We start from the raw sequence: 273,437 nt of genomic DNA on the forward strand, positions 1-273,437 counted from the left end.
TCACTGCTACCTACATGGTAAACTTCCAATTCTAACGTAATCTCAGGTAATATCACATTTTGAAGATAACATCCGGGGTTGAGTTTGAGCATGAAGAGTTTTAAAACTAATACATCTGAGTAAAGTAAACAATTCCTCACAGTTTTGAAAGTACATGATTCCATAAAATACCAAACCAAGAAAGCAAAGATATAATTAGAAATTGTGTTTTTTTTTTAATATTTGTCACTTTAACTGTAGATTTGGATTAAGATTATATCAGCTCATTTTGAACCTAGCCTTCAGAAGGATCCCTCAAGAGAGGGATAATACAAAGAACTGATAGAAGCCGAGAAAAGTACATTTACCAATATCTCATTTCTATTGAACTCATTATTCTATTGTTTAAGAGGCTAAATCTTGAGTAGTCTAACTAACGTGAGACCAAAGGAGATTGTTTGTCTGTTGAATGATGATCACAAATGGTTTAAACTATTTGTAAAATTCAGGAATTCAATGGAACAATCAGTGAGTAGTCAGCCATCCTCCATTTCTGTCTTTCACCAAGTTGGGCTTTCCTTAAATACGTGAAAAGTATTATTCAAATAAGTTTGAGCCAACAAATATTTTGTATAAATGTGTTACTAAGAAGAAACGCTCGTTCCGCCCTACACACCCTCCAACCTGCAGAATATCCAAATACATTTCTGTAAATGTTGTTTAGAACAGTGAATATGCTGTCACCAGCTCAACATTGCAGAATCGTTGCTGTTTATATCACAAGGGCAATAGAAACCCATTCATAAAAAATAATTTTCTACAACAAATAATACTTAATACTGTCTTAGTTTTGATACTTTATCGGAAGTGTTTTTAACTGTACAAAACCTACACTGCATAATCTTTAAAATATCACTGTGAGTACATACAGAATTAACTACCATAACCATTGAAGATTACTGTATGGATGATACAAATTAATCATGACATAAATTTTGTCAACCCTCCATATGCCAATTGACTGTTGTCCAGGGAACCACTCGAATATAGTTTAGTCAACTTTGCAGAGTTTTAAATTAAGCCTTATTGCTCATGTTAGAAAATTGCCTTTGGTGACATCTCCTGATCAATTTTTTTATTTTTTAACAGTGTAGGAAAGCACATGAAATAATATCCAACTTTTAAAAACAGGAAATAAATTGAATTAACTATGAAACATAACAAATGTACGAATCTGTCTGCCACCACAATACAATTCAGAAGAACTATAAAGTTAATTTTTTCTTTGGATCTAAAGAATCTTTGGAACTAGAGATATGCTGTTCAGACATGACTCAGGATTTCAGAGTGAACAAGTGATATGGATCACAGTTTGAAAAGACCGGTTCAGTCTACATTTCATTAACTTTTTCATAAAACTAAGTAATGTAATTTTAAACAGAGCAATTATTAATAAAAATCACTAAGCGTGAAACATTAGCGATTACTTTATATATATATTAGAAATATTGTTATTTAGTAGTTCCCTTTGTTTGGTGTTTATTTTTCATAGATGACAGAAGTTTAAAGGAGGATACAGTTTTGTAGAAACCAGCCAATTCTTACATTTTAAAACAAATATATTAATGTTGTTAATTTTTTATTTTAATTTCATTAAGCAGAGCTGGCAAATGCCCAGTTTAAGAACTAATCCTGCTGTACAGAATTTGGAAGTGAAGAAACATTTGAAAATTAAAACTGTATTTTTTGTTTTATGTACATTTCACCTAAAAATTATTATCATTCGACTGGAAAACAATTGCTTTTATAATCTTTGTGGGTGTAAAAGAAGTAAAAAAGATTCCATACCAATCTAATAAACGACAAAGTTTGGAATTTAGTTCCAAGTTTTGCGTTATCTTTGTAAAAAAACACACATGAAAAGAGCACTGTTTTACAAATTTTGGATCATTATGTGAATACAAAATGTTACAAACATACTTTATAAATAACAACTGGAAATATATATAGTTCAAAAAGTAAAAGAAACTTACGTTCTAGCCTTATTACTCCTTAAATGTTGTCTAAAAAGATGATAAAAATAACAGGTTATAATTAGTTTTTAATTTGTATGTAACAATTTGACTAAAGGCTTCAAAACAAATGGTTGAAAACAGTGTGCTACTACAGGAACTATTGCTGCCAGTTTAAACGCTGAAGAATCAAAAATGTACAATTACAATTATAATTTTTTTATTCTATTTGTTGGGGGTCATGGCAGTGAAAGAAACCAATTCAACCGTGTTGATCGCATGATCTGAACGGCACACCACTATTGTTCTTAACTTAGAATAATTATCACAAATTGTTTAGTTGCATGATCTAACGTTTGTATTGCACAGTCAGTCATCATGTAATAAACATTAAGGTGGTACTATAGATTTCAGTTGAGATGGATTTTTACAATTTTAGAGACATTGCTCCTGTCAATAACCTCCCTAAAAAAAGGAAAAAAATGTCAAATGTGTTGTAATTATTCCATGAGAGCTAAAAGTCAATGTGTGTTTATTTTACTATGTGAAGTTACGGCTAAGAAACCCTTCTACACTTAACCTGGGGATCAACGACTAAGGCACAGGCCGACTGTGACCGGCCCGGCCTTTTATACTCTGTCAAAATGCATACAATCAAATGGACACCCGCCCACTGCGACCGGTCCGGGCTGGGCTGGGCCGGGCCGGTTGCAGTGGGCGGGTGTCCATTTGATTGCATGTATTTCGACTTCACAAAAAGACCGGGTTGGGTCGCAGTCGGCGCCATGCCTTAGAGATGACTTCCAAACCATAAACAATGGCCGACCAGATGGACCGTTTACAAGGACAGGATCGCTCAGTGGTCACCTATCCAAGCAGCAGCCACGCCCCACATTTTAACATACCCACACTACACTGCGCCATTGATAATTAAAGTGGGAATTGTTTACATTTTTCAATTATTTAGTTTACATCATAAGTTCTCACTCATTACCGTATGATTATTTGTAATGTATACAACATCCAGTTGTCATGAACTGTATAAATACATACTTTACTTAATTAAAAAAAACCTTTATTAGTATTAAACTGAAAGAGTCCAATATTTGCTTCAATCCTTTTTAATATAATCATTGTCTACATCATATTTTTAAGGTACTTATTGGGCCTTGTTCAACAAAACACTATTTCTTATTATGCCATTAGCATCACATCAACCAATCATCACATCATCATCAATCATGAATCTTTTCAGCTTCATTCATTAAACCTACCAATGGAGTTATTGAACAATTTTGTATATTTTTTTGAAATTATCAACAATATATAATAAAAAAAATACAGAATATACATATTTTATATATTTGCGTGAATATATGAAAATACACTGGACTTTCATGTTTTAAAAACGATTTCTTCACTACCGATTAAATCATGCTGCTGACCAATGTTTTCCACTTTCACCATAATAAAATATGTAAGTACCAAGTTGTATGACTAACTTATTAAACAATATTTATCAACCAAAGACAATTTTTAAATTGATTTATTATAAATGCAACACATGAATTACAATTATTTTATTGGCAAGTGAATCACTTTTCAGAAAATATAGAAAACATAGAAGTGAAGAGCAATAGATATGTATATTATATAAAAAGTATGTCACATCATATAATATATTGTCGACTTTTCTTAGTCAAATACAAATTCTAAAACTCATAATTTAAAGAATTTTACACTTAATGGTTATGAAACGTAAACTTTATACAAGTAGAAGGTATAGGAATGGAAAAGACTTTTCCAAATACATAGAAAAACACATGCAACCCTACTTCAACTTCATCACAGATTCTGCCCTATATAATGTATTTTGATAAAAAGCATTGACAATAAACTGATAGACCATTTGTTGGATGATTGCTAAGTATTACATTTAAACAATCAATATTTTTTTTATTTACACTATTATTATTATGTAACCACTAAAACGTAATGTAATGTTATCACTATTGTAGGTAATGATATTAATAGTAGGTTTGATAAACAAAAATGTGGGATAAAATTATAGCTATATGACACAGTAAATAGAAATTACAATGATGTGGAATGTAAACAGTAACTGTGGTTTTTTGTAACAATCTGTTCATTTGAAATTCTTCAATAACAATACGGGAAAGATATAACAATAATTGTTTATCTCAACAATTTTAACAGAAAACCTACCAATGGAAAAATTAAAAACATCTAAGGTATATAAAGCAATTATTGAATTTGTACTATGGCTCAAGCTCTGCTTTTGAATATCAATATAGACTAATTAATGTAATACTTTTTGTATTCTGTTCAAACACATTTCACGTAAAAAATCAGTACAAAACTCCCAAAGCAGAATGTCACAACACAATAATACAAATTATTTGGCCCCATTTTTTAATATAGAAAATAAAAATATCCTATTCTACCTTCCATACTCAACAATAAAAAGTTCCAACATTTAAAAAAAGGGCCGGTAAAAAAAGGAAAGTATGGTATATTTTGAGGCAAACATTATATGCCACTGATAATATTATTAAGCACATTTATCAATGTTGCAACAATATTTTACAATATTATATTAAATATAGGCCTTTTCTAACAAAAATTATGATTGTAATATACTTTGAAATACGCATGAAATCACTTCTTATCAAGTAAGCAGCTTGGTTATTACATATTTTGCTAATTACGACATATATTAGTGTAAAAAAATAAATCCTGAATAAACTTCAGAAACCTAACATTTTTAGAAACACATGACAATTAGAAACATGAGTAATTGTATAAAATAATGGCACTCCCACATTTTAAAATCTGGAATTATTACTTCCTCATCAAAAGGCCAGAGAAAATATAACATAAGCTTGAATAGACTACAATATGTGTGCGTCCACTGGAAGAACTGCCTCCTTACGCCGGAGGCTACCGACGTGTTATCGTAACAATTGGCTACTATTTCACTAAGTCTATCACAGAACGTGTGGGCGAGATCAGTTTAGATACCGCTGTAATGAACACAAACACTATTAGTCACGACTAACATCCAATTTTCTGGTCTCACTTAATTGTGGAAACTTCCGTTTTAATACAGGACAAGGCATTTGGACGGATGTGAGTTAACTTTTAAACGTTTTTGGTGAACTAAACGAGTTTTTGATAGTTTTTGTACAAAAATATAATATACTTAGATATACTTCTACATTGATTCTGCTTATAGTGATCTTAACTGAGTATTTGGAAGCCATTTTAAACAAAACATGTCATGTAAATAAAATCATGTATGTCGCAAATAGTGTTTGTGTACACTACAGGCAGTACATGGGCCTGGTGTTTTCGAACCAAACGGAAAGATAACTTGCGCTAAATATTGTACGTGATTGTTAATTCGTTGAAACCACCTAAAACACCAAACCACTAACTACAGACAAAATTAACATTACGTATGTACAGTCACAAATCAAAAACCTTTCTACACATCTATATCACTGGTTATTGTGTGTTGGTTCAAACTAATAAAGGCTCATCATATGGCTGAAGCTATACCTTAAATAATAAGTGTTGAATGTAGTGGCGTAACTAAACTTGGCTATTGGGAGATATGAAGAATGACACACCGGGGGTGTGGAATTAATGTGGATAAATCTAAATTTAAATAAAATATATAGGCCCAATTCAAAGTAAAACATTTAACTGCTATATTAATTGCTAATTTAATTGCTTTTATACATTTACATTACATTTTATTTTATTTACAGCTTTTAGGGGAGTTTCTGTCCCTCTCACTCCGTCCTCTTAGTTACGCCACTGGTTGAAATTAAAATAAAACAAATTCTTCTATAGGCTTCTGTGGGAAATGTGATTAAATATTTTAAGTCCAACTTTATTGATTGAAAGTTAAAATATTTAAGACTACAAACAATTTTACACATAATACTAATTGTATTAAAATTAATAAATCATAATAGGAGACAATGTGAACAGTGATTAATAAAAACAATCCAATTACAGAACAACTGTTGTACAAGATTTAACATTGTCAAGAGATCATAACTAACCTAAACTATAATAATTTCTTCCCAAGAAATCGTCAGGAGGAACAAACAGTGTGTGAAATTTCCTGGATCGCAACTTGAAAATATAGAAAATAATCTTAAAAATAGTATCTCGATATTTTATATAATATATCAAGATGTTCTCATCTTTCACTTTTCTCAATGTAAACACCTCAATGAAACCAAAACCCTCAAGTGGCCAAGACCTAGCATTCATATTTATCCAACTATCCTGCTTTTCAAATATTCGTATTTTGGCCTTCATACCGATTAGGTTAAAACAGATAATTAAAATGTTACCAAAATTAAGAAATTTTAATATTTTTTTAAGTGTTTTTTTTTCTGGATTATTAACCAGAATAACATTGAACAAAATTCTGTTATATGAATATGTAGGTAAATGATCTGTTATTTTCTAAAATTTCCATATTTTTACTAAACTACACTATTTTTTCATTCAAGACAACCATTATTGCTAACACCAGTATTTATTAAATTAAAAAAAATAATTAACATTTTATTGAACTTGGTCATTATTTTAACTCAGGCACTGACTTGTCTATGATTACAGTTAGACAGACTATCGCTCAGATACCGACGTATCAATGATTTCAGTTAGTTCGACTGTCGCTCAGGTATCGTTTTGTCTATGATCTCAGTCAGGTCAACTATCACTGAGGTACCAACTTGCCAGTGATTTCATATAGTCTGATACCGACATGCCAATGATTTCAGTTAGTTCGACTGTCGCTCAGGTATCGTTTTGTCTATGATCTCAGTCAGGTCAACTATCACTGAGGTACCAACTTGCCAGTGATTTCATATAGTCTGATACCGACATGCCAATGATTTCAGTTAGTTCGACTGTCGCTCAGGTATCGTTTTGTCTATGATCTCACAGATTCTTTACCAATACAATAATCATGTTTCTGTTGTTTTAGTACACATTATTGATCTTGAATACTAATTTGTAAGGCTATACAAACGCATATGCAGATGTTGATAAGCACCAAGTCGAAGCAGAACCCGAAGTTCCTCACAGAAGAATGTGTTCTCTGTAACTGAAGCCCCACCTGTTTCAGCTGAAGTCTTTAAGACTCCAGCGATGACTTGAGAAACCTACTATAGTATTATTTTAAATACTATTCAATCGTAAAGAAACATTTTTAAATAGCCTATAATAATTTTTTACTCGATATTGTGTTTATTTAATAAAAATAATGAAATTAGTACACTGTTGATAATCCAACAACCAATGTTACAATTCAACCATACATTAAGTCATGTGGGTGACAGATTTGACAGTCTTGCCGGTTCTTTAAAAGTCTTATTAATCTTTGTTATCAGGTAAGAAATGCATTCAGAAAATAAAATTAGAGAAATAATTATAACAATAATTTACAAATATGATTCCAATAAAATAACTTTGATGGCCACTTGAAGGAAAATTGGTTACATATTTTTTTTAAATGAGAGCATCATCATAATATTTTCAGTTACAAACATGCTCATGTCAGAGAAATACACACTGAACTAACCTAAAAGCTAAATTATTTTAAGAATAAAGTAAAAACCTTATAAATTACAATTGAAATAACACTTAAGCAATAATGATATTTGTCTGCAGGACATGTAGAAAACTAAGCTAACATTTTATTAAAGACCTGCACAGAATCCGAAGAAGAGTCTGATGAAGCTACAGAGCATCTCCTGGGAATGCTTGTCCGCTTTCAGCCGTCAGTGAGGGGGAGGGTGAACAATGACTTGCAGAATCATAACTACTCAGCGACAGATCATCATAGTTCTCCACACCACCTGCAAATATTAAAATCTCTTTAGGAAATAATTACGAAAAATACTCCATAGTACTATAGAGCATTCTCTAGAGAAAAACTACTGTTGTTCACAAGAATGGTAGCTCGCTGTATGCAATCTGAAAGAGGAGGGAGAAGCAGTGATTGGCAGAGTTACTCCTACTCAATGATAGACCATTATAGAGTTGTTCATGCCCTCTGTGAATGTGTGCGTGTGTGTGAGAGCATTCATAAAAAAACCAAAAGTGTTGCTTAAGTTTCTATCAGGATCACTAAAATGCTCTGTATCACCAGGAAGGGAAAGGGGAGAAAGAGTAGCCAGTTGATGCACAGTTATGCAATGACAGATAATTTACTTCTAACATGTGTTACAAAATAAGACACATACATAGTTCTTTACTATCTCTATTGTTAGAGTGTTGGGTACAGAGAATCTTTTAAGTATACTTGATGCCTTGGAGAGAAGTGGCTGCCCAAGGTGCAACTATACTACTCAACAGATCCATAACAAAAAAATAAAACATTTGCTTATTCCTTTTCCCTCCCAACCCCTGCCATTCTGGTTTTTGTCTAGGTGATGTAGCTAGGACTTGGCTTAGGGGAGAATAAATCTGATTGAAGAGCACACCACACTAGAGGGGGGGGGGGTTCAGAATAAATCTAAAATCTAAGCAAATTAGATAAGCCCAATTCAAAGTCAAACTTTTAACTGCCGTATTTCTAACAACGGCATATACGGTTATATTTTGTTATTTTTAGGGCTTGTAGGGGAAAGTTCTATCACCCTCTCCGCCCTTAGTTACATCACTGAGTCCTACTAGAAAGGCACAAATGGATTTTCCAGCTTATCCTTCTTCCTGGCTCAGTGTCCATTTACCTACAATGGGACATGCAACATGTGTTTCTGTGTTGTTCCTATCTTTGAGATTGGGTGTCAAGTATATGTATCATGTTTAGACACAACTTTTCTTTTGTCTTGTTTGGCTTTGGTGAGCTTACCCTCATATTTTGTTGCAGGCTTAATCTTGTGTCTGAGTTTATTTGATACCTGAAGAGGAGTACAAGCACTAGTTTCTTAAATGTAGTGTTTTAAGTTTTTTTTTAACATAATAACTGTAAACATCCAAGATTCATTTGTCCTTCCACATCATCTAGTGAGCTTTAAAAGAACGAGATATACATTTGACTGCTGTTTCTTATACATATTTACATGAGTTCAAATTTTAAAATGTACCTATGGACTAGTGTAACTGTTATTTATCCATGTTACAAAAAATTAAGTAACTGATAACTAACAAATAGGTTTACACACCATAAATCATTTCTAAGTTCTTTCCTAACCTCTGAAGGATGACTGCTGAATCAAGCCCTTACTTTGAAAGCATATAGAAAGTTACCTATGTTAGGTTTAGTAACAAAGAAAATACACTATGATATATACCAAATCCGATAAACAGATTTTAATATTTGAGTAAAACAGTACATCGGTGAAATTATAAAGTATACCACATTTACTTAAACAGTATTTTCAAAATAATCCTCACTAAGGTTCAAAAATTTATAGTATTTTTCACAAGTTATTAATTTTTGTTCGATGACGATCGGCCACCTGTGCACTGAGCCAGCCAGATCAACATCTTTTAAGTTTATCATAATACTGAGAGAAACTAATTGTTTTATATACAAGACTAGCTGTTTCCCACGGCTTCGCACGCTTTTCATAAGCTTTTCCCGTGTATGTGCACTTCTAGTTCAAGTCAGTTATATTTCAACGCCGATGTAGAGTTTGCCTTGTTGCCACGATAGAAAATCTGTGTATGTTTATAGCCATTGTACATGCTTTACAGTCCTATAAAGTGGTCTAATACTTAAGGTTTAATCTTAAAAACAAATATACGTCACAACTTAGCGCCTTCAAATAGTGTTTGGCTATTTAACATACGTAACTATCTTGTAATTGCGTTAAGAATGTGCAGGCGCTTTGAAAACACATTTTTGCAGCGCCGCCCGGTGGCGAGTTACATCAATGGGAATAGCATACAGGTATAAACCTTCTCCGTGGAAAAATACATACAAATACAAATTTTTATAATGATCGGTCAAATAGTTCACGATTCCATAAAGGACAAACATTCATTTTCATATATATATATATATAGAAGATGGCCAATTTAAGTGGATTCAGAAAGTCTTTAGTTTCTAAACAACATGAGGTTGAGGGTTGCTTAACAACACAAGACTGAAAGTCAGCATTCTATGCAAATTTTTACTGATTGTTTTGACATTTCAAAGTACACTTTCAAATTTATGGTTATTCTGTTTTGTTATCTACAACAGCAATCCTCCAAAAGACTGTTGCCATGACATTCTGAAGACAAAAATCCTGTTGAATTGAGATTGTATACCTTTGACCACTTTTTTCCAGGAGCGACCCACCTAATCCTTATTTTTCCACCAAAGTTTCATATCCACTTACAATATTGATAAGGTATGCTGGCTCTTCATTATCAAAACAAAGGAAGTCTGCAATAGTGGAAATCTGTTAATTTGTATATTTTTAGGAAGAACTTTTTGGAGCCATAAACAGAACTTAAAATAACCTAACTGATTCTACTAAAAAAGTCCGTAAGTTATCTATCGAACATTGACTTTTTCAAACTTTCTCACTGACCACACATGGCCAATTCGTCCTTTATGGATGTTTGTTAACCCACTTTTAGCAGAATAAACCAAGTCCCACAAAACACCTTCATTTGGTGCATTCATGACCAAAAGAGCAAGTTAAATATTGTTTTACTGTATAATTTTCAATCATAGCATACATATTCAAAGATGTCTGACCTGCCGTATGTGTGAGATAATTTACCCCCTTTTGACCCCAATGTTCGTATAAATACAAAATTCAAACAAAATTATTTCACAAAATAAAAAACAGAATATAAAATATAACAAAATTGACATTTGCTCTACACCACATTGATCAGAAAGAATCAATCAATCATTCTAATACAGTTTTTATGAACTGAAAACTTTATGTAGTATTTGGAGACGACATCTATTTTCATATCAGTAACCCACTTTCATCCATTCTGGTATTGGTATTATATTCTGATGTATGATTTTGTTTCTCGTATTCGTGACTTTGTTCGGGACTTGCATTCTCTGCAGTGACAACGCCTGGACTAGACCCCAAGCAGCTTTTGAGTATGTTTGAACCCTTTTTTCCCTTCTTTTCTTCTTTCTGTTCTTTATTTTTGTATGTACGAATACCTCCCCCACCTGATGAAGAGGATAGATTCCAATCCTCGAAACATTGTGTTATACCTTTTGTAACATTTAACGATGGCAAATGTCCAAAATCCTGTTATCCTATTTGGTGATGTTGCAACTTGCTATACTTCTACAAGTAAATCAACAGTAAATGACAACTAACTATGCTTATGTTTATTGTTCTTATACTCTATTACTTATTATTTTTAGTATTTAGTATACTTTCTGTTTATATTTTGTTTACATCACTATTTTATATTTTAATGATAACACTACTTAGTTTGACTTTTACTAATTGTAACAAAGTTTTCAACTCTAAAGAAATTGTGTAAATTAAAAATCTAATATTTTATCTGTTTACTGATATAAACTAAATTTGGTGTTGTTTATTTTTAACTGCAAATTTGTAATCTGTATTTGTATAAGTGATCATATGCTTACTATTTTTTAAGGGGTGTCAGGTGACTAAAAATTAAAAAAAAAAAATAATTTTCCAGATTATTTTTTTTTAATATTCCCGAATTATTACTGTGTATTTTACTGAAAACTTCATTCATTTATGACCATTACATTTTTAGTTATAAATTTTTGAAGTTGCACTTGCTCAACAAGTTTCGCATGTTCACTCAACTCCCAGCAGTATCACTTGTTATAGTACAGTTGTATTCTTAGTTGCTATAGTTACTTGATTTATCATTTGGTTGCCTTTGCCTGTAATATTCCCAGCTGTTTTCATTTGACATTTGTTCACTGAAGTTTGTCTGTTGCATTTCATATTGCGATTTGCTTACCAACAAGTATTGAATTATTTTTACAGTTCTTTTAGTTCAAAAATGCCTAGAGCAGTCGGTAAAGTATTCAAGAAGTGTAAAAGGGTGTTTATTGGTACACCAAAATGTCATGTAGTTAGACTAGAAGAAGTGGAGGACAGTATAAACAACTCTACTTGTGAAGTTAGTCGTAGGCCCAGCATACCTAATTGTGAACCTAGTATTTCTAGCCCTACGCGTTTTTTTTGCGTTTTCCGGAAGTTAACATTTTTCAGCTTTAATGTACCTTTTCTCAGGAACCACATGAGATATCTGAATGTTTTTTTTTTATTTGTTTAGCTCATTGTCTTCTTTAATTTGTATGGAGAATATTTTTTGCAACTATTTTATTTTATTTTTTAGAGAATTAAAAAACTAATTTACGTGAGATTAAAAAGTCAATTTTTAAAAAAAAATCATAAAAATACCAATATTAACTTAAACAGTAAACCATCCATGTAAATGATAGAGAAAGGAGTAGGCTTTCATTTAAAACAAAAATTAGAATTATGGTATGTGTACTTATTTCAAAAAGGTACATCAAAGACAGACAATTTAACATTGTAAGGATAGGGACACCCGACTCCCCTTAAATGTACCACTCATATAGAAAAAGTTAGACAAGTTTGAAATGTTTTTTGTACAAGTTGTTTTTAGTATAACATATTGTAAGAGTAAAATATTTATCACAGTTATTATTGTACATAATTTAAAATATTTCATGCTGAATAAAAAAAAATTTTAATATTAAAATTTGATGAATAATAATAGAAAAAGATTTTTTTTTTACAAAGGTTAACACAACAAGCAAAACAGTGCTGGGATTTTTAGAAGATACATTGTAGTAAAATCACCTGGATTTTAGCGAGATAATTTTCAAAATATAGTGTGGATGAAAAGGAATTAAGACAATACACCCATACCTTCTGTACATTGAGTAAATTGCAATGGCTGATTGCATTTTATCTGTTTATATATTATCATACAGATTATAGAGGGTGTCTATGAAATCTCCGGAAATATTTTAGGAATTTGTTCTTCGTGTCAAGATAAACAAAAAATGTAATATAAAAATGGGTCAGAAATGCTTAGTTTACCATCTGTCTGAATGTATGTGTGTTTTAGTTTTTATTTCAGAAACCAGTACATATAAAAAAGTCAAATATTTCTTTTGGTCTTTAAAAAAAATATTGCAAGTTTCAACATGGTGGACCATTGAAGTTTTTAAAGCTTAATCCTGTATAAATTAATAACTTATGATATTTTATTATTCTGGAAATGTTTTTATAATCATATTAGTTATTATCGTATTAAGCTTTAAAAACTTTGACCGTCCGCCATATTGTTACTTGAAATTATAGTGTAATATTAATTTTCCCTTGATTTGAGACTGCACATTGATTGAATTGAAAGATAATTATACCACATTTGAGTTTTGTTTGTTATATTCAGGTTTCTGAAACACAAAATAAAAACTTAAATCCCTTACATATAAGCAAGCGATCATCATAAGGGGCATTTGCCAGATATGATCTCATTAATCAAGAAAGAAAGTTAAAGAGTCGAAGGCGATCAGACATCCTAGATCTAACATAAACTATGCCAGCCAGCAATCCGCTGAAGTTCCTTTGATGATTAGGCAGGCAGCTTCTGGGAAACCATTCATTTGGGTTACGGGGAAAGTACGGATGAAAAGCTGAAATTTTAAAGTATTGGCCAAAGGGTACAACCCGGAGTAGAGCCTGCGGCTTATTTGACTTAATACAGAAAACCTCATCAGGCTCAGATACCGGAAAGACATACATATTTATAGCTCTTCTTCGATTCTGTTAATAGTGGTGCAAAGACCACTCTTAGCCATTTGTCTGGTTAGTTCCGACGAACTAATGAAACTTCTGGCGAACTAATGTTCGTCTGGTTAGGAACGAATGAAACTTTAGCCTTCTCACTAGCACATCCCGTATCCACAAAAAAAAGAAAAAAAGTAAAGAATGTCTTATTTTACCAGGCGAAGTTAGGGCTAAGGAGCCCTCTCTAACACTTAACCTGGGGACCAACGGCTTAAAGGTGACTTCCGAACCACCACCAATGGCCGGGCAGGCAGGCTGCTTGCAAGGACAGGATTGCTCAGCGGTCACCCATCCAAGCAGCAGCCACGCTCGACGTTGTTTGATCTGGTTATCTCACGATAACCGCCGTACCCGCTACACTACGCCATTGACAAAAAAAAATCCCACCAGCAAAAAGATTTTTCTTAGACGGTTAGATGGATTCTAACTTCAAGAGACTGAACAATGGCAGATCTGTGATGCCCTTTGATGTCCAGAGCCACAGACGCTGCACTAAAGAAACCATTGTGCATTCCCTGGCCAAAATGCCAAGAAAAAGCATTTTAATAAGGAATTGGGACTTGCAATTCATTATTTCCCATGAACAAGGAATTCCCTATAAGAACGAGTCATAAGCTGATGTTTACTCACCTGCCATTATGCACACTGCCCTTTACTACTCTTTACAACTTTACGATTTAATTCTCTGTTCATCAAGTTGCAGTACAAAATACTCTCAAGGCATGTTGCCTTCAACACAGGAAGAGAGCGATCCCAAAAGAGCTATACACGTGGGGATGGCAGATTGTCTCAACTCCACACAGGTTAACTGTCAGACATAATGGACGTGCACTTCACCTGATCATGAGTGGCTGGCGAGTATCTTATCAGTGTACACAGAAGAGTGTGCATCTCAACTGGAGGAAAACCGCGTTTCAACTGAGGTGTGTGCACGTGATTCGCAAGAGGGGTCACATTTTTATCAGTTCAGTTAAGTTCCCCCTTGTAGTTACAACATGTCAAGTGGCTAGTGTAAACACACACATGCTCCATTGTCAGGAACTGCGAGCCCTCGAGTTTACCGGCCAGTTTAGGTCATACCGGTCTCTGCTGAGCCGCAAGTGGATCCTTCCCAAACTAATATAATGCTAGCACTAGGAAGCGCGAATCAAGCCTCTTGAGTTAGATTCGCCCCTATCCAGTATGGTGCTGGTGTGAGAAAACAGGATTTGTCGTGATTCCACTTGTGACTTGCTTCAGAAGGCTAGTCGGTGGAAAGCGGGGGAAAATTCCTACAAGAGGAGGAATGCACCATATTCACCATACAATAGGGTGCTGGTATCCTGATCACAGGCTGCGTAGAACTATCTCATGGTGCTTTATAATACGCCGGACCGAGGAATTGCAAATGCTCGAATATCAGAAAAAATTTTAGCTTATTTTGAAACTTTACCATTATTAGGTATTAATGAACTGTGAAAATACTTTATGTATATATTAAAACAAAATTTCTTAAATTTTTAAGTGATTTATAGCGTCACGTGTAGGTTAAGTCTAAAGTGTGCTTATTCTAAATTGGATTTTCTGGACTAAGATTGTTGGTATTGCAGAAATGGTGTTCAAAAGCATTAGCATTTTCTGGCATTTTTTAAGTCCATTTTTTGCCAAATTCACCAGTTTTTTTATTTAAAATTGGTTTGCAGGAAATTGGTTGATTCTCTTTCTCTATGTTCACTTAAAGATGGGTAATTTCTTTTCCTTACAATTATTTAGTAAAATTACCTTCTTATTTTCGTTGAGTTGAGTTTGTCAACACACTCGCCATACTCTTGCCTATTTTTCATCTAGTCATTTGCATTGGTCTGAATTACATATAAAAGTTGTGCAGAATGTGAATTAACGTCTACAATAACATCTTTATAGCTATCCTATTAATTACCAATTAGTGCAGTCATTGAAGCATTATTGCTCCGAATTTTTTTACTATGAACCGAATTGCATAAAATTTTGGAATTAGGTTCATCTTACCCTTAACATCAAAAGTGAAAATGATTTGTACTCCGCAACCACCCTGAGGGTGGTTGCCACCCCCTTCTCGGGGGTGATTTTTTGTTTTTCAAAAATAATCTTGGATATCGATAGAAGGCTTAATTTTAAGCAAAAAATCATCTATAAAGTTTTTTGAAAAATCCAATACTTTTCAAATTATTGGCAATTGAAAATTCGCAATTTTTTTCACTTTTTTCATCGGGTTTTTGCAAATATCTCCAAAAATATACGTTTTATCGAAAATTGTTATAAAGATCAAAATTGTAGCAGGTAAAAAAAAATGAACAATTTTGTTTTTTATAAAGTATCTAAGTGCACATATTAAACTAGATATTAAAGATCAAAGCCGTTTTTTATTTTGTCTGAAATTTAATCGATGTGGTCAATGCCATCTAGCGGCGAGCAGATGCATTTTAGGCATTCTAATAAAAAAGGGTTTTGTAGTGCTTGAAATAAGCTTTAAAATGAACACTATTAAAAGTCTTTTGCACGTAAAATAAGTGAGCTGTATTGCAAATAAAAGGAGCATCTAAAGTTTTTTTCTTTTAAATCAATGGGTTTCATAAGTGCCATTTCCACCAAAATTAAAATTAATCGTATTCCGCCTTGAATTAACTTTGAAGATTTGATAGATTTTATCAGTTTGGCTGCTTCAGGACACATATGTTTCAAAAAAGTCACGATTAAAATCTAAAATCAAAATTTTAAAAAAAACCACCTTTTTTCATAATATCTCAAAAAATTAGGACAGATACGTATAAAAGTGTAGGAATTACAAAAATTTAGGTATTTTTCTGACAACCAATTTGGTTTTTTTTGTTTTTTTTTTGTCAAACAAAAATTGACGGAGATATTGATTGTTTAAAGAGCGCGTGGCAGCGCAATCACAGCCTCTCTTAAGCCCTTTAACCCTTCACCGTTTGAGAAAAAGGATTTTTTACTATATATTGCAATAAAGGATGTTGTAGCTCTCTTAAGTACCTTTACAATGGTTTTTTTTTATAAATTGCGATAGCATGAAAATTTGAAGGAGTTATGGTCCAAAAAGTTATCATATTTTTTTCTACTTAGTAACTAAAAGTTTTGGAGTGTGAATATTTGGAGCAATGTGAAAGTACGCAGTATAATAGAGAACCAAAACTATTGTAATGTGTATATATATATATATACATAATATGGCTAATATATTTTGGAGACGTAGGCATGAATACACACCAACGTTCTTATATGTATATATAACACATGTGAGTAAATTTTTTATAATTTGTAAATATTTAATTCAATAAATGGCAATTTTTTACTCTAAATTAAATTATTTTTAAAATATGTAATCATATATATTTACGGTTTTAATTTAGGGGTAGTTTTAAGGGTAGAAAACTTAAGAATATGATAATCATTTTCGAGAGTGTGGAATAATATTTAAATCCTTTTCATTTTATAAAAAAATTTTAACAATTTTTTATCCAAGGGGTAGTTTTCAAGGGTTAAAAGGGGGTTAATAATTTGATAATTATCATAGAGAATATAAAAAATATTTCATACGCTATACTTACATCTTTTTATTTCGTACCAAAGTATTTTTTTGTGATTTTTTCAATTTAGGGGTTGTTTGCAAGGGTTGTAAGATTTTCAAGGGGTTGAAAATTTATTTTAATATGAGGTAATTGTGTTAGAAAAACACTTTACAATTCCACCACTTACTATTAGACATGTTTTCTAGCAATGAAATGGCTCAATGTCAATTTTTCCATTAAGGGGTTGTTTACACCCCTTAAAAAATAATAGGCGGAGTTCAGATCATTTTCACTTTTGAAGTTAAGGGTAATATGAGCCTAATTCCAAAATTTCATGCAAATCGGTTCACAGTAAAAAAATTCGGAGGTAAGACCGTATTTTTCGCTTCAATGGACTGCACTAAATGTGGTTAACAACTGACCACTTAGAAAGTATAAACTGTATTGATACAAACAATTTCCATCACACACCATTGGAATGACTTCACTTTGCGCTGGTATGAAAACTATCAACAAAATATACTTATGTATATTACTGTGCTTATATATAGTGTGTTTGAATACTTGACAAATTTAGCATCATATTTAAATGCTGAATGTAAACTAATTAAAATTGTATGGATTTCAGTCAGATAACTGTCCCTCTCACTATAGGAATAAATTCTTTCCTTTGATCATTGTTCATGAATAGAGAAAACACAATTAAACGAAAACTATTAACTGTTCTTGACAGTTTAATTTATTGTTTTGTTTATAATATATTGTTATACTGTTATCATATAAGCAACTTTGTCAACTTGTAAGAAAAATATTTGTTACTAATTAACACATTAAAACTGAGACCCATAACACTGGATTTGCTAAGTATACTGGCCATTTTTTGTAATTTAACAAAATTATAATCAAACAAATATATTTCTTGAACCTGACATATTATAAAAGGTGAACATGTAATTACATATAAAATATAGCTGTTTATAAACAAGTTTTTATAAAAAAATGTAACAAGCCATGAGCTACAAAAAAATAGTAAATTTTGATTTTTGTAAGAATTTTATTTTTTTATTACCTAATTATTAATAATTTTTTCAATATAACTTGTACATAGAATTAAAGAATACATATTTGAGATAAACTCATTTGAAATAAATGTTTGTAAATTTTTGTTGTATTCACATAAAAATATTTGATCCATTAAAATAGTCTGTGAAAATAAAAAGAAATAACTTAGGTCTTCAAAATCTGGGAGGACTTCCTCAAGAAACTAATCCTCCCTCCAATCATAAACAGCATAATTTTGCTCAGAATCTGACAGCATATCATGTATCACACGCACCAGTTTTTGTCTAAATGGTCGTCTCTCAAATTTACAAAATAAACTAAAAAATAAATACACCAACTTTTACTACATAACTTTATTTATGAATAGTGTTTCAGTTACATCACTCAACAGTTGTGTAACAGTTTAAAACTTTGTAGTAGGCTACTTGAAACTTTATAACAAAACTGTACACTTTGTATAAGTGTAAAGTTGTGTGGAAAATTATCAACAGTAACACTTGTCTTTCAGGTATCAATTGCAATAGTATTAACATTACTCCTGACATTTAAAATTTTTTCATTAACTCTGTCTCAGAAATTAAAGACGGTTTGGGAAATTTCTCTTGTACTGCAAAAGAATGCTTACAAACATTAAACTACCACCAGAAACCTTTGAATGGACAGATGTCAGACCCAATGATATAATCGAATTTGTTAAAAACCTAAGCAACTCTGACAAAAAGACATATACAACATGTCCAATAACGTCTTAAAGAAAACTATTCCAGGTATTGTTGTCCCTCTTACAAAACGTTTTAATCTCTGTTTAAATGAGACCTGTTTCCCTGAATAAGTTAAAATTTCAAGAGTTTTCCATTGTTTAAGATGGGTTCAAAAAATAAACCTGAAAGTTATCGCTCCATCTCTATAGTTCCGGTTGTTGGTAAATTACTTGAAATCCTTGTTTATAAGCAAATTTCTAGTTATTTTGAAATAAACAACCTTCTAAATTCTATGCAATTCGGTTTTAGGACAAATAAATCCACCTTTCAAGCCTTAGATAAATTAGATAGAGATGTCTCACAAGCCTCTGAGGAGAAGGTAATTGCTCAGGCCACTTTATGTGACCTGAGCAGGGCTTTTGATTGTGTTAGACATAAATGATCTTACCATGAAATTATCATATTATGGGTTGGTACCTCTCTCATTTCTAAAATCCTACCAAAACAACAGAAAGCAAAAGGTTTATAACAATGGTAACTGGTCTCAGAAAGTAAATGTCACGTATGTGGCCCCCAGGGATCCATATTAGGTCCTTTGTTATTCTTGGTCTGTATTAATGACTTGCCATCGTCAGTCTCTGCCACAACAATCTGGTACGCAGATGACTCATCATTTTTAAATGTACAGGCAATAGCATTGAGGAACTGAACATTCTACAAAATACTTTATTAGAAGCTTCAAGCTGGTTAAAAAAAAATGGTTTCCATCTAAATGTATCTAAAATTCAAAATATCTTGTTTATGAAAATCTGTTAACTCTTAAAGCAATCTATCTAATCACGCTAAATTCTTGGGAATCTTTACTGACAGAAATTTAAATTGGGATGCCCATATTAATTATCTTTCAACTAAGTTGTTTTGAGTAATTTATCTTCTCAGACGGCTTACATTCTGTGTTAATACAAATTATGTGAGAACTGCTTATTGTGCATTTTTTTCACTCCATTATAAGATATGAACTTGGTAGTGTGGGGCAATGCAAGTAAGATTAATAAAATTCTTATTCTTCAAAAAAAAAAAGACTATAAGAATTATTTATTAACTCACAGCCATTTGAACATTGTAAACCTCTTTTTACTATTTGAAAATTTCAGACCATAATAAACCTATGTCTCTTTAATCTTATGAAATACATCTTTCAAAATGCTCAATTATTAAAGCCTTAGCAGTATACAACACTCCAACAATACCAGGAATAAAAATGCTGCATCTATTACTTTTAATAGATTGAGCAAAATTCTTGAAAGCCATTCTGTTATTGAACTGAGGGTATACCATGTGTTACCCTTAGTCCTAAAGTACAATAAATAAAAATTGTGAATAAATATTACTTATGGCGGTTAAATAACCCATTTTATGCACTAGACGAATTCTTCCGATTAAAAAACATTATATTTTAAATTCCCCAATGCCACTGGCTATATCTGTATATTGTATCTTATGTTTGTGCAATAAAAAAAGATATAGATAATATAAGAGTTATAACTGACTTGGCTATATTTATAATGAAAGCTGTAATGAGACTTTGTCAACGATCTTTTTTAATGGCAATAAAAAAATGTTGATTGATTGATTGAAACATTTTATTTTATACCTGCCCAACTGATTGTAAGTTATACAAGGATATATACATTTAAACAAATAACCTGGGATATGATTTCAAACAACTAAACCTGATTTTATGATAAATCCTTAAACGTATTGTATTGTAAGATACTCCAAGCACTGTTTCCGGCAAACTCAGCAGGACTAAACAGGAAAATTATGAATGCTTCATCTTTAAATGAGCCAATTTATTTTTGAGACAATTTTTAGAGCAAAGCCTTATAACAACAAATATTTTACTGTAGAGCCGCTATGTAAAACACATACATTACTACATAATGTAACGTACTAGATATGAGCCACTTAATTTTGTGGCTGCGACATTATAAAACGGCCTATTACATGTTTCTTTATTAACTATGTGTTTTTTTTTAACTATTACTTCATTTTTAATACATTTTTTTTATAATTTTAATTTGAGTAAAAGTTAAAGTTATAAAATACAGGCATATTTTAAAAACTCAAAAACTTGTTCTTTAACTGCATATTATGGTATTTATAATATTTCAACTTCAAATTCCCCAAAATTAAAATATTATAGAAATTAAATACACTTTTAAAATGTTGCTAACACTTTTATACAATATGAGTATTCTTAAATATACAAGCACACACAAGAGTGATTAAGCTTAAAATTCCTGTAGTCCACAAACAAAGCTATTCAATTTTATTAAATTATTCGGAAAGATAATAACAATTTATTATTTAACAGACAAAAATACTAAACTGTTATAGTTATTCTGATGAAAACAACAATAGCCCACCAATAAAATACAGTATTTAGCTGACATCAAAAAATATATTTAGTCTTGAAATTTGACTTCCTATCACTCTTTATCAAACACACACTTCCTAACCAACACAATATAATCTTCCACAGTTGCCACAAATAAATAAGTTAATTCTAATCCATCTAAACAACTTTTTATGATTTATTGTACAATACTTTTGTATTTTTTATTGGATTTTAAACAATATATCACAGTAGTTTTGTTTGAGTTAAAACAAAATACATCAGTTTTATATTATGTACAAGGTGATGTGGATGAAAACAGCACTAAATCAAACAAAGCTCTTACTGAAATTACTAATTATGCCCTACTTACGATATACCACAAAATGATATACTTATTTAGAGTTTAAAAAATTAAATTATTCAATGTTGAAAAAGATTACAATGCCACAAATTGAGTCCAATATTTTAAAATAACTTTGGTGAACATTGTGCTGTTTTCATGAAAAAAGTTAAAATAATCAAAAGAATCACAATTAGAAGAAAAACACTAACACCTATCAACTAAACACCTAATACATCACATTCAAAAGAAAAACAAAGGCAGCATGGTAGAAGAAATTCTGGTGGTCTAAAACATACTAAACATATTTCATAAACGATCTATTTCTCTTTATTCAACAGTTTCAAAAAGCTCAAGTTAAAATAAGTAAAAAATTATAATCTACTAATGGCCTGCATTAGATGTGTACCAGTTAGTCACTTGAATGCACTAATACAATAATTACTATTACGTTTGTTTTCATGTGTTTGTAAATTTTTTGGAAATATCCCATAGAAGTTGCCCAGTTCAAAAAATAAATAATCCTTAGACAAAATCATTTAACCCTTTACAGTTTTTTTTCTGTTTTTTACTAAGACAGGTTTTGTACAGTTCAGATATATACCGTTTTATTAAAAATAATTGTTTTTATTGCCTTTATTCAAACTTTTGTTATTTTTAGCTATTGTAGCCAAAAAATTGTTTTTGTTTAGATTGGATTTCTTGAAATTTAAATGAAACCAATCATATATTTGTGCATAAGATATTTCCATAGTACAATAAACATTAAAAATAAAAGCATAAAATAATCCAGGACAATGAAATGCAGCAACAATACACGGTAGCGGTCTGCACTGTGTGACTACAGCAGCTTACTCATTAAGGTGCTAACACTCATTACAGAGGATCATAGAAGTGCTGACATCTAGTACAGTATGCTAGAACTACTTGCGTAACACATAGTTGTCATAGAAATGCTTATTGCGTGATATTTCGGCAGACAAGAAAATAAAACAGGAACAATATAACAATGCGTAAAATTATGTCAGTAGCAAAGTTTTATGAAATCGTTATTAATTTAATCTATATATATAAAAATGAATGTTTGTATGTTTGTCCTTTATGGAATCGTGAACTATTGGACCGATCATGATGAAAATTTGTACGTATATGTATTTTTCCACGGAGAAGGTTTATAAGCTATGCCCATCCCTTTCCCGATTCAGGATTCCGCCCCACTGGTTACAGAAATACCCATAAGAAATGCATTGCAGCAAACATATGTTAACGTCTTTTCAAATTTTTAATCAGCTGTTCTTTGTAAACATATATTACACTTATAGTTTTAAAGCATAGAGTAAGCTTAAGAGAAACGACAAATTTTGTTTAAACTGTTTTTGCAATCACTGTTAAACATAGACTTTACTATCCAGATAATACAATTCAAATTTGACGTAAAAATTCACCTTTAACTGCAATATTTATTTAATATAAACCATGCTCATGCTTGATCAGAAGAGTAATGCAGATATCATAATTACTATCTTACGTTGGCTACAAATATAAAGAATGTTATAAAATCAACCTTAGTTGTTTTTTTTGACAGAAGTATGGTTCTCAAAACTCCGTGTGTACATATTCTCTCGATCGAGACAACAAAGCAAGCTCAATCGTGGCATCGGAGATACAACTAATTTAATCTAAAATTTATTATAGTAAAAAAAAAAATTTACTAAGTAATATAAGGGACTTCGGTTCTTAAGATTTGCGTGCGAAGCCGTGGGTAACAGCTAGATAGAGGCAGGAATATGGTACATACCTTCATAATACGCCCAAGAGGCTCACGATGGAACGACTATCAATTATCTCAGCAATGTTTAGAATGTGATAGAAAAAGAATAAGTGAATATAGTGTACTGTTTTCAACGGGAAATTGCGTGCGAAGCCGCGGGCAACTTTTGCAAAAAATTATTGAAATGCGCAGCAAAGCGCGCCGGGCCCGCTAGTATTACATAAAAAACCGTGAAGATGTTAAGACTTGTTAAGTTATTACAAGTCCTCTATGAATAGATATGTATTTACTTAATTTGTCACATTAGACACAATAAATTATAAAAGCTATAAAATCAGAAACGATTCTTGATACTAATAACCCTAATTTTTTAACTAAGGACACATTTTTCATGGAGAGAAATAGCGCATATTTTAGACCACCATATACATAAACCCCAAAAACTTAAGTAGAAGTAGAACACACTTAAAACTAATGAGAGTTAGCACTTGGTTCATATTTTTGGTTTTTACAACGTTTTTGGTGTAGTTAGTTTAGTTTAAATACTTGTCTAAGAGAGCTTCCCTACCCTTAGAATATTTTAACACAGGCTTAAGCTATGCTGTGGCCGTAGCCCCTATGTACTACATTAATACCTACACAATTCAACTAATTAGTACTAATATAGAAAGTAAAACAACATGTTTAACATTATTTGACACAAATGTTCCTACAGAGAAAATTGCAAACTATCAAGTTTTATTGTTTAAACCAACTAATTATTTTACTACCGATAAAAAATCATTAAAGAAGTTTACTACAGTGTCAACACAGTGTTTCCACTTGCAACAATTATCTTATTTTAACACCTTAAACTAAGCTACTGATTTCTGTTTTCTAAATTTGAAACGTTAGGCCTATGTAAAGTAGGATTTTGGATTTAATGTAGTTTGTTACATTAATACTACCAGAAAAATCTTAAAAATTTCAAAAGTATTCTCATTCAAAAAAATATTCATTGGATTTGTATTAATATTTTGTAATTTGCGATTTTTAGTTACAAAAACAACAGTATTTTATTGTGATCAAATATTTTTGAAGGCCAGTTTAGTTGATTAAATCAATGTGTACAAGGTTTTGCATGAGTGGTGGAGTTACATGAGCTTGTGCTGAAGGATAGCAACTACTTGAAATGTTTAGTCAATTATTGAAAATAGATTTCCCTAAGTCAATTGATATCAGAAGTCAGTAACAATTAACGTTGCAGCAAGAAATGGCACGAACATACATCAAGCATCAAAACATTAGGTAAACTAAAAAATGAGATGAACTAGGAATGGTAATCAACTTGATGCTATCTAGAATACTATTTTATATCTGAAATAGACGAGAGACAACTTGACGTCAAATCAAATGCAGCAGTAGAAGATGCCGGCAGACTTGATAATAACGAAAGTGATGGCCTTATATAATATGAACTGAAAACAAGGTCCTACGCGACAAACTGAATATATGGTTCAAGTACGATCTTACTAAATTCATGGACTGGCACCAATATTTGAATAGTCCAATGAGGCTATAAGAAAGGAAAGGGAAAAGTGGAAAATCTAGGAGAAAAATAAGTAAAGAGAAGAATAAGATAAAGCTAGATACGGACCCAAAGGAAGCATCTAATCGTGAATAAAATGTTTCACATTATGCTTCATGGACCGACTAGATATCAGTTACAAGCCACAGTACTAAAAGGCAATCCATGACAAGACATGGTTAGAAAATTTAAGAACTCGGGTTCGCAAGGGCTATTACTAAAATATATCTGGAAACACAAAGATAGGATGTGTGAGATAATTTAATGCTAATAAAAATGTGGCTTGATTTGATGATTGCCGGAGATGTAACAAACTTAAGAATCAAAGAAATCGATGTAACATAACTAGACCATTCGAAGATGAGACCCAGTTTAAGAAAACACAAGATGTGTCTGATAACAATTCCACATAACAAGATTCGGACAAATATGATTGCATAATATGGGATGTTCTATAGAGGACCTTAACATTCTATGAAATACCACTTTACTTCTTTTGTTATTTTATAAAATTTGGATTATAACTTCGATTTTGAGGAGTATGTACATATGTATATATATCCCAGAAAAATCCCAGGTCCAAAACCCACATTTTGTTTCATTTATTTATTTTCAAGAAATTGGATGTTTAATGACTCAAAAAGGTAAAAAAAACTGTAATTATACATCCCTAGTAGAAAGTTGGAAAGGTTCATTTAAATCCATTGTTTGAGAAAAAAAACTACAGCTTATTTATGTACACGTGAATATTCTCCAAAACTTTGGTATACTGTCCATCAATTTAGATTTCATTTTAAAATGTTTTAAATTGAAGAAGTAGAATATTTTAAAAGTAGATCACTAAATTATAACATATTAAATATTAACTCTTCCAGTCACATTATATAATATAACGTACAGCATAACATTTGAGATGGTTTTCTCCTCTTTAAAGAGAGACAAACCAAAAAGCAATGCAGTTCAGTTAGCAATCAGCACCAGTGCCAAATTTAGCTCTAATTCTATATTGAGTTTAAAGACACAGAAATGAGTACTTTCACTGTAATATAGCAGGTCATCAGTTTTGTAATTAACTACGAGATATTCCATATCCACCTAGTCAATAATTTATAATGGTTATTTTTGTGCATTGACAATTCAAACTGATTAAATACAGTTGCTTAACTCAGTTGCCTAAGAACAACTCATATCACCTCACAAACTCATTGCGGTAACACATCGTAGACTTACAATGTTCTCTACCGGAGTTAGCAACACTGCATTCAATGCGTTAGTAATATATTTTTTAAGTATAAGTTCGTTTACCTCTTTTAATGATTTGATAGCATCATTGCTAAAAAGTTATTTAAAGGCAAAAATGTTTTTGTTTCATATTTTACCACCCCCTTGAAATTTAAGGTTCACTAAAAGTTGAAATTTAAGGTTCACTAAAAGATACATCACTCAAATTAGGTATTGTATGTTAAAATGAATATCTATTATATAATTTAATAGCTATTATTTAAGTGTCTAAACTAGTCAACATAAAAAATTATTTATTACCACAGAAAGTAGGTATACCCTGCCCAAAAGAAACCAATTTAATCAAAATAACATAGCTAGTAAAATATATAAAAATAAACAAAGAAAGACAACACTGCTTAACAGATATGTTTGATAAAAATCACCATTTGCTCAAATGGTAGTCCTACTTAGCAGTAACGAAATAAAACATATTACTTAAATAAACTGTTTGTAAGTGAAAACAAAATAAATATAGTTACCATTTTTAGTCTTATATTAAATATGGTACTTCAAAAATGAACATAAATACATACAATTATAATTCATTAATATTAATTTAATGAGTATACAAACTACTAAACATTGACTAAATTGATCAAAATATTGGGAAAACCTAAAACTCACATTTTTACAAAATACTACACAATGAACAGCAATAACATTAAAGAACAGGTACTAAACAGACTACAGACAATATTTGTAATATTGAGTAAAATAATAAAATAGGTAACGTGACTTATAGGTTTCTACTGTGAATGTTTGTAAACTATAATACAAATCCAAAACTTTAAGTTTCACTTCTTCTTTAAAATTACTGAAAGTTTATTTGTAATAATACATGCAACAGATTTTAAAATCGTTCATAATATCTTCAAATGCTGAACATATGTAGCTTGGAATTTATTTAGTAACACAACATTTTTTTTATTTAGTAAGTTGAGCATTATTCATCAAAAATATTAATAGCCATTGATAGTTTTGCATGTTTTCTTAATAATAAACAATATTGTGATAATGTAATTATTAAACAGGAAATATTGCATAATCTTTAGTTTAAATTAATAAGGCATTTAGTATTAAGATACATAACAGCATCTCCACATAAGTATTCCAAAATTTGCTGTACGATGAAGAAGAAATCTGTTATAATTAAATCATTATATTGTTAGTTTATTGTTTTCTTGTTATAGAAAAATGTAGTTGTATTTTGCAATATATTTAAAGTGTATTTATATAGAATTGCAATACTCGGTTTCTATTAAAATAACATTTCAATTTATCATATTACAATATTTGGTTATCTTTACATATAAATTTGTATGGCAAAGTGATTTTTGGCACACTTACACTACTGAAAATTGTAACAACCATAGTTATTGATATTACACATTATCTTTTTCTATCTTGAAACTTTTTATTTTGAAGAATATGTTGCCTTTTATTTCTGCACATTTAATTTATTTAAATATGACTGATTACCTATAATCTTTTGTAATATGTACTGTAGCAGAAAACACTATACAAAAAATAATAGATCAAAATAAGACTATTTTCCAAATAATTTCAATCATCAAATTACTACTTGGGTGCGTAAAAATCAATATTTTACTTAAAATATGTGAGAATGATGGTGAAATATATCACCTCTTTTTCTTTTTTTGCTTTTTTGACTTTTTAGTTGTTGCCTGTATCCCAACAATGAGATCCTCTTTCTCCCCAGAATCTGTATTTGATTTGTCCTCAACAGAACTGCCACTTTTCGACTCGGATGACACTTCTTCCTTCTTGTACTGTGTGACAGTTACAGGATTAGCAGTGTCATCTTTGCTCTCTGGTTCAAAGTAGCAAGAGCTAAGAGAGTCCAAGGCAGGCTCCACTTCCTCTCCTACACTGTCATTGCAAGATTCATAAACTGAGTCTCGATCTTCAACACTGTTTGTCTTCATAGCCTCTGTATCTTGGGCTTTAGGCTTGGCAGGACCAGCAGCTATATTACTCCATGATCTCATGGGTGCAACAGGTTCTTCAGGCTTTGAAATATTTCCATTTGGATCTTCACAGTTTGAAGAAACAATGGAGCTCCAAGAGCGTTTCGGAACTTCCAACTCCAATAATAAAGGCATGCTCGGTTCCTGTTCTTTCTCTGGCGTTTCTCTCTTACGAATTCTTCTCTTAACTCCATCTGTTGACACTTTAAGTTCTGGAAAAAAATCATCCACAGACTTTGTCTTAAGATTCTTTTTTGCTTCAACAAATATGTCTTCTTCTTCTGAATCAACTTTCTTAATGTCTTTTATACTTTCATCTTTACATGACGAATCTCTTTTTTCTTCATCATTTTTAGACAAAATGATTTCTGATTCCAAATTATCTTTGCTCAAGTTCTCATCATGTCTCGTTTCACTATCAAATGTTTTAGTTTCAATTTCACGGTTCTTGCGCATAATCTTCCTGTTCTTTCCCCTTTTCTGAGCATGTTTGGAATCAGGTTTGATTACAATTGGTTGACAATCATCACTAGAATCTTTATCAGTAGTTTCATCATTCTTTATTTTGTCAATTTCTTTATCTGAATCCTTATCGTCCATCAAAACATCCATATCTCTTTCTGGACTTTTCTCTGGAGACCAAGTGCTGCTATCTTTCACCAAAAGGTCAGATTCAAAACCTTTCAGTTCATCATCAGTAGCACTGTTCTTCTCCTCCACATAGTTTATCTCAACAACCTCGTTTTCAATGCTTATTGGATCTCCTAATAATTCAGATGCAACATCGTTAATTTTTATTTCTTCTAATTCTTTCCATCTTTTTTCATTTCTAGAACTGTGTATTTCAAAGTCCAATGATTCTCGATTTGTTTCTGGACAAATAGTTTCTTGTGATACTTCAAGCATTATTTGTTCAATGTCAGAATCATCAATTTTCTTCTCATTAAAACTGGTTGCAATATCAACCTGAACATCGTCAGTTAAAAACTCCTTTAAAGGACATTTTTTTGCCTTTTTCTTCTTACCTTTTGATTTTTCTTCAATTTTCGATGTTTTGTCTAACACATCACTAACATTTGAAACATCTTTTACTTCAAGTGTATCTCCACTATCATTGTCTGTAATTTTATCATCACTGAAGCTCTTGTTTAACCACACATCTTGGTCATTCATCCTAGATTTCTTTCGCTGTCTAGAACTCATCTTGTCATTTTCCTTCAAATCACCACAATCATATTTATCTTTCTCAACAAGAACCGATTTCTCAGACAGGTTTGTAGATTTAGTTTCTACAGTAATGTCCAAACTTCTCTTTCGACCTTTGGAGTCCTCTAGATCAACAAACGTGTCATCAAAATCTCTTTCCAAAGATGCCTCTCTCAATTGCATTTCAATATCACCTGATCCTTGAAGCACCCCATCACATACTGGCATATCCATTTCAACTTGTGGAACAACCAGTTCTTGACTGGGTAAAGCCAAAATCTCTTCTGCTTCCTTTGGGTCCGTATCTAGCTTTATCTTATTCTTCTCTTTACTTATTTTTCTCCTAGATTTTCCACTTTTCCCTTTCCTTTCTTGTAGCTCTTCCTTGTCTCCCATCTTCTTTGCAAGACTTACATTTTCATCAATTTCAGCCAAAACCTTTTTACAATCTTTTAAATCGTAATTGCATGCATTTTGCTTTCCTTTAAAAGTATTTCCACCTAAATCTATACTAGCAGCTCCTACATCATTATTTTCTGTTAAATTTGATTTTATACAGGAATCTAAGGAATTGTCGTTAATTAAACACTCGCTGAGCAGTGTTTTCATTAACGGCTTATTAAACCTTGACTCTAGTGTAATTTTTTTTGTCTCTGTGCCTACGACTGTTACTCTCCCATCCTTGGCGAGGAGGTTGGCGGGAAAGTTGAGTTGTGCCGTTAGCGTGACCACTGAGCCCAGAGGGTTCACCTGGCGTTCGATAACGGGCTCGCGCCTCATCGCCCCCTTTACACCTTAACAGACAAAACGCAACATGTCACAAAAACGCAAACTGAGCCAGATAAGGGCACTGTAAAAAAGATAAGGCAGGGAAGGTCTTCTGCTACGATTATTAGTGCAAACAAAAAAACTTAGTAATATAAATCAAAACTCCAAATATTTACAAAACCAAAATAAAAAAAATAGGTGCACATCAAAACATTACAATTTGTAAAGCAATTAAAAAAATGAAGTGTTTGAAGTGTTGGTCTAACAATTAAAAAAAATATGGAAACACACAAACATTGAAAATATAATTTAGTTAATGTTACTTTTGATTAACAATTATTTTTAACTTGGACAGATCTTTGAACACTTTAAAAATAATCTATTAACTATCTGAAGTTTCTCTTTTGCTCCAGGTTCCTGGTTTACTGTATGGTTCACTTGTATCACCAATCTTTAGAATTTGTAATATCATATCAAAAAGAATGTTCCCACAACAGAACAAAATATTTCAACAGTGCTAAATCCGAGTTTAGACAAGAAAGACTGATGGGATAAAATTTTTATTTTAAATATTTGATGAACATTAAGAACAATATTTTTAAAAGCTTATCGCTAATTCGATTCTGCCACAAATGTAGATATTAAATACCAATCTAGGCACAATGGACAATCTAAATATAATTGTTACAATGGTTTCTTATTCAAAATAACAGATATAGTATTTTGGCTTGAACATGATTTAAAAATATTTTTCTGCTACAAGACAATTTTTACTGAAAACCTGCACAGAAAGCTGTAACAGTACTAAGAGGACGCTATTAATGAAAGGTTACAAAGCCAAGATAACCAGAGTCCTAGTGCATCTAACCTCTTCAAAAGTAAGGAAATAACCACGAATCGTAACTCGTGAGCACCTTGAAAGAAGTTGAGGGGCTGTCATTGTATGCAGACTAAAATGTAAGTGACAGGTACAAATAAATCCTCCTTAAGTGACTATGACCATTTTTGATTATGGGTTTACAATAAACATTTTATTTGTTATTGGCTCCTCCTGTTTACAAGATTTAGGTCTGGTTATTCTTCTATCCAAAACTTAAAAAGTAAAAAAACTTTTCTTTTTGTAACCTTTGTGTAATAATAACAATTATGTGTAGGAGTAATTTATTAAACTAGTGTCATTACAGATTGGTTAAACCATTGAGGTAGACACATACACCGATTGCGCAATGCCTGTCTGGGACAGATTGCTAAGACATGCAATAATTACGCAGCCCCCATTTGACCTTGAATTATTTTATTTGGTTACTGACCATCCACTAGGTGTCAATCAAATGTATTTAGATGCACAAGTAGCGAAATAATATTTATTATTACTTTATTTGTTAAGGTTGACTAGTCTGATCCTTCGTCTTTCACTTTTTTTGGCTTCACTTAAATATGTTTAGAGCAATTGTGGTAACTATTTAGTCAATTTTGAAATACGGATTAATACTGTGGGGAAATAGTGCTAGAGTTCAGGAAATACTGGTGCTTCAAAAGAAAGCTGTTAGAATTGTTGGTAAAGCTGAATATCTTGATCATTGTAAACCTGTTTTCATTAACCAAGGAATACTTACAATAGTTAATTTATATTTGTTTGACTTATCTGTTTACATTTTAAATAATAAGGACTTAATAAACCATACACAAACACATAATTATAACACACGAAACAAAAATAACATTTTAATTGAATATTGTCGACTGAGCAAATCTTTGAATAGTCATGTTATAATTGGCTTGAAGGTGTATAACAAATTGAAACATTTGATAGAAAAATACCCTCTTAAAATTTATAAAAATAAACTTTATGAATGGCTATTAAAAAACCCTTTATATAATATTGATGAGTTTTTTTCTATTAACAAAATAGACTTTTAATGATTGTTTTAAGATAAACTCATTATCAACTAGACAATTAATGTCTTATATTGTTATATATATATATAATATTTATGTATTATACTTATTAAATATTATTTAGAGACAATGCTACTTAGTCTGTAGCTGAATTAGACTTTGTCAATGCATGTAACATGTTTTACGACAAATAAACAAATTTATTATTATTATTATTTAACAACTATTTTACATTGTGTGTAAAACGTGAAATCTTATGATTCTGAAAATAGCAGTGTTATATAGAGAGTGTGAATGTAGTTGAAATAATGTAATACGATAAAAGCATTAAAGACTAGTATTTGCCGCTGCAACTTGAAATTAGTTTCAAGACTAGTGAATTATTATAAGGGGAAAAATGAAAATCAGTAAATATTCCATTTGTATACAGTAAAGGTTTATATAAATATATATATATATATATATATATATATATATATATATATTATATGTATATTACTTTTCAGCATTTTTTAGACATACAGTAGCAATTTCTCCCTTGATAAAAACACGTTTAGACCTAATAAACTCACTTTTCATGAGTTCATATTACTTATTGTATTTTTGTTTAACAAACATAGCTATTTTATATTTTGCTTTGAATTAATTTTTTTATTTTCAATAAATTTAATAGTAAAATAACAATGTCTCTTACAACATTTTAAACTTCATAGTTTTATCATAAATATAAAAGAGTTATCAGTCAAATCAAACTCTTACATTCCATCATATTTAATTGCTGCTAACAGGCTTGCAAAGGACTAAATACTACAAATAAGTGCTAGAGCAGCCCTCACCAAAATAATACAATTTGAGGCAGTGTTGCCAGATTGCTGCTGACCACCCTGCCACCTTGCTGCCAGGTTCCTGCTATGACACAGCTATAGCCACTACTTTCTATTTGATTTAACCCGTTGAGTGCCAGGGATCTCGCTATGAGAGGATACGTTCCTACGCGAAGAGTGCCTTCGCCGGAGTCTCGGAACGAGACGATTTCTATTCTATTTGTAATACCTCTATAACTTATCCCATACTGAATAATATCATACAAAATGCCAATACATTAACTAAACTAACCTTTTCAACTATTATTTCGACTTTTTAACACTGTTATGTGACGTAAACAACTAACTAAAATACAACACTTTCTCAGTTGGATCGTGATCGCGGTGTCGAGACGAATAGCGGAGCGTTTTTGAGGTTATATAATTGTGCGTTTTTATTAATTTAAAATGTTTCCAAGCTATATTAGATATTAAAATTAATAAAAAAGTGTTGACAGTCACTTCCGAGTGTCCATGAAGACAGTATTGTGGAGTTTGTTTCAAAATTGCCTGAATAAGGTTATGATTATGTTTTGAGTTTCGTTTTAGTAATTATTGTTATATTACACATGATTGTGCATTGTTTTGAATGGCTTTTATCATTAAAGTATTAAAGTTTTGAAAAGAAATAAAAAAAGGTTTTTATAGTGAAAAATAAACTTTAACTGAATATTTTCCAAAACCCTGCGTTTTTTTTAGCAAAACAAACCTCTAGCGCTTGAATAATTTTTATAATTGTGTTTATTGTACAATATTAGGTTATGACACATGATTTTTTAATGCTCTTTATCATAAAAGTATTAAAATTGAAAAATAAATTTTTCTTATATTATAGTTATTTTACCTTAAACTGGATTTTTATTTTGTTTCCGTTGAAAAGCCACTGTTTAAAATGAATTTTTATTTCTTTAAATTATATAAACATCTTATTGTTACACATTTTCTGATGAAAAATTTATTCACCTTTAAAAATAATTCAAAAGAACCTTTTAATTATCAAAAATAAATTTTAAGTGAATTTTTTTATGAAATCTTGTATATTAGTAAAAATAATCGCTAGCAATTAACTATTTATAAAAATTTTGTTTACGGTATAATATTAAGTTATTACACATGATTTTGGGTTGTTTTTAAGTTCTATTTATCATGAAAGTAATTAAATCTCAAAATAAAATTTTTTTTATAATAATTATTTCACCCCAAACTTGATTTTTATTTTGTTTCCGTGGAAATGTTGCTGTTTAAAGTGATTTTTCTTATTTAAAAAATAAAATAAAAATTTAACACGCGAGCACACGCACCCATTTGTTTTCGCGAGGACACGCACTACGGCAATTTGCTCACATCTTACAATATTGATTCTCACGGTCATGACATTAATCCCTATGCTGTAATACTAATTGTTGGGTGTAGTCCGTTACATTACCTTGTTCAAGGTATTAATATTCTTTGATAATAGTTTTCCAATTTATTTAAATAAATATTTTACAAATATCCTGTAAAATCATAGTTTCGTTTAACTACGCTGTGGCACGCCATGTTAGCAAATTGCCGCGGTCTCTATGAATCTCCGGTCATGGCGCGGGAGCACGCGCCGTTAGCATATTGCCGTGTTTGTTTGAATCAGGTTTAAAAGTAATAATAATTCCACAATTGTATAAAAATCAGTACAATTTATATGTTTTAGCGTCTAAAAAGATAGAAATATGTCATTATGATATGATAATTTTATATTTATCCTAACGATGTATTAGTTATTGTTAGAAATAGAGTACTGTCAATTACATATATAGTTTAAACAAAATTTAACTTCCTTTATACTATTTTCATAACTAGGACTATACTGATATACAAGAATATTTCTAAAATTATATAAATTATTTACCTTTTGATAAAAATTAAAACAAAATTATATTTAAATTACCTGTGTAGCCCTACTCTGTTGTTAAATACAATGAAAATCACTTGTGCATTTATTTTTGTGTAAAAAAGAAAGAATAATTTTAGTATGAAACTTGAAAACTTGATGAACTGGATTTCTACTCAAAATCCATACTTTCATTATTGGCGTCTTCTGGTTCACTTGAACATCTTGTGCATTGTTTGCACTGTTTTTCGATTTTTCCTTCTCGGACATATACCACATTTTGCATAGCCTCCTTGATGAGCCTGCTGCACATCGACAGGAATATGAGAAGGTCGAATCTTGAATATGTCAGGTAATCTGTCTTTGATTTGTCGAGGTAATGACAGTTTGTCATTTACTCTTCTTTGTGCAAGGTCTGTCAAAAGTTGTCGCCCTAGATTCGAGAGAAACAAACACTCTTCTTGGAAGGACTGTATCGTCAGCTACTCTTAGATTATTTGCTTTGTGTATCACATAAGCATTAATACCTCCAACATTGAGAAGGAAAAAAAACAGTGTTAGTGGCCAATGGTTAGAGATTCTTGACACGGAATATTGTTTTTGCATGGCATCATTTACATCAACACCACATTGGTCTTATTGTAAAATGTAATGATGGAGCGTCTAATTCGCTCGTTCGTGGTTTCTGGAACAGACGAACAAGTCTCGTATGCGTCTCTGTTACTCTTCATATGTATCCATATTTTACCTTATAAAGATGTTTTAAGTTCAACATCCAAAACTTGCGCACTAAAACTAATTTTTAAAACACTATGTATCGATAATCATATATTGAATAAACCAGATTACATGGCAGCACGCGCGTGAGCAGATCGCTAATGGTAAAAACGCGACAGCACGCACGTAGGATAAAATAAGGACTGCACATCCCGGTGGCCGGCAAGACAGTAACCCAGCCCAAGGTCTTGTAGGGGGATAGTTTGCCGAGGATTACAAAGCCGCCCAACCTTCTCCCGCAAAAAATGAAACAGTAGCACTCAATATTACAAAAATGCGGCAATTTGCAGCGGTTGCGTGTGCTCGCGTGTTAAATGTACTGATACCTAGTACATTTATTTACCTTTAAAAAGAAGTAAACAGAAGCTTTTTATGATAGAAAATAAATGTTATACACATTTTCTTCTAAAATCTTGCGTTTTTGTTCAAAACCCTCTGGCACTTTTCGCATAGTCACACAAAAAATTACTCGGCACTTTTCAACATGGATTTGATTTTATCTCTGGCACAAAAGGTTTAAGAATCATATGAATTTATTTGCGGTGACAACAGATGATGAGACTAATCAATAAATTTTTACAAGCGTAAAACTGGTGACAGTGTTGGGTGCGGGGTGTAGAGGGAGGATTCAGATGCGTCATTCACCATCTGACTATTTTGGTGTAGGCAACACTACCTCAATGGGTTAAAAATACAGAAAATAAGCTAACTAATCTAATAACAAATATAATATCCTCTATCACATTATACATAAATGAAATAAAGAATACTGTTCACTACAGTTGAGGTTACTTATTGTATGTGGAATAAATAACAGAACTTTGTGTAACACATCGACTGCGGCAGACTAGCTAGTGCACCATACCATACACTGTTACGTAGAGTTAGGATTGCTCAATATAGAGCCGCAGTAAAGGTGTGTGCTTGTATTTTCAAGAATTTTAGAAACTAAAATAACACAGAAAATACATTTTATAACCTCTATTTACTATTCCAATGGACTGATTGTGATTTCTAAATTTGATGTTGCTGATCCTAATATTAAACACTTTTCTATTTGAAAATTCTAAATTTAATTTTGATTTCTACTAAAATGCATTATGAACTAAATGAAATTAATTACTTAACAAGCCGTAATTGTAATTGTATTTAAGCAAGCGGGTTAATACATTTAAGATTACATAAATGATAATGAATGTATCTCCAAATAACCACCAATCCTTAATGAGCCTTGTAAACGTGACTTGCAGTACAGGTCTTATGTTTTCTCCGAAACAGCATAAGCCGTGTACAAAAATGGTTCATTAAACTCTATGTACATTTATCTCAAACAGCCTAGATGGTGGAACATTTCCTATTCGAAAAATGTGAAAATCAAGCTCCAATAGTGATTTAAATCTATGTAGACTCAAGAGTTCTAAAAATCTTGTATATGCAGGTGACAACTGAAATGTAATCAAATTTTAAAATTTCAATTTTCAGCAATTGCTGAAACTGTACATAACTATATACGCGATTTGAAAACCTGATAACTTACCTCACTCTGAATTTTCTTATTTTGTGTAAAATTTTTTAACCCTTCACGTGACCATGGTATTATCCCACGTGTCACGTTAAAACGTCCGAGCTTGGCCAGTGACATACAGCGTACATATCTTGTACAATCCAAACTAACCATGCATAGATATCAATTATTACCATAGCGATATATTTGAGTTTTGTATAACTGGAAGGATAGAGGATGAAATGAATTATCGATGTACCAGAAGCTATTAAACAGTCACGGAGGTGCGCGTGCTGTCAGCTGTTTCTAACTGTGCTACAGAACTGTGAATCAGCTTTGTCCGTTAAGATTACAATGTTATTAGTTGTGTATATTTGTTTGTATTAGTTCTTAGGCTTAAGCGGCCAGTGTCATAAATAATTTTAACGTCTTTGTTTCCTTTTAACATCTGATGACTGAGGATGGCTCTCCACCGACAAGACTGAAATATTTCAAGAAGTAAATTGAGTAAGTAATTTTTTTACACGGAGTTTGATGTTAGTTGTCTTTGTTTGGTTATATTTATTTACTTCTTCACAGTGTAATTATAGTGAATATTTTTTAAAGAGTGAACCTTTTGAGGTCGGATTTGTGGCATTGTACTCTACTAATAAAGACCTTTAATTTGATATACTACTCGACCTATGCTCTCATTTAAGATTTCCTTCTGAATCCTTGCGGGCCATTCCCATGACATGACAAAAAAGAAATGGTAGTTACTTTAAAAAGTAGATTTATAGGTGCAGTATTGATGTACGACGTTTTATTGATTTACCTGTAATCAATCGGGAATTATCAAGCCTGTGTGGGACTTTTTGACACCCAGTATACTGTACATAATATATATTTCTGTATGTGCCTCCATCCATGTGTCTGGCAGAAAGACATTTTATTTTTTTAAATCCACTAACTGGGAAAATAAACAAAGCCTTAAATATGTGTTGTGTGCAATAAACATGGAAAAGTAGGGACACAATCTACTGGTGTCCACAGAGTGAAGTTGCTCTGGAGAAATGTTTTAAAACATTTCACACTCTTGCCAGTTTCTAATGTTAGTACAGCAAATAATTGCTAATAAATAATTTAGTTAAGTATTTATATGTTATTTTGAACATTTGTAAAAGTATACTTATATTTTAATGAAGGAAAGATATTTATAAGCACAAGAAATTTTAGATATAATTATACTATGTCAAAAATGCAATAAACGGTTAATTAAGTAGACCAGTTAGAGTGTACCCTGCCAACATTAAATAGCATGTTGAACAGTTATGTTTCTTGAAGAACAAATATATGATTTTTAGGTTCAACTGCGCATTTAGATAATAACATAGTACCAAGTTCATTTCTCAATTTAATTTTTGTTTTCACGGTGAATAAAAGAACAGTTTACTGGTATTATGGTAGTTGACATACTAGGTGATCACATAGGAACACACAGACCAGCTTCTAACTATAATTGTTTCATTATAATCGAACAATAATTATTATTGTTCGATTATAATGAAACTTCAGTACTGCCTCCAAGTGTGAATGCCATTACCTCCTCATTAATAAATGGATCGTCATAAAACAGTATGAAGATGAATATAAATACTGCCAATCTACTATTTTTACATCATATTGACAACGTGACTCCCAACCGCACTGTGCTAATTTTCAGACCTGGATTACATATTTCATCACATTTACTATGTGAATTCAATCAATTTCAATTTTATGTTGGTTAATTTTGTCAATAGTATTTCTTTCAATATATTTTTATAGATGTGCCATTTTATAGAATTGGTGACTTTTTAAATCTACATGAATTATGTATATATCAAATCTTATTCAGTTTATAGTGTCTGATCTATGAAAACTATCAACTTAGCTAACATGCCCCCACACGCATACACACACACGCATGCACTGACCTGTGCTCCTGCCTGTCGGACTCTCCAACATGGCTTCTGCCAGGTCCTCCCGCAGCCGGCCACTCCAGTTATCAGTCTTGTACACTAACTCCACCATATTAGGAGACAACTCCAGACTACCTAAACACATTAATTCAGGATCAATTATTGTTACACAATACAATAACAGCATAGGTTTAAATTAGTTTTTCAATTTGTGTTTATTGATATTCACTGTAACAAAGGCTGCTTGGAATCAGTTGTGTGAATGAATGAGTGAAAAACAAATTATACTATTCCAAAAGTAACCACCAATCGCTTACAGTTTTGGTGGTGGAGGTAATGCTCTCACTTACTCACCAGCACTTGCAACAGATCAGTCTGCAATTAGCTGTGACAGTTAGAAGGCCATACCGGTGTTTGTTCATTTTTCTATAGCTTTACAAAATGTATGCCACAACTGAGTTTCCCGCCAAATGCAAAGTGCATGCTGTAATTAGATATTTTACAGCAAAGTGCATACTGTAATTAGGTATTTTACAGCAAAGTGCATGCTGTAATTAGGTATTTTACAGCAAAGTGCATACTGTAATTAGATATTTTACAGCAAAGTGCATGCTGTAATTAGATTTTTTACAGCAAAGTGCATGCTGTAATTAGGTTTTTTACAGCAAAACAACATCCAGCAGAGGCTATTCATGAGAAACTTTGTGCTGTTTATGGGCCAAACATTTTTGATAAAGGGATTGTATGTTTGTTTCCTCACAAGTGGTGAGTGATGAACTTGTGGACAAGATCATCAAAACAGTAAGAGAAGATCGGCGTTTCACAATCTCTGAGCTTTTAAATAAATTTCCACAAATCTCTTTAGGCAGAATTTGTTGAAGAAAGCATTTTGAAATCAGTAAAAAATACAATAAATGCTTATATCTTAATGAAAATTATGTAGAAAAATATAGAAAACATGTAGTTTCCAAATGTATATGATAACATGTGTATCTGATTGGGCATTTTTTAATAACTAAATGCCCATGCATGCCATGCCATGCCATGTTACTCTTGGAAGAGCCCTCGTATATTGTAGGAATAAAACAAATCTAAACCATTCAAGCTAATCTAATTCAATCAAGCTGATCTAAATCAATTAAACAAGCTGCATTCTCTGACAGAAAATAAATATGCTACCTACATTCTCACATTCATATAATGCTATACATACTTGTGTAAGTTTTTAATAAATCTGAGCTATACAATGTCTGGACATATATGATAAGAAAAATTTCTTTTTTTTTATTTTTACAAGTATTAAATGTGTATCTATAAAGAGGTTATTACTAATATTTTTATATATATAGAGTTTAAATACTATAAATAAAACATATTTTAATGATATAAAATATGATGTTATCACTACTAATGTATGCACAAAATATATATGACTGGTGACATTCAACACATAAAAGGTCCTGAAGACAGTCAGTGATAAACTAGTGTTACTCTGTAATGTATTTTATAGAAAACATGTAATATCTTATTTAGTAACTATTCAGCTCCTGCTCACTTTTATACTTAATAACAAAGCACACTCCTAACATTAACAAACAGGAACTCCTAGCAATGATGCAGTAGTTAAGAGTTTAAAGCACAAGCCACTTACTACATGAGCCCGCCGACTCTATGATGAGAGGTTGCTTGAGAGGCATGTTGACAGGACTGGAGCGTACCACTTGTTTGTTGATGTCCAGCACGTCACCAGCCTCACTACACAACAAACAGCAAACATTCAACAACAGGCAGGGGGAGTAGTGGAGATGATGAGTAAAACAATTAAGAAAAATGGGTCGATCCGAGTTGGAAATTTATAATGGATCTCAATAAGAATATAAAATAAAGACATACAAATAGTTAAGAGGAAAATAATGGGTATTATGGACTGTGAGAAGGAGAGAAGATGGGAGGATAAATGACTAGTTAGTACTTTTAATGTTAGCAGGATAAACAACTAAGTGCAGGATCTTTGATTCATCCCTCTGAAAAAAAGGAATTTTTAAATTTTCTACAAAGATGCAAAATTTCAGTTATTTTAGTATAAATTTTTTTTTAGATATACAACTATAACAAGGACATAGCCAGCGAGGAGATCCAAGGGGTCCGGACCCCCTCCCCAAATTTCAATTTTCTTAATTATGTTTTTAGTAAACGATTATTACTATTTAAATAATTCTGTTTTACTGACATGTACAGCTGAAAGATCATTCTCAACAAAAAAAACGGGTAAAGAACCTTTTAAGGAACAAAATGGGCCTTACACTCTGTTCACTACAGGAAAATATCACTTATCTGAACTTCCCTCTCCAAATTGTTTCCTGGCTATAACCAACCAGAAAGAGATATCAGGAGTTTCTTCTGTTTTGTTAATTCCAAATGGAGATAAAAGTGTCATCTACAATGATCCTTTGAAGCTTATATTTATAGTTGAGTAAAACTGTAATAGGGTTCTAATTTTGAACACAGTTTACAAGAAATTTATTAACCCTGGAACTGGCAAACGCCCAATATCGGGCGTTTTAGTCGTATCCTAGATGGCAGCACCTGATATTGGGCGTTTTAATACGTCTTTTATTTCTCAACATTACTTACTTAAAACACGATCAAAGAGTATCGGTATTGATACCAATCGAAAGAGGAAGGTTCAGTTTATGTAAATAATACACTAATAAATAATTTTATCGTTTCGTTACATATCCATACGTTTTATAATCTCTGAACTGTTTGTTTACATTCTCCAGCGTGCCGCGCTAGTTGCGCGCGCAGCGATGAGTCAACTGGTTCATTCGGCTATTGTTATTTCGTCAACTCCATGGTGTTCTGTCTGGTTTATTGTTTGTTTGAGTTCGTTGTAATGATGGTTGTGTATATGACACAATAATAGTAAGTTTTTTGTGCGTGTTTACGTAATGGATCGTAATTTCCGCGGTTGTTCAAGTGACATTCGAGAACTAGTTGTACATGAAATAAGCAACGATGATGATTCCAATTTAGACACTCAATCAGAACATAATTAAAAAAATATATAATAAAAAATAAAAAAATAGAAAATTAATATGAACTAATAGTTACAAAATTACAAATCCAAGTGAGCTTAGAAGTTCTTACTTTTGTTGGTAAGTAGCACTTTCGAATGTCAGTGTATGATTTTTGTATCATTTACTACATGTAAAAATAAATACCTTATAAACTATGTTGTTTTTTTTTTACTCAGAATTAAATGCTCTTTCTTTTTTATATTTTGGATTTTGCATACCACTAACAACAACAATTTTACAAATCAAAAACTTTGAACTAACTTTTCTTTTTTCTACAAAAAATTTTTTATCATGAAGAGGTAGAGTAAGGATATTTTTTTGTTTTAATTATATTATGTGAAAAATGTTCCTTGAACAATGCTGAGTAAAAAATATATAATATGACATAGGTACTTTATAGTAAACATGTAATAATAAAATAAATATAAGGCAATGTATGAAGTACTAAAAACACTCCGCCACTGAGAGAAATATGACCGCCAGTTCCAGGGTTAAAAAAGGCTGTTAAAGGGTTTAACCATTGGAATTTAAAAATAATACTAATTTTTCTACTAGAGTGAAAATAAGAAAGTAAATAAGTAAAACAAAAGTGTTAGTAGATAACTGACTTGTTGGGGTTGACTGTGACAAACGTGAACTGAGGCCCCATCCACAACCTGCGGTGAGGGCCGTCATGGGTCACAATCTCCACCTGGTGACAGAGCCAACATTTCATAAATGACAAGGGATTAGACAAATAACTCTAAATCTAGTCTATTTTTATAGTTGTTGGGTTTAATGTTTACGGGATGTGAACAGCTTTTAGTACTTTAAAAAATATAATCACTGGTCTGTGTCTCAAGTAAAACTTGAGTAAAACAAGTAAAACACTCGCTGCGGGTGACGACAAATATTGTCATGCAATACTGGCACATCATGCGGATGACAACAATAGCAGACATCTGCTCCCTTGGCCACCATTGCCTCAGTGTGAGCCTAGCAGTTACCATGGAATGTTGTGTCATTTGCGTCGTTTATTCGTAATCCATTCATGGTTCGCTGGCTGTGCTGTATTGTTTATAGTGTGTAGTGTATGGTATAAGGTGACCGTGTATGTGTGTGTTTATTATTGTATTTAGGAAATATGGAGGACGACAATTAACTAGTGGAATACTTTATTAGTGAACAGGACGATTCCGATTCAAGTTCTATTTTTACTATTTTTCCATCTTTATGGACTGTTTTAAATTTTTACACAAAACAACTGTTTTTCACTATTTGTGCAGTTGACAATGTCTTCTGCAAGTGACAGTGCCATGCAGGAGTAAAGACCCAGTGTCCTGCGGTACTAAGTGGGGACCAGCGCCAGGTGCAGCTGACAACAATAATTGTTGTCACAGTTATACGTCACCAAATCTGGCAGTGGGGTTACCTGGACAACCTTGTACCTTTTTGGCTGCTCTGATTTCATTTTAAGTAAGTTTAAAAAAAATCCCGCATTTACCATGACCAAAGTTTTACATACATTTTATATAGTAAAAAGAAACAATTTAAACAAATAACTGAAGTCAGAGTTGTTAAAAATATTACATTGTTAAGTGTTGCTTCAGAAAAACTTATTTTGTTATCAGACTTAACAACAAATTTGTGATATTTGACTTCTTTGTGCATTTTGTTACCTCAAATTTTTGGGACTAGACAAAATAAAATGCAATTACAGTGTAATTAATACATTGTCTCCTGTGGTTATATTTTTCATACATTTTTTTAGTTTATTGGCTGGTATAAAAAATTAAATACAAGATAAATTTAATGTATTACTATAAAAAATATTTGTACAGAGTCACAATTAAAGAAAACAGCACTTCATTGTGGAAATTGTGATACCATGAACATTTAAAAAAATTATATCTTTTTAAATCTTAACCCTTCGCACGCCGCTAATAAATCCACTGATTTCCTTGTAACGTCAAGACATTTACTAAATATATTTTTCTTAATGTTCAAAGCTATTTTTTTTATAAATATGCTGTAAGAGATATAAACACACACAAAAATAAAACGGGTCATTTTAATTAAAATTAGCATTTTTTATTGATAAAAAATAAAATCTAAAAATAACTATTTATTAATTTAAATGTTAATTTGAACTAAATTAAAATTCATGGTACAATCTAATAAAACTGAAAACATTATGTAAACTACTCTTTATTAGAGTATTTTCTCATCTAAGGTTTCATTGTTCTATTCCCTACTGCAGAATGAAGGTTGTCTACAAATACTTCCTTACTAACCCCCACGGAGCTTGCACTGGACTTTTTGAAGGCCTTTTGTGAACTAAAAAGCTCTCCAAGACACACAATACATTACATATTATCGGATATAATCATGTTTGGCGTTTTGGTCAAGTCTACCATTCTAATATATCCATCTACAGCATGAGAAGGGTTAAAACGAGCATAGTAGGCTCCTTCAAAACCGCCCTCGGATCAAGCACTCATCAGAGTAAACATGCCATTACAGGAAGACACAATTAGACTTGACTTCTGCTGCAGCAACAAAGCTGTCAAAGAGAACATACAAACCATCACATGTTTCTCTGTTTCTAAATGTGTAAAGTGTTTTATTACTGCCTTTTATGAGTTGCAGTAATACGAACTGTGTGGATAAGTAAATGATTAATAGTTATTATAAATGGACTACATTCATTTATAAAATATATAATAATTGATTTTATTTTTACATAACTAATTAAAATACTGCAATGGCTTTTACCATTCTGAGGTATTTTACAACTTTTGGTATAACTGACTTTTAGGTTACCTGATCTATGCCCAATTCCATTGTGGTTGGTTGAGAAGGCTACACTATATGACACACAGGTGTACAGTTTTTTTAGTATTATTGGAATAGTTCAGTTCAATTTAAATTCAATTTTTAAATAGTTCTCGGTAAATCGGATGGCTGATACTTCCGGATAAAACACTAAATCAACTCTAGCAATATAATCTTATCCTTGACTAATACCGAATCACATGTGAAGTCAACTTATATTACAATGAATTAAAATGATTTTATTATAACAAATACAAAAGAAATTGACGTATTATAAGCAGTTGTTACAAAATATTAAATTTAACTGTAGTTGTTTGGGTTCGAGGCTAAAAGTTACGACATTCGACCCTGTTTTCCGGGCATTCTTGTCCTCTTTCATCCCTTGACCTTCTTGGTGGAAGGAGCTGATACTACTGAGGCAATATAGAAGTGATTTAACATAATATTTATAATTCGTTGGTCAGTGATTTGGAATAGAACAGTATACAGTAAATCACTGTGCACGAACATTCTTTAGTGATGAGTAGCGATTCGGGGAAGTAATAAACAAAATAAATCTGTTGACACCAAACACCACGTGTTCACATTAGTTTTTTGAATAAAGAAAAATTTAAATTAAACTGGAGGGAATTATTATTCTGAAGTGTACGTCGGTGGTGAATGTAATATATTATTGGCACACATAACAAGAGGTTTTACCTTCAACTGATGACACCACCTACACTGAGTTAGGCTTATATTTACTGATCCACATTTTGGAATTTCTACATTTGGCTCAAATAACGTGATGGGAAATAATATTATCATTTGAAAACACACACATGATCTTCAACATACGTCACCACATGGGCAGTTTCACACCACAAATAAATAACCACAAACCAAACTACAAAATATGAGTTACCAAGGCTGTTGGACTGTTAATTTTGACCTATACACATCTGAACCACAAACCACATCATACGTTTGGCTGTTTAAAATAACCCACACACCCGGACTTGAACTTTGACATAAGAGCCAACCAACATAGAGTTGTTCATAACCTACACATCTGAACTTTTTTATTATCATAAGCAAGGAGACACAATTTTGCAGTTGAAAACTGTTATTTGACCATATTAAAAGGATTAAGAGTAAAGATTTTGTCTATTACCTGAGAAAGCCAGCGCTCCTCATCGGGCTGAGAGTCAGTGGGAGTAGGAGGCTCCGGTTGATTCAGCAGAGGATTGGTGCAGGCTAGGGGAGGGTGGACAGAGCTACTGTAGGGAGGCCGCTGTAGTACCCACTCCGCTCTCGGCTCCACATGGAGCTCTATACTCGTGTCATCGCACACCTTCTCCTTGTTCACACCTGAACATATCATTCATTTATGTTTACTCATCCTTCACATATCAAGAGAAGACACCATAATTTAGGCAAGAGCATCAGCATCACTAAAACATGTCTTGACTGACCAGAGAAGGGTCTGGGCTCCAGGTCGTACTGGATGAGAATGCCATTACAGCCCATGACATAGAGTGAGTCCATGGCACGCCGAGTGCGAGGGTGGGGGGCCAGAGCAGGAGCACGAGGAGCCCCGAAAGTGGCGGCCAGCCGCACGATACTATCCTCGGTAGGAGTGGTCGGGATCATTGTCTGCCGTCTCACCTGTAACACATGCTAGGCTTACATCTGTAATTGTAGTAAATAAAATTTAAATTATTTGTTCTCTAAATGAATGTGTTTGTTTTTTTTTCCATACTACAAACTTACTTCGGTAATCAAAATATTAGCTCGCAATTTATTAGCACTAGTGTGTGTCGTTGTCTGATGGTTTTTATGATTTGTTTATTTTAGACTGTGAGGTAATTAGTTATGGCTGATAGTTACAACAAAGAAAGTGAAATAACAAATTCTTGACGAATCCAGTTCAGTTAGATAACGAAACTATGATAACGGTTTTCTGAAGATGAGGGATGTTAGAACAGTATAACATAACCAGTTAATTTTAAATTAACATTTAGGTAAAGAAACAGTTTTTTATTCAAAGTTTATTAGCAGTTGAAACAATGCATTAACATCCATTATCTAACTTTGAACACTGGCCGTGCTGCAATTCTTCCACTCAGCCATGGTCATGGCTCGGTACTACAGTACGTTATATGTCTACAGCTCTTAAAAGGCTAAATGACATAAAATGCTTATATATTAAATGCTTTATATTCAAAATCTCTTATATTTGTAGACCTTGAACAAAACAAAGTGGAAAATACACAATTCTGGTACTAATTTCGCGGCAACCCATCTCATGCCCATATCATTGGTAAAAATCAAATGGCACTAGCCAATTGATATGTTCAGGTCCTCGGCAACTTCTCTAATGGTGATTCGACAATTGGCCAATACTATTTTCTTCACTTCATCAATGTTTCCATCTGTTCTTGATGTGCCTGGGCGTTCGGCACCCTGTTCGTCGTTCACATCTTCCCGCCCTCTGAGAACGTTTAGTACCACCAATAAACATTGCTTCGGTCCAAGGTAGCTTCTCCATAAGCCACAGTCAACATTTGGGATGCGTTCGTGCACTTAATTTTGTTTTAACCCAAAATTTTATACAGATTCTATGATCCATTTTTTCGAATAGGCACAAATCGAAGACAAGCCTGACATGCAAGCAGCAAATCAGCTATCAACAATCAACTGAACATTCGAAGAGGCCGAACTTGTTGACATATGTTAGAGACATGTGTAACAAAATTAACGCCAGAAAAAAATAAAAAAATGAATATATGTAACCCCGGAAATTAAAAAGTTGTGATATTTTTTTAACAGACCTTGTATTCAGGATAAAGAAGAGGAGTTTTTAACATAAACTAGTGGTTTCATTAAAAACTATTATTATTTTCAGAACAGTTAGTTATGCTGTTGAGACTTTGAATGTAAATTGAAGTGTTCCTACTATTTATAGAGAAACAATGATGCCAACCACAGTCTTTATCAAGTTGGTAAGTAGAGTAGCAGCTGTGTAGTTTGCCTACCTGAGCCAAGGCTGTGATAGTTGTGGGGAGAGGTGCAGCAGATGATGTAGATGGGGGACTCTCCCACAGTACAGGACTGTTGCGCCCCTCGTCTGTCAGGCCTGCACTCCGGTGAAACCTGCAAAGTTAAGTAAACAAAACATTTTTAACATAATTGTTTTTAATGTTTAACTATACTTAATCTTTTAACACAATTTATCTTAAACTATGTGAAAAAGTTAATTTGATAATGTACCTGGAGAGTTTGTTCACGACCTGAGGAGTGGTATGTGTACGAACACCCACAGGGCCCCCGTACGGGGTGATGGGGAAGACGTGGGTGGTGCCCCTCATGGAGCTGATCGACACCCACCGTGAGTCAGATGAGAATGTTATGTCCTGTATACGAGCTGTCGTATCTCCCCTGGTACAGAGTTTACAAATTAATTTATCTCCACCTGAGTTATAGCTATAGATTAAGCACAAAGTAATATAGATAACATCCCCAACCTAACATAAGTGAGTACATTACAGCAGGAAATTTGGCACACAATATCTCGACATTTTTTCACTTGCTTTACAATATTGAAGAAGTATTGTGATGGCCAATAAAAAAACTTTATGAATTTTTGGAACTATCTGAGTAAAAAAGTGGTATTTTGAGAATATATCTGTCACTCAAGGTATTAATTTTGTATTTAAAATTGTTATTTTAATTCAATGTAATTTAATAAAAGATATGTTTTTTCAATGTTTTTTTTTTTAAAGAAAGTTATTTTTTTATAAATAAAAAATGTTACTTCCTGAATCCTGTAACTCACGTACATATTGTAAAAATTTCACAAGTTTATCTTCAGTCATTTTTATTGTGACCTTATGACGATTGCTTACATTTCCTACTCTAAATGGCTGTAATTTCACGTGGAAGGGTCAACAAAATTTGCCTACTTTTTCGGTATTTTGGGTATTGTTTTAGACATGGTATTGTGAGAAACACATGCCTAATAATGTCCAATGCGTGTGAATTACAGTAATAATAGTGTTAAAGTCAAACGTCAATAAAAAAAAGCATAAAACATTAGGTAGAGACTTAACCCTTTGAGTGCCACGGGTATTTTCCGAAGGCATACGCATAAAGTGCCACACTGTTTTTCGCATATTTGTAAGCTGTTGGGAAAACAGCTGTTGTAAAATAACTACCAAACAGATTTTCATCATTTTGCTGTTGTTATTTTTCTTATTAAATGCAGAATATGATACATATCGCTACAAATAAAATTTGATTTATAAAAATACAAAAATTTCAGTATTTATAAAAAAAAATGTTACTTTTGTATAAAAAGTTAAGTTTCGACCTAATTTGAGTGTATATGGTATTTTTAAGATTTTTTTTTTTCTTTATACCATGATAAAGGCCATATAATTCTAAATGAAACCCATGTGTAATATCTTATGCTATAATTTTAAAAAGATGGCATTATATGTATTAACAAATTGCTGCCCGGTACTGACATTTTATAAACTGTACTTCATTTGTCAGAGTTTAGAAATTCTTGGTAATGATGTAGTTTTCCCAATAAATCTAATACAACATCTATATAACACAAATAAATATGATTATTAAATGTAGAAACAAATACTTGCTAACATATTTGCATATAAGTTTACATTTACTAAATAATAACCCTTATAATATTTACACTGAAAATTCACATTTTTCGTTGTGACACAACTCAAATCACTACATTACTTTTGTAAATAAATACAGTAAAATACTGTATAAGTTACTATTTTATTTTGTATTTATTCAAATGCTTGGTTATCGGCACATAAACAACAAGAAAGGCCATTATGCAACACGGTACTCGTCCGCTACGTCGCGTGACTGGAAGACAGAATCATCGCACAGGTACTTCGGTATTATCACAGTCCACTATTTTTGGACGAGTTTTCCTTATCAGAGATCAAAATAAACTTCATTATACATTCCTCCTTCCATAATGAATAGAAAAATACTCGATCAGTCATACTTCCAATTCCAAATCGTCTCCAAATAGACACACGAATGACCTGACATTTTCGAATAATGAAACGTTGTTTCTTATAGTTTTTTATCTCATTGATTGAACTTGTAAATTCCAAAATACGTTAAATAAAGTAAGTTGTTTTTTAATACTGTAATTTATTTTGTCCCCAATAAGGAAAACTCGTCCAAAAATAGTGGCTTCTTGATAAGTACCAAAACAACGTAAGTTTCACAGATAAAATAGTAGAGAAACAACATAAAACTCGTATTTATTGATAGTTTGGAACCTATTAAATACAGCTGTCTTGTTATTTGGCCAAAATAATCTTGTACTATATAAAAATATTATTAAAATACGAAACGTCAAAATTGGCAACGCTGGCACTTTATGCACTTTTCATACAGTCAAAATTAGCGACGCTGTGGCACTCAAAGGGTTCAATTGCACACTGCCAAATTATTGTGCTAACAATTCCAACCAGCACTTGCTTTAAATAATTTGAGGGTTATGTATTTGGTTGAATGTAAGACCATATCAAGAAATTCTGTGTCTGTGACTAGTAGAAGGTTGAAAAAATCTATGCTCACACAACGCAATGATAGATGTGCTCAATCTAATGTATAACATTATGTAAGAAATATAAACAAGTAACAGTTTTAGTGACCTGCAGAATGATGTTTTGTAAATCATTGAAGTATTTAATTGTTTAAACACATCATTCTTCTTTCTGAGGATTTCCAAATTGATTTCTGATTAAGTTTTAGGTGTAGAAAATGACAATGAAGTACCTGAGAGAGCCACAACTAACCTGTGTAGGACGTAGAGGTGATTGACATGGGCAAGGGTGGGGCCACAGGGGTGTGGGTTGATCCGGAACACGTGGAAACGATGGCCGCGTTTGTCCGCAGTCACCAGCAGCAAGCCACTGTGGTCGAAGCTGAGAGCGACAATGGGTTCCAAATGTGCGTTAAAATGTGCCACAACCCGGTTAGCCCCAGTCTGGTAGTCATCTTCATTGGTATCTTTCGACACCCTCATCTGAAACAAGACAATCACACCGATCCTATCAGAAATCTTTCACACATGTTCGCATGCTGGTTTTATTTCCTTAATTAGCTGTTCGTGTAAAAAATGTATGATTAATATAGGGCTCCTTGCTATGTTCCTGGCTGCGTTCAGGTGGACTTCATTTACATATGGTAAGTATTTGGTGGCACAACAATGAAGTATATTATAAAATTAACAATAAATAATGTTTTTATAGATCCTAAAAGATGCACTCTGAAATTGTGAAATTAATTTTAAATACAATAGTGTGAGTCAAGTGAAAATTATATTTATTTCAACAAAATCAAATCATATTAAATATTTAAATAAAATAGTGATAATTTTCATATTTTACGGCAATTAATACATTTTTCAGGTTCGTGCTCCTCTTTTGCCTTATATTTATTATTAAAATGGTTCAAATATAAAATATTTCATTTATCTTATAATATAAACAAAAGTCTATTATATACTATGTGAAGAAAGATTATGTTACTGTTTAAGTAGTAATTCAATGAAGCAGTGACAAATTATTCTAATGACAAATTACCACAAAATTTACAAAAACAAATAACAAAAACAAATACAAGATGAAGAGTGATATGGAGTTAAATGAAAAACAAAGACTGATCATCTCCACTACAACCTACTGTGTAGAAAAGATGTAAGAATTAAGAAAAGAAAAAGTTAAATCTGGAATTATTTAACACGTGTCTACAATATATTACATGTTTAAAAAAGGTTTTAGTTTCTTATTTTTTATATCAGTTAAATCTTATTCTTTTCAATCTCTTGTTAATCTTTTATATGTCAATAATACATAGTAAGTCTGACCCCACAAAATGTTGATGACAACACTTGCCTCGAGGTCCAGTATGGTTACGATGCCTTTCAGACAGGGCTCCGGAGGGTGGTTGTGGTGCAGGGAACTGTTTTCCGGACTGCTGCCGGTGAGGCTGGACGCGACGGTCTCACTGAGGTCCCGTAGACCTTTGCCTAGGAACTTGGCTGCATGAAACATGGTGGCTGTGACGCTGTGGGGACCTTCACTTTGGCACCCACCCTGCGAGCGCCACTGAGATACCAGTCTCCGGTCCGCGTACGCCAGCCATCTGTCATGCAATCTCATTACTTATAAAACTAATTCGTATACAATAAATAGAAGGAAATGTCCAAGTGTAAAACAGTAAGAGTACACTATTTTATTGACGATAGTTAATACATTAAAGAGGATAATCTTAATGTTGGCAAAGTTTATTATCATCTCGTGATTCTCTCAAATTTGCCATAAGATTTAGAAATGGGCCGATTCTCATTTTGTAATCAATTTGTTGTAAAGCATATTTCACATACATTAATTTTTGATTCTTCAGAAATGTACACTTTGACTCTGATAATCATAACTTTTTATATATTTAAAGCAGCACTTAAAGAAGATTAATTTATTAACTACGATCCCTATTCATTATTTTTATCACTTTTTGAGTCTTTTGATGAACTGCAATGTGAATATTAAATTGCTTCCCATTAAAATTCACTTTCAGTTTCAAATACCATCAAAATAAACCAATTATATACCATACTGGCAGGCACTTAAATTGAATCATGTAGCATGCACAATTAACCAAAACATTTGTGTTTTTTTTTTCAGATTTTCATGTTTTGTACCAAAAGTGTAAAGTATCCATTACAGATTACGAGTTACTTCATAAAAGCTTCCCTAAATGCCTTTTAAACTAAATGTCCATCAATTAGTTCCTCCTCCATATGTGAAAGAATGCCTCATTGTTTATATACTCTCAATTTTTGAAATATTGAAAATGGTATTAAGTAAAAAAATTCTCTAGTTCTGATCACCTATTTATTGAGTTTAATGTACAGTGACCATAATAATTTAAAAGAAAACATTAATAACCTAGAATGAATGCCCTAAGAATAGATACCAAAAAATTACTACATTATCATAAAAATTAAATTTTTATGAAAGAAATACTGTTCTAAAACCACACAATTTATAACAAACATTACTCTAAACAGCGTACAGCTAAAATGGAGCAGTTTTTTTAAGGAGATTCTTTCTAAACCGAAGACATTTCAATTGATTATACTTAACGTTTTAAAGGAAAACAGTCCAAAAACCCATTTGCAAATCTTTTGACCTATCTGGGAATCAAACCTATGACTTCTCGGTTAGAAATCAGCAGGCTAAATTAACACTTTACTGTTTTTAATCAGCTAAAGCTAAAGATGCCTTATAGTAATTATATTGCTTATGACAAACTGCTAGAAGTACCAGGCAGAATCATATAGCTGCAGAGAGTCAATGATTAGGTATTGTTAGGTGATTGTAATTATTGTCTTGTCAGGGCATTGCAATAACCTGTTTGTTACACATGTATTTGTGATTGTAATTATTGTCTTGTCAGGGCATTGCAATAACCTGTTTGTTACACATGTATTTGTGATTGTAATTATTGTCTTGTCAGGGCATTGCAATAACCTGTTTGTTACACATGTATTTGTGATTGTAATTATTGTCTTGTCAGAGAATTGCAATAACCTGTTTGTTACACATGTATTTGTGATTGTAATTATTGTCTTGTCAGGGCATTGCAATAACCTGTTTGTTACACATGTATTTTTTAAGGTCTAGTGTCTATATTGTGATTGCTAGCATAATTTTGATATTTCCATACAACAGAGAAGTAGATTTTGAAGTACTGACTCATACGAATGAATTGAACTGTAAGCTCAACAAGTTGTTTTAAATAACGTATTTTTAATTGGTAAATAGAAACCTTTGCTAAAATCTGAGAAATGTGGTTATGTATTATATTACTTTTATTTTTAGCCATACAATACAAGCCAATTGGTATATAAAATAATTAGGTAGGTCTAATTCTTGACACTGTATTATGTTGTTTGAAAACAAACTCAATTTTGTTACTAAAACATTCCCAACTTTGGCACGATCATACAGAATAATTGTTGAAATAAAAAATATAATTTTTACCAAGGTAAATCTAATCTCTATTATTATTGATAAAACTATGAAGTAATGTAACAAAAATTTAATTGCAAAAATTTAAAATTGAATCTTAAAAAATTACAAACATACATGTTTCAACACAAATTAGACTTATTATTAAGCTTTATTTAGTGAAGATTTTATTACATCAGATAGACTAGTTCCAAAAAAATACACATTCATTTCTGTAAATTTATGTGCAATGAATGTAGATTGGCTGAATTTTGTCAGACATACCTGGATCCGAGAGCCACTGGGTTGATGTCAGGATTGGGGTAACAAGTCGTCACTACAAGATTGTCTTCCAACGTAGCGGCATCAAACACAGCAATGCGCTCAGCTAGGGAGATAACCACGGAGCGACGATTCGCCACCACATCCCACACCTGATGTGAGAACTTTATACTCTTCACCTACACAGCACAAGGAAAGGTCAAATCAACAAACACAGCAATGTGTTAAACTAGGGAGATAACCACGGAGCGACGATTCGCCACCACATCCCACACCTGATGTGAGAACTTTATACTCTTCACCTACACAGCACAACGAAAGGTCAAATCAACAAACACAGCAATGTGTTAAACTAGGGAGATAACCACGGAGCGACGATTCGCCACCACATCCCACACCTGATGTGAGAACTTTATACTCTTCACCTACACAGCACAACGAAAGGTCAAATCAACAAACACAGCAATGTGTTAAACTAGGGAGATAACCACGGAGCGACGATTCGCCACCACATCCCACACCTGATGTGAGAACTTTATACTCTTCACCTACACAGCACAAGGAAAGGTCAAATCAACAAACACAGCAATGTGTTAAACTAGGGAGATAACCACGGAGCGACGATTCGCCACCACATCCCACACCTGATGTGAGAACTTTATACTCTTCACCTACACAGCACAACGAAAGGTCAAATCAACAAACACAGCAATGTGTTAAACTAGGGAGATAACCACGGAGCGACGATTCGCCACCACATCCCACACCTGATGTGAGAACTTTATACTCTTCACCTACACAGCACAAGGAAAGGTCAAATCATCAAACACAGCAATGCGCTCAGCTAGGGAGATAACAACGGAGCGACGATTTACCACCACATCCCACACCTGATGTGAGAACTTTATACTCTTCACCTACACAGCACAACGAAAGGTCAAATCAACAAACACAGCAATGTGTTAAACTAGGGAGATAACCACGGAGCAACGATTCGCCACCACATCCCACACCTGATGTGAGAACTTTATACTCTTCACCTACACAGCACAAGGAAAGGTCAAATCATCAAACACAGCAATGCGCTCAGCTAGGGAGATAACAACGGAGCGACGATTTACCACCACATCCCACACCTGATGTAGGAACTTTATACTTGTGGCTAATGAAAAGGATATAATTGCAATGAAAGATGATGTATCCAAACTGCACTAGTTGAATAGAAACACAGATAAAAGTGGAATTAAATCCGAGGAACTGCTGCTCAGTGAGTTCAACGAGAGAAGGATTCGTGAGCAGAATGACATTGTACATGGGCTGAAAGAGAGTGAGACATCAAATTTAAAAGAATCATGATGCAAGGATAAGAGGAAGATGGTAGCAATTCTAACAAAACTGGCTTAAACTAAAGCACTGCAGGTTTTCGTTCCTTCGGACTTGAGAAGTTCTTCTACTAGGAGACTAGGCCTTGGAAACTGCAGTTACAAACTAAATTTGATCATAAGTGTACTTAAAACTGTTGTACCTACTCCCAAAGAGGATGGAGTTGTGAAGTAAATTTCTTTGGCTAATGATTGGACCCTTAAGGAGAGACATTATCTCTACGACCTTAGGATGGGCTTAGAGCAACGTATTACTGAGGGGAATTTGATATCACCATTAGAATTATTCCCATTAGTGTAATCCCAAAAATTGTAAAAAAGGCTAAAAAATCTAAATTATTCCAATGGTTTACCTTGTATGCTAGCTTATTACTAAACTGCCAATAGACTTATATGAAAACTGTATTATTTCAAAACTAATATATTACTGGCATGTTATTATATAATTATTATACTGACAAACTAATCTAAGTAGCAAAATTTGTGATAATGTGATCAGGAATCAACTATAAAAATTACACTTTGTATTATGCAAAGTGATGCTTTATTGATGCACGACAATTTCTGAAAACATTGTTGGTTTGATTTTGACTTGTCTGTAATTAATCAGATGTTAAAAATCATGAAGTCCTAATTAATACATACATATTATAATTTTTGTTTGATAATAATAAAATGGTATTCATGAAAACAATAATGTTATTTTATTTTCACTGCCGTTTTTTTTATGAGTTTAACGTATGTGGGCAACAAGATTGAAGGTGCACCTTCATGCATTAATAACAGTACTAACCTGATCACCATCTCTAAGTGAGATAAAGCTGACGGCACAGAATTGAGGTCCAGGCCCTGCATTGTCCACCATCGCCACCAGAGGTCTCTTGAGTTTGTACAGATCTTGCTTGAGAGGGAGCCGGATCTCCGGGGTGGGCAGGATGCAAAGGGTTCTTACCGAGCTTTGCGACCAGGACAGTACCTCCCTCGCTTCTCCCGTAACTGGCACAAGCCAGACCTGTCAATAACCACAATAATATTACCGCCTAGTCAATACCACTTGTTTTCATTTATGACGATGAATATTTCACTTAACTCCTATCTATGCAAGTCTTGGTACCTGTACTCCGCTGCCGTAGCCCAGCGCCAACAGCAGGGGCGGGACTCCATCCTGCTCGCCGGTGTCCGGGTAGAAAGCAGGATCATTTATGTCCGCCTGCAGGACCCGCACCCATGTGATCACCTCTCTGTTGTCATTGGTACTGCAGCCATACGCCTAAACAACACAGCTTATCATCATCCGCAAGGAGAAACACTTTCCCTTGCAATTACAAGAGGAAGTAGAAAAAAATATAGAGAGGAAGTCATGACCATAAGAAAACAACTATTAGATAAATTAATGAAATGAAATAATTTGCACCAAATCCGCCAACACGTACGGCAATATTTCAATATTAAAACTAGGCTTTCACAATATTTTCAGGCTGAATTCGTTGCTGTTGAAGGAGCTGCAAGGAACACATACACTGGTTCGTCTGCATTATAAATTCTTCACCGTAGAACAATTCTTTTCAAAGAACTGCTTGTGTTTCTGCATGCCATATGTGGAATTCTCTTCCTGCTTGTATAAAATGCACAAGAGCCGAGCTTATTTCTTGTAGCAGATGGCCGTGGTCATGGGAACCTAAAGTTACTTCCTTACGTCACTTTCGGTTGAGGAGGTGTGAGGAGGAATGAATGTGTGAGGGATGGACATGGTTATTCATCTCTTACTTTATAAATTTTATTTTTATGATTGTTGTTAACACTATGTCCTTAACTTTTTCAAGATGACTTTGATTCAATTTTTTGTTGACAGTTTTTATTTCTATGAATATTGTAAATTTTAAGTGACTGGAATTTTCTACAAGTATAACATTTCATAATTTATGATGATATTGTTAGTTTTAATTTTAGTAATCAAATCATTTCTACACATATATATCAAAACATATTACATTTTTTTAAGTTTAAAGTTGTTAATTTTTATTCATTTATATGATTCTTATCATATAGTCTTTGAACTTCACTTGATAAAATAAAGGAACCGATTCATTATCCATTTGTTAAATATTTCCTATTTAAGAGATGCTACACAGTTTTAACACACTTACTGCGGTGGACACAGAATTCTACTGTTCCAACTGTCCCAAAAACTCCCCTGTCCTGTCAATCGGTATATGACTCATACCACAGTGAAGGTGTTACTACAGTCTCCAAATAACTGAAAAAGTTTGACCCAAAATCATAACAAAAAATATGGCTGCAAGAATAATATTGACTGTCACGTTTTCGAGTTATCAGATCATAATGTTGGACTAAAGGTAGGATGCAAAAATAGGCCAGAGTTCATAAAAATGGACACCCATTGAAAAATGTAATAAAAATAATACCACCATTGATCTTAGGTCCAGTTACACTAACACCCATTTGGACAAAACATTCACAATAACCACTCTCTGCATGAAACTTCACATTTCTAGATCAGAACTACAAAATTATGCATGAAAACCTTCGCATTAAAGAAATTAAGCTTTTCAGGGTCTTCGAACTTCTTGCTGACAACAAAAAACTAACACATTGCCAGATGATAGACCTAAGATTTCATGGATTCTTCTATCTGCAAAGTCTCCTCAGAAAACCAAGCTGGTTTGGAGATCTGTACAGTTCAGACCTTACAGTTAAGATAGATAGATGGACAGATAGATTTTATGGATGTGGTTATTTTCTACATTTCTTTAACAACTCAAATATTACTTTGGTGGAAACCATATGATTGGGTGAGAATGATCTTGTGGTTATCAAAACAGGTGTTGAGTTTCATTGAAGATAAAATTTAAGAGCTTAAACCTTTTAAAACCAAGTGCAGTTTATCAGTTGCCAGAACTGTCACACCAGACTAAGTATTTTACTTCCACTACAATTTTTAAATGTTTATGGGCAGCCAAAATTTAAAACATAAATTTATTTGTATATATCTTGTAACAAACAGTCTAGTTTATAATATAAATAATAACTTAACATGATATTTTAACCAACTTTCACTTCTCATATGTTGCTTTAGAAAAAATGGTTTTGCACGTACAAAACAAATGGTGTAGTTAAGAAATAATTCATCATCTACACTACTGAATCATTTCACATAAACTCTGGTAGAGTTTTGTAGCTAACAAAATGCAATCTAATAATGCATTGTACCAAGGTTAAATTGGTTACACTTTTTTTTTGTTAGTTAGTTCTAACTGGTAGAAAGTAGTAGATTTGCTGGAAAATTTCATTTAATTTTTAAATACAAAAAAATTAATGTTTATGAGGAAAAAATGTATTTTATTGGAAACGTTTTAGTACCATAAGCATTTACTAAACAAATCTCTAATACAAAGATTTTTTCTGAAACATTTTCAAAATGTACAATTCAAAATTTTGCAGTTTTGTATTCTGTACTATTATAAATAAGGGCATATAATTTTTATACTTTGTAATTAATTGATATTATCTTACAAGGCTTTAACGGTAGTTAAGTAGGTAAGTTAAAAGGTAAGTATGTATAGATATATAAAAAAATGAAAATTAATTAATTTAAAGAAAATGTTTTTTTATAAAATTATAATGGTATCTTAATTAAAAGCCATCCCTCTTTCATCTGTAAATCTAAGGGAAGTTGGCATGCTGATAAAATAGAGGTTTATTCTTATATTACTTGAAATTATCAATTGAATGAAAATTTTAACGAGATAAATAATATCATTAATGTAATTTCGGTAGTTTCTAATTTTAACAACCTGAGTAATGAACACTTTATTTGTATTGTATTGTATTAAGAACATGAAGTATACATATACATATCTACAAATTTTAAAATATTTATTTAGAATAGTATGATTTACAAATTACAAATTATATTATATGCAAATTTCCCTACAAACTTGACATTAATTTGTTTTAATGACAAATTTAACAATAAAAGTATTATTTAAACAATCGTTAACAATATTGACAGTACCTTATATTTGGCAAACATGAATAGTGGTATGACAATGGCAAAGCATTGCACAGTATCAGACCATTGTATGTCAGTTCCACCTACACTATAAATGTGATAACACTCGGCCCTGTTATCAGTGGCGGTATACCACCACGTGTAACGTAACGGCTCTGGTTCGTCAGATGCACATTCCAACTGATCAAAAACTGCATTATACAAATTTATTCTTTTAATTGCTTTTTCAGTTGTTTGCTACAATAATTTGTCTTAAAACCAGATTTATAAATCCAAGAGTAATACACAGCTTGGACTAATAATTTATTAAAAATGAACCCTGACTTTTTAGCCTACCAAAGTAGTTAAAATAACAATTGAAATGATTTTGTTATACAGGGTGAGTCTGACCACCCGTGCAGTATTTACAGCTGTCTTAATAACTGACTTCCAAACTTTTTCTATCTCTTTCTCCATAATTTTGGCCTCTCCGAATCCGTTAAAATTATTTTTAATTTTGAAAAAATGCCCCTAAAGGCCCCAATTTGGAGGGTAGGGGTACTTTTTGGGGAATTTTCAAATGTAAACATGGGTCGTGTGATACATCAATTTAAAGGTCTAATTACACCGAACATTTATGGCGCAAACAAAAGTTAATTATCTTTAACCGTATGTACAGGGGTGTACCAAAACGTTTTGAAATAGGACTTTAAAATAAAGTACCGTGTTACCCTACCTACAATACGGAACAGCTCCAGATTTTTTTTCCTCACTTGCTATTGACCTATTTTTCAATGAAATATGTGGTACGGGCATTTTTCACTGGATTTTTCTAAATTTCAAAAATATTCAAAATTTAAGAATACAAAAAATCCTAACACTCAAAATTCTTAAATAGCAACATATAATAAATTTTATATCAAATAAAAGGTCTTTTTAAAACAAACTTTTTTTGTATTTAACTTTTTCCCCTATCTCTTACTGTTTCAAAATGGCAGCCGAAAAAAACTGAAATTACGTATATCTGTTTACAAAATGTAACAAATTATTTTTATTTGAACAAACAGGTTTTTTGTGATTAAATAAACAGAATTTGTTATGAAATCAGGCCCAAAATTAAACATGTTTTTAATTTTCTAATGTGGCCCAATATTTTTGTAGTAGTTTCCATGTTTATCTTTTAAAGATAACATTGATTCATGTATGCACAATCTCAATGCAGTCTTGGACTAGAAAGGTACTTTGTACCACCCTCAACAGGCTTATCACTTGCGGTAAGCTGGCTAGACATCTTTATCTGACAAATGTGATAAGGCTAACCCTTAGTCCCAGTTCATTGGTGTCTGCTGTTAAGGACAGCTTGTGGTTTTTCGAAATGCCGTACACAAATGCAGAGGCATTCGATATGCTAATGGTGTTAGGCGAATGTTTTCAAAACTATGTGGCTTCTGCGAGGGTATATGCCGAACGGTTTCCAAATAGAGAACCTCAGTCACGAATGGCCTTTCAAAGACTTTGCTATTCGAGTTCGTGAAACAGGACAGGTACAGCCTGACAGCAATAAGGGAAAAACGCTTGCAAGGCCTGTAAGAAGTGATAGGGCACCAGAAGTATTGGCGGCGGTGCAAACTAAACCCAAATGATTCTTCCAGAAGAATAGCTATTGATTCTGGTATGAGTCAAAGTTCAGTGGTGAGGATCCTGAAAGACAATAAAAATGCATCCCTACAAGATGTCCCTGCACCAAGAACTTAATGGTGATGATGGCATTCAAAGAATGAATTTTTGTTTGTGGGCAAGAGAAAAGTTGCTACAAAAAAAATGAACATTTTTTTCGCAATCTACTATGGTGTGACGAAGCTACATTTCGGAGCAACGGCGAAGTTAAACGTCACAACATGAGGTACTGGGCTCATGAGAACCCCCACTGGATACGAGAGAGGTTGACAACCAGAGGTACTGGACTGTGAATACTTGGTGTGGTATTGTTGGTAGGAGAATTGTAGGTCCTTTTTTCTTTGAAGGACACCTAGATGGAGAGACTTATAACAATTTTTTAATTAATCACTTGCCTAACTTATTAATAGATGTACCTGACGAAGTTGTTGGCAATATGTGGTTTATGCACGACGGTGCTCCGGCTCACACTACTCGCACAACGTGCGACAAACGCTTGATGAACAATAGCCTGGAAGATGGTTTGGAAGAGGTGGTCCAGTTAAGTACCCACCAAGATCCCCTGATTTGACCTGTATGGACTTTTACTTTTGGGGTAGGCTGAAAGACTTAGTTTATGTTTTACGACCGACAACACCCGAAGATATGATGCAGCGAATCCGGAATGCTATAAATTCAATCAGCCACGAAGAAGTGTTTTGCGAGCTGTAGATAGCTTAAGTTCCAGATTAGAACGTTGTTTAGCAAATGACGGACTACAATTCGAGCACCTTTACTAGCAAAATCAATGAAAGGTAAGATTATGGCTAGTTCAGAGGTCTTCAGAGCTATTAAGCAAATTAAAAAATTAAAGGACATATTTTTTTATTTCATATAATTTAAAATTAATTTGTTACATTTTGTAAACAGATATATACGTAATTCAGTTTTTTCAGCTGCCATTTTGAAAAACAGTAAGAGATAGGGAAAAAAGTTAAAATACAAAAAAAGTTTGTTTTAATAAGACCTTTTATTTGATATAAAAATTTATTATATGTTGCTATTTTAAGAATTTTGAGTGTTAGGATTTTTTGTGTTCTTAAATTTTGAATATTTTTGAAATTTAGAAAATCCAGTGAAAAAATGCCCGTACCACATATTTCATTGAAAAATAGGTCAATAGCAAGTTAGGAAAAAAAAATCTGGAGCTGTTCCGTATTGTAGGTAGGGGTAACACGGTAACTTTATTTTAAAGTCCTATTTCAAAACGTTTTGGTTACACCCCTGTACATACGGTTAAAGATAATTAACTTTTGTTTGCGCCAAAATGTTTGGTGTAATGAGACCTTTAAATTGATGTATCACACACGACCCATGTTTACATTTGAAAATTCCCCAAAAAAGTACCCCTACCCCCCAAATTGGGCCCTTTAGGGGCATTTTTCAAAATTAAAAATAATTTTAACAGATTCGGAGAGGCCAAATTATGGAGAAAAGAGATAGAAAAAGTTTGGAAGTCAGTTATTAAGACAGCTGTTAAATACTGCACGGGTGGTCAGACTCACCCTGTATACATAACGATGGCGAATTTATGTGATATTCATATAATTTTATTAATTATTCATGATCAATAAAAAATTATTACATCTTTACACTTTTATGAGCAGAAAATATAGTAATTTACAGAATGGAATTTTCTATGTTACATCCTTATAAACAAGTCTCAGAAAATATCAGAGAGTGTAGTTAAGTGACTTTCAGAACACCACAAAATGTTCTAAAGAATCTACACAGTAAAAATTAAGTAATGCAATATTATTTTTCTTACGTTTACATAACTCTCTGGAAACCACATCAAAATAAAATATTAAATTTAAATTAGGGAGACTTCCCAACACATTTTTTTGGATAAGTGAAAAAAATTAACATTATCAGATATTTTATTAGTTTTTTTATTTAATTTTATTGGGACTATAACAATAGGCCCAGTGTTATTGACCTGCCTATATTTTCAATTTATATTTTAACATAAAATACAATACCACCCATTTAAAATTTCAATATTCCAGTTGAATTTTAAATACAAAGTAATATAATAACCAGTTACTTTTTGTTCTGTCACAATAAAATATAAAAAGTCTATAAATTAATTGTTTAATTCATATAAATGCACCTAAAAAATGTAGTTGTGGGTGTACCAACAGGCCCACTAAACCTGGGCAAAAAAGTAAAAAATTAAATCAAATTTAATTTAAATTGAGTGGTCTTATCACAATTTAATAAATAATACCTAAAAAGAACTTTGACAAACATTACTAGGAATCTTTTACCAGAGAAAGGAAAAGGTTTAACCTGCAGTGATACTGTTTACTTTGCGATGGACTAATAATTTTCTCATTGTTTGGTTATTCATAAATCAACATATTTTTAAAAATACCTACAAAGCGGGAAACACATCTTTCAAAACAATTACAGACTTACTCTTTTTTGTCACCTTTTGGTGAATTTTCACAAAACTCAGTAACTAGTTTTCCAGGGATGTTACAACTGTTTTCAACCCTAGAAGGCCAAAATAATGATATCCATCAGTGAACCTCATTGGGCCTAAAAACTACTTTCTTTGCAATCAGTGATTTTTTACTCTCAAAAGAGGTCGACCCTTAAGGAGTGGTTAAAAATATTAAATGCAAGCTTATATCACACAGCTTATATGCTTGTAACACATAATTTAAAGCTTTGTTTGGTGACACTTTATGGTGAGATTGTTCTGATAGTAAAAAAATATATTATTTAAAGAAAATTCATTTCTAACAAGTAATTTTTTAACTTTCTGTATTTTATATTCATTTTATCAGTTGCTTTTGTAAAATTCTTGTGTATGGAATTAAATGGAGTATTTAGTTTGCAATTTTTTTATCTGTACATGGTTGCTATTTTGTCCTGGATTCTTCATTTTTCATATTGTTTCTTTTACGTTCTCTTATTATCATGATTTTTAATATGAAATGCGGCTTACAGTGAATATTTCAATCCAAATCCTCACAAACGGATCCCTGAGAACACAGAGAATTGTTGGTGTCAAGAAAATAGTTTTATAGGCTACAAGTGGATATACAGACATTCATTTCTATGAGTAAAATAATTTAAAAATTATCATTTCAATTCATGAATTTGTTTATACCCTGTATTTTGCAATTTATTTATTTCAATCAGTATATTAATTTATTCTAGTGATCTGGGCCAATAGCTTGAGATAATTTATTGGTGCCTGTATAGCTTACTGAAACTGAATGTGCTACAAGTTCTGATATTGGACATTGTGTTGCTTAATAAGCAATATGTTGGTATTTTAACTCAAAAATTTTCACCCTATAAAATAAAAATTCTGCCCCGAATTGGAGTCTCAATTTGGAGTTTTAGCCTGAAAACGACAATTCACAATTACAGATAAGTGGTGGCACTTTCTGTAAATAGTAACCTCACTAATATAGTAAGGGCGTACTTATGAAGGAAATTTCAATGATGATGAAATGTTACAACTATAATTATCAACATTAGGATATTTTTAAATTATACAGTGAAAATAATACACCCATTGTACACAATATATTGATCAGACCAGAATATTTCAAGTAAAATACATGAGCTGGCCTTTAGGAACACTACTTCTTTTTAATTTTTTTTTATTGATTACGTTTATCTCTTTTATGGCATTAGTTTTGAGTTAACAGGCTAAGACTCCTAACAAAGGCTTACATATATAACCAAGAATAATATCCAATTGTGTTAAAACTGTTCACATAAAATACTATCACAGACAACAGTATAATAAAAAAGCTTGAATGAAATCTTTGCTCAAAATTATAATTTCTCATATCTTTGGGTAAAATTTTTACATAACTTCTGCAAGCATTTTCACAATTCTTTCACACCAAAGAGTGTTATTCCTTTCAGTGAAGATGTTTACAACTTTCTTATTATTTTCTTTTAATGTACCAGCAGAATAAACTGAAGTGATTCTGAAAAAAGATTGAAACAGAAGAGAAATGGATTGTCAGGAGGGACATTGCTACCAATTACCTAAATCATTTTAATCTTCCCCACTAGCAAAATGGACCGCTGTTAGCAGTATACAACCAATTACACATGAAGTACTGACAGTGTTAAATTACCCAATTCCACATGTCAGATAAATGGACAGGCTACCCAATCATTTTCATCGTTAATGACCATGGTCATTGTGTAATTTATGAATTGTCTTGGAAGAAAATTGTAATTCCCTTACATAGCTCAGATGTGAAGCCCTACTTTACCAAATTATCAGCATTTTGAAAGAAACAAATCAATAAATACATGCACCTAAATTATTACTTGGGAGTTTCAAAGAAACACTGATTCATACCCATTATTAGCACTATATAAGACTTACGGTGACCCCTAAACAGTATCAGTATCCTATTTTAGTTCAATCACCATCAACAGCTGCAAATTAAGTATAATCCCACCCAAAAATTCCACGGAAAGCACAGTCCATTCATGCTGGTAAGGCAGTTAACATTTGGACTCTTCTTGTGTTCAGAACGGTTTGTAAAAATATTAAATGTGTAACCCATAAATTTTCGTAAACTATTTATTAACACAGTCAATTTTGGATTATGGAGGGTACTTTAGGATAGTACAAACATGAATGACCAAAATCCGTGGTTTGTCCAAGTTAAAATACATGTAAATATAAAGCAAAACCCATTGCTGGTACCTAATAACTTTGATTAAATAATAAAAAGTGTATTTCTACCATCCAGTTGGTTTATTACTATTTAATTGATTTGTACATATCAAATTTATTATAAGTAAAGTTAACAATTAATATACTGTTATACAAGAAATATTGTTACAAAAATAAACACTATTGACTGCAACTTTGCTTTAGTAGCAAAAAACTATAAAACTTAAGGAAATAGAAAGAAACACGTTTTAAAGCGCCTAGGATTTTGAAGCACCATTCAATATTTGATCAAGAAACAATGTAGTGAAACAACCTTAAGGTTTTCCCATAAGGACAATATTAAAAATTCATGCACTTTTGATCGTAGATGTTTTGTTTCAAAGATATAATTAATGTTTTTTAATTGCCATTTGATAACAAAGGAGAGAAGATATCTGCAGTTGCATGCTACGTAATATCTGCCATTCGAACTGCTGCAACCACATCATGACGTGTTGCCTATGCAAAAAAATTTTTAACAAGTAGTACTCTGACATTTTTGATTTTGATAATATGTGATTAAAACCCCCTACATTGCAACAATAACCTTCTCCTTCACCACTTACTGAGCACAAATCTCTTCATTTACCTCAACCAAATGTGTGTCTCACTGATGAAAATCCATGTCTATCTTGGTTGGTTGTGTGTTTTGGTTTGGTTAAGGCACTCAAATTAAAACGAAACAAGAAAGAATAGGGTCATGAAAAGGTTACATTTGGGAAAAAGGAATTAAGAGGATCCGGACTTCCTGTAAGGGTTTCTTCAAATTTTTATTCATCTCTCACTAAAAACGTGAATTAAGAAAAGAATCCTTAGAAGAACAGAACAAGCAACTCCTCAGTTCAGTCTTCTGTCTAATACGTTGTCTCCAATCACTAAGCTAAACATATGTCCAGATTCAACATAATTAACAGCCTCCAAGCACAATAAAACACGTTTCAACAAATTGGCTTGTATTCGCACCATAGAAGGACTCTGTCTCACAAAATCTTGACAGGCCACAGAGGTATGCAACATGTTAGCAGCTCCTCGCAAGCACCATGACTTTCCGCAAGTCTACAGAATTACTGTGGATATTTGGTAAAAACTGGTAACTGTTTGCTCCCTTCTTCAGGTCTAAAACATAAATTAAGCATGCAGTAATACAAACAACCATGGCACAGAGTGAGCCGAAGTCGTGTTTCACAACAGAAAAGTTGTGTCAAACCCTTCACCTGAAACCTAGATGATGTGCGCGTGTAGGGAAGCCATGATGTACTTGGCAGGAAACTCCTCAAGAAGCGTGGTGTCTGCAACAGAAAAAAATAATGACAGGATGATGCGGTGGGATAGGAGAGGAAGGCGGATATTGCCGGCATTTGGTTATTTGCTCCTATTTCTTAATTGAGGTCGTCTCCAGGTAAATTTATGTTTCTGGAGTTTATTTATGTTTCTTTATTAGTTATTTACATAAATTATTTTTGTGATCAATTATAACTCATCAAACTTTATCTGAAGTTTTCAAACCAACAGAATCAGAAACATTTCTATTTAGAACTAGCAGTTACCCCATGGCTTACACACAGCACAACAGGAATGTCATACTCATTTTTTAATGCCATCTCAAGAGTTCCTGAGCTAAGTGAGGACCATCTTTGAGTGTCTAAGTTTAAAGCCAACGGATAAAAGCCTTGAATTTTGAGAGCAAAACCAGATACCGAAACTCCTAATAGTATCATCGTCTTATACAGGTGAGTTGAAGGGGATGAAACTGTATTGTGATTTTGCTGAAGCTTAACCAATTACAACCAAATTTTACAATAAAAATTATCAATATAACAGTATGTCAGCTATTTGATACTATCTTCATTATTGATGTTATTGTATTTCTTGTTATTTCTAAGATTTTTCTTATTATTTTTGGACATTAGTATGGAATTTTAGATGATTTTCTATGAAAAATAGTCTATTGCAATTGCCCTCATTTACAGAAAACTCTTACGTAACTTCACTGAGCATGTAACCCTCAGCCCAAAACAATACCCACTTCAAAAGTTTGATAATATCTTTGCTATATAACATGGTTTGTGGAAATGATAACTGTCTCATAAAAGTCCCAAACAAGTTCAATCTTGGTAAAAAAAAATAATCTTCTAAATATCTTGGCTAACTTCATTAACCAACTTGATCTGCCATTTCGTTTCAAAATGGTGGCCTTTTAAACTTAAAAAAATCTGGGTTTTTTGAGTATCAATAAAAAATATTGAGTTCTGCATTTCTCAAATAAACCATCTTAATACTATTGAGGTTGAGTGATAGAGAGGGCTTGAGGTGATATTTCAGTATCTAGATAAACCTTACTGTCTGACAAAAAGAATCATTGTTCAAATTTTTTATTCATCACTTATACCTTATGAAGTAACAAATAATATTTTTATAAGAAAAAATACTTGATTAAAAACAAATTCAATACTGCCATTCTTAACTGCAACATTTTTTTCCTGAACAAGATTAAAACATAATTGGAGACCTCACAATTAACGTTACTTTTGCTCTGTTTTTTAATACAATACTAATTATGAAATTTATCACAAAAATATGAATTTTAAGATTTACATTTTTACAAATAGTATGGAAGTTTCTATCTCCACTGTAAGTACCCATGCTCTCTCCTTTACCTTCCATTGAAATATTCTAAGCTAGTAGGGTGGATCAAAGAGGTCAGAGAAAAACAAAAGCTGCATATTATTTCAAGAAAATTCTTGACAAATTTCAATTCAATCATTTCAGTAGTTTCTGATGTTCAGACATCCAGCCACCAAAATAAACTTTCACACTCTAATATTCAGAGAACAATGCCCTAAACATTATTTAAAGAAATAACAAAATACGTAATAATGTAAAGAAGAAAATGAAAAAGACTTCTTGTTTCCAGAATAAAAATATTAAATAAAGACAAAACAAGTGATCAGGGCTATAAATATTGATTTTCAGATTTTAGTCTATCAATGTATTCATCATGTTAAAATGTTATATCAGTTATAAAGTCATATCTTTTCAATAGAAACTTATAAAACAATAACTAAGTAAATTTTCCTGGATTCTAGCAGTAGCATTCTGTAAAACTAAGATGTCTGTACTAAAAGTATAATGTTTTCTGAGTGTATTTAAACATATATTGCGGCAACAGGGCCTTTTTCTTAGTTTGATATTATGTTAAATCATGTTAGAATAAAGCAGAGCAATTTTTTTGAGACTGCCGATGGTCGAGCAGTCTAAGATTGGATCTGAGTTACAGATAGAGCAGGTTCAAATCGTGTCTTTGACCACAGCACTTTTTATCAGATCCTCGCACAGGCCAGTCATCAATGAGGATGGACAGAATACGACTTAAAAGGATTGGCTTCTCCCTTTAGAAAATTCAAAAGCAATTAATTAGAAATATGTAACTTTACATGAACAGGTTGTTATTTGCGTGTGAATATTATTATATTCAGAATTAAGTACATTGTATGTACATGTTTTAAATCATATTCCATAAGTAGTTGATTTAAAACATATAGTATGGTAGGTACTTATTTTCAGCTAGTAAAATACTTTATAATAAATCATAATAATACTTATAAATTTATGATATACATGCCCTTTTCTGTCCTAAAATAATAAACTTTCATATTTTTAGTGAAGTTTTAATTAACTGCATTTTATTAAACATTCGCCTATTGGAATCACTTTCATAACAGGATTTCCAGATTTTTTAAAATCTTTTCTACCAGGACATTAAACTGCCATAATCCAAAAGTATATACGGGTGTACAAAAAGTCCGGGAACGGGATTTTATTTATGAACTATTGCAAATAAAGCAACGAAACTTTACACATAGGTACTATAACTCACAATCTACTTGTTTAAGCAAATATAAATTTTTTCCATCATACTGGGGACGGTCCATAAGGAGTCAGAAGAAAATTTTAAAAAAGAGCATACATTGAGTTGTACATTAAAATAAAGGGGTCTATTAGGAGGACACAATGCTGCAAACCCGACCTCACCAGGTTCAGCCTAACCAAGTTACTAATTTGAACTTGTTGAATAAGCTTAGTTGTCATTCCTTGTGTTAGATAAAATAATTATACCCCATAAACCTCACAGCATAAGAAAAACAGTTTTTCCGAATTGTGAATGACTTTACACCACATTCGGAAACGGTCTAGGAGAAGGTCTTCTGAAATGTCTGTCTGCCATTCTCAATAAATAAAATTTATCAAGATGGCAGCCCTTTGAATTAGCTCAAAGAATTTCAACTCTCTTAATGTGCCTCAGCATAAAATCAAAAATTACATGGTTTACATACATATTAAGCCATTTTATACAACTTTTACTCTTGCATATTTACTCTTATATCTTATGAAGTTTCAAGATGGTGACATTCAAAAATTGCAAAAATGCTGCATCTCCGTTATTGGGCAGTGCAGAGAAAGGAGGAAGTGTTTTAAAATTAAAGACACACATAAAATTTACCTTTCTATTTATATGAAGAAAAAAAATTTTTTTACAAGGAACAAATTTAAATAACAAAGAGTTTTAACTTACTGAAATATGATTTAAAATTATCCAGTTTATTCTTTGATGTGTTTTACATAAAAAAATTGAGTAATTCACTCAAATAATTTTTAAAATTTATTTTATGAGTTTTTGCAAAAACAAACAGCACAAATTTTGCTTTCTCAACTTTACACACAGAGATTGATTCTACATTTGGACTGAATTTATTTTATCACTAATTCTAATAAACTTTATACACTTTGTTTTGATTACGTTCAAAATTAATTTTCTTAAGTTGAAAAAATTAACTTGAGTTTGTCTTGTTTATTATGCCCTATCACAAAAGGATTAATATTTTTCCTTAAATACCATTTTTACATTAGTTTTTTTCATGATACTTTATCAGTTAACCCTTTGACGCACCTCAACGTACGCCATACGTCTAGTGTTTACAGCTGAACTCGGCCCGCGATGTACGCTGTACGCATCGCGCAGTCCAATCTTATAACGAATATATTTCGGTTATTTTCGGTGTAATACATTCGTGTTATACATCGTTGGAAAGAAGATGAAATGAACTATCGGTGTATCGATACCTATGTATCGAAAGCCGTTCAACATGTAGTTTATAGTAGACGAAAAACATCGATCAAGGTGGCGCTTTCTGTCAGCTGTTTCTAATTATGCAATTGACTGTGAAACGAATTTGTCTGCTGGCATGACGATGTTATTGTTTGTGTTTAGCTGTTTATTTGTTTGGTTATGTTTGGTATTGTAGTAGAATATAATAAGAATATGAGGGGTGTGGACCTTAGAGATAAAATGCTAGAGAACTATCTACTGGAAAGGAAAAGAGGCACTAAATGGTACATGAAAGTCTTCAAGCGTATGCTAAACATTACAATTCTGAACTCATACATCATTTGGAAGTAAAAACACAACAATATTGATCACTTAACATTTAGATTAGGCCTAGGAAAAGAAATTTTGGAAAGATTTCAACAAGAGGTACCAAGAACAGTTCAAGGCAGACCATCCACTGAGCCTCCACCAATGCGCCTAACTGAAAGACATTTTATTGAAAAGATTCCACCAACTGGGAAAAAAGCAAGCCTCAAAGGAGATGTGTGGTTTGCTACAAACATGGCAGAAGAAGGGACACAATCTACTGGACTCCCCAATGTGAGGCTGGCCTATGCCTAGAGGACTGCTTCAAGACATATCACACAGTTGCAAATTTCTAATATAAGTAAAGCAAATAACTTACAGTAAACATGTCTTAAAAAATTATGTAATGGTATTTTGTACATTTTTGTATGGGTATACTTATATTTTAGAATTACAATCACTTTTACAAGTATAGGCTTAACAGAAAATCATTTAATGTATGTACAGGTAATGTTGTCACAAAACTGTGAAAAACAAGAAATTAAGTGGACCACTTAGGGGGTGTTCAGTTCAAATTAAATAGTGTGTTGAAGGGTTAAGAGTAAGGAAATACTACTTTAACAGACTTGACAGTTAGAATAAAATTTTGAAGTACACAGCTGTTTGTATCTTTAGTCAATAAATCCTTACTTAAGGAACTTTTCTTACTTACAAAATACATACTGAATTAAATAGCTTCTTTTGGACTAAACACGTAGATAGGTGGTTTAAAAAAGAAAGCTATTTATGTAGCTGTAATTATTTTTGTTTAATTACTTCAAAGTGAAACAGATAAAACTCATTCATGTATCTTTACCAACCTTCTGTTCAAATTGAGATTTTTGATGAATAAATTAATGAAAATGGGTGTATTTAAATCAAGATTTTCACCATGATGGTTGATTGAGTAAATCAACTATGGTTACCTAGGCACAAGTTTAGTTTTATCTTTTATCAATTTTATAGGAGATGAAAAAAATTGAAGATGATTAACCCTTTTAGCGCCAAGAGCTTAAATGTAGTTATTTGCAGACTTTGCATTTTTAAATCAATGAGTTAGTTGTCAGTAATTAGTGTTAGGGTGTCAAATGAGATTTTGCACAGCTCCCTACATGGTGAAACCCTATTAATTAAACTCAGGACACGTAAACTGACCAAGGATATCTAATAGAAGGAGCAAACTGACAAAAGCCAACAGTACCCCCTCCCCTTTCTAATCCCCATATCTCTCATGTTTGTTGTAAACTCCATGGAGCTTGCTGTCCAATACCTTGTGGTTTCCCAGTGTAAATGTACAGGCGTCCTGGATTGTGCTATGTTGACTTTTTTGCTTTTAACATATTTGCATTGGTGTTAGGTTTCAGGTGATGTGTTTAATTAACACAAAGCTTTTTCTGTTACAACATCTAACAATGGCCTATTTATAGTATATTACTTTATATATTTAAATTTTAATGCGAGCTTACTCTTTATCCTATTATAAAACCAGATTAAAAATTAAAAATTGTATTTTCAAATTAAACGGATAAATAATGCAATATATTAAAAAATTAAATAAAAAAGAGATATTGTAACATGACAATAAGATTGGTTGTGACATTTTTCTGATACGATTACTAAAAGTGTACTGTAACAAAATAATAATATGTGTAACTCAATATTATAAAACATATTATACTATTATAGTGACGAAAAAAGTGAAGTAGTGAAGAAAAAGAATTTAATATTGTGATCATTTTGTAAATCTTCTATTAAACATAATTTAATATATATATATATATATATACAAGCTGTCACGCAATGTTTTGTATACCTTTTCTCACAGTATAACGGGAGTGTCGTAGACAATCTCTTTAAAATGGAATTTCAACCATTTTCATTGAAACTTTTATATAATACATATAGGCGTATATATTAATAACATTGCTAAATAAGACAATTTTTATACATAAAATGTTACTTTTTACATAAAAAGTACTATGACGTGAAACATAACAAATATTTACCCCAAATAATAATAGAAAAACCTTTGAGAATAACGGGAATCCCAGTCAGCTAATAGTGATAGAAACACTACCACAACAAACTTTTTCATTTTTGTGGGTTTCTTTAAGAAATTCTGAAACCCACTTGGGATTCCATAATAAATTTAGAGTAGCCAAACTCTCCACAGAAATTTCAAGACAAAAACAATGTGAAATTTGAGGGAAATGTTCTGAAAATTTCAAGATTATGAAATAGCGATTTCACTAATCTATTTGATTGGTTTTAATCAAGACGTCCCCAGTGACCAGGATAGATTAATTGATGGTATGACCAATGATCACTTCACAACATTGGTGAGACCATTTTTGGACATCAACACACATCTGACTCATTATGCTTTCACTAATTCTATTCACATAAATGTCAAAATTGCCGATAAATTTCAAATGGTTTGTAGTTTTATGCCATCAAAATAACTCATTTAATGCACATCACAATTAGTGGGATTTTCAATTTCAGCACACATTTTAACTAGTCACATTGAGAATAATAGGAGAGATCAAGACTGCCTGCTGACACGGCTCAATACATGCGTACTGAGCATAGGAATTGTTTTAGCCCAAGATAGTGGCTTTAGCCCCACCCACTGCCAACTAGTTCCTAACACCTTTTACATCTAGACAACCCTTATAAATGCCTTGGGTACGATAGATTTAACATACAGGTCTGTATGATACGTTAAGATATGAGTTGAGTAAGTTAAAATATAGGTACTTAGGTACAGTAGCAGGTTCTGGGGAAGTTTTTGTTTTTTAATCAAAAACAAACAAAGAGTAAATGTGGATAGTATAATGCAAAATTATTGCTGAACAATAGTGATTTATTAATTTAGTAACACAGGTGACAAAGAAATAAATTTTAAGTCCCTCAGAAATCAAAGGCATTTCAAATATTAAATTAAACTATTAGCTCCATTAACTAGACTGTTTAATATAAAAGCTATATGTGCTAAAAGGTTATGCTGAATTTTGTTTACATAAAAGCAGCAATTTTGTTAGTAGCAATAAATTTCTGCCTAGTCCAAAAAGGTTAAGGAATTATAAAATGTAATATAAAAATAGACTACAAGGCAGAGAAAGAACCTTATGAACAAAACCTTCTTACACGGATGTGTATAAGAAAGTTATATCTGAGAAGAGAACATCCAGGCCGATCTATTTCTGACAGAAACTGAAAACTAGGAAAAAAAAAGGCAACTAAAATTTTAATTAAAGAGCTATAGCATGCATAAGAGATGAAAATTAGGTTACATGAAGCACTACAATTATATAAAAATGCATGCAAATGTATAAATACTATTGTGCTAGATACATACAAATTTGCTACAGATCACATAGCCTAGTACAATCATTACATAAAAAATTAATTACAAACGTAAAAGGACAAATAAGACAAAAAAAGAATTTTATTTACAATAATTTAATAAGCATATAAAAAGCAAATAAATCTCAAATAAAAATCGATACTTTGATGTTATCTGGAGGCCATTCTTTTGAGAAGTTTTTCTTACCAGGGACCTAAAAGAACTACATTATTAGAAAGAACAAACCTGTGAAAATTAATATTATTATGACAACCTCTCCCTTCCAAAAGCAAGCAATATCGGTGAGAAGGAGGCCACTCTGTCCCTTTCTTCCACTTGTTATTAAACAATATAAGTAGGTTTAGATTAGGTTATCATAAATATGTTACTAGTAGTACCAAAGTTAAAGATAAACTTTACAAGCGCTCACGTGATCTGAGCTTGAATTTAGGTACTATCTCGAATGATGTTTTTTTTCACCAAAAGTGGCTACCAAAGTCCACATTGATGGCCAGGGCCATTTCCAACGCCAGATCATTTTATTTTCCAACTCTAAATAAATATTACAGATTACTACAGTAGATGTGTAGTTTAAAAATCAGTTATTGATTTATAAATACAACTACTAAAAATATACATGCACAAGAACTTAAACACCCAAAACATAAATCACAAATACGTTATTGTAAATGTAAGGCATGCTATAAGATTAAAGTTGTATTTTCATAGGACAGAGAGCTAATATTAACACTGATAAGATAGAAACTGAATAAGGTTTTTGTATGGACAGCAAAAGACTGTCTATATATTCTACTCTACAATTGGACCACAATAATGCTAAGTTCAAATTTTAACACTGATTTTAGCATGTATAACATATATAACATATATGAACGTATATAACTTCTTGCTATGTTTGGGTCATTTATTATGAATCGGAATCTACTGTGCATTATCTATATTTAGAACGTAATAGTAATAATTGTTATTATCTTATTAAAATTTCTCTTTCTTTTCCAATATTGTTTATTGTCACCTATTATTCATATTTAATATAGTTTTGATATTTCATATAATTATTACTCATAAAATATCATATGTGCTTTGGGAATCTAGTAAAAATATACTCCTATAATTCTATCTCTTATCTTCTTCTATCTCTATCATTTTATCTCTTCAAATTAAAAAAAAAGGGTAGGGTACGATAAGCGGACCCGGTTTTTTATATCTAAATTGGCAAACGACATTACTTAATCATAACCATCGATATAATCAATTGATACTGATTAATTAAATAATCTATATCAATAGCTGTAAATACTTTCAAATAATACCGTAGGGTAATATTTCAATTTTACATAAGTAATTTTAATTATTAAAAATGACAGTCAAATTTAGAAAACTACACGACATTGCTTTGGAAGATGATAAGACATGTTTTTCATGACTTCAACATGTTAGACTCGTGCGGGAAAACCCATTATGTGAAATTTGTGGGAAAGAAACAACTGTAACTGTGAGAGGAGCAAATATGGTCGTCTTCAGTTTTCCTAATTTTGGTTATAATAATTTGTTTGATCACTGTAAATATTAGATTCATATTTTAATTTAAAACATATGATTGTTATTGAGAACTATAGATAATTTATATCAATTGATAGTCTAGGATTTGGGATGTGAATATTAGGTATCGATGATTACATTCTTCGATACAAAAAACCGGGTCCGCTTATCGTACCCTACCCAAAAAAACTAATGACTGAAAAATATTAGCCATTTTTATTCTGAGACAAATCCAAAGGCCTAGCTGATTTAGAATCTTTGAACTATGTAACTGTATATTTAAGCCTATTTTAACATTCTGGTTTCTAAAAGAGCACAAACCATTCTTGCTAATTACTCAAAAATAAATCACTATTGCTTAAATAATTGTATTGCCTAAAATATACATAGGTATTCTTAATCAACGAACAGTTAATGCCTGTCAAATGTGACATCCGAAACTGTGACTTGTACAAGCGTAGCCTACCTTTAAAGTGGTCTTGCTCACGTTTGCGTTTACGGATTTTGTTGAAAAAATTATTGGCATTTTTCAAAAATTGCAAAATATGATGGTATCTTGTAAATTTTTTATAACTGAAGTAAAACAGCCGATGCCTTTCAACTAGCAAAATATTTGTTGCTCCCAGCTTATGCAAGCTTATACCTCTAAAGTGATCATGCTCGCTTATATGTGGAAAAAGTACAATTAGAATTGTTATAACAATCCCAAAATAGTTGGTATATTGTACATTTTTTATTACTATAGTCCACTACTGTTTTTAAGTGGTTTTTTGTTATTTGGTTTTTAAAATTTTCAACAACTACCATTTTGTTAATATTAAAGTAACACAACTTTTTTTAGCTTTCCTCTTATTTGTCATGACTTAGGCCTATATGCAAAATTAGATATCAATAGCTTTATTCGTTTTAGAGATAGCCTAATTTAAAAAAATGCAAAATGGCAACTAGCGGCTAAACAACACATTTCTCTACCTAAGTTTATAGGACATTTCTCCTCAAAAATAACTAAGCCTAGACTATTAATGTGTTACTCAAAAGGAATGTAGGCCTAAATTTTACACCTCAAACATGCATCTTAAACACCATGTAAAAATAATATTAATATATTATAGAAAGTAACAACTCCTTTGAAAAGTACAGAGAACGAATGTAGAATATAAGTTACGGATACTGATAGCTTTGATTCCCTGTAGTTGTGAAAATTATGTGTAAGAAGTAAATTTCACATGTATTTCTAAAGTGTTAATATCAGAAAAATACTAGGCCTAGTGAATATAATTTTATTTAAACTTACTTGTGGAACAACCTCTTGAATAAATCCTGTGACACTGTCAATCAAAGAAGGATCAGTTACAGGTTGAGGCAATACAATCAGACCTGCATTTGCTTTTCCAGGAGATCTTCTAGGAGAATCAGCAGACATTATTACCAGAAGTTTCTAGCAATATTATCCTATCCTAAAATATAACAAATTTCATTAGCCAGTATGAAGGACATTAAAATTACCACATATAAGAATTTAAAATACAACAACAGGACTTTTTACACTTTAACACGATTACAACCAAGAGTGGTAAACAATTTTAGGTATTTGTAAACAAAGGAAATTTTAGATGTCGGACCTAGGACAATATGACTGAGACGTCAATACAAACCAAACAAAGCCTTGGAAATACCTTACTCTTTGAAAGGCCACAAAACGACTAAACGACAATTCCTCACCTAAATTGTAAGCTTAAATTATTAATGGAATTTACTTACATAGTTTTATCACAGTTTGTTTGTATAAATTTGGTTCAGACAATAAAAATTTAATTTTTATATTTACTACGACGCAAATTTAAAGAACTGTCATTGCGCCATTCTATTACACCTTAGCCCAGCTGTTTTCACTGCTGCTTGCCAAGAACTGTGACGACATAACAACATGACAAAGAACAAGAAATAAGATTATTAAATAAAATCTCTTAAAACTGTTAGAAGTAGCTTTTGAGTTAAAAAATGTATTATACGCATTATTTATTCCATATTGTGATTTTATTTTATATGTAACATATATTAAAAATGAAATATATACATTTAGATGCTACTTTGACAATTGTGTAATGCTGCCTGCACCTAGCAGATGTTCGGAGTTAAAGCAAAGCAGCTGATCGTTGTAAACACAAGTCCATGATCAATGTCACTTCTATTCTTCGCTGACCGTTCCCTTCTCGTTCTTTGCGTTGGCAGCTGTTGCTAAGCAAAGCAAGCCTATTTTATCTATGAAGTTCATGGGTTTTCCAATTTTATATACTCGTTTATTTTAGCGTATGAATACATGTTATGCATGACCTCATTAATTTCAAAAATGTTTAAGTGTAAACTTTTTATTTATTTTTTAATGTTTTATTCCTCATGTGTAGTAGGGAAACATAATATTTTGATTATTATCTCAGATGACCTCAGACCTGCCCTTGGTTGCTATGGAGATAAAAATGCCTATACACCCAGTGTTGATGCCCTGAGCCAAGAGAGCTTTATATTTTTAAATGCTTTTGCACAGGTATATCTACGAAACATGCATGAACTAACCACTAAAAATACCCTTACTAACACGAATCAGTCAACAGTATAGTAGTTCATTTATTATACATAAGAAAATATTTTAACCATAGTATTTTTATTTTATTACAGTCCCTCAGATTCTAATTACATACTTCCTACATTTTTGTCTTTATTTCTTATGTAATTTAATCCATGGTTATTACAGATATAAATACATTTCAAATGCTCCAAAGACTCATTATTAAAACTACTCCATTTTGATCAACTGAAATAAAATTTGTTACAGTATATAATTGTGTTATTTTCAAGGGAGATTTGCAAATTCGGAGACTTAATACAAATTCTCTATTCTATGAAGTCATTTCCGGTCAGCAGGAAGGTGGGTTTTTCCGGTCATTTCATTTCTGAGAAGTGAACCTTTCGGCTAAATTTCGAGATGAGATCTTTACCCGAAAATTTGTGAAAGTTAAATACAAATGTCCTTTTAATAATTTGAAAACCATGGTATTACTTTTTAAAACGTTTAGGAATTTAAAATAAATGAGAGCTTTGAGCCATCTTCTAAAATAGTTTCCTAAGTGTTTTTCATTATGTCCCCATGAATATATTCAGTATAAAACATTTTAATTGTATAATTAGGTTAGTTGTATTCTTATTCTTGTCATATGAGGGTTAATCCATCATATAATATTTATTGGTTATTTGGTTGAAAAAGGCAATTATGTTTCTGGCCTAACTTATTTTTTATTTTATCAAAATATAATAACTTGTAAAAGGGAAGTTAGTAGCACCCTTTCCTCCAATCTAACATGGGTAATCCTTAAGCCCTGAAAGTTAGCACATTTTCTATGATCCAAATTTTTTTTAATTTTGCTGGTATGTTCCTACGTCGATGGTAAATATGAGTACATTTTACTACTGACTCTTCTCCTTTGATAGATACCAACCCCCAATTTGTCTGATTTTTGGAAAAGTTTCTCCGTGCTTCTCCAGTCATGACTGTTGTTGTATTGGTATAGTATTATACAGGAATGTAAAATTTTGCCAACTAGTTGGAACAACCATGGGAGTGAATTATTACAGTATTGGCCATATAAACTGAATACAACTAGGGGTTGTTTGTTACCTTGCAACTAACAAACTTTGTTACTTTTTTCATCTAACAGTTTGTAATTTAATGTAAAAATCATTATATGGTTAATACGCAATGTAATTATTTTTATTTTTTAAATATAGTTCTTTGTAATATTAGCCATTCTAGTAATACGTTTAATGTTGTTTATTCTCTGAGCGAATGAGTTATTTTTCTCTTTAAATGTATTGTCATTAATTCATTTAATATTAAATAAGTAAATGAAAAATTAATCAAGCTATATGCAATTTAAACACTAAAGTCGTCTTTTCCACTATTAAACTTTTGTCAAAGTGACTAAGGGCGACAAATCGTGTTACACAAACTTTTGCATCCAATGATTGAATAAAAAAGACAAGTTTTATACAATTTAATCAGAATTGACCAATTTTTGTAAATGAAGATTTATGATATTCTCCAAAGGAAGACCTATAGGGCGTAGTGGACGCAAGCTTTCAATGACTTTTTCCATGCTCGCATTGTTGTACATTTCTATTTTAATGAAACTAGTGCAAGAACTTGAACCCCCTCACCCCAATGTAAGTTAGTGGGGGAGGAGTAAAAAAGTTTCATTTGGTTTCTAGAAAATAGACATTGAAACATATACGTTTTAGAAAACTTTGTCAAAATCAGATAATTTATAACAATTAAAAAAATGTAATAATGGGAAATGAGCTCACCCAAGTCTGATGGTCACCGGATGGGTGCGTACTCTCGTGATTTTATGCTTCTTGTAGTGGACAAACACCATTAGAAAGGTTTTGTATTACAATACATTACATTTGTTACACAACATGTTTTAATATCAATTAAATGGTCCATTCCCCTTAGTGTATGTTTTGGATGCCCTAATCTATTAATAGAAATCATTAAAGAGGCAGAGTAACATTTGCCCTCTTATAAAATTTCAACATTAACATTTCAATCAGTACACACTCAGATCAGTAGAAAAAGGACTCAGAAGATCAAACAATTTTAAATTAATTTTTACTTAATTAATCACACTGTGAATTAATCTCCTTTAGGCTTGGTTAGTAACATTTAACCTAGGCTATGCTACCAATTAAGGTAGGAATATGCCATATGGTATTCCATGTTGGGTAGTTGGCTTCACTGAGCTACAGAACTGTGGGTATTTTCTTGACAGCATCCTGGTGGGATGTGGTTCATTCCATCATACAAAGAACTATATTGACTTAACTACCACTAAAAGTACCATAAGTTGCTCTGTAATTCTGTCAGAGGGGAATTCTGTGAGGGGACTCTCCCCCAGTACCCTCCAAAGTTTGGAGTAATGAATGTATTCTTGACAGTGTCCTGGCCAACTAAGGGACTCCTCCAGGAAGGAAAAGCACCATTATCAAAAAAGAAAACTCGATCTGCCTACATGTAGAAATGAAAATTCATGAAAAACTCCAAGTCTTAATTTGTTATAAAGTTATTGCCATGAGTGAGATACTTTTTTAACGCTCAGCCAAATTTCATGAATGGATATGCACCATCATCAAATACAATCTTGCCTAAGTAAAATTTAAGTTTCATGTAAAATTTCAAATTCACTCTTGAGAGGTCCTACGGACAGACATACAGAGTTTTTCCAACCCCTGAGTGGTAGGCTTCGCTGACGCTCAGCCAATAACATATGGACATTTGACACAGTGATTAACACATTGACTGTGACAGACGCGATTAAAATACTTATCACTCAAGATATGAGTCACAGTGAAGGTGTTAACCACATAGATTGTGGCAGACGCCCTAGTGTACTCGCTATCTTATTAAAATACTTATCACTCAAGATATGAGTCACAGTGAAGGTGTTAACCACATAGATTGTGGCAGACACCTTAGTGTACTCGCTATCTTATTAAAATACTTATCACTCAAGATATGAGTCACAGTGAAGGTGTTAACCACATGCATTAAAAAACTCTTATTATATTCTATGGTGATAAGAGATAAAGAGGCTCAAAATTTCTCTCACTTCTATCCCATTCGGTTATACCTATGTTTATAATCCTTGCATATACAATATTTAGTGATAAGAGAATATCTAGAATTATCTAAAAGTTGTTTATTGTCAGCAAGCACTATGTGCGCCAAGTCGAAACTCCCTGTTGACCAGCCGACGGCCAGACACATTACATCTGTACGACTTCTACAGTTATTGGCGGGATGTTGCCGGGAACTTCACAACACTTCCTCAATACTTCAGAGAACATGGATACTATACCAAATCAGTCGGCAAAGTCTTCCATCCAGGTATACCTCACTTTGTCATCTGTCTTACAGAGATACTAAAGTACTAATGGAGCACTTTCGTTCAATTTATATAAGTATTACTTACCTAACGGAAAGCACCTTTAAGCTAGATATCTGTTAATTGCACAAATTGACACTTTAAGTTTGTCTAGAACCCATAACAATCTCATTGGGTTTCTAAAGTTGATTTTCACTATGAAAATTATAAAGTAAAGAGATTTTAACATAAGAGACTATTTAGTAACAAAAAGAACTTTTTATTTATAGTTTCAAGTACACTAAAGACTTTTTTAAGGGTTTGAAACGTTTATATTTAAACCTGTTGACGAGCCAAAACAATGAGCATGGCATTTACCATGGTTTCTATGTCAGAGAGCATACATAGCTTACTCTACAGAATTCCCAGGTAATGTTGTCTATAGTGAAAATAATTAAAACCATAATTATTATGGAAGTGTAATTCCTAATTTTAACCATTTTTGTTTAAATACAGCATTAAACTATAATATGTTATTTAGAAAAAATTACAATTTTCATTTGCTTTACAGAAATACATATCAAGCTAGAATAATGCCTATGTGTTTTTAAGTGTACAACTGAACATAGGTAGAATTAGAATAACAATCCCTACAAGCAGTAATTATAAATCACTAAAACCACAAATTTATAACCACAAATCACCTTCCCTAATAATTTAGAAAGGCATATATTCGTAAGTTTTAAAACATCAGTTTAAGTGTGTATGTAGAAGTAGAAGTGTCACATAACCACTTTTTTTTAACATATTATGTAAAATGAGTCTTAAGCTATGATTTTCCACATTTCAGTGCTCAGATTTGGGTATTTCTACAATAGCTAACCACAGTAACTTATTTTTAACGCACTAAAAACAGAATTTTTGATAAGTTTGTCTGTTATCTTTTGCCTTTTTTGCAAAATACAGAATATAATTGATTGTATTGGTATTTTTGAATTATTTACTGTGGGATTAAGAATGTCTTATTTTTATACTTAATCCAATTTTTAGCAGAGATGTATAAATAATTTTAATGTGAATAAGTAAAGTATTTATTGGTCTTTCCTTAAAGTATTTGTTTTTATTATTATTTAAATTCTACACTTTATATTGAACTACTCCTAATGTAATAATTTTCCCCCAATCCAAATTAAGTGCTTTTATTCCTCTTTTATATAACATGTCACCAATCAGTCGTGGAAAAAATAAATTGTATATTATAATTTGGACCTTAACATTTGCTACAGAGGCTACCCAAGCTCAGTTTATGTTATGTCCTAACAATGAGTCACTTTTTTCATGCCAAAGATGTATCTGACATTGAAATTTCTTTAATAGGGGCTGCATGGAGTCATGTAGTTGTTTACCACCCTCGTGATGTCTGTTAAATTAAAAGGGGTCAGTATTGAAGGTACCATCGCCATCCCTACATTTCTTTCCTTTTCTAATTTTACTCTTTCTCCATCTCTGTATTGAATTTTTGTAGTAACTCATTTTAGTGGCTAACTGGGGAGAGGGTTAACTAAGGGGTACTGAGGGGCATAGAATACCCCTTCCAAAAGCCATAAGAGATTTAAAAGTTATACAAATAACAGCAATCCAACTAGTTTGCAATACAGTAGTTAAATATTTTACTTTGAATTAGGTCTATCTAATTTACTTACTGTGTATTCAGATTTATTCTATAACTCCAGGTTCTAGTTACAACTCAACTTAACTGCCTGGCATATTAACCTTAACTCTTACTGGTATACAAATGAGTATGCAAAACAAGCAGTTTAATAAGGTTATTATGAACTCGATAAAAAAATATTTTCCATCGACAAATAATAATAAGAGATAAATGTATTAGCTCATTTAAATGTGTTACTTATTTTTAGTAGAACAACAAAGTACCAAGAATGAATATTTATAACTTATTACATTTATTTACCTAAATTAAATGAGAAATGTTTATAAACTTACATTTACAATGGTACAAAGCGTAGCACGTTTTTATGTATTATTATCCACTAAATAGGCACTGATTTTAATCGTTTTTAAGACTATTGCAAGAAGTATAGAGCTGCCCATCTGCCTGATCCCTGCAGGTTTTGGAAGGTTTTACATTGAAACATGTTCAGTTGGAAATGGGAGTATTCAGCAAGTCAAATGAACAGCTGACCATGGCTTCTAAATATTTAATCTGTAATGGATCATTGTGAATAATTCTGTGTCAACGCTATTAATAAGTGCAACAACTTGCCTCCCATTTTATTTTTTTTAATACAAATAAATAATAACATCAATATAGCTTGTTTTATTACAATATAATAAAAGATTATAAAATATTCTAATCTGATTCTACCATAGCCAATTTTGCTTACTGATGTATGTATATGTGTGCACACATTTTATATCCATTTTCAAGAATATGTTTTGATGGAACCTTATGACAAATCCAACAATATCCTATTTGTATAAATTTGTTGAAAAATAAAAACCAACTCTTGCAAATTTGCTACAGGATTTACAGTATTTATATATTTAATTTTAAAAACTTTTATAAATGCAGCTATTTTGATAGAGAAAGTAAATGCCAACAACTTTAACAAACAATTTTTGAGATGTGAGTTACAAAATTAAAACCTCATGGCCAGTTAGACACAAACAGAAAAAAGATAGACATGTATTCATTTGAATGTTTTTGCTTGTTTTGTATCATAATTTCCTGATGTTGTGTCAACCTGAAATATACAGGGTGTTTCCAACCTCTTATATCAACTTCTTGGGAAGTTATTCTTTGGGTTATAAGAAAATAAATCACTACATAAACATAGCTTAATTTCAATTCATCTGGCTGTTTGTAATATTTAAATAAAATTATTAGTTTTGAAACCGCTGCACCAAATGAATCTAAATGTAATGCTATCATTGGCAAGGTCTATTTGTGAAGAAAATTTCAAACCAAAATCTAGTTTCATATCAAAATGGCAGTCATTCAAAGATTTTAACAATAAATATCTATAAAGTTTTTATAAAAAAACACCAAGGAATATTTGTTGTAGAAACTCTTACTAAACACCATAATTGCTTTACTTTTTGAAATCTGATAGTAAATTATTGGGCTCTAACCTAATTTTGTGCACATATGTATGCAATTATTTTTTTAGATTAAAATTATGGAACTAAAGTGTAATGTACATGTAAATTTCATACTAACCACAATTTTCTTATTTATTTAATTTTTCAGTGTTTTCTATAAAAAATCCCCTTTATTACCTAATTAAATGGTAAATTTTGCCATAATAACTAATTGGCTAACTAAGCTAAGTTAAACATGTATTTAAAAAAAGAAAATCTTTCATGACACCTTAGTCACAATCTCAAATGTAATTCTACTTGGAAGAATGTGAATTATATAACAAAACTTTAATCATTGTTCAATGTGGCCTCCTTGGACCAGGATAAAGCTTGAAATCTATATTATATAATTTTGCTCCTGCTTTTGACAGGTTTATAGATAAAGTTATAATAAATATTATTCACATATCGTGTCCAGGAATCTCAAGCAACTGGAGTGATGATCAGCCATACAGCTGGTCCAGTACTCCGTACCACCCTCCTAGCCAGGCTTACATGAACGCACCAGTCTGCAGTCGAGAAGGTCAGGAGGGCTTACACAGCAACCTTGTATGTCCTGTCACTCCGGACCAGCAGCCTGGGGGCTCTCTCCCTGATCTGGAGAGTCTACAGGTATCTATCTACACAATCTCCAGGTATTTGGAGACTTTCTATCACCAAAATATTAATAAAGACAAAAGTACTAACAAATGTCCAACAGCGTAACTAGGACTTGGCGTTGGGGGAGAGGAATTTGACTGAGGAGCACATCAACACCAGAGGGTTTGGAATAAATATAAATTAGAAAGGCCTAATTCAGACTGAAGCATTTAACTGTTGTATTTAACCCTCCAACTAGGCATATAGTAATTTCTGTACTGGCAAGCCCATTTTGCGAAAGTTTTTCTTAAATTGTGAATGTTGAGTTTAGCTCCAGTTCACCTTCCTTTTGGTGCAGCATCTGGAATCTGACACTGTCAGACTTGAACTCTGGAATCTTGAGTCATCATCGTCGATGAGACAATGGGAATATCTCTTCACCTAGATTACACTATATTTTGTAGTCTAGGTGTCTATGATGTCAAAATGATGTAAAATGGTCATTTTGAACTTCTTCACCGCCGACTTATTTTGATCTCTTCAGACAAACACGACTCCAGATTCCAGGAGTTAAGTCAGTGACAGCATCAGATTCCAGATGCTAAACTCAACATTCACACTGAATAAACCATTCCCACCATAGCTGTTTTTATAAACTATTATAAAATGTACATACGTTGGGAGAGTTATATTCTCCTCACCCCCTTCCCCAGTTATGGTATGCCATTTAAATTTTCTGAAGTAAAGTTGCCCATTATGGGTCTTTTAACTCTTCACAACTAGCAAACAATAGAAATAAAATCACACTTAAAACATTATATGCCCCCCTTTTCATAGACAAGAATTTTAAACTTTTATCCATGAATCTACTCAAATCAAATTGAAACTTGAGTATGTCTTCACTTTTGATGACGTATATTCTCTCCTGTTACATTGATTGGACTCTAAGTGATTTATTACAAATTTAAAAGTTTTGAAATGTATCATACTTATGTCTATAGGAAGCAAAGAGATTTCTGCAAGATTGGAGTGTGGGTGAGGAGAGAGGGCAGAATTTCCTTCTGGCGGTCGGCTTCCACAAACCTCATGTTCCACTCAAGTATCCCCGCAAGTATCTAAGTAAGCTGATTAGCATTTCCTCCTAAAACTTGCTTGTATGCACTTAAAATCTTATGTGACCAGTTGCACCAGAATAAATTAATCAGCTTTAGCCAAGCATTTAGCATAGACTCTCCTGCCAATTGCTGATGAACAAAATCCAATTTCTGTCTCTCTGTAAGCATAATAACTGTTGGAACTAGTTGACTAAGTTGACCCACAGGGTAGGAATTTTGTGTAAAACTCTACCTGTTGAAACTGCTAAACATCAGTCTTTTGGGAGTCTTGACATTGGTCTTATCTGTAACCATGTTAGTAAGGTGAAGAACACAGAGCATTTATTAGAGTCTCTCCTACTAGTTGATGACAAAGACAGGTTTTGTTGCTGTATATCCGTCTGTGAAACAAAATTTTTGAATAAGTTAACTTGAAGGGTTAGAATTTTTTTACCACCCCTGCTACCTTTATATTGAAACTGAAAATGCTAAACATTGGTCCATTGGAAGTCTTGATGATTACATTGGTCTTATCTGTAACTATATTGGTAACGTGAAGAACGCAGAGCATTTAGCAGTCTCTCCCTTTAGTTGATGACAAAGACAGGTTTTTTTTTGCTGTGTATGTCCGTCTGTAAACACAATACTTCTGAATAAGTTAACTTGGAGGGTTACCATTTTTTTGAAACCACATCTGTTACCTCTATATCACAGCTGAAAATGGTAAATATGTCCATTGGGAGTCTCTTTCCATGCTAGGATATTTTCCACTGTGGGGTGAATTTGAGTGGGGTGGTAACTAAAAGTATTTGAGAATAATGTTGGGCAATAAGATCACCTACTGAGAACATTGGTAATCTGAAACAGATCAGAATGACACTGCTAACTATATTAGCTGTCAGTTCTTATGTATAGGGCAGAGATCTGAGCAGATGAAAAACTTATGCTAATACTAGACTCACATGCTTATTCTATAGGATCAGAGGGCACTATGATTTTTTTTACAGTGGTATCGCAAAATACAAGGTATATTAGGAAAGTATCTGACCTGGCCGATAGTAACAAGACTGTCCCAGATCAATTAAGGATGTGTAGAGGGACCCTTCCAAGCCCACTCTCAGACATTCACTGCACTCTGTCCAGCCAGTGACTCACAGCACTCACTGCTTTTTATTTTATTATATGTGCTTATGCTGTACTTAACTAAGTCTGAATGTCTTAACACGTTCACGACGACATGCGTCACCGGTGATACACGCTGCTTCGATCAGAATGCCCGTGTGTGTCACCGGTGCCGCACTCTATAGGTTACAACTGGGCACCCCAAACTCTTACAATCTCAGTTTGTCGTTGAGGCCTATGAGGTTCAACATTATTGGGGTGATGATCATTTTGTAGATTATTTTCAGCATGTAAATTATTTACAATCCGGGGGGCTGAGGATTAGCTACAATGTCAATGTTTACAAGCTGTTGATTACTTAGAGGTAGCGGGTTATCTTCCACATCACTCATATCATCTACAGATTCTGCCCTGCTGTCGTCAGAGCAGATAGACGAAGGTACATATTCGCTTCCTGAGTACCCAAAATCAGTTAGTTCATTTATATCAAAATCGTCCAAAGCGTTCTCAATGTCACTGTCATCCATCTCCCAAGCTAAGATTCAAATTGCACAATAACAACTAATATAAAACACCACAACAGTAGCACTGAGCAGCCGCAAGTGAGTGACTAGGTTAGCTTGATGATTGCGCGGGAAGAGAACAACAAAGAAAAACGCAGGAAAGTAGTGATGTAGCTCACCACCCGCCAGCAGATCGTAGCATAGAGTAGGTTAGGTTCAGTAAACCAGTGTGTCACCGGTGACACACGACGCCCATTGAAGCGAAGGGCAATGTATAGGCGTCGTGTGCCACGGGTGACACACTGGTTTTAACTTACTCATATACATTTTATCATTGTTTTTCAACCTAAAATGCATTATTTATGCATTATAGAATTGTTTTATGGAAAACAACGTTTACGCCTATTTTGAAGATTTTGTGTTATATATGACTGCTCAATATGTAACAACACGTAAAATTGCCGTCGTCGTGAACGTATTAAGCAGAGCTCACAAGAGGTTTTACTAGAAATTTGGCCATTCTGCTTCAGAGATGCTGTAATCTCTATAACACACAATGTTTTTTGTGATGAGTTTATAGGTATCTCAGATAAGTGTGATGTAGGCTATTTAAAATGGCCATATTTAAATGAAGAGTGATCCATAACCTGTCAGGCCTGTATTGGCCAGAAATCTAAATTGTTTGTGTGGTAATTAATGAATACTGTCGATAATCAATTAAGTACATCAATCAGTATGGGAGCTGGAAGAACTTGGCATCCTAAAATCTGCAGTCTGTAAAGTTTTACAGATTTAAAAATGAACAGTGTTTTTAGATTTATGATCGATACAGACCTACTAGATGCTGGTCACTCGTCACTCAAATGCGGCCATCTTAAATAGACGAAATTATTATTTTATTTGAATATCACCCATAGACATGACATCTACAGCTGTGTGAATTAGAGAAATTATTTCCGACACAAAATGTACAAATTTCTGCACATTCTTTGCTGCTCAAAAAATCAGTCATTGTGAAATGCGATGAAAACACATGTTAATAGCATAGAAAATAGAGTGCTGTGACTCACTGACAGAACGGAACACAGCAAATCTCAGAAGGGTCCCCCCTCTTCTCTAGAATCGACTTAAGACGTTTGATTTTGTAATAATCAGCCATCATGAATTCTGGATGTTAGTACTTATACAGGAAGCGGTAACTTTCAAAAACTGTAATCTGACATGTCTAGGTCACCACCCACTTGCAAACGTGAGTTTGCCTCCTAATAACTGGCCTGTTCTGCTTCCTTCGGTGGCCTGGAACCCCTGGACTGATGTCAGAATGAGGGATGACATTGCCTCCCTCAACATCCCCTTTCCCTTTGGACGTATGCCAGGTAAAAGTTTGTTTGTCTTCCTCAAGAACATAAACACTTCAGTTCCAAAGTCAGTTCTTAACTTTACACTGTCATTGTTAATATCTGTGACATTTTTATCAAACTGTTATATATACCTTAAAGTTGGTTTTGGCTGTGGGGGCAGCCAGAATATGAGCAATTCTCTTTTTGGCTGTAAACCTTGTGAATTTCCTACATCTCTCCGGTGGTGACACAGTTTAAGTGTCATCGAAGATCCTTAACGTAAATTTTTGTTTCATAACAAGTCCTTAAATAGTTCAAGTTAAATTTTTAATTATTTTTATTATTTTCAACCAATGCTAATAACATTTTAATAAAAAAATGTAAGGACTAGAATAATGATTGTTTATTACAGTAAAAAAACGTGTTTACTATAAAAAAAATCAAGTAAATGTGTGATTTTCAAACTGTTCTGCTTAGAAAAGTACTAATACATTCAACCATGTAATAAGCCATTTAATTCTGTATAATTGGGTCACAAATGATGTGAGTAGAATACTAATAGTGAATGTACAGTATATGTCTAAATTAAAACCCGTGGTCTCAATTTCAGACGAGTGGAGTCGTCTCATCAGACAGAGCTACTATGCAGCAGTAAGCTATGTTGATGACTTGATCGGCAAACTTATCCATGAGCTGCGCACTACCAACTTGTACAGCAACACAATAATTGTGCTCCTAGGTGACCATGGTACGTAAACTGTATTGAAGTTTAATTTCTCATATTACCACTTATAAAAATTTCAATTTGGTCAATAAATCATTATGAAAGACAACACTAAAATGTGTACAAATTTTGTGTCCTTACAATGGGCATCTCATAACATATATATATCAGGAAATGTTGAGTTTATCTTCTATTTCAAACACTATATAATTATTTAAAAAGTATTTATTACATGTTTATGTGTAGCCAAAGAATTAAAATTTGACTAATATATGCTTTTCCCTTTCTTTTATACTTTTGTGTCCCACAATTTTAAACACTTTGTTTTATGTAATTCTTCAAGATTTTAATTTTCGGAGAATATATTTGGATTATTACATGATATGCTTAAAACCCTTTTAACCCCGGCCATTGAATCAAGTGATGTGCCAGAAATCCCAAGCCATTTTCAGACAAAATGTAAGGGTTTTGTAAAAAATTCATAACTCAGTTATTTTTTAAGATATTTAGGTAATTCTTTTTTTGTTTTACTTCTTTATACATGTAGCTTACAGAAATATACAAATAAAATTATTATTTTGAAAGTAGTTTTTTTTAATGCATATACATATATAAAAAATAAATAAAACTGAAAAAAATACTTCTAATATATTTCGATGCAAAATATCTTTGTGCACAAGTCTGTGAAATTTCAAAGCATTTGGTGAAATAGGTGGCCAGTAAAGTAATAAAAAGTGCACGTCCGCACTATACGGACGTCGGGAGTTGACGCCATTTTTACGACGTCCGTATAGTACGGACGTCGGGGTTAAAAGGGTTAACAAACACTATTAGAAATCTAATTTGTGGCGATATGTAAGTACTAATTTATTCACTTCACCGAACATTACCTCCAGAGTCTAACTGTTTGACACAAAACCCAAAGAAGTTGAAATTTGGTATAAAAATTAATTTTATAAATATCTCAGCTAAGTTCATTGACCAGCTTGATATGAAATTTTGTTCCAATACAGCAGCTTCAACCATAAAAAATTCACAACTCCATCATTTTTGTACCTAGAAACATTTATTTTTTAAAAGATGTTGGGTCCCTGTATTTCTAAAATAAATTGCCATCAGCAACTTGTGAATGTTGAGTTTCGTTCCAGTTCACTTTTCGCTAAGTGGAGTGTCTGAAATCTCACGCTGTGTTTGACTTGAATCCTGGAATCTTTAGTTATGTTCATTCTAGAATAAGAAAATTGATTGTTTTCATGACATTTGGTTTATTAAGTTGGATAGTAGTTATTTTTTTATTAATTAATCTTTATTAGATTTAGGTACAGTATGTGGAGTGAAAATAAAAATTAGATGTGTTGTTAAATTTATAAAACAATTAAATTAGTATCTAGGAAATTGTGTGAGTAATATAAAATTGATTTATTTGTAACAAAAAGTGTACATTTTGAGAAATGCAATTGTTAAGTTTCACAGGCTTCACACCTTTTGTTTCTCTAATCCTTTTCGTTTCAAATCACTGTTAATATCAATCAATATTAGCTTGTACATAGTAATGTTGACTAATTGATTGAAATATTATGTAAAGATTGATATCTGTGACTAATATTTTACACTACTCTCAATACAGTTTTAGATGTAGTTGTATTCAATGTCAGCCATCATCTCACTATGACAATGATTAAGCTGTTAACAAAAAATTGTCATTTTACACAAAATTGTACTCCTCCGACAAGAGATCTTGCTTGCTTTTCATATCACACACAATAAAATCGTGTATTTTAAAAATTTCAAATGAAAATGTATTAGGTTGGTCGTTGGGTGAGCACGGAGAATGGTCCAAGTTCAGTAACTATGAGCTGGCTGTGAGAGTTCCGCTACTGCTGCGAGTGCCTGGACTGACAGACAGGACTGCAGTAATGCGATCTATACAAGCTCCAGTGGAACTATTGGACCTGTTCCCCACGCTCGTGGACGTTGCAGGTCTGCCACGACTACCCCGTTGTCCCCGCCCCTCCCACAGTGTCACCACCTGCACGGAAGGCGCCAGTTTGTTACCCGTCATCTATACTTCACTTGTCAAGAATGAGGTACAGTGCAACTAATACTGTACACTTAAGTATTAACGAATATTTCTGGGTTATACAGGTGTACTTTTGTTCTAGACAGTCACTGACATCGGAAAGCCGGCAGTGAGCCAGTACCCGAGGCCAGGGATCTACCCCACATCTCACCCCAACAGTGATAAGCCGAGATTACGTGAGGTGCGCTACATGGGTTACTCCTTGCGCACCGCTCACTACCGCTACACGGAATGGCCTGCCTGGAAAGGGACTCCCCTGTGGACACAGATGGCAGGCACAGAGTTATACGATCATTCTATTGATCCTGATGAGAACATCAATCTTGCAGATCGTGAAGCCTTTCGTGACATCAGGCTGGCCCTCAGTGCTAAGCTCAGGGCCTTGGTGGGAGCGACCGTTTCCCTCAGTAAACAAGACTGAATGCATCTATGCCATCTAATAGCTTACATTTAGCCTAATATTTAGATCAAGGATGACTTGTTTTATTAGAAATGGAGAAAAATATGTGATGTGCTCCACAATTCATGTTTTCTAAAGGAAACTCTCCAGTATTTAGTCAATGGAGAGTAGCCAGAGGACAAATGTAAAACATAACTCTAAAACCACACTACTAAACATTAATAGTTTAAAACCACAAAAATCTTCAATAAGAAAAATAGTATTGTGTTTTGATTTAAAAGCAATTTACTACTTGAGTGTATTTTATATTTTAAAAACAAAACTTTATGAAACTTCATTATTGTTTTTATTGAGTTTTTCAAAATGTCTTTACTGTTATAATAAAATTAGATTCTTAATATCCTTTCCCAAACATAGTGTATGATAAAGGTGTGATGGTAAAACAATCAAATTTTGATTTATAATGTCATACATTTTGAGATTGTGTGGGTTATTTTAAACTAAAATTAAAGTATGGTTTTAGTTTATAAATATTACAATAGATGTTTTCAATGATTTACTTTTTTATTTATAATACTTTTAAATAACTTATTTAAGGAAGTTTCATATATAAATTGTGTTCACTACTTATAGAATGTTAAATGGTTAAAAAATTGCACAACGCATATACCTATATAAAGATTCTTCTTGAAATGTATTATAAAATATTGTTAATTTTTAGCAAAATGCAACTGAAACATAAAAAATAAAGTCCACAATGGAGGTTGAATTTTTATGAATACCACTATGAAATTTTAAAAGTTCTCTAGCAATGTTGATACATTTTTCACCATTAATCCTTTAGTTAATAAAAAAAAAAAATTGTATAAACCACATCTGTATTTGGATTATCTTTAAAAAGATTTAATTTTGATTACATTTAAAATTCAAAATGAATCTTGGCAATCCAAACACTGCCTAGTTTTTCACATCTTTTATGTATTATAAAAATGGCTAAACAAAATGTTTAGAATATGAAAAATAATTTATTATATATTGTACTATTTATTTCTTTACTAGTGTAATTTATATCTTAGGAGTATAAGATTTTTAAATATATTCCATTTTTATTGAAATTACATTTTTTATGAACCCATCCACACATAAATGTTTTTAAAAATGTAAACCAGACCTGTAAGATTTTTTTCCAAATTGCAACCTCTTTTTTCACAGCACTAAAACACTCCAACTTAACAATTCTAAATTTACTTAATCATTAAGAAATATCTCGCATAAAGAAAACACACTTAACAGCTTGCAACTTTCACAATCACAAGAATGATACAGAAACTATACAATTATCCCTGCATAGCGACAGAGGTGAATGGCGGACGAACAGAGGGGGTCAAAGATGCTACAATCACAAGAATGATACAGAAACTACACAATTATCCCTGCATAGCGACAGAGGTGAATGGCGGACGAACAGAGGGGGTCAAAGATGCTATAATCACAAGAATGATACAGAAACTACACAATTATCCCTGCATAGCGACAGAGGTGAATGGTGGACGAACAGAGGGGGTCAAAGATGCTACAATCATAAGAATGATACAGAAACTACACAATTATCCCTGCATAGCGACAGAGGTGAATGGCGGACGAACAGAGGGGGTCAAAGATGCTACAATCACAAGAATGATACAGAAACTACACAATTATCCCTGCATAGCGACAGAGGTGAATGGTGGACGAACAGAGGGGGTCAAAGATGCTACAATCACAAGAATGATACAGAAACTACACAATTATCCCTGCATAGCGACAGAGGTGAATGGCGGACGAACAGAGGGGGTCAAAGATGCTACAATCACAAGAATGATACAGAAACTACACAATTATCCCTGCATAGCGACAGAGGTGAATGGTGAACGAACAGAGGGGGTCAAAGATGCTACAATCACAAGAATGATACAGAAACTACACAATTATCCCTGCATAGCGACAGAGGTGAATGGCGGACGAACAGAGGGGGTCAAAGATGCTACAATCACAAGAATGATACAGAAACTACACAATTATCCCTGCATAGCGACAGAGGTGAATGGCGGACGAACAGAGGGGGTCAAAGATGCTACAATCACAAGAATGATACAGAAACTACACAATTGTCCCTGCATAGCGACAGAGGTGAATGGCGGACGAACAGAGGGGGTCAAAGATGCTACAATCACAAGAATGATACAGAAACTACACAATTATCCCTGCATAGCGACAGAGGTGAATGGCGGACGAACAGAGGGGGTCAAAGATGCTACAATCACAAGAATGATACAGAAACTACACAATTATCCCTGCATAGCGACAGAGGTGAATGGTGGACGAACAGAGGGGGTCAAAGATGCTACAATCACAAGAATGATACAGAAACTACACAATTATCCCTGCATAGCGACAGAGGTGAATGGCGGACGAACAGAGGGGGTCAAAGATGCTACAATCACAAGAATGATACAGAAACTACACAATTATCCCTGCATAGCGACAGAGGTGAATGGCGGACGAACAGAGGGAGTCAAAGATGCTACAATCACAAGAATGATACAGAAACTACACAATTATCCCTGCATAGCGACAGAGGTGAATGGCGGACGAACAGAGGGGGTCAAAGATGCTACAATCACAAGAATGATACAGAAACTACACAATTATCCCTGCATAGCGACAGAGGTGAATGGCGGACGAACAGAGGGGGTCAAAGATGCTACAATCACAAGAATGATACAGAAACTACACAATTATCCCTGCATAGCGACAGAGGTGAATGGCGGACGAACAGAGGGGGTCAAAGATGCTACAATCACAAGAATGATACAGAAACTACACAATTATCCCTGCATAGCGACAGAGGTGAATGGTGGACGAACAGAGGGGGTCAAAGATGCTAAAATTTTAAACAATATCTTATTCTGTTTCACGTACATTTGATAACAAACAAATGGACAAGAACTCCTTCCACCAAAAAATGTTTCCTACCAAATTTCGTTTTAAATGTAATAGTTAAATAAATGTGAAAGTAAAAACAATTTAGTTTTAATGTTTGATCAATACAAAAAAGAATAGAAATATAAATTTAACATCGTTTATAGAATTTTTACATACATAGTCATAGATAAAAGATATATCTTAGCAAAATAATACAAACCTGAAGTTCCTATCTTTTATAGAAGTAAAGTAAAAATGGTTTATGTAAAAGTTGTACTGCATCTAAATTTTCATTAACTTGAGAAAACTTTGTTCCAATACATACATTATGGTTAATTAGTGTGAATGTACAATTAACAGTTATGACACATAATTAAAATACCAACACTAATTATATTGGCATGTTTACCCTACATACTCAACAGTGATACTATCTAAAACAGACGATGGATCCTTTTTGCTACAGTGCCTAGATTTTTTCTAGGACAATCAGCAGATGTTTGTACACTACACACTGAACAGTTTTTTTCTAGCCTTCCTGACAATTGAATAGAGGCTAACAAATCTTCAAAGTTGAAAAAGTCTATATTTCTTGTTTCATGAAGCTTGTATTTTTCATTATGTGGAGCTTTAGTTGTTTGGCAAATGGATTTATTTCCTAGGTGGCATTACAATGTAAAGGGTTATTTATGCATAACTCTTTCTAGGATCATTGTAGTGATGTTTTGTTCATGTCATTGTGTTTTGATTGAATATACCTTTATAATGACATGTCACAAGATAGGGGTTGCAATTTGAAAATTTAAAGTTATCTCCTTTGAAAATCGGGGAGAATTTTGTATCATACAAAAAGTACTTTAATGAGTATGGTGAAGGTTGTACATCAATGTCTCAATCAGTTTGGAATATATCCAGGCGTTCAGGACTTATTTACGCCCTGAGATGTGAATATGGGTATCACCAGTGGAATCACTATAGGTTAGATGTGAATATGGGTATCACCAGTGGAATCACTATAGGGCATCAGCTGTGAATATGGGTATCCCAGTGGGATCACTATAGGACATCAGATGTGAATATGGGTATCCCCAGTGGAATCACTATAGGGCATCAGATGGGAATATGGGTATCCCCAGTGGGATCACTATAGGGCATCAGATGTGAATATGGGTATCCCCAGTGGGATCACTATAGGGCATCAGATGTGAATTTTGGTTTCACCAGTGGAATCACTATAGGGCATCAGATGTGAATATGGGTATCCCCAGTGGGATCACTATAGGGCATCAGATGGGAATATGGGTATACCCAGTGGGATCACTATAGGGCATCAGATGTGAATATGGGTATCCCCAGTGGAATCACTATAGGGCATCAGCATAGAATTTTGGTTTCACCAGTGGAATCACTATAGGTTAGAAGTGAATATGGGTATCACCAGTGGAATCACTATAGGGCATCAGCTGTGAATATGGGTATCCCAGTGGGATCACTATAGGACATCAGATGTGAATATGGGTATCCCCAGTGGAATCACTATAGGGCATCAGATGGGAATATGGGTATCCCCAGTGGGATCACTATAGGGCATCAGATGTGAATATGGGTATCCCAGTGGGATCACTATAGGACATCAGATGTGAATATGGGTATCCCCAGTGGGATCACTATAGGGCATCAGATGTGAATATGGGTATCCCCAGTGGAATCACTATAGGGCATCAGCATAGAATTTTGGTTTCACCAGTGGAATCACTATAGGTTAGAAGTGAATATGGGTATCACCAGTGGAATCACTATAGGGCATCAGATGTGAATATGGGTATCCCCCAGTGGAATCACTATAGGACATCAGCAGTGAATTTTGGTTTCACCAGTGGAATCACTATAGGGCATCAGATGTGAATATGGGTATTCCCAGTGGAATCACTATAGGGCATCAGCAGTGAATTTTGGTTTCACCAGTGGAATCACTATAGGGTATCAGCAGTGAATTTTGGTTTCACCAGTGGAATCACTATAGGGTAACACACTAGTGATATTCATATGACCTAACATGTCAAATTAATTTACAGATTTTATTCAATGGTCAGAATCAAGGAAATACAAATAATTATTTAAAATCCATTTCTTTTTTATAAAACCATTTATATTTATTTAAATATTTTCTCAATAGACTGGAAAAGAAATACATACAATTTGGTAAATTACAAACAATAACCTTTGGGTTAAAATGGTAAAAACTGTTACAGGAAATATTTCATTATGTAGATAGATGTTGAACAAAAGAGTGAACACATTTTCAACACAGATTACTGTACATATAAATATTTAGTTACCATATCTTCTTATTGGTGATAATAATAAATTATTAATTTTTTTGTAACTGGACAAAATAGAATAAAACTTGTTTTAAAAATACCATAAAAAAATACAAATCAGCAATATTAAGTTGATTTTAATTTGTTAGCCATTTTTTACAGTACATCATTTAATTTTAAAATTTCTTGCAAAAATGTAACAATAATAAGATATATTTTTAGTTATTTCAGTTTTATTACTTCCAGCTATAAAAGTTTTATTTGTTTGAAACTATCTCAAAATGTGTTCACATTCAATTTGCTCAACATATTCCAATAGTATCTCAGGCAAACTACTTGCCGCCAGAGCAATATTTGATTTAACCCATTACAAATACTGCAGTTATCATCTCCTGTACTCATCTGGAAAAAAATACAAAAAATTTTCAAGTTATTACTTAACCGTTAATAACTTATACAATAGAATTAACTCTGCTTTAATTTTTTTTGTTCAAACTAAAATTGCAATGCATCGTCATAATAAATTTGCTACAAAAATTTTGTATTCTAACAAACAATTCTTGGTAGTCAGATTTGTAATATATAAAATGAATATGTGCTGTTATGAAAACATTTATGTGACTTATTTTGTACAACCTACCAATATTTTTCTTAATTAGTTAAAAATAATCAGAATGTAGCAAAAAAAATGGTATCAAACCAATATATATCTCATTCTAATAAACAAAGATAAAAAGTTGCACTTATTTATTATACTCTCCTTATAGTGATACGGTTCAAATAAACTCTCTTAAAATAAATAAAAATATATTTCTATACGGAGATACAGGGAAATATCTGTACATTTGTCCCCCTTGGATGAACAAGTTTTCCTTAAACTAGAAAAAATAAAATGTACAGCTTTTTCTTACCTATAATAATGTTTCTACTTTCATAAGTTTTATTTGAAACATTTAAACTTTGAAGAGCTACTTTCTTAATAAAATTGTACTTACAACTCACTATTATTAGCCCATTAGATAAACACGAGCGTTAGGTTATACAAGATATTTTAAACACCTTCCTCTCATGTTACTGAATATATGAAAATGGCTGTAATTTGTTCAGAGAACCAAAATGGCTGTTAAAAGAGAACACTGTTTGGAGAAAAAGCTCAAATATAATATCCATGTACTGAACACTCCTTTGATTACTTATTCATAAAGTGTTTAAAACATTTAATGAATATTTCTTCTGAAATGCTTCATAACTTTCACAGAAGCACAGAATTTAGAACAAGTTTTACATTTACATATTCAGTGTAAAACATACCGTTCAACAGTTACACAACAGAATATTACAAAATTATATTTATTAACCCTTTCAGTGCCAACGTCCAGGCAACCAGACATTTAAAAACATGCATAAATTGCCAACATAGTTTTACTAGACGTTTTTAAGAAAATATAATACATTCTTTTTGTACATGTATTTTATATAAACTCACATTAAACAAAAACATATTTTCATAAAATAACATAATTATAAAAGATCTAATACACAGAGTTATTTAAAAGCAAGTTACACCCCCTTACACTTTTTTGTTATGTTGGATACCCTAGCTACAAAGGGTCACACTAATAATGACAGTAGTCAAATCTTTGAACCTCAGGGGAAAGGGGAGTAGGAGGTAACTCAAATATTTTCAAATTGTAACATATGTAACATATCACTTTAAAGGTCTTGGTTAGTCAATAAAAAATACACTTAAAAAATTAAAATTGGTCCACTCTACGAAAAAGAAAAAAAAAACACCCCTAAACGTACCTGAGCCTTATTGTGATTCATGCGTTAAGAATTATACATCACTTAATAAATATTGAAAAACCAATTAAGACAAAACTTATTTGGGTAACTACAGATGAGGATTGTGGTATTGGAGTGGGGGGAAGTAGTTGGGGAAACAAATAACCTTTTGTTGTTTATCTAACTCTTAAGCTACGCAATGCTCTTATCTAATCAGATTATGAGAGGTTCTCCAAATTTCTAACAAGTTCCTTGAAAGGTCTGGCTTATTTAGTTACTCTGGGGGGTGCAACTTACTTTTCAATCACCCTGTAGTACTCAATACATTGTCAACAGTTACACAGTGACAACAGTGTCTATAAAAAGTCAAATGGCAATACTGCTTTCCACAGTGACTGCAACCAAAATGAACAGACAACTAGAATGTTCTCTATTGGTTTAAAAGATTCCAGTGCAATTGAACATTTCTAATTATGTGTAAAATTTGTTTACTATTATGTGTAAAATATGTATACTTTTATGTGTTCTTTCAATCAGTGGACCCTAGAAGATAGTTTTCAGAGTAAGCCTGCTCATTTTCCTATCAACTAGTATCAATGTTTATTTATAACAAAAGTGAGCGACAGCTAAAAAATGCTATATTTTTATTTTGGGATCCTTGACTTTACTGAGTGTGAGAATTTTTTATGGTACTTATTTGAGCTGTTGAACCTAAAAAAATAAAGCTAAGATTTTACTGTCGTTATCTTATACTTTTCTTGTAGTATAAGAAAGTTTTTGAGTATATTAAGTGTAACATACATAAAAAAGTTACGACATTTTATAATAACTATACACAAATTGCTAAAAAATGGCACAGCACTTTTGGATAACACCTGTAAAAATAACCTTGGCATTACTGACTAACATTACATAACAATGTTTGGCACTGAAAGGGTTAAATTTTTTCTTTTATAAAAATGTTATGTCATGGAATCCACAGTTTATTGTTATATACTACTTATCACATCCTTGTGAATACATCAGTATATAAAACTTTACAATTGGACTATTATCATGAAATGAGATAGATTTTATATATATTATATATATATATATATATATAAAATATGCTTGCACATGTAGTGCCAGTACGACGAGGCACCACTTCCAGCTCGAGGGTTAAAATAAATTGAGAAAATGTCCACCATTTGAGTAAAACTTATGAAGAATTTAAGAAATAAAATTTAAAATGTTACATACAAGTTTTTTTGAATTTATTGCTCAGCTATGAAAGCAGCAGGTGGGCAATTGTATTGTGTGTGTATTGAGAATCTCAACAATAGATTGTTACTATCTTGTAGTTTTCTTGAGACTCATTCTACCATGAACATTGACAAAAGAAAATTGTAATTTGAATATTTCAGCAACTAGACCTGTTCCTCACAGAATAAACATTAACAGAATACATAGGGTTAATTTAATTCAAAACAAAATAAAAATATAATGAGACTGTTTCATACCAAAGAAACCCACAACTCCTTACAAACATTCATTTATGTTTTCCAAGTTTTCAGAGAGGGCATTATAAAATAACTGTGTATCCTAATGGATGACTTTTCTTGAATCAATACTCTTCACAGCTTTTCTAAAAACCTCCCTATTGTTTTTCGCTTAGCTGTCGACAAAGCAGTAAAACAAGTAACCCAACACTGACCATGACAGCAAATTATGACTCACCACGATGTGTACAAGTTCACGAATCTATACCTATCTTACAACTATAATAAAAAAGTTCCACTGTACAACATTTCAAAATATTTACACTGCCTGAACTGCTCACCACCTCAAATCACCTGCAAAACAAAAAATGTGTTAAAACTTCTAAAAATAACTGGTCATTGTGGCAGGAGTACAGTACCATAATATGAAGATGTTTATTACAAAACCCACTTTTATGCCATTTTTGGAAGTGTCTTTTTTATATATTTATGATTAGTTTATCCTGCAACACTATGACATTATGTAACCTATTGTTTTACAGTATAGCCACTACTTGAGAGTTATGGTGAGAAGCAAAGCAGTTCACAGTCTGCTAACCAAGAGTAACCTGAGGCAACAATGGTCTCCACCAGACTGTGAGACTATTGTTGTTTTTGTCTCTACGCCCTTCTCTGTATTCCAAGAACTTTATGGCATTTATAACAACCAATTTTATGTTTTCCATCATACATACCATCATTTCGGTTTCATTTTTATACTAGCTAAAATTAACATCATTGGAAACATTATAAAGTTGTCACTTATGTATTTTTTTTTATCAATTTACATTAAAAATATATATTCTCCCTTAAACCCCTGTTAAACCCTTTATATACTGTGTAAACACAAATTAAATTGAATCAAAATAGGCTATCTATTCTTTCTGAACAAGGAAAGCGTCAACAAAGTTCTTAACAACTAATGTAACATAAATCATTTATATAACTGAATTAGTATTTCTGTAAATATCCATATATTGAAAGAGAAGTAAATTATTTGGTTTTTGAATGTTTCAAATTTCTTGTTTCCTCCTTCCTGTTTTATTGCTATTGATAAATGTCTAAAGAAAGTTTCCTACATAATAAATATTTTTTATATAGAAATTTAATTAGTGATGACAGTGAACTTTCAACTCCTTCCCTCTTGTATTATAGGCATGCATCTGCTGCTCTATTCCTCTAGGCAGCTTGTTAGAAAATAAAATTGTTTCATTAATTGAATGATAGTTATTACAAAGGAAAAAAGATATTCTCTCAAAAGTACAGTGCTGCGACCTACCCCTTTTCTACTAATATAATTATTGTACTATTTAATCAATATATTGTACCTAAATTTTGGCATTTAAGTTAAAAATTACAGCAGCCTTCACATGTGTACTATGTGTTAGGAGGGTTAACAATAATAAATAGGAGGGTTAACTTTATCAACTGTATTATTGAAACTTCATTAAAAATGTTCTGAGTAGGATATACTATACTTATTTTAGAGTTGCTAAAGACACTCGTCTTTGATGATGACTTCTTTAACTTACACTTGTTAACGGTTCCATCCCCAACCGCCACGATTTGGCCGCCTGTCTTCATAGCGATTCCACGAGCCCCCTCGACCGGACCAGCCACGATCCTGGTAACGGTCACGATCACGGTTCCAGGATCCACCACGGTCTCCAGACCAACGCTGCTCCTGGGAATACCTGCCACCTCCCCCTCGTTCCCTCTCCCTGTCTCTGTCCCCTGACAGCCTTCGGGATGGGTCTGTGTGAGGACTGCCACCTACACATACAGCTTGGAAGTGATCTGGAGCGTTAAAATTGTTTTATTTTGATTTATCTACTCTATGATATTTTGGGATATTTGTTTATTGTAAGAAAAAAAGGTTTTATTGATTAAGAATGTACAAAATATAGCTCGATAGATATTACTATGCAATCGTTATAAATCAATAAAAGCCAAACTTAACAAAACAATTTGTTTGGTCCAAACTGTGGGAAGAAGAATCTATCTGCACTCTAATAGATTTTTCACATATCATTTTTTTCATTGTAGAGTAACAAATAGTAACCACTAACGAAGTTTAGCCAAGGACATGATCAATTGTATAACTGACCAATTGCAACACTTATTCATTTAAATTTAACCACTATAAAATCGGACCCTAAAATTGTTTTTTTCCTAGAATCAAACATAAATAAAAACGTACCAACTGTTACTATTAGTTTAGATTTCACCACAATAAAGAGTTCCTATAATCTGAGACCTAGATCAAGTAAAATTTTAATATTCCACTTGAGAATATGCAAGTTTTATTTTTACCAGTATCAACACATTTCATTTCACCTGTAGCCTTCATCAATTTGTTCAAGGATTGAAAAATGAAACATGGAAATAGCAATGTCCTGTGGTTGATCTTGTATACTAATTATTCCTCACAAAACCTGAGAAACCCAAGTAAAACACCATTTTTATAAATATACTAGTCTACTTCATTGCCTTTACATCAAGGGGATTGAACCTTCCTTTAAAAAAATCTGATATTTTATTAAGTAGATTTCTTGCTTACTTGACTTGTGCTCATCGCTCGGAGTTCTTATTCTGTTCTCTTCTCTCTTTTCTGTACTTCTCTGTTCTGTTGACTCTATCTCCTTTGACTTGTCCTCCTTCTTTTCTGTATCTACTTTCTCATCGTCAGCTGTACCATTCTTGAGTTCTTCACTTTCTCCTCTTTCTTCTGACTGACTATTTAAACAAAACAATAAATTCATATTATTTTATTTTTATAAACACAAGATCAAACGTCCAAACTTCATGTTATTTAAAACCCCAAAATATATATTGAACACACACACACCCACACAATTTGGGTCAATTAACAAATAAATTGGTTGCTTAATTAAACACTCCAGAAACATTACTATAATTTAAATTTTAACCATTAAAAACCATTACTAGTTGCAAAACCCTAGTAAAATGATTAACAATAAATCTATTGACACAATTAAATTTTTAAATCCGTACAAATTTCTCCAAAATATGTAGCATAAATATGACATTAAAAAAGAGCATGATTTTTAGGTATGAAAGGATTGTTACAAAAGGTTCTTCACTTTATATCATCCAACAAAAATTAATTGTGGTTTGTGCAAGTATAACCCTACAGTGTGTGCGCCATATCAGGCTATTAGATAGTACATCATAACCTACATTAAACTTATTTAAGATTAGTGTTGATTTTGAGCAATAAATAATTATTTCAGACTTTTTTGAGTTATTTGAACTGTGTATCCATTTAAGGCTAAAATTATATAAAACTGATCCATATAAAATCAATTTCATCATTAAACTGTTTATAGTTTAAGCGAGCTGACTTCCTACACCACATCTCAATTATTTTCTAGAACTATAACTTTTTTTAAACATAAATATAAAATGTTGAACCAATCATAGGGATACAGTATTAAAAATTTCACTTGTACTTTAGAGCAATTTACATGCTTAACAAATTTGGCATCAAACACTATTTTAATTAATATAAAAGTCATATTTATAACTACTTTAAATTGAGTAAAATAAGATAAGTTTAATTGTGTAGACACCAATATACAGGGTGGCCAAAAAGTCCCGGGTCGGTTAAATATTTTTCAAAATATTTAAAATAGATCTAAAAAACCTTACACAAAGTTACTGGACATAAAAATCTATTTTATCACATATTCAGTGATCCCCTACTACCTCAGGGGGGCGGCCCGCTAGGAGTCGGAAGAAAATCTTAAATGTAAGCATTGGTTGATATGCATATCAAATAAAAGGTCTTTATTAGTAGAGTACAGAGCCGCAAACCCGACCTCAAACGGATAACCGATTTAAAAATGGCAGCCGTTTTGATTTTAACTTTACTAACCCAAAACTCCGATCCCTCTCAGAAATAACGAAACTTATTATTCTACAACAACAATTAATTGTAAACAGTTTTTGGGTTAGTTAAGTTAAAATCAAAAAGCTCATCAGTTTATTTTTTACATTAACCTAAGTTGCAAACTCAAGCCATCTTTGAACGGCTGTCATTTTTGACTCGGTTATCCGTTTGAGGTCGGGTTTGCGGCTCTGTACTCTACTAATAAAGACCTTTTATTTGATATGCATATCAACCAATGCTTACATTTAAGATTTTCTCCTGACTCCTGGCGGGCCGCCCCCCCTGAAGAAGTAGCGGATCATTGAATATGTGATAAAATAGATTTTTATGTCCAGTAACTTTGTGTAAGGTTTTTTAGATCTATTTTAAATATTTTGAAAAATATTTAACCGGCCCGGGACTTTTTGGACACCCTATGTAAAATGACCCAATACAGTAAATTTCTAATCATAAACTACATAATTAAAAAAAAAATTTTTATCTGACATATTATATGAGAATATATATAATATACAATTCCCATACATTAAAACCTGTTAATATTTAGGTCAACCACGATTATTTGTAGACGATTCCTTTCACAAGAAAATGATAAACTGCACATAAATTTGTAAAATAATAAAAATACACAAGTTCCAGAAGCAGGGTTTGAACCATTACATCATCAACCCCAGCATAATAAGACCAAGATCTTACTTCATTTAACTATCCAGTTCTTGGATGTTTTTTTACAAGGACCCCTACTAGCTACATCAATTACATCAATTACTACTAGCTAGTCAATAATTATGAATTAGTTTTTTATTACACAATTCCAAGATTCATTGAAAATCACTGTAGAACTTATCGTAATTTATTATTATTATTATCAAATAAGATCTGAAATTGTAATAAATCCATTAATATATTGTGCCAGTAAGTGATACACTAAATATCAAATAAACAACTAGACTGCATAGTGAAAACAACCATCACCTGGCTGTGGGTGTATTGTGAGTATTGTCTTCTAGAATGGCAGGTTTGTCACTTCCTGTGGTACTTTCATTTTCTCCAGTATCTACATCCATTACTTCTGGTGACACATTTTCTTCTTTCTGTAAAACAAAGACTCCCAACATAATACAAAGAAATAAATTGTTTTACAATTTTATAAATATTACAGAACAAAAAATGTAACTCTCAGTTGTACTTCAAGAATTTTTATTACATTTACAGAATTCAACACAAAAAAGTCAACAATTAATTTTATGCCCATTTTTTTCTTTACTGCTTCAAAATCTGTCTTTACATTTTCTGAAAGGAGCACTTTTTAGAAGGAAGAAAAGTTTTATGGGATGAGTAGGATTACCTTAAATGTGAGTTCACTGCATGTGTAGGAAACTTCAGGAAAAATAAAAATAAAATTATCACATCACTGGCTACTTGTCTGGTATGAATATGATTGAATAAGTTAAAATTATTTAGCGTCATAGTGAGGATACTTCCCATAAAAGGAAAAATATAATTGTAATGTAACAAAATTTAGCATTTAGAGATATTAAAGGAGATATGTGGTAAATAATGACCTGCAGCACAGTGTGACGTAAAAAGTTTGTCTTTTCAACTACCCTACTAAATTTCAGCGAAACATGAGTTATTCATTTTTATTAGTTGCATTTTATATACATGACTAAATATGAAACATATGATTTGGAACTTATCTAATTTTAAAGGTTAGAAGTTGTAATACATGCATACAAAAAAGTTGAATTAAATAATTTAAGGTAGTTGTAGATTAGAAGTTTAATAAATTATTTTTAATGTTCAGTTATACGTAACAAGTCAGAATGTTATGTTCCAAAATCTGCAATAAAAACCATTAAGCAAAGGCTTGTGAACAAATGTATTGTGATATATGTTCTTTAGTTCAGTTTATAATAATTACTCTTGAGTTTTATTTAACTCTTTGTGTGCCGAGAGTCTCGTTCCGAGACGATTTCTGTTTCATTTTTAGTACCTCTATAACTTATCCTATACTGGCTGATATCATGCCAAAGGCCAATACATGAATTAAACTAACCTTTTCAACTGTTATTTCTACTCTGTACTGCTGTTAGATGACATATACAACTAACTAAATTACAACATTTTCTCAGTTGGATCACGATCGCAGTGTTGTGACGAGTAGCGGGCGTTTTATATGGTATATAATTGTGCGTTTTTATTAATTTAAAATGCTTATAAGTTACATTAGTTATTCAAATTAATCAAAAAAGTGATGACACTTCCATAAGAAAACTTTTAGAAGATGTTTGTGCCAGTGATACGTCCGAGTGTCCATGAAGACAGTGATGTAGTTTGTTTGAAAATTGCCTGAGTAACGTTATGTGGCAAACGGACCACATATGTTATGTAGGCCCACGTCACAAAACTTTCGGAAGCATTTCTTACCTACTTCTTAACGGGTGGACAATGGGTCCACCGTCCCGGCCTGGGACCCACTGTCCGACTCACAGATTTCTTTTGACAAGGGATCGTCGTACTCACACTGCAGCACTTGAAGGATGTTTCGATATCTAAACTCTATATCTGCTAAATATTTTTCAGTACACTACATAAGACAGCTGCAGAAAGAATTAAACAAAATTATATACATAAAATAAAGTCAGGTTAGTTACAATATTTCTAACTTAAGAATGGCTGTAACGATTATAATGGTATTCGCTTAATTGGATACGTTTTCGCTCTGACTAAGAGAACAACGATAACAATATCATAAGAATGCACAGAAAAATTAGGTGAAGAGAACAAGATATTTATATTATAGTATAAGAGCCTGTTAACTTTAGTCAATTGTTCTGTGTTAACATTATTTTATAGTAGCACAATCATATATAAAATTAATTTGATCACTATTTTTAATTTCCTTATATTTAGTCGTGAAAGCATAGAGTAAGCTTGATAATAACAACACTTCTTATTTCAAAATTTTAGATAAGAAAACTAAAAGTTTTATTGAAAATCTACTTTTAACTGTACACTTTAGTAAATATTGAGTGTGCATGGTGAGTACTGTATGCAGACATCAAAGGAATGTACTATATAACTTTTATTTAAAGACTGTTATAAAACGCATAGTTTATTTGACTTTTGACAGACGTAGGCTTCTCAGAAGTTTGTATGTACCTTGTTCGAGGAAACAAAGCAATATTAACTGGGGCACAAAATTTATTAAGTCTGGAATAATTTACGATTGCCGTAAGTATACACTTTAAGACATTTCCTTGGTCGTAGAAATAAGGACATATCAACATCGGATATATATATAATTCACTAGAATCAGAAGTACTCATATGAAAGCCTACGAAATTGCATACAAAACCGCGGGGAACTACTATTTTTAACATGCATCTTTCAAAACCCTTACAGCATTTGTGTTTTTTTATTAACTAAACTTCAAATTTTAAAACGTTTAACGGTTTATTTTAAAGGGGAATAAAACTAATAGAGTTTAAGAATACATTTAAGAATTTGGACCATTCTAATTCACTTATAGCTGCTAGTAATTAAACATATTATCCCCTGTCGTTCCGGGATCACTATTTGAACTAACGTTAAACTTTGACGCAGCGGGATATAGCGATGAATAGCAATTGGAAGTTTGAATGAAACTAGACAAATTCTTTAGCCGTTTTTCATCGAATTCCTGTTTGAGTGATATTTACAACGTATCGTTAGCGGCATAAGGTCACTATTATGTAAGTTAGTATGTCTGTGTAGGCAGATGTTTTGTTTACTGTTTGGATTATATGCCAAGAGCCACTATTTAAGGTAATAAAATATTTTGTCTTCGTATCTATTTAACTTAATTTGGTACAACTTTAAAAATGATATATTAGATATGAACTAAATGGTTATTTTAATTATTAACAATGTTAATAAAACAATAAACCATCCATTTCAATTAACGTGTACTACGAGTAACATGTCTACTGGCATATACAGTATTATACTAACGGTGGTTCAAGATAAGGCATAACTAATACAAACTTACTGTAGATGTTTAAGATTCATTAGGACAATGCCAAATTAATCAGATAGTAATATAATGCTATATGGAATTCGTTTAGATATCATCCCAATTAGTAATCCACTTCATATGTGATAGCTTGAGTAAACTGTTGTTAATATTTACTGCTTTAGCAGTACGCTGTGTGAATGTAGTGGAAGCATCACTGACCAGAATAAAAAAATAAATGCAGGTAGAAAAACTAATGCACGGCCAGGTCAGTTTTGAAAAGTAGAACAGTTAGTCCACGGGTGTCGGCGTGAACTAACTGTCCTACCCTGCAGAAAAGTGACATCAGCCACTCTCGTCAAACTAGATGTGGACCTACAGTCCTACAATCAGGTTATGTTTGTTTTGAGTTTCGTTTTAGTAAGCAACGTTATATTACACATGATTTTGCATTGGTTTTAGATGGTATTTATCATTAAAGTATTAAAATTTCTAAAGAAATAAAAAAAGCTTTTTATGGTGAAAAATAAACTTTAACTAAATGTTTCCCAAAACCCTGTGCTTTTTTTAGTAAAACAAAGCTCTAGCACATGACTTAATTTTAATAATTGTGTTTATTGTACAATACTAGGATATTAAACATGATTTTAGGGTGTTTTAAATTATCTTTACCATAAAAATATTGAAATTTAAAAATACATTTTTCATATAGTAGTTATTTTACCTTAAACTTGATTTTTATTTTGTTTCCATGGAAAAGTCACTGTCTTAAAGTGATTTTTAATTTTTTTAAATAATATAAAAATCTTATTGTTATAATATTTATATTTTCTGATAGACAATTTATTTGACGTTCAAACAAATTAAAAAGGAGCTTTTAAAGACCAAAAATAAATTTTAGGTGAATTTCTTTCTGATACCTTGCATTTTTGAAAAAAATAATCTCTAGCAATTAACTATTTTTGTACAATTTTGTTTATGGTACAACATTAGGCACATGGTTTTGTTTTGTTTTTTTTTTTAATGGTCTTTATCATGAAAGTACTGAAATTTCAAAATAAAGTTTTTGTATAATAGTTATTTTACCTCTTGATTTTTATTTTGTTTCCATGGAAATGTGTGTTTCCGTCCAAAACCCTCTGGCACTTTTCGCATAATGTTGAAGATGAGGCTTGTATTGGCTACTTGTTAACTTATTTACATTTAAACACATAAACCAATATTTAAAACTTGTATTTTTGTGAGGCCTTTCGATAGCAAGGCTATCTTCGTCAGACACATCACATGTTAGCCTTGCTATCGAAAAGCCTCACAAAAATTAAATTTTAAATATTGGTTTATGTGTTTAAATGTAAATACGGTAACTTTTTGCATAGTCACACACGAAAAATGGCACTTTTCAACATGGATTGTTTTTATCTTCGGCACTAAAAGGGTTAAATATATACTTCTATGATTTTGTGAAGATTTATTACTTCTAGACAACTGAGTGCATTAGTATGATTTGTTTATTTTAACCTAGTTAGTGGTCTACGTGTTTGAGTTGATTGTCCAGCCGAGAAAGAGATCAGTTTCAGATCTCGAAAGATAGTGGTATTATTGTATTTTATTTAACTTAAAATGGCTAATGTTTGAAAATAGCAGTCACAAACTGTACAGAACAAAAAACAAATGAATATTTATGTAAAGAATTGTGTAATTGTTTATAAAGCATTTAAATAATGAACCTCAGAAGAAAATGTAATACACACTACAATAAGGTGTCAAATGTAACTAACTATTCACATTGTTTAGTTAAAGTAGGCCCTGAAATACTTGCAATTAATATCAGAAACATGTAAATATGGGAGAGGAATTTTAATACACACAGTTTTATTACAAACAAGGTTAACCAACTTTTTCCCTACCTACAATTATAAAGAATCTTAATTTTAGTAAATAAATTAATGTGTTTTATATAGAATGTTTTATAATTTTCTAAAGAATCATACTATATTTTGTGACTGAAAACAATCCCTAATACTTATCCTGACCCCTTTTAATCAACATAATTTTTTTCTGTTTGAAAAATACTAAAAGAATATGAAGTAAAATAAAATTTTCTTCATACCTTTTTATCATTTGTCCGTTCTTCACTGAAAACATCTCCCAATACTCCTTCGTCACTTGATTTTTTAGTGTCACCCAATCCATTATCTTGTGATTTACTTACAACTATAGCACCCGACTGTCTTGATACAGAATCTACACTTTCACTATTATATACATCAAGACTCTCAGAGCCACAACTAGGAAAAGCCGTTTCATTAGCCACATTTTCCTTTTCTTTTTCCCTAATTTCATTCTTTTCTTCTATAACATCCAATTTATTATTTTGAGATTCATTACTGTTTTCTGTAGTATTTTCACTATTTTCTGGTTTGTTCTCAGTCTCTTCAACAGTTTCTTCCTCTTCAATTTTATCAACAGACTCATTTTTATTATTGGTTATGCTCTCCTCAGTATCTTCATCTTCCTTGCTACTGTCTTTCACATCTTCTACTTTTTCTGGCGATGAAATTTCATTTTCATCGTTTTCTTCAGTAATTTCAACCTGTTTATCATCTTTTTCAGTATCAGATTCTTTGTCCTCGCTGTTAGTCTTTTCTGAAGTGTCTGAAATATTTTCAACAGGTTCTTCAATATGTTCTTTCTCATCATTTTTATTGTCTAACTCACTATCAGTCTTTTCATTTAAATTTTGTTCTTTCTCATTTTCAACTTGATCTGTCATTCTCTCTTCATTGTTGTCATCAACCTCCATTTCTTCTTCTGGATTTTCACTGTTCCCCATTTGAAGACTGGCACTACCTTCTGTTATTTTAAGCTCTTCTATATCATCTGGACTTTTATCAATACTGGAATCTTCTTCATCATTAATTTGTTCTCCTTCTAATGTGCTACTACCTTCAGTATGTTCTTGGTTATCTACAGATTTTACTTCAGATACATTTTCCTCAGAAATGTTCTTATCTTCCAGTTTTACCTCTTGCCAATTACTTATCTTAGTATTCAAACCTTTTTCTATCAGTCCCAAATTTGTATGAACACCTGTCATTAACTGCTGTAACTTGTTACATACACTAATAACATCATCACTTGACTGTATACTTTTGGTACAAAGTTTCTCACAGCGGTTTGAAATTAGGATACTGAGTTCCTTGATATCTTTAAGTGCAGAATTTATGTACCCGCTGGCCTGAACTACTTTGCTATCTGCGTTTTTAGATAAATTCAATTTTGATTTCATTGGTGAACTATATTTAGAGACTGCCTTACGTTTTGTTGGTTTTCCTTTTGATTCAGTTTCACTCTCACTATTCCCATCAAGGGATATCAAATGTACATCAGAATCTGACATTTTAATCTCTTCTTCATCTTCGTCTTCATCTTTGTTTAAGCGGTTTCTTTTAGTTGATCGTTGATTGCGTTTAGGACTTTCAATTTCATTATCAACCTCAGTTTTCTTGGATTTTACATTTTTTTCTGACGGGGATGTTTTTTTACCCAAACTTCGAGATGGCCTTTTAGAAGGAGGCTCAACATTTGTAGGTTCTTTAACAGTTTTTTCAGAGAAATGTCTCTTGGACCGAACTCTTTTTTCAACTTTTTCCTGGCTTGTGGTTGTTTTTGCCATAGCTGGAGAACTATCCTTTCTTAAAGACTTATTAGCTCCTTTTTTAGGAACTTCTTCAATAGAATCATCTTTCTCTTCATTTTCATCATCAGAAACTGTGATTTCTTCTGTTTTCTTTTTGGACTGATCTTCATTTCTCTTGGAAACACGTGGTGACTTCTTAATTGGTGAGGATTCCACTTCAGGTTTTGAGCCTCTGGTTCTTTTGGACCTAGGTTCGACTGTAGATGGTTTTTTAAGAGATTCATCCTCAGACTCTTTTTCATCCTCCTTTTCTTTCACGGACTGACTCCTTGACCTCCTGTTTGATGAAGTGGTTTGTTGCTTAGTCTCCTTCCCTGAATCAGAACTCTTACGCCTCTTGCTTCCTCTTTCTTTTTCAGTTTCAGATTCATCTTCCACTTCACTTGCTTTTCGTTTTCGTGATGCTGGAGTCGTGTTCTCCTGAAACAAAACCACTATATAGTAATTGTATAATTTACATAAAGTTCACACATTAAAAAGTGTAAATATTTTTACCACTATTAAAATAAATATGTAAATGAAACATATTTACTTAAAGCAGAGTTACATCAGAACTATAATGTTGACATATTTGACAACAATAAATGAATAGGATCAGAGTTTTCAGCTTTTGAGTTGTGTTATCATTCACACATGTTGAGCTGAAACTGAATGGTATTGTGATTTTCGAGCATTTTGTGGTGATTGTTGAATGAGTATATATTTGATAGGTTTCTTTACCAACTTTAGAATTCAGAACTTTAATTAATGGTATCTTTTAATGTTTAGTTTTTTATATCGATCATTTGGTATAGTTGTATTGGTCTGTTCAGAATTATATATATCTTTACATTAAGTTTCCAAATTAACTACAAACAAAACCCATTTTAAAGAAAATATAAGAAGTTGTAAATTATAAGTTCAATCACCATTCAAGCCTAGTAAATTAAATTAATAAAATATATATATTGTAAATGTCGCTTTTGAAAATAAAATTTTAAGGGCCATTTATATAAATAAAAGTAAAAATACTTATACTTTCAATGATGGAATTTTCACAACTTACTACAACACAACTGAACATTTTGTGGGAATTTGAGATTTTGTCCCTTCTGAGATATTTTAGTTGAAAATACTTGACCTCCAAGAAATTACAATGTTTGAAGACAAATTGAAAAAAATGCCAATAAGTTTATAATAAGTAACACACAGACCTGAAATATTTTTGAGAAGTAGAGAACCACAAGTACTATAGTAAAAAAATTAAAGGTGATATTTGGTTTCTTCCATAACATTTATAATGTAAACAACAACAATTTACTTTTTTTTGTTTACAATTAAGTAGACTTGAATACTGATTGAAACTATGAACATACTTTTATTTTTCTAACTTTGTTTTACCACAATGTATTTAAAACTCAAAACACTACAGAATTTAACACATTGCAGATTACTGACGAACATTATTGTCTTGTGGTAGCAGGATCTGGAGGCACAGTAAAGAGCTCAGGTCACAAAAGCAACCTGCTTTAATATCACCACCTTATGGTTCTAATAATGTCTTGAAGACTGCATGAGCGTCATTACTAGCTAACAAAGTTTTAAACAATGGCAGTTTCTCTATTTTCTAAAACTGTGTGTAAATATTTTTTTCTACATCATAGTTATATGTACAAGGTGAAGGATCACCGGAATTTAAACTCTACACTATGTAGCGCTACTGATACATTTTTTCAGCTGTTTTTACAACATCAACTAGTTTTTCATTTTACTGTATCGGTTGTCTGTATTATTGTGTGCTGTTAAAAATGGAAAATTTACAATCGTCCCAATTGGATCGGTATTTATTAGAGCGTGTAATATGATATATTACAATAGTTCATGAAATATTTATATTTCTCGAGTATACAGATGAAAATATGTCGTAACATATACGAGAATCCAGTTCCACACGCACTGAGCGGTTCAACACTACAGTGCAGCATTCCTGTTCTGCTGTTCATTCCTGAACGTAAACCTCTGTCAAGTGTGCGAAAGATAACGAAACCGTGCTACGTAAAAATAAATAAATATCAGTTTCCAACTCTCCAACGTAGAACAGATTGGTATCTGTTGTAAATTAGTCACCGAGTGGTTTGTTATCAATTGATTCTCAAATCGCTTTTTATCCATAAAAACTATGTATTTTTTTTAAATAGAAACGTGGTAGATCAAAGCTGAAGGGTGGACTCGTTCAGTAGTTCCCACCAAAACTTACCTTTTTCTACAGTGATTATCAAGTCCCGCACATAAAAAGTTTCTGTAAATAGTAGTTTCTTTGAATTGGTTATGTTGACTGCCGCAATATAGCAACAAATGTACTACCGATAACAAATCTAGACACCATTTAAATGGATACTAGCCATATTAAGACTTTAGTATTGTTGAGTTTACTGCTTTGTAAACATGACATATTCTCAAGAGCAGCGAGTATCAATTTGATTTCACATATAATTGATATCTCTCAGCACTTATTTCCAATCAATAATTTCCCCCGATCTCTGTTGATAAATTTTACTAATACTCAGAGGAGGCAAGGTTTAACTGCATGGAAACAATCTTCAATTATTAGTTCTCATTGCAAACAAAATACTTGTACAACTCAGGAATAACACATTAAATAAAGTTGTTTAGTAGTTTTATTTAAAACTATTATAAAGTTCAATTATTGGTTCTCATTGCAAACAAAATACTTGTACAACTCAGGAATAACACATTAAATAAAGTTGTTTAGTAGTTTTATTTAAAACTATTATAAAGTTCAATTTATATTTTCATTTGATGCTTTATTTAACCTGTTGGGGAGTACTGACGGCTATAACCGTCACCCTACATAGTGTATACTAGAGTAAGCAAAATTATCCTTAACGAACTCCAGGGAGTAAAGAAAAAAATTTTGTTGTTTTCATTCAAAAGGTATTGAAACCTTACAAAATATCATAATAATGCATTTTTTGGATCTACAACTTGATAAATTCATACATTTTGTTTTTTTTTTTTTTTTTTAAATTTTACAAACGTATGATAGTGTTCAAAACACGGGTACACACAAAGTGCTACTTCACATTTTGTGCACTCATAAGCAGTTTCTTTCCTTTTACGCTCACCCCGTGTTGTATTTGAACACACAAAGCAGCGTTTTAGCTTCCTTCGGCCATTTTCCCTTACTGGTAGTGGGTGGGGGAAATGGCGACCTGACAAGCGTCGCAGCTGCTGGGCTCCGCCCAACAGACGCGTCACAGCTGCGGCCTCTTCTCTTGGTGCAACATGTACTTCCAGTATCTGTCTGATAACGTTAATTCGGAAGTCCATGATGTGAACCTTAGCATTTGGGTTTTTTGATACCATATATAGCCTATAAATGGACGTGGCATGAGAAAATTACAGAACTTTGGCGGCAAATCTGTGATTATGTATTCCGTCACTAGGAGCCAGCACCGTACAGCAATAATTACTTTGAACATTTCACAGTCGAAATAGTATGTAAGAACGCCACTAGAGTGCATAAACAGTTGCAATATTGATTGTTTTAGCAACCCCGTCATGGACGGTCATAACCGTCAATACTCTTTTGGGATCAAACGGCTATAACCGTCTGTACTCTTTTGGAACAACTTTCAGCTACTCCTCAACAGGTTAATAAACTCATAAACATTTACTTACTTCTTTTATAGATTTTCTGCTTCCCCTTTCCCTCCTTGATCTTGTTGGAGGTGTTTCTTCTTTATCATTTTCTTCATCTTTTTCATTCCTGGGCACAATAATGTGTATGAGAATAGTTTTAAAATTATATAAACAATAATGTGTAGATTATTTTAGAACGAGTGATAATCAGTTAATTTTGTACAAATGTTTTTAGTATAATATACAAAATCTTAAATTGGAACCATTTCATACAATGCTCTTATTCTATTATTAAATATAAGGTTACGATGTAAAACATTTTAAATCCTGACTATATACCATTTAAGATTTCCTGGGAACTATAGACAAATATAACAACACAGTATCTTGTTATATTGTTAATTTTAATCGCACATTTTACACATTTAATTTTTTGTTAAAGCCACCTTTAACAGAAATAAGCTAAAAGTAAATCTGTACTTACGAAATGTGAGGAAACAAAAATTGAAAAGCTCTTCTGACAGTCAACAAATGTTTATATCGTCTTGAAATATTAAACAGAAGACTGAAGATGCATTATTAGTTTAAAATATTAACCCCTTCACGTATTATTTTTCCAGTAACTACATTCAAAAATACTTTCTTGTCACTTACATAACTATAAGTTCTGCTCACTGTCATAATCTTCCATACCTTTCCATGTCGTATGTACATGCCTAGGCCTGTTTCAATTCCTAGGAATAGGATAATTTATGCCTATGTTCATTGCATCCCCAACTTCTAATTCAGGAACAGCTTTGTCTAGGCATAGACCTAGTCTTTGGAACTCTTAGACAAAGTCTAATTCAATTTCACTGGCAGAATCTTCTGAATTGTTATAGTCTATGAGCCTGTCAATTCTATCGTCTCTAATATTACCTGTTCCAGCCATAACTGTAAGAACAACGTAAAATAATTATGTTTAGCCTCAATAGACCAAAAAATTAAAAAATTCTTTATTCATAAATTGTACATACATACAGTGAATAGTGTCTACAATGTTACAAACTAACATATAATATCAATAAATTGTTTTAATTCCTCAGTTGAGTACAGAAATATGTTCATTAAATATGCCTTAAGCTTTACACTCAATTTATTTTGATTACTTTCATTTTTTATTTTTACAGGAATATAATTTAAAAACTTGTTGCCACCATATTTAGTCTTTTTTTATACAAATTTAACCTATGATGGTTTACAACAGATTTCTCTTACAGGTATTATAACTATGGATTTGTTCAATTAAGTTTCATGGTTATAGTTACAAACATTATAGTCTCATAAACATATTAGCCATAAACAGTAATCATCTTGAGCTCTCCAAAGTATTTTTTGACAGATTCTAAATAATTTCAATTTAATATCACCCTCAACACTTTCTTTTGAACTTTAAGAATCTCATTCAGGTCTTTTTTGTTGAAATATGTGATATGTTTTTATATATGAAAAATATGAATAAACACGGGAAAAATATATTTGTTTGAGAATTTTTACAGTACAAAGTGGTTGTACCCTTCTGATTGCAACTAACCCAGAGTAAATCCTATTGAGTATTAATTCAACATCTTATGTTGAATTATTGTCAAGCACTAATCCAAAAAATTTTAGGAACAACATAGCAGGAATGCCTGCGTAGACTCTAGACAGGCTGTAGACACAGTTCATTCAATTATTCTGCATTACACATTCAAAACTGATTACCACATAATCATTACAGTTATTGCAATAACTTGAAAGGTGTTCAAAAAACAAACATTACAGACTTGACTCGTGGAATATGAAGTCCACATCCGTCCAAAGAGATCCAAAAAAAGAGATCGGTGACAGTGTCTGATATCAGACGATGCATTGAGTGAAAGGTGAAATAAAGTAAACTCAATATCTGCATTGAATCGACCCTTCCCACTATAACTACTTCACAAGAAGTAAACTTGGTTGCTCCGCCGTGCTTAGGGATGGTGTCTAAAACATCGCAGTGCACTCATAATATGTGCACCCAATGAGACAATGAGAGTATCTCGTAATCTAGATTACACTGGATATTTATTGGGTAAGAAGATAGACAGACCTCTTTTGTAGTCGAGGTATCTCTGATGTTGAAACAATGCAAAGAGTTTGTTAAGACTATCTTAGTCACTGACTTTATTTTTATCTCTTCAAACTAACATGGTCTTCAGAGTTCCATGAGTCAAGTATATCACAGTGTCAGATTTCAGACGCTGCACTAAGTCAAAGGTAAAATAGAGCTAAACTCAACATACGCAAGAAATCGTAGTTTTCACCAAAAATGATTAGGGAAGCCGTGCCAGGGACTCAGAGCTATGAATCATACATATCAACATATCTATAGTTTAAGAAGTATAACCTTGCAAGTTAATTGAATTAACTCATGGTAAATTTATTAAACGTATAAAATAAAATAACTCTTTAATTTCATGTGGTTAATTGTTTAGCGTGTTTAAGAAAGTAGATTTTCTTATTAAAACAGGACTTCAATGACATCAATACTGTACACAGACTCACTGATCTTGAATACTCACTTAGCCTTGGAAGCATTTTCTTGCAAAAACCAACAAACGGTCCGACACTCAAATAGAGGCTTTGGTTTACAGATGAAACATTTCCAATCATCTGACTCTAAATCCTTTAGGTCTTGCTTGTCCAGATTTTGCTTCATACATTTCTGAAACAGTCAACATTGTGATGTCAAATTATTTTTTTAGATTACGATTGAAATAAGTAACAAGTAACATTAATGTTAACTGAGGCGATACGAATAGAAAACAGATGGTGTTGGGAGGGGAGGGGATCAAATTTGAAATGTCGATACAATTGAGGCTTTTCCTTATTTCACTAACGACAATTTGTGCAGGAATGGACGGATGCATCTAAAAAAATATATATTCATTTTAGGCCTTGATTACGACACAAGCAGTGGGCGGTATGCATTCAACAGTATTGTTTGCTAAATAATGAACATAAAAGGGGACAAAAGTTACTGCTTATATCACACCAGAGCTCTTACAATTAATTGGCCCTTAAGAGCAGTTCACACAAGCGAGAATGGCGCAAGCCTAATCACCGCAATCTGTCCTGGCACGATTTAGAGCAGTTCCACATGACCCAAAAAAAGCTGACATAACGCTGGAAAAAGCCGTTGGCTGTGGCAGTGAAATTGTAGGTCCCTTTCATCTCGAGTTCCAGGTTTCTATCAAGTCAGTTTTACCTATTACTACTGCACTCAGATCTAGGGAATAAAAAAAATATTACTTTATGTTTGAAAGATCATTCAACGAACAAGTGTTGATTCCACAACACAGGCCTACACTCTACTTCTTTATAAACCGTTCTGTTTTAAAGTTGCACATTTTTAAGTGTAAAATAATGTTAATAATATCAGAACTAAAACTAAAAACACCTGTATTCAAATTGAGTAGGGACGTGAGAAACTGCAACAGATGCCAAAATTTCAGAATCCTTGAACCACTGCACGCACTAGTGGCATGCTTTGGCGCTAGACACTGAAATGTGAATCGCACCATTTTATCAGATAAACTATTAATTGCACCAGAACCGAATGCCGCGATTAGGCTTGTGTAATTTACGCTCACGTTTAAACCGGGCCTTACAACAGCCACGGCGACCACACATCTTGATTCATTTAATCACGTTGTAGAGATTTTCTCAGTTTGTAAATTAAAGGTTTTTTCATGGTGAACAAAATTTACGGTTTTCAATGTCGGGTGGGAATCCTGACTATATGCAAACTCTTCTAAATGTTAATTAACCTACTGTGTCACACTAAATTGTTATTTAGCACTATATGGGCTTCGGGCAACTACTGGCTGATCAACAACGCCAGGTCTCATTTAATTCAATTCAAAATATCTATTTGTCAAGCACAAGTGCTCATGAATGGGCGTCAACTTACTCTATTATATTCAATTTATAAATTATAAGAGCACAAAATAGTTGAAACTTAAATTAAAACATTATTAAACCAAACCATCAGCCCATCAGACAAAATATTTCCCTAATGAATAAATAGGCTTTCCAATTAGAAAGTTTTAATTTTCCTTTTATTCAGCACAGTCTCTCAGAGTTCAATTACAATTTTATCAAACTAAGCATAACAGATTTCACTGGTAAGGTTCAAAACGACTCGGGAAAAACAATACTCATGCTTAGTTGTAAAAGCAATTTCACATGTTAAAACATTTGAATATGAACAATGTAAACATAAAAAACCTTACTATATTGTAGAAACAATAACAACATTTCTAGAAATGTTTTTATGGAGATTTTGTCATAAGTAAAGTGATGAGCCAAGTAACATTACTTTAGACATGTCTAAAGCTCACAGCTTGATCACTCTCTTCACTTTTGCTATTTTATATCTCTTCTTATCAGTATTGACATTGAATGGATGATAAGAACATAAGACAAACCACAAGATATATGTTACCTTACAAAAAGCGCAAGTACAACTGGAACACAGGTATAGTGTGCCTCCCTGACCACACCATCGACAGTACTTATCATCTCCGTCCTCATCTACGGAGAAATAGCCATCACCATAGAATGATGAGCAGTCCTGCAACACATTCAGACAATACTTTACAATTTAGTGGCAATAGGACAAAATGTCCTAAGATGTGCTAGAGATGCATGATAAAAGAAATGAATTACAAACCTTGGAAATACATGATCAGTTTTGCATCACAATATCAGGGCAGAGTATATGTTAAAAGTTTACTACAACCACAAGTAATAATAACCATCAAAATATTACATATGGTCAACCATAAACTGACCCTAAAGCTTTTATACACGGCAGCTGGCTGAAATGGAGCATTCCATACCAGTTTATTCAAACCCATATTAACAAAATTTGTTAATACGAATGAAAAATGCATAAAGAGCTAATCAGGAATACTCAAAATCAAAAGTAACTCACTGACTTATTTGAGGCATTTTACGTAGGCCTAATACTTTCTAATAATTACGTAAGGACTTCAAATAATACTGATTTTCCGAATATTTAATGTAAATGATATATTATAAGATAACAACAATGATATAAAATACATTTTAATCGGACAAAAAGGCCATTTACATAATTCAGAGTCAAACATTTTCGATTAATATAAATCTATTTTTGGTTGGAAAATCTAAAAAAAATAACAAGGTGCCTACTAAAATGCTGAAATAAAACTCCTTGTTTTCTTTAATACATTCTAAATACATATTTACCTTCATGTGAGTACACTTTTTATCACACAATTAAAACTTTGGTTACCAAGCAGCTCAATATATAATATTAGGGCATGCATTAGTCATATAACCTCTAATGTAAACAAGATACATATTTCAATTTTTAATGGGAAATGAGGTTTACAGTTTTTTTTTTTTTTATTATTATTATACTAACTCTATTGAAACAAAATATTTGTTTCAATAAATAACTTAAGTTTACTAAATTAGTAATATGCCTAACATTTATAAGATAAATAAATATCTAACGCCTTTATTCTTGAGCGGTCTTCATTAATTACATTGCTTTGCAAACAGTTCACATCACCAAATTTAATTTTGAATAAGAGTTAATGTGAATAATAAAAATATAAAAATTTTTAAGCGCAGTAAATAGAAAGTTTATTTAAACAAAGACTGATTTTTTTTATTTCAAGCTAATTTCAAACTTTAGGGAACTGGGTCATTCAATATTTAGTTGTTAGAAGAAGTATGAAAACCTTCTTTGAATCAGTTCAAGGTTCAAGCAAGGTATCCTGTTAGTTCCAACGGTCCCTCAGGTTAAAATAATTCCTAACTTTGCTTTTTAGGTACAGGGGTTCACCTGATAAGAACTTTGTGTACATGAATAATATTTTTAAGTAAAGAAACTTACCATGATTAGTAGAAAATCTGCTTGCTTTTAAAATACAGCTAAGTGGTCAAAATTGTTAAAATACAGGATAAATCTAGCTTAAGTATTTTGTGTCATTTGAAGAATTGCAAGATGTTTTCTGTGCTAAACTAAGACTTAAAACTGGAGTTACATTAAGGGCCACAGGTAGTATAATGGTTTTGTAGTTTTGCACATTGAGCACACACTACGTACTAATGATGTCTCTCGTATCAAGATGTGACATTAGTTTAATTCCTACGAGTTTAAAATCTAGCACATAATACTTACTAATTATGTCTCTTGTATCAAGATGTGACACTAGTTTAATTCCTAAGTTAAAAATCTAGCACACACTACTTACTAATGATGGTCTCTTATATCAATATGTGTGACATTAGTTTAATTCTATGAGTTTAAAATCTAGCACATAATACTTACTAATTATGTCTCTTATATCAATATGTGTGACACTAGTTTACTTCCTACAACTTTAAAATCTAGCAAATAATACTTACTAATTATGTCTCTTGTATCAAGATGTGACATTAGTTTAATTCCTAAGTTATAAATCTAGCACACACTACTTACTAATGATGTCTCTTATACTCAACTAAACTTACCCCACACACCAATACGCCTAGAACCATGTGTACATACGGTTCTGTTGCCTTCTTGGCCAGATCGGCCAGACTCTTACCGCAGACTGTACACTTCAGCTTCTCTTTACGGATGTGCTTCACATCATCTGCACAACAGTCTTCATTTAGAACAACCTAACGTACCATCTACAGCCATTCTGTACACTATAGCACTTGAATATACAATCATAATAGCTAAACACTAAATGTAAACACAAATATACCGGGTTAAAATGAAATCTTTTTATGGTTTTAAAAGAATTTCCTGACAATGCTTGTGGTCTATTTACATTTTTCAAGTCTCGCAATTCAGGGATAACAAGAATGAAATATATAACAGAAAAAGTCAACACAAAACTGTTGATTGTTCTGTTATACATCTTAGATGGAATTAAATTTTTATAACTATAACATATTGATTATTTGAAATATTAAATAGCTACTTTCATAATTTTGTCACATTAAATATAAAATAGATTGTTTAATATGTATTAAATATAAAACAAAGTAAATGTTTTCAGCCACAAAGTTTTGATTGTCTACAAAAATTTAAATATTTATGTCATCAATCATAATAATATGTATTAGGCCTATTACAATAAATTTGAAAGCTTATAATTTGCAGAATAGGTAGCCTACATTTATGTAACAGTGCTAATTTGGGTTGGTAGTTTCAATACCATTTAAACTAATGTACGTCTTCCTGTTTCAATTAATAATTAAACCCGCGGCACAATAATATTCTAAATCAAATCTACACTGCCATCAATTTACACTGCAGTCACTAATCTTGCAACAAAAACTACAGAAACAAGTTGCAGTTCCTATAGTGAAAGAAACTACAGAAATAAGATAGGAGTAAGTTATTCAACTAAAATATCATATCCATATAATTGTTGATGAACAGTAATACATTTTCGCAATGATATTGCCTCTATTTAGGTAGGAAGTTATGACATAGTAAATTTTACCTGGACCCTTTTTATTTCTATATTTCTTCTCCTCCTCAGAAACTTCTATACACAGATTTTCTCCCAAAGTTCGTATAATCTTATCAGCTGGTTCTGGCTCCACTGCCTTAGCTTTCCCCATTCTGCAAATAAACAATAAAAAAATATAAATACTAATACTAGTAAACACTATCGAAGAAATGCTATTGTCTATGTTGTATTCTTGATGGAAGTGGCAAGGTTTTAATAGTGAACACATTTTTAATAATTCTACAAAATTTTTGGATGAGTCCTAACTGGCAAAGGCATTTTTCAAATAAACACTTTGTAGTAGTATTAAAAATGTATTCATTATTAAATTCCATTATGCGTAACACGTATTCATTCAACCCTGTCAGTTTTTCTACATTTTTAACAGACACTAATAGTTTTGTTTTCAAAAGATTATTGCTTGAAGGTTCATTGTACATTTTCTTGACCTCCTTTAACCTTATGACTGGTAAAACCAGATATAAGGTATTTAGCGCCCCTGAGACAATGCATATCAGGTCTCAGAATTGGTCTATTTTTTCTTCATTAATCTAATAATATTATAAATGCTTTGTTTGTTTTGCTTTTACGTATAAACTATTCAACCGTTTGTACTGGAATTTTACATGGGTATTCTTAGGGTCCCTGGGATGAATATAGGCCTATTTTTAAATTTGAAAATCCCTCCAGTCTACACCCCACTGGTCTTAAAGTAGTAAAAAATCCAACATTGGTCTCTAATTCCGTATAACATTTTTTATGACAAGCAAAACCATGTTTAATTAATTTAACCACTATTTTCAATTTGCTTACACTCATAGTGTGTAAATTCTCTAGGGATTAACCATTAACTTTCATGCCGTTTTTAGATTTGTGATTCGATAAGTACTCATTACCAAATGTCCCTAAAATATAATATGGCCAGAATTGTACTCCAAAGACTTCCTTGAAGAAGTCGGCAAGAACTATGCCAGAAGAATGTTCACTGGACTGTGCTTTTAAACTAATGTACCACTAAATGGACTCCACATTTTGAAATCCAGATCTATATGTTCTTAACTATTAAAAATATTTTTCAGTTTATAAAGAAACAAACGCATAAATAGTGGTTGTTTTTAATGTACTTTTACCTTAATTTTTAGCAAATATTAAGTAATAGATATAAAAGAAAAAGAGTTACTATCCAAACACATAAATAAATAACGTCTTTATTCAGGAAGCGTTCTTCAAAACTACTCTGATTTACAAAGCAAATCATTGAGATGATGTCATTCAAATCTAAAACAAAATAAAATTATATAAAAATCTTTTTGAGATGATTTTTTTTTAACGAACAGTTCACCCCTTAGTTCGCTCTTCAAAGCAGGGGGCAAAGCATTGTATATTTCCGGTCCAAAGTATCTTAAAAGCTTCCTTGCCGATTTCTAAAAGGATCCTTGGCAAATGACATAGGCCGTCCTGTCAAGTACTGCAAGTGTTTATTTCATGCCTGAGAATAAGTTTTTGCCTGAGATATTCAGGCTTGTCAGTCTGAATAACTTTGGGGTAGGGTACAATAAGCGGACCCGGTTTTTTATATCGAAGAATATAGTCTTTAGATACCTAATATTCACATCTCAAATCCTAGACTATCAATCGATATAAAAGTATCTATAGTCCTCAATAACAATCATATGTTTTAAATTAAAATATGAATTTAATATTTACAGTAATCAAACAAATTATTATAACAAAAAATTAGGAAAACTGAAGACAACCATATTTGCTCCTCTCGAAGTTACAGTTGTTTCTTTGCCACAAATTTTACATAATGGGGTTTTCGGTACGAGTCCAACATGTTGAAGCCACAAAAACAATATATTTTATTTATGTCTTATCATCTTTCAAAGCAATGTCGTGTAGTTTTCTAAAATTGACTGCCATTTTTAATAATTAAAATTACTAATGTAAAATTGAAATATTACCCAACGTGTTATTATTTTAAAGTGTTTACAGCTGTTGATATAGACTATTTAAGTTAATATGTCAAAATAATTAATCAGTATCGATTGATTATATCGATGGTTATGATTAAGTAATATCGTTTGCCAATGTTGATATAAAAATCCTGGGTCCGCTTATCGTACCCTACCCTAACTTTGTAAACAACTTGAATAGTTTACAAGTCACAACAATCTTTAATCGATAACACCTTAGAACTTAACCTAAATTCACTGATGTGATCAAATCTTTTGAGATTGTAAACAAATTTCAGAGCTCTGTTTTCCAATCTAGTGAGAAACCATTCCCACCCCCCCCCCCCCCCACCCCCCCCCCCCCCCACCCCCCCCCCCCCCCACCCCCCCCCCCCCCCACCCCCCCCCCCCCCCACCCCCCCCCCCCCCCAATTAGACCTGAGTAAATTACAATGGTCAATAATAGACACTTATTGACAGATTTTCTTGACCGTGGCAACATGGCAATCTCAACACTGAAGCCGGAAATATAATTCACTCGAACCAGAAGTAATTATACACGTGCAAAGCCTAGGAAATTGTGTGCGAAGCCATGAGTAATTGCTGGTATGAGAATAAAATGTTTTAATAAACTTCTAAACTATTACTAATTTGTTAAATTTTAAAAAAGTTTGAAAGAACATTTGTTATTTAGGCCTCTTTACTGTAAAAGCGAGTTAAAAAAACAAAACCAAGTAGTTAGTGATTGGTGGTTGATAACTAAAATTGAGCTGAGTTACTCTGTATCTATGATGTAATTTATCATTACATTTATGACGACATTCATTGTATCCATATCTACGATCTGATAAATTTCCTGTTAAGCCCACAAAAAGACCATGTCGTACTTCCCACTATATCCTTGTTTATGGAGGAAGCACACACAGTGGCCATCAGTGATAATCATCATATGCTGTTTCCGTTTCACTACGATGAGAACTTATTTTTAAAATTTATACTCACGTGAAAGACGAACTCGAGAGCACCACGTGGGATCGGAACTCTTTGAGTCTCTCCGTTACTGCCAGACACCGTGAGCCAACAATTGGCAGAAGTGGTGGCAGCATTGCTCTTCTGGGATGGGAAGATAGCCACACGGTAAGGTATCCCTGCATGGTCAAAACATTAATCTAAACTGCATCCAAGGATGGGCAAACTCTAAAACTCCAATTTTTAATATTTACTTCGATCCTTAGACTTAGATCTTTGGCAGAGTTAGTGCATCGGACCTGTACTGGCTGACCATCTGGTTGCTTTTAAAATCTCTTGGTTTACTGTCAACAAAGCACACTGTTCTTTTAAATTCTAATTTATTTTTCTAGCTCTTATGTATAGAGTTTGACCAAAGTCGAGATGTATGTCCTCTGGAAGACATAAATTCGATTTAGCCTACAGTGTGGACACAAAACTATGTTCGGAAAATAAATCACAAAAGCATGATACAAAAATTGACGTTATCTAATTGAGTAAAAATTAAATAAACAACAAATTTGGGCATTAATTAAAGTTTTTTCTACTTTCTACATTTTACTGACAATATACGGCTTACTAAAAGTGATCAAAAATTATAAAAGAATAAGCTATAGTACTGAACAGTACTATAAAGACCTACCTAATTGTATTTTACCTAATTGTTAATGACCTAAAACTCTTCCTACATATAAAAAGTGTAAACAAAATTCAAATATTATCTAAAAGATTACTTTATTAACAAAACTTTGTATAATTTTGATGAGTTTGAAGTATAGCTTTGCGTTGTTGATGAGATTTTAAGTATCGTAAAATAGGGTTCTATTGAATTTGTTTTTGTTGCGTTTTTTGAGATAAGAATATATTAGTCAATACACATTTGATGGTTAGGAAAACAGACATGAGTGGAATTGCGGAGGTTATTTATAGAGTTAACTTTTCATTGTTTTAAAGAGTGAGTCATCAGAGGTCATGGTCGTTTTGGAAAAGTGAAAGGAGAGGTAGGTGATACTTTAGTTACAATTACAACACTAAAGTAATACTTTAGTGCACAAAAATAATAATAATAACAAGATTTTAATATTATTGTACCATCATGGCACACATAAAATTATATTTATTTATGTACATGGCAATATACTTTTATAATGAATTAAATCATTTCTTAAAAGCCATTCATTAAACTTGAAATTGAAAATGTTATGAGGATATTTACGTATCACATTTGAGCTTATTGTAAAACTACCATAAAACTATTCACCCTACTTTGTTTATGGTGACCTACATTTTCTGTATATCAAGAATCAAGAAGCTTTATTGTCATTAAATACACAAGTGTACAACAGAAACTGTCATGAACACAGTAAACATGTACTATTAAATAAAAACTATATTACAATACATTTATTTTCTTTTAAGTGGTTCATGTATTTGTGATCTAAAGATAAACAATATTATAGTGTTAAAAATTAAAAAGTGATCAAATAAAATACACAAAACAGGAAGAAAAAAACAATTGAGTACCAACAGTGTGACAAAAGATCTTCAACACTGATGCTTAAAATTCAAACGATTAAAATTACTGCTTAAACACATTTATAAATAAAAAACAAAGTTAAAAACAGATACAATATTTTTTTAATAACAAAGTTTATAGTTTACATTAATGTACTGGTATCACAGTTAGACAATAGACAATCTTTATTTGTCAAAAACATTAATAAAAATGTATAACAATGGTAAAAAAATAAAATGTCACTTGTATCTTGTATATCACAATGTATCCTGTTTAAAGTAATATTTAATACTATATAATTATTATCAATAATACTAATAATTATTTTAAACTAAGTCTTGATGGTTTTTATGAGCAGAACAGGTTCAATTATACAAATAAAATTTAATAATGGTCTGTATTTCCAATACAATAAAAACAGGTTTACAGTGGTAACAGAATAATTTACAAGACTCACTTGTGTTGGTGTAGGTGTTGGTGAAGCAATGGTAATCAACTGCATTAAGGGTCAGTAGATGATAAAGGAACTGCTCCTTCTCCTCTTCACACCTCAGGAAAGCATACCGCTTGTACTGGCTCCTGTCAAAATTATTTTAACACTTTTATTTCAACTATATAGCAATAATTTTTGTGTTAAGAAAATCGCCATCTTGTCTGCTTTAAATTAGGCCCAGAAATGTCTTTTAGATAAATGTAGAAATTGGAAAGGTCCGGTATATAAAATTTGAAATATAGAATTTATCAATAATTTTACATGTAACCAGATTTTAATGTTTGTTTTTGGTTTAAATGCAGTGTATGCTAAGGTTTAACTCATTTTTAGAAGAAATTATTTTTTAGTATACAGAATAGACTAACTTCCTTCATGTCTCTTATCACTACTTTCATGCTTGGGTCTCATTTCAACAAACCACATCATTAATCCTTTGAGTTCCACGGGTGCACCTTGAATAAGCGATCAATAAAATCAGCGTAGATTTATTACTAAGTGTATCAAATTCAAAAATGTTCATGAAGAGTCAGGCATTTTCTAATGTTGTTGGTTTTCTTCGTAACTCCATAAACTGTCACTCTGTAATGATTAGTTTGCTATAACCCTAAAAGTGCTGACATTACTCTATGCAATTTCAGCGAGTCGCCTGATAGTGCTAACATCACGCTACACAAGGTTAGGTTGGTGTTTACCGCAAATAACATAACATCCATAATTGATGATATATCTCAATGTAATTTATATAGTAATTGACTATAAAAACTGCATTATTAATTTACCCATATGTCGCCTTAATTCTGTCCGCATTAAAACTCATCTGTTGAATTAATTGTATGACTGCCAGATTTTTGGGGGGTTTTAGTGGACAAAAACAACACACTTTTGTGTCTGTGCTTTTTTTTCTAAAAAGTAAAGATGTCTTATTCTACCAGGCAAAGATAGGGCTAAGAAGCCCTCTAATATTTAACCTGGGGAACAATGGCTTAAAGGTGACTTCCAACCACCACCAACGGCTGGACAGGTGGGCTGCTTGCAAGGACAGGATCGTTCAGCAGTCACCCATCCAAGCAGTAGCAACGCTCAACGTTGCTTGATGCGGTTATCTTGCAATTACTATTGCGTACTCGCTACACTATGCCATTGGCAACTAATGTAAAAAGTAAATGTGCTAGTTGTATATTTTTTTATTTGTAATAAAATTGTAGTTATTTTGTATATTTTGGATTGTTATTTGAGTGTGTTTAGTATTAGTAAAGTGCTATGCTGTGCTAAATGTGAAAAAATAATCAAGACATTTTTTTCTCTTCAAAAAACAGTTGATACCTTTTTAACATGGAATGGTAAGTAATTGTAATTATTAGTGTCTTATTCTGTACCTTTCACTGAACTATATATAATATTATTAAATATTAATAAAAACACTACTTTTCCAAATTGTTTATTATTTCGGGCGAGGCCTTTCAAAACCAAAGGTTTCATCTTCAGGCAACTCCACAAATAAATATTTACATATTGTTTGTTAAAATTAATATTAAATTAACATATGGTGTAAAATGTAAATACAAAAATTTTGGAAATATTTCAGCCAGTATGAAAAAAAAATATAATTAAATTTTATTAATATTTAATAATATTTAAAGAATTTCCAATTGCTCCAAGAGTCTACAATATATATAATATGTTACACTTTGTTAATTTATATGTACTTATATCTTTATATAATTATATATTTCTTGCGTTCGTATGTATGTGACTGAACTCCTCCTAAACGACTGGACCGATTTTGATGAAATTTTGTGTGTATTTTCAATGGAATTCGAGAATGGTTTAGATTCACAATTTGGTCCACTGGAAAATGTTTTTTTAATTAATTTTTTCATTTGTAAGTAGTTGTTGATTTTGGAGTGTTTTACATTGGATCCGGTAGACTGCACTACGACACGTAATACAAAGTGAACTGATGTTTAACAGCTGTTAACACTTTCAGCTGAAGTTCATCAAAGAGGCATAAACAGTTGTTTTCAGTAGTGTAATGCAGATTGCATGGAAGAAGTTATTGCCTAATATCAAATTTAGATTGCACCAATAATCAATAAACTATCTAATGCAATGAAAAATACTATTAAACGCTGTTATAAAAACCACCTCATAGTACAAAGCCGTGAATGTTTGCACATAAGGTAATCGAATTGGGTTAGATCGAAGGTAAATGAAAAGAGCCGAAAGAAGACGCTTTATGATCGCAATTGGTTTTCGATCATACATTTTCTTTATCAAAGCACAAAGCAAACTCCTCAATAATACTGTAAATATCTTAGACAGAAAATTAATTTTAACTGAACGAATTTGATTCTTTATAACCTAATTAGTTTGAGATTCATCCATATAAATTAATTTTACTGAATAACTTAACAACACCTAGCAAAAAGAAATATGGTACATACCTTCATAATGCGCCCAAGAGGCTCACGAAGGAACGACTATTAATTATCTCAGGAATGTGTAGAATGTGATAGAAAAGAATACATGAATATAGTGTACTGTTTTTCAACAGGAAATTGCGTTGGAAGCCACGGGCAGGTGCTAGTATATATATATATATTTATTTTTAACCTACAGACTCCTAGCACTACAAGTGAGTACAGTCAACAGTTTTCACCAGCTCTCAGTTGTTTATAAACAAATATGTTAAATCACTACATCATAAATGAATTCTCCATGAACATATAGACTTGAATATCCTTTTTAAATATAAACTTCTTTTACCCAACTTTAGAAAGAGTTAATGTTATATAATTATAAGGCTAAAAACTACTATTTTGTAGAAAAATACCCGGGCCTGGAGTGGCACTACTACTTATGGTTCTAAAAGGTTAATAACCGAAAGATACAAAAATATGAAATTAAGAAATAGTGCATGGATAATGTAATTTATAGCTGATTAGCCTAATGCAAATATTGTCTATGGTGATAGCCACTTACCTGAGTAAAGCCGAGTCGCTGAGGAGAGTTCTAAGATGTCTTGAAAGCAACTTTTTCTCTAATGCGAGTCGAACCCAAGCTCTCGCATAACCAATGTGAGTCTTAATGTCTGTCATTGCTTGAACACTCCTGTGGCAAACGCAATAACTGTCAAACTTCTTAAAACTCATGCAAGAGTTAAATGAGCCAGTCCTTTAGATTTATTTGGATTAGAAATAAATCTGAAGCGTCAAGGAAAAAGCATGATATGTCTTTACGAAGCAAGATTTATGTGAGTGAAGGACTAATTACAGAATGGGATGATACAAAAATGTTATGAGTAACTAAATTGTATAGCTTTTTGGAAAAAAAGAAGCAAAATCACAGAAGCTTGTATAGTGTTTGAGGGGACAGGTTGGATATGGGCTTGTACTGTTATAAGTTGTAAGTTCTATTTGTCTTAATCAATAAATACAAACCATTCCATTGCTCTATGGAATTTGAAAAACTAGTACAAAATTGAATGTAATGAAGATGTAAGGGTACAGGAGGATGTTCAATAGAATAGAAACCAGAGGTTGAAAATAAATAAAAACGACTCCTTATCATCATCTTGGTGGAATCACAGCTTCACCAAGGTGAATTGACCAAGTAGTGGAAGAGATTCAAATCAAAAAGTCTTTATTTAAGATGTATAAATACACAATAAATAGTGTCAAGTACTTTAAAACTACTGTTAACAATGTTACTTCATACTGTAAAACCTCACATGATATATAATAAAAATAATTGTAAGAAAACATTAAAAACACTATTGTATATTGTAATAGTTTGAATTTTTAAAATTCATTTATTTCCCTTATAGCTTTGAGGATATAGTTTAAACATTTTATTCCAGCATAGGTAGTGCCTTTCTCAAATCTTTCAAAGTTATGATGAGGTAATATAATGGTGTTTTTGTTTCTGGTATTGTAAAAGTGTACCTCTTTAAAAGTTTTGAAATTGGGTTTGTGATAAATGATTGTATTAAAAATATGGCTATACACTGTCAATATTCTTAAGTTGGTAAAATGTTCCTTGACTGAATCATCACTTCTTAATCGCAAGATTGTTCTCAGACCTTTTTTTTGAAGGGAGAGAATTTTATTTAGATTTTAATTTGAGGTCCCGCCATAGACACTTATTCCATAGGATACATCTGACTGAATATGAGCAACAAATACAGTTTGAAGCACTGATAAATTACAGAGAAATGATAATCGTTTTAGAGCATAAACACCTGAGTTAATTTTTTCATTATATAATCAATATGCGTGTCCCATGTAACATGTTTATTCACATGTAGACCTAAAAATGTGATTTTTTCTGTTTCATTTATAAATTTATTATCAATACGAATGTGAAACAAGATGACAATATACATTTACAATAAGATAACCAGCTGAGAACACATTGTGTTTTATACCTCATGTCAAAGGTGAGAGAGCAGGGCAGGGGGCGAAGGGTGGGCTGAGGGTGGCTCTCTTCACTGAGTCGTCGAGTGTTGCTGGTCCGCGTCTCCGAGCGGCTGCGTGTGCTCTTAGTCTCCACACCAGGTGAAGTTGTCTCTAGCGCCATGCTTGACAGATCTATCCGACAGCATCAGACAGATGAGGTTTTATTTACGTCCAGAACCATTATTTTGAGTTGTGTGGCAATAATAAGTCAATAACAATGGAGATTCTGATATTTCGGAGTGGCCTTAGCCAATAATTGATTAATACAAATCTTTAACATCCTTAAATATGAATAAACATAATAACATAGCTATGGTGGGGAGGACTGATTCAATGTGAATGTAGAGTTCAACCCCAGTTCACCTTTCGTTTAGTGCAGCATCTGAAATCTGATGCGGTCACAGACTTCACTCCTGGACAGCGTCATCGAGCTATAAGTTTATGTGTAGAAAACTCAGGTGCTCCACCATGCTTTGGGATTGTGTTTAAAACAACGTAGTACAATCAATTGTGCACCTGATGACGGAATGAGAATACCTATTTATATATATTACAGTTGAGTTTGTAGTCTAGGTGTCTCTGATTTCAAAACAATAAAAAAAATTCATTTTGTGCTTCTTTCTCTTTTTTGGAACTCTTTAGATGGATATTGAATCCAGATTTCAGAAGAGAAGTCTGTGACAGCATCAGATTTCAGAGGTTGCACTAAACAGAAGGAGGTGAAATAAAGCTGAACCTAACAAAATCTCTTTTTATATACACATTGTGCATTTGGACAAACAAAAAATTAAAATTTTCATTACAGATTATATTAATCAATTTTTCAGGAGAAAACTGAGCTTTTCAAACTAAAACCTATATGCTGGTATTATTTTCTTTTTTTTTACCATTACAGTATTAGATACTTCTCAACTAGGATACATAACTTTTTACAACAGTGTGATTAGATTTACTACAACTCAGCAATTTCAAGGCACACTTATTATGTTTCTTATCAGTTAATAAAGATTTATGACTCTGTAATCTAAAGATTTACTGTATTCCATGACTGTACTGTACAAAGGTAACATTGATAAAAATCAAGTAACGTTTACAAATACATTATTTGGTGACTTTAATGGAGTAAAAATATTCTGATATTAGTAATTATGGAATAAAATATGGAATATACATTATATACTGAAGCACACAAAATATCAACTACACATTGTTCCCCTTTCTAAAAAGTTTTTAAGTTTCATCATACCAAATACATTTTTTCTCCTTGATTATAAATATTTGGTTCATAAATTTGAATTTATGAATTAATTTTGTATGGCAATAGTAGTTAGTTCCGAAAGCTAATACTGTATTGAATACTGTAATACATGATTAGGGTTTTAAAAACATTGGATTGAAGGAAATATTTAGATTTACAATAATATCCATATTTGTAGGAAACAAATATATTGGAATAATTTTCTGAAGTAAATAGGAATTACAATCCTTTCCAACCTTTAAAACATGTTCAAATGGTATGTAAATATTATATTTAAATAATTAATAAAATTTAATAGCTAATATTCTTACTAAATAAACCCACATGATATAAAAGAAATATTAAGATTTATCTTATTTTTTATACCTTTTCTAAATTTTGGCAAAATTGGCTTGATTGCAATTTTTTAGGTAGGATATCAAACCAATACATCGCAGAATTGGTCCAAACCAAACTCTGCGGTTCAATTCAAAATTGAAAATACGAGAGGTTTGATTAACTATCGAGAAACACAGGTTGATCACACCAACCACTGGGATTAGGTCATCATTGTTATTGTGCATTCTCACCCTTTCAACTCTTCCAAGATGTTTCAAATAGTCCCACTGCAGGTATAATATAAATAAAACAAAATAAACAAACGTTCAACTAAACTAACATACAAGCCCAAAGAAAACAAAGTGAAGCATTTAAGCGAATATTACAATATTCTGCGCTTGAGGTGACAGCAACAAATATTGATTACTGATGCTGAAAAGCTCCCTGAAGACTGTGAGGTGGCAGTAAGCTAGGGTATTGCATTAGTTGACCAAAACCACAGATACAAGCTGATTGTTCATACTTACAATAGAAGATATATTACAACAGCCAAGAACCATTGCCATCTAAAGATTGTTCTTATTGAAAAAACAATTTTACAGAAATGTCTTGGTACATTTACCAAGTTAATAAGTTATTTCTACAGTAGTTTTGGAAAAATTCTTGATTGATTCAAATTTCAATTTCTTTTAAAATTGTTCTAGCTTTTGTATTGTATTAGTACTGTACTCATGTTTTAGTATGTTTCAACAACTAGTCAAATATGGATTAGGGACGAGTCTCTGGTTCCTCTAAATTTATAATATCCAAATAAACATTATCTAAGCTTCCCAATCCATTCAACATCAAAACTTTGCTAAAAAGCCATTTAATTACTTTTGTTACAAATCTAATTTCAAAACGTTAAATTATCAATGAACAGAACTGACAAAAATCAAGAAACTATTTCCAACAATATAAAACTGAAATGAAACGAATTGATTAAGAGATATTGAATAAAAAAAGTAGTTCCTACTCAAAATCTCCATTTATAATTTTTAAACTGATCCTTTGTCCTATTGAATCTGTTTTTGCCATTTATTTGTTCTGATTCAGGCTGAAACCTTTATTCATGGCATGTTATGCCAAGATCGTTCACGCTATGCCACGCCGATTCTTGCCACAATACGCTACAATAATTGGTACTTCACTTGAAACTTGATCCAATTTCAAGGGAATATAATTTGACCAAAAACTATTCGTTGATGACTACGCTTAAAATAAGGACCACTTTAAGTTACCACAGCACATACTAAATTTCTATTAAATACGAATTATAAATTGAAAAAACAAAAAACAAAAGAAAAATCTACAAATAGTTTTAAAATTAAAGCAAAAAATTAACTATTAATAACTATTTACAAATATCTAAAGTATCATGCATTACATTTCATTCCTAATAACACAGGTATTTTTGAGTTGTGTCTTTTCAATATATTAGTATCTAATAATAGTTCTTGAGAGTCAAAAATAAATAAATATATAATTTAGAGTTTAGACAGAGTTTCTTATTTGCTTAGGAATCACATCAGATTTTGGCTATTTTAGTCTTTTTCAATAATTACCATCTTTGGTACGGGAAGATATTCTGGAGTAACAGTTCCAGTGTAAATCAGTCCTGCTTACCCATAGATTCCTGGCCCAGAAAGCTAAAAGCCTACATTACAAATAATACTATTTAAAATATTGACGATGGCGATTGTATTGGCTATTCTTAATTTATTCACTACATTGAGAACACACCGACCAATACTAATAACTTTTTATTTTTGTGAGACCTTTTGATAGCAAGGTTATCTTCATCAGACACATCACAAAAGTAAATAATTAAAATATTTTATTTTTATATTTACTTTTGTGATGTGTCTGATAAAAATAGCCTTGCTATCGAAAGGCCTCACAAAAATAAAAAGTTATTAGTATTGGTTGGTATGTTCTCAATGTAGTGAATAAACTATTTAAAATAGTTTATTTTACAAAACGTTAATAAGGTTAAGGAGAATATTGAGTTTATTAACACAAATAAATAAATTACACTGTTATAAAATAAGGAACTAAAATTATCCCTACATCTTTCTATCTCAATTTAAATCATATGCTAGAAACTAAAAGTACCTTCAAGTAAGAATGTTGTCCAAACAATCTGCAAAACTCAACAGCTCAATTTTATTGGACTTTATTAAACATACATTAAATAAATTTAGAGATTATTTATTTAGTTTAATAAACTCATTTTACAATATTTATTTAGCATGAGCTTTAGATGCCTTCCTTTTTTTATTTTCTTCAGATATTGATAACATTGCTGTGCTATAAATAATTTACTCTTACATCTTCGATTCACCCTATTTGAAGAAAATGTAAATGTAAAGTTGTAATACATGAATCAGGACTACCTTTTTGTGCTGAATACAAGGCTAGTATTAAATTGCCATTTATCTGTTCTTAAGAAGCTTTACAAATGAAAAATCTAATTTGCAGTACACTTCTTGGGTGGTTATATTTTATCAAATAATACTTTATATAAATCAAATATATTAGTCTATGTTATTATTTTTATTTCTGAAATATCTTGAGAAAATGAATTGGTGCAACACACTTAGCTTAAAATAGTATTATGAAATAATTTTCCACAAAACAAAAATTACTGAATCATACCTGTACCATTATAGATAAATATGTGGATAATTATACAAAAAATATGAGGCAGAACATGTTTTAAATTCACCCTGTAAATATGTGTGCTATTTTTCTGTTAATGGGAATACTGATTATCACTGTATCAATTGTATTTTATTTTATGTATGTAACTAATAACTTTGAAAAATGTAGTTTTATTGAAAAAGATTATAAGCAAGTCATGATGCTACACTTCATTCCAAACAATTCTACTTCTAAACTGAAAACTTACCGAAGGGGATGTAGTCCATTATGTTGGCTGAACGGAAAGAGGAGAAGAACTTCTGATGAAGGGAGACCTTGGCTGGGGTGGAATCTTACGCAAGACAGAACCATAAGCCAAAGTGCAGTTAACACAAGCGGGGTACAACAGTAGCTCAGGTGATTACAGGACAGTGGGAAAAGAAAGTTAATAATGTTCCAGGAAAATTTCATTAATTCCAGTGATCACTGAGAGTTTGTTAAATGGTTAGTTGAGTTATCAGAACGTGTGCGGTGTGAGTTTTCTTCCCTTAACCGTTTCTACAGTTACTGTTCCAATAGATGCAACTGAACTTACAGGTTGAGTGAGGTTTGTAGTAAAGACTATAAAACATTTTTAAATTAGTTCTTTAATACGATGAAATTTAATATGTAAACTAGGAAAACCCATATTTACCTCAATTTTCTTGTGATTGCTTCCAGGAACTACAAAGCATTAGGCTCCTTTAATATTATTATTTTAAGAAAAATATAATGTATTTTATAATATAAAATGTAATATATTTGTATTATGTGTAATAGAAAACTCCAATTTTTACCTACATTTTCAGTTATATATCCCTTAGCTGAAAATGTGCAACTAACCTTTAAAATATCATGATAAGGTCACTAACATTAAAATCTTATAACCGTTCTGGTATCAATACGACTTAGCACTTCATTTTTATAATAGAATACAGTGCCAAATAAAAGACAGTTTATGACTTTCAAGATCCTCCCACTCAAGGTTTAAATTTACATTGGCTATTTAAGGACTCAGAGTCAACTGTTGCTATTAGCGTGTCTCTCTTCAGACCGCAAGACCAGTACAATCGCTTCGGTATTTTTTGTGAAAAAGACAATAAGCCAAACCATTAAACCATTGCGGAATCTGTAACTAGAACCTAGAATTTATACAAATTACTTGTATTGATTTAACTGTATCCATTTAAATTGGTTAGTACATCAATTGTGTGACCTACAACAGCCTAGTGTAGAGAACAGATAAGCATCTCTCCTAGGTGAAAATTCTAAACTATTTAAATTACACATTTAAGGATTTTAATCTCATTGACAATTGTTTTCTCAGATCATATAATTTTAGCTGGTCACACTTAAAAATCAACAGTCACACAAATAAATAATTTTTTTTTTTAATCACCGTCGCTAACACTTGTAACCAAATATTTTTATATAGTTGGCTGGTATTGATTTAACATTCACATGTTTGACAGACTAAAAAAATTTGAAACTAGTCCTTTTTATCTGGGTTTGAAATTATATAATAATATTCCACAGTCATATAAAAAGCTTCCCTTATCTACATTAATTTACAAAAAAAATAAAAGAAGTACTTTGTCAAAAAAACATATTATAGTATAAATGAATTCTTTGCAGTTATTTATGAGTGTGTTAAGCTAAAAACATGACCTGAGAAAAAATGATAGTTTAATAATTTTATCTAAGTTTTGCCTCCCTCAAAACTAGCCCGTCTGATAATCGATTTCTTTCTTAAGAGTAATTCCTATGGCAAACTAAGTTGTGTGCTAATACAGCACAGATCGCTCTCAGCTCCCAGACCAACATTTCACATTCAGCTGGTATTTTAAACTCATTGAAACCATTTCATTCTTGTTTCGATATTGAAGTAAAAAAAAATGAAACAAGCAGAATAACAACTCAGGATCATAATAAAATCTGCAAAATATGTACACTGTTACAATACCAAAGTTGAACAGAAACTGAATTAATTGTAGTCCAAAGAGTTGCACAGCAAATTTAAGTGCATTAAACACAACAACAGCAGAATCATTCCCAAAACTACAAAATATCTTCAAAATAACAAAATCACAAGTAACAGCAAAATACTTTGGTAAACAATAAAACACAAACTGTTACGGTTGTCAACAATACATACAATCAAGTCGTTTGCGGAGGACAACCCAAGCCAAAGCTGCAGTGACAGAGAAAGTTATTAAATTTTTTAAATCTTTTAGTAACACATTAAAAAAAATCACAATTATATTGAACTCAGAGACATACCAAGTAATGTCCAATATTACTTTATTAACAATTAATTTATTCTATAATTGAGTTGTAGAACTATATATTCTATATATATATATATATATATATATATATATATATATATATATATATATATATTAACTATATTAAGTATTTAAAGTACAGAAATTGACATTCTCTGACAAGGATTGTATACTAATTAAAAATACTAGAATAGCCACTTCTTAGGTTTTAATTTCAGAAAGTGTTTATTACTTTCAATATAGAATGTTCAAAACAACAAATACATAATGCAATTTAATTATGCAAATAAACTATTAATTGTTCATTGAGGATTATAAATGGGTGAGGAAAAAGTGTTATTGATAAAAATGTAACATTTATATCAAAACTATTCAGGGCTCTCAATTTAACCCAATGCACTCGAAGGCAGTATTTGTAATTTGTCTTTGAAGCTCGTATGGTCAGCTCTACTTTGTTGGAAGCAGGATTAAATTTTGCCGTAATGTTATCTCAGCTCGTATGTCCAGCTGTACTGGCCAAGATATAATACGTCCATAGCTCGTAAGGCAAGCACCATTGGCTACTAAACATAGCAGTTATTTTTTAATATTCTCTTTTTTTTTGTTTTATAATGAATGTTGAGTGCTGAAACCTATCAGCAGCTTTATTTTAAAGTAATGTTTAAGTAAAGTAGTAAATTTTAAATTAACCTTTAATTTCTCTCATTGACTGTGCAAATAAGACGAATGACGTATAGTTGCCCTATACACTGAAGTGATAAGAAAATTTCACTAGAAGACGTGCGCTAAGTATACTTGGCTACACATAGATATGTATTTTAAAAAGTTTTATACCATAAAAAAATTTAAAGACTGAAAAAAATTTAAAATAGTTCATGTCTGAGTATAACATAACTGTAAAGGCGCACTTTATAACATTTTATTTACATATCTTTGTTAACATTATACGTATAAGAGTTAATTTCCCAAATGTACATTTATCTTTGTATTAGAGAGATTCATTAAAAATAAATTTTAAATTATTTTAAATTTCTTTTTAATCATTTAAAATTACTATGCAAATAACTTGTGAGGATATTGAAAAATAATTCCGATGTGTAGAGGCAAACAACAAATATGGCTGCCGAGCTGTCAATAAAAGTAATGCAGCCATCTGTACTGGCCATACGAGTTGCGAGGACAAACTACAGCAAAACTAACGTGAGCTTGGTGTGTCCTAGGGATGGCCTGATGAAACTGCAACAGTTTATTTGAAACAGTTTCGACAGTGAAACTGTTGCACTGTTAAACTGCTGAGCGATCATGGCAGTTGCAACAGATAACGAATGTCTATATGCTGCGGGCTGATTTTCCTGTTCTAACTGTTCGCAACAGCTTATTCGAAACAGGAAGGCACTGAATCTGGATCAGTTAATGTTTATGTGGAAAAGTGACTACTGTAGTTTCAGTGTCGATTACAGTTCTAATTTTTTTGTACTTTGGTTTATTTTAAATGTACTGTAGTTTAATTAGTTAACTACAATATGTTTTGTGCGTCCTAAACACAGCACCAATTGATCTTATATTGCAGTAACCTAATATTAAATTTATTTATATACATATACCTTATATAATTATTATTCATATTGTCTTGAAGTTGTTTATTTAGTTGTTTGGGGATGTTATTTATTTCAACCTACATTTCAATCAGTAAATATATCCAACAAAAAAATAAAAGCGGTAATAATAATTTACAAAATATAAATAAATAAAAATTATTTTAATTTAATTTAATTTATTTTATTCCTTTAAAACAGTGATTTGAATCGCATTAGTTAAGGCAGACATGATTTAACTAATTCTGTTTCATCTATTTTGATGCAACAGAAACAGCACGGGACATTGAAACCAGCATTGTTGCATCTAGTATTCTATAATCCAGTAGTCTTCACTGTTGCAACACATTAATTAAATTAAACTGATGCGAAGTGTAAACTGTTTCGGTTGCAACTGTTTAGGGAAAACAACAGTTAAGGCCATTACTAGTGTGGCCAGTGCTGCTGGCCTTCTGAGAGCAAAGGGTTAAAATTTGTTTTTGACGACAGAATGATTGTGAAGGGAACAGGATATTTCTGAACATTTTTGCCATCATTCAGGGATACAATACTCAGGTTTAACCCTCTCCTGCACATAAGACTTTTGAATTGACTAGGAAAGCTTAATGCCACAGCAGAACAAACGACTCAGATCGACTTGCACTGCTTTACCATATTTTGACAAGTATTGCAGTCTAGCGTCAATATTCTTGATTATTACAGTAATTTTACTAAAAAGAGACAACAGTTGTACTGTTCTACTCTGTAATAACATTTTTTTCTTTTATTTTATTTACATCAGTGGAAAATATGTCCGGACGATTTGTAAGCTTTGCAACAATAAAATCGATTTTTTAATTTGTTGTGATTATTATGATTTGAATGGATGCATTGGTATTTGTCGTTCACTAATTCTAATAAAACAATAATAATTCTACCTGCAAACAGTTTGCAACTAAGTTCTATAAACACCTTTGTTTCTTTATGTATCAGCAACAAAACGGAGCGGATAACAAAAAGGCGTTACTCAATACAACAAGTTCATTTTATTGCTTATTTAACAATTTCAGCTTCAGCAGTATATATTAATCTGGAACAATTATAATTAATTATCCTGACTCGCAATATACAAATGGGACTGAGAGTGTTAATAATATTTACATTGTTAGGGTTGATTATTGAATAATAAAATAATAGCAAAACCCACTGGTGTTGCGAGTAGTGTATTCTGCGTCGGTGTTGCAAATTAACAGAGTCTAGTAGCACCGTTGTGCCTAGAATTATTATGAGCAGGAGAGGGCTAATTATTTGTCACTCAAATTCAGTTTCAAAACCTCCAATATCGCACTTTCACGGTATTTAAGTTGTTCAAAAGGAACTGATTTGCTTTTCCTTTTGGACATTCCGCTCTCACTAAAACCACATTGTAGTGATCGTTTCCCCACGTAAAGCTTATGACTTGTTTATATCGTGAGCTCTGAAGCTGTGTGTTATTAGAGTAACTGGCCTACCTGGGGTGAGGAAGTTGGGATCGATAGGCTTGCTGGTGTCGTTGCACTCTTCTAGCTCCTGGTAGTTGAGCAAGTGTGACCACAATGCTGACTTGCCCTGTAACACACAACACTCTCAACAACAATTACACTCTTTTAACAAAATCCAACCAGGACAAGTGGTGAGGCATATGGTCATGGGATCGATAGGCTTGCTGGTGTCGTTGCACTCTTCTAGCTCCTGGTAGTTGAGCAAATGTGACCACAATGCTGACTTGCCCTGTAACACACAACACTCTCAACAACAATTACACTCTTTTAACAAAATCCAACCAGGACAAGTGGTGAGGCATACGGTCATCTATAGATTCGCCGATGATGCTAATGTTCATAAAATTAAAAAAATAATATTTTTAACACTTTGAGTGCTGGCCCTAAATGACATGTAACTCTGTAGAATGCTGGGCGTTTTTGGTGGTTTTCAAAAATTTATTTAAAAAAAAGTATTTAAGGTATGAGAAAAATATTTACATACCTTAATTCAGCTTACTTTCGTCTTTCTTTTAACGTGAGATTTTTTGTGGTTTTTTTTAAAAACTACACATAAAAAATGTTTTTTATAAACATATATTTTTGTGAAAAAAAATTATTTTTTGAGACAGTTTTTTTATCTAACTTACTAATCTAAGCATACATACAATTATTTACAATGACCCATTTACAAATATAAACTGTCCTTTGAATAATACAAATCATGTTTTTATGTTTTGTAGTTTTTTGACAAAAAACTATGCCGTCATATTGATGCGTCGGCATCACTTTCGCTGTCAGCACTGTTTTCAGCATCTGTAACATAATAATATACTATGTAAAATATGAATATATTTTTATTTTATTCATAAGAATAAAATATTAGTTGTATAAAGTTAATTTATTATAATACAAATTATAGTTTGATTCACGAAAACAATAACATAACCAAACTTTTAGACTGATGTTTATATGATAAATAGACTTACTTATTCTTACCTGAAGTATGTGTCTAATCTTCTTCCATTAAATCAGGATCAATGTCAGAATCGTCAAAAATACTATCTACTCCAATAAAATTATCTTTATCTAATACATCACTGATCGCAACGTCGTTCAAGCTGCGAGAAGCCATGATTGCGACATCGACTGCCGGCTGCAACGAACGTTACGTTAGCGGCACGTAAACAACGCGACCGAAGTTGCTTTGTCATTAAGCTCATACAATACATCTGACGCTTTCTAGCGGTGAATTGTGTTACTAAAAACCCAAATAACATTGTAGAGTAGGCAAAACCCGTTTAAATACGGACAATGTAATATAATACCAACTGAAATGACAACCACGTAAAACTACGGGATTAGCATTCTTCGGAAGTTTCGCCGTTCCGTAAAATTACGGGATTAGCACTCTAAGTGTTAAGGAAAATTTAAAAATAAACTCTTAATGAATCCAAATTGTCCATAATTTGTACAGAAAGGCATGAAACAATGTTAACCATAGATAAAGGAAGCAGGTTCCTTCTTCACTAGGTTATTACTAACAGTAGATTCTCTATTCTTCACTAGGTTATTACTAACAATAGATTCTCTATCGTCAGCGCATTTGATTCAATGTAATAAACAACTCTCCGCACCCATCCTCTACACTGTCAATATGGTCAAGTCCCACTTATCTCCCAGCCAAGTGCATTTACCTGTTTGGCTCCTAGGATGCAATCACCACTCGGAGCGAGCAGTGTTTTACCATATGTTTTATCATGCCATGTGTTCAGGCCACGTTTATTTATTTTTCAGTTTAATTGTCACCTTTCTGTGGTTTATTCTCAGAATTTTGATTGTGAGTATAACGAATAGTTAATGTTTAAATGAAACAATACAGGGTAGCAATAGCTGAGACAAATTGTACTAAAAATTGTATTGTACAATTAAAACAAATATCAATGATTCATAATCGTAAACAAAGATGTTGTTCATTAATTCCTAATCTATTTTTAAAATATTGTGACTGCGTTTTCAGTGCAACGATTAAGTAAAACTATAGATAGTTATTTGTTTACGGGATTAAAAAAATTGTTGAATCATTTTTATTGTGCTAGAGAATAATCATTTCATTTTTTGGGAGGGCAACTACACACAGATATTCCCACCCTCTGTGTCAGGGATGACTAGGCGAATACGTCACACTTTGCCACTGACCAGGACTCCACAACATCCAAACAACTGACAGAACCAACCTGCTTGGTGTGGAGGCCATGTGACCAGATCCGCTCCAGCAAGTCACAGAGGCTGGCTATCAGCGTGTTTTCCTCTACAAGAGATGTCTGCGTCGAGTGTCCCAGCTGCACTGCCTCGTTGCCCATCTTCTCCACCAGCATCCGCTTAGTTTTGGCCTTGCAATCCTGCACCACAGCATCATTAGGTTCAGAATTGATAGGTGTGAACACCTTTGTTGGTTCTTGGAAAAGAGGTAAAAGTACAGTAAAGAGATTTTGAAAAGTTAAGAAGACAATAGTAAATACAGAAGATATTTCAGAGCAATGGCATATTCAGGGTTGTGTGCCCAGGAGGAAGGGGCAGGCACCCCTAAACAGCTTGAAATAAATAGTTTTCTAGCTATAATATAATATTACAGGCACAGACAAGAATGAGCACAGACAAGACGTCTAAGTAGGCTACAAAGATAACCAGTCTCCCAACATCCCCTTCAGCAGGCTAACAGTTTGCATAGATATTAGTATTTAATGTGTTGCTCAGAAAGTAAGTTGATATGCTATCTGATCACCAAATAGATGGAGGTAGCGGCAAGATTTGTGTGGGGATGTGTACACGTTCAATGCTACACTGGCAGTATAATAGGAACGCCTTTCTATGCGCTCTACACTAGTGTTCATAATGGCAGCCACATCAACTCTCCCACCAACTGTGAGGTACTTAGCGTCATCTGACTTCTATTGCTAAAATTCATAGTAAGAACACAGCTGTGTATGGAAAAAAACATTAAGAGCAACTCTGCAGCTAAAATTGTGGTGATTGATGAAAGCCTGCGGTTACCAATGACCTCGAGGAAGAAATCAATTACAGGTTACAAAAACAACAATCAAGTTTAGGAAAAATCAAAGGATTCATTTCTTTCACATTAGTTCTGTTATCAATTGAAACATCGCATATAGAGGCAAATGATCAATATTTTTATTAAATAACACAAAAAATAAATTAATGCTTAGAAGTTTATTTCATTAGTGAGTATTACACTGATAAGACATGTTTCTTAACCCTTTAACCGTTCACACCCAAGATATACCATGCAACTGTAGATTTGTGAACAACCGCCACACCCAAGTGTACTCGTTTTCATATTATCAGCTGTTATATTGTGTTACTTGGTGTTCTATTATGTTAGAAATGTCTAAAAGATAGCTGTTCAAGGTGGTTCAATCTTGTGGACATTACTCAAACTACTTGGAGCCACGTGCTTTGTATCGTACACGAGTTCGGGAATGGTTACGTTGATGTTTTACAAGATTTTTTCCGATGTTTATTCTTAGATAGTTGTGTGATAGTAGTGATATGTTGGAATTATTTAACAAACTGGCATTATTTGAGATATTTGTAAACAATGTTAATTATTTATTCTATTTATTAAACTTTAAATAGTGTGTTATGTTAAAAAACTCCTAAAAATGGGAAAAAATACTCGGTGCTGGGGGTTCTTAGTATGTAACTAAGCCTGGCGCTTGGGTGTTGCTGCAAACCCAGGAACAAAGCGGTTAAAGGGTTAATAAAGCTTACAAAAAGGTTTTGCCACAGACAATAATGTAAAACGTACATTTCTTCATTTATGTGCTAATCGTTAAACTAATAATGTTTTACCCTAAAAGTGTCAGGGGGGTTTCCTTGAAGTTTGAACCATCAATTTATGCTCTGTAAAAAACTACACACATCACTAGTGCCTTCAGACCATCCTAATGAATGACGTACACTGACCTTGAGCAGTTTCTCGACAAAGTTCCAGTTGGTCTGCGCTATGAGTGCTGGACTCATGTCTGGCGTGGGCTTGGGTTTGAGGGAGGTGCCGAGAGGGCGAGCCTCGCTGGGTGAGTGACGGGAGGCTGGGACAGGGGTGGAGGCAGGAGCAGTGTCCAGCTGGTCCAAGGAGACACTTGACAGAGAATGAGACAGCTGCCCTCTCGGTGGCCGCCACTGCACACTACTGCTACGTTTTCGGTTCCTGACACACATAAAACAGTCAATTTCAATTCTTACATTGAGATATTTATTCCTTTTAAAATAGTAATGGATAACTGCAGCTAACATGAGATACTTATCCCTGTGCACTCGAAGACAGTATTTATAATTTGTCCTTGGAGCTCATATGGCCAGCTCTACTGGTCACCGCCATTTTGTCGGAAGCGCAGATTAATTTTTGCCATAATGTTATATCAGCTTGTTCAGGTGTACAGGCCAATATATAATACATGCATAGCTCGAAAGGCCAGCACCACTGACCACTTAAGCATATCAGTGATTTTCTAATTTTCTCTTTGTTTTATAACGAATGGTGAGTGCTGAAAACCTATCGAGCAGCTTTATTTTAAAGTAATTTATAAGTAAAGCAGTAAATTTCAAATTGGCCTATAATTCTTCTCTAAACATTGACTATGCAAATAAGACGAATGATGCTTAATGAGCCTATACACTGAAGTATTAGAAACCTAGAAAATTTTACTAGAAAAGAAGTATGCTAACTATTTTTGACTACACATAAGTATGTATTTTTCAAAGTTTTATTCTGTAAAAAAATGTAAAGACTGAGAAAAATGTAAAAAATTTCATGTCCGAGTATAACATAACTGTAAAGGTCTACTTTATAACATTTAATTACATTTTTTTGTTAACAATATACGTATAAGAGTTCAATTTCACAAATGTATGTTTATCTTTATATTAGAAAGATTCATAAAAAAATCAATTTTAAGTTATTTTTCATTTCTTATTTAAACATTTTAAATTTTCATGCAAATAACGCAGAGAAAATTGAAAAATAATTCCGATCTGGGGAGGCAAACCACAATAGTGCAGCCATCTGTTCTGGCCATATGAGTTGCAAGGACAAACTAAGGCAAAACTAATGCAAGCTGTTTGCAACCTTGGTGTGGCCAGTGCTGCTGGCCTTTCGAGCGCCTTTGCGCTAAAGGCCAAACTGTCAACCAACTATCAAGGTAAACTGTTAACCACTAGAACCAAGATAACATTGTATAAAGTAATAATCCAACCTTTTCTAATGCATGGATAAGAATTACGGACAATTAAAAGGAAATCCCAGAGAAATTTTTTTTTTTTCAAAAACAAAATATTAAAAAGATTTGATGGTTTTATTCAAGAGAAAGAAGAATGGAGAATTAGAAAAAATAGAGAACTAAGAGAGACTGGTACCAGGAATCAGATTTGGTTACTCTTGTAAAAAGCAGATCAAGATGGCTGCGTCATGTTAATATCAGATACGAGGAATTGGCCATACTAAGAGTGTGGGAAGGAAGACCAGAGGAAAAGAGACCAAGAGGAAGACCTAGAATGAGACGGAGAGATCAGTAAAGAGCAGACCTGAGGTAGATGGGAAAAGACCTTGGAATAAGCCAAGACAGAAGAGTATGGAGGAACACTGTTGGTGAGGCCAAAGTCCAACTTGGCTTCGAGTGACCATATGAGTAAGTAAGTAAAACAATTATGGAAGGATAAAATGTGGTATTATCTCTCTGACTGTTATCAATATCTTACTCTGTGTTTAACACAAATTCCTTACTATTTCCTTTCAAATAATTATTTGCCTGCATTGTTGGTAATGTGATATGAAGGTCATGTATGCTAATGATATTTAATAACTAATTTAAAAGGCAGGATAATTTATTGTCAGACCTAAGTGTCGGCTCCTGGTTCAGCAGAACCGAGTCGAGTAGGGGAAATGCAGCACGTGTGTGTCGTGTCACATGGTTGGTCAGCAGCTCCCGTGGTGGTGCCACCTGGTGGTCTACGGAGACCAGACGCTTGTCCAACAGTCTCTGGGAGTCATGGTAAGAGGTGCAACGTTCGTAGCAAGGTGAGCGTGCTACATTCTCTCCGTACCGCTTCCTACACATAATACATTTCGTCATTGATAAATAGAATTCTAAAAATTATTTACCAATTAAATAACTGAATTATTAAATAAAAATTGACAAATGTTAATAAAACCAGTAACCTGAGCAGTTTGATCCTCCTGTCGAAGACCCTGAGGTGGGGCTCTACCTTGACCCAGGCACTCAGGATCTTGTTGTCCACCAGAGTGGCAAACATCTGAGTCTCAATGAAGCGTGAGAGGAACGGCAGGTGCTGTTGTGGTTGGTCTGACAAGAACGTAGCTTTGTCAAAATTCTGCATGGACTCACGATTGCTTAGCCACTGCTCCCGATCCTGTCAATTCAAATCCGTTACAATCTGGTCCTAAGATCGTAATTTGTAGATTTAACTCGTTTTAGGAGTTTTCTGTACTCACTGTTTTGTTACACATTTTTGCAATTTTTTGAAACTGAATAATAAACTGCAAGGCAGAACATGCAAGAAACAAATTTAACAATAGCTTCTTTAATTAATATAAATGTCAATTCATTCCAAAGGACGAACAAAAATAGAATTTAATGAGTTATACCTCAATGACCCAGGGGTTAAGAGTTGGTAATTGTCTTAGGTAACGAGATTCTTGGTTAATAGAACATTGGTCATAACATAATAAGGACACTAATAGTATTGCCTCCATAAATTGTAGGGTATCTACACTTTAAAATAAATATTTAGAAACAAAGGACTGATTAAATGTACAGTAACGAACAAATAATTTTATTACAGATTTTAAATGATTGAACATTAAAATTTACACAATATTTTTAGTATTGAACTAGATAAAAATGCACAAAAAGACATTACACGACTACAAACCCCACAGAATTCATTGACAGCTGCTTCAAAACAAACAAGTGTAGACAGTGAGTGTGATGGTGTGGCACAGACTTCTGTCCCCTCTACACCTCACTCTGAATACTGTCACATTATGCATTGAATGGCAACATGTAACTCGTACATAACTATTTGTTCTTTATATGAATATGGTACTTCACCTAACCCTGAAACTCAGTGACTCATATATTACGCATCACTTACATGTCTCTTAACCGATAAAGTTGTAAATTCAATGCATATTTTACAGGGATGTATAACACAATTTAAATAAACCTTTGAACACTTTTTTTAAACTTTTATTTTTCTTACAATGTACATTTCGAAATCTGTGATTTCATCTTCAGGTACTAACTAAGGTTAAGTTATGAAAATAAATAATTAAAACCAATTTGTCATGTGTTTTTTTTCACTACCTTGGTGGCTAAATTTGTTGTATTTAATTTTATGTGTGATCAATGTATATTGTTTAAAAGTCTATCGAATAATACATTTTTTGTTAGAAAATCTTTGTCATTTAATAATATATTATGATTAATTTTGGCACTTTGGAAATTTCAAAATGTTCTAAAGTAGATAATAAGCGACTTTTTTTGCTTGTGTGTAAAATTTCAAGATTGTTTTCGATGTTAGTGTATGTATGGCCGGTGTTATTTAAATGGTTTGCATATTTTGAATTTGATGATGTTTTCAATGCTTTTATGTGTTCATTAACAGGTAGTTTTTTCGTATTGTATTTCTGTGAAACATGCAAGGATGGATTCTTTAGTTCATTTTCTACATCAAATGTAATAACCAAACATTCTACCACTATCAGTCACTAACTGGTAATATACCTAATTTATCCATTTACGAAATATCGCATGTGTTTCTTTAGAAGATTACTCTACACTTATGTTGCTTTGGTTCTTGTGTATAATGTTTTATATCTTTAGTTCTACTCTACACATTTCTCAAAACATTTAAAACACTGATGAATATTCGATTCATTCAACATTCATTACTAACTTTTATGGCATTGGAGCTACAAGGCGTGAAAAGTGAGATTTTGTTTAATCAATTTTATAATATTTTAAGGTTTAAAAATCTTGTATAAAGACATCTACTTTTTGTTGGAATTATGTATTCTCTAATGTATGTGCATTAAGTGATATATTTCACTATATTTTTCATCTTCAAAATTATTATTTTTTTTATTAACCCTCCATCAGGCGCTTAAAATTAGAAACACCATCAGGCGCTCACGGAGGTTTCCTCCAGGTTAGCGAATAATGGATATCATAGTCGTTTAAACTGTTTTTATTTGTTTAAATATTCATACGGATTTAATTACAATGTAATATATTCATTTTTAGAAGTTAAATAAAAATTACTCTCTTATGTAATGAATTTTCCAAATAAGAAATTCAAAATCTTAAAAAATGTTATCATATACTAACAACATGATTTATTTTAAGGAATAATGCAATTATTTGTAAAAAGTTTTAACCTAATGTAATAATATATGGAAATTAACTTAGTTTTTTAACTTCTTACAAAAACAACTTACTTCAATTCTTGAGTTATTATACAATGTAATGTCAATTATTACTCTGAAATAAAAATTTATTCTTTACTAAAAATTTTTTTAATACCACACAAAGTTTCAAAACATTTTCCTTCTGGTTATTATAACGACAATGTTCACTCCATAAACAGTACTGAAATGTTCCCTAGCACACGGGTACTGTACTGACAAGTCTCTCGTCTTCATTCTCCATTTCACAAAATTCAAATAAAATATATTGTAAAATTTAAAAAGAAACCATTACAGGTCACACATTTAGGTGCACATGGATTATTACTCCATAAAAACTAAACACAATAAGGCGCTCAGGGAGATTTCGTCCAAGCACTACAAACACAACATCGGGCGCTCACGGAGGAATCGTCCAGTCTCGCACGGAAGTAGACGTCATACTGACAGATTTTGACAAAGATAAGCGGGAGGCTATTGTTTTGCTTCCCTGAAAGATGCTCGTGAAGTACACTGCGGGAAACGACTGCCAACATCAGAAAAGTAGTACTATTTTTAATAATAAAAAATACACAGAGGAAAACTCCGTTTAGCGCCCGATGTAGGGTTAATAGTTCAAAAAGGAACCTGTATTATTCTGGCAACTTAGCTGTATCAGTTCCAAGGTTATTAAAAACCTCAGCTTTAGAACCTCAGTTGACCGATTTCCCAGTGTACATACTTTATGTTCTTTTATAAACATAGTGTAAAGGAAATTTCTTCCTGACACACTTAATGTAGGACTGTACAATGTAAGAATATTCAGACAGCTAAAAAGTGTAATTCTGAGTAGTGTACCCAGGGGAGAAATACAGGATGTATCTTCCCCTGAATTTTGAGATGAAATACTTGCCACACTCCCTGGTATTCCCTGTGTCATTCTTTATTAATGATGACATACAATGTTTTACACAATGGTGTACCCTATGAGAAAAAAAATACTAAATTAAGTCATAACACTTGTCTTTTCCATTACCAAACTATACGTATGTTGGTCGAATAATTTTGTTACTAAAGCACAACTGATGCTTGTTTGATATTTATTTAATATTTCTTTATTTTTAAGATTTTATAAAATGTTTGAAAATTAATGTTGGATAGTAATTGACTAGTTAGTTCTGATGAGTGATTGATTAGCTAACTATAGCCAATGACCAACTTCACACAGTTTGTGATTGAACCTTTCCTAGATAATTTCTGTTAGAAATGGAATTCCAAAAGTTTGGTTGGGATTACAAATAATTTAATTTGATTCAATCAAAAATACAATAATGTATACTCCACCAACGTACACCATTAACAAGAGCCACATGCAAATGAATTTTAGTTTGTTAACATAATTTAGCCCAGATACATAACTCTTTGAATGTTTAAAAGAATTTAAAATCCTTTGAATCATAAAATCTTCAAAGAATCAAAGAAAATGAAGAAGTAACTGACAACATTCGTAACAATATTCACTAAGGTAGGTAGAATGGTGACATACAGTGGACTGGCTGGGCTGGATGACAAAGTGCTCATAGGAGGCGAATATGTGGACGAATCGTGTGAGGAAGATCTCGCGCACGGTGTTGTTGAACCGCAACTCCCGCTCGTAGCTCTCCTCGTCCAACACCTGACTGTCCTCCAGCTCCTCTTCCGAGTCCTGCAGATTCAGGTCCCAGTCCGGCCCATCCAATCCGTCCAGACTCACGCCAGTCCTACGGGCCAGCTTAACCAGGTCAGCTATCGGTGGGCCAGGGTTCTCATCCAGGTCGTTCGCCCACGAGTGCTTGCGGGGTAACGTACAACTGCTGGTCATTAGAGAATTGTCACTTGTCTCCAGGTTCCCAGTGTTTATTATCCTGGAAAAAGGACAAACTGTAACATTTGAGTAAAAATCATAATATATTATATACTCAGTGTTTAGAATGTCACAATGATGATCAAAGGATAGACAGTTTGATCCTGCCACTGCGTTAACAATCATATACTTTCTCGTGACTAATAAACCCATCATTTGGCAATGCTGGGATGAACAGTAAAAAAAAGAAAATGTTTGTCTGAATGTTTGTATATATATATTCAAGGACATCAGAATTAGATTTTGATTTAAGACTATATCCATTAAATAAATTTCAGTTATTAAATAAATAATAACTAAAACTAACTTCAAAATTAATAGTTAAATTTATTCATACATGAATAAAAATACAAAATATATTATGAAGTAGCTGCTACTCATGGCTTCACCACACTTTTCAAAATAGACAGATTTGCCTTCTTAATAAAATCGTTTATGATGTAATAAGATGCAGCCCTATGATAGCTTTCAAATAGAAGTTGGCATAATTCTGCTACATTGCTAATTAATATCATTCAAAAGGCCTCATCCAAAAAATAAACATTTGGAAAAGTATTGTTTTTATTAACATTTAGTAATATCATTTTTGTAGAATAAACGTTAATTTATACATAAAAATCCCACCCCCCCCCCCCCCCACCCCCCCCCCCCCCCACCCCCCCCCCCCCCCACCCCCCCCCCCCCCCACCCCCCCCCCCCCCCACCCCCCCCCCCCCCCATTTGTGAGAGTACAGGTTATCCTAAGATAAATATTTCATGAAATATTCAAGGAAGTATAAAGTGGTCTGATATCATAAGTGAATTTTATATAATTTATTGGGAAAATGTGAAACTAGTAATCTTAGTTCCAGCAATATGATTTTGATTGACTATTTTCCACATGAGAATATAGTGCTAAGAATGAAAAAAGATGGTTTTTATAAAGTTGTAACAATGTTGGCCTCTTTTAAAATGCGAACCTAAAATGAACAGTTAGTAAGCACTGCCAACCTTAAAAAATTTAGAGTGTTCATATCATCCATTGGTTGATAATTTAGGTCAATTTAGATCAGTCAAGACAAGCAATCACAGCTATCAGTAGGCCTCATAACTTTTTGTATTTCTCTTCTGGGCTTAACCTGAAACTTTTCACAATTATAAAGCAAGAAAAAATTTTTTTGAGCTTATCGATCATCAATTTTTACTAATCTGGGAAAAGTTTTCTCACATTAAAGTGTGGTAAGGACTCTTGTTGGGTTCTATGATACTCTATTGTATTGGTTTCTTTTTATCAAATTAATCACAGATTAAAAACGTAGGAGTACACCATACCATATGCTGCATAAAAATCTTAAACTCCATAGATAGAAGTGCACCTTTATCAAACTATTTCATGCAAAATTAAAAGTCCATAGTTCAATTTGTTTTTGAAAACTTCCAGCAGACAACAGATAAACAGACAGATAGATATATAGAAGAGGAAGTTCACCAGAACCCTTAATGACAGCTAAGTAAAATATACAAAATTTAAAGTTTGTAGCTCAATTTATTCTCGAGATATTACTTTGCGTTATAGTCCAATCCTACTTTGCTAAGCAATCCATCAAATATTACATCATATCATTTCGCTCTGTGTGCTCATAAATTTGTTAAGTCTTTGGTTTTATTTTTGCCGTCAAGGTTGGTTACTGATAAGACCTATGAAATATGTTTTCTAACATTGAGGCAAATCCCATGGAGTGACATGCACCATCATCAATTTCTAGACCCTCGAGTGATAGGCTTTGCTAACAATCAGTTGCTAACAATTAGTGAGTATCAACTACTTAATAAACAAATTTGATTTTGAATTCTTAATAGCTGGTGTCAATTTTTCAAACGGCCAGTTAAGGTTTCCAATTACCAATATAGTTTAAAAATTCTACACATTTTTTAAGACTCCATATTATGATATTATTGAAGGAGCTCGTCTTATTGGAAAAACTGTTTTTGTAAAAGAAAAGTACAACTATGCAATAATTTTGAAATTATTGAACAATTGTGTTTAACCAATTCATAATAACATATTTTCTTTTATATATTTAACCCATTGCGGATCGTATTGTTTTTGCGCGTGGGCACGAATTAATTTACAGCGGCTGAATGAACAGCAATTGTGTGCCACATCATATCACTCGCTATTGTATACTCACTTCATATCTACGTTGAACTGGATTCCGGTTTATAAAAATATCTCCATCTATATTCTTAAAATTAAATAATTAAATACAATATATTTTTTATGAACTATTGTAATAAATATCTTTAATAAATATCGATCAAGTTCAGACGATCGTAAGTTTTCCATTTCGATCAGCTCATATTATGACACGAAAATTATACCATAAAAAGCGATGTTAGTTACTAATATAATAACACCTGAGGAAAAACAACCAATCAGAAGCGCTAAAAAGCAGAAAGTAAACTCATATGAATGATTTTTCAACGATCTGTAGGATATCTATAAAACTTTTGAAAACTCTGAACGTAGACCGTTGTTAAACACTCTTAGTTGACAAGTGAAGACGATCGCCCAATCTATCAGACATTAATAGAACTATTTAGAGTGAAACTTAAAAGCAGACCGCTTGTGCGACCTGACCGCCGCTGCGTGACGAGCATAGCTCGTCAGTGATCCGCAATGGGTTAAAGGGAAAATGGAGATTAAAATAGTTACCGTTATTTAAGTTTTATCATCTGCAAAACAAGAAGATATAATTGAAGTGTTTTGGATTTTTAATACGCAGACTTGCGTAGGAGTTCTGTCGCTAAACATTAAGAGAGATTTAGGAGCAAGCATTAGTCGTGTAAGCCTCACTGATTTGCTATCAGTATCAGATTATAAAGCGTTTTTTTTTTGTTCTCTTAAGACATTGAGCTGAGAAATAGCCCTTAGTCCTAAAAGGACCTTTGCGCTGCTTTCGGATTGACAGGATATTCTGGATGGGTAAAGTTGGGGGTGGGATATGTGAGGAAGGATTTTGGGCATTAAGCATAGTCATGTCTCTTAAGGGAAGCCAGCCTCTCCAGTCAAAGCAGGGAGGGGTGGCACACCCTTATGTCTAGGCTAGCACCAGCCTTTAACACTTAGGGAGCTCCACCAACTCCAACAGTCATCTCCCGCAGTAGACTATAAATAGATGTGGTGTGTCACTCCTGGACTTACTTATAAACCAGCCAGAAGTGAACACTCCTAGAGAAGATAATACATTTAGTGAGATGCATTTGCCATTTAATGCCACTCTGCATTTTCCTATTAAAATAGTAAATCGGTTTTTGTTAATTGTATCATGAACATGCAAGATACTGCACCCACTTTCTGGGTGTGAGAGATTGTGCTAAGGCAAATTGCTCACATCTACTCTTTTGTTATTTGTAAATTTTTGAACAAAATCATGAGTTATTTTGAATAACTGCCTCTCGGATTATACTTATGTAAATAATGTGGTTATAGAACTCTGTGTATAAAAACATATTACAAATGCCTGAAATCGCAAATAATCAAAGTGCCATACATACATTTTTTAATAATTTAAAATTTGTTTCTTGAGAAATATTGCTAAACTGGATGCAAGGAACGAACAAAAATATCACAAAATTATTACAAAATTCCAAAAATAGTGGTAAGCTACCACTGGTGCTGTATCTTGCATGTGAAAACTTTCAAAAACATTAACCATCAATAACAAAAAATGACTCCACGAAATTTTATTGCTGTAACTAAGACAGTCTTTTAGTTATATGTGTTTAAGGAAAAATATTTTGCATTACAATATATTTTAGAACTTTTTACTTACTTTAACCAAGAGAACTATTTCTTAAAGTTATCTAACTTTGACTACTTTTCTATCCCCTCCCCGCCTCCACAGGTGCATGACATGTATGTTTTAATGTTTACCGATTTAATCTCTAATTCTGTATCAATAATAATATTGTCAGTTTTATCCTATTTTAGCATGACGTGTTTGTTCAGTTTTTATTGTTTACGATAACGGCCAGGTTTGAAAAGGCATTTTAGCCAGAAGTTTGACACAATTAACAGAGAACAACTAAGACCCTGGTAAAAGCAGCACTGGTAAAGTTACATGTGCTTGAATAAGTTACAAGTGTCGTGTTTTGACGTGACAACGTCTTAAATTAGGTTGCGGCTCGGAGTCACTCATGAAAAAGTGTAACGCCCGGTAACGTTACGATGCCCGTCCAGTGGGTCCGCCGCACGGGATCGGCACGGGATAAAGCAGATAACTGTGGGTCCGCCGCACGGGATAAAGCAGATAACTATGTTTATTCTGTACCGTTTTTATAGCACATATTTTAAATTTATATGGAGCTAATACTTTATAAATTAAACAACTTTTCGGAAATACTTGGTTTATTCCGAAATTCAAGTTTACCAAAAAAATTAACAAAGTTTACAAACTTTTGATTCGATTTTCTTCAAAACTTCACACAATCGAACAAATCTAATTAAGAGTCTGATTAAAAATGAATTAAAATTAAAATGAAACTAAAAATTTATACTTCTCAAAAAATGGTTTAAATTAACAAAATAAAATAAAAGTTCTCTTCTCAAAATACTCAAAATCAATATAACACAAAACTTGATATTAACTTTATGACCAAAATTTAATTCACAATACTTCAAAAAATGTAATTAATTCTCAGACTCTGAAAGATGGGAAACTTTAGACATTTTAATTACAACAGTATAAAAAATCAAAGATATTAACTAAACGCTGGTACGGGACTTACTACTTTGAAGATTACGGAGGCTGATAGGGATTTAATACGCACTGAAGAAAAATTAAAAAACTTGAATTAAATTTACACGCGATAAAAAATGGAATTACTCTAAATCCCACACTATAGGGTTAGAGGAAGAGCTGCGATTCTCAACAGGACCTTGTCGTCGTGGCTTCAAGACTCGAACTGACCAGCGAGCCGGGAGGAACGCATCACCCGATACGTCACTGACCGATCAGCTGATTGCCGTCCAACTGAACAAACACGTCCCCGCACCGCGTCTAGTTAATAAGAGCCTACTTCCTACCTACCGCGATTCAGCATAAATGAATTTGAACTATGGTACATATTTTCCCTAGCCCGAAGCTGCAATCACGTAGGAACCTAAACCTTTAAACACTCATCCCGGACTAAGTACAATAATATCCCTCCACATGCACACTTTTAAATAACAATTCTTTTGTACTTATCACAACGTGGAGGCTGTGATGTGTAGTTCCGAGGGGTGAATGTGGTAGAAGGTGTCCGACGTCCCAGTGTGGGTCCCCAGGTAGCCATCGCAGAGGGATGTGGTAGGTGAGGAGTAGAGGCAGGTAGCTTCTCCAATGATTGTACGGCCGGTGCAGTGCGGCGGCCTCGTTGATCTCGTGGTTGGCTGGCTCTGGTTCGCTAATAGCACTGCTACCTGCTCCTCCAATCTAATAACAATTTCAGCCAGCGAGGCATTGAGCTCTTGGAGGACATTCCTTTTACAAAATATTCCCTCCGTATTATTGTATGGCTGTCAGTCTTTCACGGTGTTCTTATTGTACGCCTGCGCCAGTGTCACGAATGTAAACCATTACCAGATGTTGTTAATTACAATACAATCAATTTACAGGGATTACAATGGCACAATAATCAATTGTTTACACACAATAAACCTCAGAAAGTGATAAAAAAAAACAATATTACATATCACTATCACTATTAATACAACTTCATTGTATACCAAAAAATATTACCCTGTCCTTCTCTATTGAAGGAACAGGGAACAACAACACCACAACATTACCAAAAATTACCCTGTCCCTTCTACATTTGAAGGAACAGGGAAGAAATATATCTCATGATATATCACAATACATCAGAATACATCTGTGTATTTACTTTATACACCATTAATGCCATTCATTGTCCCTGAAAATTACATGGTTTACAACAACACTTCTATTAACACACTTACACTGGCATTTTATATTATGACTTCTCATCTTAGCCATACAATGTGCTGAAATAAAAACGTCGCCACATCACCCTTTTATATTCCATTATTTATTTTTACTATTATAATAAGCTACTGGACTCTCATACTTAACTTGTTTTGTGTTTTGGGCCAAATTAATACATAATTATATAATCAATTCTTGAAGTTAATTTAGAAATAAATTATATTGTCATTTTTATTGTTTTTAGACCCATCTTCAATTCCTTTTCAACAATATAATTGTCCTGAAAATAAAACATACTGACCTTTGCCGGGGGGAGTTAATGTTTATTGAGTTCTAAAATTTCACATTTCGAATTTAAATTTAAATTTAGAAATATTCACCTTTTAAGAAAAACAACCTATCTTTATTTAAAAAAAAAAAAAAACACATTTAACCAGGATCGATATTTCATTATTATCTCCGATAAGCAATTTATATATCAGTGAGTTCAATCATATTGCCCAGGTCCTTTCTTTACTATCGAGTCATAAATACTTTCACTTATCAGGCTCACTTTGTTTTCACTTATCAGGGTTCACTTCGCTTTCACTTATCAGCTTCAGTTGTAATAAAACTTTACGATACGGACTCTTACAAAACTAATACTTTTACAACGGGCAGGGGCTTGGGCACATCCGGACCTTTTTATGTTTACACAGAAGCGCTCACAATACTTCTATCTCCTGCCCTCATTGTTCTTGACCCTTTCTACAATAACTATAATTATTTTATTTATTGTTTACCCACTTTCAGATTACAAGCACTGTCCCTAATATTAAATTTCAAAGTGGACCTTCACATTTTCCTAAGATTCTAACAGCGTCGTATTTAAAAGCATTTCCGTCCCTAAAATTTATTTCAAGTATAATATCCTTTTTGAACAACAAATTCACACGCGCCTAGCTCCATTTTATTTTTAAAATAATTTACTTAAAATAAATCAAATATTCTACAATCACAATACTATTCTAAGTCCTCAGTCTTACACACTACACAAAATTATGCAGGTTTATACACAATGTTCAAGTTCATACAAGTCTTATACAAGTCCTTATACAAGTTACACACACACTTACAGGTATCAGACAAGTTTATGCAAGTTTTACAAGTTCTTTCCTGTAAATAACCTGTTGTACAAGTTTATGCTCAAAAAGAAAAAGCAGATTGGCGCAAATTATGTACCGTTTTTATAGCACATATTTTAAATTTATATGGATCTAATACTTTATAAATTAAACAACTTTTCGGAAATACTTGGTTTTATTCCGAAATTCAAGTTTACCAAAAAAATTAACAAAGTTTACAAACTTTTGATTCGATTTTCTTCAAAACTTCACACAATCGAACAAATCTAATTAAGAGTCTGATTAAAAATGAATTAAAATTAAAATGAAACTAAAAATTTATACTTCTCAAAAAATGGTTTAAATTAACAAAATAAAATAAAAGTTCTCTTCTCAAAATACTCAAAATCAATATAACACACAAAACTTGATATTAACTTTATGACCAAAATTTAATTCACAATACTTCAAAAAATGTAATTAATTCTCAGACTCTGAAAGATGGGAAACTTTAGACATTTTAATTACAACAGTATAAAAAATCAAAGATATTAACTAAACGCTGGTACGGGACTTACTACTTTGAAGATTACGGAGGCTGATAGGGATTTAATACGCACTGAAGAAAAATTAAAAAACTTGAATTAAATTTACACGCGATAAAAAATGGAATTACTCTAAATCCCACACTATAGGGTTAGAGGAAGAGCTGCGATTCTCAACAGGACCTTGTCGTCGTGGCTTCAAGACTCGAACTGACCAGCGAGCCGGGAGGAACGCATCACCCGATACGTCACTGACCGATCAGCTGATTGCCGGTCCAACTGAACAAACAAAGTCCCCGCACCGCGTCTAGTTAATAAGAGCCTACTTCCTACCGCGATTCAGCATAAATGAATTTGAACTATGGTACAATTCGTGAAAATGTGGAGTGCTTAGATTCGTCATTTACAACAACTACAACAATAAAGGTAAATAATTGTACACTGATATTTCATTATCGTAAACTATGATTGATTGATTAATTGTTAGATTGACACAAAAGTTGAGAAACTGAGTTTATAGGTTATGTCATACTATTGACAAATGTTGATAGTGTTAAGTAAATTATTAGTTTAAATCACTCTGCAATCAATCGTAATTCAGTCGATTGAGAAGAAACAGCGCGTATTGCTAGTCAAACATTTAAAATAACAAATTATAACCTCTAACCTGTCATAACAGTGCGACCAAACAAACGAACTAAACCGACCAATCACCACGCGCGGAGTTAGAATTTAACTGTGTTTAGCAAGAATTTCAAATTCCAATTTTAGTAAATGTTTTATTCAACTTTACCATTTACAATAACAAATTTTAATTAATTTCAAATTATGTACAATATTTTAGTAAACAAAATATATTTCTATAGTTAAAATTTGTGCAATTCTTATTTTCATTCAATTCCTTGTTCCTATTGTGCAATTTAATAATATTCATATCAATAAATATTCTACCGAGAAAAAGACGTTGTCACGTAAAATCTTCGCCCGTAAAACCGACTTTACAGGCAACCATAATTTTTTAAGAATTGTTTCTACAAATAACTATCAATTTCATAGTGCACTTGGCAAATTTTAAAATTTGTGATCTTAAAATTTTCTCTACATATTGTTAAATGTTATTATAAAAAAACCATTGTTTTTGTAATTGGAATCAATCCTCTCTTTCAAGTGTCATTTACTAAAGTATAACTTCAACCATATAACTTTTATAAAATTGTACACTTGCAATGAACACAATGAGTGAAATGAATAAAAAGTAGAACTTGCTTCATTACACTTGTTTTGAAGCAATTAATTAATTCTCAGTGAATAATAGTATCAGAGGATAATACTGTGTACCCGGGATGTGGTTCAATTCATTGGGAGGTGCTTTACATTTTCCAGACCCCGTAGTATTTGTGCCAGATACATGTGAAGTGAATTTCTCAGTGTAGTATAACGCCTTCATATCTGTGGAGTCTTGTGTCAGGTTTTAGTAGTCGCTGCGATTATCTAAGTCTTTTTATTCACTTCACCCATTAAAAGTAAAGTTTACAAGAACAAAATTGTACACCAAATAAATAAAAAATACTTGAAAACAACACCAAATCGGGGAAACAAAACATTTTCGTATTTGACACCTGAAGAAGTGGGCGGATTTCAGTCCTTAAAATGTCTTTAATCCTGTTGTCCCTTTGTAAGCCCCAAATGTTAATTATGAACAAGGTAAGAGTACGCCACACCATGCGTCGTGTTACGGGCGTCGCTGAGGTTGGATGCAAAATATCAAGTCTATTGCTCATTTCAATAGACAACGTGTATACTGTGTCATAGGTTAAAATTCGCATGAAGTGACACACACCATCATCGAACTCGATCAGTAGTTGAATATCAAAACCCAAATTCATCCAACCATATTATTGAGACGTCACAGTTTTCTAAACATTTCTCCCCTTTGTGTGTTCTGTGGTCGATACTAGTTGAAAGACAATCCAAATATAGACTCTCACTGAGATTGGTAACAAGGACCAGTTAATAGTAACAGCTAGTGTTGTCCTAGGTCTCATAATGGTAGTACTAGGCCTGTCCATCGGATCGTTTTTGATCAGTTGTTCCAGTGATACCATGTTTTTTCTGTGCTATAAATAATATGTTTAAGGTTACCTAATTTGGTAAAACGTTTTTGTTTTTTAAGTTGGATACCAACAATAAATCTTCAAAGGGGTAGCGTAATGTTTTCCATTTAGTTCTGTCCTTAGTTGCTACTTATCATCCAAGGTTTAAACATGTATAGAACGTTTTATTTTGACAGCTTTCAGCTTTATTTATGTATCATCCCTTATGCATAAAATATATTAATCTCAAGGTGAACGTTTTATTAGGAGAAAAAAATAATTCCCATAAGTTTGTGTTCGGATATTTAGTTAATTTTTTATAGTTTTAGAAAAGTCCTGGAAACTATGGAACATTTTAGATTTTCTAATTTATAATTGACTACAACCAACAACAACATCTGAATTGTTCATGTTTTAGTTTATTTTCTATCTAATCCTACTTAGTTAATTTTAGACAAAACGCATGCTCTCTTGGAACAGTAACTAATTAATATATTTAAGGATGTGTAAAATTTGTAAAATGTTTTACAACTAGTGGAACAAAATCTATTTTGATACTGACACAGTTACTACCAATTACAGCATATACTTAATATTCTAAAATGTGTGCATTTCTACTCAAAACTTGTTTTGCTCATTATATTTTGTATTTATTTATGTTTCCTGTGAATTTATTATTAAGTAACAATGAACTTTAATATATTAAACATTATTCTATAGTGCATTTGAAACTTAAGATGTTTGAATTATAGAATATTCTTGATCTCGATATTAGTGTTTTTGTAAATACAAAATGTAACTAACAACGCTGTTATTAAATGGTGGGCTATCGTAGAAGTACACAATTTGATATGTATTTTGAGACATTTTGTCAGAAAATTGTGTTTATAACTACTAAATTTAAATTCTACATTTCATTTTGGCTTGCAGCATGTAAATAAATATGGAAAGTAGCTCTATTTAATATTCTTGTTAAACTGAATTGGTTTTAGCTTTAAACCTTTGAAAGAAAAGACAGTATTTACAGTACGGTGCATTACCTTTATTGTTAATTTTACTGTAATAAGGTAGAATGTGAGAACTTGCGACAATGTATATTTTAAGGGTAATTACTAGGAAGAGTACCAAAACTAAATAAAATTTTATAATTTCTGTAATTTTAAAAGAACATTTTAAGATATTGTAAAATTGAGATAAATTACTAATATTTTAATGTTAATAAAATATATTTTGTAAAAAACAATTGTTTTTGTAATCTAAAATTTATTTTTAATGATTTTTTTAAAATTCAAGATCTTAAATTTAGTAATAAATTAAGAAAAAAGCAATATTTATTAAACAAGATGTGTAACTTCTACGGAAAGCCCTAAGTGATATTTGTAAGTTTGTGTGTTAAACACCCGTCAGCCAAAGATGTCATTTTAGCCGCAACTAACCGTTTCTCCTCTCCAACTACCTGTTGATGTAAATAAATTGGAAATATAGTTGTGTTATTACTTTGTGTTTTTGTTGTTTATTTACTCTTTACCTTCTCTTAGTATAAACTGTTTTATTACAATAATTATGAGATAATCGATTGCTCTCCAGCCTTGATCAAATTGTCATACTTCTATTTCTTCTTCCTCAATATTTTAAATTAAAACTGTTTAGTTTTTTTATCTCCAAGTGACACACAAGCTCCTCATGATTATGTCTGGGAAATAACCATGTGATGTTTTAACATGTTTGTGGCAGAGCAGGCCTGTAGAGGACAATAATAGGATTTGTTTTAATTGTCGGTTGTAGCCATAGGAGCTGTTTAGTAAATGTTGCCAATTGTTAGTTGACTATCTGAAATATTTCAATGGACTGTTGGCCTGTAGAGAACTGCAACACTACTGTTTGTATTGTGAGAAATTAAATAAATTTCAGAACTAAAAAAAATTAAATGTTACCAATACAAATAAAATCATACCTTGAATTTGAAATACCTTATACGCACATTTATAGCGTTATACAATGACAAAAAGGCTATTTTTGCTGCAATTAAGAATTAAAGTATATACAACTTCTTTAAACAAATTTTTCATTGTTATGAAATAAAATCAAACAATTTTTTCTCATGATGTTGAAAACTGTTCTAATTTCTTGAGTGATAATATAGGAGAGATAGAGGTTGGCCCTCTATAGACATTTTATGTCTACAGTGAATATGGTATTACTCCAGCCTGGCATAGAAAAATAAAACTATACTAAAAACTTTGTTTTTCCAAAATAGTTATCATTACTAATCATAATGAACTTTTATCATAATTCCACTAGTTTCACTTAGAGCGCACTAGTTGTAACTTATACTAAACTATCTGATATTGTCATAAATCACTTGTGAAGCATGTTGCACTAAATAATGCATCTTCAAGAGTGATCCACGTCACAATATGAAAAAGATTATAAAATTTAACAACGCAGTAAATGTTTTAATAGATATGAAAATACTTGTAAATAAAAAAATGTAAAAGGTATTTTCTTACCATCCACATCCTGTCCTAAGGTGTGTGTGTGTTACAGCGAACATTTGCTGCTTCTACGCACGAACTCCTTAGCTGAAGAGACGAATCAAAGTCGAAACAGAAAATCCGCAAATATGCCAAGAGTGTTAGCTCAAAGAATAAGTTTCCATTGCCACACAATCCAAGTGTTTTGGCCGTAACGGATCCCATAAGGATGATCAATCTCTTTGTGACAAACCCTTGTCGCCTGGACAAAGTGTCTTGCAAAATGGGGAAATGATTTATGACCCAGTTTGTGTATGATCCTGTTTTCGTTCTATTTTCGGAACTCATAAGCATGGCGAAGTAGCCATCGAACTTGGAAAGCCTTGCTGCAGGGCAGGCCTCTCTTATCGTTTGAGAAAGTCAAGTATCATGTTCAGTTTCTGGTTGGAATTAATTATATAACATACACCTGTATTTACTTAATTGTTTAAATGCAACATCACATGATCAAAAAGTGTTAGGTTGTAGAAAAATAGAATTCTTTATAACTTCATGGTTGGGATTTGATTCGAATGACTCCAGATAAATCAAATCAAAATTCTTTATTTACATGAACATAGAGTACAGTAATGGTGTCGTTATTAAAGATGTGTACATTTAATATCTTAAAATTGTGTATACAATAATAGCTTAGTTGAAATCAGTCAAGAAGATATAAATAGGTAACAGTTAGAGTTAAAAAGAGATGATGAAGCTAAGTTTATATATGGTACAGAAATGTTGCCACAAATAGTCAGGCATTGAAAAATTCTTCTAGGGTGTAAAAAGATTTCTGTAGCAGCCAGGTCTTGAGCGATGTCTTGAAGTTCTTGTCTTCTCTACGTCTCTTCAGATCTTCTGGGAGTTGGTTGAAGTTTTCTCCCCATGTAGGTAGGTTTCTTTTCAAACAGGATGAGGTGGTGCGTTGGCAGGACATAGTCATATGCGTTTCTAGTGTTATAGTTATGATTGTTACCTAGGTGGTCAGGTTTCTGAGCTATTGTGTAGCAGGTGGCCTCGCAAATATAGAGTGAGACCACTGTCAGGATTCCAAGTTCTTCAAAAGCCTGACGGCATGACTCATGAGGAGTCAGTTCTGCTAATGTTCATATAGCCTTTTTTTTGCAGAACTAGAACACGGTCCCTGTTTCTTGCTGAAGAGTTGCCCCATGCTAATAATCCACACCTTAGGTAGGACTCAACTAGAGATAAACATGCTGTCCTGGTAGTATCTTGGTTACAAGAACTTTTTACTCTTTTAAGAGCATAAATACTAGAGTTAAGCTTACTACAGAGATTGTCAATATGTGGATTCCAAGATAGCTTGTCGTCTATTATAATGCCAAGGTACTTTACTTCGTTATCTTGAGCTATTTCTGGTAAGCCATAGTAGTCACTGGTTCTTCGGTCTTTCCATATAAGTTGCTGTGTTTTGCTCTCATTAAGAACAAGATTATTATGTTGGCAGTATTGTTTAGTCATATTCAGGGCTATAAAAGAGTTAAGTTCGAGGGATATTGAGTCTTTTTGTGCAATAAGAAGGGCTGTGTCATCTGCATATAGCATTGCTTGGGCCCAGTCAAGAAGATAGCTCGGTAGGTTATTCGTTAGCAGAATAAAAAGCACTGGTCCCAAAATCGATCCCTGAGGGACACCTTTAGTGATAGGGAGTAAGGTAGATCTTGCTTTATGGGATGTATTATTGTTTGTATAGTTCAATTCTACTAGTTGCTGTCGGTCTTTCAGGTAGCTAGCAAGCCAGTTTTGTGATTCTTCTCTAATCCCCATGTTCCCTACTTTTTGGAGAAATAGAGAGTGGTTTAGGCAGTCAAAAGCCTTACTGAAGTCCAGCAGCATGGCAGTCACAGTTGTACCCTCTTCCAGTTGGTCGATGATGAATTCTGACAGTTGAACTATAGCTGTAGTTGTGGATTTACCACGGAGGAAGCCATGTTGCTGGGTCGTCAAGATGTTGTAAGTCGTCAGATGTGTTATCAGTTGGTTTAGCAAGATCTTTTCCACTACTTTAGATATTGTTGGGAGAATTGATATTGGTCTATAGTTTTCCACTGATGTTACGCTGCCTTCTTTGTGAACAGGGAATACTTTTGAAATTTTAAGTTTTGTTGGAAAACCACCTCTCTTTGCTTAAACAAACTTGTCCATCATCCTGACTCATGTGACAGTAACACTCGATTGGTGCAATTTTTACATTCAACAACTATTTTGTCAGCTAAGAATGAAAATAAATAAATTAGCATCAGAAAAGAATAGAATATGATTTGAACCCTAGAGTATTTTTCGTATCATGTGGAAATTAGTCTAGTGGTTAACGATGATATTATCTCGTGTCCTGTCGCAGTTGATACTTTTAGTATGATTCACGAAATCTTTAAGTTTTTCTTGAGTTTAACTTACAGGTGGATTATTTTGATGAAACACGAATCAACTTAAACCTCAAAGTCTCTCAGTATTATACTTTGAGTCAGAGTAGGGTTGAAAGTCTTAATGCCTCTTAGATATCACATCGAGAAAATTTCCAATAGGTACTTTCAAGACCAAAAATTTGAGGCAGGAACTCTGCTGTAAATATTATAATAAAACTGTGTGTATTATAATAAATCCAAAATACAATTCTGCTAGAAAGTAAGGATGAATCCGTTCAGGCTGAAATGGAATCATTCAAAGTGAAATTTTTCTTTATAGTGCTTGATACAGTAATTTCCTCACTTATCAAGAGATTTGAACTTGTGAAGAACTACAGCAAGGGTTTTAGTTTACTTAGTCATTAAGAATCCAGAGATATGCTATAAGAAAAATCTGAAATGTGCCTGCATACAACTTCACAGTGTTCTGAGTGACAGAGAAGTATATGAAATGAACAGAGTTGAACTGTTCAACAAGCTAGAAATTTTGGTGCCAATGCTGCTCTTCGGAAGTCCTCCAAGTGACGCCTTGTCATACGTAACAACAAATTACTATAAGGGCACATATCTAAATGTTTTTGTTTTCTCAGAATTCTACTGAGATTCCTTGTTTCAGTGGCCAGTGGAGAAATAAGATTTCTAAGTTGAAACCTGTGAATACTTATATTAGATCATTCATTTCTCAAGAACAATTCAGTGGACTGGCAGATGAGGATGATTTACTAAACCAAATGTATAACGTTCTCAAGGAATTTTCCAAAGTAAAAGCAAGAAAAATCACTTTTTATCGGTATTGTGAACACATAGGATTAAAAAATATAAAAAAACTTCATGGAATAAATCATTACAAAACTGTCTAAAGAACTGTGTGTAATACAAGTCAGAAACTATGAACTATAAAATATTTTTTTAATATTTTTGAAAATGACTTTGTTTGGAAGCAGGCAAATGATATAATAAGTTTTAGCTTTCATATAACAATCAATGCTAGCACATACTAATGTAGAAAATAATTATACAATACAAGCTGTATTATACAGAGTGTAACAGAAATGTTGGGCTAGTTATGCATTTTCAGATACTACGTGTGATTCTAAGCTGAAAATGAAAATTTTTCCAATTTATACTTTGTTTAGCAACTATACACCATTTTTTAAATTTTTATTACAACAATTTAATCTTTGATGTTTTTTTATGATTCATACAAAACTTGGTAAACAGGTCCATGTCAGAAGATAATATATCTTGAAAAAATATTTTTAACTTAGTTACAATATTTTAAGGCGTGGCGGGCGTTTAATTCTTGTTTTGTGAAAAATGCAATAAACAAATGTTTTTATCAAAATTTTATAAGGCACAACAAAGTTTTTAAATAACTTTTACTTTTTAAGGATCATTTGTAAAGATCAGATAAGAAATAACTATTTTATGGAAGGTTTTATATTACATATGCAGACTAAATCGCCCATAATTTGACAGCATTTGAACAGCTGTTATGTAAATCAGATGTTACTTTAATTAAACTGCAACACTGACACTGACTATTGAACCTTCAACATATAATAAATGTAAACATAACCAAATTAGTACGCTTGTAAGATCAGTTTGCAATATTGGTTGTGTTATGGAAAATAACTATTTATTTGATGTTACAGGCTTAATAGTCTGTCAGTATTGCAGTTTAATTATAGTAAATACTGATTTACATAACAGCTGTTCAAATGCTATCCAATTAGGACCATTTATTTTGCATGTGTAATATGAAACATTCCATAAAATATTACTAAATGTTAATAAAAACACATTATTAAAAGAAATAACAAAACCAATGAACTTGAATGCTTGGGAAACACTATACATAAACAGAAATAAAGAAAAACTCATGAACAATGAAGAGGGCCCTATTGAAAATTCCAATCTTCTTTCTTCTCAATTTATTCAAAAATTAAACTCTAGTCAAATTTAATTTTTCATACTGGCTGCAATATTTCCAAAATTTTTGTATTTACATTTTTACACCATATGTTATTTTAATATTAATTGTAACAAACAATGTGTAAATATTTATTTGTGGAGTTGCCTGAAGATGAAACCTTTGGTTTCGAAAGGCCTCGTCCAAAAAATAAACAATTTGGAAAAAAGTAGTGTTTTTATTAACATTTAGTAATATTTAAAGAATTTTCCAATTGCTCCAAGAGTCTAAAATTCCATAAAATGATTATTTCTTTACTGATTTTTACAAATAGAGTATTCTTGGAAATGAAGAGTTATTTAAAAACTGTTTTGTGTCATAACATTTTTATAAAAAACAAAGGTGTTTATTAGATATGTTATAAATCAAAAATTAAATGGCCACCATTTTGAAAATATTACAACTAATTAAAAAAAATATTATTTTCAGATATAACACCTTCTGACTTGGATCTGTTTACCAAGTTTTGTATCAATCGTAAAAAAAAACAACAAAGATTAAATTGTTTCAATAAAAAAAACAAAGTGTTGTATAATTGCTAAACTAGGAGGAAATTGAAAAAAATACCTACTCTTCATTTTTAGCCTAGAATCATGCATAGAATCTGAAAATACATAGTGAGCCTACCTTTTTGTTACACCCTGTACAATGTTTTTTCAGTCTTAAGCAAAGTGGGAGGAAATAAGTTTATATTTCTCTCATATAACTAAGGATAAACTAATTTTAGTTACTGTATATAAAGTTAAAAATGCAGTTTATAAATAATTCTGATTATGTTTTAGAGAGATAGATAGAAGCAATCATAGGAAACTGACAAATTGTTTAACAATAAACTAGTACATACTGATTTTTTCAAATACATATAAGGAAGATATTATATTATAGTCCCAGCAAAATGTGTATTTAAACATGTGTTGAGTTTACCCTCAAATTTGTCTCAACTTTCAACTTTTACTCCTTAAGTATTTATTTTACAATTTCTTCAGAGACGGTCTCTACTACCCTTTTTTCGGGGAAGATAGTGTTGAAATTTTATTCCCTTACAGTAGAAAAATTTCTAGAACTGGCCCTGACTATATTCAATGGTATGCTGTTTTTATTTGGGCTTCATCTCTATTTTTATAACTTTTTATTGTACAATTGAGTTAAACTGTGTTTTGCAAATTATTACATTACATATTTTTCCACCAATATAATTTTGAAGGGGTTGTACATGTGATATATAAAATATGGAACAAATACATGAATAATAAGTAAGTAAATATGTAAGCTTACGCTGGAAGTACTTTTCTATTAATTTTAGTGTTGAGAAAGCAAAACTAGTTTGGTTCAACAATTCAACAATAATTAGGATATAAACTGGTTTTAATGAAAAGAGCGCCAACACAACCAACAGGTGTCCGTACAGTGGCGCTCACGGTCTGTGCGGCCGTGTCACCAACTATGTCTCAAAACACGTAAATGGACAGTCGTAATGTTTTCGTCCGAGTGATCGAGGAATAAAAATAATGTAACTGGGTGATAAATGTGACAGTGATTGTGTGTGTGCGTTGAAAATGCTAAAAGTGTAGTTTGTAACATGAGAAAATAGCCGTCACAATGTATTCGTTTACGTTCGCGAGTGTTCGTTTACTCAGAATTATTCAGGATTTAAAACATGGCCAGGACTGGATGCTAGGATCTAAGGTATGTAAAAGATCAAACTGATTCACTGAACTTTCACATGATTTTCACCAAGATTTTCCACTGTCAAAGATTCATGTAGGATTATAATAGAGACGCAATCTAATAAGTTGTTTGCGATCGTGCACACTTCACAATTCGTATACAACTACACAATACAAATTCATTTTCCAGCCATTGTTAAAGGATTTTCACATTTAAGAATCAAAATCTTGAGAGTTTATAAATAGGACTTCCCTAAACAATTGAGAGTTGGGAACGAAGGTTTTAAAAGGCAACGAGAACTCAAGTGAACCCCTGTGGAATGTATCCATTGCCCAATGGAATGCGAGCCCCAGGCCACTGCCAACCCACCTGCAGAGGAACTTTTACCAATAAATTCCCTTCTATTATCTTCAAGTTGAATGCCTAACTATAAACATGATTTATTATTCATATTCAAGATTAATACTATATAAAAACTATTCTACCCTCTACCAAATATATATTGGAATTAAAACAGGTATTCTGTTAAAATTCTTCTTAAAATCCTCCACAAATACAGGGATGATTCATTCATCTCCTATCATTAAATGCTTATAGTAGGCTTCATTATTACACATAATAAAGTGTCTAAGGTTTTTAGAATTAAAACAAATATACACAAATTTATATATATATTATATATATATATATATATATATATATATTACCTTTTTTGGTTTCATTCCTTAAAAGAACATTTTTGATTCATTTCTCTCAATAACAGTTATTGAAATGTTATTTTTGGGATTGAAAGGTGGTTTCAAATAATTAACATTAATCAAAATTGTGAGAACTCTTGAACATACTTAGATGAAAATGTTTTCAGAAAAATTGTTATAAAGGACATAAAAATTAAAAGGTTAAGTTAGAGATAACTTAATCATAAAATAATATTTCATATCAAATTACATCAAAATTAAAACAGCTCCAGAATTTATAGATTATGTTAAAATTGTAATTGCATTTTAAGTTATTCATGTCAACATTCTGCCATTTTAAAAACATCTGAAATGTCAAATTTTTGTGTGATAAGAGGAGGATGTAAGTTTACTTTGAATAAGGGATATTTCAGTACTTGATACCTGATTATGCCAATAAGGTTATTGACAGGCCACTGTGACCATTTCAAGCAGTTGCAGGCATAAAACCAAATGCGTACATAATTTATCAATAAACCCTAATAATATTTATCAGTTGATTATGTTTTTCATTGGATCTTCTGTGCTTTCTTTAGTAAGTTGATTCAAAGATCCTACATGGAGATTTTCAAAGTAAAGCCTACTTTTATATTTTTGCAGTGCCTTATAGGTAAGTTGTAAATTCTACAAATGAACACAGCAGTAATAAAATGTAAATCAGAAAGAATGTCAAACTCTGCTGCCATCATCCCAAGCAAAGTTGTCAACCACAGGAGGGAATATTTCTCTTTCAGCAAAGCTGTGCTTAATGTATTGACCTAGTCGATTTTTTCCAGCCAAAATGTAAACGTTTCCTATTAATTTTAGAAAAATTATATTTGTTATTGCCTTGGTTGCAATGGTTATTTTTCATAGAACTAACCATTTAATTTTGAATCGAAAGTAATTAGTCACAAAATACTGATTCTTCATTTCACAAAGTAATAAATCCACTTTGTTATGTTTTAGAAGTTAATGTTTAGTCTTATGATAGAACAAAAGAGTTATGACAGTCGCACCACTACCCAAAAGATCTTCAGAAAATGTTTTGTCACTCAGTCTATCAGGATAAACTTGAACTACTTCCAAATGGGACAACACAAATTTATCAAAGATCAGGACTGAGGTCCAGGTCCAGTAAAACTACCACTCCATAAGTAATGGCCAGAAAATAATGACCAGTGTGATGAATATTAAAACTACTTATAAATCTTGATACTCAAGATGGGTAAGGGTTGGAGATTTAGCCACCTCATGTAAAAATCCCTTGATACAGCAACCATGAGTATAACTGATAGTAGGTGCTATCTCAGCCATACCACCTTGGAAGAAGAGGAGGTTAGCTCTGTTACAGTCAAAGCAGGAACTAGAAAATTTCCACTTTATGTTTAAACTTGTAAAAACCTTTACCATGAAGGAAGCCTTCATTAACATTAAATTAGACCTATTGCTCAAGCTGTCTCTTTACACTAATATCTGTATTTGCGGTTAGTGATAAGCTGCTTCTGGAAATTTAGGGTTGTCCAGTTGTAACCGAGGTAATTCTAAGCAATATATGGGTCAACCTCGATTTTTCTCATATTACAATATAATGTTCCAATAGTCAATTAGAAAAGGAAATGACTAGAATTTCTTGCCGGAAAGCAGTTATAGGGAGCAGGCAACCGCCAGACGGTCATATATTGCTTAGAGTTACCTATTAGTGATCAGGAGCACTGACGTGATCTGGGTTTCAAATTTGGAACTACTCCAGTTAATTTTTTTTCTAAAAGAGCAAGCAGCGCGAAGCGCTGCGCAGCGGGCAGGCATCGTGCGTGATCCTTTCTTTTATTAAAAATTTCTGATAAATTGTTACTACATATTACAATATAATGTAGGTAATGTATGTAAAACAATTTTAAACACATAATTACATGCTGGAAAGCAAAGTAAACCAATGTAATCCGCCCAATACAAAATCTCCGTAAAAATCTGGTAAAGGAATCTGTGTCATTCCTTTGGCCTGAATCAATTCAGTATATGTACGAAGATCACGCACGATGCTTGCCCGCTGCGCAGCGCTTCGCGCTGCTTGCTCTTTTAGAAAAAAAAGTAACTCGAGTAGTTCCAAATTTGAAGCCCAGATCACGTCAGTGCCCCTGATCACTAATAGGTAATTCTCGCGGTTGCCTGCTCCCTATAACTGCTTTCCAGCAAGAAATTCTAGTCATTTCCTTTTCTAATTGACTATTGGAACATTATATTGTAATATGAGTTGCCTGCTCCCTATAACTGCTTTCCGGCAAGAAATTCTAGTCATTTCCTTTTCTAATTGACTATTGGAACATTATATTGTAATATGAGAAAAATCGAGGTTGACCCATATATTGCTTAGAATTACCGTAACCGACATCAGTTTTGCTATACCCAGTGTAATTCTAGTGGTAGGTATAAAACACCCAAAAGGATCTTTTAGTAACTTGCAGACTATATCAAAATTACTATTGCTCTATTGCATGCCTCTCTTACATCCAAGGGCTCAAGAAAAGCATTTCCAATCTAGTGAGATACCTGGACAGTCCAATTATAAAAAGCAGTATTTTGATAACTCTCAACTTTTTACTTAAAAACTTATAGACCTTTTAAGTCGCAATCCTAATCTCATAGAAGATGTTATCAGAGAAATCACTAACCTGTAAATATTTCCATCAGAAGACACAATTGTTTATTTTTTCAGGATCAAATGATAGTGTTTTCCTTGAAGGATATAAACAGATTTTGACTGTCTTAGTAAGTGGGTATTCTGTCATAACAAACATAATTAAATTTACATTTTTATTTCATTATTAATAACAATTTATAGTATAATCAATTATAAATAAATTCATTATAATTTTTTATTTAATTATAATTTTTTGTTTGTGTGTTGTAATTGTTTCATTGTTTTATGTTGATGTTTTGTTTTATTGTTTTTATGTTTGTTTGAAATATGAACAAAGTTATAGGCAAAGAATAAAGTTTATATGGAAAAGAAAACTATAAAGAAGTTATAAAGAAAACTAATTTATATGGAGTTTTCATTTTTGAAATCATCAAAATTTTTAAAGTATGGATTTTATTATGAAAAACTAAAGAAATACAATCCATAAATGGATTTGTATTTTTGTGGAAATGAATTTGTATTTTTTGTATGAATTTGTATTTTTTATATGAATTTGTCTACAGTTATTTTGTAAGAATGAAGAGAGATCCATATGAAGTTATTATAAAATATATAAACGAATTGAGTTGAGAATATTATCCAAAATGTTACAAATTATGCCTCCATGATAAAAAAAAATAGTAAAATGGAGACATTTTAGAAACTTTTGTGGACCAAAGATGTATTTGTGTGGTTATTAAAATATCAATCCGGTACATTGTAAATTAATAAAGAATGCTTAATTAATAAGAAATTAATAATGCAAATGTGAAATAGAAAATTTTAATGAATAGATTTTTAAAATGTGACTTCAAGACCGAAGAATTTATTGAAATTACATAAACATGTTTAATACACAATATACGTTAAAGACGAAATATAAACACAATATATGGATTTGGATTAAATTATAAATATTAGAAAGTTTCTTAAGAAAGAATTAAGTTTCCCACTACATTTATCATTTTACATGATAAGAACAGTTCAATGTAGCCTATAGGGGCAAAATCCGTGAATGAATTTGTGCGTTCTTAACATGACACTGAACAGTGATTATAAGTTATTGAACTATATCCCGAAATATAGATGAAATTATTTAAATGATCAAAAGGAAAACTATGTTTTGAAATTTGGAAACAAACTATAAATAAAAAATTACAAATACAAAAATTCTAAAATATATTAGTTTTTCGTATAGACACCCATATCCAATAGAACACAAGAGAAATCAAATTCCTGTGAGTACAATATTTATTTTTAAATGTATCTAAAATTACAAATTTGACATGGTCAATATAGGGATGCACTTAACTTGAACATTGTGTATGTTGTAGCTCTTACAATATTAGTTCTTATTATTGAAGTAAATTATACATTCACGAACATGATTGGCCACTAATAATAATCATAAATCCTTATTTATATTCCAGTCATATTATTTTTCAATCTGGTTTAATTTCTTTATATGGGGGAAGGAGGGTTAGTTTTTCCATATAGCCTTTGGTTGTAATGGATATAGCCTAAGCAGACTAGGGCCAGAATCTGTCTAGACGTATAGTTTGTTTAGAGACAGCGTGGGGCGTTTAATTTATGGAGATTGGGGACACCCTTCTGCTTTGTTTACTTATAATTTATGGGCTAGTCCACAATGGGCTAAGGGTTGTCTCAACAAACATCACGTTCACCCGTAACTTCTTAAGTCGTCACTGTCTCTCAGACTAGGGGTGAAGAATCAAACCGTCAACGCCAGTGTTGGGCAAATACGGTTACCTGCCAGTAAACTCTAAACTGTTCTATAGAAATATATTTCTGTGAATGAATTTATAACATTTGTTAACTCTCTCTGGAGGCACTCGTGATCAGGCGCTCTGGAATTTTAATGTTTACGTGATCACCGTCTCGAGACATGTTTTTCGTTTCTCACCAGCAGTGCAGGGCATTGTTAGGTGCACCTGCTAGAGGAACTAGCGTCAGACTGGAACAATAACTACTACGTTTAAATCATTTAGAACAATCATAAAGACTTTTTCTTGTTTGCATTTCTATTTCAGTAGATTCGTATCTTATTAAGATCATCGTAAGTAACGGTAACGGAATTTGACCCCCACTGTGTATAGTTTTGAATTTCTTAAAGTATTAAGTCTTGCCTAAGGGGTCGTCGCTAAATTACGTAACGCCAAAATCGGTCTTTTCAGCCCCCCCCCCTTTGTAACGGACTTGTAACGATAACATAACGGTGCGTAACGCTGCTGAAAACCCCCTCCCTGCTGGGGTACGTAATTTAGGAATGGCCCCTAAAGTGTGAAAGTTGTATTTAAAAAAAATAGTTGTTTTTTGACATAAATTACAAATATATCCACAGGTACCATGAATAATGCCAGTACACAGCAAAGAACAAAATAACCTTAAAATGTACTTCATACCAATTAAACACGGCTTATAATTAATGCTCAATTATTGGTTGCAAATTTAATCCGCTATCATACTGCTGTTAGTGAGCTAACGAGATAAACTCTGAAAATGAAATTGGTGTAAATTGGTCTGACAGTTCATACAATGAATGAAACGTATAGTATAATATGACCTTCATCAAGCCAGTTATCACATCTGCTAAGCAAAAAGTACCCAATCTTCTGCTGTGTTTATTTACCAACTTCGAAATTATATGACATTCACTAATTGATAGCTATAGTATTTCGGCCTTATATAATAATACACAATTTTGTTAGTACTTTTGTTCTGTATGTTTTTCTTGTGTTCCGCTGTACCTAATTTTTTTTCCGTAGCCTAACTTTTAGTGTGCCTTACGTGTTTTAATAATTCGTTTAGGAAATGAAATATGTTTCCCAAATGATGACAAAGAAACAACTAGATTCAACTTCGTAGTCTTCAGGCGTACAGAGTAGAATTATGTCACTCACCGGTCTCAACCAGTTATTCAGTTTTAGCCGGGTTTAATACAGTATTTATATTATATATATTTTACTATCCCACCTATTGTATTATTCGTTCTTTGGGTGTCAGGAAGATATGCCAACTTTGGACATTCTTCAATTAGGTTTGGATCTAACTTTGACACATTCTGACACTCAACATTAGTAATTTGTTTATCAAAGGTATTTTTATCTGTTTTGTTTTTTCACATTTTCCTGTGATAGCCTTTTCCCTGCATCCAGTTATCCCCGAAATTTTGGGTAGGATGATTAATGTTCTGATATCTACTGGTTTCAATTGGTTTCCTGTATACCTAATACCCTCGTTGTTGTAGAAACAAACTAATTAATTAATCTTGGAAGGTGTAGTCGTATCCATTTCAGCGGCTGAATAAAGTGTGTAATAACGTGCTTAGCCGCTTTAAACATTAGCGTGTTGGCGTCAACATAAAAAAACTACATGCTATATACTGTATTTAAAACCAAATCCTGATCTATCTTCTCTAAGCTTTAGCCAACAGAGCTCCGCTATTGGCTTTATGGAGTTCACCGACCTATCCTGAAAATGATCCTAGGGGCAAGAACGCAAAATATGTTTCATTGTCTGGACTCTACATCACAATCACAAAGCTCCTCTGAAACTTGTCTCCGATGTACCCTTCCAAGATTACACTGACCCTCTCCGGTACGGAAACGGTTCAGCAAAGACCAATTCTTTCGAGGTAGATTAATTTTATATAATGGTAAGTAGAATTGGGAGTGCCGACTGCCAAGCGGTCTAAGTCGTTGGACTTTGGGTCTGAGTTAGAGATAGCGCAGGTTAAAATTCTGTCTGTGACCGTTGCACTTTTTATCAGTACAATCAACCTCGTACTGTATCGACTCTCCCCTTTATTCTGTTTGATAAGATCCTCGCACAGGCCAGTGGCCCATGAGGACGGACAGAATAAGGCTTAAAAGGGGGTCGGCCTCTCCTTTTATGTACAAAAATAGGCACTAAGATTTTATGCTGTCCCTCAAATATATCCCATTATGCGGTTGTCCAGCTGGCATTGAACCAAGAGTTTGTGCAGCTAAGAAAATCCTTGGCATTACACACACTGCATCAGCTGGTCGCCCGCCGCGCCACTCCTCTCATACTCAACTAACTATATCAACTGGCACCGTGACGCACAAACTAGTTTTGAAAAATTAAATAATTGGAATCCATTTTTTATTTGGCTAATAATGTAAATACATTATAAAAATCGACATTTTTTACTCTTTCACTTATACAGCCTCGGTGTGCATTCAAGCCCAAGTGTCCTTCTCACGGAGGCTGAGGCTTGGTATGCAGTAATGCTGAAGGGACTTACACTGCAGTCTCTGGTTCCGGTGCGAGTACCGCTCGTGCTTCGCGCTTCCCTCTTAAAAATCGTTGAAGGGTACCGTTGAAACCCATCGTAAATAATAATAAGGAACACATACTAAATAATCTCCCACATAACATGATTGGCTGAGCGTTAGCAAAACCTGTCACTCGAGGTATTGGAAAATTTTCATTTTTATCTGTCTGTGCGCAGGCCATCTCGAGAATGAAATGAGCCATAGACTTGTATTTTCCATTCAACCTCGACGAAGCCTGTTACGCGACAGATGGTGTGGCATACTCCTGACGTTGTTTATTACATACATGACTAGCTTATTTCTTCTGCAAGAAGTGCCTTGGACTACGAATTTAAAAACTCTTAAAATTTATTCTGTATTTCTAACCACTCAAATTCTCCATACATTTCTTAACCTTACTCGATTCCACGCTCACCATGCAATAGGGAGCGTCCATTTAATATTATGTTCACCACCGATTCTGGGCGTTCTGAAAACACATAGGTATTCTTATCTATTACACACATGATATTTTATTTATTGATAGTTTTTTTTATTTTATTTTCCAGGTTAAGCGTTAGAGAGGACTTCTTAGCCCTAACTTAGCCTGGTAAAATAAGGCATTCTTTAATTTTTTTACTTTTTTATGGTGGTCCTTCTTGTCTTTTGCATTTGTTTGACACATTAACTTTATATTACCTTTTTATCGAGTAAAGGTATCGCAGGTAAAAAAACTGAACGTGTGTATTAAAAAAAGTTGAAAATCCACTGAAGGAGGTGTAAAAGATTTGGGATTTTGAAAAGATTTTTATGCGAAATTCATAACTCTCTGATGAGAAAACAATCTTTCCTTAGTAGACTACAGAGAAGTACACATTTTGTAATCACACCACGTGAATTTACACGCTTTCAAAGTAGGAGATTTAGGCAATTTTTCAATCAAGCCCAAATATAAACTGCTGTAAATAAAAAAAAATGTAAAATTACTACGGTATGTACAAGAGTTATAGCTTTCAGGAGTGAATAATCATTACTCATTTATGACTTAAGGAAATTGTATTTTAAAGAAAACAGCACGCTTTTAACCATTTTGTTCAAAACATTACACGTTTTATTCAGCCGTTTTTATTTGGGCTTTATTACAAAATTACCAAATTTCCTACTTTGTAAGCGTGTAATTTCACATGGAATGATAACAAATTGTCTACTTTTCCAGTATTCAGAGAAATTGTCTTAAAGCGCTATGAATGGAACAAAAATATTTTACAAATCCCAAAAATCGATTGCACCACCTTGAGCACCTTTCCACGAGGGACGCGAGAACAGTTAACGCAATCCGCATGACACAAAGCAAATCCCCAGTAAATTTATTATTAGCATTGCTATCTCCCATTAGGTCTGTACTGCACGGTGAACGTGGAATTGCCAATACAATTCCTGCATGCAATTTTGCGTATACATCTGTTGTGCATATGGTTTAAGGTGGTTAATATTAATTTATGTCACTTCTCCTCCTTCAGGGTTCCATTCTTATCCAAACATTGACAGCAAATTATTATGAAGTTCAGAGGTATAGAGTTGATCCAATGACCATCACTTGTCTCAGAAACATTTGGGATGTCATTTAAAACAGAGAAGAACCAGATCTTTGGGATTTCTCTTCAACCATATGAGCTCTTCTGAGCTGTATAATGAACAATTTTTCTTATTGCTTTGGATTTTTGTCTGATTCGAGTAAATAATTTTAATTGTAGAGCCCCTTCTCCCTCCTCAAAATACATATTTCAAGAACTCTTGATGAAAACACACACGGTGTGTGACCTTTTTGTCTCTTTTTATTAGTTTGTGTTTTGGTTACAATTTAGTTTGATTGCTCTCTCTAAATTATGAACTGTGCAGAATGTATAACACAGTGATTGCCGCTGTGCTGTATAATGTTGGCAGTAGAGTAATTATTGTTCTCTCTAGGAAGTGTCCACCTGAAGGGGGGGAGGGTGGGGCGGGAGACGGGCCAGCTCAGATCGTGACACGGCCACGAGGACACGGGGAAGGACGTGGTCGTGACTCGGAATTTGTCACGAACAATTAAAACACAAAGAAGACTTAGTGACCGGAGACAGTGCTGTAAACACGGGTCCTTCTCCGGGGTCCTTGCGGCGGGGGTGGAGATATAGAAGGCTGTTGACAGAATGACTCAGCCCTGCCTGATTAGAAATCTCTGTGTCCTATGTGCTTCATAAGCTCTGAAATCTCAACAAGCAGCAAGGATATTTTAAAATTTTCTATTCAGTTTCCAAATAATATACTAGCTTTTATTTTTCGGTTACTCGCTTTATTGGTTTAGGAAGGACCCGACAGGTCCTGTTTCTTCGTCTGTGCGATAACTGTTGATAGAAAATTCCTAAAAAATTGAAACTTATACATTGGTTCCTTTTCTTGGTCCAAGGTAGAACTGTTAAATTTAGGACCATAAGGTCATAGGACAGCGAAATTGCAATTATTTTGTCAAATGTTAGGTTAGTCAGGATTTGAATTCATTAGGTTAGTCAGGGTTTGCATTCATTAGGTTAGTCAGGATTTTAGTTCATCAAGTTAGTCAGGATTTGAATTCATTTGGTTGTCACCATTTGCATTCACTACTGCTAGTCAGCCTTGTAACGTTTTGTGTTCCGTTCATGGACACAAACTGAAACTTTTCATAGTTAACAGTCATGAAAAAGGAAAATGTTGAGCTCTAGATCACCAGTTTTCACTAATCCGGGAAAGAAGTTACAGTCGTTTCTGAAAAGACTTTCGTCGCATCCTTCGATTCTCCGTTATTTTGGTTTATTTGAACACCTGAGACAGGCCTCTTAAAAGTTAACGCAGCTCTAAATCAATCACCGAAGCTTCTTTATTTGCACCATATTATCTTTTTAATCACATTTTATTTCGACCGGCCACGAAGCAGTGTTTTCCCGGGGCTCTTGAGACCTAGCTACGGCACTGGCCAGTGGATGGAAGGACAAAAGAATCTGGATGTGGGTCTCCCCAGTGTATTATTAGTGGACAAGGCACGTGGCTGGTGGTCGACCTCTCTCGCCACGGACACAGATTTTTGTAACAAAATTAATGTGATTTTGTGAAAACAATTATTGGATCCGTTTTATGACAGTGAATAATTTCTCTTTGCATGAGTGTATGGACCCATGAGTCAAACTTCTAAAAAGATATATCGTGCAGATCGAAATAATAAACCTGTGCAATTCTTTCCCTCCCTCCAGATAAATTACAAATCGAAGTTAAACCTCTTTAAGTTAAAAAAATGTACAGTTTATTTGTTTAAGTGGTATTTACGAGTAATTGAATTTTCTTCATTGTTGTATATTGTTGGTGCATAACGCCGCTACAGTATGGGGCTGCATAGAATATCTCACGTCAAAGCACTTTTGGCGTTAATATTAAAGGGGGGGGGGGATAAATGCGCGGAACCCTCCTCCCACTTCAACGACTCATCGGTTAGATGTGATTACTAAAAGCGAGAAAAGCGAGTTTCTCGAAAATAGTACATAGTAGACAAATATAAAGAGAAATAAATGCGTGCATTTCCAACTACAATAACATGGTGGTAAGACCAAATTTCATAACCCAACATAAATTTAGTGGTCGGGATAAACTATTGTCAATTTTGATGATGAGTTCATTTTGAAATATTCTGTAATTTTTTACGGATTGTTCTTTAATGGGCAAACATGATTTGTGTACAACTAAAACCCTACTAACATTAATGTTCTAAATTGTACGAAAAATTGTGTTTAACACATTCGCTACGAGACTCTCAATACATGACTGCGCCGCTTGGTAGCCAAAATGTTATTTTTTTCTTTTTTTTAACTGTAGAGGACCATCGGAAAGGGTAATTGTTTGGGAAAATATTATTAAAACTCAAATGTTTCACCTTGAAGTCTCCATAATCCAGTGCTTTGTTTTGACTTGGTGTGTGTGCGTGAGATGTTGGCAAATCATTGTATCTATTTAAATGTAGTGTAATATATGGGTTAGATACACCATGCAGTGGATACAGTATGGGTCTATACAGTGTAAAATATGGGCAACATAATAGCAACAGGCCAGAACCAGATTGCGGTCACGAAAAAATGTCGCATTGCATTTGCTTCGAGTAATCAATGAATAAATATGTAGCCGACGGACTAGTCTCCTTGATTAGCTTACTCAGTCATCCATAAAATTAGAGAATGAATTAACTAACCATCAAAATGTTTTATCCCAAATTATACGCTTAAAGTACAGTTCTTTTAGGAGTTTGTTTTTCTTTATAGACAAGGCCGAATTTCATTTTATCGGTTCAAACTAAAATTACTTCTCGGATCGTATCTGGCCCCGCAGCGCTTCCAGGGTAAACCGCCGCTTCCACCCAGTCACGAGTAGGGACCTCTGTTCCAACCTCGCCTCTCGCGGTTTACTCCCGTTTGTCTCAAGTCATTATTTATTACGGTCGAATACGGCGTCATTCCAATAAAGAACAGTAAACCGCCGCTTCCTACCGGTCACGAGTAGGGACCTCTGTTCCAACCTCGCCTCTCGCGGTTTACTCCCGTTTGTCTCAAGTCATTATTTATTACGGTCGAATACGGCGTCATTCCAATAAAGAACGGTAAACCGCCGCTTCCTACCAGTTACGAGTAGGGACACCTGTTCCAACCTCGCCTCTCGCGGTTTACTTCCGTTTGTCTTAAGTCATTATTTATTACGATCGTACACGGCGTCATTCCAATAAAGAACGGTAAACCGCCGCTTCCTACAGTTCGAGGACTTTAGCTGTGCGCGTGACCTGGAGTGTGTGGTGATGGGCGGGAGGGGTGGCGGGGTAGCATTATGCGTTGCGTCCCGAAAACATTTCCTTTGACTCATGGTTAAAACCCTCCTTTCAGGAATCGTATTGGCCCAAATAACTCATCGCACTCGCCACAATCAGTCTGTTTTGTGACAGTGCTGAGTGTAGCTTGTGCTTCGCTTTTACCGATAATGTCTGTTAAGTTAAAGTCAAAAGCCTATTCATAGTCAGGCTCGCGAAATTGTGAATAATGTTTATACATTTATGAAGGAAGAGGCAGACCGTCAAACTGTTAAAATTCCGTTGTCAAAGGCTCGCCAAAGAACTGCTGCAGCAACTGGAGTGTCAGAGCGAGTTGTGACTAAAATAAACAGTTAACTTAACAAGTTGAAGGTTAGTAACATGTGTGAGGCAAGTTTTACTACACCAAACAAAAACCGTCAACGACGTAGAATAGTTGACAATTTGCAAGTTGAAAACATCGAATACCGACTGCAAAACTTTTGAGGGAGGCGCTAAGGGACAAAATATATTTCCAGGGTTGTGAGAAAAGTTTTAGGTGGGTATTAAAGGACCTGGAATTTACTTGGAGAAGGACGGCAAACAATAGGAAATTATTAATTGAAAAGCCAGAAATCCGAGAGAAGAGGATAACATACTTGAGAGCGTTGAAAAATTACAGGGAGCAAGGACGGCCCTTAATTTATTTAGACGAAACTTATATACTATCGTCTCACGTATCTAACCAAACTTGGTCAAATGGCTCAAATGAAGGGTTACACGTGCCGATTTCCAAGGGCAAGAGACTAATAATTATCCATGCGGATGGAGAGAAAGGGTTCTTGCCCAATGCTTTTACATGTTGGAAACAAGCAACCATAGTGGAGACTACCACGACAATGTGAATGGGGACATTTTTATGAAGTGGATAAAGGAAAAAGTGTTACCGAATTTAGAAGCAAATTCAGTACTGGTAGTCGATAACGCGCCCTACCATAACATACAAATTGATAAAGCTCCTACTTCAAAAAGTAGGAAGCAAGATATGAAGTTGTGGCTTTCAAAAAACGGAATACCATTCTGCGACGATATTCTTTTATCCTGAACTCTACAAACTTGTGCAGCTATATAAACCAAGGCATGTCCGGTACGCCTTGGACGAAACTGTTCAACTAGAGGGTCACGACATCTTACAACTTCCGCCCTACCACCCAGACCTCAATCCCATTGAGTTAATTTGGGCCGAAGTCAACATTATGTGGTTATGAGAAATACATCTTTCACTATGTATCAAGCTAAAGCTCTATGCGAAGACAAGATATCAAGTATGGGCGCAGAAGAGTGGTCAGTAAAGTGCAAGCACGTAGAGAAAATCGAAAGGGACTATGCAGCCGCAGAACCCCAGATTGACAATATTATAGAATCCCTTATTATATCAGTTGGTTCGGATACAGACAGCAGTGACAGTGACCCAGAAGAGGAGGACAACTTGAGTGGAATTGAAGAACTCCAATGAAAAATCAATCATTTTAAGTAACATTTGTTATTAGAAAATTATTTTCTAGCATTTAAATTAATTAAATATTATTGAAGTGATTGTAAATTAAATAATAAGAGAATACCAAATAATAACAATAATAGGACTTATCCTTGTTTTTCAGTTGTTATATTGTTGTTTAACGTGTTTTTGAAAATAACGTATGTGTGAATAATAATCGGCAAATCGAAATCGTGAGTTTAAAGTCGTTAAGAGATTCTTGCGCCTTCATCTCAGCGGCTAGCACGTAAACGCAACCCGCCACACAGATAGCGTTCGTTTTTTGAAAGGGTAGTATTAGGGCTGCACGAGCACAGCTAAATTCCTCCAACTGTACCAGTTACGAGTAGGGACACCTGTTCCAACCTCGCCTCTCGCGGTTTACTTCCGTTTGTCTTAAGTCATTACTAGCCTAAACCCGCGGCTCCGCTCGCGTGGCAGTAGAGAGGGCTACATCAATCAAGCATCGAAAAGAAATACTAATTTTATTATACGTTTTTCCAATTAATTTATTGCTCTACTAATACATCGTAGCATATCATAAAATCTATTATAAAAGTTTTTTGTTTATTTTAATGCGTTTTGGTAAACAACGTTATTAGTTGTATTATTTGGAGCATAAATATAAAGGTTCTTCGGGTTTCCGACTCTTGAGCAAGCGACGTATAATTGACCGTGCGAGAAACATGAGGGTTCCAGATGGATTCCTGCGACGTTAAGTGATTGTCCTTGTGCCTTATTAATCGTCATTGCGAACGCAAGTCGAACGGGGAACTGAAGTCTCTTAAATTCAAATGGCAAGTCGAATGGAATTAAGGGGATGCGAGGGATGAAGACATCTTCCCCGGCAGATGTTCCCGACAAAATCGTTGCTTCAAATGTCAAAAAATGTTTGTTTACATAGAAACGTCAAAAATATTTATGTTTACTTAGTTACTGTCAAAAATAACAACAATTTTTTGTCGCATTATATATGTTTACAAAGAACAGCTGATTAAAAATTTGAAAAGACTCTTTCACTTAATAACATATGTTTGCTGCAATGCATTTCTTACGGGTATTTCTGTAACCAGTGGGGCGGAATCCTGAATCGGGAAAGGGATAAAAAGTATCCTATAACCTTCTACAGATCAAGACGAACAAATTAAAAAAAAATTAGGCGAATCCGTCCAGCCGTTTGTGAGTGATGCTGTTACACACGAACAGTTTCATTTTTATATATATAGATTTATTACGATCGTACACGGCGTCATTCTAATAAAGAACGGTAAACCGCCGCTTCCTACCAGTCACGAGTAGGGACACCTGTTCCAACCTCGCCTCTCGCGGTTTACTTCCGTTTGTCTCAAGTCATTATTTATTACGATCGTACACGGCGCCATTCCAATAAAGAACGGTAAACCGCCGCTTCCACCCAGTCACGAGTAGGGACATCTGTTCCAACCTCGCCTCTCGCGGTTTACTTCCGTTTGTCTTAAGTCATTATTTATTACGATCGAATACGGCGTCATTCCAATAAAGAACGGTAAACCGCCGCTTCCACCCAGTCACGAGTAGGGACATCTGTTCCAACCTCGCCTCTCGCGGTTTACTTCCGTTTGTCTCATGTCATTATTTATTACGATCGAATACGGCGTCATTCCAATAAAGAACAGTAAACCGCCGCTTCCTACCAGTCACGAGTAGGGACATCTGTTCCAACCTCGCCTCTCGCGGTTTACTTCCGTTTATTCCAATAAAGAACGGTAAACCGCCTCTTCCACCCAGTCACGAGTAGGGACATCTGTTCCAACCTCGCATCTCGCGGTATACACCCGTTTGTCTCAAGTCATTATTTATTACGATAGAATACGGCGTCATTCCAATAAAGAACGGTAAACCGCCGCTTCCTACCAGTCACGAGTAGGGACATCTGTTCCAACCTCGCATCTCGCGGTTTACACCCGTTTGTCTCAAGTCATTATTTATTACGATAGAATACGGCGTCATTCCAATAAAGAACGGTAAACCCCCGCTTCCACCCAGTCACAAGTAGGGACACCTGTTCCAACCTCGCCTCTCGCGATTTACATCCGTTTATTCCAATAAAGAACGGTAAACCGCCTCTTCCACCCAGTCACGAGTAGGGACATCTGTTCCAACCTTGCCTCTCGCGGTTTACACCCGTTTGTCTCAGTTATTAATATTTATTACGATAGAATACGGCAAATCATTCCAATAAAGAACGGTAAACCGCCGCTTCCACCCAGTCACGAGTAGGGACACCTGTTCAACCTCGCCTTTCGCGGTTTACATACGTTTGTCTCAAGTCATTATTTATTACGATAGAATACGGCAAGTCATTCCAATAAAGAACGGTAAACCGCCGCTTCCTACCAGTCACGAGTAGGGACATCTGTTCCAACCTCGCCTCTCGCGGTTTACATCCGTTTGTCTCATTCATTGATATATATTACGATAGAATACGGCAACTCCTTCCAATAAAGAACGGTAAACCGCCGCTTCCGCCCAGTCACGAGTAGGGACACCTGTTCCAACCTCGCCTCTCGCGGTTTACTTCCGTTTGTCTCATTCATTGATATATATTACGATAGAATACGGCAACTCCTTCCAATAAAGAACGGTAAACCGCCGCTTCCACCCAGTCACGAGTAGGGACACCTGTTCCAACCTCGCCTTTCGCGGTTTACATCCCTTTGTCTCGGTCATTGATATATATTACGATAGAATACGGCAACTCCTTCCAATAAAGAACGGTAAACCGCCGCTTCCACCCAGTCACGAGTATGGACACCTGTTCCAACCTCGCCTCTCGCGGTTTACATCCGTTTGTCTTAGTTATTGCCCGCTCACTTTACGCGTTCGCCGACCTTGTTCTCCGAGCTATGCTGTAATTCTGCGGGACCGAACTACGCTGTGGTCGGTTGGCATTTCAGTCGGTACAATCGAAGCGACGTAGTAGCTCCTCGTTACGCTGATCCGTCACGTAGTTCGACATTCTATTAGGGGTATCTTTGATATTTTAATCTAAACCTACAACTTTACTTATAAGTATTCGTTATTTTAATTGTCAAGCCTAGTCTGATTGATTGTTTTCTATTCAGCCTGGTGTTCTATCCGGGTGGCATTTTAATCGGTACAATCGAAGGAATAAGGATGTTCTGTGTTGCATCCTGTCCACCGTCGTGTCGTAATATGAAACGTTGAGTAACTTTAATAGTCGGAACAATCGATAACATCGAGAAATGCTAAACAATCAGTCACAATGTTTCAACAGTTAAAACTTTTGTAAATTGACGGGGAAAGAGAAATTAATTCATTTTCAAGCGCCTCTTTAGGTTTTGAAGGGGTCTTCGTTGTTCAATAATAACATAAATGTCTTCAACAACCTTCTTTGGTACCTAACTATTTGACCTTGGTGTTTATGAAGTAACGAGACAATGCCATGCCGTAGAGTCACACATCTGGTGAATAAATGCACATTCTCCTCAGGAGTTGTCCTTGTTGACTTTGGTTGCCGACAGGACATGGAACAAAATACCGCACTTAGCCAGATTGTTAGGCCAAGTGACGGAGTTAGGGGTGGGGTTGATAAAGTCAACATCCGGACATTATGCGTATTTAGTTGTTCTATTTGATAACGAGCCAACTTGGTCTACGTCATTGCCCACGCCTTAAACTTTGTATCTCTCCCCTGCCACTTAAAATTACTGTATAACTCAACTTACAGAAGCTCGTCACACACTCTCGAAGCTCATGCGGCATTCAACTATAGATAGCAATGGCTTACTCACGCTGCGGAGAACGGAGCAAAGTGTAGCTGAGTCTTTTTCAAATTTTGAGAAAAAACGCTAAACTGTGAGGTTCAAAGTAGGTTCCCCGTGTGTTAAAGCAAAACTGGCGTAGGTCTATCTTCAGAAAATGCGTGGCAACATCTGATTTAATTGCCTGGTTACCCCTGACTTATCCTGAAATCGGTGGAATGAACGGACATTTTAAAAGTGAAACGTGTCCTTATGATATGTTATAATTGTTCTTCTAAAATATATATTATCAGAGAAGCTTTCATAGCTAAGTACGAGCTTATAAATGAAAGGACAACAGAAGATGCTGGAACGACTGTCCAGTTTCTAGGCTTAACACCGTCAAGTCTAGGGTTTGGCGACCAAAGCTTCCTCATAGGTTATCTTAGCCCCAATTTTTTTTAAAGTTGTTCAAGTGTTTATTTCTATAAAACGAATAATTACTTATACTATGAATTAAAGGCGTTATTTAGTAGAAGATACATGAGTTTGTATTTACTAAGTGGTGTTCTTTTTAAAGGATCGGGAAATTTAGTTTGTGTCTCTTTAGGCTTTACTTTCATAATTTGCCAACTTATTTCGATTGAACAGTGGAGGTTATTTCTGAAGTGCCAAATCTGCGTAATGCCGCTCAACGTTTTGTTGCTATTCACTGATAACGTGCCTCATAGTGAAATGTATCAAGGTAATTGAGTCGAGCAACTTCCCTCGGAACTCAGCCTCTCCTGGCCGTGCGCTACACGAAGACGTGACAGCAGCAGCACCAACAGTAGCAGTGGCTGGAGCTGGAGAAGTGGGCCGGCCTCCAGCTGGAATGTGGGCTGATGATGCTCGCTCGGCTCGCCTCTCACTGTCAAGGCCATCCGTCATCACGTCAAGGCCTTGAGCCTCCCCTTGGTCTCCTGTCCGTCGATGACCGTTAACTTCATATCTTCCAGTTTCCACTGCAGAATTACTGAGAACGCGAAATTCAGCTATGTCTAATGTTCCATAAGCGTGCAAAACCCACAGTACGAGACTACAAGGTGTCTTTTTAGACAGATGTTTCAGAGTGGAGGTTATCTGGACAAGTTATTGAACGTTGTCTGTGTTAAGATGGCCGTCACAACGTGGAATTTCGCGTTCCACCGGTGTCTTCATCTTCGTCACAGACGTTCAGCGTTAACGCTAAATAATTGCAAGTCCGACAGCGTCTGTGTTTAATCTGCCTCTGTAGCTTTACGGAATGAAGTACTGCATTATCGACTTATTAAGTGGGATTATTCTGAAATATTGGTAAACTGACATTTATAAAGTGTTTGATTACGGAGTTATTTGAAGTGTGATAACTCAGGGGTTGAAGTGAATAATGTTAACTGCCTCTTAGAACCTCTCTTACAGCGAGCGGATACGTCACCAGTTTTAACGTATTTCAAGACTGATGGTATGCTTATAGTAGTTTATGTAATACACAGGGCCATAAAAGAGAAAGACCCAATGTGTTCAAGCTTGAGTGGGAAAGTTAGTCGTCTATTTTAAATAAAGAAGACAGGAGTATGCAACACCACGTGTCACATAACTGCCTTCGCTGCGGCCGTATGCTTAAGTTCAAGTCTATACTTCATTCTAATCTTGAGATGCCCTACGAACAGATATACAGACAGACAATTTTGAAATGTTTCACCCCCAGTCACACAAAAGAGAAATTGTGTCACCCTATTGAGAGAGATAGGCTGCAACGATGCTCAGCCAAATTCCACAGCCGGACCATAGAACTGATTCTTGTCTGTGAGGAAATGTGTCATACAAAATTTAACCTCAACAGGTAAAATGTTTCTCGAGATTTTGCCACGTGATACATTGCCACATGTGTTCATTAATTTGGGTTTCATCGCAGTGTTTAAGTGATAAAAATCAACACACTTCGTTTTACCCTATGCTACACACTAAGTCACCAAAAGATGATGTTGTATGTGTTGGGGGTAGTGAGGACGCATGTGTTAGTGTGTCAAATGTTACAATTTCGTATGATCATTTATTTACAAATGTATTTAATCTGGTTTTTTTCTCGTCACCATCATAGTTGCCCATAAGATAAGTCTCAAATCGTTCGCTAACGCTCGGCCATCATGCACCCACACCGTTCTCAGCGTTGGTTATATAGATATAAAGCTTCATGCAAAATTTAGTCCTTAAGCGAGTTCAGTTTCGTGATATCGAACAGGCGGACAGACAGACAGACAGAAAAACGTTTGTCTAGCCCCTTGGGAAATAGGCTTCGCTGACGCTCAGCCAATAAGTAAACCTGTTTAAGCGTTTCGTAGGATTTGTGTAAAAACGTTAATATTCAATTCCTGCCTTTGAAGTGAGTAAATTTCCTTTTCATGATTAGGTGAGAACAACAGGGGAACTTGACTTGAAACGTAAGTTTTTGATATATTGAATTTAAACCGCAAGTTAAAATAAATGGGAGGAACAAATAATTTGTAATCGTAGAGTTTGCCATTAACTGCGATTCAAAAGATTTTGCCGTCCTATTTTCAGCTTTTGTTTATATTGGGGTGAAATAATGAAGACTATTGAGGGTTCTTTAATCGATTTCTAAATTAAACTGCACGAGAAGAATGCGGCAAATCGCCGCTGCTGACGCACCATCAGTCTGGCGATTGTAGGGTTTCATCAAAGCAGTCACATAGTCACGATACGAATGTGACAAGTCGCCGCAGGGGGTTCGCCACTTCGGGTAAGTACTCATCGTCATTGTAGTTTACTTACAAGTACCGCGTTGTCTGCTGTCGTTGTATAATACTAAAACTGTTCAAATATGCGAAGAAATATTAATATAAGTAGGTTCTCATTACACAAACCACTTCTCAGGTCTAGGATATTCTCGTAAGAGACTCAGCAAGCATTAATGGGAAAAAGGAACTCAAAAGTGTAGGTACCATATACCAGAGCCTAACACCAGAAATTTTGTGTAGTTCCCGCACGCCAGGATGAGGAATACAAACCATTTACATAGTAATTGTTGTCGAGAGACCATTAAAATGTATTACAGGCTTTTCAGAGACTGCCATTTTATACTCGAAGGCTATTAAAACATTGTGAATCCATCGTTCTTTACTTTTAAATGGATATAACTTTTTTGTGCTTTTGGATATAACTGTAAATTCTCCATAAAATATCTCGTTTCCGAGTTATGTCATTTTGAAAATTGAGTATGACCGTCATTTTAAACCCTGACGATATTTTTATGAAACTTATTTTTAAAAACGACTAAATAAACTGAACATTTTGCAAAGTTTGAACTTTATTCAATTTAAAGTTATAATTTTGTTCCTTTAAACACAAACTGACAGACGACACACTAAACAACACATGACAATACTTAATACTGTATGACATCTCTTACTTATTTTGACCTGACAAATCAAATTGTGAAGTTTGATAGAGTAATTTGTGGACACCCTGTAGAGATTCTAACATTCTTTAATACGAGTTAATACTTTTATTGCTGCTTAAACAATAAAAAATATTTCAATAACAAAGAATGTTGTACAGCTTTTTTATTTTGTACGCCTTATGATAGCAAGACTATTCATTCGTCAGACACATCACATAGCCTTGCTATCTTCACGAGACACATCGCATAGCCTTGCTATCTTCACGAGACACATCGCATAGCCTTGATATCTTCGTCAGACACATCACATAGCCTTGCTATCTTCACGAGACACATCGCATAGCCTTGCTATCTTCGTCAGAAAGATCACGTAGCCTTACTATCTTCGTAAGACAAATCACATAGCCTTGATATCTTCACGAGACACATCGCATAGCCTTGATATCTTCGTCAGACACATAACGTAGCCTTGCTATCTTCGTCAGAAAGATCACGTAGCCTTACTATCTTCGTAAGACAAATCACATAGCCTTGATATCTTCACGAGACAGTCGCATAGCCTTGATATCTTCGCGAAACACATAAAATAGCCTTGATATCTTCGCGACCCATCACATAGCATCGTCAGACACACAAAGTAGCCTTGCTGTCTTCGTAAGACAAATCACATAGCCTTGCTATCTTCACAAGACAGATCGCATAGCCTTGATATCTTCGTGGAACACATCAAATAGCCTTGATATCTTCGCGAGACATCACAATAGTCTTGCTATCTTCGTCAGACACATAACGTAGCCTTGCTGTCTTCGTCGAACACATCACAAAGCCTCGATATCTTCGTCAGACACATCACATAGCCTTGCTATCGAAAGGCCTCAAAAATGCATAGGTATACAATATTGGTTACTTTAATTTTTCAGTGTAGTGATTGAAATAAAAAACCAACAAAAGCTGCATCTTCAGCAATAACATACATAGATATTATTGGTTTCTATGAATGTTAAATATCTTTTAATCAAGAAAGATAACTTATAATTTAGTCAGGAAAACTGCATTACGCCCTTTGTTTGAGTACAGTACTGGAGCAAGATGCCGGATATGTAACTTTCGCGCCAGTGACGGTTGTCGATTGTAAGGGGACTGTGCTTGTTTGTCATCTCCGCCCAGCACAGTGGGACGCTGCTCCAGTTGCTGCAGCCCGGGGCACCCACTGTCCTCCTTCCTGCAGCTCGGCCAGTGCCGTACCTAGAGGTTGGGCGCGGGAGCATTCCCACTCTTTCATTCTACTATAACTACGAAACCAGCCATAATGCAATGAATCTTGGTTGTTTGAGGGGTAGGCCACAAAAACCTGACAGTTTTTAGTTTTAATGGAGGTCTAAATAGGGACCTAAAGGGTTAAAAATATGAAATGATAAACTTTCTCCGATTGTACATTTCGTAGCTGTGCACGTTTAAAACGAACAGCTGGACACGTAAATAAATTAAAATTTGCGTCAACTAATCATATACAGATCCTTAAAGTGGTGACTGGTGGTCAATTTGTGTGTATATAGCTAAGAAAAATATAAGACCCCAGGAAAAAGTTTTCGTTTCACATTTTTAACCCTTTTGGTACCTTCTCATTTTGACCTCCACTAAAATTAGCGTGGTTGACGATCGGTTTCTATCTTAGGAAAAGTCGTTCTATCGGTTTCAAGAAAACCCAGGATGTGTGGCTCTCCTCTCACTGCAAATTGGCTTTCATCTCTTAACTATTATATCGGATAATGTTTGTTGTTGCAGTTAGTAATTTTTGGTTCATGCCATTTTGAGATTTGTTAACATCTCATCAGTGTCCGCGATCGTAATCGATCAGTGGTAAGCGCGACAACGTGATTTCGTGATTGAAACATTTTTCAAAAATAATGAGTCCGTCATTTGTATGCGACGATTGTTCAGTGTTTACTTCAACATCGATCGTTAAAGTTAAATTCCTCGTCGTTTAAAATTTCCGGAATATGGTTTCCGCGCTAGAATACAAGCCAAGTGTAAGGTATCGTACAGTTCGAACGCTGCACAGAGGGATATTTAGCAATTAGCCTGGAAAAAGTCAATTTTGTGAATGTTATGGAAAGTAAAATATAATTATGGTTTTCAAAAGACAGATAGTCAAATATGTGTGCTGCATCATTTTAGTGTATTGGCATTACCCATTAGGTATTCCCACCACTGGAAATGTTCCTGATAGTCTATTCATGGGTTTCACTGATCAAACGCTTGCATGACCTACATGTATTGAAAGCCACGATTTTCAGAGCAGTTTAATTTAATCGTGAAACCACAATGTATCCTGTTTCTCCAGCTAATTAAAATTACGTTATTACTATATGAAGCTATAATTAAATTAATTATTGTGCTTAAATTAATGTTTGGGGTTTCGTGGGGTTAGCTTCACGAAACTGAAATGTTTTTAAGGCTTCATTATCTCAAATTTACAAACAAAATTATTTTGGTTGTACTTCTCGAACTTTTGTGGAAACATTTTAGGAAACAAGTTAGGTACTTTTTTACTATAGAACGATTCATTGCGGATTTTTACGGATGGCCTAACACATGGCCTGTAAAGGGACCATCTCTACGTAAGAAAGTAATCTCGTTTGGTGCGAAATATGTTTTTACTTGGCATATTATTTGATGTACTACTAAAACTACGGCCTCATACTTAATTGAAATTTAAATATGTAGTTGAACAATAGTTTTAAAGTTTAATATTTCATTTGATAATTACTTTTCAAAATCTTTGTTTATGGAATCAAACAAATGTAGCATAGAAGTAAAGGTTGTTATAAATTTTTCAGTACGTCTTTCATTAGTAAATTACTTGTGACAATTTCTAGTAAATAACAATATTACCATTACAAAATTAAAAACAACTCGTCAATGGAATATTCCACAATGGAATTGATATATTCCACAATGGAAATGATATATTCAACAATGGAATATATCAAGGGACACTGCACAATGTATCGTGGAATAATACTCGCAAAATATCTCGAGGTTACGCCTATAAATGTTGCTATTGCTTACGTGTAAACTGCTCTCTTTAAGAGTCATGGTTAACTATTCTTCAGAGGGAGATGAAAATAGAAGTGTAAAATAAAAATGCAAATCTGGACCAGTGCAATGCACTTTTATTGACTATCAGGATGCTTTGTTTGTTTTGTAGTACATGCATATATTACATTCATGGCGTTAGTAGGTGTTGTTTTTATTTATGATCAATATTTTTAGAAATTTAGAAAAATTACAGTTTTTTGGTAAAACGATTAGCGCCATAACTAGAAGCTGGGTCGTGGTTTGTAATTTTGAGATTATTTTATCTATATAACAAGTAGTTTTATTTATTATCAGCCACTCTTTCTCTGTCTACTATTTGTTATTATTATGCTATGCGTACGTATTATAAATATAAAAAGATAAAGTCGACATTTACGAGCGCTCACGTGATCTGAGCTTGGAATTTCTGTACTATCTCGAGGGATGATTTTGTTTTCCGCTAGAAATGCGGGGCGGATACCACTGAATGGTTGAGGGCATTTCCGATCGGTACTTTCCCGACCTCAGATCACTTGCCAGATCGTCCAACGTGATCTGACTTCGGAAAAGTACCGATCGCATAAGGTACGAGGTTGCTGCTATCCCCAAACCTTACATCTTGTGACTGTTGGCTGTGGGGCTATCTGAAAGGTAAAGTCTTAGCTATGTGTCCAAGCTCTTCGATATTAAAGAGTAAAGTTTTAGCAATGAGTCCAAGCTCCTCGACATTGAAGAGTAAAGCCTTAGCTATGTGTCCAAGCTCTTCGATATTAAACAGTAAAGTTTTAGCAATGAGTCCAAGCTCCTCGACATTGAAGAGTAAAGCCTTAGCTATGTGTCCAAGCTCTTCGATATTAAAGAGTAAAGTTTTAGCAATGAGTCCAAGCTCCTCGACATTGAAGAGTAAAGCCTTAGCTATGAGTCCAAGCTCCTCGACATTGAAGAGTAAAGCCTTAGCTGTTTCCATCTCCTCGACATTGAAGAGTAAAGCCTTAGCTATGTGTCCAAGCTCTTCGATATTAAAGAGTAAAGTTTTAGCAATGAGTCCAAGCTCCTCGACATTGAAGAGTAAAGCCTTAGCTATGTTTCTAAGCTCCGCGATATCGAATGAACACGAGCTGTGCTTAATGTACGAAGTTGCAGCTGTTCCCGAAACAATTTTACGGAAGGTAGCCGCAAGTATGCAGTAAAGATGGAAGGCTTTGGTAGATGTGGAAGGACATTATGTACCATGAATAGAAATGGTATAAATCATGTAAATATTTTATTTTTATTTCTAATCGTCATTTTGGCTCATCCTGTATTATCAGATTTAAATAAAGGCAATTTCAAGATTTTTCAGTTTTTTCAATTTTGAAAATTAGCCTGAGAGGATATAATCTCAATTCCACGTGATTAAAAATGTGTTACCTTGCATTACTTTACATTTGCAGTACATTTTGGGGGAGAGGTAAAACTCAAGGCCGTTTTATGCTGCACTTATTCGTATTCGCTTTAGGCAACGGTTACTATGGATGCGAATTCTGACGAAAGTCTGTTCTGACGAGTACGTTCGAAACCCTCGTCAGAACAAGGCGGTTACAGTGTGCGCGTTTTCAGATGTTCTGATAGTCGGTACATGTCAAAGCCGCGCAGCTAAATGGATGAACTCGATTAACAATATTTTCTTGAAAGCCCGTTATTGAAAATAATGTTGAAAAGGGTAAAAAACAGAATCTGTTAACGCGATATTTGGTAGTATGTATGTAACAATGTATTTAATTGGTCAAGTAAAAATTATTTATTAATTATAACAAAACAATCTCGTAAAAAAAACAAAACAAATTAGATTCATAAAATTATTGAAAATCTGATTGACATAACAATTAACCCTAGAAATAAAACAACCTTTGTTTGATAAAAAGAATAAATTTCCTTAAAAAAATTGTTTTACTGAACACCCACATTTTACCTACATTCACCCTAAATTGTGTTGAGTTCTGCTGCAACCCTATCCCGATTATTCCGAGCAAGATCTCTGTTGTGGAAATTTTTATCTCTCATGTCCCACAAACACCTGTTCTCGTACACATGACCGATTAATTTAGCAATATCCATGGTTAATTTAAGTTAATAACTCTAAAATTCCTCGCACAGGGTGAAATAAGTTGCTGGCCGCACAAAAAAATCAAACTTGTTTGATCGCTCAAAACGTTCTGACGATTTCGTGTGTTCTCTGACGCAAAAGTCGCTGCCACTGTAAACAGTATCATTAGAAAACAGGCTTCGTACGAACTCGTCAGTGCTCGTCAGAACAGATTTTCGTCAGAATTCGCATCCATACTAACCGTTACCTTAATCATCGTGCCTTATCGCCACCAGACGATTCGATATTCGAACATCAGTATCGATTTTTTGACCCAGGCTGCAACTATGCGGGCGGAAGTTGAAGTACTCGCAATCTCTATTCTGGTACTTCAAACTGGGCTCTTGAATATATCACTTAATGTAATACACGACTACTCGTATATATTTTAAACGCACACTGAGTTATAATAATGTATGTAGAGGCAGATAATTATATATATTATACGGGGAGTCAACAACTTACTCTATCAAACTTCACCATTCGAATTGTCAGTAGTAAATGACTTTTTCATTGTGCTACTCATTTTTTTTAGGCTTCACTCCATACCTCACAGAGCTATTGGTATTAAAAGCAGTTTTAGTTTAAATAATAGATCAACCTCTCCTCCTCCATCTTGATTTTCAATCGTGGCAAACGTAATACAATTGTATTATCTTCAACATATCGATTAAAGGTTGTCGGTAGTCACTGTGACTTTCCAAACACGTTCATTACGATCACTCTGACATATGTTTTAAGTATATTTTAATTTTAATAGTAATCGAAAACAACATTTTAAATGTCCTAAAATTGGATTTTTGAAAATAAAAAGTTGGGATCTAATCCATAATGTACATTGCTTCTGCTTTTTCAACAATTCGATCACAATATACTTGTCGGGTCATAATCGAATATTTGGTATCGATTGTCATTCGGTATCGATGGAACAGCACAGCGTCGGTGATGCACCTTTCGACCTCGCCAAGATTGGCGTTCTTGCTCCGGTCGAAAGTTTTAGAGCACGTCTTCTCCTGTGTTTTTATCGTAGAGACTTAAAGAGTGTATTTTATAATTGAATGTATTTGAAGTGCAATCCCGTGTTGGAGGACGGGGGCGCGTGTAGCACGCCGGGGTGTCTGCCAGTGCTGCAGTGTTACCCAACCCCAGTGCGGTGTATGTCTCACGTTGTGTAAGAGAGTGGGTGAAAGCCCCAAGGCCCGCGATGACTGTTCTCTGTCCGTATGGTGGCCAAGGACACAGCAGCGTGCGTGCCCACTACCCCATGTCGTGTTCGTGAGCACTACAGACTCGAGTGTACAGAACACGTATATTTGTAACTCCTTTCACTCCAGACGGATGTTAACTCAGTTTGGTATTTTGTCATAAATGTCAATTCCTTTGTCATATAGCAACTTGTGGGAGACTCATAGAATCAGTTGTAGGTACTAGCAGTCTTTAATACAATTGTGGTAATCACCAAAAATCGGATTAGAAAATGACTGAAGGAGGCAATTTCCTTTTTCATATAGCAACTCGTGGGAAATTCGTAGAATCAGTTCTAGGTAGTAGCAGCTGTTTATAAAATTATGGCAATAACCAAAAATCTGATTAGAAACATGACTGAAGGAGGCAACTAGTTTGGCTTTGTCATAATGTTCTCCTATACTTGCAGGGAGAAAAGATAGAAAGTAACCATTTAGATAGAAAATTGATGAAACACTGATAAGAACTGTCCCTAAGGGTGCACTTGTCGGTGAAAATTGACCCTTTAGTTAAAATGTTTTCAGCTTTTATACGAAAGTATACGAAAGAGGGAAAATAGGGAATAATGTTCTGGTCGTGCCGCTGCCGTACTTCTTCATATTTATCTAGCAGATGCTAATAAAATTATGGTAATCACCAAAAATCCGACTAGAAACATGACTGAAGGAGGCAGCTAGTTTAGCTTTGTCATATTGTTCGCCTGTACTTATTTACAGGGAGAAAAGAGAGAAAGTGACCATTTAGATAGAAAACTGATGAGAACCGTCGCTAAAGGGGGTCGCACTTGTTCGTGGACGCAACTATATTGACTTTGTCACATTGTTCGAGAGTAGTAAATAGGTTGAAAAGAGCAAATTGACACTGCAGTTACAAACCTGCAGCTTATAAAGTATACTAAAGAGAGAAAAGAGGGGGAAATTTCCTGGTCGTGCCGCTGCCGTACTTCTTCATATCTGTAATGTATTGTAAAACAACGGTTTTTCAATTCTACAGGGAAAAGTGCACTTGATTGACACGTTATTCTTAAATTACCCAGAGATTAAAGAGAAATATAAAATTCGTTCTAATTTTAAAATAAGTAATGCACAATTAGCATGGCCACTGCAGTAACCTTAATCTAATACCAACACGTCTACTTTTTCTGTGTAAATCCTGTCTCATTTCATTTATTAAAGTGCATTCATTAATGCAAACCCCGTGTGGTATATGATACATGCATTTACTTGTATTATAGAGCATAGACATATTCAAAAAATGTGTTCAAACTATGCGACAGCTAAGCAATACACAAGTTGGTAGCATAAATAAAATACCGAAGGGCTAAATTTGATATATAAAGTTGCTAAATAGATTCGTTGCGAGTTATTTCCCATGGATTCGTTTAGAACGGCTGGTGAGAGAAGCGTTTGCATAGTTTTATCAGAAATGGTGCTGATTGGTTTATTTATAAAGTTGTGTAATGAAGGAGAGAACCCACACGCTGGCCACGATTGTCACTGATAAAGTTAAAACCATCACGGATTCCTAACAACTCGAGTGTCCCTGATATTTTTGGGCCGCTGAGCAGCAAATGTGTGTCTCGTGCTGATGGCGGACGCTAACTGCCAGTAGTGATGGGAGACCCGAATACACAATCGAATAGTATTCTAATTCAGCCCGGGTATTCATATACCCGAATACCTCTTTTACGAATACCTTTTGTAGGTACCTGTAAAAAGGTATTTGCAGCAGTTCATACGCTGAAAAGAATGCAACGATTTCTACCACACCACATAAAGCTTTTACTGATTAAATCACTCGTATTTCCCCACTTCCTCTACTGTTGTGCCGTGGTTAATGACATGACTGTGGTTTTGAATAATAGATTGCAGAAAATCCAAAATTATTGTTTACGATTTTTGTTTAATATAAAGCGAGATGAGCATATCTCACCTTATTATGTACTAATGTCAACGTTAAAATTGCAAGATCTAAGAGCTTTCCGAATCCTAATTTTACTTTTTTCTATCCTTAAAACCGGGTTTCCAAAATACTTTACAAACGATTTTGAGTTCATTGCTATTGGAGAAGGCGTAAGGAACACCCGCACTGGCTCGTCGACGTTGCGAATCCCCCACCACAGAACGACTGTCTTTAATAAATCATTTGTAGTGTCTGCTTGCCGTTTGTGGAATTCTCTTCCAGATCCTTTAAAATCTTTGGAGAGCCGGGATCGGTTTGCTTCGGCTGTTAAGTTGTATTTTTTGCAGCGGATGTCCGCGGCCGTGGTGCCCGAGGGTCGCTAGTCATGATTTGTTGCAGACAGAATGAATGAATGTGTGAGTGTAAGTAAATAATTGTTATAAAAATAGAATGTTTTAATTGTAATGTTGTATATTTTGACTAAGTTTTTGTTTAAAATGTATCATTAATATTATTTTATAATCAAATATTAGTTTTATACACAGTATAAATTTAAGAGTGCAATCTTGTTTTTTTTGTTAAGTGATTTGTTGTAAGTTTTAGAATTCATAGCAAATATTCATTTTATTTTTTAAACGCTGTTGATTTTATTTTTATTTTGAAGATTACAAATGGCTTGTACTTACATATACTAATAATCAGGTTAAGTGTAAGAAAGGACTATGTAGTCCTAACTTCGCCTGAAAAAATAAAGAGAATTTTTCATTTCATTTTCATTTTTTTTACCTCAAAATGGATTCGAATACTTTTAAAATGAATACAATTTCTCTGGAAGAATCGAAGTCAAACCTACAGTATTCATTCGTTAGGACTCATAGTATTCAAATGAATATTCAAGAGCTGTATTCGTTTTCATATACAAGTATTCATTGCAGGGTTTTAGACAAATATATATATATATATATATATATATATATATATATATATATATATATATATATATTTCTGGGTTTATGAAAATAATAATTAAAGGGAGATAAATTATTTGAAACAGGTTATTACAAATTTTAAAACTTGACAAAATGTTTAATTGTACGAATATTTGATTAATAAATACATTTGTAAACAATGAAGACAAATGAATGTTTATTTCATGTTGTTGTAAAAAATATGATTGAGGTTTTTTACTTCTATCTATTTGTTCATTGCTGACATGAGCATGCAGTAGAAAATAATATTTCAAACGGGGGCTGAAGTAACAGGTCAATAAATATATTTTTTCTGGAGTTCATAAATCATAGGTATGACATGTTTTAGGAGGCACAAAAGGGCAAAGGATTTTTCCACCTTTTTGGCAGGGCAATTCCAAATAAGCAAGATACAATGGGTTACGGGGAAGAAGTAAGATAGGGTTAGACTTGTCTGTTAGAAAAAGTATTCGAATATATATTTGAATACAAAGCAGTTTTTGAATACATTGTATTCGATTATTTTAAGTATTCAATTCTCCCATCACTAACTGCCAGTGCTCTGCTCAATGCTCATCTCCGCCGGTTCAGGCCACAAAAGCCTCGCTCTATTATTTGACTGCGGTAGCTCGGGGCTCCAGGCACGCACCTGTCAGACCGCCTCCGTTGTGTTCTTCGGCCTTCGGTTCGCCCTCCGCGTTCCTTCGATTACCTGGCCGAAAGTAAAAACACGGGACACGGTTCAGGAAACCTCTCTCCCGTCCAACCGCAGTAATGACTGGTAGCGCTGCTTTACGACTCGCTATCGATTACTCTCTCAATTTTGTCCGATGTGCGAGATTTATTACGGAATTCCATTCCGGTGCATGATCATCACTCTACAGATAACCTGGGTCAACAAAGGTCATTGCGGCCGGCGAACAGCAGGACTTCAGGGGTGTTTTACTGAGGCATTCTAGTCAATTTGTCTAATGTACAATTCCAAATGCGTACAGCGATTGTAAGGAATCTTTCTTTATGAAGAACACCGATGTAGGTTTTTAATCCTGTTGTAAGTGACTTAAAATAAATCGAAAGACCGTATACCTCTCCGAAAAAGAATATCGTTATGGATTAATATATCAAGCTTTATTTATATACAGGATGTTAATAAAGTCATGCACGGGCTTGATAATTTACGAATGATTACCGGTACAGCTATAAAACTTGGTACATAATTACTGCACCTATAAATTTACTTTTTGAAGCAATTACTTTTTTTGTCATGTCAGGGGGATGACCCGCAAGGAGTCAAAAGGATATCTTAAAAGAGAGCATAGGTCGAATAGTATATAAAATTAAAGGTCTATATTAGTTGGGAATAATGCCGCAAAAACCGACCTCATAAAGTTCGTTCTTTAAAAAATTACACTGGTTTAAAGTTTGAAACATGTAAAATGTAGGTCCTGTTCTAGATGGTTTAATGTTCTTGTTTTGCTTAAGTTGTGAAAGTTAATCTTAGTAAATGAATACTGGACTTGAAATAATTTTTAAGGTAAGTTAGTGACTTTTCACATCCAATGGAGAATGGTCTACAAGGAGTTCGGCAAAAAGATTGAATATAAACATAGTTCAAGATGTACATTATTTTAAGAGACACTAACTGTTTTTTTCGTTCTGGAAACCTAGTGTAAACTCCAGCAATTAAAATGCAATAAAAATTTTTTTAGGAATCTCAAAATGTTATCATTTTATATTATTTGTTACATAAAATAGTCAATATTGAAATAATAAATAACATTTTACTGTAACAGTTCAGTGTTTTAAAACGGAACTATATTACGGTTACAAATGATGACATTTTTATGTGAGTATATCTCTCAAAATCAAAGAGATCAAATATATACCATATGTTTTTATAATGAACCCAACTGAAAAGTAACAAATCTGTAGTTATTCAAACATTTAACCACATACCAGCCAAAGTTAGTCGCCATTGCGAATTCTCTGCTGTAGGAATGTGTTTCGGTTATCTCCTATATCAAGGTCGAATTTTTATCTTCGATCAATGAGTATCTAAGCATTTCCACATAGATGGTATCTACTCGCTCTGAGGCCTTATCGGGATTGCATGTCGCCATGGCGGGCTCACTGCTGCAGGAATGTGTCTCGGTCATCTCCTGTGTCAAGGTCGGATCTTTATCTTCAGTCATTGATTATCTAAGCATTTCCACACATATGGTATCTACTCTGCTCTGAGACCTTATCGGGATTGCATGTCGCCATGGCGGGCTCACTGCTGCAGGAATGTGTCTCGGTCATCTCCTGTGTCAAGGTCGGATCTTTATCTTCAGTCATTGATTATCTGAGCATTTCCACACGGATAGGATCTACTCTACTCTGTGACCTTATCGGGATTGCATGTCGCCATGGCGGGCTCACTGCTGCAGGAATGTGTCTCGGTCATCTCCTGTGTCAAGGTCGGATCTTTATCTTCAATCAATGCCTACCTAAGTATTTCCACACGGATGGGATCTACTCTGCTCTGAGACTTTATCGGGATTGCATGTTTCTATGGCGGGCTCACTGCTGCAGGAATGTGTCTCGGTCATTTCCTGTGTCAAGGTCGGTTCTTTCACTTCCGACACTCCCTATCTTCAGCATTTAGGTATGATTAACTCTGTAATGTGACGTTATTGAAATTTCGGGAATGACTCTGTTAATGACAAAATTCTTATTTGGACATCAAGTGTATTTGCTACCCATTGAAGATTATTGAAAGTGGCTCATGTACTTACACTACAGAAGATATAATCGATGGTCCTGGAAGGATATAGCCAAATAATTTGGTATAAAATGCTAATCCTCTCAATTTGTTAGCATTGCTCCTATTTTGGCTCACTGTAGCTTATGACGGTCTGAGATCTGTCTCTGTAATCTACCAACTCTTAATTTTAAAATTAAAAGCGCTACAGTTACGTATATTGTTTATTGGCACGCATTTGATTTTAAATGAAAATAAGCCCAGGATTTTTCAACTTATATTAACGGACAAACTTTTTATAAACTTAAATTATTTAAAAAAATCAAACATATTAAATATTACCAAACCGGTTTCGTGCTTCCACCTAATTTCTCAGAAATTAAAGAAGAATGAGTAAACTTCATTATCAGTCATAATCTTTTACTGGCGCGATAAAAATCATTTTGGACTTCACTGTTTGGTCAGAAACTACGATTCTCAAAGGAATGTCTGTAATGTAGCAGTCCTTGTAACCTTTATACGGTCTGTGACGTCTGTTATTTATTGTGTTGTGTGTTGATTAAGACTTGTTATTGCATCAAGATTGCAGAGTAACTTAATGCGACCATTCTCTCATTATAATAATCTCTAACATCATATGATCTAACACGACAAAATATTTCAAATATTCTTTTACATATTCATGTACTTTTCTATGCTAACATGTAATTTAAAATACAAAATATAAATTTTGAAGTATAGCTACAGGTTCGGCTTATAAAATCGTCACCAATCAATCATACAAGGAGACGATCTAGTGCTGGTTTAATATAAACATGTTCCTTGTCGCCAATAAGAATGGCGCCCAATTTAAGCAGACCAAACAATAGAGTCAACCGGGTTTTTGTTTCTTACTACTATACAATTTATGAGTACAAAAATGTTAGTTCTTAAAATCAGATATTCAATCTTTCTTTATATCTTGATTTTCCTTCTTGATTGTGAAATTGTGGCTGCTATAGGAAAGCCCAGTTGTCTAGTGCAAGAGGATGTCTTAGGAAAACTCATTAAGGATTATGAAGGACACCCCTATTCCCTTGTAGGAAACCCGCCCACAACAAGTAGGAACCTCTGCGGCACCATTGTCGCGAGTCACTCACATTCTTCACACCGGGTCGCAATCAGCAATACTCGACGTAAAAAGTTTGGGCCGAAAACATCTCGGCTCATTGCGACATTCCCGTGAGGCCGAGCCTTGGCCGGACAAAAAGCGGGCAAATCTGTTCCAATTCCGCGGCGGGTGCGAGTCGGGCCGGGCGTGGAATGTGACTGGCCGCGACTCCACGGGCCAACACTCGGGTCGTGGTCGTATCGCGCAGCCTCAAGGTCGCAGCTTTCTCTCTGCGCATGCGTAGTGCTTTCACGACCTTGCTACCGTCTTATCAGTAGTAGCAGATTCCATCCGTATTTGCCGTAACAGTATTAAACCAGTTGTGAATATTCCCAAAATTAAACTAAGTCAGCGTCTCTTGATTTAAAGTAATGACCGGATATGAATACAGAAATGCATTCTTGACTCGTGTTATTTATCATTTTGTAGATGTTCAATGCAATATTTTTATTTTTATTTGGTCATTTAAAAAAAAAAACAAAAAAAAACATAATTGGCTGAACAATTTTTGAAGGGGCTGAAAAATGTAATTTATGTCTGTCTGTCCCATGATGTCCCGATAGTGAACTGACCTATAGACTTGAAATTTTGCATGATGTTTCATTTCTATTTAAAGACTATCAAGTTTGATTATGGTGCATGCCACCCCGTGGGATTTGGCTGAGCATTAGTGAATATTATTACATTGGTCTTATGGGTAACCATGATGTCAATAAGAAAATCGTAGGATAAATCAATTTATAAACAAACTGAGTAGAATCATTATGGCATTTTAACCTGTGACATAGTACCTAACACATCTAGCTATAGGTCTGAAATTTTCCATACAACCTCAACAATACCTATTGAGCGACACATGGTGTGTGGCATTCTTCTACCTTTTATTTAAAGGAAAATTAAAATGTATATCATGGGCTCTAGCAATACAAATGGCTTAATGTTTAATTAGTTTTAAAATATCTTCTCCCTCATCCAAATTATGTGTCACTCACTCATTGATACTACTGTATACGTAGTTAAATTAACCAAAACAAAATGCAGTCATCTTTTTATGAAAATTAAATTGTTTAATAAGTTACCATTAAATGCTAGATCTGTATCTTTAGTCAAATTTAAAACAGTTTTGAAGTGCTGGTTAAAAGTTAATATATTTTATTGTATTGATGAATTCTTAAATTGTGATACCACAACAATAATGTTTTAAATTTTGTCTCTCAATGTATTTATTTATTCAGTTTTAATATTGTTGAGTTTTAAAATTGTATCCATGTTAAATTTGTTAATAGTTATTTATTATTGTTAATGTATATAGATCTGTTGGTTGTTTGGTTATTGTTGTTATTAATTATATATAGATCTATATATTTACTGGTAGGCTGGATTGAGTAGGTAGAATCTGAGTTGTTTGTTTTAGTTTTAGTTTAGAATATTTTAGTAACTTGACGAAGTCTATTGCACTATTGAATGTGTTTAAAGACCAATAAAGATCTTGAGTCTTGGTGTGATCTACTTTAAAACATTAAATTTTTGTGTAAGAAGTTTGTTTTTTAATTATTTTAACTTTTGCCATGAAAGATATTTATAGAATAATAAGTTGGTACACGCAGCCAATAATCTCTTGGAATTTAATTATAACACTATAAAAATGTACTGTAACACTATACAGAATCTACTTTCCTTGGCTGCTGCCGTGTCTGCTTCTCCTCTACTGAATGATGCTCTCCAGATTACTTAAGGATAGATTAATTAGAATAGAAATTTTCAAGACAAGTCATTCCTCTTTGTGTACCAGGGTTACACCTCTGTGGTTCACCTGTTACAGGTGGTTGTATGATGACTGCTAGCCCTGCTCACGTGCATCCCATGCCTGAGTTCCGAGACGCTGACCACTACCGCAGCCCCGCCGGACTGGTGGAGGGCAGCCATGAAATCGTTCGGCCCAAACCCAGAAGGTGATCACTGCTGAACCTTGACTAAATTTTGCTTGTTATATTTCAGAGCCATTAAATAGTGATGTTGGCTTGTTAGGAAAAATATATAACTTCAATAATTATAATATTAGAATTTATCCTTGTCTTAGTATACTATTGTCAGTACTATCTTCCTTTCCTCATCCTCTTCCTTATTTTCTAGAAAGGATTCCAAAAAATAATGTATTTGGATATTCTTATATGTATAAGTTCCTTGTCTACAAAAAATAGTTCTCCTCTTAAAAAAATGTAAAATACTCTTATTTAATACCAAATGTTCATAGTTTTTTTAATTATTTCTTTTTTCTTGTGAGTGTTATATACCGTACTGAGCTTGAAAGATTTACAGCTCGAAAATAATATTTTTATATTGATTATTATAACATCATTTAGCAACTCTATTCTGCAAACGTTATAAAACGTAAGAATTTATTTTATATAGTATTTGTGTTTGAAATTTAAAGATTGTGTGTAGAAGTTGCCACTACTACTGAAATAATTATCTTTTAATCATGTTATATTGTGTTATTATTCAATATTTAAAGACTTTGTTCGTTTTAGTTATTATTAATGTTGACCCGACGATATTTATTAAATCCAATTTTGTGACTCAACAAAATATTATTGCAACATTTATGTCTCACAAGTGAAAGTGAAAAGCATATGTGAGTGGATTTATTAATTACTGGAGAGCCCAGTTAATTAAAAACCCTCGCGGTGATAACGGTAATAAAGTATGTACAGGATGTCCTGTTCGGTTCAGTCAATCGTTATTAAAGCAGAATGAGCTCATTAGGCAGTTTGTAGTTGCGGTAACCATGGAACAGAGGAGATCCTTGGTCACACACTTTCCTTGGCAGTGGCATTCACCCTCCGCAGGTCCTTTGTGACCTGGCAACTGTTCACATGTGAATATCCCATCACTTTCTTCTTCACTCAGCAGTCACTCCCCTTCAATCAGCCTTTCCTTCCTTCGCTTGTATTAGCGTTATGATTATGGGCACATTGTTTCCTTGATTTGATCCCAATGAGGAATTTGGGAAACGCTTTGCGAACAGCGTTTACTGCATTTCACCTTGTTATCATTTTAAAGTTACAATTATCGTTCTTTAATTTTGAATCATACAATCCAATAGTACCATAATTTTATTTTTGTGAAACTTTTCGCTTTCAAGGAAATAGATTTTTAATATACCAGTACTTATATTAAAAAACAGTTTCAACAGAAACGTAATTAATTAATCAGATTTTACTTCATTGAAGTGTAATACAAACAAGATAATATTAAGCTACACCATTTTTTGCATAACAGTCTTCTCTGAGGTTTATAAAACATTTTTAGTCTATAACTCATATAACTTTTTAGACGTTCTGCGACCAGATAGACAGACAGACAATGATACAGAAAATAAACTGACACAAACATTACATTCTGTCGAATTCCATGGTTGGACATGGCACATCCTTGTCTATCTAGAAATGAAATTTTATGCAAAATTTAAAGACTACAGATGAAATCTTTTCTGAGATAACTTGCTAAATGGTACATTAAAAATTTGTGTTCATTAATTTAGTAAGGTTTCATAGCAATGTTCAAATAATAAAAGTTCCAGTGAGCTAGAGAGGACTCAAGAGTGTATCAAGAGTGTGCTGAAATCAAATCTTGTCACAGATTTTTAACATTGCCTTTCCACTCAACATTTTTGTCTGTGAACTCAATGAATAAAAATTTAGAAGATGCACCTCCACCTCTAAAACCACTCCCTAATCATTATTAAATGTATAATTTTAACCCTAGATATGGTGAGTTTTCTTATTAATTCATTCATAACATGCCTGTCCTTCACTAAATTAAAGCTTTATAGGTTGGGTTTGTAGAGGGATGTTAGAGATTGAAAGAATTTAATTTTGATCACCTTTGAAGTAATATGAATACTTCTGCAAGATTTCATGGCATTTTTCTGAGGAGTTTCTAATATTTGAGTAACTAAACTTTCTGAATAAAGTACCTACATAAGTTTCCAATCTTTAGCATCTTACTTTTGTTGTCTCTGAATTAAGTGTTAAATTGGTAAAATATAATTGTATAGGTATAACAGTTGTTAATGTTTACACATTTTGTAGTAGCATCTGTATACTCCTATACAGTATATATTGAAATTGCTCAGACCACTGATTGAAGCAAGTTTAATGAAATTCAAATTAAATGTTTGCAAGGACTATTAATCTTAGAAAGATACTTAAGAAAGTGTAACATTTCTTTTAATAGATAACAAATTAGGAAAAATATTTCAAGGAAAAACTGTTACCAAAATCTATAATTTCTTTAAACAAACATAAAAAAACCTCCCTGCCCTAAGTTAAATATTTAAAATTATAAAAGTCATATAAGGTAATCAATGAAGAGGGTTTGTCCCAATTTTGATTATTTTAAAAATAAAGTCTCTTGCTGCGCTAGAGGTGTCAAAACATTATTACAACAAGAAATCATAAATTAAACGTTTGTTTGTTTAATTGCAATTAATTGAGAAGAATATAAACAAATTATTATGTTATTTTTTAATGATCACATACCACACAAAATTCCTACAAAATTAAAAATACTGTGAAATAAAATCAGCTCCTTTTTATAAATACTTTAATTCCTTGCAAAATATATTTTGATATAACTAAGAAAGTGTTTTGGGGTACTTTACAAAACCTCAAATTTCAAAGGTAAATTTACCACACCGCACAGGTCATAAATAAGTTTACTCACTACTAATAATCATTGAAAGCTGAAAGTAACACTGATTATAACTGAACTAAACAACACAGATCACACAATATTTCTGCTTACTACTACCAATAATTAAAAACTAGTGCTAATTAAGTAAAAAAAGTCCTTTTCCTGTTAAATAACTCGCTACCTTACAAACTCTGTTTTTATTTTGAAAATATTATTGTTATGATAATGGGTTATCCAAAAAACCCAGTTCTACGCTATAAAACAGAATAAAATAATGTACAATACATTATTATTATAATTTATTTCATAATCTGAATCACTCACACAAATATTTGCAAAGAATTATATTTAAATTAATTTTTGCATTATGAGGTTTCCAAGTAACAATAAGGTAAAAAAATCCAAATTTTAAATATGTTATATATGTGGATCTACATGGATCTACGTAATAGTTGAGAATTGTTTGTAGTATGAGCTCATCAGTTCTTCACTGAAGTGTGAAGGTAGTTTGTAGTTAGTCTAGTTATGTTACACAATGGTGTCTGTCTGTCTACCGGAAACATAGTGGCATAATCTTCCTCTGCCTGTATAATTAACAGTCTGTAACGTTCAATTAAGATCTAATGTTTTAGGAATTTTATAATTAATTTCCTTTTTTAAAGGACATTTTGTTGTAAAAATATTAACCATGTAATATTTAGTATTTTTGAAGTTAATAAACTATTATTAATACCTTGAATTTAACAAAAACAATCCATAATTAAATTACTATACTCACATATAATAACTTACTTTTTATTGATACGTATTGTTACTCTTGGTATAGTACGTTTTAAGAAGACAGAAGGATTGAATGACGTGTGTTTATTATGCATAGTTTGAAGTAACTTGCAGCAAATTATTTATAAATGTTATTGCTCTTCAAGAACTAATAAGCAGGAGCTGAAAGATAATTAGATGATTAGAGCATTGGATGCTTTTTTGTTCAACATTTTAAACTATTTAAATCTCTTGTTTTCAGAGTTATTCTGTTTAAAAATTCATAAATTAAAGAAAGGATTAGGGTTGATTAATTAGTTTGGTGTATTGCATTACATGATTCCAGATTATTCAGTCCATGGTGTACTAGGTACCTTTGTCTTCAGATCTCATGTCCCTATAGGTTTGGACCCTAATAAATTATCCTATTGGATTTAAGTCTGTCTTGGAAGAAAAACAATTCTTAGTTGGAATGCCTCCTTTAATAAAAAAAATATCTTGGATAGTTCTAAATTTTTTATGTATAAAAACCAACTGCTAAGTAAAAATGGAGTGGATTCAAAATAAATGTACGAGTATAAACACGCACAATTTTAGTTTGTATTAGTGTATACAATACATAAGCTTAGTTTTTAAAATTGAAAATGAATTGAAAATATGATTTAGTTGATATTAAAACTACCAAGGTAGAGAAGCATTTAAATTACGGGATTTTTAAAATTTAATTTTGTTTTAATGTTTATACCTATGAGATAAAGTAGTAAAAATACATAATAGCTACATATTTATTATATGCACTCAGTAAAAGAAAAATTAATTACAAGTGAGACGTTATAGTTAAACAGCACGAGTACAAGCAGGTCACTTATATGGATACGACCATTCTGGAACTGATTTAAAATTCAACTATGAGCATAAATTAGCATGGAAACTGTTGATTTAGGGCCATAAAATAAATCCAGTCGGAAGTGTTGTAATTTGTCCGGTGTGGGAGGCTTAGGATCTCATTATCGAACAAATTACAGGGGCAGGAGAGATGTCCTGTTGGTCGCTCAGGACCAAAACCGTTTTCCTGGAAGAAAAGCTTACTTTTCCCCGACAACGCGACAATGGTGGGAAGAGCCCTCGTGGGAGTGATGTATTCATTGTTAATTAGTAATTGCCACCTCCCTCCACCGGAGCGATGCCCCGACTTACAGTTTCTCTGTTAAGTCTCGCAGCCACTGTGATACAGTGCAATGCTCCTCTACATGAGCATCATTTACTACCTGATTACATGTTTCTTTTGCAGTTTCATAAATATAGGAATAAAACATTTTTGTTCACAATTTTTAAAGGATTTTTAATTGTGAGGGTTTCATTAATTTTGGCATTTCATTTAAGTGAGCCTATAATTCATAACTTTGTTAACTTTATAATGATTATTACTCTTTTAGTAATGTGAGAATTCTTGTATGTAGTTATAAACGTCTTAAACAACCTTGTACAACATGTAATATAATTAAATTTAAAGTTTTTTAATTATAAGTTTTTTCTAAATGCTTTGAAATGCGTTGTTCGAAAAATTGTGGGTGTCATTTGTGCCGAGAATTGGCCAGCGGGTTGGGTGACAAAAAGAAATATGGGCGGAGTAAATCGTGCGAAGCTGTTCAAAGTAATTTTATTTTACGAGAAAAGCCAGAAGAACGTTATAAGTGCGTAGTGAAAGTGCCAGGACCTTCTTCTACTTTGGATGTGGATTTCAAAAAAATAAGGTACATATGCAATGTTCTATTAGTTGTTTGCAAATTTCTGTAAAATATTTTTAATTAAAAAAAGTACATTACTTTTTAAAATAAATGTAATGATTTCGGAAAAAGAGGATCAAGGTGCAATTACTTACATGTAAGGTAAATATAATAATTCTGTTTAAAATTGTTATTTTTTTAAATCTTCTCTGCTGCTCAATACTGAGTGAGACCAACTACTTGTACTGTGGGCGTGTACTGTAAATAGTCTGCTACAGTAACATGTTAAAATACTCACAGTTTATTGGTTTATTTATGAGCTCAACAGTTCTAAGACTTGATGTATACATAGAAAATCAATTAATTTTGTAAAAAAAATCAATGGAATACAGAGTTTAGTGAACCAATGTTTTCGTATAGATAGTTTTGTTTTGTTTTTATTACAAATAGCCATTGTAGTCATCAGGTATACAAATAAGTTATTTTTATCCTAATAGGCAGTTCTAAAATTTATAATATAAATTAACACATATTGAATTTGGATGTTTTAAAAGAAGTCAACCTGCAAGAGTTAAGAATCGTGAAGTTAATAATGGGGATAATCACAATAATTTGTTAGCTTCTTAGTAATTGTTTAATATATTTTTTATTAAAACATTAGTTGTAATAATCGTTTAACAACAATTTCCTTTCAAATATTTCCTAACCCAGAATTATATATGGGGAGTTTCTTAATTCATGGTAGTTTCTAAATTCATTTCAGTATTGAGTTTAAACATGTTATTGTCCAAACTTTTTAAAATTGTATTTTTCTCATAGTTTTAATTGGTTGAGCATTAACGGAGCCTATCACAACCTATCACAACCGGCTAGAAAAGTACAATTTCTGTCTGTCTGTCTGTCCGCACAATATCTCAAAAATGAAATGACCTATTGATTTGAAATTTTGCATGAAGCTTCATTTCTGTACTACATGGGATTAGGCTGAACGTTCATGAACATTTTACATGTCTTAAGGGTAACAGTGATTTTAATGTGTAAATCACAAAATAAATAAATGTTAAACCAAACTGATTATAATCATATGACATGTTAATATGTAAGGCGTTAACACATGTAACCTAACTATTAGAAAGAAATGAGCTATAGACAACATTTTGCATGCAATCTCAGTGAAGCCTGTTAGTGAGTGACTTATTGTGTGGCTTACTCTTACCATGTTTAATCAAGATGATAATAGCTTGCCAGGTCATCTTACAAAACTCTCTTTTACACATGTGATGAAGGAAATAACAATTTAGTGCCCTCAAAAGGGCAGATTTCTCCACTGACTGATTTGCCTAAAAATTTACCCATACCTGATCGATCACTCTTGTATCTTTGCAACTCTGTCTTGGGGATCACCATCGAAAATTACATCATGAGCGAATGAAGAGATTCCTTGTGATGAAAGCCCATAATAGAAGTTACATTGTATGGCAAGAGAAGATATAATTGCTGCATAGAAATGATTTCAGTTTATAAATCAGCATATTATTGTGATCATTCATAGTTGTTCTCTTGATGCAGTCAAGAATGTCCAGAATATGCTCAGTATAGAGCCCTAGTAGCCTGTGTTGTTTGAGAAAACAGCTCAGAAAAATGAACTGGAGATATCTTTCTTTATTTGTTGTTCAGTTGTTTTTGGGATTCTTTTGGCACAATTCACTTGTTAGTCTAGATGCAGCAAATTTTGATACTCTCCACCTATATTGTCCCAGCCAAGGGTGTGTTACTCTCTTGCTAATACCTTGAAGAAGATGTTAGAAAGTCATATATAAATATTCTGAGCAGAGTTAGCTTCAAGAGAAGTGCCTAATTGTACAGCTAAAGTAAGGAGAATTATAATATACAATAATAAACCTTTTGACTTTTGATCGATTTTAATGTGTACAATGTACATTTCAAATTCGATGAATACATCTTCAGGTACTTGCAGGTTAAGATAATGTAGTAAATAAATAATTGAAACCACATTGTCATATTTACTACATTACCTTTACCTACAAGTACCTGAAGATGAACTCATTGAATTCAAAATGGTACATTGTACACAATAAAATCGATCAAAAAGTGTCAAAAGATGTATTATTGTATATTACATACCAAACACTTTTTGAGGCTACATCTCTAATAAGGAGAATTCTATCTGTGAAAGTGGCAGTCAAACATTGAGGTTCTTTTATTGGCAAATCCTGTACCAGGAGGTTTTCCGATACCTCATAGGCATGGTTTGCAATCAATGTTTGATCATGGCATTAACATTGTCTATATTTGTCCGTTAGTTCACTTGGTTCATTATTCTATAACGCTGAACTTTATTATTCAATATATACAAAGAATATACATTGTGTTCATCAATCTAAAAATATATCAATTGAAGAATTGTTTCACCATGAGTATTCAGGTATAGTGCAGTTGATGCATTTCTGGAGTACAAGATAACTGATAGTTATTTGTTGATACATTCTCACATTCTCTGTGTTCATTCTCACACCTCAGATAGTGTATTCATTAAAAATCCTAAAATGAGATTTTTCAGATTCAAACATCAGTTGTTCCAACAGGCAGTTGCAAAAACTATGAAGATCTTATAATAATTGTTAAGACAGTTATGAATTGTTATAAATTAATTCTCATGTTATAAATATGGGCTCAACAGTTTTTTCAATACTTTTGCTACCTAAGCTTCTTGAATTGAAGTTTACATTTATGTGTTGGATTTTTCTCCTTTCAAAATGAAATATTAATAGTGTTCTTGGACTTGAGGACTGACGTTTTTTACTTGTGTTGATATATCATCAAATTCTTGTACAAGTTTGTTTACATAAGTTCGTGATGAAACAATAACCAGTTTTTTAGTTGAATTTATCAATAAGTAATTCAAGTATTTAAATGTTTTTTAATAATAACACATTGTGATGTTTAACGTTATTACTGTAAATAGTATTCAATTTATCTTTCAGCAAAATATGATTCAAACAACCAGTTTCTAATAAATCATAATAATTGTCATAGACAGCCAATGAAAATTTATATTGATTTCAACATTATCTTTCAAAATATCCACATTCAAATAAATTATTTTCAGGCACATATCACTATTAAACTTGTGAAAACCTTCAGTATATTTTTTATACAAATTTTTAAAGTTCTATGAGGATTGTTAGAAAATTGTTTACAGAAAGAATACATGTTTTATTTCACGATTACAAGTTCATTGAATAACCTCAGCATTTGGCAAAAACAAACACATCTGTTATCAGTTACAAGGCAATCAAATACATAAACTGTTACATCACCAAACGTGTTTGGGGAATGGCACTTATTTAGAAACTGGTATACAGGAATCTTGAATTTGGATACTACAGAGCCACATGTCCAGAACTTTAGTAATATTACAAGTGGGTAAATAACATGTTGGGTTTGAATGTATCAGCCAGTTCATCGTACATTTGTCTCAAAAACATGATGTTTACATGAAAAATAATAATTTATTCTTTATATTTGTCCATTAAATAATATCCAACAATTCTATAAGATCCTTTTCTCTATAAATCTATCAATATATTTACTTAGAGTATTATGTAAGGTCTAGTTAATTAAATTCTCCATATAAGTTATTTTAACTACATTGAAATTGTCATCCATTTTTACAGTAATTTTATTATTACCTCTTCATATGTACTGAAAGTTTTTCTGATTTTCATAATCTTGGCTTATAAAATAATTCTTTTAAGTATGGATTGATGTCATGTTTAAACTAGTCTACATATACTGACAACACAATTTAATGTTGTTATATATTTATTAAATTTTTTTTAAGAAGGAGAGGCCTGTCCATCCTTATGGGCCACTGGTATGTGCGAGGATCTTATCAAACAGAATAAGGGGGAGAGTCGATACAGTACAATGTACTGATAAAAAGTGCAACGGTCACCGATAGGATTTGAACCTGCGTTATCTCTAACTCAGACCCAAATCCAAGGACTAAGACCTCTCGGCCATCGGCACTCCCAAAATATCAACAACAAATATCTCCATTTCATATCAATGAAATGTTTTTTGTTTGTTATATCTAAAAGTTGCATGTTCATAAAATTACTAAATTTTTAGCTATAAGACCTTCAGGAATTCAGTTCTTTATGAAATTAATATTTTAATCAATACAGAGAAAATTAGTAATGTATTCATTACTACAAAAAGAGATATTACACTTTAATACAAGTATATGAATTAAAAAAACAAATATTTCATCCAAACAGTAAAAACCATCTTTAAGATTTTATTGATCAGTAGTGTATAGAAAATATCACCTGCTAAAAAAGTGTTAACATACTGACAGCAGCAGACTCATATTTGCACCAAACACTGTTAAGAGTAAGTAATATCTCCCATTATAGAAAAGCAGTGAAGGTGTTAACCACTCCAAACAATCGTAATATAATGTAGAATGTTCATTGAAATGTAAATAAAATGTATGTATTTTGTATTTTTATTTACGAAAGCTCTTGTTCTTAAAACTAAAAGGATAGGTACCACTTCAACAAAAATCAATGTATTGATATTAGCAAAAGTTTCACTCTTATCTTGCTCATAAATTCCAAAATTATCCCCCAGTGAGTATTAATTAGTTTTTCATTACCTTATCTTTATACTTTTTTTGTTTCATTTAAATCAACTAAATAATGGCTCTGGTATTTGTAACTATTGAGTCCATATTAATTGTATATAGGTGGCCTATACCAAGACCTCCACATCACCAGCTCAGACCTAGACACCTCCTCGGGTTCTTACATTATTCCAACTTGTCAACATTGCTTATATGTTACAGGCCAGGGGGAGGCTCCAGGGAATCGGTGGCCTATACCAAGACCTCCACGTCACCAGCTCAGACCCAGACACCTCCTCGGGTTCTTACATTATTCCAACTTGTCAACATTGCTTGTATGTTACAGGCTAGGGGGAGGCTCCAGGAAATTGGTGGCCTATACCAAGAGCTCCAAGTTAGCCCAGACTCATACCCAGACACCTCCTCGGGTTCTTACATTATTCCAACTTGTCAACATTGCTTATATGTTACAGGCCAGGGGGAGGCTCCAGGGAATTGGTGGCCTATACCAAGACCTCCACGTTAGCCCAGACCCAGATACCTCCTCGGGTTCTTACATTATTCCAACTTGTCAACATTGCTTATATGTTACAGGCCAGGGGGAGGCTCCAGGGAATTGGTGGCCTATACCAAGACGTCCAAGTTAGCCCAGACCCAGATACCTCCTCGGGTTCTTACATTATTCCAACTTGTCAACATTGCTTATATGTTACAGGCCAGGGGGAGGCTCCAGGGAATTGGTGGCCTATACCAAGACCTCCACGTCACCAGCTCAGACCTAGACACCTCCTCGGGTTCTTACATTATTCCAACTTGTCAACATTGCTTATATGTTACAGGCCAGGGGGAGGCTCCAGGGAATTGGTGGCCTATACCAAGACGTCCACGTTAGCCCAGACCCAGATACCTCCTCGGGTTCTTACATTATTCCAACTTGTCAACATTGCTTATATGTTACAGACCAGGGGGAGGCTCCAGGGAATTGGTGGCCTATACCAAGACCTCCACGTTAGCCCAGACCCAGATACCTCCTCGGGTTCTTACATTATTCCAACTTGTCAACATTGCTTATATGTTACAGGCCAGGGGGAGGCTCCAGGGAATTGGTGGACTATACCAAGACCTCCACGTCACCAGCTCAGACCTAGATACCTCCTCGGGTTCTTACATTATTCCAACTTGTCAACATTGCTTATATGTTACAGGCCAGGGGGAGGCTCCAGGGAATCGGTGGACTACACCAAGACCTCCACTTCACCAGCTCAGACCTAGACACCTCCTCGGGTTCTTACATTATTCCAACTTGTCAACATTGCTTGTATGTTACAGGCTAGGGGGAGGCTCCAGGAAATTGGTGGCCTATACTAAGACCTCCGAGTCCCCAGCTCAGACCCAGACACCTCCTCGGGTTCTTACATAATTACAACATGTCAACATTGCTTATATGTTTATATGTTACATGCCTGGAAGAGGCTCCAGGAAATTGGTGGCCTATACTAAGACTCCGAGTTCCCAGCTCAAACCCAGACATACCTCCTCGGGTTCTTACATTAGTCCAACTTGTCAACATTGTTTATATGTTACAGGCCAGGGGGAGGCTCCAGGGAATTGGTGGCCTACACCAAGACCTCCGAGTCCCCAGCTCAGACCCAGACACCTCCTCGGGTTCGTACATTATTCCAACTTGTTAACCATTATTAATATTATTTGATACTAGCTGTTGTTACACGTTTTCCTGCAGCATATTACTGTAGAACCTCTGAAATCCAGTACTTTTGGGACTCAACGCTTTCCGGATTAAATAAAATTCCGGACTATGGAGGTTATTTTATAAAAATACAGAAATCGTATAAAAAATTCCAAAATTTGCACAGTAAAACTATTACAGTATGTATTTATTATTTAAACAATATAAATCAATATTTACGTACAGAAGAAATATTAAAATGCAATTTTTAAGTACGATACAACATGTAATAAATTTGAATACAGTACAGTACTGTACTACTCGTGGTTTTTAGCAACAGCACTGGTAGATGGCTGAAACATAGATATAATATCTTCTTGCTTCTTATAACTTTTTTTATTTAAACAATCATTTTTTATTGCTGCAAATGCAAGTTCATAACTTTGGCCATACTGTATTGTTTATTTGACTCAGCCAATTTTACAAGCGTGTTGATTGCTTCACTTACTATGTTCCAAGACACAACTTTTGTTTCTAAGACTTCTTCATCATTACTTTCTGATTTATCCTGAACTGGTTTTTTATTCAGAACACTGAACTATGGATTTATCACTGATTTATTCAAATGGTGAGAGGGCTTTATCAATCTCTAACCCCTCAACGATTTCGGTGCTTGGAATATTTTTCAGCTCACTCATTTCTCTAGTTTTTTCTCTGATCTCTACCAGATTAATTTTTAGGCCTACGACTTCATCATCTTCAATAGGATCATTCTCATTAGGAAACATCATCATTGATCATAACACCTGGCCAGAGTTTCCTCTATGAGAAATCTGCAGTAAAATTGCATCTTTTATGTTTAACTGGGCTTGAAAGTCCTTAAGAGTGGACTCTGAAACAACCAATTCTTGTATGAATGAGTCTATGTACTTGCATTTAATGTTATGAATGACACCTTTGTTCATAGGCTGAATTAAAGGCGTGGCATTTTGAGGAAGATACATGACAGAAATGTTACCAGAAATAAGTTCATTGGCAGAGGGATGTGCCCTACAGTTGTCTAGCAAAAGAACGGCTTTTGTATCTCTTGGTTTTCCCAAAACTGACAAAATGAGATTTTACTGGTGGTACAAACTGATGAATAAACCAGACTTTTAACAGTTCTGCACTCATCCAAGCATTAATTTGATATGCATAATGCACTGGTAGATGAGTAAGGCCCTTAAATGCTCTGTGTTTTTTGTATTTGCCTATTATGAAAAATTTAAGTTTATAATCACCAGATGCGTTCCCACAGCACAAGAATGTCAAACTGTCTTTGTTCATTTAAAAACCTTTGGTACTCTTTATGTCATGATCTGCTAAAGTGGAGTTAGGTAAACAGCGCCATAACAAGTCGATTTCGTCTGCATTGTACACCTGGAATGGACTCAAGTCATTTTTTTCAATGAAATCTGAGAAAAAAATATTTTAAACTCATTTGCAGCAACTTTGTCAGCACACTTAGCTTCTCCTGAAATATTTAGCTTTCAGATCCCAGGATTATGGTGGGAAGGGTTAATTGAATACGATTCCGATTCAGTATCACATTTCAGACACTACAGTTAGCAAGCGAAAGGTGAAATGGAGCTTAACTTAATATTTGCAACTTTATATGTAAAAAACTTGTGTGAACTTGTCTAAAACAAATTAGTGCACTCAAATCTTTTTTACTTGTGTCACGGTAATTTTCTTTCCTGTATCACTATTTAATTCTTCAGTCATGTGGCGAAAGCTGTATTTTAAAATTGTAACATACATGATGTTTTTGATTTTTCCAAAATGATTGGATATTTACTGACAAGTTTTACAAGTACAGTAATGTTCTATCAACATTCTTGCAAGTCACTACTTGATCACTTAGCTCTACTTCTAAAACTACAATACCGCTAAAATTGTCTGAAAAAACCGGTCTGAGTACGGACTTGCTCATGCACTAAGCACAAGGTGAAATGGAACTTAACGCAATATTCACATTGAATCAACCCTTCCCACCATAGCCACTTTATGTAAAGTGATTGTCATTTGAAGATATCCCCATCTCAGAAACTTCCGAATTATTCAATGTTAACGTTTGAATATAAGTAGGAAGTGTGAAGTTGGAGTTATGAGTGTGAAGTTGGAGTTATGAGTGTGAAGTTGGCCAGTAGCTCAATATTCTTTGGTATTTAGCTGCAAAATAATTGTATGCTTATCAGATTTATGTTATATTAAATGTTACATTGACTTAAGATTATTGTCTATAGAATTTCCTGTGTGATCATGCTTGTTGTAGTGCTAGCAGTAACATATTTGACTATCCTTAACTGGATGGTCAGATGTCACTAAACATCCTTTAAAAACACCAAGGATAGTGATTATGAAAAGACCCCTTCGTTATCACTCTGCATCACACCCAAAAACTCAAAAATTTCAAGAGAAATATCATCAGAAATTCTTATTTGGATAAAATTTATAATAACGATTTAAGTATGAGTAGTAATTGAGATACACGGATGCTGGGCAGTAAGCTGTTTTATTTCTTTTATAAGATTCTGTTATAAGATTTCGTGTAAGAAATTGTAAGGACAGTGTGGTAGAGATAGCACCTTTTAAGTAATGTAAATGTTCCTGACATTTAAATAATATTGTTAACATTGAAGGAAAAAGGTGCAGAGTCTTAACGTTGGAGAGCAAACTGTGTCTTTGTGAGGAGCTATGATATGACTTGAATGTGTGTAAAATGTTAAGTACTTCGTGAAATCTAATAAAGTTACAGTCATCTCACATCACACCTTTATATTAGTTTTGTAAGTAGATTACAATGCACCTAAAGCCTTCTTTACTTTACTTGGAGTCTATGATTGGTTCGATAGTCCTTTTCAACATATGTTTTTCAATCTTCTTTGTGTGATAGCTGAATTTCCCTATTCAGAGGAAATCAGTATTAAGAAGCAGCCATTTTTAGCACAGAAAAATGCAAATAACTAGCATATATACATGAACTTGAGTTAGTTAACAGATTACCAGCTTAAAACTTCTGTAACTCGAAAAGGATTTTCTTACCATTCTTAGACAATAGACAAATGATATAAAGAATAAAATAGTAGGAAATATAAGTACTCACCTGTCTGCCTTTTTACCATAACAACAACAACAACAAAAATAAATTTTTTTCTAACCTATCATTTTAGAGAGAAAAGGTTGAGAGCCAATCTCTATTATTCAGATTTAGCAGATGAAGTTCTCAAGTCAAGGCCAGAGTAATTTTCCTTCTCTGACCTTAAAGAAGCTATATCCACCCTATCATTAAAAAAAACCCAAACAAAACTCTACTATTTTCCTATTGATGCCAGATTACAACACAAGGTATAAGGATATTTTTAAGATGAATGTTATAAATTTGTCAGTGTAATGCATTTAAAATAAAAGAATACTATACTTTTAGAGCTTAATTCTGAGTAGTACCAGAAGATCAGTGGAATCATCTTTATTAAAATGTGTTCTTGATGCAGCATACAAAATACACTACAAAAATAATATGAGCTACACAAATATTGCAGACTGACACTTCAAAAGAGTAAAGTATAGATCTGTATTCGTGTTTTGCTACACAAATGGGCATTGTTTGAAGATGCTGTAAAAATACATAAACATTGTGTAAGAAGATTCCCTCTTCAATTGCTATAAATAAATAGTAAAAGTATAATATAATACCAGCAATTTTGGAACCAGGATTAGTGAAATGAGCAGATTATGTATTACGGCTTATACATATATTTTACTGTGATAATGTATCATTTTGTAAGATAATATTGTTATAAAATTGTTATTGCTTTCTTCATGTTACTGAATACATTTGTCAGACAAGTTTGGGTGTTGTGCAGTTAAGCGGGAGTAGCCATTCACTGCCATCGCCTAAGGAGTCACCAGCCCAGCCTGCCGCCCCGCCTTCCACCACCAGGGCCACACCTCCCAAGCCACCGCCCTCTCCACCACCACCCCCAGCGCAGGAAAAGCCCCGTCAGCTCACTGCGGGCAAAAATGTGCTGGGGACTCTGCCTCACCACCACCTCAGTGTTGATGAGCTCCGACTGCTTCAGGTGATTTATATTTATTTAATTGGCTGAGCGTTAGCGAAGCCTATCACTGTACAGACTGGTGAATGTGGTTCTTAAAAGCATTTCGTGAGCCTGAACAAGTGGTGCGTTTGGCTATTGAAATCTGCACTTTTTTTCGAGGAAAAAAACACGAAGTTTATCATTGCCTGATTTTAATATGATGATATAAACTATGAGCATGATGAGAGACTTTGAAATGTCTGCTGAGATTGGATGCAAAAAGTATAACTTTAAAGTCAAGTGTGAATCAATCAGAAAAAGTTCAATTTTTAAGACACACAGTTGGAAATGAAAAAATTAAGTGGTTTAAAAAGGACGTTTGTATGGAACAATTTAATAATGTTCTTACTGACTTAATCTACCACAACAATTAAAACCGTTAACAGCAGTGGGGTAACTAAAGGGGTGATAAAGGGAATATAAACCCCCAAGAGCCTTTACCATAACAGTAATTACAACTTGTTTGTAATACATGTTAGGTGTTTTACTTTGAATTAGGCCTATCTAATATATTGGAATTTAGATTTATTTCATACTCCATCATTTTCCACACTCTTCAATCGGATTCATACCCCCTCCCCAAAGACAGGTTATAGTTACACCACTGGTGAACAGAACTATAGGTTCTCTAGAGCCTATAGGATGTCTAAATGATTGTTGATGTACAAAATTATAAACAAATTAAATTGTTGATAATTTAATGCAAAATTATTGTTTTCTATTTAGCAGTTTTCAGAGTTATGAAAAGAATACAAATTTAAGATCAGCATTTTCTGAATGAAGTAAGGGATTTTTTGAGCATTTATTCTGTAGTTCTTATTACTGTAATATTCATACTTGTTATTTACCTACGTAATTTAATCTGATTTTAAAATTTGGATGGTTTTACAGAGACATGACTACAATGGGAGCTCCTCAGATGACAACCGCTCGTCAGGACATGCCAGCATGTCCGATGGCCACACGAGCAGCTCCCCGCCGGTGGACAGGCACCATCACTACCGCTCTCCACTCAACTCAGTACCTGAGGATGAGCGGTACGTGTCACAAGTGGAAGTTTGCCCTATAATTGTAATTTTGAATATTGCCTGGTTTTAAAATAACGTAATTTTCAACCAACTACTGACGTTTTAAGATACTTCAAATACATGATTTCACTGGTAAGTTCTTTTATAATGGTGAAATTTGTAAGTAACCTGTAGCCATTCAGTTACACTCAAAACAACACTAAAATTTTTTCCTACCTGATTAATAGTTTTAACTCCACCTATCCTGATTCTTTTTAGTATCTTTGTTTCTCTAGATTTCCTGTACTTGATTAAGTAGGTGTTGCAATAAAAAAGCATAGATTAATTAGAGTTGATCTCTCTTGGATTTTGGTTGTTTATTACTCGAGAATTCTTCTATAAAGTAACACTTCATCTAGTTTCACAACAAATTACAAAGTGTAAAGTTTCATTAATGTGAGAAAATCTGTAAAATCATCTATGTTTGTGTGTGATTATGGAAAATATTTAGGTTTGATTTTTTTCAGAACACAATTAAACACTTCAACAAGAACTCAAAACAATTAATTAGCGAACTCGTTAAATTGGTCATACAGTAGTATTTAATTATATACTATATTATGTATAGGCTACTTTTATTTTACATTTTTAAATTAGTCGCCTCATTCCTGTTCATATCAGTAATGTAAGGAAATTTAAAAATATTGTATAATTACTTACTTATCATCAAAATCTTGACCAGGAGAATCTCTGATATGTAAACAACACTCAATTTAAAAAGTATGTCTGTAGTTAAAATTATTTTCATTTTTAACACGTTATAATATGTTTGTTTATGGCTTAATGTGGGAATATAAAAACTCTTGGATTACATATATCTAATATACAAACCCCTATATACTTCCAAGTACTTCCAAGTAACACATTTCCCATATTTCCAACCCTTTGTAACCAGTGTTAAAAAATTGTACATATCACAATGACTCGGAAGCATACCTCTACATGAAATCAATAACCCATTTTCCTGCTCATTTTCTTCCAACCAACAGTTACTCATAAATCAGTGTTGTCCCCTATGCTGACAACAATATTGCTCAATTATGTTAATGTCATATATTGTTCTAATTCCTTGGAGAGAAAAAAACAAAAGCTTGGAGTAAGTTCCTTACAAAGGAATTTATAGCGTGTAAGATGTTGTTAGGGCAATCTGAAGGAAAAGAAATTAAATATTGCAGATGAATTAGACATTATTTTATCCACATTAGCCAATATCATTAAGAATAAAGATAATTGAGTAATTTAAAATCATTTGTAAAATAGAGGTTAAGCTCTGAAATATTTGTTACATAAAGATTCTCGTTCAGCTTTAAGAATCGCTTTGTAGCAAAACTATTTTACATTGAGTGAAATTTGATAGAAAACCCTGTTTTATGAATTTTTCTGATATAACCAATTTTTTTGTAGCCTTGAATCATTTATACCCAGACTCCGCAATAGTGTAATTTCAGTTACGATAGTACCATATGTCAATATATATTTTGATTAGTTATAAAATAATATGATTGTGTACGAAACAGAATATTAGAATGTTATAAACTGCACTAATATTCACCATTAATTCTGTATATTATTAGTAGTGGCCACTAAATAAATGTTGTTATGATTTGCAGACTGTCAGCCAGTGTGATGCCCAGTCAGAGTCGACCGACGCGTAAGAACATGCAAAGTCGCAGCAGACATCGTGCCACTCCAGCCAAGGTCAAGAGTTTATAATTAAAGGCATTTTCAATGTTTGAAGTATACTTTATTTAGATACTTATATAGAATATATGTCAACAAATCATTATTTATTATAGTTCTGTAAAATAATACTGTGTATGACTTTTGTGTTCTCTTCATGTGGCATTGACTGAAACAGTTCCTTAGAAGTAAAATCAAAACATTTACGGAAAAGTAAAGTGGGTTTTTTTGTCACAATAATGTATTTGGTAATGATAAAAACCTGATAAGGCAAATTCATAAGTATCATGTAAAGGTGGTACCCCTTCAAATGTTCTTACTCTTTGATTTTGCACCTTTATAGGTTAGGACTTCGTAAAAAAAACCTTAACTTTCCTAACCTAATTCTCCTTGTCTGAAGCCTTATTAGCAATAAAGAGATAAACCTGTAGGTGAGCTTACAAGTTAAGTTTCATTGTTTGCAGCTTGTACCATGTGGATCGGGTATAGAAGATATCAAGCTGGCCATCCAACAGCTGACGATGCGTTCCCACACCAGCAACACGGGTTACAGCACCAGCACGTACAGCAGCCTGAGTGGGAGCGAGAGTAGCGAACCAGCTGTGCGCAGACTCATGCGACACTCCAGCCTCGAGACCATCAACACTAATGTGACCAGCGCTGACGAATTCGTCTGGGTTGATTCTCACAACAGGTCAGCACCTGTCAGGTTTTTAATATTGACTCAAAGTTGTTCAATAATAATCACATTTTTACTTAAGATTTAATACTTATTCAAGAGCCAAAACTAGATTAGATAAGTAATTTTTTAGTGAAATTTCAAGTGTATTAACATTTACATTTACATAAACATGTACAGTCTCAAATTGCCACTAAGCTGATCTTAAAAATATACTGTGTATCTTAAGGATTTTCAGCAGCGGCACACTGGAAGCAAGTCAGCTTTGTAGAAGCAATATGTTCTTTGCAAACTGCATGATTGCAACACTACACCTATTCTGTGTAAACCTGTTTTTTATGATAGGCAGTGTATACATTGAGTTTTTGGTCCTGTTTAACTGACGAGTGAAACTGACAAATTCGTCAGAGATGTGCTCTAGCCAACTCGGTCAAATAATTTTGTCTTGACATTAGAATTTTTGTTGTAAGGTTGTAAAATGTGATTAGTTCTGGTTTCAAATTATTGACAATCATGGTTGATCCAATGAAAATGTTTTTTTTTTTTTGAAATTTCTGTTTTGAAAATATGAGTCTAGCTTGTAGTTGTTTGGGCTTTGGAGGAGGCAAATATAGTAATACTTACTGGACATTATGTAAGTTGCTAGTAAGTTCTAAAGGTAACACGCTTATTTTTACGAATAGTTCCTAGCACTGTAAGACCAGTGCTTATATCTTTATCCCCTATTGTGCGGGTGTTAGTTGGCAATGTATTGCCTAAATTGGCATTTGCCCCTAATTGCCTCCAACATTTCGGCTAGAGTTGTAAACTGAACAAAATAGTAAGTGTCGACATTTTTTTTACTAACTCCTCAAACACATTCCGTATTGGTGCAAAGTTATCCTTAGCTGATCAGATACATCTTGTGCTTTTCTTGTTGAATCTGATGGTCTGAATGAGTGTTTCGAAATGCTTTTTGAACTTGCAATAATGTAAATGCTATATTTAAATGGTTATCTTTCTTGATACTGGCCAAGTAAAAAAGACCAAACAATGCTTGTAATGTACAAAAATCTTTTTGAAGGCAGTCCATTTTTCCTTTGTGTATATAATGTGGCTCTTAACTAACAACTGTTAATTTGTAACTATATCATCGATTAATGTGTCAGGAAAAAACAGTCTCCGAGTGTTATAAACTGTTTGAGCAGGACGTGCTGTAGCCTTTCCTACAGGCAGTCTTGTAATTATATTTTGCCTGTGTGTTCTTGAACTGTGAGGTTCATGTACATTCTAGTTTGTGATTTAATCTTTTCCTACATAGTACGGTTGCAAGTGAGAAACAACTGGTAGATAAGGCCTACTTACAGTTTGTAACTCTATCTTCACAAGGACCAGCCCTTACAGAAACTGCATTAGGTTCATCCTCAAAGTCTGATTGCTCGGAATTGCTGTCGTGGTCATCTATTTCAGTTGATGCATCTAAATCTGACACGTCATCATGCAGCAAGTCGTCCTCTTCTTCCAACCAACCCAAAATGTTTCCCTCATTGTTCATTTAAAATATTCGCTACAAATTTCAAGTAGTTAAAATAAAAATATTAACTATTCACAACTAATCACAATATTAAAATAAATGATAGACAGCAGCTATCAAAACAGACGATGCTGTTACTCACGTGGTAGATTGGCATTAACGAGGTGTGCAAGACCATACTCCCTTCCCTTCAAATAAGCCACACCATACGAAATTTACTTTTCCTGCATGTAAACATGCTCACAGATTCTTCAACATGGAATGGCCAAAGGGGCAAGAAAAATATAGTAATTTTAATTAGTAATATTTTACATAATTTTCCAGTGTTAGGTGCAGTGCCTGGTTAAGTAATCTCCCTTATAACGTCACAGACGCCATATGGCGCATAGACAAACTATCTCCAAACGGCAAAGACGCGGTACGGTACACATCGACACAAAACTGCGTCTATAGCAAATTTAAGTCCCTTTTAAATCCGATCAATGTCACTAACGGTATGCGTCAACCATGTGTGTGGGTTATTGACCTATGTCAAGCGTCAAAATATAGCTGTCGCGTTACATTGTTTGAAACAATAGACGCGGTGTCTAGACACTCTCCCCGCCACACGGCACAGACGCCGTACAGCGCGCGCGCTTTTGTTTGCAGTTTGGCTTCAGGTAGTGCGTGTCTAACCATCGCTGAGTCGGTTTCCTTCGTCGTGTTTTCTGTTTATATAAAAGAACACTATTAGGTTAGTTGTATATTTACAATCATGCATTTCTTTTTTATATTTATCACAAGTGTAATTTATATAATTGTCTGGTAATGTTTATAGTTTAGCTAATAAAATTTTGTGTGCCTTTTATTTTGACTTTATTTATATCTACAATTTAATGTCCCATAAATATATGTACGTACAAGATAATTTTAAAATTTTTACTTTTTATACTTACCATAATTATAGAAAGTAAAAATAAAAATGAACTTTACACATTTAAATTTTTTTTTTTTTTAATATTGTGCCGTTTGCTGGAAGTCGTGAAAAGATATACTGACGTTATAAGGGTTAGGTAAAGCATTTCATTTGTGTTTTTCATGATTAAGGAAATGGAACCTACTATAGAAATGTTTCAATCTCTAAAACTATTATTATAATTAGTTACATCATTATTTTTAACAAAAAATTGTTTCAGCCTGATCAAATTTAATCAGGAATGAAAATGTGAGAATCAGAATGAGAACTGAGTTAACGCTTGAACTAATTACAATTTCTAAACTCAGGTTGGTGGAACTACAGCATCTGCCCTGGTCAAACCACGATGTGTTGAAGGTGATACAAAATGGCAGGGTAAAGGAATCAATGGAGCGGGTCGCCATGGAAACAATCCCACGCCTATCGTACCTGCTGCAACGCGCGCTGGTCAGGATAGCACGAGAAGCACAACGACTCAGCAAGTGTGTGGGAATGTGTGGTAAACAGCAGGTTGCCTCAGCACTGCGGATCATACTGTGTCCTGTGCTCACCGACTCCTGTATCAAGGTCAGTAACAAGCCTCGTTTGTTGGCTGATTGCTGGGCATTCAGTCTTTTTAAAGGAAAGTGAAAGAAAAGATTGAAGGGAAAAAATTTTAAAGACAACATTTTATGAAAACTACTTTGTAATGAGGCATCCATATTTATTCAACTTTAATACAATTCTTTCTTATGCCTTTCGATGTTCAGTACAGAACAAAACCAGGATAAAGAATTACAAACTTAAAATTCATTGTTGACAAAATTTTTGTTATGTGTCAGTCTTTTACTTGCCCTCTCGGACATGTTTTTTCTTTTACTAATAAATTATTAAATTTATTATTCTTACTTAAGACTGAGGAAGATTTGTGAAAGGAATAGAACTATGTTTTCCATTACAGAATAATTCGGTGATGGACTCTTGGTATTAGGCTTTTCAAATTAGACATTGATGGTTTTAGCCTGACATCGGTCCGATGAATCGAACGTTAGCATCCAAAGGTTAATAAACCCCATCTACTTAATATTTTGATGATGCACCTGTTTGCTATTACTCATGTAATTGTATCAAATGTTGATATAAAAATAAATGACTATTACTAAATATAAATGCTCCTAATCAAGAACTATTTAAAAATTAATTCTTAACTTGATAGGAAAAATTATTAGTAGTAAACTTTGTGCTGTTGTTTCACCATGTGTAAAATGCCTACAAGATTTTCTGTAAAGCATTTATGTTTGCCAGCTTTTAAAATTTTTTTTGGAATAACCCTGAAACTATGGTAAATAACACTGAAATTAATGAGAATTTTGTGACAAACACCTGCTGCTCATACCCTGATTCAGATGTACTATTTAAAACAACTGGACCATCAGGATCGATATTTAGGTATTAGTGTATTCTGTGATATTTATGTAAAGTAATCGTATTTAGTTTAAACTTTTAAACTTTTGGTGGAATCACACGTTGTAATCAGCATTAGGTAGTAACTGATGTGATATGTTTTATAATAGGCATGTCTGAGGTCGGCGGCCATGTTTGCTGTGTCAGGAGATCAGCTGCGTCAGAGCAAGTCATCACGTGCCGGGCTGCAACTTTCCGTAGGCCGCTTTCACCGCTGGATGGTGGACGTCAGGCTCGGGAAGTTTGTCCATGAGTAAGTGATGCATTCTTACCATTTATAATAAGGAACTTATGACCGAAATGGCTCAAAATTCTTAGGATTTAGCTGTTCTCAAGTTACTTTCTTGTTCTTAAAGCAAAACTAGACAACCCTGAATACAAATGTGTACTAAAGAAACCATTGTTTGATTTATTGTTATTGAAACTCAATTACCCAGCATGGGTTAGAATAAATACAGAACATAAAGGCCTATTATTGAGTGTGAGTTACAATGGTATATGAGAACAATATGCCATCTTGCACCCACCTAGGCTTTTATGGTCAGTTTAAATATACATTATTAAAAATTATTATGTAGCAGTATTGTATAGTCTTTCTCCATGCAATGTTGTTTAAACAAACATAAAGCTTGGATGCCAGAACTGGGTCAGCTTACAAAACTAAATAAAGGATGCTGTTCCTGGCTTCCTAGTGAGTCCTCAATTTGTTCAATATTGAACTAACAACCACAGGAAAGGCCCTTAACATTGTGTGTTTCAGGACTAGAAGATACATTTGTGAATCCATATTCTTTAAAAGAGAAAATCAGAAAATGAATTAAAGTATGTGGTTTTAACTCCTCACATGAAAGAGAATGTACATGTAGTTTTACTGTCACAGTTTTGATTAACGTAATTGTAATTAACGACTTTTTAGAATTAATCCTCTCTTAATTTAAATTATACAAAAAAACACTATTGAATGACTTTAGGTATGCAGCTGTCTACCTAGCGGCAGGTCTGGAGAACTTACTTGAGGAGATCATCCTGCAGTGTCTACCGTCGAAGCCAGACACCGTGCTGACTGCAAGCATGTTTGAACATTCCATAGCCAATAACGGGGACTTGTGGGGGCTGCTGCAGCCTTACGCCCATCTCAACACAGGCCGTACTGCTGCTGGTATGTCATCAGTTAACACAGATCCAATATGCATGTGCTCAGAAATGTTCTAATTTCCCTTTAAACATTGCTGTTTCCAACAGAACTGAAATTTTGAAAGTAAATTTTAGTATCCTAGTTCTTTATCTCACAACAATAGGTATCTGTTCTGTTGTTCCATACACGAAAAAAGGTTTAATATTATAAGACAGTGAATAATAATTTCCATGTCTATTACAGAACTCACACATCCCAATTTTCACCTTGTTTGTAGCCAAACTATGCAGTTATTCGAGTATTCTCCAACAACTATCCTGCTAGCAAAGCTTGTCTGACCAAATAAACCAAAAATTTCTCACAGAAGGACTTTTTGATGTTTCATAGTTAACATTTTCATTACATGCCATTACTTAGTAATAATAACTTTTCACTGTGTTCTTCTGCGTTGTAATGCATCTGCCACAATCAACGTGTTTAAGAAGGTTTTGTTACAAATATTTTATATTTATTCTAATAAAAATAAAGACCATACTAGACTTCCAAAAATACCTTTCTCCACTACAATATACTTTTGTACAAGAGTACGAAATGTCAGAATTTTATCAAAACTGTATCTATGCTTTATGACAGCGTTAATGAAACATGTGAATTAAAACTGAGCACCAGTTTTGGACATTAGTTCTATGGTTTCATGAATAAAGGGGTGTGGTTTGGCTTCAACTTTTGTAATGGCCCTTATACAAGAAACCCCCATCTATTTCTTTCTTTGGTCTGTGGGTCACTTTCATTTTGTGTAAAAGTTTTGAAAAATTTGTGTAATATAAGTAAAAGGTTGTACTGATTATTTTACAGTAAAACACATCATAACTGATATAGTAGGCTATATATAATGATTTTTTTTAATCCCAAGATCATGTGGCACCCAAAACAGCCTGCCATTTAAAAGTGAAATAACTGCCATTGATACTGTTAAACAATTCTTATGGTGATTACTTTTATTTGTGTATGTTGTCTTGTCATCTCATTAATTTCCTAATAGTTTTCTTATCTCTTCACTTCACTTCCACCAATTCTCTTTTGAGAATCTCCGACCACCCTTATCTTCTTGTTAGATAATCTACATTTTGTTTTACTTATAACATTCACATCTGTTTCTCTGCAACAACTGTTGTGCATTATCTTGGAAGTTTGTAAAGAAGTGGTGGTATTGCTATCAACAGTGTGTGTTGTCCGAAGGTACTCTGGCATTGCCACGGTGGGCGTCAGTAAGCAGTGTGATGACCGACTCCACGGTGCAGAGCTGCCAGACTTCGGACCAGTCCCTGCTGACGACCTGCGTAGGCTCCGTCACCGAGTTAAGTGAGCTCATCAGCCGTACTAGTTCCCTCCCCCTCAACACCCGCAATATGGTTTGGTCCAACCAGGCGGTCCAGGCTCTCTTCTATTTCATGCGCTGCTCACAGGTACGTCTGATTACTTTTATTTAAAATTCAATTTTATTAATCTTGCTTATTGCAATATTTATTTTTAGAGTTTATGATAAATCTGATTCATTGTAAACTAGTGTTAGTCACAGAATAATAATCCAATATAGTAGAAAATTGGTGCCAGGTTCTAAGAAATGCTGCTAACCGTAGAAGGGTTCACTTCTTGCTGGTTTATACATGTCAGTAGAAATTGCACTGGGCACAGTAAAATCTGATGTGTCATTTACATCTGGTCAAGGCAGTGAACGTTCAGGCTTGGTACATAATTTGCTGCTAATGTCGAGATACTGTGGTAAATAGTTTATCAATAGGTCTAGTTTACTTCAGAGGGTTTTTGCAACCCTAAACATGAGAGAGTTCAATGAACCTCCCCCTCCCCTCTCCGGTTAACGGTCCTTACCTGTTTGTACTGGAAGAGACTGGAGCAGAGCTAGCCTCCCCTTCTTCCATGGTAGCATGACTGGTATAGTGCCCACTACTCCTCCTCAAGGTGGCTGTCATACACTGTTTCCGATAGGAGGAGATCCCAACTCCCAACCTTACCCATCCTAAATATCTTGTCATTCCTAAAGCAGCACAAGGTCTATGTTTGAATGAATTGGTTTTGATTAATTTTGGTGGTATCCTCTGCCTCTTGTCCTAACTGAACAATAAGATATTCTACTACTAAGTGAAAATAACTTGTACAAATCAGACCTCACATCTTTTTGATGTTGCTTGTTAAACTATCTTTGAAAGGATAATAGGATTTCAAAAATATGCCATTTTTACATTTTACAAAACATATAACACTGGATTTCATTAAAATGATTGTGATAATTGATGAACTTAATTATTTTAACTTTTAGTGGCAGTTCTTTTTAATGTTTTAATGAAACATAATGTTATACTTTTTTGTAACATTTAACGACAATGACAAATGTAAACAATCGTATTATCCTTTCAAACCTTCCCAACATCAAAAGAGTTTAAACGAAATACTGTCTTTATTGATTTCAAGTGTGAAATTAAATTTGTGTTATATTTACATTTACTCTCTCCCATAGAATAATCGCAATGTGCATTTGGTCTACTAAGCTAAATTAATTTGTCTGCTCTGCTATAAGGGTTATTTATTGACATTGTGACACTCTTACTGTTCTTGAAGAATATGTTAATAAAGAAATATGACTATGACTATTATTCACATTTTTTTATATTTCGTTGTAATGCTTATCCTATATAATATTGAGATATTCTTGAGAGGTTACTATTCATAGTTTTAATTTTGCATTTACATACACAATTTAAATTTGGATGTCTTGTATGTATGAATTTATGATTTCATGCTAACGTTATTTATGATATGAATAACTTAGACTACAATTTACTCTTATTGTGAAATCTCCTTGAAAATGCACCTAAAACATGCAACTGAAAATAATATCATGCAAAAGAATAAATTTGTATTCTATTTATTAAGACATTTCTAAAGTCATTCAGATAACCATTCATTTTTTTCTGTTTCCTGTGATAGGAGATTTATAGTAGAGATGATCTAATGTGATTTCTTGTGCCTATGTTGCTATTAATAAATTTAGAATTGATGAACAAATTGTGTAAACATTTCTGAGAGTTAAACACAATACATTGATATTTGAATTATTCTTAAATTATTTGTTTGAAGTTTCTTTCTGACAATGGAAGGATTGCAAAGGAAACAGGATTTTTTTCGGACATTTACTATTGGCCTTCTGGTCAGTACTACTCGTAAGTGGTAGGTCAGTGAGTGCAGACCTATTGTGACCTGTATTCTGTAGTTCAATGTTTCGTTATTCAGAAGTGCATGTTTTAGAGTTACCTAGTCTGCCTGGAGTTAACACACAACATGGTTGTTATAATTCCTGACTCGTGTGTGTCACAACACTCTAGTATGATTTGTTTATTTTAATCTAGATTGTAGATATTTGTTAGGTTAGTTATTCACCTGAGAAAGAGATGAGATTGCAGATCTTGAAACATAGTGTTACTGATTTTATTATCACTAAACAATGGCAAATGTGCAGAAAATCCTATTTTTTTTCACTATTCTTAAATCACATAAATTCCAAATCATAACATGGCTGCACTATGAGATGAATGATTAAATTTAATGATCAATTATCTTATGGCAATAATTTTGGTGTCTCTGGAGTTTATTTCTTTATAGTTACTGTCATGCCATTAATATGAAGTTACAGATATTTAAATACTGGAATACTAGTGTATTTACAAGTACGGTGTGATGTGGATGGTAGAATAAAAATCATTGAAATTTCTATTGGAAACATTTGAAAACTATAAGGTAAGAGTGTAATTGGGCTGTATATTGTTGTAGCTGGAGCACTCAGGCCCTGTACAAGAGCTGGTGTACGAGAGAGCATACGTTGTGCTGCCGCCATTGGTAGAATGGATACGCACAACCACCGCGCACACTGAGTACCGCCACGCCACTGTCATCGACCAGGACGATGTGATGCAGGCAGCACGGCTTCTGTTGCCTGGTGTTGATTGTCCCATCAGACAGCCGGGGTAATGTTCTCTTCTAATATCCCCCTTAAAATCAATGGCATTGTGATTTTCAAAGTGTTTTGCAAAGCAGTCTACCAAACCCGTGCGGAATAGCTGGATTCAGTTTTCTTCTTATCTATTACTTTATCAATTTAAATCTTTTAATTTAAATAAACTATTTCCCCCCTCCCTTGGCTTTGAGCAAATCAGCAACCATATAAAATGCCAGGAGAGTTCACTTCTGGCTGGTTTATACGTTTCAGTTGATCCTACACTAGATACAGCATAAACCGATTTGTCACTTAAATCTGGGTAACCTTATGGATGTCCAGGAGTGGCACATCACTAACCGCAAATGTCGAGATTCTGGGGTGCAAGAGTACACACACGATAGGTCTAGTCTACTGTGGGGATGACTTTTGGAGTTAGTGGGGCTCCATAAGTGTTAAAGGTAATTGCTACCCTAGACATGAGAGCATGCCACCCCTTGCCCATGGTAACTGGAGAGGTCGGTGCAGATCTGGCCTCCTCTTCTTTAAAGGAGACATGACTGAGATTAATGCTAAAAATCCTCCTGTTGGATCTCGACATGAGGCGATCCTTATCCATTTAGAATATTCTGTCACTCAGGAAGCAGGGCAAAGATCCTCTTAGGACTAAGTGTAATTTTTCAACTTCTTTTCATAAGAAAACAAAAGAAGCACAAAACAAGTTGAGCAATAGTATTATCTTATCAAGTTTGAAAAAACACTGTGTATGGATCATCTCCAGACAATTATTCTTTAGCTTCATTGCATGTGTTTGAAGTAATCTAAATTTTTGTAAGATGTGCTGTTTTAAATTATGTTAAGTATGACTATTGTTTTACAGATGTGATGAGAGTGTAAGCAGTCGAAGGCAGGGTGAAGAGGCTGACTCAGTCCGCAGACTCAAGCTGTCTGTTGCTTTCCGCATGTTGAGCTCAGGTTCTCGGGACATTATTCCTCATGCCTTGCAGCTGCTGCCCTCCACCAAGGTACTACTCATCAGTGGTTATGCTCTAATATGTCCAATCTTCGAAACTTAATAGTTTTTTTTTTTTTTTTCTGAAAAAATAAACCGTAATAGGGACTCCATGAATTTTTGTTATAATTGTATCAAACCTTGTAATATCTAAAATAATTACATATATTTAATTAAAACACGTTAAAAATTAATAATGCTAAAAAATATAAGAATATTGGAAATTTTGCTGGTTTTTCCAATTGTTTTGGAACATTTGATTGTTAGACAATGTATTGTTTTGTATCTTGAGGTTTTTTTTTGCTAGATGGTGAACTTAAAAGACTACACACAAGTGAGTTTTGAAAATGCAACATTGTTTCTCTCTTGGTTCTTTTTGGTTTTCTATAGTAAATAGATGTGTTTTGAATACTAAATTTAGTTGTTATTCTTTTGTTTCTTGATTTATTTGTACATTCGTTCAAGATGGCTTCTTTATTTCACATTCAGATTTTTATGCCTTAGTTTATTGTTGTTATTCCTTGTTAGTTCTTTATACTTACGTATTGTTGTTATTTATTTTTAGAGTTACACATGTTATTGTTATTCTCGTTAAATTTTAAGCATTCTAATTCTTTACATGTAATTTAAATGTAGATATCAGCCTATTTGACACTGTAAGAAGAGTGTGGTAACTGTGTTATGTTGCAGCTGAACACCCTGTGTGACAGTGGTTTGACCCCCCTCATGTTGGCAGTCCTGGCCAACGATGAGGCCACAGTTCGCTGTCTGCTGGAGTTTGGCTGCGATCCCGATGTGGAGACTCCGCCTCAGGGAACTGCTGTAAGTCTTATCGTAGAATAGACTGTAAGCTCATACACTGGTATATAACATCGTGCATAGTATTGTTTTTAACACTAACAAGACGTAGAATAATACACTACAACATTATATGTTTAAATATTAGTTTTAATGCAATGCAAACGTTCTAAGTACTTAAAAATGTTTACTGTGAAAACTTAACAAGCTCTTGACAACAAATGTCTCATATATGGGGTGTCCAAAACTTCCATGACCTAGTAGTAATCCTGCCTTTCTCAGTTTAGTTTATTAATCTGTCTGTGTAATTTTAATTTATATCTTAAACTTCAGAATAATTTTGTTCATTGTACACTCGTGGTACATTGAATTATGTCAATAAACTTAACATATGTTAAAATTAATTATTATCATTACCTAAAAATATCACTTAAAATCTTAACTAGCTTTAAATGAAAATGAAAAGCTAATCTGATTACAAAACTCACCCAGGGAGTGAATCGCTTTTTGAATTTGAATTTCTTTACACATATATATGTCCCTTAAGTTCATTTTTTTTTTTTTTTCATTAATTCATAAACTTTGTTATGTATCTAAGACATTTTATGCAAATGTGGGTGGTTTTGTTTTATTTGTCTTAATTGTGTCTGATGTAGAAAATATAATTTTCAGCTTCAATGTATGAGCCGTACAAACCATTCAAAACTATCAATAACTTTTCTAAAAACTCGTCAAAATACCACTAGCGTAAAAAGAACCCCATAAAAAAATTTAAACATTTTATATTTCATTTCCTAAATTGATATTGATTGAATTTTGATATAAAGTTTATTACATAATGATAAATATTGACTGAGTATCCAAGGTATAGTGATTGTCCACTTACAGTCATAAAGTAGACACATTGCTTTTAACAAAATTTAATCAACAGTGCACAAAATAATTTTTTACTTAATACCTGACACTAGTTTTATTCAAACTGATATATGTATGCAATTTCAGGGGTGTCCAACGGTACAGGCAGAGACGCAGCACTGGACTGCCCTGACGTACGCAGCTCTTGTGGGCAACACAACGATAGCCAAGCTGTTATTGGACCGCGGGGCTCACGTAGAGGGGGGAGCCCGGCTCAGTGAGGAGCGCTGTACCATCACACACACCGCTACAGGTCATTTTTTACTCATGTTTTGGTGTATATTTAATACTGATTCTGATTTACTCTGAACTGCCCTTGTTATCCAAGGGTATCCCAATGAAGCTGTTGGTGTTAAGTCAAAACATTCTTGACAGTGAATCCACTGCCTACAGCCGCAAACACAATAAAACTGTTTATTTAAGTAGCGGTTCAAATTCAGTTAGAAGCCAAGCTTACCACTACAAGCAATGGACTAAAATAAAATACCAGGTCTTCTCGTTTAATCTTCAAAGCGTTTATCTTCATTTTTGTGACTAAGTGGTTTCCAAAGTGCTCTTGTTATGAAAAATTACTATATGCGGTTAATGGACAAATCAACTTGATAGGTTCCATTACCAGTTAAATATAATATTTAGTTATACTAATCTGCTGACAGTAAATAATATAAAATGAAAATCTTGCAGAGTAAAATTTGTTTTCAGATATAGAAGGAATTATACTAAGAGGAAAAGTAAAAATGTTAGTTCGTATTTTTTACGTTCACCAATCTCAACAGCAGAAGAAGACACTGTAGGGTTGAGAAGAAGCGCTTACTCGTCTCATTCCTCTGGCTGCCAACACAAGACTCCTTGCCTGCTAGCCGTTGTCCAACTCCAATCCTCACCATGAGCATGAGCAGCCTGTGTGTAGCAGTCTGTGCCTATCAGACTTTACACCCTGCAACAATTATGCCCATGTGTACCTACTCGATGTTGAGTTATGGAATTACTTTGTGGGGTAATTGCTCAGATGTGCAAAAACTCTTTATTATTAAAAAATCAATTATTAGAACAATAGGACATTGGAACTCAAGAACAACATGTAAACCATTATTTAATAGAATTAACATCCTTATTTTGCCATGTATATCCCTCTCCCGCTCGCAAGGCATGAATCGGTACAGCCACCACATAGCCACTGCAGCTTAAACATCACAGATCGGTACGCACTGCTTTACCCACTAAAGCCGATAAGTGCTGCTGTCGAATAGCAATATTTTGTACTACTAAGGGTTGTTTGCTATCAGGAGACCATTTACTTTACTTTTACAGTAGATTTATTCCATTATTTTGCTATTTGTATTAGTTGTGCGGAAACAATGGCGGGTTGTAGTCGTACACTTCGTGACAGTGAAATCGATCTCGTTATTAGTAGTGATTGTGACGATTCATGTGAGTGTAGTGATGTACCAGAGCCTTGTGAAGTGGTTGGTGGCATTGAGGATGTAGTTCGGAGTGATCACAGTGGCAGTGGCAGTGACGGTGAGCCAGACAATGACCTTCACCAAGTAACTGCGCAACAAACAACCCCACGCCACCGGCGCCCAGCTGTCCGTGTGCCCCCTTACTGGTCTTGTACAATCAACTTCATTGAACCAAATTTTTTTGTAAATATTTTTGTAAAATAATTAATATATATAATTATAGTTAATTACAATGACAGAACATGTGTAAGTTGAGGCGCCGTGTATTTTGACCGAGCACGACCGGCAGAGCGAATTAATTGAGGTTAGAAGCACCGTGAGCGCCTGGAAACAATGCGAGCGGGAGAGAGTTAAATATTTTTGAAATGCTTAAATAAATTAGTACATAAGAATCCTGATCAATTTGAAAAATACAAATTTAATCGTAGGTATCACAAGAAATTGTAATTTGTTTCAATATCCAGCACATAAACTAAACAAAATTTGAAACTAGTCATCTTTATCTAGGTTTGAAATTATATAATAATATTCCACAGTCATATAAAAAACTCCCCTTATCTACATTTACAAAAAAATTAAAAGAAGCACTTTGTCAAAAAACATATTATAGTGTAAATGAATGCTTTGAAGACAGTTTATAATGAAAACAAATAATAAAAATATATCTTTAAAAAAATTGTAAAATGGGTTTAAGCCTTGGATTTAATTAATGTTTTTTTATGTTTTATCACATTTTTATATCAATAAAATATGTATCAAAAGTAATGTTTTAGAATAAGTTTAGTTATGTAGTTTTAATCATTCTCTATGTACCAGTTTTTATTACATTGTGATAGCATAAAACGTATTTTACAATAAATATTTATCTATTGTCAATCCCTATCAGTATCCCCTTATAAATGCACCCTGTTATACTTTATTGTTTGCCATACAGGTTGCAGCAGGCTATGACAACCTGGAGATGGTGTCCTTGCTACTCTCTCATGGAGCCCATCCCTTCCTCTCCACTCTACTCAAGGACTCACTGTGCTACTCAGGGTCGGCCCAGAGAGGCTGTTACAGGTCAGTTACTCACTCTTTCAGTAATCGCTGAGGTCTGGTGTTGTTTATGATACTTTCAATGTATATAGACATATTATTAAAATATTAGTGATGGGTTGATTCCTACACTTGATACTTGACTTTTGGTATTGAGGCATCACAATACAATGCCACTTTTCACTTGAGTCTGATACTAATCTTTTCAAAGTACATAATAAAATAATATTAACAGAATAATAATAAAATCAACAGAAGTTCTTAAAGATATGTTTTGAGAGTCACAATGTCACAACAAGTTATGTATAGAAGCTGAATCTCAAATATTATTTTCTTTACAGTTTGAATTTTCTGTATTTATTTATATTTGCGAATCACCAGGAGTCTGCTATGTTTATTTACGGATGCGTTTTTCTTGTTTTTGGTGTATGAAAATAATTAAATAAAATTTAGTAGTTTTGAAAAAAATATGCTTGCAGTTTCTTATTTCCTATGTGTATGTATTTTTGTGTATCGCCATGTAACTTATGTGCTGATGTCTGTTGCTGTCAGCAATAACAAACAGATGTTCACTAACTTTTGTTTTTCTTTTAATTTGTATGGTTTCTAAAATATGTTCTGTATAAGAATATACTCATGTTTATATCTTAAAATGTTTTACCATGTCTAATAAGGGTTTTTTAATGTTTGGTTGGCCGCTCCTGTTGGCCAGGTTTATTATAACGGTAATAAAACAAAACCATTTAAAGTATTACATTCTTACTTACTAATAATACAGGAATTCATATTGAACTCAGCATCGAGACTACAATTTTGGTATCGATATTGGAATCTGTACTAATCTATTTATCGCCTGATTTTAGTAGTACCTATATTTAGTAAAGTTTTTGAATGTTGTATAAAAGAGCAAATGTACTATTACTTTGTTTAGAGAAAACTTCTTTGTAAATAGCAGTTTGGTTTTTTACCTGATAAAACACTAATAAAATAAGTTAAATTGGTTGTTGAAATAATCTTGAGAAACTTCAAAAAGGAGGAAATATTATCCAGCACATAAGTTGACCTGTCTAAAGCATTTGACAGTACACTATCTCGTGATTTGCTTTTAAGTAAACACCATTGTTGTAGTTTACAACAATCAGTCATTTTGAAGTCCGTGATGCTGAATGAATTGGTTTTAGTTGGGTACGCAAATGGAATTGTGGATTTGATCGCCTCGTGACACATTGAGCCGGCCCAGCTTAAGCCGAACCAAGTCATGCGCATTGTTAACAACTGGATGGCAGACAATGGCCTGTCCCTGGCTCTAGCTAAGACAGAGATTGTGATCCTTAGCAAGAAGAGGATAGAAACTGTCGTACTGCTCGGCATGGGTTTAGTGACAGTCCGGACCACTTGAACCGTCGAGTATTTCAAAGTAATGGTTGATTATAAGCTGACCTGGAAGAACCAGATCTTCCAAACTGCGGACAAGGCTGCTAAGGGGGTCTAATCCCTTAGTTGGCTGATAGCCAACGTTGGTGGCCTCAGGTCCAGCCGTAGAAGACCTGTTATGACTGCAGTCCAGTCCACTCCCTGTATGGAGCTGAGGTGTGGGCAGATGCACTGAACAACTAAGAGTATTGGATCGGGATGGAACGAGTGCAGCGTCAAGCAGAACTCAGAATCACTTCTGCGTATCATACAGTCTCCGAGCCAGCAGTCCAGTTGGTCGCTGGAGTCATCCCTGTCTCTTGGCAGGGGAGAGAGGCAATCTATCAGTGATGTGGTGACAACCGTTTTAAAAAAGAAGAACGTATCAGCACCTATCAGAAATGGCAGGAAAATGTAGGAATACAAATCGTTGGGACAATGGACCTCAAGGCTCATCCTGCACATCCAATCTTGGAACGGCGGCATGGTGAGATGGATTACTACCTCAACCAATTCCTGAGTGGACATGAGTACTTCTAGACTTATCTGTTTCGTATGGACAAGACCGGGTCATTGGACTGCATGTACTGCCCAGGCATTCCCAACAGTGCTATAACGACTTGGATTGTGGATATTAATATTCCAGAGTATTAATATTTAAATTATCAATAAGACATCCAAGACGATATAAAATATTTTTTGATTAGTAAGCTCCTAGTGAATATTCAGTACAATTTATTACTAAATTGGTTAACTATTAAATATTATCTGGTTTGCCTAAAATAAAAATCACAGTTCTAAATAAAACAATGGATTTATTTTAAACTGGCAAATTAATAAGTTCAACGTTTCAGAATTTTTATCACTCTATTTTCCACAAGAAATTGACAAACCTTTTAGTAAATTAAAAAATTCCTTTGGCAAGAAATAAAAATATTAATCAAATACATCAAACTAAAAATCAGAGCTCTCTTCTAAAATAAAATAATAAAGTTTTAAAATTAAAAATCAAATACCACTTGGAAATAACCTGTGGGAAGTAGTAGTGAAGCACCAGGAGGTTTCCTATCAAAAGATTCTATGGGTTTAAGGTAACTCCCTTATACACTGTCAACGAATTCTTAGTCTGTGATACAATTACTATAAAGTAAACTTTGTTTTTTTATTATTGTGTCTGTTTTAACTTTATGTTTTTTATTAGTTTTGTTTTGGTGATAATTTTAATTGTATACATTTTTAAGTCTTTAAGTTGAAGCTTTCTAACTACACTGTTGGTAGTTATTTTTATCTTCCTGTTTTGTGTATTTTCATTTTATAAATTATGTATTTTTATTTTGTTATTGTAAACCTTTTAATTTTAACACTAGAATAATGAAAAAGGACTTAGAGAGAATAATTTGAACTGTAATATTGTTTTCATTTATATTATAGTAGATGTTTACTATATTTCTCACAATGACTACTGTACCTTAAATGGATATAAAACTTCTTGATTCTTGATTCTCAGAATTGAATTTTGTTATCAACACATTCTTTTAAAAATAAATTATTGCTGATTTCTGTAATATTCTAGTCATCTTAACTCAGTTTGATGTGAATTAAGGATTAATCCTAAGTGGTTCAAGATAAGGTAACAGGGTTTCTTCATACATTTACCATCTTACAATGCTAGTAAAAAATCACTAACAGTACATTTAGGGATCCGAAACTTGATTTCTTCTTTAGCTGGGAGATCAAACTAATCTAATGAATAATCTAGGTTACAGTGTAATTATAAATTACGACACTAATCTAACCGAGAAAGAGGCCAGATTGACTTTGTATCACTGAACAATGGCTAATGTCCAAAAATTTCTATTACCTTCGCAAATCTTACATTGTCAAAAACAAATTGAAAACATTGGATTACGTTAATATTAAGAACCTCTAATTGTTTGACTAATACATAACAACAATTAACGTAGTTCATTGCGTCTTAAAGCTATCTAACAGTATCTAAAGCTATCTATGCAGTAATAAAAGTAATTAGTGTACATTCATTTAAAATATTTCAATGTTGACAGAGTAAGAACCACGGTTTTATTTTCAGTATTCACTGTGTAATTACAATTACAACTAAAACACAATGTTTTTTTTTTTGAGTTGATAGTTTAATTTTGTTAAACAACTAGCATAATAAAACATTAAAGTCATAAAGTCATTTATTCATCATTCAACAATTTACAAAATTGTAATAGATTTTGTCAGAACAGTACATACAGTTATCACTCAGGCCTATTTAACCTATGTTAAAATTACATGAAAGGTACTCATTTAAATTATAAAATGGGCTTTTGAGTAACAAGAGTCTTAAAATGGTAACAAATTTTGCAAATGGCATTCCCCTTAATGACACAGGTAACTTATTAAAAATTGTAATGCCAAGTGAAGAGTGATAGCTCGCAGTTTTGGTAAGCCTACATCGAACCATATCAAGTTTATCCACATTCCTAGTCTCATATTGGTGTATATCACCTCTTGATCTATACGAAACAATATTTTTCTTTACTAAAACTAAAACTTCAAATATGTACAAATTAATTACTGTAAGGATATCAGTTTCAACAAAAAGAGGTTTACAATGGGCTAGAGATTCAGAATAAGTAAGTATTCTCAGAGCTCTCTTCTGTAACATCAAAACTTTTTCCATACCAGTTCCATTTCCCCAGATAACAAGGCCATATCTAATAATGCTCTCAAAATAAGCAAAATATGCCATTTTCAGGTACTACGTTAAAGAGACATGTTTTCTTAAATTTAACTAATAAATATATTACTCTGCTTAATTTTTTACAAACAACATCAATATGTACATTCCAACTTAGCCTAGAATCAATATGCAATCCGAGCAAGACCACAGAAGTATCACAGCCCTCAGGAATATTATTTACAGATTTAAGGGTAACATACAAGTGCTTGGTTTTGTCAAAATTAAAAAAGAAACCATTGGCATCAAACCAGGAGATTGCCTGTGTCAATGAATTATTTACAGATGTAGCTAAGGGTGTTATGTCATTTGAGTTATTACGACTTAACAAAGTAGTATCATCAGCATACATAGTAATGTGACAGGGAATATTACTACTTAGGTAATCATTACCAAAAAAAGTACAGGCCCCAATACAGAGCCCTGAGGTACGCCAGCTGTTACATAATCAGTATGAGAGAATTTATCACCTATATGTACAATTTGTCTACGATTTTCTAAATATGATTTGAATATAGCTAGTTTTTTACCATGAAATCCATAGTACTCTAATTTCTTCAACAATATATCATGCCTTACCACATCAAAAGCTTTGGTCAGGTCACAAAGCGTGACTTGAGCATTGCAAGCATCTTCCAAAGTTAGTAATAAATGGCCTACTAAGGTATCAACAGCTTGAGTAGTAGATCTGCCAGTTCGAAAACCATATTGATCATTACAGAAAATATTATTAGTTTCGAAATATTTACATACCTGTTTTTTTAGTACTTTCTCAAATATTTTTCCTATCACAGGGATACAAGATATAGGCCTATAGCTATTTGGCAGATGGTGCTCTCCTTTCTTATATACATTGCAACATTCATGTCCAAATCATGATTTTAACAGTATAATGGTACCTTATGTTGGCAGTGCTATAGCGGTAGCAGCAGCCCACGGTCAGAGAGCAGTACTGCACAAGCTACTGTCTCATCCTCTCAGCCCAAACACCAAGGAGGTCCTTAGCCTAGAGGAGATCCTGGCAGAGGGCGCCAACCAGTTGACTGCTGACCGCCGAGCTGCCACTAGACTCAGAGAGGTTGGCATACAATCACCTTAACCCTTAAAGCACTGAAGAAAATTTGGCATGGATACAATTAGTGTAGGCCTGCATTTAGAGATTTTTAACAAATTTAGTTTTAGCCAGAGGTTAATTTATTTTCTGTTTCTTGGAAGAAGTAATAATAAACAAAAATTATTTTTTGAAAAGCTGTCATCTCTTCTGAAGTTTGACATCACCATTTAAAATAAATTATATTGTTAGGGGAGGGCTTAAATTTTTCCAGAAAGTTTAGACTACATCTTTTTAGTAATACAAATATAGCTTATCTATTAAAATGCATATATATTTAAGAAATAATGTTATTATCTATATAATAAACATTAAAGGAAGAGAATATGAAAGTTTTTTCGTTAATAGGTGGTCTTCAAAGAGTTAATATCACAATCTAAAAATTATTGATGGAATAGAAGAGATCTATTGTCCTTTTATTAGCTTTTTTAGAGCTTATACAGTTGTATCTGTATTTATGTAATTTTATAGCAAATGTTGTTATGAAAGAATTATTTTATTATCTATTACCATTTTTGCTCTTCTACAACTTGGTAACAATTGCAAGTTCACTTATTAACAACTGATCAGTGGTACCTTTGCTGGTCCTTTACTCCTCTTCCAATGAGTTGAATTATTCATACTTAGATTTAGTATTTTTCTCCTCACTTATTAACTATTTTAGTACCAATGTCGGATTGATCGGATGTCAGCTGTACTGCTGAGAAATGTGGCATCCATTTTATCGGACTTTCCATTTTTATTTTTTCCCACCACCAAATATTTAATAGAACTGAAACCCAGTAAAATTATTCTCAACATATGGGTTCAAACTGCACTAAAACTCCAAACACTTCTGGGCAGTAAGCTACAAAAATAGTGTGGTACGAAAAGGGATAATGAATAATTCTGAAATTTAACCTCAATTTCAATTCCTCTGATCCTGTGCTGACACGTTGTGATGTGATCAGACAGGTGGAGAGAGCCCGGCCCAGCAGCAGGTGCTCAAGCTGACGAAGCCTCAAGTCAAGTGTCTGCAGGAGGCAATGTACCACAGCACAGAAAACAACCATCTCGGTCAGTACAACAATGTCCTGAGTCTCATTTTCAAATTTTATTTGTCAATCAAGTCTAGAACAAGTTTAAAATTTAATGAATGGTTTAATAACAGCAAATTTTGAGATCTTCAACCCTACCATATCAAATTTTGTTTTAATTAATCATTGACTTGTGATTGATACTCTGATTACACATTTCATGTGAGACTTGGATATTTAACTTAATTGGTAAAAATTATAGTTGTGATTTATATTTCAAACAAATTGATATTGGTTTTGACATTAATTCTCTTTTTCCACTGATAACATACAACTCACGACTATTTCAATTGTGTTTTTTTTTTATTTAATGTTAAAATAGTTTCTTGAAAAGAGTAAAATTATATTTTGACTAAAGCAAAACAGTGATAACAAGATAGGCCTTTACAGTCCTGATATAAATTGGTTTCTGGTTCATACCCTCACAAAATGTTTAAATTGAATGAGAAAGAACATTATAGTCATGCAATATAATTTGATGATAAATAAACCATGGTTTGTAAAAATAATTTATAATTTATTTTCTCATCATTTCCAGCACTTTCAATTGTTGAGTTCCCCCAGGAGAACCCACTTTTGGCTGGTTTATACCTTTCAGTTAACGTACACTGGGTACAGCAAAAACTGATGTGTCACTTAAATCTGGGTAACCCTTTAGATGTTCAGTAGTGTTACATCATTAACCGCAATTGTCGAGACATTGGTGTTAAAGAATAGATCAATAGGTCTATTAGTCCACTGCAGTTGCCAGTTTAGATATGAGGTTTAGTAATGCCACCCCTGCCTGCTTCTGAATTGGTTGAACTTTTAAAAATATTTCGATTCTGAGCTGAAACAATGATGAAATTAGAATTATTATTACTAATTAAAATAACAGATTTGTATAGTTGCCAAATTCAATTTAGGTTTGAAGTAATCGTTATGTCTTCTTTATTTTTACTTTTATTAGACTCCACATTGTTTAAAATGTTAATAAAAATAATAAATTAGTGGTTTTTATTTATGACATTGTACAATGTTAAGATTCCACACAGGAATATCTGTAGCTCACAATACAGGGTCATCGAAAAATAATGCCTAGATTTTAAATAACTGTCATAAAAAAACTATTAAAGGTAATTTAAAGGTTGTAGTCTTAAAATGTGCGGGAAAGAAATACATTTTTTTTTTATTCATACCTTAGTATGTTTCAATGTGAGCACCGTTCGTTGCCCTGCAGATATCAAGTCTGTAGTCAACTTCCTGCCACGTGCGTCCAATCATATCTGGCGTAACAGTTTTATGATTGCGGAAGAAATTCGCTCCCGAAGATGGTCCAAATCCCGAATCTTTTCTGCGTAAACTATATTTTTTATGTACCCCCAGAAAAAGAAATCCAAAGGGGTAAGATAGATCAGGACTTCTAGGAGGCCATGAAATGGGGGCTGCTCAACCAATCCAACCGTTTGGGAAGCGTGCGTTTAGTGCAGCGCGTACCTTGCGATGGTAGTGAGGTGGAGCCCCATCTTGCATAAAAATGATTCGCTGTCCAGTCTGTTGTTCGATATCGTCTAATTGGGGGAACACAAAACAGTTCAAGCATGTCCAGGTAAACTAGGCCTGTAATGGTTTTTTTTACAAAAAAGAAAGGTCCAATAACATTGTCATGAAATAACGCGCACCACACATTGAGTTTGGGAGAATCACGCACATACTCGTGGATTTTCGTTTGGCTGTTTGCGATCCCCATACACGGCAATTGTGACGATTTACACATCCATTTATGTGTGAAACGTAGCTTCATCACTAAACAACACTCTCTGTAGAAAATTTGGATTATCATCAATTTCATTTAACATAAAACTTGCAAATTCAGTTCGTTTAGGGCGGTTGGTAGGTTTTATTTGCTGTTTTTATCTGAATTTTATACGCATGAAGTCTTAGCCGTTTTTGCAGTACATTTTGTATCGTTGTTTTTGGAATGTTTAGTTGAAGACTTCGTCGAGCAAATGGATTTTTTTTGGGCTCCTAACACAAGATTGCTGGATACGCTCAACATTCTCTTCTGATGTTCTTGGTCGACCTGGTCTAGATTTTTTGCAGACGGTCCCTGTTTTCCCTAAACTGGTTAAACCATCGAAACGATAGCTTTGTTATCAGGTGCTGTTTGACCCGGATATGTTCTCCGAAAGAGCCGCTGTACACTGACAATTGACTTTGACTCCGCATTACCAAATCACGCACTGTGCTTTTTGTTGCACGGTCAACATCGTACTGAGCGGCGGCGCGTCTGTGGCCGGCTGACCTTGACGATTGCGCAGCTTGTCTACGCAACACACAAAGACAGGGAAACACAATCAGACGAACTAAAAAACAAAACTTGCGTTCACCAGTTATCGTCCAGTGAAAGAATTACTCATTTAAACATGAAAGGTTTTGATGTTATAATTTTTATTAAATCTAGGCATTATTTTTCGATGACATTGTATTTACTAACTCTTTTCAGCAATGGCCATAAGGCCGTCTGCTGGGTTTTGCAATAAGATAGTACTTAGTGTTTAATGGCTTATAACTTTCTACTCAGCATTTAAAATACATAATATAATTTCATAAATACAGACTATAATACTTTGTAATTAAAAAAAAAAAATATCACTATTTAAGAACAATTTGTTAAAAATAATAAATATGTTTTAAAGTAGAATAATATGCAATTTAAAATGTACTTAAAGCTATTATTACATGAGCTCCTTGTTTTACATCAAATTGTTTTTTAACAAAACATATTGTACAAACACTACAAACAAGGTTTTTTAATATGTCAACCTTATTCACCTATTCTTCGACAGAGTATACACTAGCACAGCAAAACAAACTATAATAATATGAGTAAACATTTTTATTCTAAATTATAGCAGCACAAAGTAAAATAATAAACCGTACTAAAACAATAAAAATAAGCAGAACAAAATTAAATTAAGAAGTATGAATACAACAAGCCAGTGAGTTGATTCACACTGATCAAGAAATCAGATAATCTTTTCAAAATTAAAAAAAGAATTGCAGTTAAAAAAATTAATTCAGTTGTTAGTTCCCACCCTAAATTCCAAGCTAATTTTAAATAAATGTAATTATATTTTATGTACAGAGATAACGCTGTATATCCGTAACTTGGGCATTGCATGGACACTTCACTGTTGGATGTACACACTGGCCACAGCACATGACCATCACCTGGAGAACATGATAGACCAGCTGCTGCAGGACTTTCTCCAGGTCTGGCCAGACGACTGCTCCACTCAGTTTGTGGACGAGTGTTTGCCTCTGCTCTTCAACATCTTCCGCTACAGCAAGGTCAGGTTGCACCATATATCATAATATAACTGCTTCATCTCTGTTTCTATCAGTTACTTAGATTTCTTTTATTTTAACCCTATGCGATCGGGAGACCACTAGTTTGGCTAAAATTATCTCTCGCTCAGCTCAGATGGAGTCAGGTGGTTGTTCTCTTAACTTGCCAAGCCATGCTTAGTGGTCAGCTGCGTTCTGCATCACACTCGGTGCTCAGAGATTAATCATGTATATTATTTTAACTCGGATTTAAATGGCAGTATTTGACCTTTGGCTCTTTAAATGATTGACATTTAAATGAAATTCTCAAATACTTTACAAAGTTTATTAGCTTCAAGGTTGAAATTGTATCGATTTGCTCTTAAATGAACCGAGTAATATTTAATTTTGATAAAATACACTATAGGAGCTACAGTATTAAAAATAATTCTGAACAATGTTTACTATGGTATGTGCTGCAAATAGAGAAATATTAATTTTGTTACTTATCTGACAGAGAGAACATAGCACTTTTATGTATAACTGTGCATTAAAATGGGCCAAACATAGTGGCCTGAAGAGTTGAACAGCAAAACAGCGAGGGCTGCTGGGTGTGGCCCCTGGGCTCAGGGACAGGATGTGTTCATAAATAAATAACCTGACACAGAGAACAACCTTAGCCACCCTTGTGGTCTGAGGATGTAAAAAGATAATCATATAAATTTAATTCCGATCACAAAATAATTATTCAAGTTTAAAATATGTTTTATCGATCATAAAACCTAGTTTAGTTCTCTTCCATTTTCAAAACACACCATATACATAGTGCTAAAAATATAAAACTAAAAACATAATATTAAACATTTATATTTTTATTCTCAACTATGATCATTAGCAAAAATTGGTAGAGAAATGAAAAAAATAACAAAAAAAATCATTATCTATACAACAGAGAGTATAAATAGTTACAAGAGAATTTATTAGATAGTAGCACAATGTAAGAAAGTACCAACAGCTAGCTATGCAATACGAACCGATTTTGACAACTCAGATATGAGGCTGGTAGATAGTAGTTTGAGTGGGTTACAATAGTAATAATAATAATGGACCAAAGCTATTATTTTAACCCACTTTGGCTGTTAGCGCAGGAATGGGTTAAAATAATAGTACCTAGAATGAATCAGTCATTGGGTAATTTCAACAAGTTATATAAAAAATGGTTACTTTATTATTTATAAAATTTTTTTTGTGCCACAAATTTGAGTCAAAGTTTTATCATTTTAACCCGTTAAAATTTTCATATTAAATTTATATTTTATTAAATAGAAGATTATCTGTAGGAATACATTTTGGATGTTTGTGGGTGTTATTTACAATTGTTATCCAAGTATGTTATATAATTTTCAAATTTTAAATAATAGTTAATGTAATATTTTACAATAATTTTGACACAATCAAGAAATTCAAAATGAAATATTACTAAACAAAGAAGTTTACTACAAGTAAAATTTGGTTTCGTTTTGTCTGGCAGTTAATTTTACTTTTTTAATTGTGACCAGAAGAGGGCACCCTTCCAGAGGACTAATTATCTCTCTTGGATCCTCCACTAGATCTCCCCTATCCAAGCCTAACCAGCTTTGGTGAGGAAATAATAAACTAATAATTTAGATACGGTTCCGACAGTTCCCTAATTATAACACTTAAGCCTAGACGATCTACGTACACTTCTACCCGGCCTACTGTACATGACAGCGGCACAACGACTTTGACACGACCTCCGCTTGACGCAGCTATCCTAGGCAGTAATAATCCTACTACAAGAACCTGTCCAGTAGAATTCCAGATAGTAGGTGGCTCCCATTGTTAAAGCTATGACCTAAATATTGGTGCAGCTGGCTATTGTGTTTGCGGCTGCTGATAGATTATGCGCCAAATTCAAATCTATAGTGGCACTTGCCGCATAACAAATTATAAGCTTAGCCAAAATAATGTCATATCATGGGTATATGTTTATGTCATAATAAGGACATACCATTTGATTTAGTGCCCAGCAACTTTTACATTATTAAAAGAAATTCTTTATTTTTGTACGGCACGTTTAGTTACCTTAAAACTACTATTTTAAAAACATATTTGTAAAGCAGTTACACTCTAGAAGTGCCTTTTGTGGATTTGAAGTACATCTGACTATAGGGCTCTGTCCAATAGGCTTCAAAAATTCCAATATTAATATACAAGAGTATTTTTGTTTGGTTTAAAACCACTGATTGCTTAAACACACATGTTGCTCTGGCAGTTGTTCTCAATATACTAATCAACTTTAATAAAACAACAATGCTAATCAATCAGCTGATCAGGGCTTATCTCAGTAATACCAACTTAAAGTTATAAAATTACAAAAATTAGCCTACCAACAGTTTTTCTCCAGACCTGTTTGCCTCTTTAATTATTGAATGACCCTCGTACAAAAGCTGATACTAACGGTGTAAATTTCAATAAGCTGCAATTTCGATTAGAGTCATCCTTTCAGGTCAGTATTGTGGCATTGTATTCTACAAATAAAGACCTTTAATTTGATATGCTACTCGACTTATGCTACATTAAAACTTTTCCACCGACTCCTTGTGGGCCATCCCCCTGGGAGCGTAGGGGTCCTCTAAATACGTGTTAAAATCGTTTTTCATGTACACTAACAACATGTAAAGTTTTGTAGCAATATTTGTTATGGTCAAAGTAATATTAAGCCAGACCGGGACTTAATTGGCTCTGCAAGCTATATTTAAGCATTTTAATACAAACTTTCAATTTAGAATTTAACTTAGGTTAAAGTATTAAGTTTGTAAACTTAAATAAAAATGTGAGTAAATGATAGCAAGTATTTTGTAAAGTTTAATTACCGGTACTATAGTAGATCAGGTAGATTATTATCAATAATTGCTACTGTATTGTGTGATTTACTAATTCAAATTTGTATAATTGCTGCAGAATGAAGGCACAACTTTATTGCTGGCAGACATTTTCTCAACGTGTTTTGGATGGGAGCCAATTAAGCGAATTCGTGACTCTACGTTAAGTGGTGGTGCACGTATCGATCCCAAGTTTGTCAACAACGCAGAACTGAGTGATGTACAGTTCCGTGTGGAGGGTCGTGTATTCTACGGCCACAAGATCGTGCTGGTCACGTCTTCCCCTCGCTTCCGTGGCATGCTTAGCTCCAAGCTGTGTGAGGGCAACCCTCCCATCGTACAGATCAATGACATCCGCTATCACATATTCCAGGTCAGCCTATCAGCTATCTTCAGTCAATAGATGTTAAACCAACAGATGAAAATTATCACCAGATTCTAATAATTTTGAATTATTCTTTGACTCTAAAAGTACGGTTGTTTATTACACAAAGCAGTTTGGTTTAAATCAATAAATACTAAGGGGTTGGCAAGAGACACTTCTGTTTATGGTGTTTATTTATGAGTTGTTTGTGTGTATTAGTCACGATGAATGTGTGTTTCTGAGTGCAGCTGGTGATGCAGTATTTGTACAACGGTGGCTGTGACACCCTGGAAGTGGATCACAATGATGTGCTGGAGTTGATGGCTGCTGCCAACTTTTTTCAATTGGACGGTCTACTGCGGTTCTGTGAGGCTCAGTGTTCAGACATGGTGGATCTCGACAATATTGTCTCCATGTACATACACGCTAAGGTAACTTAGTTCTTCCAAGTGCATTTCCAACCGATTTTCAGCAGTAAAAATCAATTCACATTTCTGTAATTATATAAGTTATTAATAAAATAATCTGTTTTGTGCAAATTAATATTTTTTTTTAATAGACGTTCAATTGACAAATAATTGATATCGTCAATAAAAATAAATTGAATCACTTTTATAAGCAAAGTGGTTACAACAGGGTCCCCACCCAACCGTGAAAACCGTGAATTTTGTTCCCTGTGAAAAAAATCTCAAATAAGCTGTGAATTTAATGTACAAACCGTGAAAATCAACATGCGTCATAGCCGTGACTCTGTTGTAAGGCCTGATTCACACATGAGCGAGAATCGCACAAAGCTAATAACACAAGTTGGCCGACCACTGCATACAGGAGGAATGATCATAAACAAACACCACTACTACTGGATCGCAGCTGACAGTGACGTGTCGCAGTCCCGGTGACGTAGTAGTGTTTGGGGGACATTTAATGGTTCACATTGGCTACTAGTTGTCGCAGTTGATCACCGAACCCTTTGGCCGTGCCAGTATTTGTTGAAATGTTGATCTCTGTGGGTTCGGTTGGAGAGTAGTCCACAGCTGTTCAATTTCGTATAAACATTAACCTACTTTTTGTATACTATTATTTAAATATTTTATCGTTTTTCATTTGCAATATTTCATATAATATCTGTGGCCTAACTACTAAACCAAAATTTTTATCTGTTTTTATTTATTTGTTTTTGTCACTTATAAGACAGATTACCTTAGAAAAATATACCCATATTTATGAATAATTGTTTACCTGACTATTTATTATCGTTATTTATTTTACAGTTATAGTATTTTTTAAGCAGTTTTTTCTCAACAGTACTAGTAATTTTACATGGCAAGAAAAGTGCATTTAATTATGTGATTATTGTACTAGTGGGAGCATATCAATATTACACTTAAATTTCAGTACAAATTTTGCGTTATAAAATGTTAGTGTTTGCTGTTGAAAAAATATTGCTGGAATATAAACTTCTTGCTTTATTGTAGCTTAACAAATAAAGAGTAAATTAATTTTGCTTTGGCCGTCTAAAAGTGTCCTGCGATATTGAACACCTTTTATCTGTATTCCATCGGTATTTAGTGGCCTATGTGAAACTGCTCTAAACTGCAGCATGACAGATCGTTGTGAGTTGCCATGATTAAGGCTTGCACAATTCTCGCTCTTGGGAACTGCTCCTACGGGCTGATTAATAAAAGAGCTCTGATATGATACAAATGGTAAATTTTATCCCCTTTTATGCTCCTTATTTAACAAACCATATTGTTGGACACACACCGTCCCTTGCTGCTTTTGTCGTTGCCAAGACCTAAAATCAATTCCTATTTTTAAATTTCCTATTTCCCATTTCTGTACAAATCGATATCGTTCGTGAGATATGAAAAAGTGTTCAATAGTTTCACTGTTTCGCCGCGTCTGAGAAACAAAACACACCGGTATTCAATCCGAGATCCGGCAACAGACGCCAAAATGCCAAGTCCTAGGCCACTGAATGCGCTTGTGGTTTGTTTTAGCGCTATATACTGAAATCAGCCACTCCGTGTGAAAACACCATCATTTTCTATTTTTATTCATAAAGTTTATAAAAACTATTGACGTTGAAATTGCTTTCTAAGGTGAAAGAGCCGTGAATTTGATGACTAAGATTGAGTGGGAACCCTGTGACAATTGGCTTTTACTAATCATCCAATTCCCATGATAATAGAATATATATATACCTTTTATGATGTTCGATGACTCGAGTTGAATGGGTGTAAAATGCCAATCTTCTGATTGAATGATGTCAGGGATTTTCTGCTACAGAACATTGTAGCTCTCTGATGCACAATGACTAGCCTTGTGAAACAGTGATTGTATAGATGACAAAGCCAACCAGCTTATGAAATAATGCCAGACATTTCTGCTACAGAACATGATGGTTCTGCTGATGTACAATGACTACTTTCTTAACTGTGATTGAGGTGTACAATGCCAGTCAGCTGATGGAATACTACCAGGGATCCCTGTAGTATACATGGTATAGTATGTAGGGAACATAGTGGCTCTACTGATGTACAATGCCAGTCAGCTGATAGAGTACTGCCAGGGATTCCTGCTGCAGAACATGGTCGTTCTACTGATGTACAGTGACGACTTTCTTAACTGTGATTGCTTTGTTGGTGTACAATGCCAGTCAGCTGATGAAGTACTGCCAGGGATTCCTGCTGCAGAACATGGTGGCTCTACTGATGTACAATGACGACTTTCTTAACTGTGATTGCTGTGCAGGTGTACAATGCCAGTCAGCTGATGGAGTACTGCCAGGGATTCCTGCTGCAGAACATGGTGGCTCTACTGACATATGATGACTCGGTCAAGCGATTGCTGTTTGGGAAGAAGCTCCATAACCACGACGTATTGGCAGGACTGCTGCTTACGCTTCAAGCTCGCATCAAAGGTCGCAACAATACCACTCGACCCCAGCCCAAGCCCAAGTAACTCTTGTCTCTGACGGTGATTGTCATTTGTGTGATTGTGTATTTGCTTTTATTATCCAGAACGTTTTGGAAGAATATCATTTTTTTATTTATAAGCAAGCACTAATTTATTTATTTACCATACAAAATTTCTACTCAATAGATTGTGGAAGGATAGAATCAGCTAGCGTATTTAAAAAGACAGATTTCATTAAAAAGAAGGTTGGGAGGAAATAGATCAAATTCTCTATTGTATTGTTTACTTTTATCTTCAATCTCAATATTCTTTCCTGTAAATTAAGTATTAAATAAACAAGAATATTCTGAAACTTGTTTATCGGCTTATAAATGTACTCTCCTATCAAAGTTATAAAACATCTCTCAAGTTAATCTAGCTGAATATTATCCTTCCAAATTCTTAAGTTTGCCATTCTTTGCTTAAGAAACTGATGATCACACTCTTGCCAGTGTGAAGCGTGATGAAATTTCATCCGAGTGAAAACAATTAGCTTTATTAGCAAGTGAATCCAGTAATAATTCGATTTACTTAAGTGTATATGTATACAGGAATCTGGGACATGCTCTGCATGTCCCTTCTTCAAAAACTAAAAAACAAATTAACCCTGGCTCAAAAATTCTTGTGTAATTAGTAGCAATAGAAAGAATGCCACAATGCTTATATGCCCTTAAAAAATAGTACTTGTAAAGTAAAAACAATTTACAAGATGAGATAATGGAATAAAATATTGATTGTTTCAATGACTTTCACAATAAAAATTTAGATTTGTTAACTTCTTAAAGTATTAATAATATTTCAAATATGCATCTTTAGAATAAAGATTTCCAATAACTATAATCAGTAAAGAGAAACTGTGATTCCCAAGATTTTACTAGAGTTTCTAAAAATATCTGGAGATTCATGTTATGAAGAATAGCTAAGGGTGCTAAACAAAATGTTAAACGTAGTGAAACTGGCAGTTGCCAAAGTTTACCCGCAAGTGCCAAACGTTGAGTTTACTCATAGTTCCTCCCAACGTCACCCCCGCCACAACCACCCTACCCTGTACATATTATTTATTAGAGAGTAACAGCAACTTGCCATACCTTACCTTTTAATGTACAGATAACTGTAACTATAGTTGTACTCTTTTCCCACATAATCTTTATGTAGACCTTATTTGTCGTCTTTACGACATTTGACAAGTATTTTTGAACTCTAATATTCAAAAACTGCAAAATGTCTTTGCGTTTAGTTAAAACTGTCACCACTGATCCATCAGTGCTGATGATGTCTCGAGTTCATTCTGCATGTAACTTTCTGGTGGCCAAAGCCGATGGAATGATACACTAAACTGCTCAACAACGACATCCAGCATCAACTCTGGCCATAGAAAAGTTAACAGTCCATAAATTGCCACCATAGTTTTAATTTAGCTGCAGTTATAAACAATTTCTAAATGAATTTGTATTCATCGTCCTTATAATGCTTTGAATCCCAGATGACAATTCTATTGCCACCTAATGAATATGCAAGAAGCTCTCAATTAATTTAATTAATACTTGCAAAATATTGCAAGATAAAGTGATGTTATGTTTCATGACAGTCTAAACTCAGCCACTTCTGATAACAATTACCAACGTAGAAATTATATGAACAGCTTGTTCTTTTATGGTAACAGAGGACAGTAACGATTTGACAGTAGAAACAATTCTGATGATAAAGAATGGAAGATATCACATGACTCATTCTGGTGCCACAGTTCAGATAGACCGGCTAATTGTTTGTTTTAACCCTTAAAGCGCCGTAAGCGCATATGCGCGCGAGGATCGACTTTGCTCTGAACGCCGTAAGCGCGTAAACGCGCAATATACTCGTTTTTACTATTTTTCACTGTTAGTTCAGAGTTTGTCCGCTAGACTGTGAGGGGTGTATGTTACAGTAGTTTAGCGGGGCTGTGCCACATCACGTGACAATCTTTGAGTTTATCGATCGATACTGAACCGGTTTATGTTGAACAGCTGGCATTTTGGTAGTATTGCTCAACGCCGCAAGCGCGTTTATGCGTACGTCACTGCCTCGCCGGGCAGCTCTTGTGTTCTTCTTCATATCCTGTTGAAGCAGTGCGAATAGTTAATCGGTAGTTTTATGTGTTATATGATCATCTTTTTATGAAAGTTATATATTTATAAACTTTTGAAATAAACAGTTTCTTGAATGGCGATAAAAGTCTTTTTTCCTCGTAGAAATATTTTTACTCCTTATATTTATAATTATGTATTTTAGCTCTTGTTCCGAAATTCTACATTTATTTTTGTTATTTATATTTAGGGTTTTTTTTACTCCAATAAGTGTTACAATCTTTTATTTACTTATATAAACATCTGAAAACCATTTTGTAATTAGAAAAATAACACCTGTTAGAGGACTAAGAATTTGGAAAATATTTGGTTTTAAAATTTTTTGGCTTGTAAATTTAATTTTTTATAATAACTTTGTATTAAATATGTAATATACTTATTTTCTAGTTCTATTCTAGTAAATATAATCACGCAATGTCATCATTTATATACATAATTAAAAAAAAAGGAAACAGTAAGCATTGGGTAAAATTTATGAAGGAGCTGGAATGCTAAATAGTATATCATGTGTATTTTGGGCAATAAATATGATAAAAGATATTTTTTTGCAGTTTCTGTTTTATTTTGTTATCTAAAAAAAGAAATTAAAATTAGCGTTGAGAAAATCTAATTTTAATTTTTTTATAATAAATAAGCGCTAATCCAGAGTTTAGCTGAAACTGTTTGGCGCTTTAAGGGTTAAATGACATTCAGACGCTTTGTCAGAGGAAATGATGACCTTGAAACGTCTGTGTGTTCATACTTACCGGAAATAGTGTACCAAAGTTAAACAAAAGAGAGTGACTTAAGCTTTTTACGAAATGGTCAAATCCTTTTTATTTGTTTCTTTATAATTAATGTGTTTAAAACAGATTAATAAATTGACTCTCTAATACCGTTGTATTTGTAACAAATAAATCCTTATCATCTGTAATTTAGTGTTTTTACTGTATTCCCAGTTTATTCAGAGTTTCATTTATATGGATCACTTCCAGTCCTAATTCATCTCGGTGAATGAGGTCGTGCTGTATTGTTTTAGGTTAGTGCATAATAACTTTCCCGACAGATAGTTTTAGATCATTGTAAATTCAACTCAACTTATGGATCCAATGATGATTCAAAAAAATCATGGTAACCATCATAAGTGTTCATTCAGTACTAAGTTAACGAATCAGGTGCTTCAAAACACGTAAGCTTTATCTTCGCAACTACAACAAACACTATCTGTGAAAATTTACGTGTATTGAAAATACAATAACGTATTGTCCAGCATGGGATTTGATTTCTTCGTGTATCTACTGACAAGTTGTTTTGTAAACAAAAAAACGGGTTGAGATAGCATAATCCCTCTTTGTTTTCCTTGTATAAACTCCCAAAAACAAACTTTGTTTCATCTGCATTATAGATAATTTTATACATTTTTTAACTGTCTAGAAACTAAATAATAAATGTTCGAAATAAAATTACCTTACTTAGTTTTATACAGTACAGTATATTGACATGTTTTAATTGTAACAATAAAATTAATCTTGAAGCTGTGAATTGAAAAACCTTGCATAGTTTTAAAAGACCTTGTTTTTTTTTACATTCCCAAGAAAAATATTTTTGTTTTACACTACAGTATATAGCATAGTGAGAATATTGTTAACTCTGGGGTTCAAAGTGTTAAATAAGGAGCATAAAAATTAATGTTCTTTAATTAATTTAAATGTTATTCTTTACCAGACTAAGTAATATTGTACTCAAATAATGTATACTTTTTATACAGAGAAGACTTGCTTTGCTAATACGTGTGCAAGCATTAACCCCTTAATGGGTTCATTTTTGGTACCTAAAATTATGTTGTTTTTTTTAGAGTTTTTGCTGTTTTTACAGAGACAGGTTTTTGAAGTTTGATATATATTTTTGTATGTCAAAAAAGTTATTTTTAGTATCTAAACAAATTTTTGTTATTTTTATATATCGTCCACTCACTCCTTTTCACAATCCATGTCTGTCATCATTACACAAACAGAGATAATCGTCTGTTTGTGTGCTAGATATTTCAACGGTTCGATAAACACTAGAAATAAAACTATACAATACTCCAGGACAGGTGACATGTAACAGCACGCTGTAGCTGTCTGCACTGTGCGACTACAATGAACGCACCAACGTACAAACAGTCATGACAGAGAACCAAGGAAGTGCTGACATCTAGTAGAAAACGCCAGAACTACTTGCCTTGATCTATGGTTGTCATAGAAATGCGTCTTGTACAATTATATGGCAAACAACAAAATAAAACAGGCACAGTATAATGGTGTGTAATATTATGTCAGTAGCACACTTTTACAAAATCACTGTGACCACAATATTGCGAAAAAACCGTGAAGTGGTTAACTGAAGAACCCTACCACCACCGAGATGTAGTTACTGTTGAACTTTCAAACAACATGTAGTAGAGTTCTGTATTAATTGCCAGCATAACCTACTGGCTTTACTAGCGAGGTTTTGAGATCTTCAAGGCCACCCTAATTTGCCTGAAACAAAGAAAATGAGTTAAACCATCATATAGCATGTCTTCTCTATACAAAGTATTCATTCTCTTTGGTTATTTCACTTAATTGTAATGCATATAAGTAGTTTAAATTAATCGTTTTAAATTACAACTGTTATACTTGTTAAAAATTTAACAGATAATAATCAAAAAGCCGAGGTATTAGATAGCAAGTCTGTGTATGTATTTATTGTAGTTTATACTTAGGTGTAGTTGCTGAGTTAGACGTTCTAGTGTTAGTTAAATTTCAGAGTCCTTGCCATGACATCTCTTAATTGTAATTTAAGTTTGGTTCCAGTTTGCTCCCATAGCTGTAGGTAGATTTAGCCCTTTCTTGAGCTATGCTTCGGTGACAATGCACTTGCAATGTGTCTAAAATTTGTTCCTTCTGTCTCAGCACAGGCCTATTTTTATATCCCTTATTTATTATTTTTCCTATAGTAACTGCATTATTAATCAAACTTTGTGTATTAAATAAACACAAAATTGTTATTTAATTAATGTAACACAACACAACAATTAATTTACTGAATAATATTTTATTTTATGTTTCTCGCCATTTTCCTCTTAAGTATTAAACACAACTCCAATTGTAGCTTTTGAAATCATTAAATACATATTTTTTTTATTCAAATTATACGTATATGTATCCTTAATAGGTACAAAGTGCTTGGTATAGTGCATTGTCTTTCATTTTGTTGATTACCGTGTTTGGTTTTCAGATCTGTTTGTGTTTGTTTGGTTTGATTTTCAGTATTTTAATTTACTATATTTGCAACAACGTTTCAGTATTACGCAATATACTTTGCTCAATGCCGGTACTGTAAGTTTACACGTAATCTATATTATTCTTAGTTTTGTGTTGCCATATGAATATTTATTTTATATAATTAAATTTTGTGTAAGTTGTTACTTTTTTATTTATTTCTGCAGTGAATTTTGTTCTTTGTTTTCTTCTACAATGTAGAATTATGTGAAAATGTATGCATTACTTATCAAATTTTGTATAGTATTTGTTCTTTGTGCATGATTGGTTTTATTTGGTGGTATGCTCTCTTTCTATAATTCACAGAAGAATCATTATTAAAGTAATGTAATTTTGATTTACTGATAGTTCTAAGCAAAATCACTGTATGTTCTATTTTTTAATGGACTGTTTATATTAATTTAGCTTAACAAGGTTATTAACCAATATATGTATTGTATTCAGCATACCAAACATTTGATTTTAGCATTAGAATGTTTACATTAAATTTGTTAATTTAGGTTTCCTGTTAAAGACAAGCATTTATGACAATTTTGAATATAAATTTACTATGGTGATGTCCGTTACAAAACTTATTTAATTTAAATAATAAAAATACAGACTGTACTAATGGGTTTTAAATTAGCATGGGGTGGAAAATACATACAGTTTTACACTTTTTCAGTGTAACAACCAATGCATGTTTGAAATGATAATAAATTGAAACATTGCCTTATACAAAATAAATTGTTATCCTTATATTGTGTATTAAGATGCTAAAATAGTATTCCTCTTTTGTTCTCCTTAACTTATACACATCCTTGACTTATTTAGTAGTTCTTTTTGTTTTGTTGATGTACTTATAAAGTCTATTTATTGTATAAATACTGTTTACTTCTTTAATATGCTCTTAAGCTGTAAATACTCATAGATTAATTGTAAATCATATATCTAATGAATAACATTGTTATATTTTTATATTATGGATTGGCTTTTTTATTAGGATGTTACATTGTTATTAATAAATTGTTGCTATTTTGTATATAAAATATTAAATCATTTAACCTCCTACCCTTTTTTATTTTTATTGTTGAAAAAGATAATTCTCAGCAAATGTATCTCAATAACTTCATAACTCCACTGGGTGACCATCTGAGGATAAGTTCTTCGAGTGCAAGGTGTGTTCAAAAAGTACCCAACCTTATTTTCTATAGCACGCACGGGGATATAGATGCAGTCAACTTAAGGTCATATGACCTCGATATTGTTATGTTTGTTCTAAATAACAGTATATAAAGAACACTTTTACATTTCTTAAAACACGGCCACACGAGGGGTGGTGTGGCAAGCGAGACTGGGAGTTCACTGACTACCAGCTCAAGGAATGCTCCGACGAGGCAGTGACCAAAGGAGAGGGGGGTCAGGTGATCTCGAGTAGCCAATGCCGTTTATTCAAAATCATACGATTAAAACAGCCGACACATTACGTCATATGGGGTGAGGTGCACATGTTGCAATTATATCTAAACTTACTAGATAATGATACAAAGAATAATCAAATATAACAGATATCACGTCAGTCGACTAGCTTGTTAAGGGAATGGCTGGAGTGAAGCACGCACTGAGATGTAGATGCAGTTAACTTAATGTCATCTGACCTCGATATTGTGTCCTTGGGGCTGAGGAGATATGCTCCCAAGTATCTTTTCCTAGTCTCAACGATGGCAAAACAATCCAACCAAATGTGCTCTGCTGACTCCTCCTCTTCTCCACAGAGTCTACATTCGCTGCTCCGACTAAGGCCTACCTTCAAAAGGTGCTTCCTCAGAGGGCCATGTCCTGTCAACATTCCTAATATCAGTCTTATATCCTCCTTATTCTGGTCTAGGAGAGCTATTCACCCTTTTGCATAAGGAGAGATAAACATTTTGGATATTCTTAAACCCGAGGCTCTGCTCCAATTCTTGTATCTTGTCCTCTTTTTCCCAATCTTTAACCAGAGCTTTAATGTTGGAGAAGGCTATCCCACAACCTGGCTCAGGCCCCACCAATGTGGATTCTGCTCCCTTTTTGGCGAGGATGTCCGCTTTTTCATTCCCATGAATTCCTTCATGACCCGGCACCCAACCGAGTGTTACTCTGTTATTTGTTGCTAGCTCTGCTAGAGCATTCCTGCATTCCCAGACCGCTTTCGAATCAATCGAACAGGTATCCAGTGCCTTCAGTGCAGCCTGACTATCAGAGAGTATTAGGTATGATAATCCTTTTGTCCTCAACTGTGTGAGTCTTCTGGAACATGAATCTATTGCCATGACCTCCACCTGAAAAACTGAGGCATGTCTTCCTAGGGGCACAGCCATGTCAACTCCAGGTCCATGTATTCCATATCCTGCCCTAGAGTCTAGGAGTGAACCATCGGTGAAAAACTTCAGGACTCCTTTTTTAGGGTAGGCCTCCCTTTTAATCCATTCCTCCCTACTTCCGATAGAGACCGTATATGGTTTTTCAAAGAAGTATTTCTTAACCATAGTATCAGATACTTTGGTTAGCATTTCAGCCTCAGGAAAATTTTCCAATATCTTCATGTGGCCTCCTAGGGAGGTAGCATTTATTACCTTTGTTCCTAGTAGCTTCATTGCGCTCATCGCAGCTGTTCTCATCACTTCCTGGCCAAGAGGAGTGTAACCCAGAACCGCTTCCATTGCTAGTGTTGGGCAGGAGCTCATTGCTCCCGTGATGCTTAAGCAAGCTAACCTTTGAAGACTGTAGCCTTTTTGCAGCTGTTGTTTGTTCGACCTTCGGCCACCACACTAGAGCAGCATATGTGACCATTGGTTTTACTATGGTTTCGTAAATCCAATATATCATTTTGGGTTTAAGTCCCCATTTAAATCCAAAGATTTTCTTACAGGCCCCAAGGGCCATTATTGCTTTGGATTTCTTGTTTCTAATATGGGAGTTCCAAGTGAGCTTCTCATCCAGGATTAAACCCAGATACTTCACCTCCTTTGTTTGGTTAATGCTGATTCCCTCCAGGACTGGTTTTGCTAGCTGGAATTTCCTTTTCCTGGTAAAGGTAATCATATTAGTTTTTTATGGGTTGATCCGCAGACCTTCCCCATGACACCAGTTGCTTATGAAGTTCAGTTCTGTTTGTATTAGGCGTTCCAGCCTGCTTATGTTTTTCCCTTTAATCATAAGCACTAGGTCGTCCCCATAACATAGTAGCCTTATTCCCCTCTTCTCTGCTTTTCTTAGGAGATCATCCACTACCATCGCCCACAGGAGAGGAGATAAGACTCCCCCCTGGGGGCAGCCTCTTTGGGCCGTGAATCATGTGACCTTAATATCACGTCAGTCGACTAGCTTTTTAAGGGAATGGCTGGAGTGAAGCACGCACTGGGATGTAGATGCAGTTAACTTAATGTCATCTGACCTCGATACTGTGTCAGTCAACTGTAACGTGTTAAGGGAATGACTGGAGTGAAGCACGCGCTGGGATGTAGTTGCAGTTAACTTAAGATCATGTGACCTTGAATCACGTCAGTCGACTAGCTTTTTAAGGGAATGTCTGGAGTGAAGCACGCGCTGGGATGTACTTGCGTCAACTAAGGTTATGTGACCTCGATATTGTGTCAGTCAACTGCAGCTTGTTAAGGGTATGACTGGAGTGAGGTATGCACGGGGGTGTAGATGCGTCAACGTAAGGTCATGTGACCTCGATATTGTATTAGTCGACTCCAGCTAGTTAAGCGACAAACCCTTCAGTATGTATAATAACACAACTAGTTAAACATCATATTTTTTGTGCAGTATGATAGAACATGTAAAATTGTGATATTGCACTAGATTTTGTAAAAAACTTAGCAATTCTTAAGTTGTAACTATTTGAAAAATTCAACTGGCCTTCTGAGAAGACACATTGAGTGTGACACAGATAAGAAAGTGGTTGAACACGTTTTAAGGTGGCTGCACGATAGTGGACAGTGAACCTCATTCTGAAAAACTATCAACAAGTTGAAATAGATTCAAGATTCTTTATTTGTCATTAGATAACAATTCTGATACAATAGACTTCGTGAGCATAGAAACAATACAAGTAGAATAATAAAAATAAATTAAAGTAAATACAAAAAATTTTACAAAATAAGATTATAATGTTGTTTTGTATTGGTAGACCAGAAGAGAAATTACATAAACAGTCTATAATACTCATAACAAGAATTAAAATTTATTTTATATGCACAACATACAAATCTGTTATCAAATTAGAAGCATATTTCCGTATAACTATACAACAGAATTAATCAAGTGTATACACTGTGATTATTAGCAAAGAATATTAATACTAAGCAGATAAACAACAACAATAATAATAATAATAAAAATAACAATAAATTATAACATAGTATAAAAATGCATTTGAACTAACAACATAATAATATATTCCTTAAACAAATGGGTAACAATAGAAGTAAAAATTTTAGATTATCAACATTGGTTGCTAAAATATTAGTCAACTCATTCAAGCTTCTCATCTGGTTATTTTTTTTCTTAAATTAGTTGTACATGATCTAGAGTAACCTTTTTCGCCCTTAGGATTTTCTCCAAGTATTTGGCCACCATATTCCATCACTCCTGTCCTCAGAGCATAACTCTTATGATACTCTGTGGTTTAAGGTATTCTTCCTGCAGCTGCGCCATCAGCTCTTTTCTTTCTTCTGCCCATCATCTGCACCTAAAGAAAGTACCTGTATGGTCCACGTCATCCTGAGTTGAATCTCCAAAAACACAAGTGGGCAACTCCCGTTTCTCCATCCTATATGATCCAAATAAACCGTAGCTTGACAAGAACTGAGTGAGGAAGAAACCCACTTCACCGTGCTCTTTCCACAGATGATACAGATCTACTTTTTCATTCAACTTCTGTGGGATTCAGCATCCCAGCGAACTTGCCAACTCTGCATGCTTACAACTATTGCAACTCACTCTGCATCCTCAACTCCGAGTTCTTTCTTACTGTAAAAAAATACTTACTTTCTTGTGCCTTTAAATCAACGGGCATCCGCTAATTCAGAGACTGTTCTGTACAAACAAGAGACCCTCAAAACGGCTTTTGTCTGAACAGAAGATATTCTCTTTCAATACTTTCCTTTCCTCATAGTGTTGGCCCAAACCTCACATCCATAGAGTAGGATGGAGTCGGTAATCGATATCAAGAGTCACTTTCGCCCTGCGGTCGGTCCTCCGATATAATTCTGACCAACTCTACTGTTACTGTTGGTAAATTTCAAGTCTTTCAACTTGGAGTTGGATGGCTGTAGGAATTATTTTCCGCGTGAACTTAGTCTTTTCAGTCGCCTGTGTTAATCCATGTTGTCAGACCCATGAACTCACGCTACACATTGACATATTCAGCACAAACTGTGCATCTTCTGTGGTACGAGCAACAAAGACAGCAGCGATATCACCTACATATCCCACCAGGAATGTCTCCGGGGGCATATGTAAATGCAAAATCCATTGTAGGACACTATCTACATGTTGGAGCCTAAGACAGAACTCTGAGTAGGCGTGCTTGTGACCTCCCTCCTGCATGTGCCATGTGTTTTTCCAACCTCGTTTGATCTAAAGCAGCATCAGCTACTCAACTTATGTAAAGATTCACCTTAGAATGTGCTTCATTGTATGTTTTAGTTTTAGTATATGCCAGAGACTGTCTGAAAACAGAGCAATCTGTAGTGCCTTGCTGATGCTTGAGTTCAGCTGGACTCACATTATTCTCCTTGTACAGAAACCAATGTGGATAGGCCTTGCATTCCTTCTTTAAGTGACCTATACCTTCACATTGCAGATACACACAATCTGTTCTTCGGTCAGAGCTTTTACAAGTTGCTTGATAGTGACTGACCCCTAAATACCAGTGTTTATCTATTTTTCTTACTTTATTTTAGTACCACTGTATATTTATTACTATTACCTATGGAGAGAAAAGGCTGTTTGTATTTCGTTTCTTCTTATCAAACATGGATTTTTTATTCTTTCATATTGGCATACTGTGTTGAAATGAAAGGGTTGTATTAATGTGTGTGTATGTGCGTATGTAGCAGCCTGGTCTGGTGGCTGAGCGACCCGCGGCGGTCGTGGCTCGGCTGTGGGGATGTCAGCGGCAGGCAGTGACAGACCCGGCCTCTCCTCCACCTGATACTGCTCAAGATTTGCTACTTGAATTGTCCCCTTATCACAAACAACTAAAAGCTACCCATATTAATGCTCGGTCATTGAGGGGGCACGTGGACGTGCCACAAGGATCCATTCTTGGCTCTTTACTTTTTCACTATATGTAAACTATATAAGCAATGCACTGATACATACGAAATTTCACTCTTATGCAGATTACTTACAGGATATTCGCACACTGTAACATTAACTGGGAGATTCAATAGATTTTACTTTGGAATGAAAAGCACGGACAAATACAACTGGGACTAACCTAAAACCATAGTAATTGGGCATTTTAGACTTCTGAATTCAGTTGACTTTAACAACGTACGCTAAATATTGGTAAACGGGGAGACTGTAGCATATTGTAGTGGTGTGAGGAGTTTGGGATTGACTATTACAAAAACACTGGACTCAGCTGATTATGTTGTAGGTACAGTACCTGTAAACAGGCATTTGCAGCAGTTCATATGTTGAAGAGAATGGAACGATTTCTACCATACCACAGAAAGCTTCTACTGATTAAATCACTCATATTTCCTCACTTCCTTTACTGTTGTGGTTAATGACATGACTATTGTTTTGAATAACAGAATGCACAAAATCCAAAATGATTGTATATTTTTTTTGTTTAACTTAAAGCGAGATGAGCATATCTCACCTTACTATGTACAAATAAATGTCAGCGTTAAAATTAGACAATCGAAGAGCTTTAAGAATCTTAATTTTACTTTTTCTACCCTACCAACCAGGTTTCCAAAATACTTTGCAAACGATTTTCAGTTCATTGCTATTAAAGAAGGCGTGAGTAACACCTACACTACGAATTCCTCACCACAGAACAGTTGTCAATAAACCAGTTTTAGTATCTCCTTGTCGTTTGTGGAATTCCCTCCCAGCCCCTTTAAAGTCTTTGGAAAGCCGGGATCGGTTTGCTTCGGCTGTTGTATTTTTGCAGGAGATGTCTTCGACCGTGGTGCCCGAGAGTCACTAGTCTTGATTTGTTGCAGACAGAATGAATGTGTGAATGAAAGTAAACAGTTTTAATAGAGATTATAATGTTTTTTATAACTTTAACATTACATAATAAACCTTATTTTTATTATAAAATCGTCATAAATAATTTTCCAATATATTATTAATTTTATACACAGTATGGACTTAAGAGTGAATTTTTTTATTAGGTACTTTGTTGTTAGTTTTATAATACATAGTAATTGTTAATTTTATTCTTTAAATGCTGTTCATTTGATTTAATTTGGTTTTTGATAGAAGATTCCGAATGGTTTAGATGTATATATGTACGTCAGATTAAGTGTAAAAAGGGCTATATAGTACTAACTTCACCTGAAAAAATAAAGAGAATTTTCATTTTCATAACAGAACTGCACTTTTCCTTTTGAATTTGTACCCAATTCATCTCACAGATTGGATCTTATTTTCTGTATTCTCAGGTTTATTCTTTGTTCTGATCTCCCCAAGCAACTGAGCGAATGTCTTCCCCGTTCTCTTTTAAATATAACTAACGCTATATTACTGCTACCATTACTTTTTTCAAATATTCGTTGATATTCATAATATCTTTAAAAATTTGTGCTTGTGTACATGACATAATAGAATATAAAAGAAAAATAAAAGAGTAAAAAGTCAGAGTTATAGGTCGTTGACAAGATTTAATTTTAGTGAATTCTTTCGTTATAATAACTTCCCTAGCACACCAGAAACGGGATATTCTAATTTCGTTTTTTCTGTCTGTGGCAGCAATTTCGTTCTCTAATTCGATATTGATACTACCAACAAATAAGTATTTTAGTCAGTTTGATATTTATATGTTTTGCACCGTTATTATGTATTATGATTGTGTTAAAAACTTGTAATTGATCATGTTATGGTTTACAGCAACTAAGTGAATCTAAAATGTTATATGTTGAGCTCTTAAACTGGATATGCATTTGTCTAAGCTTATTTAATACCTACATTGTTGATTATATTTAATAAACTCTTATTTTACTTATGAACTGCACAACTACGTAGTTTTATGATGACTTACTGATACAAAAAAGAAACTCTAACATATAAATAGTTGAATAATAGGATTCAAATTGTACTTACAAAACTTTACTTGACATTAAGATGCCTAATCTCATCATTAAAACGACTAAACCACAACGATTAAATTACTATTATTTTTTATTCTTTTAAAAGTTAAAGTCATGCGAACCTTCATTTCTTCTTCTTCGCCCTGTAAGGCTCCCATTTTACTCGAATCAATTTTGCGGTTTAACTGCCTCCAGCCCAATCCTTCCCTTTGCTGAACCTTGCGTGAACCTATCTTAAACTTGACCTACTCCTGAAAGAACGTAGATCCACTCATTCATGACAGAGAATTTGACTCCTATACAACAGCATTTTCGGAAAATAACGAAATTTAACTTCTGGCCATTACAACCTGGCAAAAAATAATATGAAGAGAACACCAATTTTTCAAACCCAAACACCGATCCGATTCAATTACGAGAATATGACGTCTGAACTGCGCATATCCCCGCATGTTTGTTTCTCCCACAGTACCGTAACCCAATTGTAAATTACGCTTTTGAATAAAAGAGAGTCAAGTATTGTTTTTGTACATTCGCTTACTGTTTTTAGAGATCAAAATCAGATTTATTACTAAAACAGTTACTACAAAACAAAAATCAGGAAAACCCTAAAATATTTGTATATTTAAATATCCTATTGTGGAGCCCCTAGGGTCCCGAGGCCTCTCAAACGTGCAACATGTGCGATATGGTAAATACGCCCCGAGCTAACGGTATATCGAGAACCACCCGACTCGCGAGTTAAACTCTCTCGTACAATCTTAAATGTTAACCAAATTACGACATAAAATTGGTCAAAAATCATTATTGAGTCAGTTAAACTCTTTGACTACAAATTATACCGTTTTTAAGCTCACCTGTCACAAAACAATAGCAGGCGATTAACTTTCTCATGTCATGTTTAAAAACTTATATACAAGTTTTGACTTTATTTGACTGTTTAAATTATAAAATAGAGTTATTAAGTTTTTGGATGGTGTCATTAGTATTATTTACTTATCAACCTTATTCATACAAAGTATCAAAACGTTATATTTATTCTAAGTAGGCTAGATCATGAGTTGTTTGAAACAGAAGCATTGGCATTTTTCTCCATTCCGAGCGTATTTTCGCGTTTACGTTCTATTACAAAATAGGCAACATGTTTCAGCTGCTGTAATTCCAATTTGTGAAGTTGGCGTA

General features: G+C 33.4%; 6 protein-coding genes across 9 annotated transcripts; 3 read left to right on the forward strand and 3 right to left on the reverse strand.

Annotated features, from left to right (window-relative positions):
• Positions 1-7,210: 7,210 nt before the first annotated feature.
• LOC124362025 (breast carcinoma-amplified sequence 3 homolog) lies at positions 7,211-84,792 on the reverse strand. 4 transcript variants are annotated; one of them, XM_046816175.1, is made up of 15 exons: positions 84,636-84,792; positions 78,008-78,170; positions 57,031-57,186; positions 56,710-56,928; positions 54,538-54,713; positions 52,135-52,384; positions 51,034-51,263; positions 48,455-48,622; positions 48,220-48,337; positions 46,657-46,849; positions 46,356-46,552; positions 42,997-43,079; positions 40,960-41,063; positions 39,324-39,443; positions 7,211-7,897 (listed from the first exon to the last, which is right to left on the reverse strand). In XM_046816175.1, exons 2-15 carry the CDS (start codon positions 78,134-78,136, stop codon positions 7,779-7,781), a joined length of 2,262 nt encoding a protein of 753 aa, XP_046672131.1. In that variant the 5' UTR covers positions 78,137-78,170; positions 84,636-84,792; the 3' UTR covers positions 7,211-7,778. The 4 variants fall into 4 exon arrangements, with proteins under 4 accessions (XP_046672131.1, XP_046672127.1, XP_046672129.1 ...); XM_046816171.1 differs by lacking the exon at positions 7,211-7,897 and adding an exon at positions 27,032-30,484; XM_046816173.1 differs by lacking the exons at positions 7,211-7,897; positions 84,636-84,792 and adding exons at positions 27,032-30,484; positions 78,475-78,611.
• Positions 78,884-95,028, forward strand: LOC124362026 (iduronate 2-sulfatase). The gene is made up of 8 exons (XM_046816176.1): positions 78,884-79,258; positions 82,477-82,654; positions 86,212-86,405; positions 87,374-87,491; positions 90,321-90,467; positions 91,042-91,179; positions 92,962-93,242; positions 93,318-95,028. The coding sequence occupies exons 1-8, from the start codon at positions 79,034-79,036 to the stop codon at positions 93,654-93,656; spliced, it is 1,620 nt and encodes a 539-aa protein (XP_046672132.1). The 5' UTR covers positions 78,884-79,033; the 3' UTR covers positions 93,657-95,028.
• LOC124363432 lies at positions 94,953-96,602 on the forward strand. Its single transcript, XM_046818681.1, has one exon. It carries the CDS (start codon positions 94,953-94,955, stop codon positions 96,600-96,602), a length of 1,650 nt encoding a protein of 549 aa, XP_046674637.1.
• A 2,124-nt stretch (positions 96,603-98,726) lies between these two features.
• LOC124362027 (transcriptional regulator ATRX-like) lies at positions 98,727-125,158 on the reverse strand. Its single transcript, XM_046816177.1, has 10 exons — positions 125,037-125,158; positions 124,048-124,172; positions 121,985-122,113; positions 120,060-120,202; positions 117,517-117,604; positions 112,246-114,255; positions 107,114-107,232; positions 104,786-104,961; positions 103,758-103,998; positions 98,727-102,540 (listed from the first exon to the last, which is right to left on the reverse strand). Exons 1-9 carry the CDS (start codon positions 125,155-125,157, stop codon positions 103,763-103,765), a joined length of 3,147 nt encoding a protein of 1,048 aa, XP_046672133.1. The 5' UTR covers position 125,158; the 3' UTR covers positions 98,727-102,540; positions 103,758-103,762.
• A 2,604-nt stretch (positions 125,159-127,762) lies between these two features.
• On the reverse strand, positions 127,763-154,563 carry LOC124362028 (DENN domain-containing protein 5B-like). Its single transcript, XM_046816178.1, has 11 exons — positions 154,185-154,563; positions 150,392-150,603; positions 150,070-150,282; positions 148,141-148,384; positions 146,391-146,555; positions 144,145-144,241; positions 140,927-140,962; positions 134,444-134,606; positions 133,000-133,128; positions 129,982-130,103; positions 127,763-128,148 (listed from the first exon to the last, which is right to left on the reverse strand). The coding sequence occupies exons 1-11, from the start codon at positions 154,497-154,499 to the stop codon at positions 127,967-127,969; spliced, it is 1,878 nt and encodes a 625-aa protein (XP_046672134.1). The 5' UTR covers positions 154,500-154,563; the 3' UTR covers positions 127,763-127,966.
• Positions 154,564-172,584: 18,021 nt separating this feature from the next.
• Positions 172,585-258,652, forward strand: LOC124362029 (ankyrin repeat and BTB/POZ domain-containing protein 2-like). The gene is made up of 22 exons (XM_046816179.1): positions 172,585-172,851; positions 209,120-209,249; positions 220,719-220,797; positions 224,725-224,940; positions 225,850-225,995; positions 227,636-227,723; positions 228,170-228,399; positions 231,161-231,419; positions 232,406-232,548; positions 233,267-233,454; positions 234,670-234,896; positions 237,277-237,470; positions 238,320-238,464; positions 239,142-239,273; positions 240,252-240,405; positions 242,554-242,689; positions 247,737-247,902; positions 248,886-248,991; positions 252,139-252,344; positions 255,306-255,599; positions 255,839-256,021; positions 258,345-258,652. Exons 2-22 carry the CDS (start codon positions 209,128-209,130, stop codon positions 258,552-258,554), a joined length of 3,624 nt encoding a protein of 1,207 aa, XP_046672135.1. The 5' UTR covers positions 172,585-172,851; positions 209,120-209,127; the 3' UTR covers positions 258,555-258,652.
• Positions 258,653-273,437: the final 14,785 nt, after the last annotated feature.

This window comes from Homalodisca vitripennis, chromosome 5 (genome assembly GCF_021130785.1).
Source record: "Homalodisca vitripennis isolate AUS2020 chromosome 5, UT_GWSS_2.1, whole genome shotgun sequence".
In the NCBI taxonomy this organism is placed as follows: domain Eukaryota; kingdom Metazoa; phylum Arthropoda; class Insecta; order Hemiptera; family Cicadellidae; genus Homalodisca; species Homalodisca vitripennis.

Bases quoted from the DNA above. Each gene is read 5' to 3' on its own strand.
- LOC124362028 (XM_046816178.1), bottom strand. From the start codon at position 154,499: ATGACCAGCAGTTGTACGTTACCCCGCAAGCACTCGTGGGCGAACGAC. The intron at 140,963-144,144 runs GTAGGCCAGTTA...CTGTCACTGCAG, and splicing joins TCCCAACTTCCTCACCCCAG to CTTTGGCTTGGGTTGTCCTC. The intron at 133,129-134,443 runs GTATAAAACACA...CGTTTGCCACAG, and splicing joins TCTCTCACCTTTGACATGAG to GAGTGTTCAAGCAATGACAG.
- LOC124362025 (XM_046816171.1), bottom strand. From the start codon at position 78,136: ATGTCTGCTGATTCTCCTAGAAGATCTCCTGGAAAAGCAAATGCAGGT. The intron at 51,264-52,134 runs GCAAGTGTTGTC...GTCTTGTTTCAG, and splicing joins TAACCATACTGGACCTCGAG to ATGAGGGTGTCGAAAGATAC. The intron at 46,553-46,656 runs GTCAGTCAAGAC...TGATATGTTCAG, and splicing joins GGAGCCCAGACCCTTCTCTG to GTGTGAACAAGGAGAAGGTG.
- LOC124362027 (XM_046816177.1), bottom strand. From the start codon at position 125,157: ATGGGGAAAGCTAAGGCAGTGGAGCCAGAACCAGCTGATAAGATTATA. The intron at 114,256-117,516 runs GTAAGTAAATGT...GTTTTGTTTCAG, and splicing joins GCAGAAAATCTATAAAAGAA to GAGAACACGACTCCAGCATC. The intron at 107,233-112,245 runs GTATGAAGAAAA...TTTGTTTTACAG, and splicing joins AACGGACAAATGATAAAAAG to AAAGAAGAAAATGTGTCACC.
- LOC124362026 (XM_046816176.1), top strand. From the start codon at position 79,034: ATGTTATGCATGACCTCATTAATTTCAAAAATGTTTAAGTGTAAACTT. The intron at 79,259-82,476 runs GTATATCTACGA...GTTTATTGTCAG, and splicing joins TTTTAAATGCTTTTGCACAG to CAAGCACTATGTGCGCCAAG. The intron at 87,492-90,320 runs GTAAGCTGATTA...TGACATGTCTAG, and splicing joins GTATCCCCGCAAGTATCTAA to GTCACCACCCACTTGCAAAC.
- LOC124362029 (XM_046816179.1), top strand. From the start codon at position 209,128: ATGATGACTGCTAGCCCTGCTCACGTGCATCCCATGCCTGAGTTCCGA. The intron at 247,903-248,885 runs GTTGGCATACAA...TGATGTGATCAG, and splicing joins CTGCCACTAGACTCAGAGAG to ACAGGTGGAGAGAGCCCGGC. The intron at 255,600-255,838 runs GTCAGCCTATCA...TTCTGAGTGCAG, and splicing joins TCCGCTATCACATATTCCAG to CTGGTGATGCAGTATTTGTA.
- LOC124363432 (XM_046818681.1), top strand. From the start codon at position 94,953: ATGATACAGAAACTATACAATTATCCCTGCATAGCGACAGAGGTGAAT.